Source organism: Ochotona curzoniae, unplaced genomic scaffold, assembly GCF_017591425.1.
Source record: "Ochotona curzoniae isolate NIBS_2020 unplaced genomic scaffold, NIBS_Ocur_1.0 contig_2754, whole genome shotgun sequence".
Lineage (NCBI taxonomy): Eukaryota > Metazoa > Chordata > Mammalia > Lagomorpha > Ochotonidae > Ochotona > Ochotona curzoniae.
In genome coordinates this window covers 15445265-15733622 of record NW_024465582.1, presented here as the reverse complement: position 1 = coordinate 15733622, position 288358 = coordinate 15445265, and the positions used below count along the sequence as shown (strand labels likewise).

The window sequence follows — 288358 nt, the reverse complement described above, 5'->3', positions numbered from 1 at the left end:
AACATCATGACACCTAATCCAGTGTGTTCCTGTTCCAGCTCATGTTTCATTTTTATGAGTGAAAAGAAAAAAATCTTAGACATGGTTAAGGACTTGAATCATCCAGAATACAGGCAACTGTACGTCAGTATTGGATTGTGGATTAGTGTTTCCTAGCACATGTTCATGAAAAGGGCAACCAGGGAACATTAGCTCTGCAGCTACGAATCACTGAAAGCTCTTCTCAGCAGTGTGGAACTGGCACTCTGTCTTTCTTGGTTTCATGAGATCAATATTAAAGGATGTATTCATTTTCAGCGAAGGTCAATATTAGAAAATAATTAAGACTCTACTCTCTTTAGTAATTATTTTTTCAAGGGTTTGGCCTAGTGTTGAAGCTGCCAGAAAAAAAAAAAATGCTTGTATTCCATCTTGGAGTGCTTATTTTCAATTGCTGGCTCTGCTTCCAAATTACAGCTTCCAGAAAATGCAATTCCTGGGTTAGCAGAGGAGATAGTTGATGTGGTTAGATTCTGACACTGAGGTGTAAGATCTGGAGTGTACACACAGCTCCTGGGCCCTGGCTTCAGCTCAACCCACCCCCAGTTGCTGTCAGTGTTTGAGGAGTGAACCAGCAGGTGGGAGCTCACACACTTTTTCTCCTCTCTCTTTTCTCTCTCAACAAATAAGTAAACATTTAAAGAAAAATAAATATTTTCCAAACAATATACATTATTATAATTCCAAAGCTTTTTGTTGAAAAAGAAAAAAAATCCCAAATTAGTGTCCAGTACAAAAACCTTAACAAATCTGTAACTGAAAATCATTTAAAAATCCTCCTTTTCCATTTATTCTTACAGCATACATCTATAATTTCATAGGTATTAATTTCCCCTATGTACTAACTAAATAAAATTAATCAACAGGTAAATAACATAGGTAACTCAGTATCAGGTTGGGATATTTTTGTTCTATTACATAGGATGATACGAAAATTTTGTCTATATATCAGCAATGTTCAATAAAAACATAATGTGAACCACATAGAATTTCACAATTTTTAATAGCTGATTTAAAAACTAAAAAAATACATGAATGGAAGCTGTTATATGCAAAACATAACCATTTCACATATGACATCATCCATATTTCAGTAATCCCATAACCCTGTTAGGTAAGGGACTACCATACTGAACTGCTAGTTCTAGATCCTAACTCTTTAATTTTTAAATCACTAGACTTCCCAGATGATTGTTACTAAAGGAAAATTAACAAAAGTGGTGATCATTTTAAATATCTTATAAACACATAAAGACATCTAGCCAATGAATAAATATAAAACCTTAAACTAGTGAAAACAACAGCAAGAAACACACATGGCACAAAAATGAAAGAGGAGAAGGAAGAAATACCACGTTAGGTGGTTATGCACAAGTGAAAGCTAAACCTACTTAAACACGGGGACATTCAGCCAAGTGGGTTGATGACTAAGCTCCAAAAGAAATTATTTCTGGTTGAGCAGAGACAATTGTAAATATATGTAAATACACGTGACTAAAATGAATGGAAAGAGTGTTTTTGGTATTGCTCAGATGTTGTGACTAACACAGTTAGGCTTTTTGTTGGGCCTCTAGTGAAGCTGGGCTTGCAAAGTACTGCTGCTGATGTAATTAACTGCTGCTATGCTTGTAGGACATGTTATCCTCTTGGGAGTAACGATAAGACACGCATGAGGAGATGTGGAAATGAAAGAGAGTGGGGAAGCAGTCAGAGAATCCTTCAGCTTGAAGAGAGGAGGAGAGAAAGGAGCCGGTGATGTCAGATCTGCCATTTGCATTTAGAGCACTGAGGCTCACAAATGAAGCTTTCTGTCCTCAGTTCCCAGTGCACCAGGAAATGAGACAAGCTGAAGTGAAGCCTAAGGAAGAGGCATCGTGCACACTTAGAGAATTGCAGTGAGAGGCTCTGCTAGCATTTACTCCATCATTCTTGTGGACTGCAAACTTGGTTGACTGCAGACTTGGTGTTATTTCTTCTAAATACTTTGGTGGGGTAACTTACAGAGAATCCTCCATCTTTTGTGGTTACTGCTTATGAATTGTAACAACATGAATTTGGTTACTGCCGCAATTTTCCCAATTTGAATCAGTATAATAATAACAACAATAATAATACCTGTTTCATAATTCTGAAGCATAGATTAAAGGTGATAATCTCTTAGCTAAGACCTTTATACAGAGAAAATATTATTTCCTAAAACATCTTACTGTGTCCATCTTATGTTGTTTCAACATTAGCAAGAATAATGTCTAGTATCTAACAGGTACTCTGAATCAATGAATGAATGACCTTATTTCATATCAGCTGCAAAAGCAGAGATTGTGCTACTAAGATGGAATAACTTGATCGTTAAAAAATGATCGAGATTGAGATCTGAGGTGGGTGTTTGGCTGAGCTATTATATCATGAGGTTGGAACGCTGACATTCCATACCAGAGTGTCTGGCTCTGTTTCTGCTTCCAGCTTGCTGTTACTGCACAGTTTTGGAAGAAGCAAGTGATAATCCAAATTCCTGGGTGCTTCTACCCTTGAGGGAAATCCTTGGGGTGTTTTTGACGTTCTGCTTTGGATTAGCCCAGCTCTGTGGACATTTGGAGACTGAACAAATGGATGGAAGCTTGCTGTGTCTCCTCATCTCAACTAGGTAACCCAACAAATATATTTAAACAAAGGAAGAAATGAGGCCTGAAGATAGCCTACACTCCTGGGATTCATAAGTCCAAATCTTTGGTATCAGTGATTCCATTGGGACCAGTGGGAAAGAACAGACAGTCCATCAACAAAATGTTCACTAGCTACATCCACAGACACGCTAGGCTCTCCAAAGGTCTTTGTGCCCATTTAAGAACTCCTGCTCCGGAATTCAGAAGTGCCAGGGAGAATGAAAGGAGAGAAGCAGAGAGGGCAATGAGAAGACCCTCAAAAAAGGGGATTCTCGCTGCTTTCAGGTCCTTATATTCACACTTTAGGTCAGACTGTCCCTAACCGTGGACCATGGAGTGAAATGCCAGAGATTTGGTTTTAAAGAGAAGAGTGTAACAGAAATGATGAGCTACCAATTACTTTAACAAAGGAGACACAGAAACTCAGGTTTTGCGTGAGAAATCTGCAGAATTGAGCTGTTGCCTCATCTTGAATCAAAGATGATTTCTTGGAAAAATTCTGGGAAGAAACATTAGCCTTGAGGGTACTTGAAGGAGTCCAGCATCCTTTTACAAGAATGGTAGGCGGAGGATCAGTTGTAAATTCAGGACAAACCATAGATCCTAGTGGCAGTGTCTGAACCTGCACCTCCCTGTCTTCTAAGACTGTCAGCTCAGCTAACCATCAGAAGAGCACGCTCTTCTATGGAATGCAAGAACAGACCCTCAAAGTCTGCCTTCACCCTTCCCTGATGGGGGAGGCTCATGCTGCGCCTCAGATAATTCATGACCCCCAAGGGTGTGTTGTCTTTGCCTTCCATTGTGGTTTACTAATGAGAATTTTTTCTCTTAATTAATGTTGGCCATTTACATATTAAAATACATTTGAACCTTGCCCTTCCACTATTTCCATGAAGAATAAGCCAATTGCCAGTAATGATTTTCCTATGTTTAAAGCTAAGATTTTGAATATATGTTTAAGTTACACAACCCTTGGCTTGGGAAATTTAAAAACCAAGACTGAAGACACGTTTCCTGCCATCAGCTTAACAGTAAAATAGAAGCTGGTATGGATGTAATTGCTGTATGCCAGATACTGTGCTTTACGAGGATGCCTGATATGGATGGATTAGACAGATGTCATTGAAGTGTTCATTGCAATTAAAGTGTTCATTGCACCAACAAGTACTTTGAGTTCTACTGTGTGCAAGCAATGGGAACATACACTTTGGGAATCTAAACTAAACTGAAGGTGGGTGAGAGGGTGGGGATAGGCTTTCTTGAGGAAGCAATGCTGAAATTCAAGAAATGGGTTCATTCATGGTAGTACAGTGATAAATTATGAAATAATACAGAGCCCTCTAAGCCAGACAGTCAAAAACCAGAGGAGTGGCAGCAAAAGAGTTGCATTTGATTAAGAGGGACCTGGAGGGCAGGTGGGACTGTGTTTGTCTTTAAAGGAGATGTTAAGTAGAGATGCAAAGGGTTGAGTTTTTTTGGAAACAAGAGGATCTAAGATGAGGCATTGGGAAGAAACATGATACAGGTGTACAAAAAGTGGTGACTGACCTTCCTAATTTATGTGAAGAAAAAATGAATACAACAGAGCTGTGTATATAAGCATAATGGAAATTCCTAAAAGCCATGTAGAGAACTAAGATTACATGTGCTGGGAAATAGGGACCTACTAAAAGTTGGCAGCGAATGACATGAACAAATCAAAGATTTCCAAAAGCATCTGATTAGCAACTGGATTAGCCTGGACTAAGGGAATCTGAAGCCTGCAGACACGACAGGGTGATGATCTAAACGCTGGAAATAGAAGCGCATAGAGAAAGGTCGCTGTTGTGGTACAGCAGGTTAAGTGCAGCTTGGAAGACGCACAGCTCCAATTGCAGTACAGATTGGTGTTCCAGCTGTTCCACTTCCCACCCAGTTCCCTGCTGGTGCACTTGGGAAGCAGCAGGTAACAGCTCAAGCACTTGGATTCCTACCACTCCTGTGAGATGCCTGGATGGAGCTTCTGTCTCCTGGCTTTGGCCTGGCTGAGCTCAAGCTGTCGCAAACGTTTGAGGAGTGAACTTGACACATAAAAGATCTTTCTGTGTATCTAAATTGAAAAAAGAAAAAAAGAAAAGCTAAATCTTCTAAAAACCCCGGAGAGAACTCTAAGAAAAGAGTTTCATCATTAGCTGATCATTTAGATACCAGGATTAATGAGACCTGGAGTTTTCTGGTGAATTACAATGGTGAGCCTACTCAAAAGTCAGAATTAGAAGGCAGGGTAGGGAGGACAGGGCAAATTGGGTCTGCAGTTTAATTTTATTATTTTTTTTTCCAATAACCTTTGCTACTTACTCCTTGGCTTTCTGAGGACAGTCTTACAAAATACACTTGAAGTTGTGTGGAAGAGAAGGAATGTCTTATACAAGGAAACTGAAAAAAGCTCATAGAAAATGGTATTCCAAAGATGAGTTTAATTGGGTCAACAATGTTGAAATCTACTCATAGTTTTCATAACATGCACCATTATAAACGTTTTAAAGAGTCTTTGCAGGCAACTGCAATGAAGCTAGAAATCTGTGCAAAATAAAACAAAATTTCTGGGGCTCTGGAGAGCTCTTTGGGGGTATAATTAAATTGGTCTTCAGCTACATGTGAAATAACAAATCATCTGGAATTTTCTCCAATTCAGTGTACAATTCACATATGTTATGAATTTTGGCAAATTTCATTTAACCAATATTTTTAAGCACACACAGAGTATGTATTGGAATTGCTTTTATTTCTTTGAATAATTCCAACTCTTTGGATACAATTACCAGTTTTTTCATGGGGTGATTTAAATCACCTTCTAATTTTGCTTTTGTGAGGACCATTCATTGAAATGTGTTTGTTCAGGACCCAGCACCATGTCTCAATTGGCTAATTATTGCCCTGCAAATGCCAGGATCGCCTATGGGCACCAGTTTGTATCCCAGCTTCCCCACTTCCCATCCAGCTCCCTACTAATGGCCTGGGAAAACACCTCAGGATGACCCAAAGCATTGAGACCTAGAAGAAACTCCTGGCTTTGGATCAGCTCAGTTCAACTGCTGTGTCCATTTGTGGAGAGAACCAGTAAAGATAGAAGATCTTTCTGTCTCTCCTTCTCTCTGTGGATCTGCGTTTCAAATATAAATAAACAAATCTGTTTAAAAAATGTATATGTTCATAGAAAATAGACTTAAGCTTGGGGGTTATCTGAACTTATGGTGTAAATTAAAGCAGTTCAATTGAACAAATCCATTTCTTGCCTTTTTAACATTTCAAATTGTAATTGTACCTATTTATAGAACAAGTACCGCATGATATTTCAGTACATTTGTGCAAAGTATAATGATTAAATCAGATTAATTAAAATTTCTGTCTCTGTGTCTCATTTCTTTATATTTGGAGGCTTCGAACGTCTCCCTTTTAGTTCTTCTCCAATATATGATGAATTGTTTTAAGTTATAGTCGCTCTAGTGAACTGTAAAAAATTTAGAAAATTATCGTCTTTCTTTAACTGCATTTTGGTGCCTATTATCCAATCCCCCTGTCCCCTCTCCCTTTTTCCCCCCACTCTTAACTAGGTATCATCATTCTATTATCTCCTACTCTCAAATGCAAGACAAAACCCAAGTGCAAACGATAGATATTGTAATCCTAGAGATAATGAATCCAAGTATTATCCTGAGGTGTTCTTCCCTGGGGTAGCAGTGTACAAGGTTAACAGATGGGTCCTTACAGGTGCATTGCTGGGACATGAAGCACTGTTAGTTCATATAATCAGTTTTAGGTCTTCCTACTATAGCCACCCACATAAGTCTGCCTTGGCTTCTTTTGTGGACTTTAATCTTTGTCATTGTTGCTTTATTTAGCAATTTATTTTTTTGAGTTGCTTTCCCAATCACAGTACAGGGTGAGACACCTTCCACTGTGCCAGTCACACTTGCTTCCTCCGAGTGACTTCTTGTGCTCTACTCACCCTGAAGGCCATATGAGGTCACTCGTAAGACAACTGGAGGAAAAAAATCTCGAAGCTCAGCACTCAGCACTCAGAATCTCAGCGTCCCCAGCTTCTATCCCTCTGTCTCAGAACATGTTTATGCTGGAGAGTTTAGTTATGTTACTTTGAATACTTCGATCTTGAGAAAGACTTGAGGAAAGTTTCAGGTGACTAAATTTGTACTGACTGTGCTTTATCACATACTCTGGTGTACATTGTTATTTCTAAAAATTGCATCCCTTAAAGAGTCAATTAAGTGACACAGTATTGATGTACTTAGAATTTTCTCTTACAGTGAAATAGTTTAAGCTTTGTGGGGAAAAATACACATACATATTTTCCTGAGATTGTTGACTAGTATAAAACAAGACTTCCAAAATTAACAACAGTTAGTGAAATGTTTCTCTTTCCAGACAAGATAAATATGACATTTAACGTCATCTTGCACTGTTGAAGCTATTAAAATACAAGCCATAATCAAGCATTGAATCTAAAACATTATGTCAATAGTTGAAAAAGAAATCACATAACCTGTCAAACAAAGAGGAATAAATCCAAATGCAATTTAGCTGGGTGACTTTATTTTACAGCACTTTTACATAAATGCAGACTTCATGATTGCCTAGGTCTAAATCAGCCAGAACATTGTTGATGATGTAATGACGCCTTAACATTTCTCTGTGGTCCATGATTAAAGTTAATGTTTTCAGGTGTTATGGTTTTTTCAACGAGGTCTTTCTCAGTCTTCAGCATAACTGGTTACCATGCATGAACAAAACTGTTTACCCCTGATTCTGTGCATGTATCTACAAGGTAAATGAAACATCTGTGACTCCCCTAGGACTTGCAGGGCAGCCAGCTTTACCACCAATTGGTTGTTTCTGGGTCTCAAATTCTGCATTTGACTCTCTGGATCACTTCATTCTTGATTTTTCAACCAAACTCTGATTGTTTTTACTTGAAAGTCTTGGCACCTGAGGCAGGACCCAGAGCAGACCATCTGAGACCCATGGTAGCACCATCTCTATCCCAGTGTCTCAGTACCAGCAAGGACTCAGAGCCCCAGCTGGCAAGATGTGTTTGTCCTGGTTGCAAGCCTCCTGCTTTTTGGTTAGTTTTTATCCAGTTCATCATCCATACATGAAGTAATCCTCCATGATACATAATCAGGTGTTTGAAGTGTTGGGGGAATACCAGGGTGCCAGCATTGTGGCATGGCTAGTAAAGCCACTTCCTGTGACTCAGTCATCCCAGCCTGGCCCACTCCTAGCCATTGCAGTCATTTTGAGGAGTGACCCAGGAGATGGTTGTTCTTTGTATCTCTCTCTCCACCTCTTCCACTCCATCTATAGCTCTGCCTTTCAAGTAGTAGCAGTAATACGATAATTCGATAATAACAAAATCCAAACCTAATGTATTGGGCACTAAGGAAGTAAATCAACTGGAAAGAGAATGTATGTCTTCCCCTTTGCTCAGGACCAAACATAGTTTAAAGAGACAAAAGGTGAGACTTCTAAAGTTAAGGACATGTTCATCTCTCTTTTGGAAGATACATTTAATTATTTATGCTTCTAGCAATATCAATAGTGATAAATCAGGAACTAATATAAACAATCATTTTATTATGCCTATCAGTTTGTGGATACATTTTGGAAAAAAAAAATCCTGACTTTACAATTCTTGCTGAGAATCTACAATGGAAAGAATATCGTCCCTGAGAATTCATGTCTATTCAGAACTTTGTATGAACTTTACTGGAAATAACACCCTTATGCATACAATCAGTTAAAGGTCTCAAGAATGAAAGCATCCAGGATTTGGGTTAGACTCTAAACCCAATGATCTTATTAGAAAAGGACCTTATGAGAAGAGGGCATTGGGAGATTCATACACATTCTGTAAAATACATGTGACGATGGCAGTTGGCAGAGATCAAGAAATACCTGGAACTGATGGAAGTTGGAAGAAACAAGGAGGGATTGATCCATAGAATTTATGGAGGGACCATGGCCTCTGAATTACCTTGATTTCAATTTTTTTAGACTAAAGAACTTAAAAACCCTAACCTCTGTGATTCAAGCCAACACAGTTTACAGAAGTTTGCCATGATGCCAGGGCCAGGAAATGCACACAGAGTCCATCATGTGACTTGTCAGAGTGACCGAAGAGTCAGCTGGCCTAGGTATGGGCAGTGACTCCACAACGTTACTGGCAAGCCGGTGCCAACTATAACTGGGAGCTCAGAATTGCAACCTTGGGCCTGCAATTCTAATCTCCCCGAGTGCCTCTCCTGTGGGGTTAGTTTAGCTTCCTTGAAAAATTATGGCTAAATTCTAAGATGGAGAATGCTAGAGGGAAGCTCCTCAAAACACTTCTTAGGAGACCCGAGCAGATAATGAGAAGCTTTTCCTTTTGTAAGTTATTGCTATTATTTTCTGTGATAGTTTTGTATGTATAAAGATCTCCCCTCCCCACCCTAACCTCTCTCTCCATTTCCCCTCCCATCATTGCCCCCATATTATTACAGTAAAATAGTCCTTTAGTAACAGTTAAGGTTTTGTATTATGCATGAAAGTTGTCTTATATCAGAACATATATCTGTCCTTTTGAGACTGGCTTCCTAAGCTTTTTCTGACTCAACCTCAAATACTTCAGAATGCAATATCCATTGCAGCCTATTTATCGTAAAGTCATTAAATCCAACTGAAATCTTAGGAAGGGAAATTAAACTCCACCTCTTAAGTGAAGGAGCATAAAATAAAGTCTGCTAATTGTTAAGCCAATTCACAGATCAAGGTGCAATGAATAATTCTAACAATTTCCTAGCTGAAAGAAAATTGCAAAACTCCTTTTAGCCCATTTTTCCACTTTGAAACTTGAGAAGACAATATTAATGTGAAGAAGAGATTACAATGATTTAATTGAATCATATCAATGTTTTGTTGGTTCTTGAAAAAAATCTATATATATGGATAGTATGTTAATCACAGAAATGGTGAATACAAGGAACACATTAATTGAACAGAAACAGAATGTTGCTTTCCAAAGTGACTCTGGGAATCCCCTACTTGTACATCCGTTGCAGTTTCTGTGTCTGTAATTCTAGTGAGAACCGTGCTGAGCTTTCATGTGAGATGGAAACTGGGAAGGAAGTACAACAGGGCATGACATTATAACCTTCATACACCCATGGGGAAGCCCAACATCACTGCCAGTTCAGTAGCCCCTGTCCCCAGGACACACCTCCACGGTGAATTAACAAAACTTTCTATTCTCTTGTGTTTCTCCAAGGTTCAAGTGCGTTAATGGAGCATTTTATCGCTTCTGAACTGAATGTTCTTGGCTGTCATATTGAATTCTCACCATATTTCTGTAGCAAGTGGAACACACAAACAAAGCTGCTGTTTCTAGCTCAGAAAACCGAGGAAGGAGAGGTTTGTTTATTACCATCTGCGTCAGTGAACATTAAGAGCATAACAGGACAACAGAAGCACTGTGTTCATTGATCTTCGCTGTATTGCAGCCTCCCCTTCATTTGGCCCACCTCAAACTTTTTATCATTGGGGACATAGCTTAAAGTTATCATTTTGTATTTATTTTATTGCATGTTTAGAAACTGTACCTCACAAAACCTGTAGTTGCTGATTTTCTTGCTTAGGCTAAACAAAATGAGTATGTTTGCCAAAAAAGAATGCATTATATAAGCTAAACCCAGTGTTGAATTGATAAGGCAGAAATAACAAGGATAGGTTAATAAACAACTGGAATTTGAGAAGCTCTTTTCTAATTAGAAAATAACTAGATACTAAGCCAGTGAAATACTCATCCCCCACCCCCGTGTTCTGCCTACAACTTTAAACAGGTCACTCATAGAGTAGGTTCTTCATTTAGACCGAAGCCATTCTTAATGGGTGTCTGTAACCAGCCCTAGGTTTGTCAATGCAGAAGCATCTCTAATCTATGACAGTGAAGAGCTTTTCCTAAAATCTAAATATATGTGGCCTGCACATAGCTGCTATGTTACTGTTAACCATGTTTCAGTCATCAAGAAGGGAAAGAGTATTTGGATAGAGATTTTCATTCTTGCCTTTTATTTCCAATTGTTTTTTCTCAAGGCAAATGACGTAATCTCTCTAGCTGTTTTCTGCATCTTTGAAACATTCTTCATAGGGATGCTATATCAAATAGCATATGGCACGTGAAAGTTCTTTGCATGTATTAAGAAGTACTACAGACATAGATATAGATATAAACACGTGACATTAGTCTGTGAAAAATAGTTGTTAATGGCATTTAATGGAAAAATAGTACTTAAAATTCTTAGAGCATAACATACAGACATCCATGAAAGACAATCTGTGAACGTCAAATCTAAGCTCTTCCCCTAATTGCTTGTATGTGTAATGTGCCTCAAGTTATTTGTAAAATGGGAACATTTGGGGATGCTTATTTCACAGCCATTTAGTACTTAATGTGTTAATTTGTGTGAAGTGCTTGGGATAACAAGTTATCCTCAGTATGTTCATTATTAGTATCACACTGATATGTTTAGATAATAGTGGTGAAAATTCTGAGACAATATTTATTGAAACATGAAGATTATGCTTTCTTATTGTGTGTTTTCCATTACCATAGCCTCAAAATGAGTTAAAGGAAAAGAGATTTTAGAGGAGGCATTATGTGCTCATTCTCTTGTATACAATTTATTCCAGTGAAACATTTTTGAAGTGTTTAGGCCTGTTTCAACAACAACTGGTGGTTAAAATATTTCCCAAGAAGTGGAATTAGTGATCATTTTATGATATATTGAATCGGGCTACTCGTTTTTAAAACCCAATCTATTACTCTCTAAGTGTTGTGGCTACACTGGACAAATAACTTAAGCTCCCAAAATATCACCAACCTCGGCTATAAATTGAAGATAGTGATTGCTTATATCAAGAGGTTATGGAGAGCTCAATAGAAGGGAAGGTGAGGGTGACAGGTAAATATTCCTGTTATCGTACACTACAATCTATAGAGGTATCTTTCATGTTGTTTACATGGTGGGATTAGATACAAGGTAGAAGATTCGCAGTATATATTTAAGAGATGACTCTGTGACCCAGGCTTCTGGCTCCTGGTCTCACTCTGCCTCTTGGATGGGCTATGCCTACTGGAACAGGTGATGTATGAGCAAGAAGAAACTTGAACGGGCACAGCCCACATTCTTCTTCTCTTGTTACAAGATTCTTGTGGCCTCATGACTGCAGTGAAATGCCAGGGACTGCACTTTCCTTGTCATTACTTGTCAGCAGGTCATCTCACTACTTCGTGTTCCTACAAAGCACTGTGTTTATTCTTACATAGCACCTTATTTATGTTTCCAGCTTCTGAAGTAGCAGATGTTCATCTCAGGAATGTTTCTGGAGATCTATCACAGAGTATGCAAAATGCGTGACGGCTGTAATGACTGAATGTGAGGATGTTGAAACTGTGACTGTGGAGTAATTTGTATAGGTGCTCTAGGCTTAACATGCAAAGGGGCTTCCACTGCAGAAGCCCCTGGAGGTTTGATGCTGGGTCAAGTTTTCCATCAAACTTCCGTTTAGGATTCCATTGAAACCAGATCTTTTGAATTAAAATACAGACATAAGTTCAATCAAAAAGGAAAATTCCCTTTTTCATAACCACACCTTTACAAGTAGTGCAGACATTCCAAAAGTCTTGATCTTACAAGGTCACTTAGAATAAAATGGATTTGGTTTAAGCAAGCCATATATTTACATCTATGTTCTAAAAGCTAGGTAGACTATGCTGCCAGTCTAGGCACATACTGCATTGTGAACTTAAGGAATCCATGGAGCACACCAACCCCGGTAAACTTTGTAAGACTCATTCATGACAAGTGTTTCAAAATCTTTCCCCTTGCTATACAAATGATTTTTGCTTCTTCTTTTTTTAACCTTGTTAATGTAACATGTGATATGCTCAATCAGGGTAAAGGCTGCTAAGAATAGGATACTGAGGGGTGAGAAGAAAGTATCTAATAAAATAATAGACAATAAAGTTAGCCACTAAAACATTCTACAAATTATTTTAATTATCACACAGCTCTATGATGTGTTAAGATTATTAAATACAGGACACTATATGCCTACAAAGGAAGCTATACTTGCTTTTAGTTCCTCTTGACAAAGCACCAATGGTTGCACACAGCAGCTGAGGGGGCACCGGTAGTTCTGGACCAGTTGTCTGCACTTGCCCACTCTGGACACCTGTAGCTTCACTCCTTCAGGGATATCAGCTCCACGGGGCAGAACCATCTCTTTCTCCAGGAGATCATTCTGTCTCTATTAACAGTAGGATATGAGGCATTAGCATGATGTTCAAGAGAGGACATATACTTGAGAGCTTTGTTTTCACTAATGGGGTAACTTGCAATAAGTTTGACGTTATATAAAACTACTGACCAAAGACATGGGGCCTCATTTGCTCAGAATTAAGCATGTCAAAGGACTTCCCAGGACTGAACTCAGATAGCCATAAGTTGACAAAAGTTCAGCACTGATGTCCTTTTGGAGAGACTGCTTGCAAATTAGAAATGGAATGCAGAGTTTTCTCAACTTCAATCTAGTGCCTCAAACATCAGTTCTCTGTTCTCCTTCCTGTGGTATTCCCCATCGCCACATCTGTTGAGCTTCCGTCCTCACTATTTTTTCTTTTTAAAATTAGGTATTGTGCAATTTTTATAAACACAAACCAATGCACGAGTACACTAATAATTTATTAAAGGGAATGCACAAAAATAGAATGTTGATAAAATAATCAAATGATTAACTGCTTAAGATTAAATCCACAGTCTAGACCAGGAGCCACAAATTTGTCAAAGAATATATTTGGAAAGATAAAATCATAGTCTTCATAAAAATAGCAAATGAAAGCATATTGAGATTTTGTTTAAACTATTAAAGGAATTGATAATAAGTCACAACCTATTTAAAAAGGAAGTCTAAAGGGCAGACACGTCTCTCGGCAACTTCAAGCTGAGACTGAATTTGTTAACAAATGCACAACTAGTCAATATCCACAGGATATTAATCAACTGTATTTCCATTGGACAACATGTATTTGTATGTCTGTGGGCAAAAAATATTTGAATTACTTTAATTTTCTACATTAACAGAGTTGTAAAATGACCTGGGAAGGTGTGTTAGACAAAATATTCAGTAATCTTTCTAAATTTTTTTTTTACCATTTTAGATTTTCTTATTGTTCCTGCTGTAGCTTTTATATAGACACATACATCTAATGTCTAGAATATATACCACTTTAAGTGGTAGCTACTATGATAAGCTTTTTGCTTATCTTCTTTAATTATCATAGCTCTATGAAATGGATATTAATCAAATCCTGTAAACATAAAGTAATAAGCCTTCAAAGAATGAGGTATTATGAGCAGGCCTTTAATCCTGTGGTTCAGATGTTCATTAAGATTCTCATATGCTGTAGCCAAGTATTTGCTTCAATCCCAGCTCTAGATCCTAACTCCAGCTTCCTGTTTATGCAGGCCAAGGAATTGGTTTCCTGCCACCCTCACGGGAGACCAGCCCGGACAGTTTCCACCTCTAGCTTTACCCTGGCCCAATCCCAACCATTTGGAGTATTTGGGGAGTGAATCAGCAGATAAGAGCATGTGGTGTCTCTCTACCTATCATCTTTATCTCTTTCTGCCTCTCAACTACAACAAAAAATATATTTTTAAGGATGTTATTTTAGCCTTTATTTCTTCATCATTAAGTCCAAAATAAATAAATGGAACTACATCAAACTAAAAAGCTTCTGTGCAGCAAAGGAAACAATCAAGTGAAGGAGCAACCAACAGAATGAAAAAAATCTTTGCACACTATATAATTGATAAGGGACTCAGGATTTACAAAAAGCCTCAGAACCCAGGGACAGTTAAAAAAAAAAACTGAAAAAAATGGGCAAAGGAAGCAAACAGACATTTTTCAAAAGAACAGATTCAAATGGCTAATACACATATGAAAAGATGCTCAGGTTCTCTTGTCGTCAGGAACGTACAAATGAAAACCACATTGAGGTTCCACCTAACTACAGTGAGATTGGCTTACATTCAGAACTCTACTAATAACACCTGCTGATGTGGATGTGGGATGAAAGGTACCATTCTTCACTGTTGATGGGAGTGTAGGCTAGTACAACCACTATGGAAGTCTGTGCGGAGAGTGCTAAGAGAACTGAAAATTGATCCACCCTATGACCCAGCTATCCTGCTGCTAGGAATATATCCAAAGGAAATGAAAACTGCATATGAGAGGGGGATCTATAATCCTATATTTACAGACAAAATTCTTTGCCCTCCTGGAACTTAAATACAATTCTTAGAAAGACGTGGGATTTTTATTATATTAAATGTCATGAAGTATTACAGGATAAAGAATGCAGAAAATAGACATCTGGTCTTGCAATTGGGCTGCTGTTCAGGATGCTGTATTCATAGTTCAGTTCTAAGTCCCAGCTCCTGACTGTAGCTTCCTACTGATGCAGAACCTGGGAGTCACTGGGTGGTGGTTCGTGTTACCCACAAAGGAGATGTGAGTTCAGTTCCCAGTTCCCAGTTCCAGTTCTTGACAGTCACTGCCCTCCAACCCAGCTGTTGTAGAATTTTGGAGAAGGAGCTAAAGGTTGGAAGCTCTCTTTGCTTTTCAAATTTAAAATAAGTCCAACAACAGCAAATTACACACACAACAAATGAAACTTTTTAAAAAATGAATGCAGAGAAGAGATTGGGGATTTTAAAAAGGTTGTGATATGTTAACAGTTGGGAAAGGGTGGAGATTTCTAAATTGCTTTCTGAAACAATGTCTTGCAAAAACATGAACGTGAGACAGTGAGCTATGTGGATACCAGAAACAGGATGTGCATTTTGGCAACGCAAACACTCTGTAGCAGGAGAATACCAGAAGTCTGCAAGGAGCAACAATGAGGCCATACCAATAAACTCCTATCCTTCTCCTTAAATGTTGAAGACATTATTCATTGTATGGGCTTTGTGCATACCTTATTTTCCATTTTGACTTTGCCACATTATTTGCCCTTATTGTTTGCACAAGGTTTTTATTTTAAGGCACTGTGGGTCTTACAGGATTCTTAAAGCTGTAGTGTGATATTATGTTTACTATCTATATGGTAGCTAATGACTTGCAAAGTACTTTTTAGACCTTTGTACCTTGCTAAGGGTTGTGGTATGTTAATTTTTAAGGAGACAAAGGCACTTCCAAAATTAATACAGATTATCATAAAATCTTTACTAGCCAGAAATGCTTATTTTGATCTTCCACATAATTTATCAACATTCTTTTCCTCTGTCTTCTGTTGTGTGTGCTCCTCCTTTTATTTACTTTATTCTGTTTCAGTGATAGATTTAAAGAACATAAGAAGAATATATGTATATATAGTCATTTTATGCACATATGGCCACTGTATGTACATAAGCATATTTAAGAGTGTCTATGTGTGTGTGTGTGTGTACATATATACACACACATGCATAAATAGACACACTCTATATACAAGAGAAGACAGATGAAAAGTAAGAATAAGCAACTTTTATTTGATGAGACAAATTTTTCTATGTGTGTCTGTTCAGGGTGGGTATGTGTAACACTGAACTTTCTCATCATCGAGTATTCAATTTTCCATTGCACAGCATTGATTAGCTTCTATGGTTGATCATATTTCTAATCATCAGAAAGAAATTTCTTCTTTCGATTGTGCTCCAAATGTTAGCTCAAGAGCTTTACTTCATTGATTTTGCTCCATGGCTTGGTTTTCATTAAGACTGTCAATTAACATGTTGCATACTCACTCTCAAGTTGCATAATAATTGTGTCCTTTGACCTGTATCCCAGCAATAACTCATTCAAATTTGGCAGATTTTGCAAAATTCTGAAATACATATTGAAATCAAAAGCAATTTGCTCCATGAAATAAAGTTTGCCACTTTTCTCTGACCTCATTGTTGTGTTCATCCCTATGTCTTGAATTGCCCTCATTTTGTCCAATTCCCTGAGGATGTTTATTTAGACAAAGCTTAAACAGAATTCAGCATAGAAGAAACAGAATTCAGACTTGAGGTTGTCCATGTTCAGTTTGTCTGAGTAGCTTGTTAACAATCTATAGAGTTTAAGGGTTTTGTTCTTTGGACTCCGTGGTTAAATACTGGCTCAAGCATTTGTCAGCTCTGTGAACAATGGCACTGCCTTTGCAAAATGGAGATGGTATGAGAGAACTTCAAACCATTCATAGAAAATTTAATTAAAAGAAAAAAGCTGATTTTGTTTACAAAGAAAATGAAATGCCTACATTTTTTTTTCCTTTGAAGTATTGAGCACCAAGAACTCACACTGATTAAGATAAACTCTATAAGCTTTGTCTTTGGAATCATTATCTCACTTAATTCAATAGGAAGCCACTTTTTTGAGTAGACACACTGATTGTTAACCATTGTCTTCATTTAGTATTCATTAATATTAATTTCATGTTTGCCATATTTTGACTCCCAGGGAACAGAAAGGCCAGGGCACAACAAGTAAATATACCTGGCTTAGTTTTTTCATTCTTTTTTTTTTTTTTTTGTACCAATTGCAAACAAAGCTCCTTTTCCATTAAGCTTCACTGAAGAGAAAAAGAAATGATTTTGGGAAGACTAAGAATTTCAGGTCTTTGTGTGGCTGCTCAGGCAAGTGTGTGATATGAGCTGTCCTGCTTTTTTGAGCTCAGACTGGTCTTCCAGCGATGCTGAGGCAGCCCATGGCCATGAGAATCTCTGTCTTTGCTACATTCTGCTGCACACTTCTCCTCCTCTTAAGGTTCTTATTTCACCATTACTGGTAATCAAACATCTAAAAATTAATCGCCTGTGGGGGTGGTATTTTGATCAAACTTGTGACCCATGCCCAAGCCAACTTACTAGTAATACTCTCTGGTTAATCTTTCATTTACATGATATGTTCTAACATGTAGGAAATAGATTCAAATGGGAGATGAATTGGGGTTCAGAATGAAGGAGAGCTAGAAGACTCAGAAAGACCTACGTAAAGCAATAATGTACAACCATAGGGATTTAACGTGATAATTGGGCAGTAGGCAGCCTATAGCTAGCTACACAGCATTCAAACAGAATGGACAGTGTACACTCAAATTGAATAGGAGGAGTCTCAGAATTGTTGACATGTAAGAACAGCAAAGCAAGAGTCAGAGATACAAGGTACGCCAATTTCTATTAGCTGTATTTGTTGGCCAGGGCTGCTATAACAAAGTCACCAAAATCAGGGACTTATGAAACAACATGAATGTACTGTCTCATAGTTCTGTTGAACTTTAAGTCAGAAACCAAGGTGACAGCAGGGCCATGACCTCACTAATGGATTCAAGGGAAAAGTCTGCCCTGATTTACAGCTTTTGGTGATTTCCATCCATTTTTGGTGAGAGTTGGATGGTAAAAGCATTTCTCCAATCACATTGTTGCTGCCCTACCATGACACTAGACTTACCAGATTAGGGCCCACTTTAATGATGCCATTTTAGTCTGATCACCTCTGAAAAGACCCGATTTCCAGAAGAAATTGCAATCTGCCATAATGGAATTGCAATTCAACCCATAGGTTATACTACAAATTTACTACAAATTGTCTAACCCTAGTTATCAAGTCAGAGGGAAATGGTGGTGATTACATTAGGATACCCAGTTAAATTTGGATAGCAGGTTATCAATTTTTAATATATGTTCTAAATTTAGCAATAGACATGTTTATCCGAAACTCAACTTCAAACATGTGTGCCATGTGTTAGCTGGTAACCTGAAAACAGGCCCTCGTGATCCTCCCTTTTCCTGGAAGCTTCTAAGTAAGGCTGTGCACCCCTAACACACCAGAACCAGGCCATTCTACAAAGCACCGAGCAGTAAAGCTGGGTTTTGGATTCCAGCACCTAGTGTGCTGCTCCAAGTGTTGGTCTTTCCTGCCTATTGAAGTTAGTGTTGTGATGCTCAAACAAGATAAGAGAAAAATGCTTCCAAAATAGTCAAGCATTATCATAACAAATTTGTTACTTGTGTTGCTTCAAATACAGAAGCTTGATGTTTTGCCTCATTTCCTGTTCTTAAAGCTGGTTTCTCAGAGCAGCAGAGAGCAGGTAGGAGTCCCCAGCTCACACCTTTGGCAAATAATGGTTTCCTTCTCGAACCAATTGCTGTGGATTCAGTGCTTTATAATAAAGCACTACAGAACCAAAGACAGAAAGGTTAGCCCTAAAAGTGACCCCCTGAGTTGATGACCAGGACATTTTGCTTGCTGCTGTCTGCCCTGAAATATAAAAATGTTTTCCAGCAATACTTTAGAACATTTCTTTTTTTGGAGATAGAATTACAGCTTGTATACCAGTGAGAAATCACTTTTCGAATTCAAAGAAAAGTCTTACCACAAAAAAGAAAAAAAAATGAGGAGAAAAGAAACCCTAGGATGTTGAATATTTAGCTGATAGACTTTCATTGACAATTCTGGAGAAATTTTTCCAATAAGAACTGGCATAATTACCCACACTTGCTAAATAAACACTCAAGGTGGTTGCTATCAAAATGAAAATCTGTCATTTCTATTTTGACTCTGAGGACCCATAATTAAGTAGGTTTGACAGCTGTTGTAAATCCACACACCTAAGGAAGAAAATTAGATGCTTTATCTAGAAAGGAGGTTGTGATTTGTATTTTAAATTCCCTCTCTAAGGGATTTCTCACCAGAAGGTGAAAGATTTTTCTTCATTATTGAAAGCAAAGTACTCTTGTCACAATTTACACCAAGTACCAAAAGGTAGCTCTGAATTTTAGTGGATTATATAGCATTTCAAGTCACTTGCACCTTCATTAGCTTCCTCAACTGCACTATTGTAAGTACATAAATGAACTATGTCCATGTGTCATTGTAGTGTCATTCCTTCAATATCATGTTTACATGAGTTCCTGTCAGGTGTTCAATGAAACCACTTATTTTTTTTACAAGACAGACATTTAACAGCCATCATCTGCTTCCTAAAAACCACTATATAGCATTAATGATGTACATCTAAATATTGACCTATAGATCATGCAAAGGAAAAATGCTGATCAATCACAGCGGTAAAATATGTATGTAGTCCAAAAGAGATAAGAGTATAATTGGAAGTTTTAATTCTAATATAGATTTTTTTCCTTTTTTAATCTTGTGGGTGTTTTTTTTTTAACATGGCCTGAAGACATTAGGGATTTCTTCCCTAATGTACACATCACATAAGATAATGTAGTTAAAAAAAATGAGGTGTCAATCTGTTTTTTCTGAAAGCCATTGTAAATGCTGAGAAACAGGCCTGTTAAGATTTGGCTATCCCCCCCCGCTCCATGGCACACACCTCCCAAGCAGAAGGAATGTCTGAAAGGATTAGGTGAAATCTCCCAAGAGAACCCAACATGCTAATACATACAATGTTAGGCCCGTCATGGTTCAATCATCTGTGAACTTTAGTAGCTGAGGCACAGCCACAGATTCTTAAATACTAATCAATGGATAGTACATAAGACCTTGACCTGTCCTTCAGAGCAATCAGAATCTGATTATTCCCCAATTTTGGTTTTATCTATGGAGTTGAGCCCATAAACAGATCCTCAAATGCTAGATACCATCAGAATCCAGTCTCCTGGCCCCCTTATTTAGCTTAACACATTGAATTACAGGAGTGATATAGCCAGCCCTTCAAGACCATTATCAGATAATATCATTATTAATGGCTGATATCTTGAGGGATTTCACTTAGGTGAATTCTTTTACCCTCAAACCATGTCTTTATTTCAATTTGGCATTGAAGGCAAGAAATATGCTTTTGGTAACTCTAGAAAGTTTTTTTCCTCATGTCAAGAAAGCCATTTTTGAGGATTACAGTTCTTGGATAGTTAATTATAAGAGGCCTAAGTGTTATGACTAAAATTACCACTAAGGAATTACATTCCATTTCAACAAATGAATCATTTCTAATTGCTCTTATTTTGTCATAGTGTCCTTTACTTGCTTGTATGTTCGTAAAAACTTATCTGTAAATATTACTACAGATATATATGTGTACACATGTGTTAATAGGTATATCAGTTATCTGAAGTCTCTGGTACTCATTTTAAAACTAACGGGCATGAGTTCTAATGAGATAGGGCCACTTCCCCTGATCTTCTCAATATGTAATTGCCCACGTCAAGTCTCCTACCCACATGATGCAGAAAGCTCTACTTAGAGAATGGAGAGTCTTTGTTAAAATCTACATACCACTTTGCTAATGCATTTATGTTAAAATTCAAATCAAATTTCCTTCCTTTAATTATCATTTACCAATTGACCGTGGACTATTTTTTAAGAATTGGTTATCAGCCAAGCATTAGGATAAGTGAATCGTTGATCATATGGTGTCCCCATCTTCTTCACAGATCCTAGGATATGTGACAGGATATGGTTAGTCAAGCAATTCCAACAGTGCATGCTGAGAGCTTTTCTAAAGGAAGCAGAAGGTGCTTTTCTGAGAGGTTGTGCAAGGGGCCCATACCAGCATCATCTCAGGAGACATTTATGAAGCACTTATGATATGCCAGGCACTGTGCCATTGCTTTACAAGTTGTCATCAGATCTAAAACACTCAAGCAGGTTTATGCACTTGTGGATGAGAGAAATAGTATACCAAGGGATTAACTAACCTACCCAAGTTACTGGGAAATGAGGAAACAATGTGTTTCCAATCCACAAAGGTGGACTTCCACTGGCGTCCACTAGAATTTTCTGAAAGCAAAGATTAAGATGTCATTGTTTCTACAGTAACCCAGAGTTTGGCCCAGTGAGGAAAAAAAGAATCGATTAATGATTGGCTCTAAATTTATGTGATTTCAAAAACCTTCAAATTTTCGAATTGGTCCATCACTTGAATCAGTGCATTTACCTGCTGTGCTCATCTTAGTCACGCTGAGTTTTGGTCTTTTTTTAAATCAATCAAAAGGGTGGAAAACACCGAGGAGTATCACTATGACCACAGTGTATTTAACAGATGCAGCTTTTGTGTCTTGCTATTAAGAAACACAGAAGTTTCAACCATGTTAAAATTTCCCCTTCAGCTTACTGGTCTAGTGCCAACTTCTAATGGGCGTAGAGTAAAATATTTTCTCATTTATTTCAAGCTTCTCTTGAGTTTCATTTTTCATAATCCCTTTTCTTAATTTCCTTCTGGACAGATTCAACAAATGTTTCATTCACATTGGTTATTATATTTTTTTCTACCAATAAAATCATTCTGTGGTTTACTAGACCATGTATTAGTTTCTGGACATAATTAGGATTCTAAATTATTGCTAAGTGATCAAGAGTTAAAAGGAGACTGACTAAATTGTTTAAGCAGTAAGGAGCATCATTTGGTTTTGTTTTGCTTTGTTTTGCAGTTTGGAAAAGGAAATTACATTGCTTTTGAAAATAAACATGAAATTGTAAACCATGTCACTTCTATTCTAGCCTTCAACTGAAACTTGTTTTTGGAGTAGACAGCACGCCCCAAATCTGCCCAAATCACCCTCAGTCACTATGTGGAGAACATTTCTCATGTTTACAACACTTGTAGATTGGCAAACCAGGGTTGGTGAAAACAAACTTTCATAGTAACTGGCTGCGTGTTCTTCTACTACTAAGTATACTCAGTGTGTACTCTAGCTTTCTGTGCTGTATTTTCCCACACACATCCAAAATTATGAAATTGTGCCTTCTATGATGACCTTACCTGTATATTAAAGAAAGAAAGAACCACCATTTTGGGAGTGCTTATCTTACTCTTACACCTCAGACATTCTTCTCAAGGGTTCCCATTTTCTAACTCACTTCATCATCCTCATAGACAAAATGATTTCAAACCTAGAGGCCTGAAGGTGCCAGTGGAGATAGCACTGAATCACAAAGAAGAAGATGAGAACGCTAGGGAAGCAGCAAGTGATACATTCAGGAAAGATGGGCCAATACCAAAGGGGAGCTAGGAGGGTTGGCCACAGACTGATGGTGACAGCAAAGGAGTCAAGAAGCAAGAGGACTCCCTTGAGGAAATGTAGTGAGAGACCTCAAGAAGACTGAGCAGTGGAAGTAGAGCCGAAGGTATGCCTGACCTTGAATCTCATTGGCTGATGGCACTAGGACTTTCCCTGTCCCTGCCACCTACCAGGACATGTCCTGTGTCTGCACCACAAGGCACGTGTGCAGGTGCCTTATACATCTCGCACCTCCATTTCCTGTCTGGAAAGAGTTGCTGTTAGTTGGTACCCTTAATAAAAATTCTCCAAGGAAACAGGGACAAGAAGCATTTAGGTTCACAATTTAAAGGTTGAATTTTAGTTTCATTTCTAAAGTCCCGAGAACTTGAGGTTATGGTTCTGCCTCTCTAGTCGTTTATTGGTTCATATGCATCTGCGGGCATTAAACCAGAATTTTTTTGAGGCCCTTTCCAGCTCTGATGTTTCCCAAGTCTCTCTGTTCCAAGGGATGCAAGCCTGTTTTGATTTATGAAAGCCGATGTTATTGCTTCATTTGATCAAGTTTTCAATCCACATGAGTAGCTTGAACTCTGAAGAAGTGAACTTAGGAAACATGTGGGGTTTACTCTCCCCAAACAGATTTCCAAGCAGGAAGAGACATCTTACCTCTCCAAAACGTGACTGCAGGGGACAGACTCACACGGCAGTCACACTCTTCCAGATCAGCATGCTGACAATTAGCCACAGCAGAGCCATTTGTCTTAAATCAGCTTAAAGTCTGTTAGCTGAGGCCTAATTAAACATTGGCAGTTGCTTAGAAAAAAACAGTTACAAAGTCTTTCAACAGCACCATCTTGTCACTGCAGAAAACTTTAGTCAGAAAGACTTGCAGGCTATTGGAAATCTTCTGCTTCAGCCACAGCTAATATGCACATTCTAAATAACACCTGCAGAGGGACTGGAATGAGACAGTTGTTTCCTCCGTGCAGCGTAGGTATTTGGGATTTTACCTACATCTGGGAGAAAGCCAAAAAATCAAAACAAATTGTGTTCTGTTTGTCACGGCAGCTGGACGTTATGCAGAAAATATCCAAATGAGATAACAACAGATAAATCCTAACACCCTAATCACTTGGCTCTTTTCCCTTTCATGATATATACCATTCTCTTATTTTGGTAGGGTTTTCTTACCTAGCAGATTCCTGACAAATAACTTATGGCATGTTGTGTGCTCTCAAAAAATTTTTAATCTCCATTTACGGCTGGTATTAAGATTCTAGATACATAGCAAAAAGACCGTGTCATCCCTGAGCTTTGTAATAATGACTGAACAGGAGTTCATTCTGTCTTATCTCAACCTCTCACTCTTTGAGAATTTTCCCTTTCTCAATTATCCATTTGTTTCTTTAAAGAGCAAGTTTCATATATTTCATAAATATATAGTTTTAAGAATATGACACCTTATCCACTCCTTTTCCATTCATTCATTGTTTTATGCTGCTATTATAAAAATTTCAACTTTAAGTTGATTTTTCCTAAATAATAAATGAAATCTTTGTCATTGATACCAAGTGGTGATTAGTGGATAATCAATCCTTTCTCTAAAAAGCAGTAATGGTTTAGTTCAATTTCTACCTCTTGGTATTTGCATGGTATTAAAGTAGACTGGCTGTTCAAACTTCTGCGGGTTCAATTTCTAATTGTTCAACCGACAAAGGATCATCTCTTTGTCTGCTAAACTCAGGAGAATGCAACAGCTGCAATTAATTTAAATAGGGTAGTCTCCTTAAAAAGTATATGCAGTCTAAAGAGCAGAGAGAACCCATGTGAATTTTCAGCCATCTAATCTAAACATATGGAAAAGCTGAGTGTTACAAAGGTAGAGGAGGCCTCCAATCTGGTCTGATATCTTGTCCTGGAGGCTGATTGCAACTGGACTCAGCACGTTGTTGAGAGACAGTCTATAAAGATGTGCAGACATGGATCTTTGAGCCTCCTGTTGAGTGCATCCAAGACTGTGTAGATTCCACTGGTTCAGGTTCTGCATTTCCATGTGCTAGTAAGTAAACCGCCCTGGTTTGGTGTTTGATGTCTACCTTTGTATTTTTGTTTGTGTATTTTAGCATATAATTGGTTGCTGGTAAATGATATCCATCTCACTATCTTACATTGGAAATTATAAGAATGCTTCTGGAAACTGACAGAGAAACTGACATCATTCTCCACTTGGAGCCAAACTGCCACTCACAGTGAATGAATTTTAAGGAAAAAAAAAACAGGAGCCACATAAACAGTAAATATAACAAACTCACAAGGCTACTCAAAAACCATGATCAAGTGACAGGAGACCTGCAAATTGTTAGAAGAAAGCAAAAACTCAGCCTTCTAATTAGGCTATTGGTTATAACCAGCACACCACACACCAGTTGGTAGAGTAGCCCGAACTTTCTTTACACCTACCTCTTATAAAAAAAGAAAATAAATTATATTAAATCCATTATACATAATACTGACATACACTAGTAGAGAATTTCTTAAGTCACTCGTAAGAAGTAAGGGAACAGAATGACAAGATTGACAAGATAGAAATCCACTGAATTAAAAGGAGATTTTCAATCCATAAACATGTTCACTGAGAAGAATACAAAGCAAGACAAAAATGCTGACTTCCTATTTCTTAAGTCAGACTCCCTTAGGCGTGTATTCTAGATTAACCACATTAATGAGAGTGTTTAAAAACATTTATGGAAAATGAAATGAAAAGATAAGTTGATTCTCGGGTAAAACTTGTGGAATCTTTGTATAGAATTTTATTTTCATAACACATACTCTCTATGAATCTTTGGAAAAGTTTCCACATCAAAATCAAATGTCTTTAGGTCATTTCTTTTGTGATATCCAGTCTCCAGCATGGTCCTAATGAGTCTCTTCTTGAGGCCCATGATTTTTTTTTCTCTCATATTTGCCAGAGTTTGTGTGATCGATAAGACATGACAGTTACAAAGCCAGGTGAGTAGGCTGCATCTGGCTCCCACTCTCACAGCCCTTGCAGTACCCTGAGTTCTATTGTGACAGCACTGGAGCAAATGAGAGGCTCAACCAGCACTGAGCAACTCTGTGCCTCACAGAGGAAAATTAACTAACCATGGGGGAAGGAGATACTAAGAAACTGAGAGGCAAAATATCATCATATGCATTCTTTGTGCAAACTGCCTGGAGGAGCACAAGGAGCAGCACCCAGATGCTTCTGTCAACTTCTCAAGAGTTTTCTAAGAAGTGCTCAGAGAGGAGAAAGACCCCATTTACTAAGGAGAAGGGAAATTTTGAAGACACGGCAAAGGCAGTCAAGGCTCATAATGAAAGAGAAATGAAAACCTGAATCATTCCTAAAAGGGGAGACAAAGAAGTTCATAGATCCCAATGCACCCTAGAGGCCTCCTTTGACCTTTTTCTTGTTCTGTTCTGAGTATCAACCAAAAAACCAAGGGGAGCATGCTGGCCTCTCTATAGGTGATGTTGCAAAGAAATTGGGAGAGATATGGAAGAACAGTGCTGCCAATGAGAAGTAGCCTTACAAAAAGAGGGCTGATAAGCTGGAGGAAAAAGATGAAAAGGATACTGCCACATACAGAGCTAAAGGAAAGCCTAATGCATCCAAAAAAGAGAGCTGTCAAGGCTGAAAAGAGCAAGAAAAAGAAGAGGAGGAAGATGAAGAGGATGAATCTGAAGTTGGTTCTAGGGCAGTTTTTGTTTTCTTCTCTATAAAACATTTAACACATCCTCCACCCCTGTACACAACTCACTCATTCTGAAGGAATAAAAAAATGAAATGTAAGGCTGTGTAACATTTTTTTTAAGATATGACAAAAATGATAGTGTCTTCTGAAACTAATACATAAGAAGTTGTATGGTTTATTCCTAACTCTATTCATGTGATGGATTGTTAATTGTGGGAAAAGTAGCTGTTATGTTGCCGGGACGTTCAGATGCCCTTATGGAGAGACCCATTAAAGTAGAGCAACTGGAGGCCAAGAGCCCGTAAGACACTGAGAAGTCCTGCCAGCTGCCATGTGAGTGAGCTCTGATGCAAATCCTCCAGCCCCGTTAAATCTTACACGTCTGCAGTCTTACCCACTATCTTAATCACAACCTCATGAGAGACCTTGAACCAGAGTTAACTCAAAGCTCTCTAAACCATGACTCATAAAACTGTAAAAATGAATAGGTATGATTTTCAGCTGGTAAGTTTTGACAAAATGTGTTACAATGCAAGAGATGACTAATGAACTTTCCTGATATAAATGATGAATGATATTACTTATTCCCCTAGATGCGTACTCTCTGAAATTGTTAATCATGTTTTCTAAGTCTACCATTAACAATTTCTTTAACGCAGATAAAATTGAAGATCTTATTCTGGGGGTACTTGATACAAAGATTTTACAGCCTCATTGGGCTCTGAGATCAGCTCATGAGATTTTTTTGGAGAATTGGGCACACAGCCCATATATAGTACAGTATTGCATTTTTTTTGTTAAAGATTTATTTATTTTATTGGAAAGGCAGATCAGATTCTGGAGAGAGAGAGACAAAGGTCTTCTATTCTCCAAATGGCTGCAATGGTTCACTCTCCAAATGGTTTCAGTGGCTGGAGCTGAATTGATTTGAAGCCAGGAGCCATTTTATCAAGATGTTAACTGGGTTGGTACAGAAAAATCAAAGAATGTTAAAATTGATTATCAGTTAAAATGAATCACCTAAGAAAATCCTCTTAATTAGTTGAAGTAGAAAAATAGCTACCTGTTCTCCTCCAAAGATAGTTGTGATAATGTTGTAAGAAAGGAAGTATGTGAACCATTATTCAGAGCCAGTTTTCTCCTTACCTTAGAGACAAACATGAAGCATGACACACTGGTAAGTCCTCAATGCAACTAAATAGACTGACTCAGTAAAGGTTTTGTGGTTAAAAATCTGCTCCTACATTTTGTAATATTTTTCTAACATGTAGGCCATGCCAAGCTCCCACTCACTGAGGTAACCCACATGAGAAGCAAGGCCCTAGGCTTTTATTTCTTAATTGTTTGAGTTGTGTGTTGGCTTGAAACCCTATGCTCTCCATGTCAAATTTACAACTTCTACCATCAAAGTAGGGTAGGGTTCAATGACTTGAGAAGTTTCCCAGTGAAATCCTTTTGTACTTTCAGCCTGTTTACTAAAAGGAAAATTGAGTAAACGTAAATCATCATTACTAAACTTCCTTGTGACTTTCTGATATAATTGGATGATGAAAATAAATGGCTGTATCCCTGATAAAAAGATAAGACAAAATAAAACTTATGCTCATATCTCTTTGTTTTTACAGAGGCTAATTAAAATGCCAAGAAACCAAAAGTATGTGAGACAAGGAATATGTTAATTAGCTTGATTTAGCCATCCCATGATGTCTGCCTGTTTCAAAATATCATCTTGTATACCATAAATAGAAGCAATTTTTATTTGTCAATCTCAGAATTAATGAGTGAAAATGCAACTAACCATAAGTTACACAATTTGTGCTCTATTATTATGCACAATGTTCTTCTTCCAAATGACCCATTGAGAGTGGAAGAAGGCAATAAATCAGGGATTAGTTAGCAACACATAAGATAAAAAAGAGAGGCCTAACCAGTATGCTTTAATGATCCCCATATGCAGTGCCAGAACACACTGCGACCAAATGAAGTCAAAATAGCTCTTGACCCCTTTAGCAACCTCTAAATTTTCTAATTTGTGCAATGGCCATTAATGCTTCAGTTACCTTAGGTTGTTTCTAAAATACAATCTTCTTTAAATAACAAATAATATTTACAGAATTTGTCTTAGAATTTGTATATTGATTTTGCATCTGCCTATTTTTTCAGGTTTTCAATCACTTGATCCTGGAAGAGTTAATCCCCTTGAAGTTTCACTAACCCACATTCTAGAATCAATGGAGAGAATATTGCAAATTATATATACTATTAATCAGTTCCCTATCAAGTGGGCACACATTTTAAATGATGAGATACAAGCTCTAAAATATGTTTAATATATGTGATCATAAAAATCTAGACTCACAGCACTCTCTAATAAAATTGTTTTTACTGATGGAAACATTTTATATCTGCAATGTCCAGTACAATAGGTGATGGTTTTAGAGGACTGGAAATGTGGCTAGCAAGTCAGGGATTGAATTTCCCATTTGATTTTTAGTGCAACTTATTTAAACATGGCTACTTCACTGGAATATATAGATGATATCTCATAAATTAGTGCATTTATCCTCCTGAGTCACACATATTCTAAAGCTGAAAGCATTATCCTAACAGGTCTAAGTGGAATCAGAGTCCATCTATGAGCTGTAATTTTGAGTTCAGACACTTCTAAGAAGGGTAACCCAACCTATGCATAAACTTGGAGTGCTATTTGGTTGGCTCTCAACAGCCTGACTTTCCCATTATGTCTTTTGTCTGATGTGTTTCTGTGTGTGTCTCAGGACACACCATCACAGGTTTGTAGACCAGATCTCATTTATTAGATGTACATCAAACTGCTCTGTTGTGCTAAGATTGCCCTAAGATTGTAGGTGACTGAAAACTCCTCATATTTGCCTAAAAACAATCTAGAGAAAAGCAGTCCCAAATGATACTGTAGTGATGAAGAAAACTACGAATATAGTCACAGAGATTCACACAGATGTAGAGACAAGCATTTTTTAAGTTTTTTTTTTAAGCATTTCATCAAATGATCAACCACAGGGATATATTTTCAACACATTATTTTGTGGGGAAGGACCATTTCCACTCCTGTTGTAGGCGTAAAGTTGGCTTCTAAGGAGAGAATCTAACATATGAAAGCGATTCAGGTTTCCTTGGCTTTCGAGAACTGCCTGTGTCCCATTCCCACCTCACACTTTTTAACTTCTAGCAGATCAGGCACACGTGTGTGCCAAGTTGTCTTCAAGGAAACAAGAAGTCCAGGTCTTACAGCATCTTGGTTTGTGGCCTGATCCAGATGTCTGGCATCTCTTACCTAATATCCAAGCCCTGGCATTGGTCCTGTACTCTTTGGCTAATTTCATTTCTGGCTAAGATTTTGTCAGTCTGAATTCCAACATCACTTTGCTTTAGTTTCCCAAGTTCTGGCACATTGTCTTATCAGATGGAGCCTTTCTCTTGCTCAAATTACTTTTCTGCCAGTTCCTTCCTGCATTAGTTGAAGTTCAGGCATGTGACTCTGACTATGTCATGTTTGTGCACAAACTGTCTTGTTCATCTGTCTTTATTTTTCTGGACTTCACTTAAAATGAGCCTCCAGTGGGGGAAGTGATTCCCCCAAGGCCTCACAGTAAGCAAAGGCCAGAGCGTTGTTGTTTCATCTTTATCCCACCATACTTTCCGGGGAAAGACTGGAGCTGAACTCATTCTTTGCACTGATAGCAGAGACCAGTTGTTCCAACTGGCAATCCAAACCTTTATCTTTCTTCAGTGTCCTACCTTGCATAAACACACAAATTTAGAAATGCAGAATACTAACAACCTAGGGGCTGTCTATAAATTATAAAACATAATAGATTAGCTTACAAATACAGATCCTTGGGCTATACTTTGTACTTGAGTTATGCTTTCATAAATAATAAGACAATTATATAGAAGTGTGATACCAAACATTGCTAGAGATATAATGTGCTTTACAACTGCAGAAATTCGGGGATCCATTTTAATTTCTGTTGACCTAATAATTTGAGAGAAATGTGATGACCTTATTTTGGTGCAAACAGATGTCAAAATCTATATGTATAGACTTTCATGAATTGTTGAATTCCCCTCTATACATAGATTTTGAAAATTTTGGTCGAAAAATGTGGTTTTATAGCACTTCTCATGAAATTGTCAAGTGCCCTCATATTTAGGGAGACTGATATCCAAAATGCCCTTCACTGAAAATATGAGTATGGGTTGAGCCTTTCCAAGTTCCACTGTTTCATCACACACTTGGGACAGACAGATGGTGTCAGCAATTTCCACCTTTTCAAGTGGATTGTGAAGTAAAATTTTCTGCTGGGCTTCATACCATCAACAACCTACTGCTCTCTACAAGCAAACATTAAAGAACCCCTGCTTTATATCTGCTGTTTTGAGCTTATTTCATTATTATCAGAGGGGCTGACTGGCATAAGCTAAGATAACCAGCAAATGACACACCACAGGCACCCACACCACCAAAAGCAATCTACGAAAGAAAAGAGCAAAATAAAGGAAGAAGAAAGCACCAAAGGGAGAGGTCTTTGGGGTCCACTCCTATTCATGAAAACTGGAAAAGAAGAGCTGCTTTTAAGAATCTCTACTTGATCAAGTCAGCCGCAGAAGTCATTGTTGTCTGTGGCGCTGCTGCAGAATCAATCTAACCTCAAGTGGCGACAGGACTGTGATGCCATGGCAACCATGCTGCTGCAGAAGGGACCTGGGAGCCAGAAGACAGGCTGTGGTAGCTGAGGACACTCCGCCAAGGGTCTGCAAGTCTGTCTCTTGGCTCCATCCTTCAGGGGTGACACTTTTTCCTGGGAATAATATTCATCAGGGCAGATGATACAGAAAGTCATAATTAGGGCCATGGCCATGGAGGGTGGTGAATCCAGAGCATGCTAGACTTGAGTGGATTTGTGGCCCCTTCTTTAGGAAGCATAGATCTCACCTGAGCCCTAGCATGTGACAGCTCAGCCTTAGATGTGGGGGCTGTAGCTTTATGGGAATGTGGCTGTGACACAGACACTTAACACCAGACACAATTCAAGATTGTCCTACTGGGTTACTCATTTCCCACCCACCCAAAAAAGAGTTGAGATCCTGATTCAACAGGGGCTGTTGCAGCTTTGTGCCACTGAGATGACAAGTTTTCTTCTATTCCCTCCTCTCTTTTCTGTCACAATTTTACCACCTGCTCTTAGGCTCACCCACTCCAAACCACTGATTTGACAGTACCACTGACTGCAGACTAGAAGATGTGGATGATACTCTAAAACAGATCTGAATACAGGAAGGCCAAAGGGGTAAGGATGAATCCAGTCCGTACAAAGATGTAAGCTTTTCTTTGATGTTTCCTACATCAACCTAAATGTCTCTTTAGATTTAATTTCTAATCCATCATTCAAATTTCAATGGACATAAGGAAACTCATCAGTGTCTATATCTTCTCTGCTTGAATTTCACCATCTTACAAGAAGGTTAACTGATGATGACAATTCAAAGACATCATGCATGTGGCATTAGTTATAAATCCAAAGCAAATCTCAGGCTTAAGCAAAGTAAAAAGCACCAGGTGTCCCTCTATATGCATTCCTTCTCTCTCAGCTTCAGAACGTCTAAAAGGAAACCAAGAAAGATCACATGGCCCTTCTTGCTGGGCAGTGTGATAGAAACTGACAAGTAAATTTTGGCCAAAGGAATTTTGAGTGAAAGTTAGGAGAGCCACTTCTGTACTATGACCTTGAAGGACAAAGGTTGCCATCTTTGTTTCCCTGTCTTCATATTTCCTTTGAAAGTATTCCTGATGCTATGGCATGCTAGACCCAGAGGGCAGAGGAAATAGCTGGGGAATGGCAGAATAGCAGTAATTCTGGCAAAAATCACAGAGCTTTGAATCACCTACCACTTTATGTTACATGATAGAGAAATGAATTTTTCATAAATCATTTTTGTAAATTCATTTATATAAATCACTGGTAATTTTAAATCATTTTTCATAATATGGTTCTACAAGCAGGGGGTTTCCTCCTTCCAGTACCAAACTCCCAACCCCCTAATGTTTCCCCTTGTGTTATTACAATAGCATAGTCCTTCAGCAACAGTTCTAAGTCCAACTTTCTGCTAGTTAAGTGTATCATGGCATAGTCTAGTATTCTGTTGTCAAGACATATTTAACAGTTTCATTGGGAGTCCTCTTTTATTTCAGGGATAAAGATGCACACTGCAATGTATCTTCACTTCTTGGTATGCTATCTCCATTCTACAATTTATCTATGAGAATATATGTATATACATGTTTACATATGTATCTAATTATCTTGTATATTGTATATTGCATAAAGTTGCTATATAGCAGGAAAAAATGTACGGTATTTGTCTATCTGGGATTGGTTTATTCACTGAGCAAAATGGTCTCTAATTTGGGCTATTTACACCCACCTACATTTGATTCCTGTATTACACCAATCTTTACCAGCAAACCTGGTTATTGGATTTGCACTTCAATGAGCTCTGTAAGAACTAATGCTAGGAATGTGAATTACAAAGTCAGGAATCAGTAAGGATTGAGGTTGTAAGATACAGCAGCAGGGATACAGTCCCAGGAAAGTAGGGAATCAAGATGAGATAGGTCTAATCTGACAGTCACTCAAAGGAGAGGGCTTCAAGGTAAGTACACCTGTTTTGAGTATGTAAGTAATCTTGAATGAAGCCTACACAGGTAGAATCAAGGGGCTGGACACAGGCATTTTCAAAGTTGCAAAGATCATCTTGAAATAGTCACTTTGCATCTTGGCTGTGCCCTTGGAAGCATTTAAGAGGGAAGTTGTGCAGGCCTCCTGGGCTAATCGCACCCCACAGTTCTTCAGGCTAAAGAGCAGTTTTGTTTCCACTCACATGGGGATCACGACGTTTGCAGGTTGCATCCTTGCAGTGAATTGGAGGTATCACTGGAAGAGTCAACTCTGGATTACTGGGATTCAAGTGGAACCAGCGCAAGGGAAAACCTTGGACTCAGTGTTTGAACAACACACCTAATATGATAGGCCTCATCTGCACATATGTACTGAGCACTTGAAATGTGCCTAGTGAAGGATAATAAGATGCTGGACTTTATGCTCGGTAAATACTTCCAATGAAAGAACCTCAACTGAATTTGAACTGCAACAAGGTGAAGAAATCCACCATGGGGAGAGGGTTCGGGAAGGGGTGGGGGAAATTCCAGTGCCTATAACACTGTGTCACATAATGCAATACAATTAATTAAAAAAAAAAAAGAAATGTGACTAGTGAGAAGCAAGATGTTCTGTCAGTGGATTTGACAGACTTAAAGCCAACATAATAATATATACAATGTATAAAATATCTCATCAACATCTATTGCTAATTAATGTTGCAATGACATTTTGGATATATTCCATTAAAGAAAATCTTTTACGAAAATTGACATCTGGAAAATCAAGATGGCAGAATAGGGTGAGGACACGTTTAAATAGATAGAGAATCATTAGCCAGGCTGAGCAGAGAGGGCACATTCCAGGAAATATGGGAGGACAGGCTAACAGCAGAAGGGCACCTGGAGACTGACAGACATGGAAAAGCAGCAGAGACAATAGTGTCGTGTTGCAGTGACTAGATACCCCTGTGGCAGTCAGTGAGCCATGAACTGAGTTCCACCAGCAGCTGGAGCTCTACCAGCAGCCAGGAAGGAAGAGGAGGTCACCAGGAGCTCAGCAGGCAAACCCAAGGAAAGAACTGCCCAACCAGCTTATTTGTTTGATTTGAGCAAGAGCAGAGACAGAGAGCAGCAGATCCCAAACAAGTAATATGGGAACAGGGTGGATTTCACTGACCAGACCCCCATCAGAGCTGCATTGTGCTCCATTTTGTGGAGAGAGGCAACGTTATGGGACAGGACCGCACAAGTACTAAGTGGGGATCAAACTCATTTCTGGTTTAGTGCATTGCAACAGTGTGGCATCCTACAGGCTTGACCCAAAAGTTTCAGGTAGTCCCCAGACCTAAGGGCCAGCAGAACAGGAACTCTAGTAGTGGCACATCAGGCACCATTTTGTACATTGCAGCAAAGGCTGCGAGACTACAGGGACAACAGTGAGCAGTACATGCACTGAGCTGCGAGCAAGCTCACTTCCAGCTCAGTGCACTGATCCCACAAGGAAAATAGTATCAACTTTTGATCAGACAGGTCAATATAGGTCCAGGTAGCCCTCAGACCTAACAAATAGCAGGTTCCAGCAAGATCAGCACCATCAACAACCTAGTTATTTAGCACACCTGATATCTCCCTGATCTAGGAACTGCTCAAACTGGAAGTGGGACAAAGGGTTATACAGACAATGATGCAGCCTCAGCATGGGATCACAGGAGGAGGATGGTGAGCCAGGAGCGAAAGCTACAGACTATGGTGGACACCTAACACTAGAGTCTAGACCTGAAACTCACTGGAGGGAGTGGAAAAGCTCAAAGAATACACCTCTTCCAGACCTGCCCTACAAGCAATACTTAAAGATGCCCTCTTGACAGAAAAAAGTAATAGCACCCACCAAAACCAAATGTGAAATGTGAAGGGCATCCCAGTAAAATAGCAACAGAAGTCTAAATCAAGCAATGAACAACGCATTGCTAAAAATGATAGCACCATATTAACCCTGAATGCAAAAGGCTTAAACCCATCAGTCAAACATCAAATTAGTAGACTGAATTAAAAAAAAAATCTATCTGTTGCCTACAGGAGACATGTCTCACCAACAAAGAGCAGCAGAAACTATATCTCATGGATTTTGATGTTTTTGTTTTATTTTCACTTCTTTACAACAGTTTTTTTTTCTCATATTAAATTCTTTACTGACTCATAGGTTATACAGTGGCACCATTTTCTTCAAGAAGTTTCTTGGTTTTCTTTTTCATTTCTTCAATGACACATTCAGTCACATGTTACTTAACTTCACATCATTGTAAATTTCTGTTTTTCTTCCCGTTGTTGATTTTACTTTGTGGCTTTTCAATTAAGGGGATGTGTAGTAACGCTAATGGAAACTACCAGAGTCAGATGAGAGGGTACAATGCAATATGCATCTCTACTTACAGATCAAAAATGGATTCCCAATGAAATTGTGAAATATATCTTGACAATAGAATACTGGACTTTCTGCCATTGTCCATGCCTACAATAGTGGACATATGACTATTTATGCAGAACTATACTGTTGTAATAATATGGGGGAAATCAGTGGAAGGGAGAGTTTAGGGAGGGGGTCGAGGAATCCCAGGGCCCATGGAACTGTAGCACAAAATAATAACAATAAGTGAAAAAAATAAGTTGACATCTGCTATTTCTTTAAACTCTGCTTTATGCGACTTTGAAGAGTATAAAAGCACACACAAAAAGTATAAAAGCACCTATGTAGCTCCCATTGTGTTTCTACTAAGCAGCACCAATGTAGACCTTGAGTTTCTATTTCTGTTTTCTCCAGTGAGAAAAGGTTCAGACTGCTGCAGAGCCCATGCCATCTCAGGCTTACTCTGTTACAAAGTCACATTTGGCCCCTTTCCCTACTCGAGTTCTCTTGTTTCTCTGGCTTGCTGAAGTCCACGTCTTTGGGGAAAATGCAAAATTCTGGCCGTGGCAATGAGATTCTGCATGCTACATCTTGGAAAGATAACTGCCAATCAAGTTATGATCTCTTATAAGTGTTAAGAGGCAGTTCTAGCCTCTAAGATGGAAAAAATTCTAGAGATACAGGGAAAATAGGATGCACTCTTTCTAATGTCTTTTCTCATTAACCTAACCAAGCATTTATTTCAACCTGTTCTAAAACTGTACTTCCCATTGGCACAAAGCAAACTTTGTTCTCACATCTGCTGTACCAGGATAGGAAACTCTGATACATTTTCAGCAGAGAGACTTTCCTAAGTAACAAAATCTTATTTTCCCCATTTATCTTATTCTGGAAGGCAAACTAGACCTTTACAAAATTCATGGGTGCGGGGGAGGCCCAGTGCAGTAGTCTAGTGGCTAAAGCCCTCACCTTGTACATGCAGGGATGTCATATGGTTGCCAGTTTTAATGCTGGCGGCCCCATTTCCCATCGAGCTCTCTGCCTATGGCCTGGAAAAGCAATCCAGGATGATCCAAAGCCTTGAGACCCTGCACGTGTGCAACAGACCCAGAAGAAGTTCCTGGTTCCTGGCTGGCTCCTGGCTCCTGGCTTCAGATCAGCTCAACTCTGGGTGTTGCAACCACTTGGGGAGTGAATCAGGGGATGGAAGATCTTTCTCTCTGTCTCTCTTCATCTCTGTATATCTGACTTCCCAATAAAACCTTAAAAAAAAAATTCCATGGGGGTTGGGAGAAGAGCATATGGTGCCATGGGTTAAGCCACCATTTCAGAGGTCCACATTGCAGCCAACAAAAGGAAAATCCTCTGTGTATATGTGTGTCACTTTGCTTTTGAGATAGATAAATAAACCTTCTGAAAATCTACTGGAGTTAAATAATGAGCCATGGTTCAACTCACATTGGCAAACAATTGAACATTTGATAAAAGGTTTGAAAATAGGTTTTAAAAGACTTTATGTGAATAGTTCTACTAGGCTGTATATATGTGACAAAGTAATGCATATTTAAAAATTATAATAAATCTATTATTTACAGAAAATGGGCATAGTTGCTAATGTACTGTGCTGCTGCGGAAGAAGATTTCATTCATAGGCCTTTCTATTTACTTTGGGTTGCATCTAAACATTCTTTTGATTTATGAAACAAACTCCTGTAAAAATTTTCAATGGTATCATATTTCCATTATGAGTATGTCCTTCCTTTTGGCTTAACAATATTCATTTCATGGCTAAAGTTCTAAGACAATCACATTTCCTTCACTCCTCTCTTTCTCTTCAATGTCTCTTCCAGCCTGCCCTGTCGTATTGCAAAGGCATAATTGTAATACCCTCTATATTAAGTGGCAGGTTTAATTTGACACTAATAAGAAGAAGACCACAGTTCCACTGCAGTTTAAGCATGACTAGCGTGATCTTTAAATGACAATCATATCCCAAAGCTACCATTTCATTCCCATACATTTTTTGTTGTTCTATGTTAGTTGCTACATATCAGAGACAAAATATTTATCATTTTTGAGACTTGGTTGTTTTACTAGGCACAGTGGCTTCCAGTTGCATTCCTTTTGTTCCAAAAAAATATATACGATTCTATTCTTCTTTATGGCTGAGTAGTATTCCATAATGTGTAAATACAACATTTGATTTATCCAGTAATCAGTTGATGGACATTTGAGTAGATTCCATGTCAGCTACTCTGCTGGGCTGCTGAGAGAGAGAGAAAGAGAGAGAAGAGAGAGAAAAAAAGAAGGAAGGAAAGAAGAAAGAAAGAAAGAAAGAAAGAAAGAAAGAAAGAAAGAAAGAAAGAAAGAAAGAAAGAAAGAAAGAAAGAAAGAAAGAGAAAGAAAGAAGAGTACAAATAAATCATGCATGGTGATTTCATTTTGGCTGAGTAAATTTCCAGGAATGGTGTGGCTAGATCAAATGGTAGATCTATTTTCAGATCCCTGAGGAATCCCTATATGTCTTTCATCGTGGTTAAACTAGTTTACATTTTCACCAACAGTAGATCAGGGTACCCTTCTCACATCACTGCCAACCCTTATTTATTTTCGGTTATGAATGGTAGCCTTTGTAAATGGAGTGAAGTGAAACCCCTTTGTGGGTTTTTTTTGGCATTTCCCTGATGGCCACTGATCCTGAATTGTTTTTTTCACGTGTCTGTTTGTCATGTGTATTTCATCCTTTGAAAAGCCTTTGTTTATGTCCTTTGCCAATGTCTTAGCTGCATTGTTTTGCCGTTGTTGAGTTTCTTGATGCTGAATATTAATCCGTGATCAGTTGTATATTGCAAAAATATTTTCTGTCATTCTGTCATATGCCTCTTCAGTTTGTTGAATATTCCTTTGCAGTGCAGAATCTTCTGAGTTTAGTGCAATCCCATTTTTCTAGGCCTGCTTTGATTGCCTGTGCTTTTGAGATATTTTCTAACAAGTGTTTGCCTTTGCCAATGTCTTGTGAAGTTTCCCCAATGTTTTCCTCCAGTAATTGTATGGTGTAATATGTAAATATAAATACTTGATTCATTTTAAGTTTCTTTTTGTATAAATTATAAGTTCAGGGTCATTTTTTTATACTTCTGCACACATAGACCCAATTGTCCCAGCACCACTTTTTAAGAAATTGTTGTTTAAACAGGGATTGGTTTTGACTCCTTTGTCAAACATTAATTGGTTATAGACGTGTGGGTTAATTTCTGCAGTTTCTGTCCTACATGTTCTATCCTGATCTATGTATCCATATCAGGATGTTATGGTTATGTCTGCCGTATGATATGTCCTTAACTTTGATATTGTGATGCCTCCAGCTTTGTTTTGTTGTTGTTGCTGCTGTTTGACATCACTTTAGCTATTTAGGATCCCTGTGTTTCCATACAAATTTTAGCATAGTTTTTTCTAGATCTGAGATCTAGATCATCTGGTATTTTCTAGAGCATTGCTATTCTGAATGGGATCTCATTGAATCTGTAAATGTCTTTGAGTGACATTTTGATGTTGTTAAATCTTCCAATCCAGTAACATGGAAGATTTTTCCACTAGTTTTTTCTCCTCTATGTTCTTTTAATGTTTTGTAATACAAAGGCATTAACTTCTATGTGTCAATTTTATATTCTGCAACTTTACCAAACTTACAAGTTCTAACAGACTATTACTAAATACTTTGATTACCTTGTTTATACAAGCATATGGATAGACAAAGTATTGAGCGTTGCTACACAAAAGCCTGTTTTACCATGATTTTCCTTACTCTAGGCTCCTTTAGATTTTCAGCATTAATCTTTTTCTGTTTACCACTTCAGCACATCCTTAGATTTACTGAAAAAGAAGTCACATTTGGATTAGGGTAAAGTCAGAGGGACCTATTGTAAAAGGTAGAAATAAGGAAGATGGGCATGCCAGCTGTTTAACTAGTCTCTTACCCCAAGTCCTAAATGCACATGGGAAATAAGGTGTTTGAGGAAGTAGAGATAGATGGGAAATTAGTGTTATTCTTGCAGTTCTGACAACCAAGTTACCTCGTTGGCACTGTGAGGGGTGGAGCTTGGAAGACAATTTCATTTCCCCCTTTTGAGATGACTCAGCAATTCTCCCTGCCCTTCTTGGGGCCCCTGCTCTGCTCTGCTCTGAATCTCCTGACACAGCTGGGCACTATTAGGCAGGACACTTTCTGTATGCCTACTTCAGTTCTCAAACCCCTTTCATCGTTTTGCATAATCTTGCAAATCAACTTAAGAATTGTCTTAATCATTTGTCTCTTGGCAATGAAATCATTAGATGTGATTAAGTAAAAATACTCTAGGCTTCAAAACAAAGATGAACAGACTGTTATTCATTTTAATACATAAGGACATTAATAATGATTTCTCACAGATAAGTAGTAATAAATGTAGTTTAATGTGCTTTGAATCATTCAAGAAATGTGATGTATTAAACAATTCATTTTAAAGGTATTTTATTTTTTATATCAAGCACAAAAACATAAATTTAAGCTTAGTTGCTATATTGAGGTTGAAAAAAGTTATCATGAATTCAAATTACATTTTATTTCAAATAGCCTGATGAAAGGCTTAAACTTTTCAATAATTTTTCTATAAATCATTCACTACAAATATGGATAATATTTAGTACTATTGGGTGGAACTACAAATCAAAGATGATCATCATGATATTTTCTGCATATAATGTAAAGATTGGAAATGTTAGAATTATGCACTAGAATTTGGCCTGTGAGTGTAATTTACAGCTCTCTTACACATCATCTTTAAGGGAAGTTGTAGATATACAATCATTTGATATTCTTTATTGTGTTTTATTTCAATTTTAGTACAATATACTCTTCTTGAAAATTATCATTTGAAATGTCTAGCTTAGTTGATACAGAAGTGAGTTATTTGTTAAACTTACACAACAAAAGTAAAGCCAGAATCCCTGTTAATTGGCAGATGAGACAAACTGAAATCTGAGGGTTTTTGCAAAACCAAGGAGAACTTAGGCTTCCACTTAGATTTGGTTATCTGCATAGCATACTTGATATGGGCATGACAGATCACCAAGGAACCTGCAACGAAAGATCCAAATAAACCGGGAACTTAAGGAAAAATAAATGAAAAAGCTTGCCAGGAAATAATAATAGTGTGAAAACATTTTTGTTTTAGTCCAGGTATCCGATGAAGGTAACATCTTCAATAGGAATTCATTTCTCCAAGATGTGTTTCATGCACATATTTTGTTTTGAATTTACATTTTATGATCCAAGAGTTTAAAGTAGACAGTTTAAGTCAAGAATTGGTGGATTTTTTTTGATAGCTAAAGCAATGATACTCATCCATTATCACAGGGTTTGGTTCCAGTATTTCCCAGCTACTTTGCACTTGTTCAGTCCTTTGCAGTTCTGATTAACTGATTACAGGTAAAAGAGATTCACGTTACTTCTGGGTCCAAGGATAATATTGCTGGGGAGACATGCTCTAGTCTGTTTCTCTTTTCCTAGCAAAGGTGATCAAGAATCATATGTATGCCAGATAAAGCAATTACAAGAAACTGAAAATTCAGTTATCCTGGATAAAAATCATGTGCCATGAAAGCTCCCTAAGTGTGCAACAGATCGCATGAACAAGCAAGCACTGTGTAAAGAAACTGATATTTGAACATATTAATCAAATATAACGGGTGATAGACAAAAAGAGGTAACCACAGCTATATTCTCCTCATAGCAGTACTCTACATTAAAATCCAAGACATGAACAGTCCAAATCCCAAACTCACAAAACACAAAAGTCACAAGTGACTGAAATCCAGAGGAAACAATAACAGACACAGGTCTCCAACTTCAGAAATTATAAATATCTTACATAGAACACACGCTATCATTATTAGTCTTACAGAAACCAAGAATAGTTTGAAACTATGAGAACAAGAAACAGTTGAGATTGTGAAGGTAATGAGAATTTAAGCAAAACTCCTGGAAATAGAACAACTTTGGCTTTAAATAGCAGATTATACAACTGAAAACAGAATGAGCAAATCTGAAGACCAATCTAAATGACACAGGATACAGTTCAGGAAAATATGAAAGACAGGTTAACTGAAAGACAAAACAAGACCATGAAGTGCATTCAAATCAAGTTCTAGAAAGAGATTAACAGAATTTTCAAAAAGCAATGTTTAAATAATTATATAATGGTCAAGAGTTGTAGAAATAAACTAATCTTTAAAACCTGGAAATCAATTTATTCTCAAGCAGAACAAACTTGATAAATCCATTCTTAGCTACATCATGGCGAAAATTAAGACTTCCCAGGAGAATGAGATGCTAACACTTAGCCAGAGATCATCAACAGCTCCTTAACGAGGGACTAGCAAAGTATACTCTCAATACAGTTAATATAGATATTGTTGACCAGAACATGGTAGAAAACAAGAAACAGATACTCAGAAAATGAGGGTATAATAAAGGCATTTTCACACAACCATAAATGTAGGGAATTCACTGCAAAAATAGTTATTGCAAGAAATGTACTCCAAAAAGAGGGAGAAATGAACCCTAAACACATGAAAATTTCACTACACAGAAAGTCTGACGCAAAAGAAATAACTATAAAAAGCAAGAATAATAAGCCATACTATGGTTAAACCTGAGGACAATATCAAAGAAATGTCGACATACGAAAAGTCACAAAGTATTCAATATAGGACAAATAAACACGGGTCACAGCAAAAATGCTGGAAAACAGGAGCTTATAAATGACATGGGGTATTGGCCAGAGCTGCCACTTCAATTATTCGAGAGGGGTAAAGACCAACTTTGTTTTGTTAAGCATCCATGACAAAATAGCCATGGCGCCACAGTAAGAATAGATGTAGGGCACAATAAATTCCAGCAGGCAGAAGAAAGAAAATGAAGCAATAATTCTCAACTGGTAGAAGAGGACGACAAGATAAATTGTTACAAATAGAAAACATCTAGTAAGATGGTGGAAACCAACCTAAATGCATAAATATTCAAAAGAGACAGGAAAAATTAACTCCCTGCTTAGACCCTAAAGAAATGCTACTTTGCAGGAAGCAAGTTCTCGGGTACCCTGAGCGACACACACCTAACAACCAACATCTAGGGTAAGTACTTGGTATTGCTGTTAAGACACCTGCAACCCATATCATCAGAGTGCTTCAGTTCAAGTCACAATTCTCTCCAGTGATAGCACAAGTTCTTGAGACCTGTCACTCATCCAGAGTGAGTTCTGTGTCACTAATTTACCTGGATGATGGGTGACATTTGGGAAATGCTCCCAGCAGATGTGTGTGTCACGTTTGTCACCTCCTTCCTGCTTCTCTTTTTCACTCTGCTCCTCTCTCTCTCAAATACATACTTTTTTTTTTAATAACCAAGAAGTAGAAATTTCTTAGCATCCATACCCACTGGATGAAGAAATAGATTTTGATGTATTTTATACCATAGAATCATATTCAACACCAAGAATAAATAACCCACAACTACATGCACCAGTATGGGTGAATTTCTCAAATAGCATGCTAAATGAAAGAAATGGGAACAAAAGAGAACATAGTGTTTAATTCCACTTACACAAAGCACAAAAGCAGGCAAAACTAATCCATGAGGTTAAGATCAGAATGGCAGAAGCAGGAGGGAATCCTAGATGGGAGCAGGGATGAGAAAGATGTGGCTGGAGAGAAGCAGCAACATCTGGATGGTAGAAAGATTCTTCTTTCAAATTGGGCCCGAGTCCAGTTTATAAAAATTCATTTAGTGATTAATTCACGGTTGATGCATATTTCGGTATCAATGTAAAGTTCTAATCAATGGTTTTAGAAATCTAACTATAAGATAATTCATTTAAAATGCCTGTCATTTAAGAAAGTAAAAGCATTTAATGTTAAAGAATGGAAAAAAATTACCAGTTAATTGATTGATTAGAATAGATGGACTTTAAGATAAAACATTAGCCTGAATGAAGATATTCAATAAAAAGGGGTATGAGATCCTAACTCAAAATATGTAAAATGAAACTTTACTAGCCTAGAAGGAGATACTAACAAATTAAAAAACATAATAAACAGGTCTGACCTCACTGCTTTCAGTAATCAAAAAGCCAGACCAAAAAAAAAAAAAAATCAGTTAAATTGTATAAGCACAGTTTGAAATCATGAGCAGTAGGTTTGTTGAATGCAAAACCTGAAGATCCAACAACGTCCTTAAGTACATATTAAAGACTTTCAAAATTAGTTTTATGTTAGACCATAAGATTTCTTTGACAAATTTAAAAATTGACTATGTGACATTATCCTTTTTTTGGTGGCCACAGAGAAGTTAAATTAAAAATAATCAATGAAAAATAATTAAAATAGCAGTATCTGGAAATATAATGCATTATTACATTTGCCTTATGGAAAAATCAAGAAGTCCTATATTAGCATTATAAAAACACAAAAATAAATATCACAATGTGAATATGAGTTTATTAAAAAACTGAACCTGCATGGGGAGATGAAGTTATGTGTCATTAGAAATTATGTCAAAGTTAACAAGATGTAAATATCTCACGCAAAGTTTTTTTTTTTTTTTTTTTTTTGGAAAACAGAGAATATAGCCAAAGAAAGATAAAGAAAACAAAATTGACTAAGACAAAATTAGTCAAATAGCAGAGATATTGGCAAAGCCATAGTTTAAATCTCTGAAATTCCTGATAAAAGTCAACTTAATCCTGGAGTTAACTAGACTACATGAAATTGAGTCTACATGATTAACTAACTTGTTAGATCTTTGCCATTAGTTTCCTCATCTCTCTCTCTCTTTCTCTCACACACACATACACCATTCTCTTTCTAAAACACCATCGATGAACATGCTAGATTGTGTTATGCTGCTCAGCTCACAGATGCTCATTATTTGTCTGTTTTCAGGTTAGATCATTTCTACGTATCTTTAAATTTGCTAGCACTCCCCTTGCAGTGTCTCATCTGCTGTCAATCCTGCCCAGGGATTGGTGTTTGCTTTGTGTGTTTTCTATACCATTGATAGCTTTCCTTCACAATACTCATGCCGCCTTCTACTTTCTTGAAGCAGAATATACATGGAGTATATTTATAATAGTTGTTTTAACATTCTTGCTTACTAAGTTGCTCATGTAGCTCATTTCTGGGTCTGTTAATACAGGGTGATTTCCCTCTTTGTTTTTTCTTTGTGTCCTAGGGTAATTTTTGGATACTAGATACCAGAACTCGTGAATTTGGTCTTGTAGGGTTGTTACATCTTGTAATATTCATTTAATGTGTTTTTGATGGTTTGTTCTTGAATACAGTTAAGTTCCTTGAGAAACAGTTATATTCTTCCTGAAACTGATTTTTAAGTTTGATGAATAAAGTAAAACACTTCCACTAGAAGGCTAATGGTAGCCTACTACAGTAGCAATATCCTTCTCAGGACTTGTTTTGAGGCTTTCTGTTAGGAAATCCCTTTATTCTTGTCCTTGGGCATACAAGCTGCCCCCATCACTGTCAGAAGAAAGGCTTCCGACTCCTTTCCTTATCCTTGATATGCTCCCGGCACACACATATCAATCAACGTTCAGATCTAGACTTGAATGGACCCCTCTGTTTCAAAGCAGCCCTCACCGCTTTCCCACTTCTCTCTCCCTTCACTCACTCTTCTTCTTCCCCCCTTCCCTGCAAATTCTAGTCCCCAGAGTCTCTCTAAATTCACATGTATTTGACTTCCCCATGAAGAGCTGGTTGACTCCAGTTGGGCCCTCCCCTGTGACCCCAATTCCCCTGTGCAAGAAGTTGGATCCATTATAGAGTTTACCTCCTCCAGTTTGTCTTCTCTCAGGAATTACTGCCAACAGGCATTGCCTGCTGTTCAAGGCCTAAAACCATTGTTTCATAGAACATCTATTCCCATTAACCCCTAAAGTCTGTCACAAATAGCATTGCTAAATAGATTGTCTCAAAAGTGCAGCCAAAAAGGAACTAAGTAGCCATAGCTCCTGCTCTTGAGATCTGCAATTCTGTGGCCAGAATTGAAAAAATTATGCAAGCTAAGCTGATTAAATTTCCAGGTTCCCAGATTCCTACAGAGTTTTCAGAAGCAGAAGATACTCCATTTAATATCTGCTGCCAACGAAAAGTGCAACCACGAGTAACCTTATCCTACCCTGTGTAACAAAAATCTGAGGTAAGACAAGAAGCAGCAATTTTCTCAACTGTACACAGTGAATTAATAGAAAACATGGCTCCAAAAACACAGATCTTATGACCTTCATCCATTGTTCTTTTAAATTCATTTAGAATGTGGAACACTTAGAAATCTGAGGAGTCACAAATCATTGCTCCCTAAATTGTGGCATCTTGGGGCTGATGACTTAACTGGATCCTCAGCAAATACTGATATGGAATGACTGCTGATGGTCACTGTAGTCGGAAGCTGAGTCCCACCGAGGCATGCATTCCAAGAGCAGCCTGTTCTGCCGCTACGACGTTGAAAGCCTTCTCAGAAACATACAGGTGACATAACCAGTGGCTATACAGTTATACCTGCACGATTAGTGATTCAGATCATAACACTTAGCCAAGTGCAGAACTCAGGACTACAAGAGCATACCTAGCTACTTACAACATAGTCCTGGCCATAGGCCTAACAAGTGGCTTAGTGCTTAGCTAGTTGCTAATCATATAAACCATTGTTAACATAGGCTTTAAGGCTCTGTTGACCTAACTTTGTCTTAAACTGACCTTTAATCACATTTTCTCATGCAGATTACAAACACAATAAAAAGCATCCCATATTGAATGAGTTGTAGCTTTGAATAATTCATAGCATTGAGGTATCCAGCATTTACTCTGAATCTTAGTGAAAAATCTGTAAATGTTCATTATTTTCACGATTGGGTTCCGTTGTGACCATGTTTACCTAGAATGGCTTTACCTTCATCATCTGAAGCTGAAAGCCATCTCCCCTGCAAGGTTAAAGGCAGCTCATTATTGTAGTTACCCCCACTTGTCCTCCCCCAGGTAAGGCTCTGCAGGGTTTAGCACAAAAATCAAATAATTCTTTGTTCCACAACAATGATTCAAACTCTATATTCAGACACCTATGGGTTTACTTACCCCAGAAATATAATGCTCTTTTAATTAAACATTTCAAGATCTGCAAAAGTCTTAAAGAACTACAGTTAGTTCTGTGAAGTGGTGAATAAACATGCCCATTGTAGGTTGGCTGGATTCTGATTCTGTGGGGACAAATACATTTCTTTCTGCCACTTGCTGTACCTTTAAATTAAGTAAGCTGGCCAACTTTCTCAACTGACCTAAAAGTCACACCAAAGCTGTCAGCTAAGGCATCCTCTGTTGCCTTTGGTAGAAGTTGAGCTGTGCCACCTTCAAACTTTTTCGGTATTTTCACTGAAGCCACATTAAATCCACGTCCTTGAAAAGCAATGTTGTGCTGTCTCTGTTCTTCACAGCTGGTCCATTTTCAGACTCTGCACGGCCAGCAGGTATTTGCACAAGATAGAATCTTCAAATCAGTAACTGAGTAAACCCTTGGAAACCACTGACCAGTGCTGGTTATGAAAAGAAACCAATATGGGAGATGATTTGTTAGGACAAAACAGCCACCTTCTATTCCTACCCCCTTTTAAAAGCCCGTCTAACGGAGATCATATGGACTGTAATTGTTTCTAAATCCCCCATGTAATCTGACTTCATATTTGGCAGGGAGTCAGAGGGAAAAAAAAATAAAGTGTTGCAAAATGTGTATATTTCTCGGTGAAAAACTTGTGAAGGCAGACTGAATCACATTAAATGATTCTAGGGAAAAACCAAATATTTACCCTGCAGGAAACCAGAAAATGCCAAAGGCAGACTGGGAAGCAGAAAGCACCTCTTCTCCTGAATTCTAACTAATCACTAAGCTTTCTTGACATAACATGGGCATAGTGTTTTAAGGGTATGTGTAATACGACCTCCATGTTCTCAGTGAACTTTTCTTGCTGCTAATACGACCAGGATATGAGTCCTACAATTCACTTCTCTTATATAAATGTTAACCGACTTTTTGTGTAGATAATTTGGCATGAGCCATTAAGGGAATGAAACACTTCCATAGATTAATCAGAAGCCACTCAAAGGCAGAAACTTTATTTTCAAAATAGTAGGAAAAAAAATCCAAGTTGTTATTTTCACATATCATCAAAACAAGATAAATTGGCTATATTTTGAAGAAAGTGAAATTACCTTAAGTTTTTTCAAAACTGCTTTCATGCTAACTTACACTCTTTTCTCCAATTTTTTTTTTCCCTTAAAGAACTGGGTTCTATTTTGTATCTATGCAGAAAAAAGCATATAAACAGAATATTTGAAAGTGACAATGAATTATTAACATAGATGGTGTGTTGGTATTTGCTAGGTTTGCTCTGTCTTGTCTCCTCTCATCATCATTGTAGCCACACACAGAAGTGTGCAATAGGTGGACACTAAGGTGTATATATATATCTTTCTGAATACTTACTTTATCAACACATATATATACACACATATATAAAATACATGAGAAATGACAAGAAGGAGTCTTTCTGAGTTATGTTGTTCTTTCAATCATAAACATACCAGGCTAAAACAGAGATTCATAGAATATCCAGTATATTCAGTATAGTCCTCCCTGACCATGTAACCTACTTTTTGAAAATTCCATTTGTGTATCCATTTTATTTGAAAGTCAGAGAGAGACACAGCAATCTTCCTCTCCCACTTTTTTCCTCTCTTAGTATCTGTTAGATCCAGAAATGGGCTGGGTAAGGGTTAGCAGACAGGTACTTCTTGTAGGTCTTCTACTTGGGAGGTGGGGTCTTAAATACTTGTGGCATTGCCTAATGCCTCCCACAGTGTACATTAGCAGGCACCTGGATGGAAATGGAGATGGAACTTGAACCAAAACATTACATTGTGGGAAGCATCAAACACCCATGTGTTCGTGTGTTCTGGTGTTTAAATTGAGCCTCCAGTTTGAAGCCTGAGGTGATATGGGAGAGCTACACTTACCAGCCATAATGCATAAAGGAATGAGGAAGTTTTATGTTGAATCTTTGTCATACTTTGGAATGCCCATATTCTCTCTCTCAAAGAAGAGTCAGCTAGCTCAATCCCCTTTCCAAACTTTGTATCTTCTGGTAGGAAGATACGCTTCTTCCTTCATGGACTTTAAAATCACCCACTATTCTCCAGCTTGATGCATTCAGACTTTCTTCAGAAGGTTTTACTTCCCTCTAATTCTGGACTAACTACCTGCTGTCTGTATTGGTTAACAGAAATGGTTATGTGCTGCTATAACCCTCTTTCTCTCTCCAACTCAGCCTGTCTACCCATTTCTCCCTCGATGGTAATCCTCTTTGGTTGTTCTACTGCTCCACAAAAACTCAACTTACAAAGAACACTCCCTCCTGTTTGGGACCTGAATTGAGAAGATCGCCCCCCAAAAAATGTCTGCCCCTAAGGGAGATGAGCTAGCCTCAATAATAGCGATTTTCTGGCATAATCCATTTTTCTATGCCATTTTTTTCTTTTTTGCATTCAATTATTCTGAAGACATTCCTCATCAATTTTTACTTCCAGTTTAATTGAGGAAATATCTTTCTGAATACTTAGTTTATCAACTTGAATTGTACATTCTTACTAGAGTGCTCACATTATTTTGAAGGCAGTTTCCCCAAAATGAATTTTCAACGATGACATCAGCAAACATCCCAAGAGAATCATTCAACTTCATCTATAATTTTGGAGCATGCAGGTGAGTGGATGTCCATTCTCTGTGCTGGTGTCTAGGGACTTTTTCTTTCTTTCAATGTCCTTTCACTAGCATTTCCCTAAAGACAGATTCACTATTACATCCAGGAATGCATTGGCTTCGTTTTTGAACAAGCTGATGTCAAGTATAAATTAAAAGTCTGCCACTCGTTCCTAAAGCTAGAAAATGGTGAGAGATCAAGGCATTCTACAGGGGGGAAAAAAGGATAAGCAATTCTACTAAGATTCGGAGACAGACTTCTGTCTCCAGTTTGAATCCTGATGTCTGAATGGGACCCATGTGGCTGTACGTAGTGCAAGGGGCAGCTCTTCAGCCTGGAGCCAGTTTGACTCCTGCCATAACTGTCAACATTTCCGTGGGACTCAGCAGCCAGGCACTCCATGAAGGGCTAGATCAACCTTTTGCGTAGCTGAAACCAGTTACTGATGGACCCAAGACTTTGTGTGTGTATGGGCATCAGGATGCTTCTCAAAAGCAGCTTTCCCCCCAGTATGCCCATTCAGGTTCTAGAGCTTAAACGTGTATAAGAAGGTCATAATGTGAAATCTCTATAGGTCAGAAAGGACCCAAGAGGACATGGGCATCACCCATTGATTGATGGGCAGGATGTGGATATCCACCCCCCACTCCTGTCTGGCACGTGTTTCTTAAGTGGCTTCACTAAGTGCATGGCTTCAACACCAATCTGGCATCTCTCACCAATTCTGATCTCTAGCTATGGTTTCTTATTCCATTAGTCCACTAGTCATTTGGGTTATTTCACATGACACTGAACTCAGTGTCCCTTCTACATTCCCCCAGCTATTGTATTCTGTATCTAAGGCATTCTCACACCATCACAACTGTCAAAACTGGAAATTCTTATAGTCATCCGAGATTCTTTCCTCTCCATGATCGCAGTGCATGTACACACACACACACAGACTTCAACATGCTCTATCTCCAAAGTGACCTATCATTGCAATCCTTAATTCTTCTTTGGAAACCAATTTCTCTGCTCCACTGCACTACCACAGCTGCAGGCCACAGTCATATGATCTCTAGCTCCAATAACTTCAACAGCTTTTAAAAATTGGTCTCCTAGTTTCCATTCTTTCCCTTTTTTTCTTTCCTTTGCCAAATTTGCCTTTCCCTTGTATCCAAGAGCTCGATTCCTCAAAGACGGTCTCCAAGTGCTTACATGTGGGTGGGTCTCTAGACGGAAAACTCTTCTGCCCTCAGAGATCAGCTTCCATGTTATGGATGTACTCTCTGAAACCAATCAAATGCTCACTCTCTAGGAGTCCCTGTGCACGTGGCACCTTGTCACAGGACTGGATTGGAATTGCCTGTTTGCCTGTTTACACCACCAGCAAATTCCAGCCCCCGTCGGGCTGGGAACCTCACCTGCCCTTCATCACCATGCCCTTGGTTTGCAGTTTAGGCTTGAAACATAGCTGGTGTTCTATCAATATTTATGAGCTCAGGAGAGGAAGAGGGAAATAAAGTAAGGAGAACGATTAGGCACAAACAAACCTGCTTCGTAAATAAAAATGTAAATAAATGTACTAAGTAAATGCATTCCTAAAATCAATATTCTTTCTTGTGGATTACTTCTTCGCTGTGAAACTAGACTAGAGGGAAACTATTAGGGAAACTAAAGGGGAACAATTAAACAGTTTGGAGTTCTAATGAGCTGGTCGCTGAAAAATCAAGTTTTACACTAGAATTTTTGAAAGTCTGACTATTATTGCATCACACTGAAATTTAGCAAAGTGATCAATTGCAGCCTATACAGTATACAATATGATCCATTTTTTAAATCTGGATCCCATAAACTGCTTTAAATGAAGCAAAACAGAGCAATGATTTCACAGCTACAGTGATCACTTCTTTTAAATTTGGGGCGGGGGAGAAACACATAATGTTAATAATAATAAAAAAAATAATCACAGCAAAAGTAGAACAGGGCCTTTAGTTAATCCTGATTTTCTTTAAAAACCAGTATGATTGGGTTTTGACAAAATATGATCTTTTTTATCTCCCGCTTTGTAACCTTCTCAATGACCATATCCCATTGCATCTCTGAGAGTCAACTGAGATTCTTCCAAACATGAATTTCTAGATACCTTTATGACCAAAATATCCTCATTAGTTGTTGGGATTTCTGACTTCTAAACATCTTTAAGTTCCTTCTGTATTTTAAGCTTACAAGGCCAGGACCAATTTGAATTGGATGTTGCATCTCTTTTGTAACAAGACAATACAAAGAGCCAAAATACTACTTTGTCCATCATAGTTTCCTCAATTACTCCTATTTCTGTGACTTCTCTGTCATCAAAAAAGTAAATAAATAAAATGACAAATAGAACACAGGCTAAACAATAAAGTTCGTGGCATACTTTCAAATGATACATAGAAAGGAAATATACACACATACAAGGACACTTCAAAAATGTCATGGAACTGGAATTAAAACATATTTTGGGGCCCGGTGCGGTGGCCCAGCAGCTAAAGTCCTCATGTTGAACATGCTGGGATTCCATATGGACGCCGGTTCTAATCCCGGCAGCTCCACTTCCCATCCAGCTCCCTGCTTGTGGCCTGGGAAAGCAGTCGAAGATGGCCCAAAGCCTTGGGACCTGCACTGGAGTGGGAGACCTGAAGGAAGTTCCTGGTTCCTGGCTTCAGACTGGCGCAGCACTGGCCATTGCAGTTACTTGGAGAGTAAATGATCAGACGGGATGTCTTCCTCTCTGTCTCTCCTCCTCTCTGTATATCTGCCTTTCCAATAAATATAAATAAATCTTTTTTTAAAAGATGTTTTGGTGAAAAACAGTTGAAATGCATGTGGTTTTCATAATAAACACTGTTCATGAAATTTTGAGGACTCTTCAGGTCTTTCTTAAAATTTGTGTACCAAAATAAATTTATGCTTTAATCCCATCTATGAAATTTTTGAAGTATTCTCCTATATATAAAATACATACACATACATACATTTTATAACTGAGAGAGATAAAGATCCCAGAATTTTGATTTAAGACAAGATGAGCAGTTTAAATGTTATTTCTTCAGAGCATAGCTATTATAAAGTACTTAATAGTGCTATTCCCTATGCATAATTTTCTTCTGGTGTGAGGATTTAATGAAATCTTAATTAACATTCCCCAATGCGGATGCCAACGTATCTGTTGTCCAAAGAGGGAGAGGCCAAGTACCAGAAGGTTTCCTGAACTACTCAGTTTCTTATTTGGATAGAAAAGAGATTTCCAGAGGCACAATGTGTAAGATTTCAGGCAAGATCAAGCATGTTGGGCTGTTGTTGTCAAGCTTTAGGCAATCAGAAATACAAGTATAGGATTTGTACCAGAAAACAGTCATTCTCCTTCATTGGAGATTTTTCCATCTCCACAGTGTGAGAATTGCCGGCTGTTCTGCCAGTTAGTAGGTCCCTTGATAGGCTCCAGTGGAACAGGCTCTTCCCTGCAGCCCGCAGTGTGCCAGAGAACTTGGGAAAGAGTTACAACCACCACTTCCTAAAGGGGCTCTGTAAGAGTGCTGCTTGAGTCTTCAGATCCAAAGCCATAACAAAACCGTATGTAGTCAATACGTACTTGCCTTAGTTACAAGAGATCCCATTTCTTCCACCACCATGCTGCTTTATTAAGATTAGGGAAGTTTATGTTAATTATGCTAATACACGTCTCATTTCACAGATATCTTTGTTCACTTTGTCACCTTCTCTCTTTATACTTGATTTGTGCCCTTTGTTTACTTTCCTTCTTGGTTATCTTTTATACTTCAGATAAAAACAGCTCATAACTACTTCACAATGAACTTTTAAATAATTTTATCTTCCACTGAGAAACAAACAATGCCAGTATTCATTTTGCAAAGAAATTATGACCCTTGCTTTTATTTTTAATATTCATGACTTTGGATATTTTTGTAATTCACCACTTTATCATTTTTTTCATCAGCATGCTATCTGCTTTAAAAAAACAAAACTTTGACTATTTACATTCCTTTTTCTTCCTAAGATCTCAAGGCCTTTTATCGGTACTATTTCTAATGCTTTTGTGACAGAGGTAGAACTACATGTTTAATCTTTATATTGCTAATGCATAGTTCAGAAAATTATGTATACTAGGAAGTCAACAGAATTTTGTAAATGAAGTCTTGGCTGAAGGCATATTGTTACATATCATACTTGATTTTGTTACTTATATCACCTACCCTTTTCATTTCCCTTTTGTGTTCTCTATAGCTCATGGCCAACTATAAGTGTAATAAATGATCAGAGAAAATGAGTACTAAAACGGATAGACAAGGAAGCAAAAGTTTGTCCAAGTTCAAGGGCTTTTTCTCTTCATCTCCTAAACCCTTTTTCCATCACATATCCCTCAAGAAAATAGTGACTCCTCTTTGCCATCTCTTGGAAACCTGTTTCAGGGGTCAGGGTCAGTTAATGGGGCAGAGTTTGGCAGTCAAGCAGCAGCGTTTGGCACAAGGACAGCAACAGCCGTGAGGACAGCTCAGCTGGTGTCAGTAAGATGTGTGCTGTGCGGCTTCAGGAGAAGAACAGATCTCCATGATAACCAAACCACTCTAGGAATCAAACTTTTAATTTTTACTTTTTTCTCTTAAGTAGTGGTAATTTAATTCATTATGCCTGCTCTTTCAGAAAGAAACGTATTTAAAACCACTGAGTCTCTGTTCAAAGATGAAATTGCTGCTTCTTCTTGCTATTAATCAAATCAGGGTAGTCATAGGTGTTACCTGTTTACCTTGCTTAGGCATCATTTACAGCAAAAGGGTGGGGGGCAGAAAATTCTTGCTCCCTCTTTCCAGGTTCTCATTGCTGCATAGTTTATGACAATAAAGAGTGAAAGAGAAATCACAGAGTCAGACTGGAATGTGGAGCCCAGTATCTACAACCAGCAGAAAAATCTTAAACCTACAACTGATTGGTCCTACAAGCTGACTTCTTTTCTCTGCAGACAACTCATATGTATTTGCTGAGGGAAGGTAAGTTGAACAACTAGATTTTTATTATCTGTGAATCAATGTGTTTTAAAGAGCAACAAATTCACTAAGCAACAAATTCACTAAGCAACAAATTCACTAAGGAAGAAATAACAAGTCTACTTTGTTTTCAACCTTCTAAAACCCAAATAGGAAACTGAGCAACACCATAGCACCAGAGTTACAAGGGCTGCCACTGAAAGACTTTTTGATGAAGGTGACAGTTCTTGACGTGCTAAAATTGAAGTTTTTCTGAATGTGAAGATGGTTGCTTTTTGTATAATATATCCAACATGTATAGAATAATGAATCATTATGAATCCTTGAGGTTTCCTGTCAATAGCTGCTACAGTAGATTATTATTTTTAAAAGGTATGAGTAGATGATCTGACAAAATAATCTCATAGCCATAAGGAAGTAGAGTGCCACTGTCCTCTGAAACAGAGAGGGAAAATGAAAAAGTTTGAAGCCAGACTAGAATGGGCTTTAGCTGATCAGCTGGGAAAAACCTGTAGAACTGGCCAAAGGATTCTTGCAAATCAAAATGATTGAGGGTTCTTTCCCGTGATGAAGTCCCCCAGAAAGGGCATATCCCGGGGGAGGAGGGACTTCAGTCACAGTCATTTGCTCATGAGGTTCTAAAACTGTTTGGCTCAGGTGAATACTAATAAAGATAATAAACTGGTTTGTCTCGTTCAGCATTTTATGTACCTCCATTAGCTGATGTTGAAATGATCATGGCATGAACAACAAAAATTCAGTCTACTTATTGAGAATTTAGTAAGACTGTGTTAAGCAGTTTACACGCTTTCTCTCAATTTATCCTAGAGCATCTAAGGGGACAGTGCACTAGGGATTTCAGAGGTCATTCAATCCAATTCCTTAATTTTACAAAGGAGGAAAATGAGGTACATAAGAAATCAGACCCAGTGTCACAAAGTTAACTGGTGACAGAAATTGGAATAGACCCATCAAATGTGCAGATCCGGTGGATTTATTTTGTTATTTTTCCTTTATTCATTCCATCTATATTGTTGAAGTTAATAATTGTCCAACGACTATTTTTTCAGAGTTTACAACTTGATCAGATTTATTTGACACAGTAACAGAGAAAGCAGGAGAAATAAAGTGGCAAGTAATGGTTGACAGGGTCTAAAGTACTTGAGCCATCAAATACTATATCCCCGACACAAGAGTGGAAAGCTGGATTGAAAGTGGAGCAGCCAACACTTGAACTGGCAGTCTGCCATGGGATGTTGTAACTGCAAATGGCAGCTTTACTTGCTATGTCCTTAACATGATCAATGTTGATAGGTACACACAGGAACCTTTATTCATCCCACCTATATTATTGAAGTTAATAATTGTCCAATGATTATTAAAGCTAGGGAGCCACAGAAGTTCTTTTCTCTGCAGTATCTGGGGTCAATCAGGTCAAGGTGGCCTGTCAGAAATGCTGAATGATGGAACAGGAGTCTCAAAAAAGTGAGTGTGATCCAGCTTAGTGAGAAAGAAGGATTGAAATAACAGCTGTGCTACACCAAAGATCTCCTGTAGGCTTCTGTCTGTGTGACTGCCAATTAAATAAATTAATAAAGAAATTACAAGGCCTCAGGCCCTGTGCAGTTAGCCTATCAGCTAAAGTCCTCATCCTGCACACGCTGGGATCCCATATGAGTGCCAGTTTAATCCCAGTGGCCCCACTTCCGATCCAGCCCCCTGCTTGTGGCCTGTAGAGGATGGCCCAAAGCCTTGGGATCCTGCACCCACATAGCATATCTGGAAGCAGCTCCTGGCTTCGTATTGGCTCATCTCCAGTCATTGCAGCCACATTTGGGGAGTGAATCAAAAAATTGGAGATCTTCCCCTCTGTCTCTCCTCCTCTCTGTATATCTGACTTTCCAATAAAAATAAAATAAATCTTAAAAAGAAATTATAAGGCCTCAAGAGAGATTTTTTCTTTTCCCATGGACAATTTTCCTCTTTTATGAGGCAGATCTCCCCAGAGAAAAGTTAGAGAAACTCTGTTTTGTGTCTCTCAGGTGAGCTTCACTCCTCTGGGTAAATCATGCTGCTGGAAGGAGAATGCCACCTCCAAGCCCAAGGCTAGAAGGTAGAGCCACCTAGGCTTGCCATGGCACCCTGAGTTTCCTCCGCCAGGAAGCCAAGCTCTTGCTTCTCCAGCCATGAATGGCAGAGTGTCCCAGGACATCTTGACGCCTAAAAGCCTCAGGGTGTATTACATTGCTTCTCCAACTGTGTTCACTGCATCCCCATAGGTTACTCATGGAAGCCTCAGATAATCCTATCACAACTGGGAAATGGCAATCCATTGTTAGAGAAAGATGAAATCCATACAGATGATGACCTAATTTATAAATGCAGCAAGGCCAGTAACCTTACATAAAAGGTCTTTATTATCCCATATGAAGGAAATTTCCAGTGCCTTTCTCTCCCTTGAGGGGAGATGAAATTGTAACCCGGCTTTCTCGTTATACTTATATTTTCAAACACACACACCACACACACATACACACTGAAAGTCCTGTACAGTTTTTCCAATAGTTAGTCCCCACAAAGTCAAGAAATCTGTTTCATACCCAACTCAAATCCCCAATGATTCAGCTTAATCTTGAACACATTGCATGTAAAAACAAAACAACTCAACTCCACACTGCCAAATGTTCAGAGGACATCAGGATGGTTGATTTTCCCTTGAACGGTTGATTTAAGAAGCACTTGAGTGTGAGCCAGACAGAGTGTCAACACCCCATTCATGAGGGATCCGGCAGCTACAGCTGCTGTCTTTGACTCGAGTGGAAAAGCCTTTTTCTCGGAAGTATCAATGCCTGATCTTCTGGTTTCCCTCTTCTTGCAAGAAGGCGTCACAGGGAGTTAACCAACCTGATCATCTAGTATAAACAAGATTCTCTGTGGAGCAGACTAGAAGATCCAGGCCTGATTTCAGCTTTATTTTTTCCCCTTATATAACGTCAACTCCCTCTGGTTGTTGACACTCATATCTGTTCTGGATTTGCAAAAACAAAATGCAAGCCTATCCAGCAGAAAAATCTTTGTATTGGCGTCAGGAGCTGCTATCAGCACCAAAGTCTTTGTCTTGGGAGGAATGATTCAGGTACTCAGGGTGAAGGATTGCCAGGAGACAGACTCAGGACTTGTTCTGAAGTGTTTAGTGCACATTTATGGAGGCAGAGCCCGGCCAGCTGCAATGCTTCCCCTCACATATTAGCCCCTTCATCTCATTAAGTGTCTCTAGAAAATAAAAAATGAGGCATTTGACAGCCAATTGCGTGAAGGTTCAGGAAGGAAGTCATGAAGGGACTCATAAAACATTCATAGAGGACTTCTTTTAATATTGACCACATGGTATAAAAATTCAGAATTCATAAACATCATAAATATCACAAATGGGTCAAATAGGGACAGCAGTATTATAACTAGAATATTAAAGTAAGCAGTGGAATCTGGTAGAAAATCAATGATCAATTTTAAGTTATTAACATTTTGGCTGCTATAATCAGATTAGTGTTCAAATGTAACCCCAGCCTAAGACAAAAATAGGCTTAATTCAGTCAAATGCTGCAGAATAGTTGTTTTAAATGGGAAAGAGCAAAATGAATACTTGTTAGTGGAGAGAATTAGCCTTACCTAGTAATTTTATAATCTTTCTACTTGCCAAACACGTATTAAGAAGCCAACACAACTGTAGCCACGGGCTAGTCTTGATAAAGATTGCTAAAAGATCTTCGTCCGAAAGGAAATTACCGGACTTTCCATGAATACACCCAACAGTAAAACAAAAAAGCACAGATTTGTATTCTTTCAGCATATTGCTTAGTTCTGGCAGGTGGGTGGCCATTAAAAACTGCTATGGAATGGCTAAACCCTGGAAGAAAAAAGGGGGAACTGCTGTGTGTGACTGCACTGCCTAAGGCTTACTTGGAAGATGTGGAGGCACAGGGCACTCACACTAGGAAAAACATAAGGCATGGCATCTGTCCCTGAGAAAGACTTGGTGTGTTTGGGGTTGGGAGTGAACAGATCAGGGGACAAAGGTATGAAAACCAAAACCAAAAAAAAAAAAAAAAGATGGTTTACCAATGTGCTGAATGATATATGTCTTCACTTCTTCTTTTACACTTTCAAGTCATGTTTCTTTTTTTTAAGAGAGGACTGTATCAAATAAAAGTTTGTTTAGGAAACTTAATTTGGAAGACACTTGTAAGATAACTTATGGCAGGGGCAGTAGAAGATGAGGTAATTATTTTAAATTATGTCTACAATTTTTTACACTCCTTCCTTCCAAAGGTAGAGCTTAATTCTTCTCCCCAGAATGTGGACTAAGTTCCGTTCTCTACTCTTAACAAATAAAACACAGCAGAATCAAGAGTGAGATTAGTTATTGAAAGTACCGCTTCTGCCTGCCTGTCTCTCTGGGATCCCTCACTTGTAAGAAATCCAACTCCTACATAAAGAATATTGAAACAATTCATCGAAATGTATAATATTATAAAAAAAAAGAGTGGATTTCAAAAAAAATTGCACCAGGCACTTATCTTTTAATTCCATGTTGCAGTACCCTCATTCCAAATACCCAATAGAGAAGCCCATGCAGAGAGAATGTGAGAACCCTTACTCAAGTCAACAGTGACCTGCCCACCCCATGGATGAGCCACTTTGGCAACACATTTTCCATCCTGCGCAGTCTCCAGGTCCTCTCTTTAATGTAAGAGAGAGCTATTGAGACAAGATACCCCTGTTAAATTACTGCTGAGGTTCCAATACACTGAAACTGCGAGAATCATACATTTTTGGAATTATCTGTTTTTAGAGCATGAGATAATGAATGCACATGGTACAGCCAAGGAGGTTATTGTGGCACCCCCAAAGCTGGTGAATGCTCTTAGGCATGACATTGTAACAAAAAATAAACCTAAAATATTGGAAATGGTCAGAATTACTTGTTTCCTGAACAAAAAATTTTTAAAAAAACACAAGAGTACCATGATAGAAAACGTCAGTAGAGCGTGTGTCAGAGAAATGGACTCGGGGGAAATCATGTTTTGATCTTGTGAAGAGAAAGTAGCTATATTACGAAGGAAACTACAAAGCAAGAGTGTCAGAATGATGAATTTAGAAGATGGTTTTGTCCATCTATCTCATTTACAAATAAAATCAACACAAGTTTATTAAGTAAGGATCCTTACACTTGCATTCTTGAAAATCTTATTCTTTGCACAAAGGATCCTGAATTTCCACTTTTCACTGGATCTGCCGATTGTCCAGTTGTATGCACATTCTAACTTTACTCTGTTGATTCAGAAACAATGGCTTAGTGAGTGTGGGAATATTTGCAGTGGAGAATGGAATGATTTTGTCCTTATTACACTGCCATGTTTGTCCCTAATCATAGTGTTTCTGTCTGTAGCCATTTCCAACTGATGAATCAGTATAAAGACCATCCATCTGAGACCATTTCTAACAAGCAACATCCCAGATTCTTCACTGTTGATTCTGCTAGAAGGAGATAAGGGATCCCACTATAGAGAGGCCATCATCCTGTCAATTACTGATTTTTGCCAGCTGAGATATTGCAAAAACATTGTGCAGAATGTCTTTGCTTGTCTCACACAAGTTTACACGAACTGACATAACCTGGGGCAAAATATTAAAGAAATGCCACATTCTCTCTTTAGTGATTTCTAGTTCATGATAGCTGAGCTAGACATATTTTGTCCAGAATAAATATTGAACAGGAATAAGTTACTATTCAAAAAATGATGCCCTTTAACTATAAAGCAAAGATTATTAGAACTAGGATATAGTTAGCCTACTCCATTGATCTTGAAGGATAAATAGTTCTAGCTTGAAATAAATCTCTCAATCCCAGAATCCACCTTTTCCATCTTTTTATTAATGCTCAAAGAGCATTTGAGATGTTTGAAATCCCGTAACTTTATGAACTATAGGGTATTTGTAACCATGTTTTATTTCTAGAATATTGAACTTTTGCTATTTAGTTCCTGTAATTTCATTTATTGAAGCATAGAAAGAAAATACATAATACATCTGCTAGGAAAAAAAAACAGCAACAAGCAATCACAAGCGAATACATTTGCTTTAAGTAGAATCATAATCATTGCTTATAAAGATATAAAATTAAACATTCAAAGCAAAAAAAATGGTGAAACAAAATGGGACATCACAGGGATTTTTTATATTTAAGTAATTAGCTCTTGTAATTAAGTGAGGTGGCAGAAGGGTTTTTGTCCTGACTACTTTATGTTGCTTCTTAGTCTGTTAGCAGAGAACGAACTCTATTTTGCTGAGCAACTGTTCAGCCTTGCAATTTACTAAGTACTTAGGACAGGGCATCTTATCCTTTGATTGGTGGGCACTTAGAATGTCGATAGGAGGGCTAAGAAGGGTTGATAATTCCCCTGAGGTTGAGCATAAAACATGGACTGGGCATGATTAAAACACATACCTGCAGTTCTCCAGCTGGAGTGCAGTTTTCCCACATGCACCAGTCCAACCTGATCAGAATGATCCAGCTCAAATCTCATTTCTCCCTAAGAGCCTTCTCCCACTTGGTGACTTTCTGACCACTCCCTGCTCTTGGGAAGCTCTCCTACTGTAGAACTTCCTAAGAATTTCTTATTCATATGAGTCATCCATTCTTTGGCACTTTTGGTCCATTGCCCCAAATCTTGTGCAACTTTGCAGGGAAGATGTGGTTTGGATCTCATTGTCTTTTTACTCCCAGATGATGGGGTAGCAGGGGCCTTTGGGAAGCTCATGGTGATGCTATTACCCTTGTTCAGAATGTCCTGGTCTCAGAGCCGCTCTCCTGGCATGCTCTACAGATCTATAAGCCTGCTGCAAATACTTACCCTGTTCACTTTGCCCCCACCTTCAGGCTGATCTGACTAAATCCCGCTGTGTGTCCACTCACTTTTCTTTGAATATTTCAAGTCACTCTTCCCCTTACATCCTGCGTTAATCACATCTGTGTTGATGAAGAGTGCTGGAATTTGAATTTGGGGAACAGTATGTGTAGGTAATCATAGTATTGTTTGATACGATTTTTCTGGGTTTCTGCATAATGTTTCTCTGGTATTCTTGAATAACATATAAATCTCCTGAATATGCTTGAATCTTCTCCCAAACAGCAAGCAGTCATGAGAATAATGCTTTACTCTCCTTTAGCTAATTTGTGATAAAAAAAAAAAAATACTGGAAAGATATAGTGTGAACCAATTACCTTAAAAATGTATAAACATGTAATGTAGGCAAGAGTGTGCATGCAAGTGTGATGTGTATATTCATGTGTTTTGTGAGATTGACATCCCACTCTTAGTGCCCATCAAAACCACTTCATTGTAGAATTACTTACATGCTTGCTTGTCCTTTTCTTCCAAGGAGTGGGGAGTCAGCATTGTTCTTCTGTGGGCTTCCTAACTAGGTCTAGCACAAACAGTGCCTTGATTGTGGAAGGGTCACAGCTTAATTTGGATACAAGTATTCACAGCTGCATGAAATGCCAAGGGAATGTCCACTGAGCATCAGGCATACCTTACATAAAGTGATCCTTCCAGGTGGGTGGTATCAGGCAGGTTACAATCACCTGTTAGAAGCAACATGTCTTCACACTTGGAAAACATGGCCAGTCTTGCCAACAGAAAGAATTTCTGAGTCAGAGAAGGCCCAAAATCCTAATGAACTGGAGCTCGCTCTGTTGTTGATGGTCGGCATATATATATTTATATGTAAATATATGTAAGTATAGTATACATATATATTATGAAATGGTGTCTGTGCTTCTGAACTACTACTGTAAACAGATCCTTCTTCTAGCTTAAGGTACAGTGCCAGGCTTTTCTGGTCTGTCTCTTCCTTTCAATCAGTTTCAGTGCATTTAGGAAGTCTCTTTACTGCTTGATGCTCCTCAGGTGCTAGCAACATCTGTGAGTCAAAACCTTGGTGGTGGCAGGGCTGGGAAGAATTCATTTCCTGTCCAGTCACAGAAACAGGTGATCCAATGTGAGGGGCACCAGAGATGTGTGTGAAGCAAAATTTTCAGGTGGGCTCTCAGGACCCCAGCCTCCAAGCACCACACCTTGCTTCCGTGTTGCAGAAGGCCTAAATCAAATTGACTTAAACTTTTGGAACGTTTCTGTGCTGTTTATATGAAACTTTCCTCCACTTGAAAAGCAAATTACAAGTTTAAGCAGTACAGCCCTTTGTTTAGATGGTCTCTAGAAAGTATAACAAGGAGAAAGTTCTCAAAAACTGGACGAGTAGTGTGGTTTTTCAGATTCTCAAGAACCACTTCTCTAAAAACACTTTATAAAACAGAAAATTAAAAGCCAGTGACTATAGATAGTAGCCAAATTATGCAGAATAGCTAGTCTTTTCCTGTTTTATTTATAAGGCTCATATATAAAAAGAAATTAAAAGACTTGTCCTTTGGAAAAGGAAGGTTTAAAAATGAGGAAGACTCAAATATCCTTTGAGAAAAGGTTTATTTGTTTGAAAGGCAGAGTTATAAAGGGAGAGAAGAACAGATACAGAGAGATCGTCCATCTGCTGGGACACTCTCCAAAGAACTGCAACCACCAGGGCTGCCCCTGGCAAAGCCAGCACACAGGACTCTGCCTGGTTCTCCCACTCGGGTGGCAGAGGCCTAAGCACATGAGCCAGCTTTTGCTGCTTTCCCCGGTGCGTTAGGAGGGTTAAAAGTAGAGCAGTAGGAACTTGAACTGCCACTCCTAGGAGTTACTGACATGGAAGGAGGCAGTTCCAGTCACTGCACCACGATCTGGTCCCATAAATACCCCCCTTACATTTTGCTCTTCTCTCAGTCCTGACCACTCTCCTATCCTGTCCCCATGATGTATATCAACACTGAACATCTCCAAGAGCACTGGCTGATTAAGTGGCCAACACTAGTGTTGATTTTCTAGGTTCGTATACATAAACTAAATCTCTTCAATATATGTTTCCTTGCCTCCCACAGACATACGTGGGTTACTGCATAATTTTGAAGTACTTGGCAAATTGCTATCCATTTAACATTCAAGTAAATTATATTTCACTCAAGTTTATTGTAGAGATTAAGGAAATAACACATCTGATTAGAATAACTACTTAAGGGAATGAAGTTGTGGGTGTCTTAACATATGCTTAACTTGAAGAAAAACAAAGGTAGATATCCAGGTACTCTTAGAAACTACCAGGAAATAGAAATCGCAAAATACAAGAAAACTTCAAGTACTTGTGGAAAAAAATAAAATGAACAGATTAGGTTTTGGTGCAAACTTATTGAAAACCATATGTAGATTTTTCAGGACCTTTTTGAAGTTCTCTTGTATACATGAATCTAAATTTCTGCATTAAGATTAATTTCTCTTAATTCCAATTTTTGTCAAATCTTGGAGCTTTGTCTTCTTAAGAGTACTAGTACCGTGGCCCTCAACAAAATCACAACTACCACATGTTGGCTTTGACTTTGCCTATTGACCTTAGTGATGGCTGAAGAGAAAGGGGGTAACCTCAGCCCCTTTCTGGTGCATAACCTCTCACCCATTTGTGCATCCTACACCTGTTTTTTGTTGCTGTTGTTGAAAGTCACAGCAATTCATATTGCTTTGGTATTAATCAAAGGGACATTGGCACTATATTCCACTATATTCCTTTTGTCTCACTGAGGAACAAAAGCAGCACTTCTAATAAAATAAAAGTACCAATGTATGTGTGGGAGAGCATTTTTGGAGCTCCAATGCAATTACATATAATGGTAGACATTTCCTCTGCAAAGACGCACAGAAAGTTCTTGCCAACATCAAAGAGATATTTTGGCATGGGTGGAGTATTTCCCAAGCCACTATAAAGAGTAGATGGGCTCCTATTCCAAAAGTATCTTAAATATGTTTTTTTTCCTGGTTCTGATCTCAACTTACTTAGGTAACATTGACTCATATAGTCAAGGAGTGTTATAGTCCATCATTTTAGTCATTTTATGAAATGTTGCCAAAAACAGAGGCCTTGAACAAGCAAGTGAAGCTGCTGTTTGGAAGGCCCACACCCCACGTACAAGGGACACCTGGTTTGAGCACAAGCAACTCTACTTCTGATCCATGTTCCTACTAAAGCACATATTGGAAGCCAGCAGGTGGCAAGTCAAGGACTTGAATTCCTAGCCCTGATGAAGTTCCAGACTGGTGACTTCAGTCCAGCTCAGCCCTGGCTATCCTTCATTCATTTGTGGGTGTAAGTCAGTGGTTGGAAAGTGTGTGTGTGTGTGTGTGTGTGTGTGTGTGTGTGTGTGTGTGTGTGTGTGTGTGTGTGAAAGAGAGAGAGAGAGAGGCATATATAAAAATACACTTTTTCCTTTGTGAATGTGAGTAGCATCTATTCAAAGCATGTTAATGAGTGAATTCCCTTGTTTCTTTCTAGCGAGGATTTAAAAAGATTTTCTGGGTGCCAGGAAGAGGATGTGAAGTTTTATAAACACTTCTCTGAGATCATTATTATTTCCATTAAACAGATGAGGAAATGACAATTCAAAGAAATAAACAATTTGCTTAAATAATTAATAAGTGGCCAAGCTGGGTGGTAAATCAAGATAGTTTTACTCCCAACTGCACATAATTAACCTGTAGATATACTCTTGGCCAGTGATGTGTTTACATCATATTAGCCAACGTTTGTAATTATTCAATCCAATTTTGATATAACTTAAAACTGGATCATTGAACTTCGTGGTTAAAGACTATATAATTTTATCTTAGGAATAAATCAGTATATGCCATAATAATATTAATTATTCTAAATTGAAAATAAATTGTGCTAGTGCCATTTGAAGCTGGAGTATAGGGAATCATATGAAACTCTCCTGCTTGCTCTGAGATTGACTCAGAGTGTATTTTGAAATCCCTAAACCAACAGAACAATAACGACTAACCCTCGTGTGCTTTGTGTCATTCCAAACATTTGTGTAGCTGACACTCCCATTGTTAGACTGAAGCATAAGGGAAGATGCAAGACAACTGTTACAGATTCATCAAAAATAGATGTATAATGAAAGGCAGGATGAGTGCTCCAGACTAAAAAGGATCATCAAATGCAAAACAGAATGCCTAAATGAAACCTATCTTAGAATAATACACAAACGCATTTCTATACAAAGCACTTTGCAGTTTTGGGAATTTGGGTATGGGCAGCATAGTTGATTCTGTCATCTTTGTGTTGCTATCACTGTGTTCTTACGGTTATATAAGAGCATGGCCATGTTCATAGAGACTATATAATAATGTATTAGAATTGTAGCCTTGTACTCCCTGACAATTTATATCAACTGATTCAAAATTATATATATATATATACACACACACACATAGTAAATACAGCAAATGTGAACTTACTACATGTTCGGGTAGAAAGAGAGATTTCTCTCACTCCCTAAAAACTAAAAAAATAACACTCTATGAACTATTCACTTCTCAATCTTTCCCTGTCTTGCATATCCCTCACCCATAAATTTAAATATAAATCCTTGCCAAATATCTCTCACTTTAAATTCTCAGCAGAGTAATTCCTTCCATAAGGTTCTACACTTATTGCACGTCTAACTCTCTACCATTCATTTTCTTGCAGAATTTTTCTCTTCAAAACTGATTTTTATTCCTTTATGTTTCATGGAGGTAAATGAAAGAAAAGTGTGGATGAACCCACGCCTTCTGACACAGGATTCACCACTAGAGTTAGTTACAGTGCTTTAGGGATCTGTACAGTTCTCCTGGAGCTCTAGGAGATGCTGAGAAGAAACTTTGTAAAATATCCACTTTTCTCTGACATTAGTATAAGTGGATTAATCTAGTCTTTTTTCTCCATTGGCTTCATAGTTTTGCACATCTTGGCTTGTTTTACTCTTTAAGAAAACTAATCAGAATGCCTTCTAGGAGAGTTAACCATGTGTTTTGTTTTGTTTTGTTTTTTCAGGAACTACACAGTTGGCTTCTCTATGAGCAAAAATACAAAAATAAAAATACATGTCCTTTTAGCTCTAGTTTCATTTTTACGTTTTGCTGATGATCACAGAAAAACCCACCTGTTACTTTTGATCAGGTGGTCTCATTTTTTTTTTTTGGAATTGTCCAAAATTAGTGCCTTTGCATTAGAAAGACAAAACAAAGCCTGAAGGAGAGAAGTGGTGAGCCGTAGGAAGTGATGAGTGGTGTTGGAGACAACATGTGTTGAGTCCCATTCACTTGGCAGCCAGAAGTCAACATGAATGTGTTGAGTCCAAGCACTGAAAGCCACTCTTCTCTTTAACACTTAGAATCTCTCCAAATTTATCTAAAACATGTAGTGCTATCAGTTTAAGTTTTATTTTCAAAATTTTAATAATGACTTCGCACAAAAAAGCATTTTTTTTAAAATCTAATAATAGCAACAATGCGTATGAAATAATGAATGGCCCTCGATGTGTAGTTTCAAGTTGAGCAATAATAAAAGGAGGGAAGGATGAATGTAAGAGGCCAAAGATTACTTAACAGAAGTTACTTTGTTGATGTTATGTTATGGCATTTAATTGGTCAGAACGATAATCTGCCAGCTATGTCTCCAGACCAGAGTTGGTCTCCTCAAGAAACTGTTGAATTTTAGCTAGGCAATAAGATACTGGACACTGTGCAAGGCACATGCTTGCGTTGAAAGAAACAAGACTAGATTTGAACTGTAATACTTCAATAAGGTGGAGCAATCCACCATGGGGAGAGGGCAAGGGGAGGAGAAGGGGGAACATCACAGCCTATGAAACGTTGTTATAAAATTAAATGCAATAAAAAAAATAAAAATAAAAAAATAAAAAATACTGAATGGAAAAAAAAACAGCAGTTACTGAACAGCACAAGAAGATAATTGACAGTTGAGAAGATGGGCTACATGGAAACTGTTGTGGTCACAATGTTATTGTTTGCCAAAATTTCTATGTTAGAACCTAATACCCTGAAAGAGGTCAATCCTTTAGAAGTTAGGTCATGGAAACTCCATATTCATATTACTTCAGGAAGAGGTAGGGCCCTTACCTCTTCTACCACTTAAAGACAGAGCAACAGTGTGTCAGTCATAAGGAATGGTCCTCATCAGGGGCCACATCATCTAATACCTTGATCATGAACTTCTCAGCCTCCAGTTGGAGAGCAGTAAATATCTCTCATTTTTAATTCACCTGGTGTAATATATTTTATCCTGATACCCTTAATAGACTAAGACAGAAATGGACAGTGTTTTTCAAGAATTGTGGTAGATGCCAATTTAATGTTAAAATTTTTCAGTTAAAAATTTTTGACTAAAAACCTTTTGTGCAAAATGTTTTAAAAAGTCTTCAAGTTGCATTACATTGAAATGCTAGGGCTACAACTTATGACTTCTATTTATACATGAAGTTATATTGAATTTGAATCAGAAATGAAATATGAATTACGGAACCAACTTAAAAAACAGGGTTAGCATTACGAATAGCATTATTTTCTCAAGGATTTGTCTAGTTGAAGATGGCTGTATTCTTGTCTTAAGAAAGGTGCTTACGAAAATGGAAAACACTCGAATTTTGCACCCAACCTCTCTTTACAGAAAGTGTGAAAAATCTCACGCTGATCAAGGTCCTGTGGCCATTCTGAAGAGTAATCAGGAAGAATAAACCAACTGATTAAAGAAATAGTTTGTTGTTGCTTCAAAGCATTAAAATAGCCTAAATCAGCATCCATGGTAGTTGGATAAGAGAAACTTTTTACACTCCATTGAACAGCAAGGTGACAGTAACAATAATGTGATGTATTTATAAAAGACTATCTTGTATGTTTTCAGCAAAGAAGATAATAAATGTTTGGGGAGATTGTTACATAAACCCTAAATTAAACATTGCACAGTATATACATATAATACTACATCACATGGCACCTCATAAATGTATACATTTTTGTGTCAGCTCTAAAAAAATTTTAAAACAGCAGTAACACTTGACAAATATAATCTTAAAAATATCCAATTAGTCTCCTCATGATGTTTCAAAAAGCTATGAAATGAAGAATCAGTCTAAAAACACAGAGTTCTCTCATTTGGAATTTTTTTCTTTTTCTTTTAAATTTATTTCTTTTTATTGGAGAGGTAGAGTTTACAGAGAGAGCAGGAGAGATAGAGAGAAGGTCTTCCATCTGTTGGTTCACTCCCAGATGATCGCAATGGCCAGAGCTGAGTTGGTCTGAAGCTAGGAGCCAGGGGCTTCTTCCTAGTCTCCCACAGGGGTTCAGTGTCCCAAAGACATGGGTCATCCTCTGTTGCTTTCCTATATCTAAAAAGAAAAGTTGAACGAGAAATGGAGCAGCTAAGATATTAATTGGTGCCTGTATGGGATGCCAATGCCAGAGGCCAGGGTATCAGCTGCCTGAGTCACAATGCTAACCCTGGAATTTTATTTTTTCTAATTTTATTAATATATGTGTTTCACAGATAAAATTCTAAGGTAACCATTTTCCTTCCTTTCCTCCATCTCACCCTCAGTTCCTCTGTCCCTGCTCAAGCCTTGTCTTGTTTTTCTCTTTACTACTTAAAATTACTTAATAATCATGGCTTAATGTACCACTGATTATGATGTTAACAGTAAAAAAAAAAGTAGAAAAACCACAGTACCACAAGAAAATAGACCAGGACTACAAATAATCACTTGGCAAAATGACGGCTTTATACTTACACGTGGTTTTTAGTATTCTGTATTAACTACTACCTATTAGAGGAAACACACGATATTTGTCATTTGGAGACCTTCATCCATTTCATTGCAAAAGACGGAATTTCATTCCTTTTTGCCTGAGCAACACTCCATTGTGTATGCATGTTGCATTTTCTTTATCTGGTCCTTAGCTGATGGATTCTGGATTCTCTCCATACCGTAGCTACTGTGATTTCAACTGCTGTAAATATCAAGGTGCAAATAATTCTTTCACATGTGGTTTTTGTTTCTTTTGGTAAATTTGAAGCAATAGGATGGCTGATCTATACAGGAGATCTACTTTCTGGTTTCTAAGTAATTTCCATAGTTTTCAGAATGTTTATACTAGTTTAGATTCCTACCACCATTGTGTTGGGGTGTTTTTTCCTCTGCATCCCTACAACCATTTATTTTTATTTCTGGATGATCACCATTTTAGCTGAAGTTTGGTTACATATTTTTGTAGTTTGTGTTTGCATTTCCCTGCTGGCTAGTAATCCTGAGCATTTTTTTTTTTCATTTTTGCTCTGACCATCTGTATTTCATCCTTTGAATAATGCCTGCTCATATCCCTTGCGCATTTATTAACTGGATTGTTGGTTTTGTTGTGATTGAGTTGTTTGAGGTCCTTATATATTCTGGATATTAATCCTTTATCAGATTCATAGTTTGAAAATATTTTCTCCCATTCTGTTGGTTGTCTCTTCAATGTGTTGATTGTTTCTTGGCATTATGTAAGATTCTTAGCTTGAAGTAATCCCATATGTGTATCTTTTCTTTAATTACCTGTTTCTGGGCTCTTTTCTAAGATGTCTTTGTCTATACAAGTATCTTACAGTTTCCTCCATGGTTTCATTCTCTGTCAAAGAATGCAGATTCATGGATAATTTTCTGATCCATTAGTCTACATGTCTATATTTGTGCCATTACAAAGCTACTCTGAAATATGTCTTGAAATTTGATATTGCGATACCTTCAGATTTTTATTGTTGTTTTTAAGGTTGCTTTATATATTCATGGTGTCTTGTGTTGCCATATGATATTTAGCATTGTTTTTTCTAGACCTGAGAAGAATCCTTGGTTTTTTTTTATTGGAACCACATTTATTCTTTAAAACGGTTTGAGTAGTATGGCCATTTCGATGTTATTAAATTTTCCAGTTCACAAACATGGAGGTTTTTCCATTGTGTATGTGTCTTTAATCTTTTAAAGTTTTGTCATTTTAATTGAAGAAATAAAATTGAAATTAAAAAATATAGAAAATGAGTGAAATGAAGAGGTTTAAAAACAAACTAAACTAAATTGATAAACTGTTCATCCAACCAGCCAACAAAAGGGTGAGGGAGACTCAAACAAATAAAATCTGAGATGAAAAATGAGATGTTATAATAGTACTATGTAATTCAAAATACTAATCCAGAATTATTACAAGGAGCTACATGTCAAAAAATTGGAAAATCTAAAAGAAATGGAAAATTCCTGGACACAAACAACTTAACCAAATTGAAGAATAAAGACATGGAAAGCCTAAATAGACCAATAACCAAGATAGTGAGTGGATTTGTAGTAAAAAATCTGTCATCAAAGAAAAGCCCAGAACCAGATGACTTCACTATAAATTACACTAAATTATATTCTTGTAAATAACTAATCCTATTTCTTCTTAAACTATTTGAAGCAATTCAAAGGGATTCAAACCCCCTTTATGCCTTCCCAAACCTCTTTTATGTTACCAGCTTTAACTTAATTCTAAAATCAGAGATAACAAAGAATGAGAAGCACAGAGTAATACTGCCCTTGATGGACACTGACTCACAAATCATCATCTGGGTGTGTGTTAACAAGAAGTTTGAGCCAGAAACAGAGCCAGGACTTGAACCCAGTACATCAGTAAGAAATGTGCATGTCCCAAGTGGTCTGTTAACTCATACGTCTGAACAGTTCCTTGACAGCAATTCACATAAACTACCCGACTGCTCCAACATGGTAGCCTAGGGTTGGAAATCTCGAGTCCAACTTTCGTTTCCTGGTCTTGTATCCCATCATCTCTTGCTGACTGCAAATTATGATCCTCTGCCTCAACCATGATTAGGTTCCTGCCCCGTGGTCCATGCCATGATAGAGGTGTTAACCAGAAATTCAGTCCTTATCAGCAGTGCTGAATCAGAATTATAAGTGCAAAGTTTGCGGATAAAGGAAAGTTTAATAATCTACCAGCAGAAGAAGAAGATAGCAGATAACTGCCAAAAAAAAAAAAAAAAAAAAAACAACTATCCTTCTGAATGAGGGCAATTTAGAAGTTCAAGGAGTTCAGAGGCTGTGATTAGAAAAAATGAGGTAGGGATTGAGGGCAATCAGCCAAATATTAAAAGGATTGTGGGTCCGATAATATTGTATCTTCTTCATAAATCTCAAACATTCAGGAAGTTTCTTGAAAAACTCACTGGAGGAAAACTGATGACTTAATATTAACAAGGGTGAGAAGGGATACTCTACATGGATGACTGGGTGCAAAACATTATCTAGCTGGAATCTGCAAGAGGCAGAGCGTTGTATTCACAGATTCTAGGATTTCATTTGCTACGATGAGGTCCACCGTGCTGTTGCTCAGCTGTATCACACTACATCCTGTTTAGTTACGTGCTGTTGCACACTGTTACAGAATGCTGGCTGGAAACTTCACATTCCACACCTTGAAGGAGATTTAACTTCACACCACCCGTATCTTCAGCTGTTGTGTTATGAAATTATTTTTATGTGATTTTGCCCCAAGATTTATGTGGGGGTTAACAAGAGACAGACGGAATGATGGAAGAGTTCCAGGAGTCCCCTCTGCCCTTAATGTTATTCCACATCAGTAAACTCCTCCCTTTCTAGGCCATCCACGTCCTCTGTCTCAATTTTCTCACTGTCTCTTTGGAGTCTGAAAGGATAGGCTTTTCCCACTTCCTCTTAAAAGAGGGTGGAGGAGGAGAGACAAGAGAGGGGTATTAACAAATCACTTTGCCCGAGCTACTTTGAGATGGGTCTTATGAATGTCCATGAACAGGTGTCTGACACAAACAACTGGTGGTATTGTTTACCTTTCTGCCCAAAAGCAGCATGATATGTCCCTGGCTGCTCTGTCCTCCCTGGCTGCTGGCTCCCAGGACTTTTGTGAATCGCCCGACCTATCCTTGCTTGCTGTAGTAGTCCACTGGAGGCAGAAGATAAGATAATGGGGCCGAGGCACCCGCCATTTTTCCATTCAACCAAATGACCTCTTTCTTTACAGGCAAACGCTGAGGTGCATGGAGCTCACTTGGTCCTGAGCACATGATGCCAGACTTCGCTAGATGAGTTCAGCTAACAGTGTAGCTGCATGGGGATGAGTGACACTGCAAAGGGACAGGAGAAACCACTGAACTCATTTGCTTTGGCAAGAAGAGGTGAGATACCAGCCTGCCAGTTCCCCCAGCTGTGGCTCAGGATTCTGCGAGAATCTGCTTGCTCCTTAAAAGTCTTCAAGAAGCAACAAACTTCCCAGGTTCTGCCTCTCTTTCAGCCTTTGGTCCACTCTGGGTTTACTGAGTAGCAGCTTTTGAGTGACAGGGTTTAGGTGTCTGTACCAGGGCTCCCCTTCTGTGCTCTCCCCACACACTACTGCACTCCAACCACAGGGACGCACTTCCGAGCATAAGAAACTCCAGGGACAGATGACTTAGATTGAAGTAGGTGGACTGAGAGCTCACACATGTGCCAAAGTGGAGCTATGCACCTATCAACACTACAAAAAAAAAAAAAAGCCAGAACAGAAAGCCAGCAGTTAAGTTACAAAAGGAAATGCCTTCATTCTCTGCTACGCTTCCCTCTCCCTCCCCTCTTGCCTTCCTACTCCTGGCTCTCCCTTCCTTCCTCTCTGCTCCCCTCCCTTCCCCCCACCTTTCCTCTCCCCTCTCCCCTGTGCTCTGCTCCCCTCCCCTTTGCCTTTCCCCCACTCTCCCCCTCCTCTCCTTCCTTTCCTCTCCCTCCCTTTCTCTCCTTACTCATAAACATGGAAGTCTGTATTTTCACTTCCATCATAGCTCACCCTGACTCCTCTGATCCCTGTGAACTGGGCTTCCAGGGTGTCAGATTTTTTGTTCTTTGCCTAAACCAGACCCTACCTACAGGCACACCTCTCAGTGACCAGCCGTGACCTGAGCTTCTAATGTCCACAGTTCCCTGCTAGGTATGTGCCTCACCAAAACTCCAAGGAAAGAGAAAGATAAGCAGTAAATCAGAGCAACTGTACAGGCCTTTAATATCATTACAGCAGCTTTGGCTCGGTTTGAAACAGAAGACTTGAGGTTACAGAGGGAGCCGGCCTGACACCTTCTGGATGGTGATAATCAGAAGCGTTGTTCTCCCAGACGCCTGCCCTGCGCCTCTGAGGCCACGAAAGTGCCTCCGCTGTTCCTCCTTCTTCCCACCAGGAAGTACAAGAGAAGAGAATAAATGACAAGTAGGTAGAGAGGCAGGTTCTGAGCAAGTTCTTCCAATCCGAAAAAAAAGAAATGCAAAACTGGGATGAACTGATAGTACAGATATTTAGGAAATGTATTTTAACAGCAAATCACTCCCCCTTACCCCCCCCCCCCGCCCCACACACAGGGTCAATTTTCAGTTTTTATTTCTTTTATAAATGTTGAGGGTAGCCCAGACCAGGGAGACTTGGGAGACAAAAGGCTTCATGCTGAGCCGCGAGGGCAAAGCAAGCCAAATCATGAAATCCAGAAGGCTGAGGAGCTAAAGTCTACTTTAGTACTTGGTGGCCAGGCCAGGCTGCAGGACCCGGGTCTCTGGGATGTGCCCCTTGGCTCTTAGCTGGACTGCAGGCATTCTGACTGATGATCCTGTTCCTGCTGGACTATCCCGGGGCCTGCTGGGCCTAAGCCCAGGCACAACCTTCACTGCTCTGAGCCCTGTTGTCTTCCTCTCTAGTCTGGACAAATAACCAATGATTCTCAATTATCAGCCTACACAGGAAAATATATTTCACTTCAGGACCTAATTTCAATACAATACAGGTAATTTAATTTACTACTTTTTTATACTAAATACCTAAAGTGAAATATATTATAGAACTATATTTGCATTTAAGCATCTGGAATTTACTTTGATAGTTCTAATTTTTTTTTATTTCTCTGATGATGATCAGAAACCCTTAAGTTCATGATCTGTTGAATGGGTCACAACAGATAGCATGAAATCTCTGATAAAATCATCCATTATTCGTAACATGTATTAAAATGCAGCATATGCTTAGTTGCCAGGTACTGTCCTTAGTTCAGCACTGAGCTAAAAAGGTAAAGATATTTGCCCTCACAAATTTCACATATGAGAAGTATACGCATGCTATGTACAGTATATATATATATATATATATTCCTATAGATAAAAGCAATAAGCTAAGGCATGTATTGATTAGTGTAACAGAAGTCCCAGTGCCCTCATCATAGCTTTGGAACTCATGATGCTGGGTTGCTCCTTTCTATTCTATGTTTCTTTGTTTCTTTTTCCAAAGTCAGAGGTTTATGTGTCCACTTAGATGAGAAGTGACTGGAAATTATCACTGCATCCCCAAGCAGCTCAAGATTGTAAAGACTTAAGTTCCTTCTTCACTTGGGTGGGATAACCATGGGGCATCAACTCCCCCCATAACCCACCTGTAATTGAATTCTTGGCAGGACCTAAACAGGAGGGACCTAAACTGTCCAAGAAGGGAAGAACATCTGTGCAACAAATGCCTAGAGAAAAGAGAGGATCTCAAGGCAGAGGATTCCAAGATAGACCCAAAGGCACCAGCAGAAAAAGACCTGCACACAGGCCAGCGGAGAGTGCTCCAGACAGAGAACAATGAGGACAAAGTTCCAGAGGCAAGAATGAGTGTATCAGGGTTGCCTATTGAGTGCTGCAAAGTCATGCCATCCAAATTCACATTGTAACCCTGATACCAAACGTGATGGTACTTGGAGGTTGGGCCTTTGGGAAGTGATGAGTTTATGAAGTTGCAGCCTTCATCACAAGATGTATCCTGAGGAGAAGATGAAGAGGCCCAGAGCTCTGTCTTCTAGAGAGGCTAGACAAGAAAGTAACCGTGTGTAAGCCAAACCGAGAGTCCTCATTAGCACCTGACCAAGCTGGAACTGTGACATCAAACTCTCAATCTCCAGAATCATGTTTGTTGGCTTGGCTGTCCTATCTATTGGATTTTGTAACAGCAGCTCTCACTAATAAGAATTAGTGATATAAGGAGGGAAAGACAAGACGCTAATGGCGGAGGAGAGCAGAGATACAATGGTCAACTCTAAGCAGGCACTTTCAACTCTAACATTGTATTTTATGACCGTATGTTAATGATTGAGAGTTGCAACACCTGAAAACCTGATTCAAAAGTACACTCTGTCTTTCAAAGCTGGGAAATGAGATAATGGCAGGGAGAAAGGCTGACTGAACCGGCAGTGTGCACTATGAGTAAACATTTGAGTACTTCAACCCACAGTCACTGGGGGTTTTATTAAGCTTAGCTTTCTACATTGACCTGCGTGCTTTCCCATGATTGACAGGCTTCAGTGGTGCCCTGGGAGCTTTCATTTTCTCCTACTCAGCTGATCCTAACCTCTTAGCTTGCTGTCCCTGACCCAAATGCAAGTGTTCTGGCAACACATTACCTCCTAAAATGTGGCGCTTCTTGCTTCTCCCAATGCTACACCACCATGACTATTTGGGAATAAGTTGGTTATTCCTCTCCATGATGTCAGGAGAGCAGGGAGAGTTTTAAGGGGTGGGGGTGGGGGAAGAGTGGGAATAAGTAACCTTATGTTGTCATGGGAAATAACGGAATCTCTTATTTTCATAGGGTCATATTTTGGAAAAGGGTGTTATTCTTTAAAGTTCACTTAAAAGGTTCCATTTCACTGAACTCTTTCATTGACAGACTCACTGCTTCACAAGATGGTCCTTTCAATTCTCAAGCTCTACTATATTAAAACTTTACAGGGTTTGTTTGCTTGTTGTTGTATTGTCTTTAATTTTTTTTCTTCAGGGTTTGATACAGATCTTTTGCTTCCTTGCTTATTTCAAATGGATTTCTTTCTTCATTTCTTACTAGATAGCTCATTCCTACCATAAATATTCCTGATATTTTCCATTATTTTGAATTAAATGCCAAGGAACTTTCTGGACCTGGCACGGTGGCCTAAGGGCTAAAGCCCTCGCCTTGAACACGCCTGGATCCCATATGGGAGCCAGTTCTAATCCCGGCTGCCCTGCTTCCCATCCAGCTCCCTGCCTGTGGCCTGGGAAAGCAGTCGAGGATGGCCCAAAGCTTTGGGATCCTGCGCCAATGTGGGAGACCCAGAAGAACCTCCTGGCTCCTGGCTTCAGATCAGCACAGCTCCGGCCATTGCGCTCACTTGGGGAGTGACTCATTGGACAGAATATCTTCCTCTCTGACTTATATATATATATCTGAATTTGCAATTTAAAAAAAATGCCAAGCAACTTTCTAAGACTGTAAGAAGAAGCATCTCTTTGATGTGACAACCCTTTATATTGTGACCTCCATTCTGACAAACCCTCAGCTACTTAGTGTGAGTCCAGATGAGAACCTGTGGTTCCAGTTCAGTGCATATTCCTATGTGCACTTATGACAAAGTTATAAGAAGGAATGTGACTTTGTCCTAAGTGTACATACAATGTTCTCAAGAGATAAGAGAAAGAACTGGAAGAGGAAGGAGTACAACACAGAATCCTCCAATCCAAATCCCCTGGGAGAACTGTTGATCTTTTCCTTACTACCAAAAGCTATCTTGCCTTTTTGTAAAAATGAGACAGAGGAAAATGACAAAATGAGGCTTTGCTCTAAGAAAGATGCCTAGATTCACCCAAGTTCCCACACCTTGAGCACCAGAGAGAACAAAGCTCCGTGATGTCTTCACCTTGAACCAGGATGGAAATGATGGCCTACGGCCACACGTCTTTGTCACCTGAGGCTGTTGAGATGGCGGAAAAATTCAGTGGTGAAAGCTTCCTTTGTCTAGTGTCTTCCTTCTCCCTTAAGGAAATAAGTGATGGGGGTGGGGGAGAGGAGAAAAGAATAGCTTAGGCTTACAAATTTGACTCTAAAAAATTCCACCAAGAAAGTGAACTTTGAAGATAGGGTTCAAGAGACGAACATCCCAGAGAAGGTAAACTAGGAAAAGATGGAGATTACAATTGTAAACGGCGTTGTTCCATAGCAATAGAATTAGTTGACTTGTATCACTCTAGTCACTGGTCTGTTGAACAAAGGCTTTATTACAGAACACTGCTGCAAGTCCTTGCATCATCACAGAGGTACATCCTGACTGTTATTTAATTTGTACTCCCTTTTATCCCCTTTTCTGTGCTTGTTTTCCTTCACACAGATCACTGATTGGCCTACGGTACTTTTGTTTCCTTGTTTATAGTATGCCCTTCTCCAGTGAAATATAATACCTTGGAAGACATCTCAGACTAAGTGTATTATTTTTTTCCTACAGCTCAGGACCTAGAACTGACCCTAGCCTTTGTTGTTGGATGAAAAGGTTTTTTTTTTTTTTTTTTTATAAAAAGAGTCAAGAATTAGACAAAGAGAGCAGATGGAAAAAGGACATAGCAAATAAATAAATAAATAAATTATATCTATAGTAACTAAACCTAAAAAGTGTAGTCAGATACATGATTTGAGTTAGCTCCAATAATCACAATGAACCTGAAAGCAGTGGATCGATAACTCTGCTTTGCAGGTAGGAGAAGGGAGGTCAAAAGGTCAACATTTCATGACCAAAAGGTGGACACAATCCAAATGTCAATCAATGGGTAAAAGGGTAAACAAAATGTGGTTATGTTCATATAATGGATGCCATTCAGCCATAAAAAGGAATAAAGTTAGAACACATGCTTTGATGTGGATGACCCCTAAAAATAATGGGCTGCAGTTGGTGTTGTGATACCGTAGGTTAAGCCATTATTGCAACACTGAAATTCCTTATCAAAAAACACATTTGGGTCCACACTTCTCTGCCTCCAATACAACTTACTGCTTACATGCATAGAAAAGTAGTGGAAGATGGCCAAATTACTTAGGACCATATAACCCATGTAGGAGATCAAGTTGGAGTTCCTGGTTTCTGACTTTGGTCTACCCCAAATCTGGCTATTTGGGTCATTTTGGGGAATGAATAAACACATGAAATAGAGTTTTCTCAATCTCAATCTCTCTCACTCTCTCTGTCTCTCCTCTTTCCTCATTCTCTGTTGTTCTGCCTTTTAAATACATAAATATTTAATTTTATTGAAAAGTCAGATATACAAAGAGCAGAAGAGACAGAGAGGAAGATCCTCCATCATCTGATTCACTCCGTAAGTGGCCACAATGGCCAGAGCTGAGCTGATCTGAAACCAGGAGCCAGACGATCCCTGAAGGTCTTCCACATGGGTGCACAGTCCCAAGGATATGGGCCATCCTTTACTGCCTTCCCAAGGCACAAGCAAGGAGCTGGACGTAATGTCATCTATTGCATGATTCCCTTTATATAAAATAACCAGAATAAATAAAGTTATAAAAACAAACAGTAAGCAAACTGTTGATTTCTGAGAGCTGATATAAGTGAGCCTGGGGAGTGTCTACTCAATGAGTGCCTGTAGGATATACTTTGGGGGTAAGGAAATGTACTTGAACCAGACAGAGGTAATGTTGGAAGAACACTATATGAGAATGTAATAAAAGCCACTGTATTGTACAATCTTTAATGATTTTTGTATTGCATGAATTTTATCTCAATGAAATTAATATATGTAATTGAAAAACTAACTTGAACAGTCATTACACTAACACGTGTTAGTAAGAACTTCAACTCAATTCTAAGTAGCCCCAGGTTGTTAGCATTCTATCTTGCTTTTTTTTTTTTTTTTAAAGAGGAGCCTCTCTAAACTCAGGCTTTGAGAGCAATTCTCTCTCTTTTTTTTTTTTTAAAGATTTATTTTTATTATTTTTTTATTGGAAAGGCGGATATACACAGAGGAGAGAGAGAGAGAGAGGAAGATCTTCCGTCCGATGATTCACTCCCCAAGTGAGCGCAACGGGCCGATACTATGCCAATCCGAAGCCAGGAGCCTCTTGCGGGTCTCCCACGCGGGTGCAGGTTCCCAAAGCTTTGGGCCGTCCTCGACTGTTTTCCCAGGCCACTGGCAGGGAGCTGGAAGGGAAGCGGGGCTGCCGGGATTAGAACCGGCGCCCATATGGGATCCCGGGTGTGCAAGGCGAGGACCTTTAACCACTTGCGCCACCGCGCCGGGCCCTCTATCTTGCTTTTTTTTAAGACTAAAATAAAGCTGACATCATTAAATCTGAAAAATGACAAGAGATGAAAACCAGTGATAGTTTGTATTGGACTCATTCTTAATGCTTCTAAGTTTCTAGAACTTCAAGCTATCAATAGCCCTTTTCACAGAGAGTACTGTAGTTTAAAAGCTCTGAAAGGACATTTAGTATAGGCATTTTTAATGTCCACCAACAAAGCTTCAGAAGCCTATTAGCACCTTGAATAACATGCAAATTTGGTATTTTAGTGCATATACAAATATTTCTTCAGAAAAACGCCTCTTTTCTCTCTTTTTGCACATGTCAAACACATTGGAAGAGTTAGGACAAATAGAGTTTGGCCCTCTCATGTTATAGATGACAAAACTGAGAGGTACAAGAGAATAAAGAGGTCAGCATAGAGTGTGGTCTTCCAATTTCTAATCTAGCTCTTCGTTCATGGCTGTCCTTTCCCTCATATTGTGATAGTGAGTCAGACCCACAAGACTTGTCCTCTGCATGACCACTTTATGAACTTAGAAAAGAAAATTAATATAGAGATATCATTTCTAATCTTCTTCATGTTTATTAGCATGAGAAATAAAGTGTTAAAATAGAGAAAAAGATCACTTAAATTTTCAAACGTATAAAACAGATTGAAAATACAATGTTTGAGTAGGTAACAATTCTAAAGGAAAGTATTCAAATTAAATTTTAAAATACCACAGTTTAATTCAGAAACATATGAAAATACAAAACTCATTGGTAAAGTTACATATAAGTGTATTTAAAAAAAAACTCACGGAAAATATAATGTAAAAGTAGTCTTATTTCAAGGCCAAAAGTATTTGAAATTCATGTACATACAGATTATAAAAACCATGCATGAATCTTCAATTCTTCACATCAACATAAACATCTTTTCATTTCGTTTTTCCATTAGTTTTTTGAAGTATCCTCTTATTGAGACAAATAGAGAATAGCATAATGCTATGATAGTGATGTGTAAATGAATTTTAATTTTAGTAAAAATGTGAAGAACTTATTCAGAATAATTTTATCTTCCAAAAGTTGTGAGTGAATAACTATTGCAAAAATACGTAAATTTCATTTAACTAACATACAACGTTTTGGAAAGACAGAATATAGTTTTGGAATTTGGAAGTAGCCATTAACCCTAAGAAATACCTATAATTATATCTTTACGAAAGCCTCATGGTAGTCACAAATGAATATCGACAGAAATGCAAAAGAGATGAAGGAATCAAAGAAAGACTAAGTTAAGTTGCAATAAAGAAGTAGTTAGAAATAATGAAATAACTTCAGAAATAAACTAAACAGCAAAATTGAAAATAAAAAAACTAAGTGGTTTTATGAAAAGAAAAATTGACAGATTTTTACCTAGACTAAGAATAAAAGCAAGAAGACTCAAACAACAAGAATTTTAACAGTGAAACAGGAAAGATCACAATCAATGCCACAGAAATCAAAAGAATCATAAAACCCAACTATGAACAAATACATCTCAGAAACTTGAATAACCACGAGGAATTAGATAAATCCTGAGAGAATGCAAGCTAAAAAAGTCTGAATCATGAAGAAAAGAGAAAATTTGAACAGATAGATAATACATAAGACTATCAAATCTGAAATAAAAATTCTCCTTAAAAAGAAAAAACCCAGAGCCAAATATCTTGACTAGTAAATTTTGCCATACATTAAAAAAAATTAACACTCATCTTTCTCAAACTATTCCAACTTAGTGAGCAAGTATTCCAAACTTGTTTTATGCAATCAGGATTATCCTGATACCATAACTGGACAAAGACACTACAAAAAAATAACTTATAGACTAAGACCCTGATGAACAATTGTGCAAAGCTCCTCAACAAAATATTAGCAACTCAAATTCAACAGCATATTAACAAGATCACACACCATGCCCAGGTAGGATTTACCCTAGGAATGCAAGGAGAGGTCAACACATATAAACGAATTAATGGGTAAAATCATCATCTCAATAGATACATAAAAAGGCTCTCAGAAAATTCAATGTTTCAAAATATAAACCCCTCAAGAAACTGCAAATAGAAGATACCTCTACACAGCAAGGTCATTTATAACAAGCCCAAACCTCTAACATATTCCATGATACAAAGCTGAAGGCTTTTTCTCTAATTTCAGAAAATAGGACAGAGAGGCCCATTCTTGCCTCTTTTATTCAGCAGAGTACTAGAAGTCCTAGCCAGAAAATAAGGCAGGAAAGTGAAATAAAATGTATCCAAATCAAAAAGGAAAAAGTTGTTCTTGTTTGCAGACAACATGTTTTTACACATAAAAAAAAAAGCCCACTGGACAGACACACACACACATATACACACACACCTTACTAAAACTAAAACATTCATTGAAGTTACAGGATACAAAACCAACAAGCAAAAATCAGTTGCATTTCTGTTCAACAACAACAATCTGAGAAGAAATTAAGAAAGCAGTCCCATTCACAATAGCATCAAAATCGATAGAACACTATCAAGATGGTGAAAAACTTGAGCACTCAAAACTAAAAAGTGTTAATGGAAGAAATTAAAGAAGATACAAATAACGAATCAGTCAAGCCAACAGTTGGGATTCCTTCGTTTGAATCCTGCCACTGCTTCCCATATACCTTCCTGCCAATGTGCTCCCTGGGAGGCAGTAGGTGATGGTTCAAGAACTTGCATCTTTGCCACCGACATAGAAGACTAGGATGGAATATCAGGCTCATGGCTTTAGCTTGATCCAACCCTGCATGTGAACTAGCAGGTGGAAATTCATTCACATTTCTCTCTCTCTCTGCCTCTGAAATAAGTATAATAACAATTCTTACAATGACGCAGGCTAGACCAGAACAGAAGTTGGGAACCCAATCTATAGGTTTGTCACATGTATAACAGGATCTTATTTGAGCTATCACCACTTCCTTCCAGAGTCCCCATCAATGGGAACCTGGGATGAGGAATTAGACTCAGGTATTAAACTCAAGTACTGCAAAATGGGACAAGAGTGTCAACTATTAGGCCTACCTACCCAGTTGTAACTTTTTAGATAAGTGATTCTATTGGGGAAAACAATGCTTACATTTTGCTGTGTGGTTCACTAGGAATTTTCTACTATAACAAGAGTTAAAACTAAAAATTGAAATTAAACTGAACTGAACATAGAGCCAAATTTTCAAATAATAGCATTCCAACTACTTTAAACTAGCACCTTTTTAAAAATGAAAGATTGTAATCATGATAGTCTCATTAAAATGTTGATAATCCAGTGATAATTTTGAGAAGCTAATGACTTCATGCTATTAAAATTCAGAATTTTTTTGCTCTCCCATTCTTTAAAGATTTCTGCTTTCATTAATTTATAATATAGTAGTAAGCCTATAACTTATAAATAAGAAGAGATCTGTATTTGTGAAAGCGTGCTCAAAATGTAATTTAACTGCCAAAATACTATGAGCCCAAAGCCTTGGTTACCACATCTCTGGAACATACTTCCTCAAATTTTAATGCATTGAAACAGAACTACCTGGGGAGCTTGTTAAATTACAAGCCTGCTTCAGAAAGTGGGGATGGGTCTGATATCTTGCATTTCTAATAACTGCCCTGTGATGCCAAGGACTACACAATGAATAGCAAAACTCACAACACAGTAGCCCAAAGACACTCATGTAGCTATTACACCACAACTCTCCACTATATATCCCCTAAATGCTCAGTTCTTCCTCTTTGGCTTCAGGTAGGATCCCCAGGTGCTAATCTGTTAATAGACCTGCTCCCTTTGCATCTTTCCACCGCATTTCTCCATTGAGAAAATTATTCTCATTCCCAATGCTATGCTATAAAGACAGGTTGTTCTCAGCCTCACTGCTTTTCCACCAGGAGGTTGCAGGTTTCCTTAGAAGGGAAAAAATCAGATTGCCCATTTGATGTAGGCGTGAGTGCTGAGAATGATTCCAACCAAGGAGCTAGAGAACAGGAACATGTACAGAATAATAGAACTGAAGCAGTGGCACTGAACAGAGAGAAAGCATTAAAGACTTGGTGTGACACAAGGAATGCTGTCAGTTGAAGCCATCAAAATAGGGTTTGTTTCTCAAGGCCCATAAAAATGTGCATGGCCCTTGACCCAGTTAAACAGCACCCAGGATATTATACAAAGCACATAAAATCCCAAGAGGCAAAAGCTTCATGTAACTTTATTTATATGAGTAGCTACAAGGGCTAATCTAAATGTTCACAGTATGGAATTGTTAAATGTGTCTTCATATAGTAAGATTACAATAACATTATAATACTAAGCAAAACACTTGAGAAATATTATAAAAAGCATAACTAAGCATATTTCTAGGAGAGGAAGAATTAATACATGATAAAAAATTTCTATCAAATTAATATTTGAAAATAATGAAATGCTAGAGTATTTTCAATTGGACAAGCTGATGCTGTAACTTTAAGGATTAATTTATTTTTTTAATCAGAAAAGCAGATTTACAGAGAAAAAGAAAGACAGAAATAGATCTTCTGTCTACTGGTTCACTCCTCAAATGGCCACAATAGCCAGAGCTGAGCCAAACTGAAGCCAGGAGTTTCTTCGGGGTCTCCCTTGTGGGTGCAGGATCCCAAGGCTTTCAGCCATCCTCTACTGTTTTTCTAGATCATTAGCAGGGAGCTGGATGGGAAGTGGGGAAGTCAGAATATGAACCAGTGTCAAATATGGGAAGCTGGCACTTGCAGGTAGAGGATCAGCTAGTTGAGCTTCATTCTGGCACCTATACTTTTAGAAAAAATCCTATAATTTTAGCAAAACCAATGGGACCAGCATTGTGGTGCAGATAAAGCCACCACCTGTAAAGTCAGCAACCCATATGGTTTCTGATTCGTGTATCTGCTGTTCTGCTTCTGATCCAGCTCCTTGTTATTGGCCAAGGAAAAGCAAAAAAAAAAAAAAAAGGTCCAGGAGTTTGGAACATGGCCACCCACATGGGAGATCTGGGAAAATGTCCTAGCCCCTGGCATCAGCTTTCCCAGCCCTAATTGTTGCTGCCACCTGGGGAGTACATTAACAGATACAAGATTTCTATTTGTGTCTTCCTCTCATTCTTTGGACCTTTGTGTTACAAATAAAGAAGGAAATCTTTAAAAATCAATCAATAAATATGCTACACTTTTCAAGAGAACTTTAAAAGTAGTGCTCAGAAAGAATACAGTAAGTCTATATGGAAATGTAATGCATGACATGTGGCATGAGACATTAATAGAGAAATCATAAATTCATTTTTAGGGATAAGGTAATGGAATAATTGGCCATGCATTCTGAAAAAAATATCTATCTACCTTAAATAGTATTTATAAAAATTTCTAGGTCCTGGCACAATGGCCTAGCTGCTAAAGTTCTTGCCTTGAATGCACCAGAATTCCATATGGGTGCCGGTTCTAGTCCCAGCAGCTCCACTTCCCATCCAGCTCCCTGCTTGTTGCCTGGGAATGCAGTTGAGGACGGCCCAAGCCATCTTGGGAGACCTGGAGGAGGTTCCTGGCTCTTGGCTTCAGATCAGCACTGCACCGGCTGTTGCAGTCACTTAGGGAGTGAATTATCAGAAGGAAGATCTTCCTCTCTGTCTCTTCTTCTCTTTTGTATATCTGATTTGCAATAAAAATAAATAAAGTCTTTTTTAAAAATCTAGTTTCATTCAGGATCCATAGTCTTTTAAAATATTAGATAAAAAGAAGCTTCATAGAATGTAACTGAAGGATTGCGTCAATGAAAATAGAAATATATTAAGTCCATAAAAAACATCAAGGAAAACATAACACAGAAATATAAACATTTTTAACACAGTGTTAGCAAAAATGTACTAGCATAACACAGTATTACAATAATATTTTATGATAAAAAGTAAAATAATAAAATATTATCGTGATAATAAAGTAAAATAATAGAAGACGTTTCCCAATTGGATTTTTTTAGAAGATGAGCTTCCCCAAAGAAACCCTGGCACAGGATTGAACAAACACAACATAGAAGAATTCAAATAATAACACGGATATGACCTCAAGCTCCTAGAAAAAAACCTCACTACTGGCAATTACAACAACCTGACGCCGTAGTTTGTTCATTAGACTGGCAAGTTTGGAAGAACACATCTTTGGTCTGGAGTGTATATTAATAAGCATTGGGGACAAAATTTGGAGGAAGATACAAAAATTCAGAGTCTCATATCCTATGACTTTAAATCTCATTTTGAGAACTTTCTCCTACCACATTTTTGGAGGGCAGTTTGATAGTTATCGATTTTAAAAAGTATTGGTCAGTTATTGACACAAAAATGTTATTTCTAAATATCTGTCCTGGGATGTAATTAGAGATGATCAGGAAGCATGTTTGCAGCATAAAGTTGTGACTACCAAAGATATAACACTGGAAAAATGGTCAAGTGAATTATAAACTGTGGAGTTGACAAACATAGTACAATGAATCTCTGGAGAGTAACCAAGAATATAAAAACACATTAAAGTTAAAAGTGATAAGTCATGGAAATTATTATATTTTTAGCTTAAAAACATTCTGTGCAAATACAGGCATTAATTGTATACAGATCAGAAAAAGAACAGCTATATACCAATATGGTAATGTGGATATATCTGGTGATGTGATCAGATGAAATAAGAGGATGTGTGATTTCAGAAGAACATTTTATGGAAAAAATACAGATTCACTCTTTCAAGATGTATTTATTTATTTGAATGACAGAATGACACATAAAGAGGGAGGGACAAAGAGAGGCAGACAGAGAAAGATATCTTACGTGAAATGTGTCACTTCCCAAATATTCACAATAGCCTGCACTTGGATAATGCTGAAGCCAGGATGCAGGAACTCTGCCTGAGTGTCCCACTTGAGCAACAGGAACCCAAGGACTTGTACCATCATCTCCTGCCTGCCAGGGGCATTAGCAGGCAGCTGGATTGGTGGTAAAGCAGCTTGCACTTGAACCAGGACTCTAGCATGGAGACATTGGCAACCCAAGAAACAGTGTATCCCCACCTGCAGCACAGTGGCTACCCCAGATTTGCTTGTAATAGTGCTGGGAGTGTGGGTGATTCTCTGCTCATTCGGTATTTTTAGTATTTTTCCTCCTTCTTGTAAAGAAAAGAGTAGAGTGAGCAAAGAAAACAAGCGAAAAACCAGGGACAAAACTATCCCCACTCAAAAATAAAAGAAGAGGAGGAAGGCCTGTGGCGCCAAACAGCCTAGGAATGCCAGAGCCCCAGTAGGTACCAGAGGCCAAGGGACTTGACCACCACAGGAAACAGCAGAGTGTGAGGTGGGTGGGAGGCCTGAGGTGACCCAGCTCAGAGAACAGCTGGTGGGCAGCAACTGCATCTTCTTAAAACAGAGAGTCAGGGCTCCCCCCGGAACGTCCCCAGTAAGGCTCTAGAAGCCCCAACACCTCAAAGGATGTGGGTATGCAGCCAAGGTTGAGAATAACTGAGTTAAGGCACAGGAAGGGCAGGAGGTCAGGAACTCAGACAAGTGTAGATCTTTTCTTTCTCCCAGTTGGATACGAAGAAAAGAATGATGGTGCTTTCTAAGCCATCCTAAGAGTTAACAGGGTCAGGGAAGACTCAATGAAGTTGCAGGTTGGGCTGAAGAAGCCTCAAGGAGCCAAAAAAGATTAGATATGCCAGAAAGGTGAGGAGAAGGGGAAGGAGAAAAAGGAACCAAGCCTTTCTACATTTTCTGTTGCACGCATTTCCTCTATGCTCCCAGCATCGTTACTCCTCTTAGTGGACTTTGGAGGCTCCTGCTACTGTGTCTGACCTGAAGGGAGAGCGTGAAGTGCAGAGGAGCCACGGGGTTAGTGGGAAGCGACCACAGGCTGATTCCAGGGCTCTCTCCTCTGCCAGGGCCATAGTGCCCAGAGAGGGGTTCAGCTGGAGCAGTCATCCTGGTTAAAAGGAGGCACACAACTTTTGAGACAGGCTCAGATAGGAGCAGAAAGGGAACAGGTGCAATGAGGAAGGAGCAGGGTGGTATGGAGAAAAGAAGGCAGTGACATGGCACCGGAGGGCATAGGTGACTGCCCCCTAAAGGCTGGTGGCTGGCGACTCATGCTGGTGGGCTGTACAACACAGCAGAGAGCCAGCTGGGGCCCTCTCTCCCACTGAGATATGACAATCTGTCACCTGTTGTAAGTCATGAGTTAGATGAGCTGAGCTGCCTGGATGTGAATGGTATACCACAAAGGGGAAAGGCCAAGGTTTCCATTTTCTAAGAGCAGACAGCATACAGCCACCTTGAGTAATTTTTTTCTCACTGTTAAAATACCCTGACTAGATCAATTCAACAATGGCTTGGTGATGATTGACTTACAATTTTCGGGTGTATGATGATGTAAAAGTATACTATACAGTCATTCTGGATTTGACTATCCATACAGCGTTTAATACATTGCATGGGCTATTCAACAATATATTAAATTGGCTTTGTGTTAAATGATTTTGCCTAAGTGCAGGCTGTTAAAAGTGAACATAGTTAAGAAACACCAAACTAAGGTATGAGTTACCATGTTTTCAACATGCATGGTTTATTTACACAGAGCCCCATATTAATTGAAGAGATATTAGTACTGTGCCATTGAAGATCTCAAGACATCCGGTGGCTTTTGCAAATACCTTTGAGGACAAGCATGCGTGGAAACAAATATACCTAGGTCATCAAAATGTGGGCAGAGTGTGCGTGAAAGCTGTGTCTCTCCTTGGCCAACAGAACTAGACAGTCTATGCTTTAACCGCATGTGGACATGACCCTGGATTGGAAGTGCTGGCCATGATGCCTGCAGAAACCTCTGTGCTTCCCTTCCAAAAGGCCTCTCTGAGCAACGTGGCCTCCTCCTGAGGCTTGGAAAGCGCCAACTAGTGGCTCAGTATGACTTGCCAGGTGTTCCAGAAAGGTAGGCAAATCAAAGGGAAGCCCAGGGCTGAGAGCAACTTATTTTTGAAACTCAAATCGTCTTTGTTTAGCCTATCTCCTTAGGGATACCCAGATTATATCGTAATCTGGTACAATATTAATTAATGACTTCAGACACTAGCTACTGGCTCACTCGGATAACCCTCTGATTCTGTCAACTGCTACGATTTACTTCAGTACTTTTCCTTCTTTGTTTCTTTTTTCTTTTCTTTCTTTCTTTTTATTTTTGTAACAGAAAAACTGGTGGTTGTGTGTGGTTTTGTTCATACCACAAAAGAAAAAAAAAAGAAATGAAACGAAAAAAAAAAATCAGAACAGGAAACCCCACTAGAAAAGATAAATTACATATTGTTAAAAACAACAAAAGTGACACTTGATGTGACAGAGAATAATAAACCCCATACCTTGGAAGTTTGGGTATTTAAAAAAAAAAAGCCAAGCTGCTTGATTCACTGAACCTTTCTTTTCTTTTGCCCCTTTCTCTCTGACTCCTCCTCCTTCTCGGGGAAGGTGCGATTGCATCCTGAAGCCCCCCCCCCCGCCCCCAACCCCAAACATTGTCAAGCTGCTGGCCCACGTTGCTGGGAAATAAGAAATTTGACACCGCTGCTCTCACAGGACTCGGCCACTGGGACAAATATCATCTTTGAGGTCATTCCACTGATCCAGACATTCTTATTCCTGTTTGGTCTGTGTGCTTTCGGCTACGGCCTCAACGCAAAATGCGTGGCCCTCCTGAGCGTTCAAAACCGATCGGGGAGAACTAGGGGTTTCCTTACATCTTGGCTGCATTGTGGCTTCTGTGGCTGCGTCCATCACCTTGTAAAACTGGCAGGCTCTGGACATTTTGCATGCTGAAAAAAAAAAAATCACTGTTTTGCCTCCAGCAAGGAACATAAATGTTGCAACTCTGACTCCTCCTCTAATGAAGAAAGAGTGAACAAGTGCACCGAGTTGAGCTGCTGCTCGCAGAAGCCGCTGCCTGGGCTGCGGACGGAGGCTAAAATCCCCAGACAAACGGCGTCTCGGCGTCTTCGGCGTCTTCGGAGCTGGGCTTCCCCGCGCTGGCCTTTCTGTCATACTGGCTCCTCTCCCTCCTTTCTGGATTTTACTGGCTGTTCGCGAAACAGCTGTCTGCACAATGGATCCCCACGTCCGAGAACAGCAAGTGCTCGGGGCCTGACAAGGCAGACCTTGCTCGCTGCTGTCAAAAGTGAGTACCTGAGGCAGACAGCCGCGCGGCTGGGGCTATGCAAGTGGGATCTCTCCCGGTTCTGTCCTGGTTGTGGGTTCCAGACGGGCGTGCTGGAGGGGAGCGAGCGAGGTGGCAAGCGCGGGCTGCTTAAGTGAACGACCGCGAGCCCGGGAGCAGGCAGCGGCTGGGAAAGCCCGGGCTCCTGGCTGGACAGCTGGGATGTCCCCTCTCAGAGGAGGTAAAAATACCCCCAAGGGGGTTGACCACCCAGACTCCACGCGGACGACCGCACTCTGCATGCGTTAGTCTGTTTTAAAAGCTCCTGCACGCCAGAGGAGTTTCGGTGTGATTGTGGGATTTTCAGAATGAACCTAATAGACAACAGGAACCGGGGAGAAAAGACTAGCAGGAAGGAGAGAGGGATCCAGTCACTGATACGGAGATAGCCAGACTAGAGTTCTCCCTCTGGCAGCGCCAGACTCCCAGGAAAGACGTTGTCCGGTGGGGAAAGTTTAGTGTTACCTGTGCTGACCGCAAAGGTGTGGCTGCCCCCAAAAGGCAGCCAGGGCAGTGCAGGAAAGCAGCCTCAGGGCCCCAGAGCTGGACCCAGGCGGCTGCACGGAAGCGAAGCCGGGGAAGTGTGGTGGCTAAGGTGGCTGGAGGGAGACCCTGCTGGCCGGAGCTCCCGCACAGATGGGGAGGCCAGGGAGTGACACTCCAGGAAGTGGAGGCAGAAGATTACCAGGTGCCTTTCTGGGTCTTTGGGAAGGAAACAAATCCTTTTAGTGGCCTCTACTTTTGTTATGTGGAAGCAATCCCAGGACCCTGGTCACACGGGGCTGAAGGGTTTTCTATACTTGGACTTGGAAATGGTTGCAAAACATTGCTATGTATCTGGACAGATAGGTTTGTTTTCATTCATCACGTTGGCCGAGAAAGACTTGCCACCTGAATCCAGTGCTCTCTGGCCAGTGGAGAGCAGCTAATCCCAGCCTTGCCCATTGGCTGTGCAACCTCGGCTAAATCACTCACCCTCTCTGAACTTCCTTTACACATAAGATTTAAGAAAATAAGAGAGAGAGATGAGTGGATGAATAGATTGATACAATGTTTAATGGAGTGGAAGTGCTGTGAGTGATATAAGAAAGAGCAGATGAAAATTTTGATTTCAGAGATTCCTTGAAACTGGTGGTTATGGTCTCTGTGACGAATAGGCAGCAAGCTCCCTCCCAAAGCAAGGGAAGTGAAATGGACTTATGGAATAGGTGTCAGTTGTATGTATCACCCCTGAGAGTTCATTGGCCACTCTAAAAGCCATGACCTCCTTGAACATCCCTTGTCTCTAAGGACAGCCACGAAGACCACCCTGTAAGCCCCCGCTGGCAGCTGGGCCGAGGGAGGGGTAATCTGTAACCTTCTCAGGGTATAAAGTGAGCCACACTTGGGAGGAGGGGGCCTTCCTCCCTTCATCACAGCTCCTTTAAAACATTTGCTGGTGTGATGGTTTTGACCTGGAGTTTTTATTTAAACAGCACTGGGGAACTTCTTATCAAATGGGGCTGTCTGAATCAAAAAATGCTTTCAAGTCACATAGCTGGATGTCAGACAATGGGCCCAAGGCTTTGTTGGGAAAATTGCACTGGTGTACTCTCCGGTGGAGGCTATGATGAGGTAACTTGGAAGATCTCTGCATTGTCCTGATAGGAATAAGGACCATCAAAATGTGGCAGAAAACACATGCAGTTTTCAATATCAACAGACTGGGCTTCAAATCTTGGCTTTAACACTTTGGCAAGTCACTGAACTCTGAACTTCACTGTCCTGTCTGCTAAATGGGGAGCAGTACTGTTTTTCTTGCATGTCTATTCAGAGAATGAAAATATTATTTGTACCATGTCTGGCCTGGAGTCAATGATAAACTACTACTATTAATATTAATGTGGGGTCATAAGTAAGAGTTCAATAGTCTGATGCTTTTAGAGCAGCATTCTGTCCTGTGGGGCTCACATTAGCAGAAGAATGAGTCAAATGTCTGTTCTGGACTCATTTTTCTCAAGAATGCGTAGGGTAGAAGAAGGTTGGAGTTCTGATTCAGGTTTACTGTGCTGTGTTATGACAAGCAGAGTACGATGTGCTGCCAGCAAGTTAAATATGTCCAAACTGGCACGGAATCTTAACCCTTCTTAGTTCCCTTTTGGCCCATAATCCTTAGTATAGAAGAGCTAAGTCAGTGCCTGTGGCTACAAAGAGCTGGTCTTGGAAACAAAAGAAGTCCCACAGGTGGATACTTCTCTAGATTCAGTACAAACTGTCTCTGTAGAGATATCTCCATCATTATGTGTCACACTTTGGCATAGATTTAACCATCTCAACTTTATTGGGTCCCTCTAGGGTCCTGACCCCTCAGTGGCAAGTGATCAAATGACATAGCTTTGGAAAAAGAAGTACCAGGAAAATAGCACAAAATTGGTTACTCATAAAGTAGCCAAAGCACACTTGCATGCAAAGATGACATTACTTGATGCCTGCTCTTTGCAGAGCCTTCAAGATATGCCAAGTACTCTCACACATCACCTCAACTTATTCTGATGATAGCATTGCATTGTATGAATTTCTACTTAATGTCTTCTAGAGAAGGACATGGAGACTTAGAGAAACTTACATGACTTGCCCAGTCTGCATAGACAGAGCAGGTGCAAAGATCCACGTCTGTCTGACTTTGCACCCATTCTTTAGACATCATCCAGTGCTTCCAAGCTCCCCAATATTACAGTGTGGCATTACCTGACACAACTGGATTCTTCTAAAGGGCATGCATGACAAAATAATGTGTGTAATTCTGTGGTATGTGCACATGCTTTACCTGCAATGCAGGTTAACAGGTGGCAATAGAGAATAATTTCCTTGGCCCATCACAAGTCTGGCTATTAGACTCCAATAGTCCACAGGCACTCTCAGCAGGTGAAACTTTTTCTCTGCATTGAGTTAGAAAAAAATAACTCCATGCCTTTTTATTCTCTGTCATGATTAGGATCAGGGCATCATCTCTGTTTATTTCCCTGTGTTAAACATGTATTCATGTATGCATTCTGTAGGTAGTTGCTATATTCTGTTAGGAGCTAAGCATTTGGTACAATAGGGAATAAAACAAAAGATAATAGCTCTTGTGGTACTTCTAAGCTAAAGTAACAGATAACAGCCAGGTGAACAGATGTATAAAGAAGATCTTCTGAAATATTGATAAATGCTGAAAATCTGGAGGGACTAAGAGCCAGAGGATAGCAGAGCTTAAGGGGCAAGACAGAAAAAACCTCTATAAACACAGTTATCTTGTACTTAAACCTTCATTTGAAAAAGGAGTCAGGCCTAGAAGGATCTGGGGAAAAGGTCTACCCTGAAGCTAAAAAATCTCAAGGAAAACTCCTGAAACAAATAGAGACAGAAAGTCTCTGACATGAGATGGGCTCTTCAGAAATCAAGTTGGGAATGATTGTTTGAATTTTTAAATGGAGAGTTTTCAAAATGCCCATGAAAGAGAAATGAAAGATGTTTATGTTGGAGCAAAACAGTTTAAAATTCATATATATGAGAAGTTCATAGAAAATGTGTATTATGGCATAATCATGTGTGGATTTCAAATGTTTTTGCAACAAGTTATACTTATCTTTCAACTGTATTTATTCCATAAACTTTGAAATCCCTTTGTAATAATCTCAGCTATGCTACATATTTTGTTTAATTTTTCCAACACCCTGATGAGTTAGTTGATTTCACCTTGATTTCATAATTGAGAAAACTGAGGCTTGTAGAAGTTAAATGGTTAGCCCAAGGTTACAAAAGTGATATCAAAATTCTTTAGTTTTCCTTAAAGCTCATAAGCTTTTGCTAGCACAGCATGTGGCCTTTGAGATAATTTTTTGGGGAAGATAGTGAAAGAGTCGGTAGAAGGAAAATTAAGTAGTCCAATGTTGAGGACAGTATCTCTCTGATGTCTCCAATTTCAAACAGGATCTCTAAATCTACGCTCTTCAATCCAGTAGCCTCTGACCTCATGGGACTGTTGAGCACATGAACTGTGGCTAATGCACATTGAGATATGCTGTGAGTGTGCAATACACTGTGGGTTGGAAAGATCCATTATCCTCCTGAAAAAGTAAAATGTTTCTGAATGTTACATTATGAAAAATACTAAAGTGATAATATTTTAGATCTACTTAGATGAAATTTATTAAAATTAATTCCACCCACCTCTCTTAATTTGTTTTAATGTGACTTCATAGAGTGTTTTTAATCACATGTATGACTCACATTATATTTTCATTAAACAGCAGTGATCAACACTGATAGGCAGATAAAGACATGATAGGAATATTATATCCCTTTTTCAGATTATCATTTTCTTCATTCTTGTCCCAGTTTCTTCCCAGGCTGCTCTCCAAATTCAGTTATTTGGGCAGCAAGAGAGAAAAAAGGTCTCCTTCCTGCTGCACCATCACTTCGTGTTGGATTTGATGAAACAGATGCAGTGGTTACATAGTTCCGCACAATCCATCTACTCACTCAGGCAAATGTCAAGAGATTTCCAAACATTCAGTAACCAAAAGACCCTTTAAAATATGAACTTCAGGTTTTGCCTACAAATCACCTCCTAGGACAACATCGTTGTAGTTCCTGGCACTTCTTCAAATCAGGCAATGAGATGGGGCTTCATATTTTTGTGCAAAGCCCATTAAATAAGTCATCTCACACAATGATAAATGCTTCCTGTTCTCTGTCATCTTGATGAAAACAGCTTCAACAAGAAACATTCCCAGTTTCCAGAAGGACTATTTCAGGGGCACCATAAAAGGCCACCCTTGGTTTCTTTTGTCCAGTAGCTAAAATGGCTTTCAAATGTATCAATGAAGCAAAGATACAGCTTGTTCTTGGACTTTTAGTTATTGCAAAGGAAGAACAGTCAGACTCTGGCATTGTTGGAGGAAGTCTCTGACCTGGGGGGTCAGAAGGCTGGGTTCTACTCTGTTTACTGATTTATACGTTGTCCTTTCCTCCTTCCCCAACAATCCTGAAGCAAGGATAGAATTGATGAGATAATGCTGCTTAAAGCACTAACGGAAAAAATATGTTGTGAAAATTGGCTGTAGCTATCAGAGATAACCTGAGCATTAATCCCATTTCCCAGAGAAAGAAATTTCTTTTACATGCCTAAAGCAAAGCGCTTTAGGAGTTCTGTCTTTGGTATATAAATACCATTTGTTTATTTCCACCTTAACTCTAATGCTGGGCATCAGGATCAGTAGCATAGTAAGAAGCAGGCATGACTGAGTTTTGCATGCCTCTACATCTACAGTTACACAGTTTTCAACATCATTCAAACCAAAAAGTCTGGGTTAGACTTTATGCAGTAAGTAGAATAAATGAAGGGCCTCATTCTGAAGAATCATATCCAAAAACTTTCTCAAAGTGTTAACATGAATGATATAAAAATGTACAGTGGTGAACTTCCAGAGAGTAAGACGTGAATAAGTGCAAGGAAAAGACCAAATCAGACATTGACTTACAGGGATAGACGCCAAAAAGATGAATAGGGGGATGAGAGAAGGTGTTCTAAATAAGGACAGGTGCCTCAGTGGTACCATAATGGCAATGAACACTGGGTGTGGGATGATGTGGAAAAGAATAGCTGGTTTGATCCAGTGGCTCCAGATTACGTGTAATTTGACATCAGGATCATATAGGAAGCTTTTATAAGCTGATACCATAACCTCATCTTCATAGGTTCCAGTTAATCTGTTTAGAATTGGGTCTTGGTATCCATTTGTTTTGTGTTGTTTTGTTTTGCCTATTTGCGTTTCATCTTTATTTTCCTCCAGCATATTCTAGTATGAAAAGAGTTAATAATTGCTGAACAAAAAAGTAAGGATCTTCAACATAATCATAGACAATAAAAAATTTAAAGGAGATTAACTGGTTCAAGGAAAGTGATCTTCTGGAAAAATATTGAACTACAAAAACGTTTAGATTCAGTCTTCTTGATTTGCAGGTAGTGGCTCACAGTGAATGTATTCACTTGGCTGTTGTAGCTAAAAGACCCTTGGTAACCAGATACCAGTTCCCACCCTCTATATGCTTCGCGGGTTCTCGGCAGTAAATCCTAGCCAAGTGTGGTAGCCTTGGTATCGGAGAGCTACTTGCATCCACCAAGCTTCATGTAACTACTGCGAAGAGCTTTATTATCATGCTCATTATTGCCCATGGTAGCTGTTTTATAACAATGTGTAATCCTGCTGCACTTCTCCAACTCTACAAGTTGTGAAATGAAGTTTAATTACTTGCCTTGAGCCATGAGGCTAGCTGGTGACAGAGGTGAAATTAGAATTTCAGCTTGTGAATTCTCGCTATCTTTTCAGAGTTCTGAAGCCATGAGTCTGTTTAATCTTCCTATTGGGGTAAAATATGCCTCCCTGGAAATTATTGTTATAGATCAGTAAATGAAACTGCGACACTATGCTTCCGTGAATGGGAGCAACCCATAGGTAACCACCGTAGTCCCTTATTTTTATGTGACAAGCATATTTTACAGAGTAGGAAGGAGACACAGAGAAGTTTTCCATCCACTAGTTCACTCCCCAAGTGGTCATGACAGCTGGAGCTGAGACAGTCTGAAGCCAGGAACACGGAGCTTCTTCCAGATCATCCATACAGGTGCAGGGGCCCAAGCACTTGAGCCATTCTCTGCTGCCTTCCTATATCACAAGCTGGGAGCTGGATCGCAAGTGGAACAGCCAGAACTAGAACCAGCCCCCATACAGGATGCTGACACCACACACAGGTTAGCCAACATGCCACTGCGTCAGTCCCAAACAAAAGCATTTTTAAAGATTTCTTATTTGTTTTAGGTACTTTTGACTTCATTGCCAATGGTGACTCTGGGGGAGACAGATCTTTCTGAAGAATAGCTGGAAACAGCTGGGATGCATGAAAAGACATGAAAGCCGCTTTAGGACAAGATGACAGGTTAATTTATGCCATTAGAAAATGATTGTTTTCTTTTATTCTATGTTTCCAAATTCATTGCTAATTTAAGAAAAATTTCAGAAAGCTTTAACAATGTAAAAAAGCAAGCTTGTAAAACAATAGTTCTCAAAATACTGATTATACTTAATTACCTTAAGGTACTTGAAACTAGAAAGTATACCTAGATCCATTGAATGGAGATTCTGGATTTGTGCCGGGGCCACAGTATTTATTTCTGGTTCTCCTGGTGATTACATCTTCATTATTTAGTTTTATTGCTTATTCTGCATTGATTTAAGTCATATGACCCTGAAAACCATCCAAATTATATTGTTAGCAGCTGAATTGTTTTATGCCTTGGAAAATATGATTTTGAATATGATACTAAGTGTTACTACTTCCATATCCAGATACCTGGATTTTGAATGACAGTGCAAAGTCTTATGACTAAAATTTACCTACATGTAGTTTGGAAATCATTGTTCCAGAAGCTTGATAATTACAAGGTTGGAAGAGAAAGGTGAGGCTTCCCCACCACCCATGTATTACATTTCCCAATTTCTCTGTTGATTGTTAGTTAACCAAGATTTGCTTTCTTGTCTCAGGCAGTTGAAAGCCAATTAATTTCATTCCTGCTCACATCCTTATTAAAATATAATTACAACAGTCACCAGGGACTTCCACTGGTAGACTTTACCAAAGCCAATTGGGTAAGAATTCACTGCATTATGTTCTAATTTCTCAGACTCAGGAAATCTCTTGGGTTACAAAAGCCATAGGAATCATACTGAGCTAGGAAAAGCAGTGAATTTGAAGTCATTTCCAAGTCACCTATAAGTATGGAAGAATCTAGAATACAAAGAAATCATTCTGGAATCAATTACAGAGGGTCCTGTTAAGCGTCATATTCTAATCCTTCTCAGAAGCTTGATGTGTTTATTTAATTTTATTCTGAAAGGGAGAGTAAGAAGGATAGGGGAGAAATAGTCTACTGTTAACTTACGTCTCAAACACCTGCAATAGTCAGGGATGGGTTAAGCTGAAACTGTGGAGGTTGGAGGCCTAGAATTCCATGGAAGTCTCCCACAGGAGTCCTTGAACCACGTCCTGCTGCCTCGCAGGGCATGCATGATCAGGAAGCTGGAACTAGAAGCACAACCATGACTCAAACCCAGAGACTCTGCTGTGCAGTGCAAGAATCCCATGCATAACTACAAGGCCAAATGGCCTCTCTAGAAGGTTCTATTAGCACCAGAATGGAAGCAGATTTGATGGAGTGCAAGTCAACATACTATTTTCACCTTCCTGGGGTTCTAAGATTTCAGGGCTGGGAGACAATGAGAAATTGTCAAGTATGTTACAAGAAGGATGGGAAAAAAGTTCTGCTATTAGCTGAGCATCATGGACATCAGAGACTTTCTATTCACTCAACCAACAGTTACAGATGTCTCACAATGTTTCGGGAAACCATTTCAGAAGCTGAAGATAAAGTGTTGATATCCCTGCTCCTGTATTATTTATATTCTAGTGAGAAGAAATAGGTATCCACACTTTAAAAATGCAACAACAACAATAATAAATGAATTAGTATTGTGATGATCAGTGTCCACCTGGATTGGGTAGAGGGTTAAATCACTACATGTGATGCTAGCTGGAAAGCAGCAGAAAATGGTCCAAGTGTCCTGACCCCTGAGCCAACATGGGAGACCATGATGAATCTCCTGGCTTCAGGCTTCCATGTGGCCTAGCTCTGGCTTTACAACTATTCAGAAAGTGAACCGATGGATGGAAGACCTCTCCTTCTGACTCTCCACACTTTCTCTCTCGGTAACACTGACTTTCAAATAAAAATGTTTTTTATAAAAAAAGAAAGATACAAAAATCTGACAAGTGGGAGTAGAATCTGATGAGGACAGCCAATGAGAGTGGTCCTCCCTGAAGAGATGTCATTGGAACTCAAATGTGAATATTAAGAGAACAAGATGTGGGGAACAGAGGTCAGAACGCAGACAGGTAATGGGGACAGCAAAGGCAAAGGCCCTAAGACTGGAAATACTCTGACAGGTTAAAAAGGTTGAAAAGCAACCATGGTGACTGAAGTCTAGGGAGGACATGGTGACATCAGATTGGGCAGATTTGAAGAGGCCTGAGATCATTGGTTGGAGTTAGCAATTTCAGGACTTAAATCTCTATAAGTTTCTAAGTAGGGAATATCCTGGTTTCCCATATATTGCTATGGAGTCTCCAGGCTTCCGTGTTAAGAATGTCTTGTAGACAGGAAACAGAAGGACCGACAGAAGCTGCCCAGGGATTCTGCAAGTGGCAGGAGAAGATCCTGTGGGGATGACATCAGAGGAACAGACGAAGTTCTGGATTCAAGATCAAATTGGCACCTAAGGCCGTCAGGGCTTTCCAATGAGCAGAGCTGTCAGAAGTCTCAGCTAACCTAGTCTTCTCTGTGCCATCACAACCTGGACCACTGACCTTACATCCAAACAGAATAACATCTAGTGCCATTGAGAAAGGTTGAGCATTTTGACCTTGATTTACTTAAGAAAAAAAATTAATTCTTAGGAAAATTTTTAGCTTGTTTTTTTTTCTAACCTCCTAACCACATAAAGTTCATGCTGCTTCATAAGATTATTTTGATGGAATTTGATGGTTTGAATTATTGTGTTTTTCATAAAAGCAAGAAAGATCATGATTCATATTATTAGTTTTCCTCTTTTCCATGAATTTCGACACTTTAGCCATATTTACCAAGTCTTTCATGGCTATTTAAATACATCACTTTCTTCATTTAAATGTTAGCATTAGATTAAAAACTATTTAATGAGCACTTATTATATACACACAGCCCTGGCTAACCTTCTCTGGGTTTTTTGCCACTAAATAGTACCACCTTACCGAGATCTTTCTTTTCTTTCCTGAAAGACTGAAGCCACTCACATAGATTTTATTTCTCCTGAAAAACGTTCAAGTTACAATCATGGTCACTTGCAACTGTCATCCACCAGTGGGACTCACAGAGAGACCTTGCATCTAAACTCTGCCATCTGCAGAGTGGGGAGGATAACTCCTCACCTGCAGAGCTGGCTCACTGAAGTTATCACAAGCAAAGGATTCCTGATGGACTGCTCTGCTTTGACACTTTTACCCATTACTCATGTTTCCTGTTTGTGCCCACCTATGTGGTCCTCGCATAATAACCCAAGTTATTCAACAAGCCATGAGTCAAATTCCAGTTGCTTTCTGTGACCATATGAGCTTGGCCTTTGAAAAATGCAAAAACTAAAAATGACTAGCTCACGTGTTATAGTATTTGATTAAAAGATATTAAAAGTATCTCTCTGGAGAAATGTACTAGTTTGCTCAGCCTTTTCTACCTTCCACTGCATATCGACTTCTAGAAAATTCTCTCATTACTTGGTTCCCAATAATCAGCATTGAAAGCAAAAGATTTTCCTCCCTTTCTCATTGTAGTAACAATAGCTTTAGAAGAATTAGTGTATATAAATTCATTTAGGGCCCAGCACAGTAATCCAGTGGCCAAAGTCCTCGCCTTGCATGTGCCAGGATCCCATATGGGCACTGGTTCCAATCCCAGTAGCCCTTATTTCCATCCAGCTCCCTGCTTGTGGCATGGGAAAGCAGTTGAGGATGGCCCAAAGCCTTATGACCCTGTATCCATGTGGGAGACACAAAAGGAGCTTCGGGCTCCTAACTTCGAATCGGCTCAGCTCCAGCCATTTTGGCTGCTTGGGAAGTGAATCAATGAACAGATCTTCCTCTCAGTATATCTGACTTTCCAATTAAATAAAATAAATCTTTTTTAAAAAAAATGAAAGAAAGTCATTAAGATTTCTGTGACATAAGTAATGAATTCTTCAGCAGTGACTCGGAAGGCAGTAATTATGATGATTCATCTTCTATAACACAAGTTTTCATTTTTTTATGTATTTTAATTAAATTGAAGGTAATGTTTTACTTCAGTTGTCATAGGGTAATTTTCAATAGAAACTGACACGTATTCATTCGAACTGTTGCATTTATCTAATCAAGTCATCAATCTGTTCATTTGGCTATTTGATTTTCAACAAAAGTGTTATTCATATTACTTTACAATACACATCAGATAGTTCCTACGGTTGTGGTAACTTCCAAATTCAGACGAGATCAGGCGCATTCAGGGTGGTATGGCCATAGATGATAACTTCCATATTCAAAACAGCAAAGAAAACGGAAATATGGATACAGCTGCATTGAATTATACTCTTAATTAAGTTGAAAGGGTGCCATGGCAACAATAATTAATTAAATTTTGAAAGCCATTTCAAGTGTTTGAATAGTCTCCAAATAACTCAGAATCCTACACAGAGAGCTTTAATTTAAAAATGCAACTTCAAACCAATCGGTGTAAGTAAGTTTTAATTGGAGTAGTTATGGTTAAAATCTAGCAGAAAGAATGAATCTAAATCAAACATTGATGTGTCCTAAGCAAAAACGAAGTCATTTCAAAGATTAGAACAATACAATGCTCCCTAAAAACAAAACAAAACAACAACAACAACAACAAAAATTAGAATAGATAGAGAACAACAAAGAAAACTTAGAACGAGACAGGAAACAGTCAGTGCGGACTCACATATTTTCAGAGGAGGATTTATCTCCCAAGTAGATGAAATGATAGGAGCTATCCATGTCTGAGCTTTGATATACAGATGTGTGCTTTCAATGGTGATTTTACACAAATTTTTACAATTGTGATTTGACAAAAATTCTGTAGAAAAGTTACAATCAAGTTGACAAGTATTAGAATGACAGCCTTGTGTCTAAAACTGCTTGAATTCAACCTGACTTGAGAATTTGGGGGTTCAACCCCAAAGTTGATATGCAAATCCACCTTCAAGGGACAAGAGAAAAAGAGTTGTCTGAAATTGGAATCTGAACTTTGTCTTGGGAGTCTCTCAGCAAAATGGACTGCATAATTTGGATATTCAGAAAGATGAATAGAGTTGAATGTCAGTGGGGCTAGATGCTTATTAAGACTTGAGAGGAGGATGAGGAAAGACAAAAGCTGTGACTCGAAGCAGGATGGGAAAGTCTAGAACACACTGTCTTTTAGTTTAGATTTTAGATTTATATTTTAACATGCATCGTTCATGGTGTTGCCCTATCTGTTACAGTCATCATTTCATGACAATCATGTGTTTTTGATTAACACAACTGAGCTGTAAGCTCATGACACAACTATGGCTATCTACTCTGCCCCAGAACCTAGCCATGTAGTTTTGAGTTCCAATATTCAGTAAGTGAACTAAAATGTTTACAAATGAGATTTCACATCATCACAGACTATAGATGCTTAGAGGCCAAGTTGTTGTCAGTTCAAGTACACTAAAACAGAATTCCTGCCACTTGTGGCCAAAGAAAATGGAAGTTTGCTAATTAATTGTACAGATTGAGACTCCAAGACTGTAAGACAGCAAACCCATGTCACAGGTTTTCTGTAGTCATCACACATCGATAACTAGTTATAAGTGTGTCTCCTCTAACAATACACAGGATGATGTGTGAGGCTTGAGGAAATGTCCACTTGTTTATTTCACCTGTCCTTTACTATTATCCTACTGTTCCAGAAAGAATTTCTTTTGTTGCCTTCACTTTCTTGATCAAGGTGCCAATGTAAGTCCCTGCATACTTTTTTAATCTGCCTCTCATTTTGTTTTCTGCGTTCCTTTGTCAAACACCTCCTCTAAATTTAACATCCCTAAGAATGTGCTAAAGAGCCTAGTATACTGTTTAGGCCACTATTATTGGAGCAATGAACATTCCTAGCTGAAGATAAGCCAGTCAACCAACAGTCTATACTGGCAATAAGCTAGGTAGGGGAAACACCTGTTGCCAAGGTGAAAATTTCCAAGCACACCTTGCAGTAACATCATCTGATGCGTCTGTGCAATGCTACAATTGGGAGAAACCTTGCTGGTGTCCAGCTCTGTTTAAAGTTAGTCATCAGTGCCAGAGTCCTTATTTCCATCCCTAGGTATCCATATGCTACTCTCTTTAAAGAATTGGGAATTTGCACACAGGATAATAGCCAATTCAATGAAATCAGCCAGACCACACATATCTCAAATCTAATTTTTCAAGAGAGAAGCTGTGCAGCAAGTTGGGCACCTCTCACCACTCTATATTCACATCAGCACAATGAGAATACTAAAATATACATTCCAAACTTGCTGAGAAAATAGAGACAAGATAAGGCATGTAAAAATACTTGGCACTCAGGAAGAATTCAATTCATGGGAGTCATTGGTATTATCCTCATGGGAGAATTTAGAACTTAATTGGGTAGACCAATAAATGTGCAGTCAACAAGACAAAATTCCAAGGCAATGGAGCAAAGTTTGGGTGTGAACTCATCATGAATTAGTGAATCTCAAAGGCTCTGAAAATTCATTGTCTGATCAATCATATTTCCCTCTCTTCTTGTACTTCACTTGTAAACCAACATAGTACTTCTAATTATCGATCAAACACTGTAAGGGCATCTGCTGCTCTTATAAAAGAATAGACCTTCTCTGAAGATAATAGCAGTGCAGTTCTGTCTGCTGAACTTGCTTTAAAGCTCTGCCATTCAGAAGTTACAGGAACCATAGCAAGCTAAATAGCATTTCTCTGCAGCCTCAAGCTCCTTGTTTGTAAAAAGGGAGATGTGAATGCCTATGGTTGTGATTGTTTTGGAGGTGGAGTAAGATAATGAATGAGACATTCCTTCTTTATAGTTGACCCTCAAGGAAATTTTCCTTTTGAGCCTGCTACCCCTTTTTAATGGTTGAGTAGTGGGATAAAATTAAAGACTTGGGAATGATGATACATAGTTTGTTGATTTGGAGATTTGTCCACAAAGCCACAAATGGCACACGTTCAAGGTCCTGGTTCTTGCCAAATATTGAGCTGGAGAGCTGGGTTATGAGAGTTTGGGATCCAAATCTGATAAGTGTGCAGGAAAACTCCTCAAGAGAGATGAAGCTGGGAAATTAGTTGCATAGAGCTTCTCCATTTGCCCTACATTTGATGCCAGCAGGCGCATCATAGCTGGTTTGGGTAGTGTGCAATTCCCAGAAATGAAGAAATTGTAGAAGCACCTGTTCTTCCTCTAGTAAAGCCATAGCAAATGAAGAAGCTCAGAAATATGTCAACCCCACTGATGGGAGGCACAATAGTAAGGCTAGGAATGTGCTGAGGGGAAAAAAAAATATATCACTGGTATAAGCATAGTTCTTCAGTGGAGCCAAGTACCCTGCCAGACTGACCTCCAAATGGAAAAAGACTAAATGACCAGGGACCATGCTGGATTCCACAGAAACTGGGTCAGGCACCAAGGGTAACCAACCAGCCTAATAAAGCACTTCTGCTTCCAGTTATGAGTTGAAATGGTATGGGTATTGTGACTCATTAAATCACATGGAATTGAGCAAGAAAGATACCTGGTTCCCTTGGGCTACATGAAGGGCCCTCAGACTCGGTATCTCTGTGCCATTAGTCCAGTGTGGTTACACTGAAAGGAACAGCAAATTTTAGAAGCTTGTTGTTGTTCATATTTAGTTTGGGTTCTGTCTGTTTCTGACTTCTTAAAAGATATTGAGACTGGCTATGTGGAAAAAATCTTTCATTTGTGAACAAAGAAATCTATAAGAAATTAAGATAGGCATTGAAAAACAGCAAAATGAGCTTCAAATTTCTCATGCTGTGTTGTGAGGGTGAGAATCAATAACAGGCAGGGAATGCTTTAAAATATAAGGCAGAATCCCAGTGAAATATTTAAACATAGAATCTGTATATGGTTTCAGGAAGTCATCAACCAGAGAAGAAGCTATGCTATAGATTTTCACCAAGCCATCTTAAAACTTTGATGGGAATGCAAGAAGTTGAAAATGATGTTCAAATACATAACCACGTCTCCTCGCGGTAGTATTTCAGAGATTTCCTTTGCAAAGTGGCCACAATTGGGACATTTTCATGGCTATTCCTTTGGAAGCAATGAATTTTCAGTAAGATGTGATTACTGTACAACGTGATAGGTAACTGATTATCCTAGCACTACGGCATTATTCAATAGCAAAACATTAAGCTTCACAGGGAGTCTGTCTTCTGCGTAGGTAGGCGGCTGCTATTGAGACTTCCTTTTAGTGGGTGAATTCACCCAACAAATGGCAAGCATTCAATGGGAGTGGAAGAATGACACTGACTATTGTTGATAACAATTGAAAATGAAAGGCCTTAATGAAGTCTCATACTTGGACTTGGCTACTTAGTCAGTGCTTAATCATACTATCTCATCTATAAATCTCAGCCATTAATTGCTGTGGCTTTATCCAACTTAGTTTTGATGGAAAAATTTAACTCTCTAAAGGATTCAATCATGTCAAAATCATAAGAGATTTTTAATAGTGCCAACCCCAAAATAGTAACCCCGTTCCTTCTAATTGATATCATCCTGTCAAGTATTAACTATATATAATTATGAACTAACTTGTGAGCAATCTATCTTCTGAGCACTACTTAACAGAAAAGGAATCTAGAAATTTGCCCGTGAGTGGAAATTTGTCACAGAAGATGTGATTCATTGTGTGAAGTGGGAATGGAAAAGTCCAAACAATGGAATAGTTTCCAAAGCTGTTCTTTTATATAACCATTTCAGAAATATAACTGTTGTGACTGCCAAAGTCATGTTATAAAATACATATGCATCGATTTTGCACCAGGGATTTCCCTGGGACACGAAAGAAAATCAGTGTTTCTGAGGACTGTGAGTTTGTTACCTTTGCAGATAAAGCACCATTATATGTAATTAGTGCACAGAACAGTGAAATATTTTCATCTACATATCAGAATCCCATAGTCTTAGTTATTGCTCACCATATGATGTCGGTTTGTACTTTTGCATATTGTTTTTCAACCATTTTTATGATTTTTACTAGGTGCACAGCCCTCATTTCAAAGGCGTCAAAAGGAGCTAGCTATTATCACAAACCCAGTTACTCCATAGCTTCCTAAATTTCAGGAAACATCTTTAACTGTTATCACCCTCGAAGACACAATGATCAGATAACTAGTAAATGTGTGGTTTTATTCAGGCTCTTACTGTGGTTATCAGATATGGAAAAGGCTACCATGGATATTATCTGAGAAAACTTATTTCCTCAAACATTAAGGATGTTTCTAATATGTCTTAAACTGGTGGGGTCAGAGAAGTTTTCTCTAAAGATTCAAATAAGAACTATTTTAGGCTCTGTGGGTCATATAATCTCTTATAATCATGCAACTCTGCCATGATCATATAAAAGCCACTATAGACAATACCTAAATTAATGATTGTATTCTAATAAAACTTATTCATAAAATATTCCAGCAGGCCAGATGTGGTACATGGAATATTCTAGATTCTCAATGCCAGTTGTACATTTATTATTATAATGTAGATGATTTTATCCCTAATTTTGCTTAACTTTTATCGTTTTAGTTAGTCAATATTACATAATGCAGTATCTGCTACCATCTAAAAGTTTATGTGAAATTTTGGCTAATCTACCACTCTTATATCATGAATTTATTGTGATGACACAAAAAAAATTTTAATCTTCGTTTTCTGTATCCATTTCTAGTTGATGGAAAACACATTTTGAGGCAGAAAGTGTCTTACATTAATTATTTGTTGGGTAATATAACAGATCCTATGTTATTAACTTTTTAAAAACAAGTGGTTTATAGCATTGAACCAAAAAGTCATTTATTTTATCCCAGTCTTTTTTGACATTGACCATTTTCTGTGATAGCTTTCATCTTTGCCAACAGAATTACAGTCTTCATGATTTCTCCTAAAACAACACCCACTTTCTCCTCTGCTTGATCCTTTTACACCTCCATCTGCAAGTCTCTTTCAAGTTTATGAGCCCTTAAAGTATAACAATTAAACTGGAACACAGTGTTCTAGATGGGTCACGTCATCTTCCTATTGATGCCCAATTGTTCCCTTTGACTTTGGCAGCCAGCAAAGAAAGTCAAAAGGGTGTAAATGGAGAGGAAATTGAGAAAGCTCAGAGAATTTTTGAGGGAGCGTAATAGACTACATTAAAAAGAAAATATTGACTCTTGCAAAATGCTCTGATCTGCTACTAATACTTTCCATATTTTCCTTTAAAGCATTAGTTGTGACCACAATTAAGCTTTTTAGAGTGTTGAAGAGTAAGACAAAAAAAATCCTACTTTGCTTAGAAGTGATACTGTAGTAATTCAAAGTCAATATTTCTGGTAGAAGTTGGTCTTTGATGGATGCTAATCATATGAAGTGTTTATACAAACCAAACTCTTCTCTGGGATGAAAAATTATGGAACAAATGTAATATGGGCTAATTAACTGCTACCCAGGCAATTGGAGAGCTGCACCTTCAAGCTGGAAAGATCTGCACTGGCCTGGGGTTTCACTGTACTTCCGACCCAGTAGGAATAACTACCCTGCATTAATTGAATCAGTTACACAAGGAATTGGGTTGTCATTGAATGTCCTGTGCAGAAGTTTACATTCAAATCTGTGATCATCATTCAAAGTGATCCTTCAAAAACAACCTTCTAGATACCGTGCTGCCTACTAGGGAAATGCAAAATATTGCAATTTGTCTTTGCTCATGAAACTGCAAAATACGTAACAGAGTGGATACAGATCAAGTTCTGGCACATTACATGAGAAGGACAACAAAGAGAGATGTTATTCTCTAAGAAAGCAATGCTGCAAATGATGGTTGCTCCAGATAAAAATGAGGTGGAAGAAATTTCTCAGAAAAGGAAACAGCATATGCAAAGACACTAAGGTAAAAGGGAGCATGCCAACGAAGGACAAGAAGGAGGCTGAACCAAGTGGAGAAAACTAGGAAACAAAGTTGTGGAATGAGAAAAGATCAAGCCACACAGTGTCTCAAGGGAAAAAGCAGCCTCTCAGATACTTGCAGTGAGGGTCAGTGTGATCTAATAGCTATTAAAAATGTATTTTCTTAGAGATGAAAAAAATCATAAGAAACTAGTAAAGTGATCTTTTTTTTGCTGAAAGAATCCTTTGATCATTATGTAGTGTGTGCTTCTTCCTCTCTTTCAATATCTTGCAAATCAGCATCTATTATTATCCAATACGAGGATGACTATTCCAGTTCATTTATCTTTCCCATTAGTAGGGAATTTTTTCCATCCTTTGATTTTCAATTTCTTTGTTGGTTTGCTATAGGCAGCAGATAGATGGGTTTTGTTTTTAAACCAATCTGCTTACCCATGATATTTGACTGAGGAGTTTAAGCGATTTACATTCAGGGTTAATATTGATAGGTAGTAATTTGGTCCTGTCATTTTAGCAATGGTTTATCCATTGTTTGCATTCGTCTTCATCTGTTGTTTTATCGGGGTGTTCTCCACATTTGCCTTTAGTTTTGGTACGTGCTGTTCCTTGTCTCTAGCAAGAGAACATCTTTAAGTATCATTTGTACGGCAAGTCTGGGAGAGGTGAATTCTTTCATCTTTCCTTTACTGTGGAAGAATTTTATTTCATTTTCAAAGACAAAGGAAAGCTTTGCTGGATAAGTTATTTTGGGCTTGCCTTTTTTTTTTCCTTTTAGAATCTGGACTATGTCACTCCATTCTCTTCCGGCCTGCAGAATTTCCTCTGAATGGTCAGCAGTCGATCCGATTGGGGTTCCTCTATATATTAATTGAGTTTTTTCTTTCCACGTGCTTATTTAAGAATCTTTTCCATATGTTCAACTGAAAAGAGTTTGATTATCAAATGTCAAAGAGAAGATTGCTTTTGGTCAACTCTATTGGGAGCTCTGCGTCCCTCCCAATTATTTCCAAGATTAAAGAAGTTTTCCTTTATTATTTCGTTGAATGCTTTTTTAAACCCAGCTTCTCTTTCTGTGCCTTCTGGAACTCCCATAACTCTTATATTTGGCCTTTTAATAGTATCCCTTAACTGCTAAATACTTAGCTTGACTCAGTTCCTCTTCCAGCTTTTTATTTTTTCCCCAATTTTTAAAGGAAATGTTTTCCAAATCTTTCTTGATATGAGAAATTTAAGAAATGTTTATTTTATTTAATACTTTAAGGCGATGGAAGAAAGTAATTTTGTGAAAGAATGTAAATATTAACTTATAGCAGGTAATGGAGTAGGTTCCTGAGGTTGTAAAATGGATTTTTATATAAACATAAAATTTATTTAGTACTTTTTCTGGCAATACATAGTGGGGAAAAGGAAGATTAATATAACCCACAATTGAATCCTGTCATTCAGGGAAAAAATGCTGATCACTATTTACATATGGTTAAATTTCCCTTTTCACTTTTTCAAAAACTCAGAAATGTCTTCAGTGTATATTTTTTTGAAAAAATTTTTTAAAGTTAATGCTATGTGCTAGTCAATTATATAGAGATATGTATATATTTATAGGACTGATAGCCAGTTCTGAAAATTGTTTTTGAAATTTCCATAACATTTCATTTTGTGAAAGTACTAACTTTGCTAATAAGTTTAAAATAATTATTTTAATTTGGGTACTATTAAAATTATACAATTGTACAATTATTTTTCATCAAATTACCACCTTTCATAGTTTCATTTTGTTTTTAAATTAATTGTGAAGATTTCTATTTGGCTCTCAATCTTTTCTTTAAAAAATGAATTTAAGGGCCCAGCACAGTAGCCTAGTGGCTAATGTCCTCTCAATGCATGTGCCAGGATCCTAAACGGGCACCAGTTCTAATCGTGGTGGCCCTGCTTCCCATCCAGCTCCCTGCTTGTGCCTGGGCAAGCAGTCGAGGATGGCTCAAAGCCTTGGGATCCTGCACCCACATGGGAGATCCAGTAGAATCCAGGCTCCTGGTTTCAGATTGGCTCAGTTCCAGCCATTGCAACAGCTTGAGGAATGAAGCATTGGACAGAAGATCTTCCTCTCTGTCTCTCCTCCTCTCTGTATATCTGACTTTATAATTAAAATAAATAAATAAATTTTTTTTTATTATTTTTTTATTGGAAAGGCGGATATACAGAGAGGAGAGACAGAGAGGAAGATCTTCCGTCCGATGATTCACTCCCCAAGTGAGCGCAACGGGCCGATACTATGCCGATCCGAAGCCAGGAGCCTCTTCTGGGTCTCCCACGCGGGTGCAGGTTCCCAAAGCCTTGGGCTGTCCTCGACTGCTTTCCCAGGCCACAGGCAGGGAGCTGGAAGGGAAGCGGGGCTGCCGGGATTAGAACCGGCGCCCACATGGGATCCCGGGCGTGCAAGGCGAGGACCTTCAACCACTTGCGCCACCGCGCCGGGCCCAATAAATAAATTTAAAAATAAATTTTAAAGGATGTATATTTAGTTCCTATAATAGTTACTATAAATATGTCCTTCAATTTAATGTTTTAATTCTGTTTAAGATATTTCTTGAAAAACCAGTTAGTAAGTTTTGTGGCTTGGAGTCCATCTGCTTTTTTTCTTTGTCATTACTTTTTAGCTTTGCATTGAACAAACATTTACTGAGTGTGTACTGCGTCAGGCACTAAGCAAGACAAAACAGAAATTAAGAGGTGGCTTTGCCTCCTCAGAGTCCACAGCCACAAAAAGCGCCCCATTATAAAATTACACAGCACGAGCCAAGTAGGAGGAAGCACAGGGTGGGGCGAGGCACCTGATCGGGACTTACAGGATAAAGGAAGCGTCTAGAAGGAAATAACTGTGTGAGAATGAAGGCCGAGAACAGTATGTACTAAGGTTCTTGTTCAGTGACCTAAATGTGAAATGTCCTCTGCGTGTGTGTGTGTAAGAGAGAGAAGGAAGACAGAACAATGAGCAGGATTCCTATATATGTGTATACATATACATATACACATATATATGAAAATATATGCATACATACACATATACATATACATACATATGTATGTAACATATTACATACATGTGTGTGATTGTCCATTGGTAATTTCGCAATGAATTAAACCTATAATTTCATGTGGGAGAACTGACACTGCAATACTGAGTCAGGCCCTTAAGAAGCATCAGCTGTTTCTCCATTCACTTCAGTGCTCTTTCATATCTCTTTATGAAACCTCATGGTTTTAGTCATTCAGGTCCGACATATTGCTGGTGAGTCTTAAATCGAACACTTTTTTAAAATATTTTTTTAATTGAAAAGTCAAATATACAGAGAGGAAGATCTTGCTGATTCACTCCCCAAGTGGCCACAATGACTGGAGCTGAGCTGAGCTAAAGCCAGGAGCTTCTTCTGAGTCTCCCATGCAGGTGCGTGGTCTCAAGGGCCTGGGTGGTCCTCTACTGCTTTTCCTGGCCACAAGCAGAGGGCTGGATGGGAAACGGGGCCGCCAGGACATGAGCCAGCATCCATATAGGGTCATGGTACTTGCAAGGCAAGGACTTTAGCTACTAGGCTGTCATGTCGGACCCTAAGTCAGACATTTTTATGTTTTATAACATTCTTTTCTATCTTGTGCTTTTAATTTTTAATATAAATGCATTTTCCATATCTGGACTATTAGATAAATAATATTGTAGATGCATTTATTTTCTAGCTGTCTAGATAACTTACTAATGTTAATTTTAAGAATTTTTAGCTATAAGAATCTGTGATAAATATCTATAAATGATACCTTTTTACTTAATAATTGTATCAATTTTAAAAGGTTTATTTATTTTATTAGGAAGGCGGATATACAGAGAGAAGGGGATACACAGAGAAAGATCTCTTCCCTGGTTCACTCCCCAAGTGCCCAAAACGGCCGGAGCTGAGCCAGTCTGAAGCCAGGAGCCAGTTACTTACAGGTCTCCCATGCACATGCAGGGTCCCAAGGCTTTGGGCCATCCCACAGCTTTCCCAGGACACAAGCCAGGAGCCAGATGGATAGTGGAGCAGCTGGGATGCAAACCAGCGCCAACATGGGAATTTGGAGGATGCAAGACAAGTTTTTGACCACTACGTTATCACACACTGCCTAATAACTGTATCAATTTTTAGTGCTGTTTTTAGCCATTGCTTTGAAAAGAATATGAAACAGTTTTGCACAATTATGTTTATAGAAATACTGATATACCCAGGCATTTTTTATTTGATGTGTCACAGCACTGATCATAACCCCTAATGTTAAATACTAATGTTAGCAATCATCCTGTCTTCATAATAGTCCTAGATAAATTCCTCTCGTGTAACATTTCTCAAAGTATGTGCTGTGGAAGTTAATAAAATGAATTTGGGAGATGGTACAAATGAAATATTCTCGCCCAGGGATTCGTAATTCATATTAATTCATTAATATCTGCAATAGAGAGTCTAGTTTCATGAAGTTTAAGCACTTCTAAAATGTACTAGAACATAGAAATATTCTCTCAATTAAAAATTTTCATCATTTCTGACAGTCAAAATTGTATTAATTTGACTTTTGCTTCTTCATGTTTTTTGAAAATTGTTTTTTATGCTTCCTTCTTTTTATCAATATTTAATCTATGGATTGTGGTTTTGCTTTGCTCTTATTTCTTCAAATAATATAGAAGATAGTCACTTTTTAAAAATTTCTGCAAGTGAGAGGCCTGGTGCAGTAGCTTAGCTGCTACAATGAATTTCTACAGACTTTAGATATAATGCATTCTGGTATTGATTCATGAAATTAAAAAATCCTGAGTTCTCCATAGTCATGTTTTTCAAAACCTATTTGTCTTCCAGAACACTTCTGTTTGTCTTCATAATTCAAATATGTCTTCAAGATAAATCTAAGCCTGAGCTCTCTTTCCTCATTTCGCACAGTGCTATCAGAAATGTTCGCAGACTCAGATTTTGCGTGACTATGAACACTATGTTTTTTGTGTTGATATATTTTAAATTTTGCTAACACTTTGCACAACGTTACTTTGATCTCTTTGTGGAACCTTGTTATTTTAATTGGAGTATCTCTTATGAGATATAATTAAAATCCAACAAACATGCAGACCAAGCACGTATGGTCTAATCAATTTTGTCAAACACATGTGTCTGTATGACTCACATCCCTTTCAAGATATAGAAAATTTCCATCAACCCAGAAAAGGTTTTCACTTTCCTTCTTGGGCACCCCACCACTAAAAGCAGCCACCAGCTGGATTTGCCAATTTCTGTAAATACTATACAAAAGGAATTGTGCACAATATCACAACTTCTTTTCCATCATTTCACTTCTTCTTCATGTATATTGAGAATTTTCCATGCAAATGCAAATGCCAGGTGTTCATTTCATTGCTATGGGATTCTGCTAAATTCATTTCCTCATTGCAATACCTGGAATATTTTCACTTTAGGGTTATTACGCGTAAAACTGCTACTAACATTTTTGTAAAGTGATGTATATATTTTTATTTGAATTAGATAATCACCTAGCAGTAGAATTTTTGGAGTCAATGGATATATGTAATACAATTTTGTAAAAACTGCCAAAGGTTGGAAAGTTGTTTCATTTCATACTCTTACCCACAATTTTTGAGTTTCAGTTACTCTGTATCCTTGCTGACATTCGGTGTTGCCACTGTTTCATTTTAGCTGTCCTGATAGAAATCCAGTGCCATCTCATTGAGATCACAGGCCTCCTTTTCTTGAACATAAATTAGCCATAATTCAGTTCTCTCCTCTGCCTTTTATATATGTGTTGTCCTATTGATTCAGAGAATATTATGTAGGGCATCTGTAATTTTAGGAGTGACTGATTCAGTTTCCTATAGTATCAGTTTTATCCCTTCCTGCCTTCAATAGAAATATTAAAACTATCATTTCATGGTGTTGTTACCCTGCAATCCCTGTTTATCTCACTGCCACATTTTTCCTCTCGTCCATTTATCTCATAATGGCTTCCTGTCCTTTTCCACCACATTTGCTGCATCAGTTGGGGATGACAGTTTTCAAAAGTTATGTTGAGATGATGTTTCATTTGCCTTGCTAGGCACTCTTTCCATTGTCTATTTATTTTTCATGCTTACTCATCTAGGAATGAAAATGAATCTACTTAGAACCAATATTTGTGAACATTTAGCATGCGTACTGTGTTCTTGAACATGCTCAATATGTACTAAGGCATAAGTTTTGCAGTCTACAGCTGGAGGGCAGAATGTATTAGTCGTTCAAAGTATTGCCAGTGATGTAGCTTTTTACACTGAAATGCAATCTTCTTTTCCTATTCTTTTGCACAAAAAGCAAAGAGCACAGAAAGGCATCACCTTTGGATTGCCTTTCTTTCAGGACGTTTGCTTTCTATCCATCACCAGTCCAAAGATCTTTACTTGCTTGGGATGTTTGAAAGGATACAATATGCCACTGCCTAAATTTCTAGCATTCAACTCCATTGTTCTGACATTTGAAATTTTTTTATGGATATAGAAGGACTTCTCCAGTGGTTTGAAGATTATTCCATCCAATTGATGAATTGCTGCAGCCTTCAGAAAAGCGATGAACTAGCCCCCCTTTTCTTTTTTACAGTTTTTATTTATGTATTTATGTAAAATGAACAAATTTCACCTATTTCACAATACAGATTAAGTGGCACAGTGGTGCTTCCCAACCTACCCTGCCTCCTGCCCATGTTCATCACCCATCTTCTCCCATCCTCCCCTGTTTCTTTTTTCTCTAATTTTTACGTTGGCATGTTTTCACTTAACTTTGCAATCACAAGCTAAATACCCCCATTAGATTGCTAAAGATATCAAAATATCTGAAATTTGATTAAAATATTCCATGGCGGATAGTAGGGTTGGTAGGGGGAGAGTCTTTGAAGAATAGCACTAAATAGAGTAGGCACAAAGGTTGTATTGAGATCATCCTGTAAGTATCTCTGTATGTCTATGAGAAATCCCAAATCTATTTCCTCAAAGAAAGAGGCCACCCTCAAGATAAAGGTCAAATAGCAGCTTATCTCATCTTCTTAAGTGAGTATGTATCACACACTGTCCAGGAGACTTTCCAACTGATGCGTAAGATGAAAAAGTTAATTTCTGATCCTTTGAAAGTATAGTACCATGTAACTAATCTTTAAATACGCATTTCTATGCTGGGTATTTAACCTAATGTTTCACATACCTGTGTCCCACGTTCAGTACCAACCTCTGGCACTTGAGCCCAGCTTCCTGCTAATAGAACTGCAGTGAGACAGCAGTGATGGTCAAGTGGCTGGGTTCCTGTCAATCACATGGGAGACTTGGATTATGTTCCTGGTTCCTGGTGTTGGCCTTGGAATAGCGACAGCCATCACAGTATTTGGCAAGTAAATCAATAGATGACAACTTACGTGTCTTCCCTGTACTGCCATGAAAACATAACATCCTGCATCATTTCTAAGAAATGTATACATCTGGTCCCAGTGTGATAGGCTAGTGGTTAAATTCCTTGCCTTGCATGTGCCAGCATCACATGAGTGCTGGTTCATTTCCCGTCTGCTCCACTTCCTGTCCAGCTCCCTGCTTGTGGCCTCCTGGGAAAGCAGTCGAGAATGGCCCAAAGCCTTAAGACCCTGCACCCTCACGTGAGACCCAGAAGAGGCTCCAGGCTTCTGGTTTCGGATCAACTCAGCTCCAGCCATTGTGGCCACATGAGGAATGAACCAGTGCACAGATCTTTTTGTATCTCCTTCTTTCTGTAAATCTGACTTTCCAATATAAATACAACTTTCTTAAAAAGAAAGAAATACATACATCCCTGCCACCACCACCACCACCCCCGCCTGATGATATCCCTTGTTACCAGCAAGAAAATTTAGAGCTGTGTTTTTCTCTTTGGTAACTACCATGACCCTCAAAAAAGAAATAAATCCAACTTTCTCAATCTTGCCTTGAAACATCAAGGATACTAAACCAAGATAATGGTACAAGGAGGGTAAGCTCAACTACCTGCCCAAAATATTTAGTAAAGCAATATTAAGCCTTTTGGTAAAGGCTTGAAATTTTTTTCCACTAAATATCTACAAAAAGAAGCTTTGCCATTTAAATAATATGTTCAATAAGTAATTTAGTCATACATCTTGGTTTCTACATAGATGTTTGACAAGACACTAGTAAAGTTGTGTAAAATGACACAAATCGCCATCAGATATATTTTATCAGCTCAAGTCATGAGCTTTCGTTTAGTAGATTTCTACTCCTTTCCTGCAGACCACAGAATGACAAGATGACCTTGTGGGCCAAAGTTCTGAAAAACAAGATGATATCTGCTTTTCTAAGAATATTTCAGATACAGCATTGTGTTCCCAAAACCTGTGTTTATGGCCACGTTAGGGAACCCAAGAAACCTTGGTTCTTTTTCTCTCTTTCCCCCACAGGTTGCTCTTAGTAATTAGAAAATCAAAGTATGGCTTCTTGAGCAAGACGTGTTCTGTGGCCACTAACACCACTGATATAACCAGAAACTGGATGCTACCTACAGTATATTTCCACAACATATTTTACCAAGTTCTGTAACTTAGAGTCCAGTAAGGCCTTTACTCTCTATAGAAAAGGGTATCTCAGCCCTTCAGGCAGGATTGTTCTCAAGCAAAAGAGCATCAAGGCAATGTGTCAACAAGATGGCCCGGTGAACTGGTATTCCTTCTAGAGCCAGATGACAGAAATTACTGACTCAACCCCACTCCTCTCCACAATGCTCTTTGGGAACAGGGTCTACCCAGAATCTGGCTGACCATGAGAAGCCCCGAAGGATTTATAGGTCTGTTTAAGAACAGACCTAGTGCTTGTATGCAACATGTTCCATTTTGCTGTCAAAAGGCAGATGCTCCATTAACATAAGAATTTGTCTGAAATTTTTAGGGACACAAAAATAACTGCCCCCTTTCATGTTTCCAGGCTTTCAAAAGACCATAGAAATGTTCTAAGACTATAATGCATCTGTGTCTCTAGAGAGGGCCTCATTGAGGCTAGAGGTTTAATTATTACTCTGCTTTCAAGCTGATGTCTTCTCATTTTTTTTCACTAGTCTTTCTTAACTTATAGTGACTTATTTGAAATAGTAACAGAGCAGGAGTGAGAGAGGGAGACAGAGATCTTCTATCTGCTGGTTGATTCCCTGAATGCCCACAACAGCCAGGGATCCACTGAAGCCATCCTTGTCTCCGTGTGTGTGTCAGCAACACGAGCCCTTGTACTCTTCCTCAGGCACCTTACCAAAAAGCCAAATTGGAAACACAGAGTAGGTAAGAAATTGAATCAGCACTCCAACATGGGAGGCAGTGATTTAACCAGCTAGGCCACAATACCCACCCCTTACGATAACCATGCTTTACCAAAATATGTTCATTTAATTTTTCAATCATTTGCAAATAGCCATTATTCATCAAAGATGGTCTGGGAACTATACAAGGAACCAATATGAAGAGGTGACCATTCTCTGTAATTACACAGTATTATGTATTAAATACACCTCCATAAGTACACACTCTGGTGAAGGCAGTCACCATTAGATGGAACATCAATTATCCAACAGGAAGGAAGAGAATAAGGAAGGGATTATGAGAGAGAAGACAGCAAACACAGATATGTCAGGCAATTGTAACTAGTCTGATAGAAAGGGTGCACAGAGGAGAAATGACAGCAACTGTGGCAGAAATGGCAAGTGGGGAAAGGATGTAAAGAATCTTGACTACCCCATTGCTTTCATCTGTGCTTTATGGAAGTTGGTAGAGGACTGGAATGCCCCCTCCAAAATGCTAGTGACCGCCATGCTGAATTGCACCAAAGATCTGTCAGAGAAGTGATGTCTCTCTGAGCAGGAGTCTGTGCATCCTCTTCTTATTGTCTGCACCTCGCAGATGTGGAAACTGAAACAGAGGAATCGAGCAGCTTGTCTGAGGACATACACTGAATTAGATAACCCCAGACACCCCAGCTTCAGAGCCTTTGGTCCTATGTCCAACCTCTGCCCTCTCTTTACACATTTGTCTGTGTTCCAGTGATACTAGTACTAGTGGGGAAAGGCTACCTTCCAGAATTGATTTGATAAACATTGAGGTTTGAAACTTAAAAGATGGATAAGATGGTAACCCAGGTCTTGAGTCAAGGAATGAAGGATATACTCCACAGTCATGTTTCTGGATGCTTTTTCTTTGCCCATTCGTAGTTATTTTATACCAGATATTCTGAAGTGAGCAGCCTTACCTTTGAAGAGCAAAATCAAAGCCATAGGAGGATCAGCAAAGAATGTCACTGAATTTGAAAGAGACATTGGAAATAGGACAGTTGTATCATCTATCCAAAATGATAAAAATTGAATATGTAAAACAGAAAGATATTATACGCCTGGCAATTATTGCCTGGTTGTTTTTGTTTAAATATTCATGGAAAATATGGGAAGGACATTAGAATGCAGGCTGAAATCCAATCAAGAAAGACAGGTCCTGTAAGCATTTGTTTCGATCCATTCATGTTAGCGACACCCAAACAAATCTTGGTTGGTTTCACAAAACCTCCTACTGTGTTTTGAACATCCAGCAGCCAAATACCTTGCTTGAAATCATTATTTGTTGTAAGTTTAACATTAAAGATTTTTCATATGAGAAAGAGGTGCTACTTGGAAGGCCAGAACCAGCACAACGGAAATTATTGCACCAAGAGCCATCTAATATTACAATGAAAAACTTTGAATCAATGAGTGCTATGAAACTGTAACTTCTCCAGAAGGTGCTACAGTTTTCCCTTTCCACTAAATATTTGAGATCAAATAACTGGTAGGGAGTGATTCCAAAGATGACATAAAAACATGGGGTTTGAGCTGAGCCAGCATAACGTTTAAAAGTTCTGCCGGCTTGGGCCCAGCGCAGTGGCGCAGTGGTTAAGGTCCTCGCCTTGCATGCCCGGGATCCCATATGGGCGCCGGTTCTATCCCAGCAGCCCCAGCTTCCCTTCCAGCTCCCTACCTGTGGCCCGGGAAAGCAGTCGAGGACAGCCCAAAGCTTTGGGACCCTGCGCCCGCGTGGGAGACCGGGAAGAGGCTCCTGGCTTCGGATCAGCATAGCATCGGCCGTTGCGCTCACTTGGGGAGTGAATCATCGGACGGAAGATCTTCCTCTCTGTCTCTCCTCTCTGTATATCCGCCTTTCCAATAAAAAAAAAAAAAGTTCTGCCGGCTCTAAAGTGTCATGAAGGGATTAAAAATCATCAGCATGCACAAATACCTTGCTATCCAATTTTAGCTTATTTATCCATACCATGTAAGAGGATTGTTAAGTCTACATCTAGGAAGTATTTATGCTCTTCATGTTTGTTTTGTGATTTGTTGGATATGTGAAAGAGAAGCTAGGACCAATATCTTTAACAACACTTCATTAAGCCTTCTGCCATGTTTACACAGTAGGACCTGGAGGCATATTTTTATAACTATATTGTAGAGAAAAATATGGGAGCCTGGTGTCTTTTTACATAATTCCAGTTTTGTTTTTGTTTTTGTTTTTGGCATGAGTGCCTCACTGTATATGTGAACATTTTATTTATTTTTAATTACAATAAAAACACTGTAAGAGGAAAGGTCATGGTATACACCAATAACTTCCTATAGACAGATTTTGCCCTTTTTTTAATTCCAGAATCCACTGTAGTGGCATGCAGCAAGAAAGAGGTGGGGTGGGGGAGGGAGAGAGAGAGATTAAAGCATTTATTTATTTTTATCAGAAAGGCAAATCAGATTTATGGAGAGAAGTAGAGACAGAAAGATCTTCCATCTGCTGGTTCACTCACCACATGGCCACAACAGCCAGAGTTGAGCCAATTCAAAGCCAAGAACTAGGAGAATCCTCTGGGTTTTCCATGCAGGTTTAGGGTCCCTAGGCTTTGGGCCATCCTCCACTGCTTTCCCAGGCCACAAACAGGGAGCTGGAAGGGAAGTGGAACAGTCAGGACGCAAACTAGCACCCATTTGGGATTCTGTTGCTTGCAAGGTGAAGATTTAGCTATTCAGCCATCACACTGGACCCACAAGAAGACTTAAAGTTCAGAGATGAAGTATTCCATGAATCATGAATTCTAACTCCATCTCTATTCATCTGTGTAATTGTGGGGAAATTTGTTAGCCCTTTGGACTTTTGGCTGGGTTTGGGACTACTTGGCCTGATAGCACAAAGAAGTGTCCAGTCAGCCCAGGCAGAATCTCTTTAACCTGGAGAGTGCTGGACAAAGCCATGTGCCCTGCCGGTGCTAGGATTGCGCTACATTCCTAGTATCGTGACACAGCACACCAAGGCCCACCAACTCCAGAGTATTCCTTCGGTCCTATGCCCTTCAGCTTCTTGGCCAGCTTTGTTAGGAAAGATTTACACTTGAAAAATTATCTCCAGAAGCATCTATTCATTTCTTCACAATATGACAACAGGCATTAAATGAAATCAGGCTTAAGTCTATTTACCATGAGTATATTTTTGAGCGCTTTCTCACTGGCTGTTGTGCAGAGTATTTGTCCATCAACAAACCAGGTAGGGTTTGTGCCCTAGAGGTCTCACGTTGTGGGAATGACAAATCTTTCCTCTCCTAAAAGGTCAAGTGCCTTTCAGAAGCCAGGTTCTAGGACAGCAGGTGGCCAGGATGAAATTGATTTGCTTGAAAATCGAAAATCATAGCCATTCCAGCCACTACCATTTACACAGCTTTCTTGGTACTTGATCTAGGGGACGAATGTATTCATTTTCATTATTTGCATACTTTGCAAGTATTTTTATTCCCATTTTGCAAAGAAAAAAAGTGAGGCTATGGGAGAAATGCCCAGAATCTCAAAGCTAGCAAGTTTCCCACTGGTTTTCCTGCCACTTCCTCCTCCATCCCAAGTCACTTGCACAATAGGCAAGTGTGCAGCATGTGCCTTGCTATCACTCCTTGTTTGAGAGTTGGAGGAGAATGCTGGCAGGAAGCAAATACCGCATTTCTAAAACACACACCATGCTTGGGCAGGATGGACTGTGGTTCCTATTTGTATTTTTTTCCCCACTGTTCCTGAGGGTCTTTGTTTCTGTTATTCACATTAAATCCTGAATATTTATTTACTTCTAATGATACATTGAACATTTTTGCAATTTTTGAAGCCTAGGGTGAATCCATGAGGAATAAAGCAGCGATAAAATATGAGGGAAATTGAAATATCTAAAGCATGAACTTTCATTTTCCTTGCCAGATGGAGAATCATTTTCTTTGAAGATATCAAGATAGATGATAGAGGTTATTATATTGCTCATAGGATAGCCATATTTTACTTAGAGAAATCAGGGGTATAATATAAAAGGCAAGAATATATTTTCAGATAGTTTATGTTTTTGTTTCAATTTCTAAATGAAGTTTTTCTTAACACTTAAAAAAAAAAAACTTTCCTCAAATCTCATCCCTTTAAGGGAAATCTACAGCTATAAAAATGGCACTTTACAACCTCGTGTGCCACACGCACAGGAGACAGAGAATTATTATTGCTATTCTAGCACTCCAGCACCAAAAAGCAAATTCTAGCTGTTTCTTTAAGAAAGTAGCTTTTATCTTCCACGTACCCCCCCCAGATGTGCCATCTGTCTCTCCATCATCACCATTTTCACATCTCATGTATCTTAACTGAGAATTCCACAACTGCACAGTCTGGCTTGGGGGAGAACAGACACAGGGACTTCCTCCCATTTGGAAAAGCTGTTGCTGCTTCTCTCCTGGAGTCTTTGTTTATGTGGGAAAAGAACCCATGACTCTAAACTCATCCAGGCCTGTGGATGACTGCAGAGCCTGACTCCCTAGCCTGGAGAGATCCTGAATCCAGGAAGATGGCACCTAGGCATCTCCCTTGGCCTTAGCCATGGTTGTGGTGCTGGTGGCTAACGTCAGAAGCAAAGGCTTCTTGATTCACTGGCCAGGATGAAGGTTGCAGGCTCCTTGCTGTAAGCGGATCCTGGGACTTCACAGAGAGCTTCCCTAGAGCATGCCTAAAGAGTAGACCCGAGACATTCTGAGAGCTGCTGTGACCACAGCCCCAGGGTGGACTTTATGACCCAAACCAGAGACATTCCACTCTTTTTAATGGCAAAGAGGGAGGAAAAGGAAGTAGAGATCAAAGAACCAATGGCAAAATTTGGTAATAATCCGAATAATAAAACTCATGAAACCAACAAGACATTTCTTGCATCAGCTAAAATGTTTTTGCTGTTTACAGCACTAATGTCTTCTCTTAATGAAAACAACAAAAGAATAAGAAGGCAAGGAAACTAGGGTCAAGAATTCACACTCTGGTTTTATGTCTGAAGAAAGAGAGGAGCAAAGAAAGACGCTAGGGCAAAGAATCCCCAGTGCCTCCTCTAGAATGACACCTGAGTCCTGTGACAACCAGACTCCTTGAAATTTATCAGCTCTGTAGCTTCCCTTGAAGCTGGGGGAGTGCTCATTAGAGTCAAGGGCATGTTACAATGTAGAGTTCTGCTTGTTGTCTTTGGCAAGCACGACTTTGGGAGTAATCCTCTGATAGGACCAGCGGCACCAAAATTGAAAGGGGAGCCTTCCCAGCCCAAGACTTCTGGATCTTCCTGCTCTGGGCACTACACTAAGGGAGGCCTGAGAGGCCCACAGGAGAAGAAAGGAGCTCTGCGAGTAGCTGGCACATTGCTGAAATACAACTGGGCTACCCAGAATGCTGCTCTGTCACCAGGCATGCTAAGGGGGAGATGAAGCATGTTGTAAACTGGAGGGAAGTACTGGCTGGAGGAATAGCCCTATCTCTACTGTGCAACCCTCTGAGACTGCTCCTGTTTGGATGGGGGTGGCATTATCACGTTCTTCCTTTAAGCAGCATGGATACTGCTTCTTTGGCAAGCCTCGTGCCTCTGCTTATCCAGGGATTGTCCTTAGGGCCGATGCAGCTCCTTGGCAGCAGAGCCCAGTGGGAAGGGAACCCTGAGCCTTGTCTGCAGCACTGTTCAGTCATCCATTTTGCTGAAACATGTGCTTTAAGCAGGTTCTCCTTGGGGAGTGAGCCTCATCCACAGGACTGAGAATGACCTCTTGGCACAGTACCAGGTCAGCTGGCTGATTTAACTTTGGCCTTTAGTCAGACTTAGGCCCTGTAGACTCTTCCTTCCAGCCTCATGGAAATTGGCAGGGTGGACCAGTGAGAGTGAGATGAGTTGATGAGTGGTGGTATTCAGGCAAACCTAGCAAGAGGGACATTCAGCCAAATCCTCATCACCTGAGTTCTGAGCAAGGGTCACTCTTGGATCTAAGAAATAAGGGGACACTGCCAAGAGGAAGGTCAGACTCCAGAAGGGATGACTTGACCTTGTGGCTGATGAGTGCTCGAAGAAAGAAGAAAATAGTAATTGCAACTTCTTCAAGCACTCAAAGTGAGGCTATGCATTCTTCCCTCTTACCTATATTCAAACACATGGCTAAGTTCAGCCTCACTTTCCCCTCTTCCCATATACAACTTTTGATTCCTCATCATCACTGATATTCTTAGAAAATGGATATCCCTAAGAATTTACAATATTTTGGAGTTAGAAGCAAGTGGTAACCAAGGACACATGCCTCCCTATTTTTGATACAGATTGAATACTGTTTTCTCCCAAAATCCAGCTATTGAAATCCCAACTCTCAAAGATGAAGGAATCCTTGGTAGACGATTAGATCCTGAGAAATAAGGGGACATGTACTTGAGATTAATGTCCTTTAAAGGATGCCAGCGAATTCTCTCATCTCTTTCTACAACATGAGGAAGCAAGGGGAAATTGGCAGTCTGCAACCTAAAGGCTGCCTTCGTCAGAATCCAACTATGCAGGCATCCTGATTAAGGTGCTCCATCCTCATTACTGTGAGAATTAAGAGTAGGTTGCTTGGGCCCGGCGCGGTGGAGCAGTGGTTAAGGTCCTCGCCTTGCATGCCCAGGATCCCATGTGGGCGCCGGTTCTAATCCCGGCGGCCCCTCTTCCCATCCAGCTCCCCGCTTGTGGCCTGGGAAAGCAGTCAAGGACAGCCCAAAGCTTTGGGAGACCCGGAGGAGGCTCCTGGCTTCGGATTGGCATGGCATCAGCTGTTGCACTCACTTGGGGAGTGAGTCATCGGACGGAAGATCTTCCTCTCTGTCTCTCCTCTCTGTATATCCGCCTTTCCAATAAAAATAAAATAAATCTTAAAAAAAAAAAAAAAAGAGTAGGTTGCTTATAAATCACCCAGACTAGGGTACTTTATTCTAACAGCTTGAACATGTTACATAACCCTAAGACTGATCCACTCAGGGAAGGCCTTGATTACCTTCACCAAGCTTGTTTGAAAAGACATTGTAGAATCTTGCTCATGATGTTGGGCTGCTGTTCAGTCCCCAGGGAGGTGCTGGATGCTCACTCACACAGCACACCTTGCCTGGTAGACTGGGAGACAAAGTAGGAAGATGTCACCAGGACATATTCATAAAGAATTTCCCGAATAACTAGGTCTCCTGACCTGTTTTTACTTGCTAAATCTCCACCTGCCTCATGCCCTATATTCTCTTTCCTTCTAATTCCCAGGTTGATCATATCACTTTCTCCCTAGTGATACTCCTTTATCAACAGGCAAAATAGGCCTATGTTAAACTCCCTTCAAATTTCAGAGCATGATTTTTCAAGGGCCTCCAACTAGGGTAGTAATGAACAACTTCTTTAAAGGAATTAAAGTATTTTTCCCTAATCCTTGCAATAGTTTCCTGTGGTGGCCAAAGGATAGACAGTGAGAACATGGGAAATTTCTTACACCATAGTGAGCAAAATTCAACTAACTTATTTTCTTTTCTGTTTTTCCTTGAAGAAACTAAGGAATGAGTAAATACATCACACAAACCTACCATGCCTCCTTGGGAAAGGTTACAGCTGTTCTTCCAAGAGGATGACAGTTTACCATGACCTGGCCTCCCCTCATGCTGCAGGAGGAGATAGCAGAGGAAACTCCACCCATCACACTACCAGCTGCACACCCTGCCTTGCCCAGGGACAAAGGATCTCAAGGCCACCTGGGGAGGAGGGCATGGTGACCTCAGAGAAGAGAGCAGGTGGCATAAACAGCTTGAACGAGATTGTTCAAAAGCTGTAGCTTGAATGTTGTAAAGTCATTGCTTCACCCAGCAGTTGCTGAGCAGCTACCATGTTCCAGGTCTTAAGTAACATTCTAGACACAGGTAAATGACAAGATTTCTACAAAGACGGGGGATTTGAGAGTCTAGTTCGAGACCCATAGTCAGTGAGAGTTCATATATGTATAAATATTTGCATTATATATATACAATAGAAACAATTTTTAAAACATTTTAAAAGGAATATAACACTATTGTCTCTTTCCTAATGTTTCCCTTTTTCATGCTCCTTCCTTTTATTGAGCCACACCTATCATCTCCTTGCCCTGAAAAACCCAGTGGCTCCTCACTGTCTGCTGGACAGGGTTGATCTCCTCCATTTGGCTTTACCCAGAGTCTGGGTTCAGAGAACCATTGTCTTAGCCTTCATTTATTAAGCTAGTATTTTCTAAAAGTCCATGGGGCTACTTGGCTTGGGAGCTTGAGCATTCATATTTTCCCTCCAAGCCAGATTGCTTGGTTTTGCTCACAGCCCACTGAAGATGACAATTCTCTTCTTGTTGTCTCCATTCTCTGCCAATCCCCATAGACATGAACTGAGCAGATTCTCCCATGGCCCCAAGCTCCTAGAACACCCGGAACAAAACACATCCTGTGTTTTTCAATGAGACATTGCCTTGCTTTCCCAAACCCAAGTGAATGCTGATTAAAAAAAAAAAAGAAAAGAAAACCTTCCATACTTTAATATACAGATCAATTATTAACAGTGGGCTGTACCTTTCACCAGGTTGTAAAGTGATGACTAGTTAGAGCTACAATGTTCTCATTGTCAGTGTGGCAATGCAGAGGAGAAGTCACCTCAGGTCACTTCTCTCTTCAAGTCCCGACCACAATGCACAGGGATCTAACCAGGAACATGAGTGAGGTCACAGACCACAGGGAGACCACAGGTGAGAGACATGGGCTACCTTGCCCTCCGCCTCTCTGTCCTTTCTGGTTCTCTTTCAGCTTTCTTGTTTGGAATTGGCAATGAGCAGGGGTAGGAGAGGGTGGGATTAGAGTACCAATCATGACCGGAGAGTCTTACGGGAAGATTTGTGTTTTATCAAGATGAGGGCAAGAGGAGAGCACGTTCACTTAAAAGCTAATGTGGAGGTTTATTGGAGACACTAGGAGTTCCAGGGAGAAAATGTGGGCCAGGCATAAGAGCAATGTTCAAAGGTTCAGTGCTCTCAAATCCCGGTCATGTGGCCAACCAATCCTGGGTGCAGAGGGAGAAAAGATTCCAAAATAAGAAGATGGCTTTGAGGTGGAGTTTAGAACAAATCCTAAACTGAACTTACGGGAGGCAGTGGGGCCAGAGAACAAAATTATCTATAGCCAGAGTCTATGCCAGGGTGAGGTTTGAGTGATTTGGTCTGATTTTTTTTTCAAATGACTTTATTTTGTGCACTAGTATTAATGTACAGAAGATTTTGAAGAAAATACAGCAAGTTCCCATCTACCCACTTTCTCCTATACAAGACTGCCTCTGTTATTAACATCTTGCTTTTGTATTGTTCATTTATGATGGTATACCAATATTGAGATATTATTAACTAGAGCCCATAATTTCACCTTTGTGTTGTATGTTGAATGGCTACCGACAAATGCATAGCAACACATGTTCACCATTATAGCAGCATATAAGCAGTTTCAGTTTTCTTAAACTCTCCTGTGTTCTGCCTAGTCAATCCTGCTTCCCCTCTTCCAATCTCTGCCAACTCTGATCTTATTATGTCTGTAGCTTTGCATTTTCTGGAATGTTACATAATTGGAGTCAAGCAATTGCAGCACTTCAGACTAATACCTTTCCACAGTACACCTTTCATGCTTTTCCATGACTTGACTGCTGATCTCTAAAAACTGAGTAATATTTCACTGGGTGAATAGGCCACATTGTGTTTATCTGTTTGGAAAGATTTCATCAAGATAGGAGACAGACACACTGGAAAGAATAGGTGACGTGAAGGCAGCAAGGGACACAAAATGTGATAGAAGCATGAAGAATAATGGTTTTAGAAAAGTGGATAAAAACAAGCTAGATGGAAACATACATCAACTAAACTTGTAAGGTGGGATTCTTGTGTCCAGTGCTCAAGGAGAGAGGTCAGATTTTCATCAACCTCTGGAGTCAGGAGCTATGTTAAATTCATCCTGAGCATCCAACTCATGAACGATATCTAATAAATATATTTTTGACACAACTAAATCTCCACATATTTTGTACAAAAAAAAAACCAAACCAAGTTTTCCCAAATACCAGAAAGTTTATGGCCCAACAGCCCTGGACTAACCATCTCCAGAAGTTCTGGGCTGCTTGCTCAGAGGAATCCCTCCATGCCACTGGGCAGAGTACAGGTTTCCTGGGACACTAACTTGCTCAACTAAAAGTGTATCTCTTGTGCCATCCTCTACACCTGGCTTTTGGGATGCTCTGAGGCCAGAACCAGAGTCAAGCAGTTGGGAGAAAAGAAAACCAAGGAAGATTCATTCCAGCTTACATACTGGGTAAAAAGCCATTCTAATCTGTAGGTTGGTATCCCATTCACTCTTCAACTCCATCATAAAGCAGCAGAATTATCCAAGACAACCTCTGTGAAATGGGAAGAACAAGTGTGGTGATGTGGAAGCTATGAAACACCTCTGTGGGAAAGATGAACCAGCTGTGGCCGCTGGACGTTCCTGTGTGAGAGGAGAAAAACGTTGTGACAATGGAGCCTACACACATTCATGTGGAGCTCAGCCTGAGGGATGTAGCTAACAGTCTGAGTAGAAGGGGGCAGTTCTCCACAGGAGCAGATAAGCCAGCTAAAACTTGCAAGATTAATTAGAATGTATGAGTTTACTTATGCACACTATGCAGACAACCTTGTCACTGCTTAAAATCAGGTTGTGTCCAGGGGCATGGTACTGGTAATGCTTGGCAACCATATCCTTTTGTCTCTGTAGGATGGAGAGGGTGGAGAAGCCCAGCAAGATGATAGGACTTTTTTTTTGGATTTGTTCATCTCCTACTGACACTTGCATGAGGTACATAGCACAAGGAGCTGAAAATGCTTAAGAATTTCTTACCTCAGAGAAGGAGTTTGAGAACTGCTTTTCCCTAAAGCTATCTTGCCACAGAGGCTCATCCAGAAACACTTCATCATGCAATCTATGCCTGGTCCTTACTACTGTTACATAACTAACAAAGATAAGAGTCACTAGATGTAGTTAGTCAGACGTGAACAGCAGAGGAGAGCATGTTGAGTTGGGCATGGAGCAGCTGCCTTTCCACCTCTGGGACTTAGCAATATCAATCTCTGGACTAGCAGAACAATTCCATGGGGAGAAGTTCCAAGTGGTAATTCTAGGTGCTCCCAATGTATACAGTAGAAGTAAGCCAAGTGACTTCCAGGCAATCAAACACAGGCAGCAGGCAATCAGATGCCAGACTTGGGAACAGCTGGCACTCATTCACATCTGCCCACTTTTGCTGCACCTGCCCAGTTCTGATGTTTAAATTTCCCATGGCCTAAAATTTTTATGAAAAGGAACAACACGTATCAACAAGATTTGGTCTGTTTTCATAAGCATCTGTTACTTGAGTGCTAACCAGAAAAGAATTTTCATCTAATTTTATTGCTCATTTGCACTTCATGCCTGGGAGGGGACAGTCATGAAAATTCAGAGTAAAGTCCAGCATTTGGCAGCAGTGACAGAAAGACAGGAGAAAGCTCTGGATGCTCTCAGTCCTTGCCAGGAATGGAGCTGCATGAAAATTTGCCCTCTCTCCTTCCACTCACATTTTTTCTTCCTGAATCTCCAGACCCCTTTCTAGACTTCTGTACCTTTTCCCTCATTTGAGTCATTTTTATCCCTCCTATGCTATAATTCGCAGCCACAGACACTGGAGTATTGTTAAATATCTACCCACAATGAAACGAAAATCACATCATGGGGGCCTTGGTGGTTTGGAAGGGAAGAGAGAAAGAGGTCTCAGAGCTGACAATGGCACACAAAGATGGACACAGCTCTTTCACAGAAACCTAAACTCCCAGCGATTCTAAAGTGCAAACAATCCTTTTGTATCTAGACATCTGTTAACCAACTCATAATAATCATCACAGTTTAAGCATTGGACATCACAGCTTAAATAAATTCCAAGGGATGGGATAGCTGGGTGGTGTGTATGCTTGTGTGTGTGTGTGTGTGTGTGTGTGTGTGTGTGTGTGTGTGTGTGCGTGTGTGTGTGTGTGTATAGAGGAATACTACTCAGCCATAAAAGGTAAATAATATATTTTGCAACAAAATGGATGCAGTTGGAAACCATCAATGCTTAGTGAAATAAACAAGCCCCAAAATACAAATACCATGTTTTCCTTGCTCTGTGGTAGCAAATATATAGAAGACAAAAAAAATGTAACCTATATGAGCCTAATTGGCATTTTGAGATTTAATTTTGTTTGCCATCTTTGTCTTTACTCTTGAGGAACTGTGTTTGCTTTTTTTCTACGTGCTGAATTCCTTATGTAATGGAATGTCAGGCCTGTGATTGTAAAGTGAACTGAAAATATGTCATTGTAAACTTTTTTCAAAGGATGAGGGTGGAGGAGGAACAAGGGAAAGAGGATAGGTATGGTGAACAGTATCACTATATTCCTAAATCTGTATTGTGAAATACATGAGATGTATTCATGTTATATAAATAACAGATTTTTTAATGTGAAGACACATAGGACAGAATCCAGATCTGTGCCCCTATTGTTAGTAGTACTCAACCTGGGACATTTGTACTCTCTGATGTGTTCACTCAACAAGGGTACACCTTGGTAATAAAAGATGAATGACACATAGTCATAGTCCAGGCTCCCAGGAAGCTTGTGGGTGAGGCGGGCATGTGGACCAATAATAGGGACAACAATTGTGAAACAGTCTGTAATCCTGAAGGCCAGTGGGATCATGAGCCTATCTGAGAGGGATTGAGACTCAGATGGGCTGCCCTGGGAAGAATTCCTCAGGACTTGATGCCTGAGATTTGCAGGAGCAGCAGTCCAGGCAGAAGGAGCTCATTGCACAGGTACTGGGAAGCATGCTAGCAGGACAAAAACTGGCTGGTCAAGAAACTGGAATTCCAAGTATGTGGCCTGGAAAGAAGTAGATCCGGACAGGATGTCAGAGCCCACTGGGGATGATGGACTTTAAAGACCAAGAGAAAACGGAGGCTAAGGAAAGTTACACAAAAACTGTGGACAGGTGAGGTAGATTTACCTTGGCAGAGGAAAGTTCTGGCAGGAATGTGGAGAAGAATTTAGAGCACATCTAGGAGACTGCTATAGCCAAGTGGGCTAGAGGCTGTGTATCTTTGGCCTTCCACGACTGGCTGCCTCAGGGTTCCTGTGAAAGGAAGGGCAACTGTGTTAAAAGGACTTTCTTAAAAAACAGCTCCCTTGCTCTTTTACACACTGTCAAATTTCTTCACTGTTGATGACATATAATGGCTTTCTTTTACAGTTACCATCATGTAGAGTTACCATTATGTGAATATGTCACTGTTCAGGAACATACCTGCCTCAGCCCAGGATTTTGCCCATCACCACTTTCAGGGTCCCAGCTGCCCGGCATCTCCTCACATTCTGTTGTTAGGAAGTTTTCTCTGTGCTTAGCGGTAGACACATAAGACACCTGCCCTAGTTCAGGGTGGCAGAACAAGATTGGTTCACAGGAGAAAGACCATTGACCACTAAGGAACTCATTTTTTTTTTCACTTTACTTCACCATAGGATTAGGTTCAAATGAAGATTCATTTCAAAGCAAAACCACTGTCTTACAGTTATTTTAAAACACTGTAGTGAAGATGGCAGATTCTATAACAGACTGCTTGCCATGAGTTAGCCATGTGGTGTTAGGACATAATCTCTGTGGGACACAGTTTCCACCTGCAAAGTGAGATCATGTTATTGTCCATCAGTTCAGGTTTGCTGGTGATGCCTTAGAAAAGTGTCACAAACGGAACGGTTAAAATAACAGGAATGTGCTACCTTATAATTCTAGAGATCAAAAGTCTAAAACTCCTTGGGGCAGCAGGACGGCTCCCCTCTGAGATCTTGGAGGGAGATTCTCCTTCAGATATCTCTTTTGATTTCCAGTAGTTTCCTGTGGATATTTGGGATTCTTTGGGCTTGTAGAAGCATCACTTGGTTTCTGATTTCATCTTTACAGGCCCTATGCAGAAAGACACTAGTTCAATTGCATCAAGCCCCTCCGTAATGGCTGCATCTTAAGCAGTTACATCCATGGTTATCCGACTTCTAAATATGATCACATTCTGAGGAGTGAGCATTTCAAAGGATAAATCTATTGGAGAAGAAGGGTGCCCCCGCAACCTACACACTACCCAACAGAATGTTCAATACAAATTTGAAGATTAACTTCTCTAAAGTACTTTAAATGGTGCCTAATACTTAGCAAGCTGTTGTTCAATACTAAGTTTTGCAATATTTGTTACATAAGAATTCTTCAGGCTATCAGGATACATTGACATTAAGCTGGTGTGCATTAGGGGTGGCCAATCCCAGTGACTTGTGGCTGGTGAATTTTTTGGGTGGTCAGGGCTTATACCACACCAGGTGAGCATTTTGAGTAACTCTCCTGGCTAATGATTCAAGATGAGAAGCAGTAAACCCAGAAGGTCAAATTCTAATTGCCCTTTTTCCCAAGCTGTATATACTCTGTAATGCAGGTAGCCATTCTCATTTTGTTTAGAGGGAAATTGTGGCGGCCCTGTTTCCCTAACAGCATACTTCTCACTGTGGCTCACCACGCGGGATACAGAGAACCCCACCCCATGGAGCGTTGAGGATGAAGCTCACCCGAATGGACCTGCAGAGGATGCCCCAGAAGGCCCAAGGGAGCCTCTGACAGGAGCAAGAGTGTTTGCTCACCTCAGTTCCCCTTAGAATCAGCCCTTTAAAAAATAAATAAAGTATGATTATCTTTTACGTGGATGGTTAAACAAATCATGTGGGCCAAAATGAAGTCCAAATAAAGAAGAAAAAATTAAGAGGAAATACTAGAAAGCAAGCTTCTGAAATTAGCAGGAGGTAAACCTGGAAAACATGGTAACCTCTTGCTAGAAGCTTCTGGGCATCCCAAGCTTCTCCTTAGCAAACCTCTGAGAGCGACCAGAAGGGATAGTGGGAGCAGAAAACAAAGGATACAGCCCCTCAGTGGTAACAGAAGGAGCTGAAATAATACTCTGTATCACCTTCTCTCTGTAGATCTGCCTTTCCAATAGAAACAAACAAATAAAACAGAACTTAAAAATAAACCAAGATCAAATTGAGGGAAAAAAGAAGCAAAGGTCGAGGTAAGGGTGTGGGGAATGATAAGAAATGCAAAGTTGGTCCTCAGTATCAAAAAAAAATTTTTTTAATTGTGTATCTACTGAATATGCAGAAAATTTTTATCTTTCCGAAACAATACAGTGTCACAACTATTTGTAAAGCATTTACATCATATCATATCGTGCATTACAAGTAATGCAGCAATGGTTTAAAATATGTGGGAGAATCTTCATAAGTTAGATACAAAAAGCATACTATTTTACGTAAAAGACTTGAGAAGCTTTGGTATTCTTGGGGGGAAGGGAGGGTGATAAAACCTATCACCAAGAAACTATCTTTTCAGCTGAGCAAGATATGAGAATGGTTGAGTCCAGAGGGATTTTGATGGACTGACTTTGCTGCTGATTGATTCATCAGACACATGGACTCTTTGACTGCCAAGACCAAGCAATGAAACTTTCTCCCTCTTGCCCTCATCAAATTCCTGTGTTTCCTTTTATTCAGGAAATAGGAAGGCTTTGTGTTTTCCTGGGAAAACCTGGGCCTGGGACGCAGAATTCTCTCTCATTCTGTTACTGCAAAGCTCAACAACTGACTTAAACTTTCTGGGCTCAGATTTAGTTGGGGAGGTTTGGTATCATGGAAATCGTGGTCTCTATATGCTGAAAGGACTCATAGGGATCTAGTCCCATTCATTTGGAGGATATAGAAGCTAAGGCTGAGGAGCTGAGACTTGCTTACAGTCATAGAGTTAATGAGGAACAAGGAACCTAGAACTCAGATGTCTTCACTCCCACCTCCAACCCTTTGCATTATTAATAGTGTTCTCTCTGTTGATAGTGTCAGAGTGCTGGCATGTACCCATCATCCTGACTTTCTGAAGTGGATATTCTTATATCCATTTTACAGATGAGAAAATTGCCTTGCCCAAGATCATCCTCTATGTACTGGATGAACGAGTTAGGACTGTGGTGGTTTGATGTGCTTCTGTTGCACTCTGGTTGCTCTCAGGAAGTCCTAGCCCAAAATCAGCATGGGTAATCTGATTTAGGTTAGCAGCAACCCTGACCAGAGCAAAGACCAGTTCTTGAGAACAGGAAGGTTCATCCTAGGGGTGGGAACAGCCAAGCGAGAGTACCAATTCTAACCATCTACACAAAAGTGGGATGTGTCTTGCTAGTGTGAACTGTACTTCAATGGATGAAAGTGATTTTAAACAAGAATAATTTGTATCTCCGTTACTAGAAATTAACCGAGTGGAGCAAAATGAGAGAGTCAGGGGTGGCTTCATGCAGTGGAGTGGAAAGCTCCACAATGAGAAGTCACATTGGCTCTCTCTCTCCTTTTCTATTACCCCAGCAACTTTGACATTAAGGCACAGAGTCCCTGGCATACAAGTGCCCTAAACAGCACCAGCATCTCTCAGAGCTTTAGGGAAGAGCTGCTTCTCTTGGGGCAACAAAGCCTCAATGAGGCATCAGTGGCTCCTCTGGGTGAAGAATAATCTCTACAGGTTGAGTCATTAAATTCTAGTCTAGATGGCTTAACAGCACTGGCCTATGTACACTGGACAGCATGCTTTCACTTTCTATAGTTTCATTTCCCCAACATCAAAGATGGAATTGAAAGTTCAAAAAATAATGTCTATATTTTCAATGTCTTATTTGTGATACATTGTTATAATTGTTGTATTTCATGATCACTTCTAGTTCTATGTACACATAGGAAAGCACAGAGTATGTGCGGGATTTGGTGTTGCCCACAGTTTCAGGTTTCCTTGAAGGTCTGAATACGTAAGCCCCATGGGTAAGTGGGGACACCTTGTAAGAGCAAGCCTTGATAATCAGCCAGTGTCACCTCCAATAGCTCATCATCCAATAGTGATGTAAATAACAGTGGGTGTCTTTAATTTTAATCATGTATTTTACTTAATTCAATATGACTGACATATCACTTCAACTTACAATAATGTAGTGACAAATGAAATGCCTTACATTTCCTTTTCTGTCCTGTCTATGAAATTCAGGACGCAGCTCAAATTGACTGCAAACTTCAGTTTGGACTAACTGCATCTCAACTGCCGTAGAGCTGATTTGACAATTGGCTGCTGTCTGGGACAGCTTGGCACTGCTAGCTTGATTAGGCAGCAGAGGCACAAAGCGTGCTGTGAGCTCTGAAATCTCCCTCGACCATGATATTTGGACAGCCTGGGAGCACTAAGGTGATGGAGAACATATTCTTTCTGCTACCAGAATTTTGTACAGAAATTGATGCAGCAAAATACAAGCATGACTCCCTTCCTCCCACCTGCCCTTCACTACAAGCCATCAACAGACTGCTCTCAAAAAAATTAAAAAAAAAAAAAAAAAAAAAAAAACCCTACCACTGCTGGTCTCAGCAGTGGACCTGTAGGAATAGAGTCCATGCCTTCTACTCTGTTAGGACCCATAATAAGAGTTCCACAGTTAATCATTGACAACTGAGCAAATTCACAGTGACCCAGGGCTAGGTCTTTCTATCAGCCTGCTGTATTTTCCAAAAGTGTATTTCCAGAAGGACTTTGCCCCTTTTGAGCTCCTCCCAAAGGATTCGGGACACACACACACACACTGTACCTGTAATTTTAGCAAGCAGAGACCCAAGCCTAAAATTTCAGAGGACCTACTTGAAAGCTTTTGGCAAGTCAGTCCTGAATGATGGCGGATGTAAAGAGAACTTTGCAATGTAAAAATAACTATAAATATTAGTGTTTGATATTTGATATAATGGATGTATAAACCTACCATGAAGTCAGCACATGCTGATTTTCAACTCTGAATGGACATGGATGTCTGTTCCATGATGTGGATGAGGTCCTGAGGGAATGGAAATGTCCAGGAGGCAAGTTTCAGGGCTTGCAGGTCGTTAGGCTTGTGGTTGAGAAGAGCTGGAAGCTGTGTCCTTCAAGAGTTGTTTCTTTAAATTCCTCCCAGCAGTTCCCTGAACGATTGTTTATGCAAAACAAAGCTTTCACTCCTGATACAACTCAGAAGTGGACTTTGACCCACATTGCACTAAATGACCCTTGAAGTTGCTGAGCTTTTACTGTATGTGTGGCACTGTGCTCAACTGCTCCATTGCTTCATGTGCAGCAATCGAATGAGTTGCCCCATGGAAGTCTCATGGATGCTTGTATTATTAGGGAGTGAAAAAATACATGGTAGATGCTTAGAGTTCTACCTCCCTCACTCACCTACTACCTGGATGGGTCCTTTTGGAATCTTTCGTGTGAAGAAGGGAGGAGGACAGTGTACAGGCAGGTTTTCTTTTTTCCTGTAGGAAGACATCATAGGTGAAAGGCTATGTGAAACAATGATTAATTTGTTCATCCTAGTTCGCCTGGATGTCATTTGGTTCTTCATTTAAAGCAAATGCTTTTCTGGGGGAGAGCTTTTGGATTGGCCCACTATTATCAGGAATTCATGTATGTGTTTCCTGGAACATAAAGGAGCAAATTCTTACAGGTAAAAACACAAGGAAAAAGCCAAAGTTCTGATGCCTTAGAATTCAGACCGTACCCAAGTAGAGACCATCCCGGGGCATCTGTTCTGATCTGCTTTAGGGTGACTTGTCTGTGAAGGCAAACTCAAGTCATGCTTGTGATTGCCCTCTTTTATCTGGAAAAGACACATTTTGAAAGCGATTAGGCTCTGAATGAGTGTCTTGGCAGAAGGAGACGGTTAGGTCCTTCAAATGCCCTGTTTGTTTTCCTTTCCTCTCGGAGATTTATCAGCCTATAACCCTGAGCCTTCAGCGCTCAGGTTTGGCCTCCTATCAAAGCTGAAGCTATCGCATGCGTCTGTACAGCCGACCTTGGGTGAACCAATAAGACTGGTTATTTCATTGGGATCCTTGACCCTTCTCCCAGTGTAAACTGAAGGGGGAGATACCTGGAGCTGAAGAGACATCATTTTCTACGTCCTAGAGAATCCAGGCCTTGATTCAAATAAATGAAGCAAACATTAATAGATTTGTGAATTGAAACCTTAGTCCCCCGCCCTCCCTTGGCCAAGGAAAGGCTACTGTGGACCTGCCAGCTTTATTGAAGACTCAAAGATTAAGGCTATGCGTTATCAAGAGCCCCATACCCAGTTCTATAAAATGCCTTCGACAAAAATGGTGGCAGCTCACAGTGTCTTCAGTGGAGGGCAACAGGCTGACAGGCTCATAGGTCAGAGAATATCATGAGAATGAAGTGGGATGATCCTTGCCCAAGAAAATTTGAGAGGAATGTCAAGGTCATCCACATTAACAGATTGTCTTAGGGAGGAGGAAAAAGAAACGCTTGTGTTTGCTGCCAATGATAAAAGTAAGAAAGGTGAAGAGAAATCGTGGGAGGCTGGATTTTTCTAGCAATGAGAGCTGTTTGCAGTGAAGCCACTCTTTGCAATGGTGCCTTTGTTGACTCTTGATGTGGTCAGACAGAAATTGAAAGATAAAGGAGTAGCCGTGGAGGAGGTTAGGGGAATGTCCTTCCTTAGCTGTTTGGAATAGAGAATCTTCCAGGCTGTTACTAACCACAAGGGTATAATTTTATGCTTGTTTATTTAAGTAAGTAAACAACAAAGGTAAGTTTATGATCTCTGTGTTCAGCTTCTCATATTAACTATTTCATATTTGGAAGCCCGAGAAACAGGAAAACTAAGGATTCAGTGGACTTTAAAAATATTTGCAAGAGGCCATTAGATTATGAAGGGAATTACCTGGCATAGGTACAAGTGGGCTACAGCCCTAGAGCCCCCAGGTGTTCAAGTATCACTTCTACCCACAACAGGGTCTGTGATCATGGACAGGCTACCTAATTGCCTTCTGCCTTACATTTTAATGGCTGCGGTTGGCAAAAATAGGCATTGCTACATGTTACTGTTGCCAGCCTGCAGTGTGTTAGCTCACATGACAGAGAACTCTCAAGTGTTGGTGTTGCTTGCCCTGGAAAGGAAAAATTAATATGATCATTCAAGTCCATGGGAGAATTTAAACACTACAATGCTTGCAACAATATCATTTCTATTTTTTTAGAATTTTTTTTCAATTATAAAAGAGAACAAGCTTCATGTATCTTATACATTCAATTTTAAGAGCACAATATACTTTCTATCCTACACTCCCTCCCTCTTCCCCTCCTTCTGCCAGTCCCTCCCTCCTTCCTTTGTCTTATTTGTCTTTTAATTTTGACAATGACATACTTTCGTTATTCTTTATAATCATAACCCCTAAACTTCAATACAGAATTCAACAAACACTAACTAGGAAAACCACGATTCCTTTGCCTTTATTTATGCTATAATGGAAAGAGAAGTGTAGTTTCTCGTCTTGGTAATCACAGACACATATTTTTAAGATTTATTGGGGATTTTTTGGGGGGGCGCAGAGTCAGATTTGCAGAGAGGAGGAGAGAAAGGTCTTCTCTGTGCTGATTCGCTCCCCAAGCAGCCGCAACAACCAGAGCTGGGCTGATTTGAAGTCAGGAGCCAGGAGCTTCCTCCAGGTCTCCCACACAGGTGCAGGGTCCCAAGGCTTCAGGCCGTCCTCAACTGCTTTCCCAGGCCACAAGCAGGGAGCTGATGGAAGCAGGGCTGCCGGGTATGAACTGGCACCCATATGGGATCCTGGCAAGTGTAAGTTGAGAACCTTAGCCACTAAGCTACCACACCAGGCCCCACAGACATTTCTTTTGGGGGGAGAAAGTAATTCAGAAGTAAGCAACTCTGTAAATGGAGTGCAGCACAGCTAATTCCATAACATAAAGGAAAAAATAAATCAAATCCAGAGATTCATTGTCGTTGTTATCCCTGGTAGAGCTCAAAAGGCATGAAGATAGTCTTGGTTCACTTCCTATTGCTAGAATGGAACATGCAAGACTGATTGATGAAGAAAAGGTATTGATTTTGGCTGACAGTTCTGAAAGTGACAAGTCCAGGAGCAGGCGGCAGTATCTGGGGAGGACCTCTTGCTGCTTCCCTTGCTGGAAGGAAGCAGAAGGGAAGCAGTCACACAGGTGGAAAACTCAGAACCCATGGCGGCAGCATTTACCTTATAACCATTGCTCGAGCACTAATACTACAGTCCCTCAACATTAAAAAGTAAACTCCTAGAAGAAATCATTAATCCTTATTTACAATGTAAACTTTACTATTTACTTTTTTTGTTTTTGACAAAATGGTCAAAATTGTACATCTTCATAAAGTGCCGTGTAACATACATTGTCTAATGTTTAAGTCAGACATATCTTTTCTTCTCAAATGTTTATTCTTTCTTTAGGGTAGAAATTTTCCAAATCTTTCTACTTTTCCTTAGCAATCATGTTATTTTTTGAATTTTTCATAATATAGTTTCAAATAGGCATAGGGATTTCCCCTTACACCAGAAAGCATGCTATTATATGGTATGTTATTATTTTCTGCTGTTACCCAACCATAAAATCAATGAGAAGTTCTAATCACTTCCGAAAGATCCCATCTCTCATATTGTCTCCTAGGGACCAAACCTCCACCTGAGTTTTGCCGAAGACAAATCATAGTTAAATGACAACAGAAGTCTAGCAAAATCCCTGAGATTTCCAGTGTCTCCTGTGGCTGTGTTAGTGTCTTCATTGCCCCAAGAAACAAGGTCTCATCTAGAAAGCCCATCTCTCCTGTATTTGACAGTGCAGTAGCATCTGTTTAACCAAATAATCCCTATTCTATTTTTTTTCCTCATTGTAAGAGGCCCTAGCATGAGAGAAGAAAGGAGAGAAATGTGCAAGGGAAAAAAAAACTATATTTCTCATCATAGGAACTGTTCATTTGCACTAGGTTTAGTAGGGGCCTAGGGCCCATTATATCCCCATTCGATTCATTGAATTTCCAAGGCTCTGCATTTCACACACTTCACTAAGACAGCAGCTAATAAAAGCAGAGAGAGAGAGATGCTGAATACCTCTCTCAGGACTTCTTATACAGCTCTTGAGATCCTGCCTGCTCATTTGTCCAAATGGAATAAGTCTCTGGGGAAACAACCAAGGTCTCCCACAGCTGAGCAGAATGTTTCTCAGTGCTGGGAGCACCACCACTTTGTTTCTGTATAAAATCAGGTAGTTCAAGCCAAACACTAAGTGATCAATTGCATGTGACAGAAAGAGCTTATTCTTCATGCTCCCAATCCAGGCAGTGCAACCACAGACAACTCCTCCTGGTCTCTGGAAACTAGATGGTGCCAGGATGAGGAGTTAAATTGGTTCCTTTTGCTTTGGATTATCTATAAAACCAATATTGCTTAAAAATGCTAAGCACTGTTATCTTCATTAGTGTGATGCAGGGCATGATTCAGTACTTGTGTAAAATGTGCTAATCATGCACATATGTCTATCCCCTAGGGTTCTTCTCACTGGTGTATTGATTCCTAACCTCAATTTTTTTTAAAGATTTATTTGTTTTTTATTGGAAAGTCAGATATACAGAGAGGAAGAGAGACAGAGAGGAAGATGTTCTTCCATTGATTCACTCCCCAAGTGGCTGCAATGGCTGGAGCTATGCTGATCCAAAACCTTTCCGGGTCTCCCATGCAGGTGCAGGGTCCCAAGGTTTTGGGCAGTCCTTGACTGCTTTCCCAGGCCACAAGCAATGAGCTGGATGAGAAGTGGGGCCACTGAGATTAGAACCAGTGCCCATATGGGATCCCAGCATATGCAAGGTGAGGACTTTAGCTACTAGGCTACTCTGCCTGGCCCCTAGGCTCAAATTTTGAATGGGGATGAGATACAAATGAGAACCTTGAAGATTGCCTTGGTTTTCATTGCTTCTTTCTCTGATACTCCTTTGCTTTCTCCTTTTATTGTTGATGAGACTAGCAGTAAGTTCTATCTGGATGGAAATATAAATCTAACTGCTGGATAGAAAAATATAGAATTTAAAGAGGGAAAATAATTCTTTCAACAGTAACACAAGTGATCAGGCTATTTAGCCAGCTAACCATGGAACTTAGATGCAGGTACAATGAGCTGCTTTGGTTTTTTTTTTTTTTTTAACCTAGCGCACATACTGGTATCAAATTAAGCAAAACCCTTTTCGCAAAGCTCTCATTCATCTGGAAGCTCTCAATACTGATCTAAGCAGAATGTCCACGAAGTGCCTTGTTGTGATGGTGCTATCCTGTTAGCCATTCTTGGGTAGAAAGTGTATTATTAAAACTTCAGTGGGAGATAGTGGGATATCTTCAAAGTGCACACTCACCCACGCGTGATCATTTGACAGCTCTCAGAACCAGGGGAGAAGATCTGCAGAGAAAATAGAGAAAAATTCAGGTTTTTTGTGGATGAAGGAAGGGAGCAAACACAGACATCTTTCATCGCCACGTGCAGAGTCTGTGTTATTGGCATTGGTCTCTTCCCCCTAAGGAACTTTCCCACTCAAGAAAGGTTTTAGGATCTCTCTCTCTCTCACACACACACACACACACAGATTTGCTGGGTTGAATTATTATTGCTTCATCTTAATTCCTTACATCACAAAGAGTTGCAGTTAATCTGTGAATGAGCTCCCTTGTTATGAAAATTAAATGCTTCAAATTGCTGTTATTAGGATGTGTGGAGGAAGGGGGAGTGTTTTACAACAGTATATTCTGAATGGCAGCTCTTATCTAAGGAGCGTCAACCTAGAAATGTTTTGCAAACTTATTGGTTTAATTAAATCATTTGAAATTAATATAAGCACATTGCACCTCTCTTCACAAACTAATTGAAATTAAGGAGTACCAAGTCTTTCCTTTCTCTCTGTTACTTTGCCTGCTGGAAGCTGTGACTCATCCTTCTGTTAGACTAAATCACAATTAATCTTTAATGCCTAATTAGTACAAAACAATACTGGTGTTATTAAGCATGACTTTGATAGGCTTATCCCCTAATGAGGTTATCCATGATTAAATAGAATGATCATTAGCATTGCAATGTAAAATTTGTTAGCCAGGGTTAACCGATTGCTGGATATTCAACTACATATCCCAATTATCTTTAAAGATGAATCTGCATTCCTGCCCAACCTCAGAAATCGACCATTCTAGAGCTTAGCTGAATGTACTGCTCATTATTTCTACTGAAGAACACACTAATTAACAGTATTCTTTAAGTGTCTATCATATACAACTGATCTTAAAAACACATTGGATCTCTGAGAAGACAGGAGATACACACATTCATAAAAGTACTTTAGTAAATTTACAAAATTATATGCAGTAAATATCAAATCTCACATTTATGAGAAGCAAAGGGCAATGTGTTCAGTCCATGTGATGGCTCATCCTGGTCCTAAGCTAGAACAGGCATTCCCTAAGCAATGTAAGGTCATATGTTCTCTTACCATATATGTTTTAATCACTTGGCCCCTAACTGTTATTTAGAGACTATGACAGGGATAATACTACATATAGTTAGAAAATTACTGAAGAACAGGAGAAATTTTAGGGAGCATGGATGTTTAATATCAGAACAAACAGGGAAGTTAAGAAAGAGAACACCAGGAGAGACACAGTGAATATATCTTTCCATTTGTTCAGCAAACATCCTAATCCACTCCAGGGTCTAGTGGAAGAAATCGCAAGACTAGGTCATTCACAAAGTAAAGAATTTTGTTTAGCTCACAGTTTTAGAGGCTGAAAGGTCAAGATTGGGTGATCCTATTGGTTTGCCCTCTAAGGAGGGCTTTCTGACTGCCTTGCAACATGACAGATGGCGTTGTGCTGTTTGAAAGAAGAGAGCTGTCCTGGGTAAGACAGAAAGCAGGAGAGAGTCAGACGCCAAGATAGCATGCCCTTTTTTTTTTTTTTTAATAACCTGCTCACTCTGGGACTAAACAGAGCTCTACAAGAACAGACAGGAATTCTTCCCAAGGGGAGAGCTCCCAGGTCCCTAATTACCTCCCTCTAGGCCACAGCTCAAAGATCCCAACACCTACCCACACCACCCTGCCTCTAGGCCCCAACTCTTAAAGATCCCAATATCTCTCCACACCACCACACCAGGAACTGAATTTCCAGCAAGTAAACCATTGAGGAACACACTTAAACCACATCCAAGTCATAGCAGCACACATCCATGGGCTACATACGTAGTCCTCATGGACATAGATGTGAAGAAACATCAATATGGAGCTAAGAATTGGTCCTGAACATCTCAAAATTGGGGAGATCTTGAGACTAGCCTGGATGGAGTGAGGTGAAGGTGGAATGGCTAGAAGCAGCTGAGCTGAGGACTGATAGGCTCTGAGGACCAGGATCTGCTGGGTGTGCAGAGCCTTGAAAACTTTGTCCTAAGGACCCAGAGAATCAGCAGAAGAATATAAGTCATTGGAAAGGTCACCAGCGTTCCTGTGTCATTAAGATTTAACCAACTTTCTGATTAAAATTTTAGTCAGCGTACTCACGCCAAGAAATGATACTTAAGACATATATATGTGTGTATGAGTAGAATATACTTATACGTCTAATTACTAGCAAAGCAATATATTAATATATTAGCTTTAATATTATTAGCTGCCTTATAACTTTTCATATAAAATACCATATTTAAATATGGTATTTTTAAAGGTTTGGCATGTGGTTAAAATGTGGTTTTGATATAATCCTAGATGAAAATAATTTTAGAAGATTACACATCTATTTCATAACTCAATGGAATAATAGGACTTAATCATACTGAATTCATCACAGAAAACACTTGGCTAGCATTCATCTGTTCCATTACATTTAATGTAAGTCAGACATGGAATAATTAGCACCATTATCTAAACTATCTCTTACATATTCCATCTATTTAGTGTCTCCTGAGAATCACACAGTGGACACTGCATTTCTGAATCTTTAGCCAGATTTTACCAAGGTGCTATCTGTTACATCTGCATTCCTTCACTGACCATAAGAGCATCTTCTGTCCTCATGAATTGTGTACAATGCAGATGCCCACCCACCATAGGAGGTGTTCATGGACACACAAGAAGCAAGCATATTCAGTTCCTCAAGAAGTGGGGAATTGGGATCTCTGGAGTTTAAACATTCTCACTATCTACTATCTCCCAAACCTCTCATTTGTAACTGAGTATCACAAATATGATGGTAAAAAGTTAAACTTGGAACAATAAAAACACAAATGACCCAATTTAAAGGTAAGAATAAGAGCTGAATAGACACTGCTTCAAAATAAACTATATGCAAATGGCCAACAAGGACAAAAGAAAATGCTCCGTATCATTATTTGTTAGGGAAATACAAATGAAAACTATGATTAATCACTTCCTCACACCCCCTAAGATGCTCACAAATAGAACAGTAAATGAATGACAGACAATAACAAAATTGGAGGATGCAGAGAAACTACTGCCCTCATACTCCAATTGTGGATTAGTAAAATAAGTCAACTACTTAAGAAAAAGCTTGAAAGATCTTCCAAAGCTAAACATAAACCTTTTGTATGACCTAATAATTCTGCTACTAGTTATGTGTTTTCCATAAATTAAAAATGAATACAGAGACAAAAGTTTATGCAAGCATGTTTATAGCAATTCACAATTTACACTACCCAATGATTAAAATAAGTCAGTTGTCCATCGATTGACAAGAAGATCAACAAAGTATTGCAATCTATCTTGTGAAATATTTTTCAGCCATAGATAAGACCTCTTCCAGATTGTGGATGAACTTCAAAGACATTGCATGAAATAAAAGGATCCAACCACAAAGCACCACATATTTCATAATTCCATTTGCATGGTGTGTGATGAATGGGCAAACACATAGAGATAAAGTAAGATTAGAATTTGCCAGGGTCTGGAGGACGCAAAACCTGAGGCTTTCCGTTGAAAGTTCCAGGGTTTCCTTCAGGTGATACTACAGATGTCTGAAAATCGATTGTGGTAGCAGATATAACATCTACTAAATACACTCACCAAAAACATCGCATTTTATACTTTACAGGAATTAATTTTGTGGTATAGGAATTAAATATTAATTTAAAAATTGAAAATGGGAAATCTTTCATGTAAAACAGAATTATGATTTTTAAAGTTCATTGGTCTTTAATTTGTAGAAAAGCCATGGAACTTTTTAAATGGGGAAAAATATAATCAAAAAGGAATATGCATTACAGATAATGAGGAGCGAATTCAATGACAAGAGAGTGCAGAAAGGGATAAGATTTAGGTTTATGAAAACCTCAGGTATATATATATATATATATGCACACATATATGTATATATACATATATATTAAACAGATTTAAGACTATAGCTAGGAGTTGTGTGTACATACATATGCATGTGTTCTTAACATATGCAACTTTACACATGAACATTTGTGTTCATATTGGAGAAATCTTAAATAATATTAACTAAATGTCAACAACAGTGTCATGTTTCATCATATTTCCTTCTTCTCTGTTTCTTGTGTTTTCTGATTTCTTGTGCAATGATCACGTAACAGTTGAACACTGAGAAAACGAAAGAGTGTGGAGGGCTGTACTGCAGAAACTGTAGTCGTTGATCAGATGAAGGAAGTTTGAGAAGTTGAAAGCCTTCTGATGAATAATGCCCTTCTGTGAAAACCAGTCTTCATGTTGACGGGACATCGCATGGAGTTATGTGGACATCAGTTTCAGAGGAGTTTGGCATGGCCTGCTTATGAAATGTTTGGGCATGATGAAAGACTTGTTCTTAGAAACTCTAAAGGCAAAAGGTGTAAAAGTCCTTTTCCCCCAGTTTACCAGATTCTCCCTAAAACTGACATGTTCACACCTAGACTCTACCTAAGTTACTAACATTAATCTATCTACAACCATTCTCTCTCTCTCTCCCTCCCTCCCTCCCTTCCTCCCTACCTCCCTCCTTCCCTCCTTCCCTCCTTGCCCCGAGTTCATTTTTCAACTTGGATTTTTCTAAAAGTACCCAATGCACCTTTAGATTCCATTGCCAAGCATATGACGCTACCTAGACCAAACCCATCCTTGAATTCACAATTTAACCTAGCAGGAGGCAAAAAGGAGCCATTCCAGGGAAAACAAATCTCACAGACACCCAAGTACTCTCTGTGACATTTAGGATGAGGAGTTCGTATCTGTAATTTCCGTCTGCAGCCGGAGGTCAAAGACAGGAGAGCCATCCCAGTGGAGTCCACAAGGGTGAAAACAAGATGATAAATCCTAAAACAGGTCATAGAAGCAGGGACCTGGTAACACAGCAGGCATCCGAAATCCCAGAGAAAGAGTGGAGAGTGTGGAAATGTTGGAGAAATCATTGAAAAACTAGGTGGAAGACAGGTAGTAATCATGAATAGGAAAAACTGACAGCATCTTATCTAGCATCGAGAGCACCATTACTTTAAGAGAAAAATACAGAAGACATTTGGTTGTCCATTAACAGATATGAAGAGTTAAGATAGTGGCATTTTCAAATCATACATTTTTTTGGCAGAGACAATTAATAAGCCAGAGGTGTTTGTGTCAACATAGAGAAAAAGCCAAAAACTCCTACTCTTCAAAGGAATGCATATTAAAAATAATTACTCTCTTTCCCATTTATTTCACAATTTATTTACTGGAGAATCAGTCTGCATGCTTTTCAATTAGAGGTTGCTTGTCCTTTTGAAGAGGTAAGAGGCAGGAAATTTTATTTGCCAAAAACAAGAGAAAAACCAAGAAGAATTTAACATTGGGCTAGATCGCTCTTGCCAGAGACCTTGGAGTAAGGTCTCTGAATTCTGTTTCCCAATTTTTTTTTCCTTTAATAAAGTGCCACAGACTTCAGGCCAGACCTGCCACTTGAGCTGCTGGAGAAATATGCCAAATCCCTTAGAAACGGGCTGTTTGTGGACTGACTCCTTCCCTGGAGAAAAAGAACAGGGCCGAGGAAAGGAAAAAACAGATGATCAATGGACCCTGTGCCCAAAATAATAATTCAGTTTTCTCTGCTGCCAGTCTGCCATCACAGTGAGGGTTTTCTGGGTTGTACCAAGTTCTCATAAATTGAACATAGCCATGAGAGGTATTGTATTCTGTCCAGCAACATCTGTGTGAATGACACTGGAAAACGAATCTTGATCAATTAAGGCCCAGATGGGCAATTGCATTCACAGGGGTAGGAGGTTATGGACAAGAGTAACAGGCATATGGAGACAAAGGGCGGCAACAACATGCCATTTGCCAACTAGACCAGTTTTCTCAAAGCTTCCTTTTCTAGAGACCATCCAAAGAACAGATGGAAGAACAAGCAAACCATTCTAAAACCAATAGCATCTGTATCAGAACTCATCTGCTTAGCCATGTGGTAAACACATCAACATGAATAAGGATTTTTCATAAAATCATTTCCAGAACTCATTTCTTTTTCAATAAAAAGATTAGCCCATCCCTCAGAAACAAGCATGCCATGTGCATTACTTTAGAAAAGAAAGACATCCCACGGTAAAAGCAGACATTAGGTCTCCACCCCTGGTCAGAGTAGCAGGATCCAGTGGCAGGTCAGGAGCTCATGTTGCCACCTCCCTGGGGAACACAGGCTTGACACCACAGGGAATAGGACAGTTTGGGAAGGGCTTGATAACGGACTGCTTTGCGAAGGTGTAAGTACAGTACTCGGGTCAAAATAAACTAATAAAAGAGAGTATTGGGACTAGAACCTGTCAGTTTCCAGGAAGTGGTCACTGCTGAAGGAGCCAAGGGTGGGAACAATCACCAGAACTCTACAAGGGAGAAGGTCTACTGCAAGGGAAGTAGTGACCTTCATTCAGCCCAAGATAATATTCATCCATAGTTCAGCAAGGCAGCAGAGGGTGAATTCTTTCTCCTCCCATCCTCCTCCCTCTGATCTGCAAAGGTTCCCTGTGATCGGATTCATCCTGAAAATCACAAGGTAGGACAGCCCATGAATGTCATGCACACAGCTCCGAGCAGGAAGCAGGGTGGGCAAGGAGGAGGAGAGAAAGAAGGGAAGAGGCTGACACAGTAAAGTTCCAGCTCCCGACTCTGTCATGATCACAGTCATTGCTGTGTAGGTGGAAGTCCTCCATGTCCTGCTTGCAGGGACATTTCAGTATCTCTCAGACAAGGAGGCTGCGTTCAGCTTAAAGGCCTTGTTCGTGCTTTCTGAAATCATGTAGTTGGTTTGCTACTTCCTTATCAATTTAGAACTGCTAGGAGTTCACTCTTCCAAAAGGCCCCCTCATCTTAAGAAACCTAATTTCTGTGGATAGGGTTGGCAGGGGGACCCATTTGCTTTTAATATTGAAAACTTACAGAATATATAGCTTTAGAAACCCTATTATTTCAAAATGCACACATAGTGTGCATCACATTTTATTTGCATCACAAAAAAAATCATTTTTTACTTTTTACCAAAGCAATTTTTTGAAACACATTTTCTTGAGTAATTAAGGACCATTTAGTAAAACAATGTGATCCCTTGGAAAATATTTGAAGTGGCTTAAGGTATGGTTTCTGCACCCTACAACCCAATTGAGCATGGTAATTCATAACATACCTTCAATCTGCTGAAACCTTTCTTGTTCTAGTTGGCAAATAGCCACAGCCCCAAACTCCTGAATACCAAACCTGCTCCCCACTCCCAACACACACTCACACACTGCTAGCTTCACATGTTTTTCCTAACTGCTTCCCAGTAATCCAGCAATGAAAAAGTCCCCAATGCCCTACTTAGCAAGGTGCATCTGCACATCAGTTGTCAATGTATTTGAATAGCACCTGTGCTCATACTGGAGTTATTTAGAAGGCGTTCCTCTCCCGTACTGAGAAAAGGTAGACTTTCTGGGATCCATTAGCTCATACATTTCACTGACAGCATATCATTGGATTTTAGAATTCAACAGGGTGGAAAACACCTCTCTACCCAAAGGAAATTTTTTTGTTAATTTCTCGGGAATAAATTGGAATGCCTCTCTGAGGTCAGATACTGAGACTTTGACTTTGCTGTGGAAGCAAGGGTTGTTCTCATTATTTCATGTTTATCATTGATGCTCTGAGTTCTTGTTTATTGGTTTGTGATCTGGGCTGTCTGCTGTGATAATTAAACTAGGATTTTTCCAGAGTTTTCCCACTAGTTAGAGAATCGGTACTTGTCACCTACTAGTTTCATCACTCAACATTTTCTGGGGATGAAAATGAGATATTATCTAGATACAAAAACAAAGACAAGCAAATCCAAAAGGGAATAAAAAGAAATTAAATCTACTCTCAAGAACTGAGAAGCACTAAGTTAAATTTCTTCTCAAGAATTCAAATGCTGTCCGCTTGTTCAATATGTTTATCTTTACAGCTTTAACAGTGCCTGGAATATGGTGGACACTGTATATTTTTTTAATTGAATTGATTAAATAATTTAAGTTAATGTTCTGACCCTCATGTTAAATGTATATTCACAATAGTTATTTTGGGGCACATTACATTTTGAGATCAGTTGATCCGTTTCTAGCATCTAATGCCAAAAGGGTTCTTTTTCTCTATTTTGAAGCAAACAAACTGATGCTACCAAATTTAAAAAATAATTCTGAGAATTGTCTTCTGCCTGCCCCCTTGCCCAAGTCTGGTTCTCGTGCAGCCTCCTTCACTGTAGGCATATGCTGAACTTAGCAGGATACTTTTATGAGATTCTCAGCAGCTTCATAAGGGATTTTCCTCCGATTAAAATGTGGTATTCAAAATGCACAGCATACTTACTGTTGCTGATATTATAGTTCATGGTTTCTATCCTATCATTTCAACATGGGAAAGCTTTGAAATGACAGACTGTGGAATCACAATTACATGTCCTCATTGGAACCTCTCAGTTGGGCCAAAATTTACATTTTTGTAAACCTACATAACACAGCTTTATTCAGGATCAGCAATCTTATGTCATGTGAAATAAAGTCACAGCTTCTAAAAGAGATAATCTGCATTGTAGGAATTGAACCTCAAATAGACCACGGGAAATTCAAATTTGAGATGAACTCAAAAAGATGCCACAGCCATTTGATTCTCAAATTTTAAAAATCTTAATTTTTAAAATCTGAATTTTAGAATAATTTAAATAAATAAACACTTATTGACTTACTTGAAAGGCACAATAACAGAAATACAGAGAGAAGAGACAGAGAAAAGAAGAGACAGAGAGGTCTTCCCCCTAAGTGGCCCCAAAACTTGGGCCTGGACCAAGCCAAAGCCAAGAGTCTGGAACTCTATCTGGGTTTGCCATCTGGGTGGCAGAGTCCCAGTTACTTTGGCTATCTGAAGTTTCCATGGCTTGGATTAGTACCCAGCTATGGGAGGATGTTGGCATTATTAGCAGCAGCTTAATTCACGGTAGCCCAATGCCATCCCCACAGTTTGTATTCAAGAATGCTTAATGCTGACTGGGTAGGCAAACCAGCCACCACCAAGAGTTCATGGTGTGTGAAAATGGAGAACTTTTCATAGCACCCAGTAAACTGGTTACTTAATGAATATTAAGCAATACCCAAGAATTATATAATACAAAAATCTAGAGTAAGAAACTAAGCCAAAGCCAATTCTAGTTAGTAGTGGCAAATCAATAACTGGTTGGAGATCTCTCACAATATTGTAATAGTAATGACAGCAAGCACTCCCAATATTGCAATGTTCAAAAAAGCAATAATATTGAAATTATGGGCATACGTGCAACATGGCTCCGTGGTGGTTAAACTTTTGGCATGAATCCGGTTTACACTTTCACAAATTTTATGTCACCACTTAGCATTAATCAGCTTACTATGACACAGATCAGCTACAATACTACTGCAGGAAGGTAGCCAGCATTTAATGAAGCTCTTCAAAGAATGATTTTGCACCTGTCTTATAATCATCAAGAATTTTACAAAAACTCTGCTTTTCAGGATTTCAGGTTTGGGAGCTTGATTGAACCTAGTTAGGAGTGAACAGAGGAGAAATGTTGGCATGCTATATCAATTTTATATAGAGACAGCAAATACAAAGGAAGGTAAAATTAGAATTTACACTATCATTTTACAAACTCTAGAGAGTGTGATCCATTGATTTAACCATGCTATACATAAGATTATAGATAGTGATACTTGATTCTACCATATTTTTCTGTTGTATAGAATGAATCATAAGTTCACCTTTTCATTTCTTGTTGGTCCTTTCAAAATAGTTTCATTATTTCATTCAAAATGTTTCCTAATTTTCAATGTTGTTTCTCCTTGGGATTAAGGGCTTATAAACACATTACATAAGAGACATTGGCAGGGCAACAGAATACAAAATCAATGAACTTCAATTGATGGCCCTACCCTACAAAAACAACTCCATGACTGAGGAAGAACTTGTAAGTACAGTCTCCTTAAAAATAGCAGAGAAAAACTTAAATACCTGGAAGTAAACCTATCCAAAGATGTGGAAGCTTTCTATAATGAAAATTACAAAACATTATCAAAAGGAATAGAAGAGGACATTAAAAGGTGGAGAAAATATCATGTTCCTGGATCAGTAGAATCAACATCATCAAAATGTCTTTATTACCAAAAGTAGTATAGAAATTCCATGCAACACCAATCAAAATCCCAACAACATTCATCTGGAAACATTAAGAGGCCACAAATAGCCCATGCTCCAGGGAGAAAGCTCGGTTTCTTCAACAAAGGCTGTTGGGACAATTGCATAACAGCTTGCAGGGGTAAGAAGCAAAATCTTCACCTTGTACCTTATACAAAAATCAGCTCTAAATGGATCAAGAACCTAAATATCCAGAGCCATCACGCTATTGGAGGAAACGATAGGAAGAACTCTGCACTATATAGGCATGGAAAAAGACTTCTTTGAGAGGTCACCAAAAACACACAGTCAGCCAAAGACAAAATCAACAGATGGGATTATATCAAAACAAGAAGTTCCTGTACACCAAAGGAAACAATCAGCAAAGTGAAGGAGCAAAAAATATTTAAAAAAGCAACCAACAGAATGGGAGAAAATCTTTGCACACGATGCAACACACAAGGGGCTAATACAAAGAGCTTCAGAAACTTAACAGCAAATCACACAACCCTGTGAAGAAATGGGAGAAGGAAATGAATAGACATTTTCAAAAGAACAAATTCAAATGGCAAATACACAAATTTTAAAAATGATCAGGTTCTTTAGCTTTCAAGGAAAGAAAAATAAAAACTACCTTGAAGTTCCACCTAACTCTGCTGAGATAGGCCTACATTCAGAAAACTACACCTGCTCTTGTGGACAAGGAAAAAGGAACCTTCCTACACTATGGGTGGGAGTGTAGCTAGTGCAGTCGTTAGGGAATTCAGTATGGAGAGGGCCAAGACAACTGGAAATTGATCTACGGTATGACCCAGATATCCCACTCCTGGGAATATATCCAAGGAACTGAAACCTGCGTATGAGAAAGTGACCTGCAACTCCATACACAGAGCAGCACAATCTGCAATGGCAAAGACACGGAAACAATTCAGTTGCCTGTTGGACGGATAAACGAATATTCCATCTACTCCATGGAATCCTACTGAGCCATTAAAATGAGTTAAATTCTACCATTTGTATCTAAATGGTCCCAACTGGAGATCATTTTTTTTTCAATGAAATAAGCCAATCCCAAAAGGAAAACTCTGATATAAGGCAGCATTCATGCAAAATGCAAAACAGATATATACATCCTCATAGATCAACTATAGAATGGAGAGTAGCATACCATGAAGTGAAGATACGTTGCAGTATGCATCTCTACTCCCAAATCAAAGGAGGACTCCCAATGAAATCACTAAATATATCTTGACAGTGGTGTACTGGATTTTACATAATTGCTATGTCAGAAATGCCATGATACATTTACATAACAGGCTGTTGAACTTGTGACTGCTGCTGAAGAACTATACTATAGTAATAATGTGAAGCAGGGGAATTCCTTTACCTACAAAGCTGCATCATGGAAAATTAAACATAAATTGAAATTTACTGAAAAATAAAATAATTTTTTAACAAATTGTAACTAAATGAGTGTATTATTTAATTTACAAATGTTATGATTTTCTAGTTCACTCTCTGATGTTGGTTCCTAAATTAATTCTAATGTAACCATAAGGCATACACCATTTCCACCCTCTGAAATTTGCCATCATGTTTTTACAGTCCCAACATATGATCTGTTTTTTGTGAATATTCCATGAGCACTTGAAAAGAATGTGCAAGCTATAGTTGTTGACTATAACATTCTATAAATATTGCTTAATGTTCTTTTTTAGTTATACGAGGAATTTATGCTGTTTCTAGTATTTCATTTGAATGTTTAATCAGATATGAAAATAGTATGCTAGCGTCCTTTTTCACTGCCTCTTTCTCTAGCTTTCCTTTTACCTGTTGCAGTTTCTCTGTCATATATTTTGGGACTACAAAATTAGAATACAGTCTTTAATTTCACTGATGAATTGATTCATCATTATGAAATACCATTCTTTATATGTTGTAATACTTCTTGCATTAAATATTTCTTTATCTGACCTCAAATATAGCCACACCAGTTTTCTTTTCATTGGTGTCTTGATCCTGTATCTTTTTTGCATATCTATACTCTGAGTCTTCTGGGGAATTTATAATCCTGCTTTTAGAATCTTTACACATTTATATTAAATATATAATTGCTGTTATTTGATCTTAAATTTATCTTGATATATCTTTTCCTTTTCTCTCGTCTATTGTTAATTTCTAAATACTTTTTTACTTTTTAAAAATTTAATCAATAACCATTTACCAAATTATGCTTCTTTATTGCCTTGCTAATGAGGCCTCGAGGATTTTTACTGTTTATCCAAGGATTGTGGTATGCATTTTTTACTTACTGAGGTGTTATAAGTTGAGCGTGTTAAGTAATCAGAGTCCATATGAAAAAGCTGTATGAGACATAGTTGTGTATTATTGGTATTTTTGCCACCTTTGAATACTTTGTTCCCCTAGATGGATGCAGCAACAACTTCTGGAGGTGTAAGCTGGTAACTGAAAGAAGGGAATAACACCTAGAAAAGCCTCAGAAGTAGATTTCTGTCTCAATGCCAGATGAGTGGAAAGAGAATTTATCTCAGTAGTTCAGACACTCATGTCCCACAGCAAAGTGCCTGGGGTTAGTCTTGGCTTTGAATCCTAATCCCAGCTTTTGGCTGATGCAGACTTGGTGAGCCAAGAGGGGTAGCTCAGGTAACTGGGGTTTTGCCATGTTTATGGGAGACTGCAATTTAATTTCTGGCTTCCATCTTTGGCTCTGGCTCAGCCCTGACCATTAAGGCCATTTGTGAAATGAACCAGTGGAACTGAGTCCACACTCAGCCCCTACCTGCCTCCTCACCCCTATACCACACCCTTTCTTCCAAGAGACGCTAAGCCTGTTGGGTTCTGGAGAAGGTCAAGCAATGCAAGCACATTCTTACTGTAGGTCTTTTTGTACTTGCTGTTTCTTCTGCCAAGAATGCTTTTTCCAGGATCTTACGCAATTAACTCTTCTCCATTCTATCTGTCCATTTATGTGATTTATATTAAGGGATCTCTTCCCAGACTACCCATTTGATATGTTTTGCTAGGTTTTTTAAATTTTATTTTAATATTGTTTACATAGTTGAAAGGAATACATGCTCACGAGCGCCTAAGATTAGACAGGGTCAGGTATGGAGGAGGAAGGCAAGTGACATAAATGTTTCAGTCTTTTATTTTCCTCTTGTCAGAGTATCCATTTATAGATTCTTTGACTTCACTAGGTGCCATACACCCCCACTGACTTCCTCCATGCAATTTAACATTGTCTATAGCTATGTTTGTTGGCAGGTTTACTTGTTTCTTGTGTGTGTTCCCGACTGGAAGGTATCAGTTAACAGATTGTAAAAGCTTCCTTTCTATAATCTAGTTAGTCTTTGTAGACTCACAAAATGAGATGTCCCAAGCCTTAAATACTTGTAGATGTCCAGTTTAAAAAAAAAAATTACTCCAAGACAAAAAAAAACTTCCCGATTTGCTGCTTAAAATAGATCAAAATATATCTAGCTTGATCCTAAACCACAAATTCAGTAAGTAAGCAGGTTTTCGGTCAGACGCTTGCAGTGTGCGGCTTTGTAAAACCTCCTGCCAAGTTGTCACACCAAGTCTCTCTATTGCCCTGGTTTGCAAGTGAGAAAGTCCATGTCTGTCTGCAAATTACAGTTTTTTTAGTACAACACTTCTACTTCTAACCTATCAGTGACTGATGCATAAGTGAACTTCTCAGGCGTACTAGTTCAAGACAAAAGGTTTGGAAACCTTACCACTTGGAGAAATTAGGAAATTCACATATGCACTCTTTGACATTAGCTTATAAATTTGTGATTTTTTTCATGTAATACTTTAGTGCTACACATGCTTGATATAGTCAAAACACCACCAGGTGCCACTACTGTGCCTCTGTCCTTTTGTCTTGCCAACGCCACTGTGATCTTGCCAACAGTGAACAGAAAGGCAGACATAACCTTCTGCCCTTTCATTCATCTCCTGATGTAAGCCTTTCTTTTTCATTTTTAAATTTCTAGTGTCTATTATTATTTTAGTATTATTATTATTATTTTACAGTGTGGTTCCATAAGATCTGGTGTTTCCCCTTCCACCTCCCCAGATCCCCTCTCCTCACTGATTTCCCCCATATTTTTGCAGTACTATAATCCTTCACAAACAGTCACATGTCCATCATTCTGCTATTTAAGTGTAACCTTACACTGTAGATATATGGACAATGGCAGATGTAGGTATACTTTGTGCATAATTTGCTTTATCAGCATCTCACATCTTAGCTGTTCCTCAAAAAGTAACATTCATCTGAATATGCTGGGTCCTAGTGCTGAAACAAGGCATGTTCCACCTGTCATTCTGGCAGGCTTTCCAGAACTTAAGGGACTTGATATCTGGGTAGTGTAAATCATTTCAAGAGTCTTCCAGTCACAGCGGGGAGTCTGACCCAACAAGCCCATTGGCAAAAAAACACAGGTATGCATGTTCACTACAGGTGCTCACTTGATTATGTCCATGAACTCTCCTACCACTCCCACAGCAGTGATTCCTCAAAGAGTTCATTATTTCAATTACAAAGTATCGCAGTGGAGCTGGGGTAAACTGTTTCATAGACACCTGAGTCTGGTGTGTGGGGAGGTAGCATCCGAATCCTCAGGGAAGCTGTCCTCAACCCTCACCTCTTTCTGTCCACTTTGGATATGAAACAACTAGATGAGCTCCACCCCAAGATGCTCCTCAGTTCACACTCTCTGAGTAAAGAAGCCTTTCGTAAGATATAAATCCAGTGCAATTTATTCTTTTGTTTACTTTTGAGCATCCCTGCTTATTTGCAATGGAAAAATTGTTATATTTGCTTCCTCAAGACGTGGATAAAAAGTATGAAAAATGTACTCTGGTGTCAATAAGTGCCTTTAATTAAAGACAAGGTTAAATCCCATAAATCTGGGCTACTCAAACTTTGCAGCTTGTTTTTTATAACTCATGTTGAATTTGGAGTGTTTTGTGAATTAACAGAAAGGTAAAAACAAAAAGGAAGCTTGCAAAAACAGTCATGTTGAGATCAATGTATTTTCTTTAATGCCATGCTTATATTGTAACCAAACCAACATTGACGAACCTTTCATCTATTGGAAAGGATAAAAATTTAAAAGGTCTTATGAAAAAATAAGGTGCCCATGATTTTATGTGCAAGACTCAGTGAAAAATAGTAGACATTTATTGTGACCATATATCATACCCACAGAAGGGTGTGATTAGGTGCTAAATCCATAGCAGTTCATTTTTTTTTTTTAAGCCTTGGAAAATTGGCTCCAAAAAATAGCACCTGGCAAGCTTCAAGTTTTCCCATTTGCACAAGACTTTCAGAACATAAACTGGGGTCAACAGTGTTTAAGGCTCACCAGGAAAAAAATATATATTGTTTGCAAATCTTTTTCTGTACAAGTGTGATTTTTCAACATGGTCTGGACTGTTAAGGGTGCTATTTGTAACCAGAGCTTTATTAGCCAAATCATGAGGACAGTTAGGACATTTATACAGACAATCCAACACAGAACTTCCCTCTCAGAAAACAAAAGGTAATTTTACTCGATTAAATGATGAACATCATCTATTAAACCTGATCAATACATCTATTGCACCTGGCACCACACTCAGGTATTTTCAGGACAGCATATTTAGCACACTGGATTTGACTCAGTCGGCTGCTTCGGTTTTCTACTTTGCTTCTGTGATTGTGGCTATGGTTTTGTGAAGAAAGTCATGTGGACAGAGTTGTGAAGTTAGGAGTTGGAGGCATTTTCTACAACAATGGTTCTGCAAAAGTCCCTTTTCTAGCACTTAGTCTTAGTAAAATCCAGAACTTCAGAGTTGGAATCAAGTGGGTAGCTTTACAATAAGGGTCAAAAGCAAAAAATAAGACCTTATAAGGTCTTTGTAGAACAGCAAAGATGACTAACTGGACATGAAGCCAGGATGAGTACTCTGCTAACTCCCTTATATATACATTTTGCTCTGATATCTAGCAAGGGATTTTGATGCAATTCACAGCCTGGGAATGAAGATCTTTGGGGACCATGGGTCAGCAGGATTTTTATAATGCACTAGAAAGGAAATTTTTTTTTTGTTTGGGAGGTTATATAATCTCTATTACAACCACCCAACTCTATCATTGTATTGTGAGAGTAACCATAAGCAATATGTGAAGGAGCAGAGTGTGGGTGTGTTTCCATAAGGTCTTATTGATGGATACTAAAAGAGACATCTCACACAATTTACATATGTCATGAAATATTGTACTGTTGTGGATGTTTTTCACCTATGAGTATGCATGCATCTCAAAAATGTTGTGATGAAATAAACTCATCGTTTGATTTCAATGAACATTTGAAAATAATACTGGTATTTAAAAACCAAAGAAATCATTCTTAGTGATCAGTGGACTAGATTTGGCCCAGGGAAGTTGTTTGCCTGCCCCTGTTACAATGACATATATCAGCCCATGAAAATTGACTCTGCCTCCGGCAATGTTCAGACTCCACTCTATACCCTACAACCCCACCCGTTTCTTACTCTTCCTCTGCAGGAGCGTTAATGCATTCTTGCATTTCATCTCAGAAGTTCTTTATTGAAAACCATTCCAGGCATAACTAAAATCTCAGGGCTCACTCAGAAAAGGATTGAAGGGAGGGATTCCTTCTGCCAAGCACAGACACAGCCACAAATGTCAGTGATGGTATTGATATTAGTGGTTAGGAAGTATAAATGTGGCCTGTTAACATGGTGTTAGTGGAAAAAACAGAAAACTCCCTGAAACTGCTAGCTAAGATCATTAACTACATAGTTACCATGAAAGGAAATACTTGAGTTTGTATATAAACAGTTGCCTGAAAGAATTTGCTGGATTCCTGAGATCAGTAGGAGTTCTGGACCCTTTCCTTTAACAGGATTGATTTCTGACTTCACGTAACAGGCAAGTATTTCCCTGAAATTTAAGGCTTTAGCTCCTGCTGGCATTACTTCATTTGTGTCAGTAGGATGGGGTACTAGATACTAGGTTTTTTCTGGGTTGAGAATAAGCAGAGGCAGTTTCAGTTTTTATGAAAGCCATCAGTCTAAGCTTAGGGGAAATTTTTGCACTGCTGTAATTTGAATATCCCTTCCAAAACTCACATTAAAGTTGAATTTCCATCACGACAGAACTGGAAAGTGGAAATTCAGAGGTGATTAACTCATGAGGGTTCCGTGGCCGTGTCGGTTACTGCCATTTTGGCAGGAATCAGCCAGTTATCTTGCGACTTCCATCCCGGAGAACTCTTGTCTCTTCCCCCTGCCTCAGTTGTCTTTCATATGTTCACCTGGGGATCCACATGTTGACTTGGCACCAGAAGGCAGCACCATGCTCTTAGACCGGCCACAGGAACTTTGAGCTCAGGTTTTTTTTTTTTTTTTTCTTATAAATGACCCACTCTGTGTTCTGTTACAGCAACAGAAAGCAGACTAAAACATGCTGGTTTTTTTGTTTGTTTGTTTGTATGTTTTTGTTAATGAAAGCCCATACCCTCAGAGGAAAACAGAAATCCGTGGATTTCCTCTAAAAGCCAAAAGAAATCAAAAAGATACCAAAGCAGTCAGTGGCACAGGGGGGCATTACAGCTAAGGTCACTGAAGAATGAGGAAGTAGAAATGGGTCACAAGAGCGGCCTTCTGGAACCCTTCCAAGGGGTAAGAATCCCCAGGGCATGACATGATACTGTCTAAAATCACTTTGCTAATGAAGTGTTGCCTACTATGTTGTAGTTTCCAAGATGTTCCAAGTGCAAGTGACAAACACCCAACTCAAACTAACTTAAGGAAAACAAACACCTAAATACTCCATATTACTCCTTCCCTGTCTCTCTACCACATCTCATCTCTGATTTGATCTGTATCTGCTCTGTGATCGCCCAGGTCTGCTTTGGGAAGGAGACAGGCTATAGCTTAGGTGGACCCACAGTCCTTATATCCCACATGTTCCAAAGAGATGAGATTCTCCCTGACCATCTGTTTCTGTAAGTAGAACTCAGGGACCTTGCAGGAGTCATGTGCTCACGCCTGGACTTATCAATTATCCGCAGGGACGGAACACTGTGGCCAGCATGGATTCCAAACTCAGTCCTTTGCTGGGTGAGCTAAGTCCTTGGCCAGGTACACACAACAGTCATCTGGAATTAACAACAGGATGTTCTGAGACTGAAAATGTGCAACAGACATGAAATTAGCTGCCATGGGCTATGTTAGTCAATCACTCATTTATGTCTAGTGAAGCTGTGGGTTTTTTTAATCAGCAGTAAGCAAATCAGAATCACCCTGTGAAACGTCAGCAACCTCTAGATGTTTCTTTTAGTCCCTTTTCATTTAATGATGGACTTACTTTCTTCCTTTCACTGAATTACAAGTTGAATCAACACAAATGAAAATGATTCTACCCAACTTTTGGTCGAGCTATGGTCTAGTTCAGGAGTGCAATGTGTAATGGAAAACCAGCATATTCCTCAAAGTAACAGAAATGTTAGAACACACACACACACAAACTTTCTTTCAAGGTCTCCTAAAAATTGCCAAAAATCATTTCAGGCAGAATAAAAATAGGAAGACAATTTTTATCTCAAGAAGGAAATTGGTTTCTAGCAAAACAGATAATAAAGTCATAAGAATTCTGTTCTTTTGGCTCTTCTCTTATCCTTTTTAAGATGGCTTCATTATGGTCTTAAAATAACAAAACAGTGTGTGTCAGGAGTAGATGCCCAAGAGTCTTGGAACCTCAGGTCCCAATGAGTAAGAGGAAATATTGTGTAAATTGGAGCCTACGAGTCTGTTCTCTGGGTGTATACTGTGATCCTGTGCCCACCATCCTCATCTTTAGTTTGAGTTTACCATGATGTGGCCTTTCCAACCCGTAGGAGCTACCTACCTCTGCTCTATTATAGAAAGAATCAGATCCTCTCTCAAAGGAGGTCTCCTCAACAGGAAATGGTGGAGCATGTTGAAGTATCTGTCGCTCAACTCCTTTAAACTATACCTTTTAGATTGTTCTCAGCACATAGAAGCCTCTCGATATATATTTGTAGAATGGATTGATGGGTGGACGAATAGATGGATCACATGGCTGCTATTCCTGGAACTCAAGCAAGGAGGTGAAATTAAAAATAGCCAATATGGAATATTAGTGTTGCTATAAAGTATACAAAATAAATCTGGGTAGAAAGAATAGGATGGCTTATGAAATAAAATAATCCAGAGATTTTCATTTTTAATCCAGAGATTTATGATTTAAGTCAAAGTTCAATGTAGAGAGTGGTGATTCAAAAGGAAAACTCCATAAGGGGGCCTGCAGGACAAAGGCAGCCTGGTGTCGGTGTGTTCAGTGGCAAAAGCCTCAGGCAGGGCCCTGCTTGGGCCAGTTATTAGAACGTGAGGCTGACTTTGACTCAGGGGCCAAACCAGGGAAGCAATGGGACATTCTGGGAGTCTGGATGTAGTCACTGGACTTCAGAAAGCTTGGTGAGAAGCAGTCGCATCTAGGCATCTGTAATTCTTCCAGGAGAGCTCACTCTCACAGGCCACATTCGAGGAAATGGGTTCAGGGTCACTGGGGCAGCAAGCAGTCAGTACTCAGAACATTCTCTAGAAGTAGGGAGACGGGGAGATCCAGGTCAGTTTTCCTTCCTGTCTGGGTCAAAGGGAACACTGACAAAGGATTCCCTGTCAGGGTAACTTTGGCCAGAGGAGTTCAGAGAGCAATCTAAGGATGGTATTGGAAGAGAAAATGTTGTGGTCAGCAGGGAAAGCCAAATGTAAAAGTCCTGAGGTAGGAACATGCCTAACGTATTGCAGGAGCATTGAGGAAACCAAATTGTCTGGACTGGCACAGAGCTGAGGTGAAAGGATGACAGGAGAGGATTTCAGAAAGATACCTGGAAGTTGGTTCCTGAGGAGTCTTACTGGCAATTTCTTTTTTCAAGTCGTTTTATTTTTGTTTATTTCAAAGACAGAGTGACAAATAGAGAAAAAGAGAGAAAAAGAAGAAGTAGGGAAAGAAAGAAATAGAAAGACAAAGATCTTTCAACACTGGTTCACTCCCCAAATGCCCCCAACTCAATAGCTCAGTTTTTCACGTGAGTGGCAAAGACTGAAGTACTTTGCCATCATCCATTACTAGAAGCAGATGTGAGATTCGATCCCAAACATTCCCATAATGGGAATTGGGCATCCCAAGCAGGAATTTAACCTACAGTGGTGCCACAAAGCCCACCGCCATTCTAATCTTGGCTTTTACTTTCAATGACATGAGAAGACATTGACAGAGAACTGGCATGGTCTAGCCTATGTTCTAAAAAGAAATATTGGCTGCTGTACTATGGCAAGGAAAGAGGCAGAGAGAACCACCAGCAAATGACAATCACTTAGACCAGATAGTGGCAGAGAAAAAGAAATGTGAGGGAGATCTGTTTTTCTTATCTTGTTTAAACAGTCAACAGGATTTTCCAATGTGAAAGGAAAAAAAAGAGCAATCAATATGATGTCAATGCTTTGCATCTTGAGCAATGGAGAGAAAAGGCCAACATTTTTATCTATTTTGCTCTTTACTTAAATCAGAGTGAGCATAGCCATAGATCGTATTAGGCGGCAGTCAAACCTGGATGATTTTCAGCATGAGGAGAAACCAAACTAAAGGAGATGAATTTACATGGATTTGTCTATGCATGACATGTTTAAAAATATATCCATGTATATGTTTTTCATGACACTAATATTTACAGCTGAGATCATCAAGTCTATTATTTGAATTTTGTTTTACTAATGAGTTAGAAGCAAGTTTTGAACCATTGTACCTTTGTATAAAAGGTCAGAACTCAAAATCCAGCTTGCGCAATAGGATGAACCCTGGTCCTGGATTCAGACCTCATGCTTGGGCATTCTTGGCTTTGGACTTGGAGCAACTCCCTTAATCCCTTTAAACTTCAATTCCCACACCTTAAAAATAAGGTTGATGGGTGCCCATTTTGCCAGTTCTGGAACAAAATCAAAATCCCAGATGCCAATAAGCACTAATGACCTTCATTGGAAGCAGAATTTAAATAAATATTTTACTTTAGCTGTATTGTAATCCTTACCCTTGTTCATTGTTCTTCCTTGCTACAATTAGTTGATGATGTTTTCTTAACCAGTTGTTTGTGTGAGCAAAGAGGTAAAACCCATTAGTTCAATTATACTCTATAATTAATGAGGTATCCTGGTTGTTAAGTATAAGCAAATTAACTTTTCCACTTGCCTCAGATTACTAAATGAGTGGGATTAATTACAGTATGAATCAGGCAAAACAATGCACAGCCATCATTGCTTCAGAGATGACAATTCAAAACTCAAGAACTCATACTGGTAGTCAATTGTATTTTCTTCATTTATGAAGATAACTTTGGATCCTTTGTGATGATGTCAAGGATAAATCCATTGACCAACCAGCAAAGAAATGGAAAGGCAATGTAAGACAAAATAATTATACACTTACAAATTTGTCATAAATAGTTTGGACACTGTAATAGTGGCAAGGCTGTTCTCATAACTTATAGGAGTTTGCACTATTGAGTTTCCACTGCAAGCTCTCAAAATCTTTACTTCCAGGGTTGGAAAACGAGAAGTTGGAAGTCTTTATTTCTAAGAGGACTCTTCAGGTTTCTATAATTTTTAATTTCTACCCAGGAATAGTTCCTTCCATTTAATATAAGACGTATATTTACAAATATTTCATTTAATCACAAGTTTTGAAATGCAACTTTAGTGAACATATGCTCTGAGATTTAAGGAATGTATGATCAACATTACTAAAAGAAATTATCTACTCAGTGGGGATGATTTGAAATCTATCTAATGGACACTGTCTGATGACGTGGTTGCAGAGTACAAAAAGTGACAAGGCAGCTACTTCCTTTAGAAATAATTGTGTGTGTGTGTGTGTGTGTGTGTGTGAGAGAGAGAGAGAGAGAGAGAAGGGGGTGGGGGAGGTTAGAACTTGTGCACATGTACAATGGCACCGAGCAGCTGGCAGAAAGGTGGCCAAGCACTGGGTATAAGAAACAATCACAGAAACAGCAACTCACCCTGAGCATATAATTTCCAGAATGTGACACTGGTTCTGTGTCTGAAAAATTGGCTTGCAAATCACTTCCTTCACTTGCCTATTACATAACAGTCATTTCAGTGTCACTGACCCAAGCCCAGAAGGGAATTACTGTTTATTGGCCACTTTCACATATGGTTGGTTGTTGTGTGGAATAAGGCATTCAGGGCAAAGGTCTAAATCTCTGGTGTACAGACTAGGTAGGCATTTGAGATGAGTCAGCGTGTATCTTTAGGGAGAGGCAATCTTAAATGAAATGGACTCGGAAGCAAAATGCGAGAGTGAGATCAATGAATACTCTAAACCCCTTACCAAAAAGCCAAATCATGCTTCTCTCAGTAAGTTATCAAGAAGCAGATTAAATGCTAGGCTTTGTAACCTAAGGCTTGTTTATACTGTATAGCTCAGGGTTAAAAGGATTATCACCACCCTTTTCATTGAGTGCTCACTATATGTAAGACTGTTGTAAATAGCCCGACTGGATGGATGTTATCAGCCCTACACTAATGAAAAGAAAATGGAGACACAAAAATATTTGCTCATAGTCAAACAACAAGTTTACAGAGGAGCTATGACTGAATTCCAGGTATCACCAATCCCTGGTCCCAGGATGTTTCCAAAAGCCTAACTTGCCTCTCAAGTTGTGTGATCATCATCAAATATATACATCAACCTAGGGGATGGGCCCTGAGCCCCTTCTCACTTTAGCCTGTCATGGTGCACTGAATAAGATATGGACAGTGGGAAATCCTCATTTATGAATTACTTTATAACGCCTGTCAGGGGAAATGCAATTAAAAGAGAAGCTTATTAGGATCTGCCATATTAGCCTAGTGACTAAAGCCAGCATCCCGTATGGACCCTGGTTCATGTCTAGCTGCTCCATTTCCCATTCAGCTCCCTGCTTGTGACCTGGGAAAGCAGTAAAGGATAACCTTGGAGCCCTGCACCCATGTGGGAGACACAGAAGAAATTCCTGGCTCCTGTGTTCAGATTGACTTAATTCCAGCCATTGCAGCCACTTGGGGAATGAACTAGCAGATGGAAGATTTTTCTCTCATATCTCCTCCTCTCTGTATTTCTGTCTTTCTGATTTAAAAAATTAATTAAATCTTATAAAAAAAAGACAGAGAAAAGCCTATTTTGACATGATACATTTTGAAATTCATGAAGTTGTTCATAACACATAGATGTTACTACTGCACCTTTGAAATTATTCTTCATATGTCAATGTTTTCAGAATAGTGTTGTTTCCTGTTCTTCACTGGTTTTCTATTGTGCTAGGATAGTCATTTGGACTTCTCTACAGATAATATGCATGTAATAGTTCCTCCAGAACACTTACGTAACACTTTTTTCTAGGGCACATATCTTTCAACCCATTATGAGAATGAAAACTGGCCTACAAAGTTTAATAAAGAAGTTATAAACCAGATCCTCCTTAGACTATATTGGCAACATTGTATTTGTGGTTTCCATTTGTCCCTCTAGTATCTTTGGTTTCCATTTGTCCTTAAAGATGAATAATCCTTCATAAAGTGAAACTAATTAATTTCTGCTACTGTTGCATGAAATGTTGACAATTCTATGCTTTCCTATTTACAGTGTCCTTTGCTTCTAAATACATTGCAATATGAACTACTAATTTGTTGTAATGGTTTTGTTTAAAAAATGTGCTAAGATTTGAAGAAGCAACTTTACCATAACTTTATCTGAAACAAACATCTAACATAGATGGTTTAGATGCCAATTATTTCTGAAAGTCCTTCCATTAACCAATAGCGTGTACCTTCTAGCTTTCTTCATTGCATTTTATCATGTATAAATAATTTTTAATTTGCTATTGGTTTCTGCAAGGCACTTGACTTTACTTACACTTGCAGAATAATATTGTCTGCATGAAAATTATGTGGCTAAGTGAATTCATTTTATAAATTTCTATAATGAATGAGATAGTGGAAATATGGTTTATAGCAAAGGAAAATGAGTCATATTGATTAAGCCTACAGCTTTGCTAGAATGATATATACTATGTAAGACACTAACACCCCAAGAACTGGAAATGGTGCTTTCAATTTATTTTTCTATTTATGCTCTGTGAATTTCTGAAAAATGTCTTCCTATTAGAACAAGCTAAATTATGGTGTGGTACCAAGCCAATTCTCCCACTGGATTAAGTTACCCCAAACTGGGGTAAAATAACAACCATTTTATTATGCTCACCAGTTCTGTGGGTTATGAAATCAGATCCAACAGAGAAGTGGGGTCTTGTGCTTATGACGTAACATCTGTGGTCTAAGTTCTGAGTGTCCAGTGGCTCAGGGATTGGAATCATCTGGAGGCTTCCTCACTCACTGAGATAACATATTATCTAGGACTTTTGCTCTGAGTCTGCATATGTGAACACCCTGGAGATCTGGGGTGTTTGGTGGCTGGATGCTGAGAGGGAGCATACTGGGAGAAAGAATTTCAAGACAGTATATTCCCCAGGTGATGGCCCCCACCATGTTATAACCAAGCTTTGACGCTCATGCTGCCTCATTTGTGTCACCTAGATCAAGGGAATGAGGGTAGATGGATTTCACCAGTTTATGGCAAATTCACATTGAAGAAGAGCATGTTGGATCAGAGATTGTATTAGTGCCTTTGATCATCTCCGGGAATTGGCTATATATCATGTGTTATACAACAACAAGCACTTATATCTTGTTCAAACAAGTCTGTTGTGACTCCAGGTGATCCTCAGAGTGGCTGTCCTGGTGGTTTAGGAAATCAAGATGCTGCTTTAATCTTACGGCTTCTCCATAGCAACTCAAGATTTCACAACCGCTGCTGCAGGGCAAGAGAAACCGTAGATACTCCTGGCAGGCATTAAGTCATTCCTACCTACATCTCATGGCTCACCTGGTCATTGCTCACACTTGGTAGAGTGAGGAGGGCTAGAAATGTGTTCGATGACAGTAATTTTTACCATATGCTCCAAAACATTGCCAGGTGGTAAAATCTGGTAATTGCCTTCAGTAGTTACTATTGTACTTTAACAAACCAATCCTTCCTGGGTTAATCCAACAAACGTGTTTTAGAAGCCTATTAGGTAGAGCATATCAGTAACTGATTCCTGATGAAAATGCAACCATCCCCCAAACTCACATAACTTACTCAGGAAAACATACTGGATTTCAGTAGGAACCACTTTCTTTCTCAGCTTCTATGTTGTCTTAGTTCCTCTAACGCATGTGAGATAAAATTTTTTTCTGTCCTACTTCCCATGAGCATTGATTTTGTGGTTTTCATACACTCTTTCTAGCCAGTCATCTTTAAATGTTCACTGTGTATTTTCCCCCTTAGGCTGCCTTAATTTCATGACATACTTTGAGGGTGCAACTGTATTGCACGGAATATCGCATGTAGTGACTGTTAATTTAACATTGCTTGATAATTAGTTATCTTAAAAATTAAGTCATTTTAATCATTTAGAGTTATTGTGTGTCATTAGTCTGACAGCAGGATTTCATTTCTTATTGTGTTAAAGGAAATTTTTATATTAAGACTGAAGACAGTAGAGAAGTCTGGCCAGAAGTCTTTTACTTTTCCAAAGGCAAAGCCCATAGCTACTTGTCAACAATGAGAAGAAGAAAAATCAGCCAATTCCTGTTTCAGTCTTCAATTAGGAGCTGTTGTTTCTAATAGAAAAACAGAACAATCCTTACTCTCTGGTGAGAACAAAAGAGGAGAAAGAAGAGGAAGCTACGGGAGTCTGTGGCCAGGGAGCTGTCCTGGATGGCTTTATCTGTGTAGAGAATCAGATGTCCTTGGTTCGTCCATGAAACAAATCATACTATGGAACATGGCACTGGAAATTCCTACTTTTGTTAATTTGGAGCAAGTTCTTTCTAAAGGCAAATAATAGAAAATAAAACAATGGATACACACAGTAGAAAGATAATACCTTCAAAATCTGTTTACAGAAATCTGCAAAAAGAGTACAACTATGGAGAGTTACCAAGGCTTTTCAGCTGAATCCCCTTCCTTTTATGGTACACCCCAAATGGTAAAAGTGCTTGTTGGAAATTGTAGTGTCTGCTGGTCTATATTTGATCATATGCATCAGCAGGGTTAAAACTGGAGATTTACACAATTTGATTTCATGTTTCAATTTGCTGAAAGCAAACACTTGCTTAGATCTTTCAAACCAGCAGAACCAATTAGCATTCAGCTCAGGAGTATAATATTTGGCCAAGTCAGAAGAAATAAGCAGAGCTATTACCCAGATTGAGTTTCAGATACTTAGCTTTGCGACCTGGCCCAGCCCTGGCTTTTAGAGGCATTTGAAAGGTGAACCTGAAGATAGAAAAACCGTTTTTTGTGTCTTTTCATTTCAAATGAAATGAAAATAAATCACTTTAATTAGAAAAACAGAGATATTATCAAACCTACAAGCAAAACTAATGATTTGGTGATAACTTTATTTCCCGCAAAAATGAACTCTTGTGTTTGTTCAGGTAGATTAGATGGAAAGTAATTTGGGCATAATCAAAGAAAAAGGAAAGGTTATTAAGACACTCAACATATTAAATTCCTAGAATTTTATTAGTAGGTAAAGATTATTAGTTTTACTTATTCTTGCAGTTTAATGCAATACCTTTTCTAAGCCATCATTTTGTATCTTTCAAAAATTTTGAGGAATAATCTATGCTCAATAGTCAAAATTGTGTGTGGGTGTATATTTTATGTGCAAATATCTTACATATTTACATATCTTTAACTTGGTAATGTATACAGACTCCTAAGACCCTAAGTCCCATAACCCTAAGGCCCTACCTATAATATGTTTCTTCTTATGTTTAAATAAAAACACCAGCATTTTCAAATCTTTAAGCTCCTAACACTACATATATGAAATACATGAAATTTTCTCAATTACATAAAGTTTAAAACATAAAAAACTAGGAATCCCCTTGTTAACAATATCAAGTTACTGCAAATTGAGTATTTAAAAGTATCTCTCTCAAATTCAATATTTTAAACAAATGACTTCTAATATCTCTTTTCTGAGAGAAGAAAAGGAATTGGTGTTTATTGGGTGTGTTTTATGTACAAGGTGCTCATCTACAGTATCATGCTTAACCAAACAACAATCCTGTCAGGTTGTTATTTTCTCTTCTACGTAACAAGTCCAAACCTCCTAAAGATGAAGCTTCTACTCATTTACATGAACAATCAGTTGAGAACCTTGGGTTCACTCCAGATCTCTGCAGCATCAGATACTGTTCCTTCCACCTCGTTCCTCCAGAGCTCTCACAGTGCTTTCCTGTACCCAATGGCCACCTATCCTAGATAGCATTATATTTTTATTTTTCTCAAGACTTGAAAAACTGGGAGCTAAATCTTAAACTCTCTCTCGCACACTCACACACACACACACACACACACATACACAACTCATATTCTGAAAGTTAAACCTGAATCAGATGGTTGGAATATTGTTATATATGACATAATTAAGGCACATCTAAAGATTGTTTACAGAAAGTAATGATGGAGGCATTTTTCTGGATAAGTAAAAGTAATTGATATTCAGGGAAAGACAACTTGAAATATTTAAGAAGATGGGTTGCAAAATTATTAAAGCTATTCAATTAATACTATAGATTCAAGGAACTTAGTTAAGACAACTTTACAATTATTTGTGTAAAAATTACTGGAAAAAATTAAGCTGTGAATAATTCTTTGATATTGCATATGTGTATTATAAATATATTTTATACATGTTCCAATCAATTTCCTTCCAATTTTATCATAGTGAACTTTCTGGCATAAACCACTCTGTGAAAGTCTCATAACCTGGTTGGTTTCAAGAGAAATACTCTATGTGTTAGCTGTGTCTTTGCTTCTTATTTTACTTTTCAACCACATATTATTATCCCTTTTTGAGTTCTGGAATATAGTTGAGTATACAACAAGATTTTTTTTTTCTCACAAAGTCAGGTTTATTTTGAATCTCTTAGGTGTTCTGATTCTTTTAAATTGTAACTATCTCTTAGTTTGCATGCCTTGATTTGAGATTTATCTTTTATTTGGAGGCTATTAATTTTGTTTTTGGAGGGAGCCATGATTTTAACTAAACATTTTAACTAAACGTTTCTCTTGACTAATCCTGAGTCTTTTAGACAATTGTAACTTTCAGCTATCATGAGGACCATGCCTTGAAGTCTACTGCTCTGTCTCCCAAGGCATAAATACTCTGTCAACATCTACTTTAGATGAAAAACGACGGAAGCTTCTTGCATTTCATTGCAACACAGACCAAAGGTCTGTTTTTTTAAACTATTGTTTCAGAACTCTTGAAGTGGGAATTGATAGCAGACCTCAGTTAATAGAGAAGATGTGTTGTGCTTCCAGAAATGAGGGGAAAATGGAGACACTGTTAATCACACGCGGGCTCAGATGGAAGCAGTGCCACAAGGGCAAGCAGTGCATCTGACTCAGCTTGGAGGACACAGTGCCTGACCTCGGCAAAGTGGGCCTCCTGGGAACAATCCCAAGCATGACCATTTTGTCTTGTATCTTTGCTGGATTGATTTAAGAAATTAGGAAGCAGAAAAGTTAAGAGGAATCAGTTGCCTGTTACTGACTTTTAATGGTGTGTCAATCAGACAATATAGGAAAAAAAGATGCAGCTTACTTGAGTATCCTATTCTCCAAACATCCATTCCATTGTGGGGCCCCAGAGTTTAAGAGTGGGAGTAGAATGAGTAGGGGGAAGGTGAACAGAGGATGAGGGATTATGGTTAACAGGGCCCACTCTTTCCTGTGTGCAGGGTCTTTGTATATCTCCAATGCCTTCTTCTTTTCCTCTTCCTCAACTCCTCTCTAAAAGAATGAGAAGATGGTCTTGCTTCAGAAAAAATGTAGGGAATCAAATAAGATGATAAACTGGAATTTTTGGGAAAAGCAGCTTGCTGACCTTGGTGAATTACACAGTCACTGCTGCAGAAGTAGTTGCCTCTGACAAGCCCCGGGATTGTCTTTTATTGCTCTAAGCCTAGACAATCTCAGCCCCTCCTTCTTCCTTTCAGAGAGGGGGATTGAGTTCCCACACTTCTAAATCACTGACAGTCTACATGGGACCTCATTGTGTTCTTGATTTCCTGCGTTTAGGAAGACTTACAACAATGGCATGTGGGGGAGATGCTGAGGTGTTTCCCAGCCCTCAGTCATGACAAGTGTGCCATCCACATGCTGAACACAGCAGTGTTTCAGAAAGAGCTCTGTTAATGCTTGCCTTCACTTAGGCGTGCAAAGGCCTTTAAGGGAGGAAATTATTTTCCAGCGTAACAAAACAGTGTGAATGTTGCAAGGAGATGCAGCAATAAATAACTATACTCAAAAATATTGATATTGATTTGTCTACGTGTGTTTCTTACTACACCATGGACTCCTTTAGGGCACATACCACACAGATTCCATCTATATATGTTACCTATTAAAATCCCCATATCTGGTTCCACACAGTTGCTTTTTAATCAAATACCAAAACTAATTTGCAGATAGAATTATTTGGGGGGCAGTAACTTAACATGTCTAGCTTTGTTTTTAAAAAAAAAAATCAATCAGCCTGGCTTAAAAGGTCATACTCAAGTTGTTTTAGGATTTGTCAGAACTCCAGATCATCAGCAACTTGAAGAGATTTTGTGCAGCCTATTTTAGCAGTCGCACTTAGGGAAATTAGCAGGGTCCTGATTAATTTGGAATTTTTAAAATTTCTCCTTTTCTAGTATTCATATATTATCTGTAGTATCTATATTCTGAAAAATACATATGTATGCAATCCAGGCCTTCTGTTTCCCATTGAGTATGCTGGTTTGTATAAGACTGCTCTGCCTTTAGCTTCATCCTTCTCATTATTATTATTCTCATGGAGTATTTATTCGGCATGCACAGTACTTAGGACTTCACCTTGAAGAAGTGAGTGATGAAGTAACCAGTTCAGGGAAACTACTATTTCCCTTTTGATTTTAATTATTTTACTTCATTGAGGAACATTTCAATCAAACTGCCAGAATCAACCCAATTTCAAAAGCATGCAGAGCTCACCGGTGGTGTCTACAAAACTTTATGGAGAAGTATCCAGGTACCTGTGCCCTCCAGCTCCCCTCTGGAAGACAGCATTGAGTATATTCACATTCTCTTTCAAACAAAAGACTTTGGAGTTGGGAGACAATGTTCATCAATGCTTTCTCCCCTAAGTTGATGAATCCAAATGAACACTTAAATAGATAAGACAGAAATGAAAGTTCAAGTTTATATGCCACTGTGTCCCAAAGTTATTTCATAGAATTTAGCTAAAGGAGTTTCTAACAAAAGGATAACAGTTGTTGCTTTTAAGTGCCAAGCTTTGTTTTACCCTTTCATTAGATTGACAAACATTAGTTGAGGGCGGGCTATGAGTTAGGCTTTTGGCAAAATTTTAGAAACACAAAGACAAATTGGGACCCAGTTCTCAAGGTGATCATGATGGATAAAGCAAACACATCTTGTTGCTTATGTTGCTACAGCACAGCAGCTGTGATGTGTGCAAGTAGAACAACGGAAGCATAAAAATGCTCAGGCAGAATTCTGAAGCCACTCAGATATACGGGCACCACAGAAAGGAGCAAAGAGTAGGCGTGGGAACAGTGGGCAATCTCCACCAACTCACCCAATCTGAAAGTTTCAAAGACTTTGTAGACAAGTACCTGTTCCCTGAACCAGGCAGAGTAATGATTTGGTGTGCAGTTAACATAAGGTAGGACCTGTTCATAAATGTATCAAATGAAGGAACAAATGCTAAAGAGAAATATTTCTCATTATACTTCTTTCATTAAGTAACCCTCAGGAAAATCACATGCTCCAGCAACAGGTGCCAAACATCAGGTAGGTATTTCTGTGCAGTCGGAAAGGACCTATGCTCCATTACCAACACAAAGTGTTTGTGAAATGGATTTTGAGTGCCTGGTGAATCAGGTGGATGTGAGAACTGGCTTTGCATATCCCATCAAATTCATTCCTAAGAGATTTGATAGGACTGATATTTTATCATGAATGTAAAGGGGATGAGCGCTGTTCTAATATATTCATGACTTGCTTCACCACGCTGGTAAATAATATACATATGGTAATTTGAGAGACACCATGTTCCCATTGCTCTTTTTTCATTCCCAGAACTCTAGCTGGCTTTTGTAAGTGCTGCAGAAAATCAAAGGCAAAATTACCTAAAATTTTGATTATATATTCTTCCTATGCTCACTCTCTGGTGCCTGCACAACGTATATATTACATTCTTGTCTAGTTCAACCTACACAGCACAGCCCCTTATAGAACACTCTGGAATGGCTCAAAGATAATCATTATTTATTCATTTCCAAATATATATTAAGTATCTACTGCATGATAAGTTTTAAAATTGGAACAATGAGAAGGAAGGAAGCACCTGATTAAAGAACTGTTCTCTTTTTTAATTTTTTGTAAAATTTATGGTCTTGTATTTAAAAAGGGAAGTGGAGAGGAGAGAATATGAAACAGGGATCTTGAATATAAACAGAATAACAATGAAATGAGGCAGTTGAGATGATACAAAACCTCTCCAGAAAACACGATTTCAATTAATAAATTGATAAGCTGAGAAAACAGCATGACTGGGCTGATGGATTGGGAGAGAAATCCCCCCTTATAGACTTAGCATGATAAAAATGAATGAGTAGATTATTTTATTAGTGGACACTGTTGCTTATTTCACCCAGGGTAGGCCTTAATTAATGTGTTTTAAACTGCCACAATACATCAATCCTTTATTAGCAATTACTTTATTTGCCTTTCTAATTAACAAGTATTTAACATCCTGCTACCATAGGTCAGTCAGCCATGGTAGGCACTGTCTTTGTAGTGTTGACATTCAAATGAAAGAATAAGGAAAATAAAACATAAACCAACAAACCAACAAACCAAATAAAAGGGCACTGGAATATGTGTCCTGCAGAAAAAGAAAGGGTGCATGTCAGCCAGGAAGTGTTTCACAGAAGTTGATCTGGAGACACGAATCTTGCAAATAGAGGAGGACTATTCAGGCAGAAACCAGATTATCTATCCTTAATACCTCTTTTCCTATAAAACAGCTCTTTCCACAGAAGAACAACATAACGATCTAAATTTAGAATCAGCCAAAGCCCAACTGCCACTTGTTCTTATAAAGTTTCATATCTGTTTTACAAATGTTTTTGGCTTTTGGAACACAGCCAGGCCAGTTCTTTTATGTTGCCTGTGGTTGTTTTCACACTATAGCAGCAGACTCATGGACTGCAATGCCAAGAATACTTACTACGTTGTTTTTTTTTATAGGAAAGGTTGGCCAACTCTTTATCCAGGCTTCCCGCTGACACAATCATCACCTGTTTTCTCTAATTCTGTTGTTTTCAGCGCTCCAAGTTGTTACAGTGTACAAGAATCTCTCTCATATGATGGCTAACATTGATAGAGTGAAATTATATCTCAAGAGCATTTTTAGGTACATTGCATTACTTTAGATGCTCAGAACAGTTTACATAGTAGATGCTGTCATTACTCTGGCTAGGGATAAGGAAACTGAGAATACAGAAAGATTAAGCAATCCATCAGTAGTCACACTGAGGGTTTGTAGTAGAGTCAAGATTTAAAACAAAGCAAGTTGATAATGAACACTCTTCTAAACTGTGTTTCTGAGTAACAAACATTCTACAGCCTTGCTACCATTAATGGATATAATTGCCTTTCTACTGCTAATTGACACAAGCCAACAAATACCTTGTACCAAGCAGTTTGGAGTTTGTTGTGAACATAAGCAATTCTCAAGATTCATGGAGGAGTATTAAGTAGATAACTGGTGCTTTCAAGAGTAGTCTTGCCTGCCCCAGGCACATCAGCTGTTTCTTTGATTATTTAAAAGTGGTCAGTATTAAATTTCCGAGATAATTTGGCAACTCTCCCCCTTGTGGTGACTGGCAGATGCGCCATGAGTAAATGCTGCCTACCCCTCTCTTAGTTTCAGTTCCTAAGAGCTCAACATGACTTCAACATTTTCACATTTAGTTGAATACACTGGTCATTAAACAAAATAAGGGTTATATTGGTAAGCGAGTGGACAGAAGAAGAATGGATATTACATAGGTAGCTAATATAATTTGCTGGAAGTTTCTTTAGATATAATATTCAAAATATTATGAAACATGTCTACTTAGTAACTGATCAATCAGAAAATATGATGACAGGCATACCATAACAGTAGAGACCAGTTAAATGGATAAGTTAACATTTTCCTGTTTAGCATTATTTTTTTTCAATGAAAATATTTTACGAACAATAAATATACAGATTTATGGGATACAGTGAGACTTCTTTTTGGGGGGTGAGGATCCTAGCAGCATTTTGATATTGATTTCTTTAAAGATTTATTTATTTTTATTACAAAGTCAGATATACAAAGAGGAGGAGAAACAGAGAGGAAGATCTTCCGTCCAATGATTCACTCCCCAAGTGAGAGCAACGGCCGGTGCTGTGCCGATCCGGAGCCAGGAGCCAGGAATCTCCTCCAGGTCTCCCACACGGGTGCAGGATCCCAAAGCACTGCGTCGTCCTTGACTGCTTTCCCAGGCCACAAGCAGGGAGCTGGATGGGAAGTGGAGCATCCGGGATTAGAACCGGCGCCCATATGGGATCCCGGCACGTTCAAGGCGAGGACTGTAGCTGCTAGGCCAAGGCACCAGGCCCTGATGTCGATTTTAAGGTTTAACAATTTTAAGCATTTTTCCATATTCACTACATATATATATAATACCCCATACACATATATACGAACTTTTTCTAGAAAAAGTAGATAATGTCACATGTGGGATTCATGTCCGTGACTGCAAGTGCAGGTGCCTATATTGTCATGTAGATTATATCATTTCAGCAAAGACAATATTCAAGAGAATATATACATTCACAGTCACACACAAATGTCAAATAATATGACATCCACTCAATTATTATGCTTTCCATATGTTAACTTCCACAAATAATAGAAACTATGTTTGTCTTTCTGGGTTTGCTTTATCACTGACTACTGTGATCTCCAGTTCTATCTTTTTTTGCATATATCATGATTTTATTCTTTTTATGATTGAATAACTCTATAAAACATTTCCTTCACCCAGTCATCAGCTGATGGATGTGTTGATTCTTTATGTTTATTGTTGTGCATTGGGCTGTTATAAATATAGGAGTGCAGAAATCTTTTTCATAGGCTGGCCTCATTTCCTTTGAATATATTTCCAGAAGTGGGATAGCTTGGTCATATAATAGATACCTTTTTAGTTTTTTCAGGAATCTCTATATTGTTTTCAGAATGATTGCACAAATTAACATGCCCACCAACAGAATATTAGAATAACTTTTTCTTCACAAACTTGCCTATCTCATTCTGGTTTTTATTTTTATTTTCCGGATGACTGTTGACGCTATTGGACAATTATATGTCTTCCTTTGAAAAATGCCTATCATATTCTTTGCCCATTTCTGAACTAAATTGTTTGTTTTATTATTAAGTTTCTTAAGCCCTTTACATGTCCTGTCCTGGATATTAACCCCTCACCTGAAGCATAGTCTGAAAATACTTTCTTCTGTTCTCTTCATCTTATCAATGTCTCTCTTTGATGTGCAGATGCTTCTTATCTTGATAAAATCCCATTTGTCTATTTTTCCTTTAATTGCCTATACCTTCAATGTCTTACTCAAAAGGCAACTGCCCTAGTCTGAGGTCTTTCAGTGCTTGCCTGTGGTTTATCTGGTAGTTTGATACTTTTACATCTTAAGTTAAAACCCCTACTCCATTGTGAGTTGATTTTTTTTTTACTTGTTTCAGCCTTTCTCTCCCTACCCTGTAAGGCTCAAATCCATTTACAGGATATATTTTTCATTTATTCTTTCCAGTCTCACAAAGGTAATATTGATAGAGAATTAAGTATTCATAAATGGAATGAACTGCTGAATCATTCATATTATAATCTAGGGACAAGGCAGTCTAGCAAAGATGTGCTCAAGTTACTACATAAACTATTTGCTCAAGAAGGAATGACTCCTGTGAATGGTGTCTGATCATCCGAAATTCCACAGCATAATCGATTATAAAACTGACAGAAGGATGCAAAATTTGAAAGTTGCTCTCCTACTCAAAAGGGTGATGATGGCTTTAACAAAAGGGAGAATAGGAAGAATTGCTTGAAGTGAGAATCTTCAGGCATAATAGATTCAGATGCCTTTTCTCTTCATATAAAAAATTAGGACTAAAAAGGGACCACCTTCTCTCTGTAAAGAATTAAAGGCAGTCTCTTAATGAGTCGCATCCCAATCTTCCAGTCTATAACAACCCTCTTTTTTTATTATTTCTTTCTATGCACATGTTTAAATAAGCATAATATCAAAAGTTGAAATAGAGCATTTTAGTTAATTTAATTTTCTTATAAAAATTGAAATTCATATTGCAATTATTATTTTTTAAAGTTATATACTTAATGTTTATGATCTAAATTTCATCGGTTAATTGTTTCCCACTTATTTCTTTAAATGCTATATGCAAGCATGTTTTTAATTATTTGGAAAATTGAAATAGATCACTACAAAAAAATGTATTTAGTGCATAGATCAATTTTGGTGAATCCTATGCCTTATTCCTTATTTCCATTAAGGCTTCTTTTAAATGCAAAATATTATACAGAGTAATAAAGATTAGAAGATAATAGGTACTAAAAAAAAGAAGATAATAGGTACTTTGCTCCAATACGTTACCACCTGCTGCTTTCTGTTCATATTTGAGACAAATATCTGTGGTTCCCAAGGAAAATCCATTTTTTCATGTTTCTGTCTGAGTAACTTTCTTTGCCAATGTAGCAAGTTAGGTAATTTTTGTACCATCTATCTTTAGTTCCAAGATGAACACTTTCCTCTTTTTCATGATTGTCAACCCAGACTCATTTCATTACTAGTACTTCTCAAAAATTATAGCGCTAATATGCTCACTCAAGCCTCCTATAATTCAAGTCCTTACCGAGTTCATCTTTTGAGAGCACTTAAAAACATTCTTCACATTAATTTCAGGAAAGACATCTTTTTTCATACTTTCTTATCTTTTCCTTTTGTGGCCTTTTGACCACTGTCTCATCTTTTCCTTACCCACTGGTCCTAATAACTCTTTCTTTTATATTTTTAATCTTTGAATTTAAACTATTCATAAATTTTTATGTATCAATGTATTTTCTGTTTGTAGTGAGTAAAATCATGATAGCAAATAGAACAACTGTGGTTTCTTAGATTTATTGAAACAAAGTAAGCTCTAACAGCATCAGTGTCCTTCCCATTAGTTCCCAGTTACATCCTAACCAGAACGAAGTGGAAGTGTTTGAGAAGTGTTTAATGAAGGAAGCAAGAGAGGACACGTTGTATAGATCTCTTGATTTTCAACAGAGAATGCTTTTCAAAGTCACGATTTTTTAAATCTCATTGATTTGCACTTCCCACATAAGTAATGAAACCAAACATACACCCTTTTAATATTACTCTGCTTTCTGGAAATTCCCGCTCCTCCTTCGACTCCCGCAGCCTCACAAAGCAGTGGACACATCAATGCATGAGGATTCCTTGGCTGCCCAAGTAATGTAGGATAATGTTATAGTATTAGCCTAAATCTTTTCCACAAATTGTGGTAACATTCTTAACCATATTAAGAGTACACCTAAGCAGTGTTATGTATATTCATCTTGCCACTCAAGCTACCTCCAAAACCCTCATCATCTTGCAAAACTGGAGGTAACATTATCTCTTTTAAAAGGCAGTTCTTACCAGAACGTAGAATTGAACCAGTTGATCTGAAACCCATTCACACAGCCTTACATTTCATTAAAACAAATCATTTCAAGTAATGTTCAACCTCAAGCCTGAAATGTAGCCATAGCTAGACCACCCTACTTCATTTGACATTTAAAGATTTTCCCAAATTACAACCTCTTTAAATCTACATATGTATGAGTGGTTATTTAAACTTACAAATTGAAATTATGCATTTAAAATTCTAATATTTTGAAAATGTTCTTACTGGTTGGTTCCCATTAAAACATGCATGTCTTTCCTTTAAAGAAGATATATTATGGTCATGGTTTCTGTGTCACTTTTCTTTCCTACTTGAGTTATTTTATGATTGGAGACTTCTTTGCAGTTGGATCCTTTCAATGTACGCACTCAAATGTGTAGTTCAATCAGCTCACATGTCTTTGTTGAAAAAGATTGTTCTGAAATACAAATGCATTAACCAATATGAACAAGGATTATATGAGACAATAGTCTTCCCACTGTGTCTCAAGGAGCTCTAGTTCTCTGTGGTCCTGCCTCTGGGGTGGCCACAAGCGACACATAGTAGGCAAAATGGATGAGGCTGGCTGCTGTTTCTTTCTTATCCTCTGTTAACTACTTCTGTGTTTTTCATATGAGAGCTCACAAAAGATTTTCTGCTGAACAAGTGAAAATCATACTGTTAAAAATAATGTCTTATCCAAGGCCAGCAGCTTCTAGTACCATAGAGTTTTTTCAATGTCCAATTATAGGCTATATGTCCAAGATGTGTTCTAAGCATGTTTAAGGTAGGCTGGGTTGAATTATGCTTATGGGTAAGTTGTATTAAATGCATTTTCAAATGAAAGCTATATACTATGAATCCCACCCAGAAAAATAAAGCACCTTCTTGATTATTGTTATTATTGCATTATTATTTTTAAATGTTAATATATTATTGTTCTGTTCTGTATGTATGACATATTTCAAACCTAAGATAGAAAAATTGTAAAAGCAATGCAAAAAAGTAATAGAATAAATGGTAACATGTACAAATTTAAAAATAATAATAATGTCTTAAATGAATGTTGTGATGCATAATATAAAAGGTGCCCCTTGGGAACCCAAAACCCATATCAGAGTGTTAGTGGGAGTTGCAGCTTTTTCATTGCTAATCTAGATTCCTACTAATGCCTTAAAGGAGGCATTAGCAGTGGCTTCAGTGTTGGGGCCCTTGCCATCTACTAAAAAACCTGAATAGAACTCTTGGCTCCCAGCCCAGTCCTCACTGTTGTACGCATTTGGGCAATGAGCTAGCAGATGGAAGGGATATTTGGGGGGGGGGGGGGGTAGGTGGGTGTGGCTGTGGGTATCTTTCAACTACATTAAAAAAATGCTTAAATGTCTAAGAACACAAAATTTGCAAGCTATGTAGTTTTTTAATTTTTTTTTTACACTTTAAAATATTTTATTTTGCTTTATGATACAGTTCCATAGGCTCTGGAGTTGCCCGTGCCCTTCCCCAGGGCCCTCCCCACTACCCATTGATTTACCCTCTTGTTTTATAATGAATGTCCTTCATGAACAGTCACAAGTCCATCATGCTGTTATTGAAGTGTTTCCCAACATTATAGGTATGGACATTGTCAGACAGTCCATCATCTTACTGTTAGGATATTCAGTTCTTTCACTTAAAGTCCGTCTTTTGTCTGTAGGCATAGAGACACACAGCACTTTGTCTCCATATCCGAACATATCAAACCTACTACACTTCCATTATATATCCCCTAAAATACAGAATCAGTGAGCACAGTCCACAACAGAGTGAAAATAATAAATTTTTATCAACATGAGGTTAACAAACATGCTACAAAAATAAAAATGCATCACAAGAGTAGCGAAAATGGAATCAAAAGCTTTCTTGTAGGAATAGATGCTGGTGCGTGACCCTTGTGGCATTGAAGGAATTACAACTAAAATTTAGACCTTCATAATTAAACATCCATAAGAGATGGATTGCTTGTAAAGTTATGTAGTTGATAAAGTGTTGGTATCCGGGAGCAATAAAGATTCAAAAAATTCAACAAAACAAACAATACAGTTAAGAAATAGGCAAGGCATATGAACAGGTATTATTTAAAGAATGTGATATTAATGATCAGCACAGAAGTGAGGAGAGGGGAAGCTAACATTAAGGAAATACAAACAAAATCTACAATGCAGTTTTACCTGACCCCAGTTAGAATAATTATCATCCAAAAATCAAAGGATAATAAATCCTGGCATGAATATGGGGAAAAGATACCTTAATGTACTCTTGTAACAATATAAACCCAAACAAACATTTTGGAAGATAGTATGGAGATTCCTCAAAAAAAAAAAAAAACCTTGAAAATAGATCTACCAAATGACCCAGTTATCTGATTCCCGTAATTTACTCAAAGAAAATAAAATCAGCATATGAAATAATTATTTGAACCCTCGTGTTTAAGGCAGCTCATTTCAAAACATGTACTCAGTCATAAAAAGAATGAAATTCTGAATTTTCAGCAAAATAGACTCAACTGGAAAGCACTATGCTTAGTGAAATGAGTCAGTCCCCAGAAGACAAACATCATATGTTTTCTCTGATATGGGGTAGTTAATATAGAAAACAGTGCAGGAAAAAAAAAAAAACAGGCATCATCTAATCTGATTATTTTAACTCTTATTTATACTCCTATAGAACCATGGTCTTTCTATTTTTTTAATTTGTTGAACATTATGGTGATGTATTAAGCCTGTGATTATAGAAGGAGTAATGAAAATATGTTTTTACAAGTAGGTTGCCTAACAGGTGCACTGGTTAGGGCAGGTAACATGACTGCTACATCCAACAGTAATCATCAGAAAATCCAGAGATTGACTGTTGAATAGGGAAACCACATGTTAGCACAGAAAAATGAGAAGAGAATGCAGTCTATCTTGGACAGAATAAAGAATCTGTTGAGGGTAAGCAGATATATTCAGAAGCCTAAGGTGAGGTTTTAAAGGCTATTACAAAAGGTAACACAGGGATAAGAAAGAAGAATCAGGATTTATGACAGAATAGACAAAAATTCAGAGACAGGCAAAGACCAGTCAAGTCTAAACCAAGAGTAAAGGAAGGAAGGGTTTGTGTTTTCCTCTTGCTTCCTTTTCTTCCTTCTTTTCTCACCAGAAGCCATTGCATACAAGAGCTAGGTCAAGAGGCTTGAAGGAGAGTGCAACAGAAAGGCTGTGTGTTCTGAGCCAATGAGGGGCAGAGGTAAAAGCAACCCTGCGAGATGGAATCTGTTCTGGAGCTGCTAATCCCTGCACACTCCTTCTCTCACCATCCATCTCCCCTTCTTGATGCTTCTTCCTTAGCTGGCCTCACTGCGACAAAATTCTTTGTTTCTTGACTGAAAGGTTAAGAAGTTTTGTTGCCTGTTTCTTAATTTTTAAATATGCACAACAGAACTCTCTAACAAAAAATGACATAAAACCCTTAAGGCACATTTGATTACATTTTTACTTATGTAGCCTTACGTGGATTGTTTTTCTTCAGGCCAGAGCTTTAAAGGCAGTAACACAATGTCCTTCCACCTAATGTCACAGATGGTTCAGGTGAGTTGCCTACATCATACCAATTTCAAGAAATATTCCAGAACATGATTCCCATCCTTTCTTGCACATTAGAATTCTAACACTCAAACAACACCCCACAATGTTAGATCAGAGCAACCACAGATGAGAGCCAGCATTACCTTTAAGGTGTATCAGGTGATTCAAAGTGCAACAGATTTGGGGAACCACTGTCTTTGATGATGATTTAATGCATCTCCAATACTGATTTGCGATCTTGTCACTTTGGTTTTTTCTTTTTTTAACCAACATGTAGAATGAAACAGAAAACATTTTGAGTTCATTGAATGTAACTCCAATTCATTGGAGTTGTGGATGAATTTTATGGCAGGAGGGAAGTTGCTTATTTCAGTCAAGAGAGTAATCAGTGTAGCATCTTAGTGTTCCACTTCGTAGCTTGGTGTTTTCACTCATCCAGACACAACTTTGGGCCCTGAATTTTTGTGACTTAGTCATCACCTTGTTCATCAGAACAGAGTAGCTTGATCATCCCACCACCAGATCTTGGTGTGACAATCTAAGGACAAAGCAGCTATCAAACACCTCAAGCTGTATCTCAGCAGCTCAGTAACTATCTCAGGAGGTCAACCACCCAGTTACTTTTTATCTTGGAATGCGGAGGGATTTTCTGCTTCATTGTTAATAAAGATGAAAGGATCAGTGAGTGCAATTCAGTAGGGCCTCTTTCTGAGTACAATAGATTCTTCAGCATATTCATATCTTCATTGGCAAAAGTGTTGGCCTGTTTTGCTCCTGGCAACTGTGTCTTCTGTAACCCATAGACTGTGTGCCCCCAAGTCTTACAGAGAAAAAAAAAACAAATCTTGTTTGGAGGGAATCTGATGTAAGGCTTCCCAACCTACAGGAATAGTCTAAAATACAGAGAAAGGGTGGTCTCCAAAAGCATGGCAGTTTAATAGAAAGGAAATCCTAGCTATTTATTTGGTCATATTTCCTTGAAAGAAATAAGCCCAAAGTGCAATGTGTTTGGAGTCTAGTGATTCAGAGACAATTAAATTGTACCTTAAGTAACAGATTTGGCTACTAAGAAAGCCTGAGGCATTCCAATCCTAAAGCAATAGTGTGCTACGGAATGGGATTCAGAGAAATTGATTGAGCCCAATTTTACTTTGGCTTCAAGCTTCCCACATGTGACAGTGCACATTACATGCCCCTCCAGGAACTGCTTTTTTTTTCTTTTAAGAAGATTCTCCAATAAGATCCATTGTATACACAAGGGTCTTCAAAAAGTTGTGCAAATGTGTATTATAAAAAACATAGTAGTTGAATTTCAAAAAAAATCCCTGAATAAATTTGTATTTTAACTCTATTTTTCCACAAACATTTTAACATAACTTCAAAGACAGCCAAAGGGGTGATGAAGAGATGTATTAACAAAATTGGCTTACATGATCAGAGAGGCAGCTAGTCCCATAAACTGTCATTTGCCAGTTCGAGACCCAGGAAAGCCAGCGGTTGGGTTCAGTCCTGACACGGAGGACTGACAACAGAACATGTGATCACACAGCTCCCACTTTCAGGCCAGAAGAGTGAGGACTAGGGAGCTTACAGTGAAAGTCTAAGAATCTGAAGGCCTGACAATGGGAACTCAGTGTTCCCTCAAATGGGGGGAGAGAGAATTCACCTTTCTCTAGTGTTCCTTCTATGTAACTCCTCTAAGGACTGGAGGACATCCCCCACATCAGTGGAGACAGACTTTCTTTGCTTCATCTCCTGGTCTGAATGCTCATTTTTAGCATAATCCCACCCACAGACACAGCAGAAGTGTCTCACCAGCTGCCATAGCCAAGCCACCTTGACACACATGGTCAACCACCACCCAGACTCAGTGTCCTCTTCAAGCAAGGGAAAGTTGATCTGGATGATTTAATTTTGAACATCCTTCATTGTGTAATATTACTCCATCCAAAAATAAGCACTATAGCCCTCAATTGGGGAAATACAGGTGCTGAAAGAAGGAAGTAACTGAGATCCCTCCACATTCAACAACAAACAGAATTAACAGTTCTTCACCAATTTCTTTCATTTTTAATTGCAAAAAATACATCCAGATATATACTAGATGATAACAGGAACTTGTTAACTCTGCTGGATGACAAAATAATCTTTATGTAAGAATCTATTCATAATTGCCAGACATCCCCACTGAAATAAGTGAGGGGGAAAAAAAACATGTAATACCTAGGATTTGCTCTTGATAGGAAGACATTGGTAGGCCCGAATCAATTTAGTGAGGAAGGAAGGGCTTACATCGAGGATTCCTTATATCTCCAAAATCACATCATGATAAATAATAATAAAAATAGTAGTACCCCTGGAGCGGGATCAGATGCAATACCAGACTAGATCTGGTGTTACAATCACATTGGTCAAGCCAGGCAGATCCTGCTAGTTCCAGTTAGGCTCACAGATTTAAAGTACTTATAACTTTTGAATCAGTAAATGTTATGCGTCCATTAATTACAGGAGAGGTGTTTATAAGTTTGCCCATCCCATTCAAATGCAAATTATATGCCTTTGTTTCTGAGGACTGCCTACAACAAGTATCATGAGGTGGCTTTAATCAATTGAAATTTATTTTACTATAGTGGTGGAGGCTGAAAGCCCAGAATCAAGGTTTCCATGGAATATGTCACCTTTAGCATGCCAAGTAAAATATTTCCTTGCATTTTTCTGGCTGCTGGTGTTCAGAATCATTAATATTCCTTGGTTCACCATTGTGCCACTCCAGTCTCACCTCCATCATCCCATGGGGTTCTCCCTGTGTCTTCTCTCTGTTTCCTGTAAGAACATGAGATTAAAGCCCACTCAACTTCTATCTGACTTCATCTGGAACAACCACATGAGCAATGACCCTACCTCCTAATAGGCTTGTGTTCTGAGGTACTAGAGGATGTCAAAGGTCAACATTTAACTGGTATGGGGGATTCCAATTAACTCATAAATCCATGTCTTATGAAAAGTTTTCTATTTTTATCCTTGGTTGTGGTTAGGCTCCTGAAATTTTGAAAATTTAGATCCAAAAAATGTACTTCCTTTCTGAAAATATTCAACAAGCTCCATGATGAGTGCCAGTTCCTTCAAACATATTTTCTATCCTGTGTGCCATGCCCAGTACAGTGTGGCAGAATGGGTTCAAGCTTCCTGTGAAAAATGACTCATGGCACACCCACTCCTTTGCAATATGCACCCTCTGGCTCATTCCCTCTGCTTTGCTGAAACCATAACCAAGCTGCTTTGAATCTGCTGGTTCAATTCTGCTGCAGGTGAACTATAAACCAAGTCGAGCCAAACCAAAGAAATCTAATCAGAGTCACAAGCAAATTATCCAATTATTGTTTTCTGCAGTGAAGGGTGGAGTGGTGAGGGCCTTGTATACCCTGAGGCAGCTGGGAATCAGCTTGAGGACTCAGCTTGCAAACAAGTTGGTGCTCATTCAAGCCGTGCAGACTGGTCACAGAGAGTATAGAGCCAGGAGCAAATCATAGCAGGCACACAGGTAAACTTGGCAAACTTTGTGCTTTTACCTTTTGCATTCTAAAGCAAGCTTCCAAACTTTGTCTGGTTTTGCAACACACTCAGAATAACTCCTTGGGATGTCTGGATTCTGGCCATATTTCCTTGTGCAACAAGTGTTTCCCTCACTCTCTACCCCCCTTTCTCTCAACTGCTCCTCAAGAGATAGCAAAGAAAGCACATTTAGAGACCACACTCCACAGCCTGTGTCTACTCCCAGCCCACTGCTTGCCATCATAACTGCATTCTAGGATTGGTAATGGGAAATTGGGACAGTGAGAAGTTAATATTCTGACAATGGCAGATGATGGATGATGAAGGGAAGGAGATGAAATGAAAGAAGGAGAAAATGGGTGTCAAAGGATAAAAAAAAATATGAACATGATTAAAAAGATTTAAACATCATTGTAGGAAGTGCTGATGGCTCACAGAAGATATTGGCTTGGCTGATGTGCTAAAATCCTCCAGCTGTCAGACTGTCCTCCTGCTTTAAAGCTACTTGGGCCCCAACTGCACATTTGCCATGGTTAATCACTTGACCTTTGTTTAAATCCCCCCTGCCTTGGCTTGGCCAGAGACACAGAACATTGAGTAAGGTTCTGTCAATGTTACACAAACCCACAGTGGGCCGTTAATTTATAGATGTAGGAAAACAGAAAAAAAAAACTCTCTAGATATTTACAAGTTGGGTTGGAATTTTAGTCTATTTTCTATTGCTCTAACTGAATATTACAGACTAGGGAATTTCTTCTTACAGTTCTGGAAGCTGAGAGGTCCATAGTGAAGGAGTGGCATCAAGTGAAAGTCTACTTTTGTTGGGGATGCGGCAGGGGCCTGAGGCAATGCAGGCTACCATGTAGTGAAACCAAACAAGCTGCACAGGGCTTCTCCTGTACTTTTCTTATAAAACCACTTGTGGCATCACACAAGCTTCAACCTCATGAACTCACCAAGTCCTAATGACCCCCAATATAACCAACATATGACTTAGGGGAAAGTAACAGACTAATCTTTATAAGTTAATAATTTATGTCCCACAAAGTTCATCTGTTTTAAATATATCATTCAGTGGATTTTAAGTTATTCTACCATCATTATTGTCTGCATTTAGAACATTCCATTATCTCAAAAACTACACATTAGAAGTCATTGTCTGTTCTCCTTTTTCCCCTACCCAAGCCCTTGCTAACCATTAATTTACTTCCTGTCTCTGGATAATTCACATAAATATCATCATTCTCTGTGTAGACATTTGCACATGGTTTTTTTCTCTTAGGATAAGGTTTAAAAGATTCATTTTGTTGTAGCATGTACCAGGACTTTATTCTTTTTATTACTGAATAATATTTTGTAGAGATAGACCACATTTTGTTTATTCTTGAGTTATAAGACAGCACCCTAGTGTTTTAATTAAAAAAAGAAAATTTTCATGATCGTTTCCATTTAAATTATACATGCTTTAGCTAGACTCATGAATCAAATTCCTGATCTTAGTATCTTAAGTTTCTGAGCATTGAGTATTAATAGGAACAATGTTATCGCTTAACTGTGGAGAGTGAGTCTTTGCAGAATGCCCTGATGATAGTAACAGTTTATTTATTTATTTGAAAGTCAGAATTACAGAGAGAAAGAGAGACAGAGAGAAAAATCTTCAATCCACTGGTTCACTCCCCACGTAGCTACAATAGCCAGAGCTGAGCTGATTGGAAGCCAGGAGCTTTTTTAGGCTCTCCCACACAGATCCAGGTTTCCAAGGTCATTCTCAACTGCTTTCCCAAGTCACAAACAGGGAGCTGGATGGGACATGAACTGGCACCCACATGGCATCCCGGCGAGTGCAAGGCGAGGACTTGAGCTACTACTAAGCTATTGTAGGCTATCATGCCGGGCCGTATTTTTCAACTCTTAATAGAATGGATCTATAAATGAGACTTTCCTCCTTCTTCCAAATAACATCACTTTAGAATGTATGAATTTTTAATGATATGCACATGGACTACAGCACTTGCTTTCATGTGTTCAACTAACAAATTCATAGCTGAATTTGTGGTCAGACTCCATCATTGGTTCGCCGCAAGTTTACTGGACACACAGTCCTCTTTCCTACATCAGCCTTGCTTTTCACTGTTTCTGGATCGAATATGAAGGAATGAGCATGGAATGAAAATGAACACGGAGCAAAGAGGGCTTAGTTGGTTGTCTAATTTGTCTGGAACCCATATTTAGACAGATGTTACTTGAGGTGGCAAAATCCTTCATGCCCATTCCTGTCCCCTGGGGGATACTGCCCAGCTGGAGCCTGGATTCCTGGCCTGGACACCACTTGTTGCCTTTAGAGCATGGAGTGAGTGTTCATTATTTTCTCATTCTCATCAGAAAATGAAGATAATAATGGTCCTTACTTCCTGTGGATTCTTGGAGGACTCCCCTTAAATATACAGTTAATACAATTAGCATAGATTAATAGTTTGCCACTTCCTGGATATTGTGTTGAACCTCAGAAGAGTTCAGTGAGGTAGCTGTTTCTGCTTTACATACAAATAAACTGAGACTCAAGTGTCTTGCATGTCGTTTTCAAAATCAGATGCCTGGAATCAGCTCAAGTCACACTTTCATCTCTTTCTGTCTGATTCAACATCTCATACAACACACCCATTGGACTATGCTGTATTAAATCAGTCTGGCCAATATTCTATACACTGGGATAAAGCCACAATAGCATACAAAAGAGAAAGGGAAAAAAATCCTGCTTTTAAAATAAAAATGAATGATTGCGGCCACTTTGGGAAACTCAATAACCAAACCCTCTGGATAGAAAGAAGCAAGACCCTGAGATTTTGCTGTTGGAATGAATGTGGGGTATAAAGAATCTGAAAGCAGAGCAATCTTATCATTGCTACATCTCCTCAGTTCTGAGGCATGAGACCCCCCAGATGAAGGGGACTGAAAGAAACTGCACAGGACAATTTCACACTAAAAAGAGTGCATTGACTTATATCCATCAACTAAGGAGTTAGTGTATTATGCCCATGTGGCTGTTTCAGTTCTCAACTTGATGATTTAAGATGTTCCCATTACCATTCCTACTCACCCATTAACAGCACGTTTGAATTAGCCTTGGGAACAAAGAGTAAACAGAAGCACAGTTTATCATCCTGCCAAGTTCAACTACCCCTAAACAAGGCAGCTTTGGAAAGTGGAACAAACAGCTGGGCTGAAAAGCAGAGTCAGCATTGACACATGCTACTGATTTGCTATTCCATGAGAGCTGTTAGTCATGTTGCCCCAAGAAGAAAAAGGTAGCTAAAGGGCCACAGACAAATGGCATTTAAAGGGGCTGAAATAACAGGAAAATGAGACAATATTTCTTCTAAAAATTTTTTTTATTTTTTTTAATTTTACTAATAGAAAGAGAATAGATTTTATGTTTCATAGGTACAATTCTAATAAGATAGCCATACTCCCTCTTATTCTCCCTACCTCAATCTGCTTCCTTCCTTTTTCTTTGATACTTGCAAAAAAAAAAAAATTCAATCCACTCTATGTTCATAGGTTTAATCTGCAACTAACCATAACATTCAGCAAGTTTAAAAAAAATAGAAATCACAGTTTTACAGGAATATAAACAAAAGCTTAAAAAATTAATCAAATCACAAGATGTCTGTTTCATCCCTATACATTCTTGTGTATTCTGTATTAACCACCATATGTCAGAGAAAACATAATATTTGTCTTTTGATGGCTGGCTTATTGCTATTAATATTTCCTCATTTTTAAACCACCTCTCTGATTACAAGTGTAAAATAAGGACAATTCTGGTTACTAATCTTAAATAATCCCAACTTTTAGATGCTAACGAAAGGGAATATTAATTTTTCTTATACTTCTGTATAAAAAAGCACTCTCAATTCAGATTATCATTAATATCAAAGTCTATTTTAATTAAATAAGTTCTTTCCCCTCTTAGTAGGTTCAACAGCTTAAATAACTTTTTGCATATACCCCCCACTATGGAGATTTAGAAATCAGGAAAAAGTAGCATTTTAAGAATGTTCTTAATACTTCAATCAATTGAGGATTGTATTTTTAAACCATTGCTTGAGCATTCCAGACAAGATCATTTCACTACTTAGAGGTTATTTTCTATTGCTCATTCCCCTCTCACTTTAACTTCGTGGTATAACACTAGTTGATAAATCCTGCTCACTGCCTCCACAAAGGCAGATCCATTCAAAATCTCTAGAAATAACTAGAAAATAATTTTGTTCAGCTCCACTGCTGGTGACCACTTCATCCCCATGTTCAATTCATGGTTGCCTGGGTCAAGGTGACCGCGGTTAATTTCTGCAGATGCACATTCATGCCACGGTTACTCACTGAACTGGAATGAACATCCTGCTTTGAGTGGTCCTGACACAGTACGCCTGTGTTTGCAAAATCCAACTCACAATCTGCTGGTCAACCAAGCACACCTGTACTTTAGCTCTTTAAAAATTATCAGGAGTACTCTTTATTTACTTTATACTCATTCCCAAAAGGATTTGAAATATCCTGCTTCAGATATGACTGTGCTGATAATCAATGCCAAGACCTTGGGCGGATTCTAAAACTGATTAAACTCTTAACACTTCACAGTGTTAAATTGTTACAAAGCATTTCCATATGCCCTCTCTAGCAAAGGTTATTACCTTCTATGAACACCAGTTGGTCTACATGCTACTAATAAAAGTTAACAGATGGAAAACATTTTGAAAAATAATGGCACTGGACAAATCAAAGGCAATCCTATTAGTCTATGACTAGCAGGACTAGAGTTTCATTGTGTTAATCCAGCTTTGGTTTCAACTGGCTTCCAGAGTTCTTATTCAAGCTGTGCAAGAATGGGAAATCAGCAATGGCAAGATCAGGTGAGGATGGATATTCTGCCACAAACTTCTTCCAAAGAAGTATGTTGAAGAATTTAGCCTGGCTATCAGTAGCTGGACAGTGGCCTTGAATTTTCCATAACAGATTATCACAACATATTCTAGTAGGGAATTTTCTGGGCTACAGAGTTACAGACTGTAGATTGAATGATAAGCGTCTAGCTTCCTAAAGTCACAATATTTCAGTTAAAAGTTCTTTATCTAATCTTATAGCCTTGATCCAAGTTACTAATGCCTGTAGGATCTCGTGTGATCTCAGTGAAACTATCCACAGTGATGAAGACAGCCCATGTGTCAGGTTGGCCCATTTTATCTTTGGCCAAAATAAGCATTTAAAAATTATTCTGCATCTTGTTTTGCACCATTTTGTACCATTTGTAGTATGGATACATTTTCTTGGTCTGTCATAAGATACACAAAGCTTGTGAGAGCCTGTACAGCTCAGCTCAGCAGTGAGCAATTGCTGTCTTCATATTGTATCTACCAGATAGCAGTACCTGTGGTTGAAAAGTGTTAGCAACAGTTCAAGTATTAGAAATTTCATCTCAGTGCAACTGGGCCTTACAATGTTGGGAGGCAGGGCCTAACAATGCAACAGTCTTGGGAGGCAGGGTCTAACAGGAGACCCTGAAGTCTCTGTCCTCCTGGTGCATTCATGGCACCCCAGGAATGGTGAATCTGTTACAAAAGCAGGTTCAGGTCCCTCCTGATCCCACTATTGCACTCATGCTTACCCTCTGCTGCCCTCTCTCATCCTCTCTCACACATGCCTTCCTGCACTTCCACCTCTTGTCAGGGGATAATGCACCAAGAAAGCACCATGGATGGTCTCACAGTGAAACAATAGATAAGCCCCTACATTGTTGGGCGATACCTCAATGGCAGTATGATGGACTTCCGATGGTACCCAAAAGACACCTATTGACAGACTGCAGAGGAGAACTATGGTGGAGGAGGGGGAGGGGAAACCCAATGCCAATAAACTGTGTCATAAAATAAAGAATTTTTTAAAAAAAATGAAAGGCCTTGAAAGATAGGAGTCCTTTGACCTTGGGCTTTGCAGCCCTCAGAACTGTTTGGTACAGATAAATTACTTTCCTTTATAATTTGAGGACTTTTCTTCTTGGATATATTTTTGTGATGGTCGTTGTAGTCCTGAACAGTCTGTCAGATGATATGCAAAGTCTTTGAAAACCAACACATCGCTCTTCCCACACCCCTGTACTCCCCATCTTGCACATCTCTTCCTTCACCTCTGACAAGCACGCTCAGCTTTCTTATGAAACTTTAAATGCAAACTTATACAGCGAAAGCTGAGGAATTCAGAGAAAAGAGCCAAGGAATTTGCTTTGCTTCAAGCCTTGACAGGCTTCTCCCTCTAAGCTTTGTAAATACAATTAACCTGACTTGGGTAGAAGAGTATAATCATAGACTGCAAGTGAATATTCTAAAAATCCTCAAGCCCAATTTGGTCCTAGATCCTTGTTTTACAAAAGACATTAACAGAAAAGAAAAGTGACTTGCTCAAGGGCCACTTGATCAATTAGAGCTAGCCACTGACACCAGAGCTTCTACTCATGGTAGCTTGCTCCCTCCATGGCCTCTGTTTGAATACTCAAGTCAATAAAATCATCCACTAAAAGAACCTGGACTAGTAACCAACACATCTTAGACACTCAAAAAGTTGGTTTGGGCCAGGCACGATAGCATAGCAGTTACAGTCCTCGCCTTGAACATACCGGGATCCCATATGGCTGTCAATTCATGTCCCAGAGCACCCAGGTCCCATCCAGCTCCCTGCTTGTGACCTGAGAAAGCAGTTGAGGACAGCTCAAAGCCGTGGGACTCTGCACCTGCATGGGAGACCTGGAAGAGCTCCTGGTTCCTGGCTTCGGATTGGCTCAGCTCCAGTCATTCTGGCCGGTTGGGGAGTGAACCATCAGACGGAAGACCTTCCTATCTGTCTCTCCTCCTCTCTGTATATCTGCCTTTCCAATAAAAATAAATAACTCTTTTTAAAAACTGTTGGCTTAATAAAAATAAAAGTGAACAAGTCAATGGATGAATTAATGGAAATCATCTTCGATGATGACATTATACACCTTCCCTCCAAATGTCATGCTTAATTACTTTTTGATTAGCACTCTATTAAGGAACTTTGTTTTCAACATGTACTTATGCAGATTAGATTAAATAATGCATCAAATTGCTTGGAAACAGTGGCCATGATTAAACGTTAACTAATTATTTGGGGTTTTTTTAATCCACATTTTTATTGTTACTATTTTCCCTGATATGGTTTTATAAGTATAGGGATTGCCCCCCAAGCCCTGCTTCCTCACCAAAATTCCACTCACACCATTTTCTCCTATATTGCTACAATAGTATAGTCCTTCAGCAACAGTCACAAATCCAACATTCTGCTATTTAAATGAACATGACATTGTAGGTATTGGCAATGGTAGAATCTAGTACTAGGTACTAGTCCAGGTATATTGAACAGTTTCATTGGGAGTCCTCCTTTGATTTGGGAGTAGAGATGCATACTGCAATGTAGATTCATTCCTAGTATGCTAGTCTCCATTCTATAGTTCATCTATGAGAAGAGATTTATATGCATGTTTACCTATGTATCTATTTGTTTTGTACTTTGCATGAAAGTTACCTTATGTCAGAGAGAACATATGATACTTGTCCTTTGGGAATTATTTCACTCAGCATAATGGTCTCCAGCTGAAATCATTTTGTTGCAAATGGGAGAACTTCATCCATTTTAATGGCTCAGTAGGATTCCATGGAGTAGATGGAATATTCGTTTATCCATTCCTCTTTCAACAGGCAACTTAATTGTTTCCATGTCTTTGCCATTGCAGATTGTGCTGCTCTGTGTATGGAGTTACAGGTCACTTTCTCATATGTAGGCTTCAGTTCCTTGGATATATTCCCAGGAGTGGGATATCTGGGTCATACCGTAGATCAATTTCCAGTTGTCTTGGCATTCTCCATACTGAATTCCCTAATGACTGCATTAGCCTACACTCCCACCCACAGTGTAGGAGGGTTCCTTTCTCCCCATGCTCACAACAGCAGGTGTTGTTCATAGATTCTGAATATAGGGCAATCTCAGTGGAATTAGGTGAAACCACAAGGTGGTTTTTATTTGTCATTCCTGGACTGCTAGGAAGTCTGAGCATGTTTTCATATGTCTATTAGCCACTTGAAAAATGTCTATTCATTTCCTTCTCCCATTTCTTCACAGGTTTGTTTGTTTTGCTATCATTGAGTTTCTGAAGCTCTTTATAAATCCTGGATATTAGTCTCCTGTGTGTTGTGTCATATGCAGAGATTTTTCCCATTCTGTTGGTTGCTATTTTGCTTCTTCACTTTGTTGATTGTTTCCTTTGGTGTACAGGAACTTCTTATTTTGATATAATCCCATCTGTTGATTTTGGTTTTAGCTGAGTACGTGCTTTTGGTGACTTCTCAAAGTCTTTTCCAATGCCTGTATCTTGTAGAATGCTTCCTATGTTTTCTCTAATAGTGTGATGGCTCTGAGTGCACATTTAGGTTCTTGATCCATTTAGAGCTGATTTTTGTATAATATGAAAGGAGGGGGATCTTGCCTCTTACGTCTGCAGGCTGTTATGCAATTATCCTGACAGCGTTTGTTGAAAAAAACCAACCCTTTTCCTGGGTTAGTTTCTAGGTGTTTGTTATTGTTGTTGTTGTTGTTGTTGTTGTTGTTAAATATTACTTGGCTGTACATGTGTAGGCTCACTTGTGGGGTTTCTATTTTTCCATTGATCTTATTCTGTATTTCTGTAGCAGTACCAGATTGTGTTGATGACCACTGCCCTGTAGTATGTCTTGAGGTCTGGAATTTTGATTCCTCCAGTTTTATTTCATCCTTTAGGATAGCCTTGGCTATTCGTGAGCTCTCCACTTTTAAAACTTAGGGTCTATTTGAGTCTGAAAATTACATTCTAATTCATAAATGAAAGAAACCCTGCCATTACCAATATAGTCACACTGTGTGTCAGTTCCTATCCTGTGTAAATTAGTATTCTTGCCTCCACATATCCCTGTGGATGACACCCAGTGAGACACAAAAAGAATTCTAGATTTTTTGGATGCTGATTTTCCCTCTGGGTAGTTGTATTTACTAAGTCCCTGACCTTTGTGCTCTGTCTCCAGTCAGCATGTGCCTGTCGGGCTCACAGATTAATACACAAGGATGTCGCTCTATTTAACCCTTCCTGATCTTGCTCCCTCCCTCAGTCTCAGTCTCAATCTTAATCAAGGTCTTGGAATTCCACTTTGCTTCCCTCCATTCCCAGCTGCTCCAATAGTTCTAGTGCTAACCAAGGGCTCTTCCTTTGATGCTGGTTGGTGCATTTGTCTCTAGCCTGCAAGGATCAGAGGCTCTTCACACCACAGGAGTTGTAATACATCTTGCCTTCTGGTGGCTGTGGCAAAGAGATAGAATGCCAGCTCTCCGCATGGTTAAACTTCAGCAAAGGGGATAATGGAATCTTACCAAGAGTTGTCTGGGGTTCTTTTATCTTTTTTGGTTGAATTGGCCCCTCAGCCCTGTGCCCACCCCATTCATTTCTGTGGTCTCTAGCCTACCAGCTTGAAGGTGCACAGAATCAGCCTTCCCAGAAAAGTGGTTCCCACATACTTTATCATCTGCATTTGTTCTTTTTCCTTTAAGGGGCTTCATGTACATGTCTTCAAACTGAGTTTGTGATTGATAACTGCTGCTATATGTTTGAAACTTATTTCTGAGCCTATTTGACAGTCTTTCAAGACTAAAAATTACCCAAAAGCTAGTAGCAATAAGCAAGAAAGAACTTTGAAGATACATTTGTTAGGAAAACATCTGAAATTCTGGTGTAGATGAGCAATATTTAGTATCCCTTTTTATCTCCTCCTCTTGTGACGGATCTCTAATTGGTTGCCTTCTCATTAGTTGGTTGTGTATCAACCATGCTCTGTCTCACACATAATGTGAATTGATTTATATCACGGTCTACATCTCTTTATATTGTATCCTTAGCACTCACAACAGTGCTTGAAAATTGTCAGGAAACCAGCCAGTATTTCCTGACTATTAAATGAATGAATGATGCAAGTGTGTTTGAACCACAGAGTTTGGCTTCAAAGAGATCTTGTTCCAAATTTTGGATATGGCCCTTTCCATCTATAAGACATTTTTGAATTAGTTCCTTCACCAATAAAATGAAAATAGTAATGGCACCTATTCAAAAATTTTATGGGAGAATTAAATATTGCAAGCACAGTTATTTCACATTAAATGGCATATTTCAGAACTTGGTAAATGTTGACTAGTATTTTCGGTGAAAATCTTCAACTGCTGAAGCTTAATAGAGATAACTGAACCAATTTAATATTACTAGGTGCGATGACTGTACTAAAGTCAAACTAATTGTATTAATCTGTCACTAGGATTTTTTTTTAAGATTTATTTTTATTATTTTTTTTTATTGGAAAGGCGGATATACAGAGAGGAGAGACAGAGAGGAAGATCTTCCATCCGATGATTCACTCCCCAAGTGAGCTCAACGGGCCGATGCTACGCCGATCCAAAGCCAGGAGCCTCTTCCAGGTCTCCCACGTGGGTGCAAGGTCCCAAAGCTTTGGGCTGTCCTCGACTGCTTTCCCGGACCACAGGCAGGGAGCTGGAAGGGAAGCGGGGCTGCCGGGATTAGAACCGGCGCCCATATGGGATCCTGGGCGTGCAAGGCGAGGACCTTAACCACTGCGCCACCGCGCCGGGCCCTGTCAGTAGGATTTTTAAAGAGTCAAGTGGAAGGAGGAGACTGCATTGATTTCACCCACTTTTTGTAAAGCATTGTATAAGACTTGGAAGAGTGAGTGAGGAAGGATAGACATGATGCAGCCTAGGAACATAAAATGTAGGTGATTTTGTCTGTGTGCAGCACAATGATAGCAAGACAAAACTAGGAGGCATTATACCTCCCATTTCATCTGACTTACTCTCCATGCTCTTCAAAAGAAAAAAAAAATCCATAAAACTCAGCCTCTGCTTTGTTATTACAATGACAAGAAACCTACTGAATCATGAAACGGGCTATTTTATTTGGGACATAACCACAATAAGCAAAATTCTTTCTTAAAATTAGTGCAAATATATCTGCCCATGATTTTTGTACATGGATCCAGCTTAAAAACCAATATTTTCCTTTATATCAGAAATCAGCAAAATAAGGCCTGCAGACCAAGTCTAGCTGACTTGTTCTTTTTGGTTTTCTTGGAACACAGGTTTATTTATTTGCTTGCTGTTGATAGCTGTTTTTATACTACAATAATATTCATATGAGAAGTGTTTTCAACAGAGAGCCTATGGCCCACAAAAGCCAAAAATATTGACTGCTCAGCTCTTGAAGACAGCCTCTTTTGACTTATGCTGTATATGACAGAACATGAAAACTAACATTTCTGCAGAACAAAGGAATTGAGAGCACAGGCTCCAAATGAGAGTGGACAGAGACAGGATGAAATATCATCATCACCTCCCTTATTCTGGGTGACACTTCCAATAATGTGGGGCAGAGATCAACCTGATTGATCAGATATCAGATATTGGTCAGATATCTGAGATGTTGTAACTCTTCTATTCTGTATTATGGTAAAGATGACTATTGGAAAATATGCTCAAAAAATATCCATTTTTACATCCGTTTCAAATTATATTCAAATATGCTAATCTAACTTATCCAGAACAACACAAAATAATTTAGCATATCTCAGTCAAGTTCAAACTGACAAAAAAAGATGGCACTTTTAAGATGGTTTCTGAGAGAGTGAAATAATGAGACTATTATATGTTGAAAGGACATGAGAATTTGTCTCTACATATTCTTCACAAGGGCCATTTTTTTCTGGGACCCTGGGATAGCTGAATCAAGAAAGGGGCAGGGGGCAAGGGGCAGCTCTCCAGTTGGAGTTGTGGTAAAAGAGATATAACCACTGCTTACACTGGCCATGAAGAAGCCAGGTGTGAAGGGACAGAAATACCATGCCAGAAACCCTTGTCTCTTATCCTCTGTGCACCAGGCAGGGAAGTGGTGGGGAGGGAAAGAAACCTGTTTAAAGTTGGAAGACAAAGAAACTATAGGAATCAGGCACACAGGGCACGCAGTAGGGGAAGAGTGTGCATAGAAGCTGGTACTGAGAATATCAAGAACTAAATGGGGTGTCGGGCCTTCATCAAAGGCTGAATGAATAAAGGTGCTTGAACTCAGTCCTTCCAATGTATGCCACTCAACGAATGTTGAATGGCACGAACCATGATCCAATTTATGCCTACCTGCCCCAAAGCTCTCCCTGCAGGTTCCACACCCAATGTGTCCTCCATCCACTCCCTCTGCACCCTCCTCTGCTAACTTTTCTGTTAACTCAGTGTTTCCATCAAGTGTTTAAAAGCAAAATAAGGTTTTATTTGGGAGGTGGCAGACTAAAGCAGTTGTTCTGAACAGAGCTAGTACGTTAACAAAGACAGAGTTTTCCATTCAGAAGTAATTTCCAGAATCTAAAGTGTGTTCTAGAATATTCTTTTTTAAATGAAAATTTCAGTGTCACTGTAACCAATAGAAGAAGATTGGCGGCTTCTGAGAAGCCTGTCCCAGACATATGTGTCACAGCTCTGAATTCAGCAGACATCTCATTACCAAATGCCTTGGGGCTGCTGCTTAATGCTCGAATAACCATCATCACATCCTAGGCTATGATTGCAAGAAACGTCTGGGCTCTCAATTCATTATACCAATAGCAGCAACATTGAGAAAGCAGTACGTGTCTGTGTGAGAGAAGAATTCTCAGTGGTACAAAGCCACAGGTGGCCATACACAGCTGCCTGCCAGTCATCTACTCGCCCTTCCTTGAATCAGCCTGGAGAATCAGCATCCTCAAGGAATCATTCTTAGGATTCGGATTTTACAGACTCGGAAATGATTTGAGAACCTTGTTTTGATCAGATTTTTTTTTTTACTTGTGTGGAATGCACAAAACAATTGGGCATTAAGGTAGGAATTGCAAAGTCACTTTTTTATAGTGGCTGCTGAGGAATGAGTGGACTATTTTATATTCGGGTCCTGAAATCATTTTTTTTTTCTAACTCAGACCAATATTTCCTGCCATTATCCCCTCATGCCTCATAGATCTAAGCCATTTAGTTCCCAGAACTTAAAAGGTAGTTACATAAAATTTTGAGCCATATACCCTGCTGGGAACATAGTGAGAACCATGAGTTCTAAATGGGTACAAACCAACCAGTGTAAACCTGGATCCAATATTCCAATGAATAACTCCTTCCTTTCTCACTAAGTTGCATATTACAAAAATTTCTCCTGCCAGTATATATATGCACCAATGAGACAAGATTAAACTGGAGCCACAATGTGGAGTTGCCAAATCCCCAACTCGGTTGTTATTCATTGTCAAGATTTGTCGATAAATTCTATTCAAGGCCTCCAGAACCAAATTTTACAAATTCCAATCCTAACTAGGTTGACTGGCAAAATTTGAATAATATATAGATAGATAGATAGATAGATTGATTGATCTTATGATAACACTATGGGACTACTTTGAATTTTCTGATTCTAACTTCCACTCCGTGGTTTGGTAAGAGAATGTCTTTCTGCTTAAGAAAACACATGGAGATGTTTTGGTTTAAGCAGATATCATGACTTACTTGAATTTCTGTACACAAAGATGATGGAGAATGGTTAATCAGATATAGTAAAGCATTAACATTTCTAGGGTGTCTGAAGGAGAAACACACAGCAACCTCCCACTCCTTTTTCTTTTAATTTTCACCATCTTTTGTGTAATACTGAAATTACTTCACAATAAGTTGTTTAAAAAAAAAATCCCAACACACCATAACTCTCTTATGCCTATTGCTGAAGTCAGATTGATTTTAACCATGCCCAAGACTCCAAAAATGTCATCCCCTGCTTTGTTGTTGCATTGGAGCTAAAATGAGTCATTTCCTCTTTCAGCTACGGAACTCTACTCCTATTCATGGAGGAAAACACTAAGGATGCTTTGCACATGAACCCCAAAGGTAAGGGGGAGCGGGTCAGTGCCGTTACACTCACCCCCAGGCCACAATAGACACATAACTGTCATAGTACCCAGAGAAGATCATCTCAAACCATTCAACCTCTGCATTGCTACTTTCTGCTGTCCTCAAAACCCTTGGGGCTCTCAAAGCACCTGACCCTCATCCTCTTTGGCTTTGGTCTGAGAAAATAGCAAAGCTATGAAGAGTTGATACCTCCTACTTGTACAATTATGAGAGTTTTTTTTCTCCTTACAATTTTCTGTACTTGAGAAATTGCCAACAGTGACTGACTGACTTTTATAATCAGAAAGAAAAATGTTGTGGTTTGCATGATTTTCCCAAGCAGCTGTATACAAATTCTGCAGTGACTTTTTGAGCCCCTGTCTAGTCCATTGATATCAGGACTGCTACATGCCTCCTCCCTCCCAGCCCAGGTGGCCAAACTCATCTACTACAGGCTCTGCATCTTCTCCATCTACCAGCTGCCAGAAAATCCTAGGATACCAGGGCTGGCTGGCAAGCAGGTTATGAAGTGCTGTCCCTTCATTTTACAAATGGGGAACCCAAACCCTATGGCTTGCCATGATATTCATGAGTACTATAGGTAGATGCTCTCTGGACTCCATGATTGGGCATGACATGTGTAACCCTGGGGTTGCGCTCTCAGAGAAAAGTGAAGAATCCATGAAGATAGAAACTGACTAGGTTGAAGAAAATTCTACACAAATTTTTCCTGAGGTTTCCTGGAAGCACCTGTTTATTAGCCTTCCGGCACTAACAATGTAACAGCTCTTGGAGAGCCACTTCTCTGCCAAGAACAGAACCTTGAACTTTCCCTCTGGACCAGATTCTTTTTCAATCCTGTTGTCATTTTGAGGCAGATAATTCTTTGTCCTGGGGACAGTTCAGTGCTTTAAATTGTCCCCATTCTTTTTTTTTTTTAAGATTTATTTTATTTTTATTACAAAGTCAGAGAGGAAGAGAGATTGAGAGGAAGTGGAGCTGCTGGGATTAGAACCAGAGACCATATGCGATCCCAGTGCATTCAAGGCAAGGCCCTTAGCCACTAGGCCACACCACCAGGCCCCAAATTGTCCCCATTCTTAAGATTTATTTGAAAAACAAAGAAGCACAGGCTGAAGTAAGGCAAAAAAAAAAAAAAAAAGTAATCTCCCATCTGCTGGTTCACTCCCAAAAGGCAGCAGCATCCAGGACTAAGCCAGGCCAAAACCAGGAACTCCAGCCAGATCATTCACATGAGCAGAAGGGAGCCAAGCACATTTTCCGCTGCTTTCCCAGGCACATTGGCAGGAAGCTAGATGGAAAGTGAAATGGCTAGGGCTTGAACCCAAATCCCAGAACTCTGATATGAGATGACAGTTTCACAAGTAGCAGCTTAAGCTGTAGTGCTACAAAGCCAGCCCCTCTGCAGGATCCTTGGCAGTACCCCTGGTCTCTCCCCACCAGTAGAACACCAGCTCACCAAGCTTAACAAGCAAACAGTGTCTTTAGATATTGCCTAAAGCTCCAAGAAGAACAGAACTCTCTCCAAATCCCAGCTGTGGTGGCAATAAAATAATTCCCTTAGACATTACCACATAGACCCCAGGTTGGGGCTACTCTAAGTTCAGCAGCAAGATTTTATTTTTCATTCAAACAGACTGGCCCACTACTTAGCTAAGAACTCCTTTTTCCATTCCACAATAGAACAGAACAGGTGAGGAGGCAATGGCAGCAGATTTACCTGTAGGAGCAATTGGTAAACCCAGGCTGTGGGCGTGATGCTCAAAGTACTGAGGTTGGTAAATGTTGTTCCTGCACCTCACGGGCCTTGCTTTCCCCTGCTCCATATTGTTCCCTGACACCCGCCTCCATTCCCCTTGTGCTGTCTGTTTGGGAAAGACGCACCTGATACCAGTGTGTATCTGGGAAGACACAGGCAAGAACTTGAACACAGCTGCATGTTCATCCAAGAGAAACAGAACCTAGCTCAGTTTCAGGGGGGAAAGAAGTTGCAGAAAGCAACATGCATGAAAGAATTCAGGGTGGGGAACTCCCTCCATGGAGGAAGAGGGGACTACACTTAAGAGCCGAACTGCAATTCTTCTTCAAGTCTAAATCGAAAGTGCCACAGAGGACTGTGAACCTCTATTCCAATCTAGGATCCCTTTGATTGAACTATTTACTTTCCAATCCTGTGGTAATAGTAATAATCACTGTAACAGTCACCCCCACGGCACCTCCAACCCAGAGTGGAACAAAACACCACAGGGCCTACCTTTGCCAGGTTCTTTTGCAAGAGCTCTGGCATCCTTTCAGTTCTGCCCATTCCCCCACCCCCTCCTCTCCCTGCCAGTTTCAACCCTTCCCTGGTCTTCCATCCACATGCTTCTGCCCTTAACTCTCTCCATACTGCAAGAGGCCGAGAGAAGTTTAGAAGCAGCTCCTGGCATTTGTTTTGCTTTGAGGTACGTCAGAAAGTCTATGTACCTAATCTTTTTACCCACAATAAATTTGCCTGAAAGAGCACCCCAAATTCCTATCATATGTGCACCTGCTTTGACTAAAATACAGTATTGCTCAAAACCTGCACAATTGCCCAAAAAGGGTAAGATCTTAATTTATGATCAACAATTTGTTACTAAGATTGCTGGGAAGAAAGTTGCACGGTGAAAGTTCACTGTCAACTGTGACACAGCACAGGTTATTGGGGTTGCTCTGGAGACACTGAAGTGACCAGGATTTTTAACCCTAGAACTGCCCTATCATACAGCAGCCACTAGCCACACATGATAATTTAATGTAAATGAACTGAACTTAATTTATACTACAGATTCATTTCTTTAGTCACATCAACTCCATTTTAACTGCTCAGTAGCTTCCTGTGGCTAGTAGCTGCTCTGTTAGAGAGCAAACATTTCCTACACCAGTTTTACCAGACTAAGGCTGTCCTACCAATGGGGAATTCTGGAAAGGAACATTGGTCCCATATCACCAGCTCCATGAGAACAGGTAGAAAAGAATAAGGGAGGTTTCCAAAAAAACAAGTGAAAGAAGCCAGAGAAATTTCACATGCCTTGCCACAGTCCCAGCCTGGGTGATCATGAATCAGCTCTTCACGTTGACACCAGCAAATCAAGGTCCAGTTGGCTACTGACTTCTGGGGGCCCTTTAGTGAAGCAACAGACTCTGCTGAACCCTGAGGCAAGAAGCACTCAAACAGTGTGTTCACACATCGGAGCCAGTGGACTCCTAGTCAAAGGGAAATGATTGTGGTGGCGCAGTGTGGACTGGAAAGGATCCAAAAGTCCATTTAGAACTGGGAGTTTCCAAATCCTAATGACTTTTAGGGGAAAGGGAGCGACTTTGTCTGGAGGGAGACCTCCATTCAGACAGCCTTCAGAATATGAGAGCTCCAAGGAGTAATTGTCACTTGGAGGACATGACCACTTGGGAGTGTTTGTTGCTCCCTACTGTTGACAGTGGCACTTTGTAGCCATGCAGAAAAATTTCGCAATACTCATTCACCCCATGCACATGGTAATTGGTTGAAGAAATCAGGGCTGACAGGCTTTCTCATGCTTTTTATTAAATTTCATGTTTGGAAAAAGGAAGAGAGGTGCCAAGGTCAGGACTACTGGAAAATGGCAGACCAAGCCCTAGAAATCATCCACCTGTCTTTTTTTTTTAAGATTTATTTATTTTTATTGGAAAGGCAGGTATACAGAGAGGAGGAGAGACAGAGAGGAAGATCTTCCATCTGATGGTTCACTCCCAAACTAACCACAATGGTTGGAGCTGAGCAAATCCAAAGCCAGGAGGCTCTTCCAGGTCTTCCATGTGGGTGCAGGGTCCCAAAGCTTTGGGCCATCCTCAACTGCTTTCCCAGACCACAGACAGGGAGCTGGATGGGAAGCGGGGCTGCCAGGATTAGAACTGGTTCCCATATGGGATCCCAGAGCATTCTTGGTGAGAACTTTAGCTGCTACGCTATCGTGCTGGGCCCAATCCACCTGTCTCGTCTGAAGTTTGTCACCTCTTTCAGATGATGGGGAATAACCAGCAGTGGCCTCACTTCGTAAGTGTGACAATCGCAAAGTGCAACCTTGCCACAAACCATACTGCAACTTCAGTTCACACCCAACCCCAAGCCATCACCCAAGTCCCTGATGGTTTCATGAACTCTTCTTACAAAATGACTCATGCGAGCTGCCAAGAAGAGGACAAAGTAGACTTGGGGCTGGGAAATTAGATTGTTTTTCCAGTAAACTTGCTCCTTAACCCATGCTGATGTCCCAGTCACGTGATGAGTACTCGTGGCGCTGTCAGTAACAGCTCTACTGAATTTGCTTCCCCTGTGCAGAAGGCATGAGGAATGATCTCCGGGCTCCCCAAATATGCAATCAGCTGTGGGAGACCCTTTACCATTCAGAAAAGGATTCGAAAGACTGGCACACAATAATTCATTCATAGCATTTTCAGTAGCTTGGGCCAAATATATCTGATTGATTCTCAAATTTGGAAGAATCTCTCACAATAAAATACACAAGAGCCATTATGTGCCTTCCATTGACATATCAAACTCATATGCAGAGTAATTGTAGAACTTTACCTTTTAATGAGTTCTAACTGTGAGTGAATCACAGACTTAACACTGAAAAGCAAAGAAACTTAAAAGGATGATCAAATAAATGGGGCAATATTGAAGATGGGGCAAAATTGAAATTGATTACTTAACAAAGGAATATTCCTATCAGTTCTAGGAAGGTTCTGTTTGCATCATGCTTTATTCCCAGAGCCCTGCTCATACCTGGTGCATCACAGATGCCCAGTTAATATTTGTCAAAGGTTGGTTGGATGCATGCATGTATGCATGGGCAGATAGACAGCCTAGCTACTAGGAAATTGAGCCTGCCATTTTCCGAAAAGATTTTAAAAGCCCTGAATCCGAGTTTTCCTTCCCCCTTTTCTCACATTTTCTCACACAATGAATCTGTATTGAAAGTATTTCTTGCCTCACTTTTAGATCCAGCCTGAGTAAGAACCCTGGCTGGCAATTTCCTCCCTGAGTGGACAGGTGGCTTTTCCTGCTAAGAGAGAGATTCTAAGGAAAGCTGAGTAAAATGGAGGCAAAAGGGAAAAATTGAACACAAGAAAAGCAAGCAATTGTCTCGCTATTTTTTTATAAGTAACTCAGACATTTTGAGTGAGGGAGCAAGTTGGAAAGAACATAATGTACGTGAACAAGGAAGGGTGACTAAGTCAGGTACAGACAGGATGCGCTTGTACAGCATATAGCACAGAGGAAAGTCTCTGCTCAGATTCAAACATCCTGGCAGTGGGCAAGGAGGTGGGGGGTTACCCCTCAAGCCTACCCACCCTTTTCACCTTCTGCTCTGTGCCCTCCACTTTAAAGCTTCTAGAACCTTCCTTTTTGTCTAACAAGGATCGACAGAAGCCTAGAGGCCAGGGTAGAATAAGCACACAGCTTCCCAGAGAGAATGCTCCAGAACATATTAGACTCTCCTTTTGTAAGATAACCCAGCCCTTCTCTGAGGCCCTGGAAAAAAAATGATTTTTTTCTATGAAATTGCCTTTTACCCAATTGTCAGAAGCTTAATGGCAAATAATGGCTATTTGCCCTGGGTGTCTTATATCACTGTAAGGCTGACAGAGTGACAGAATTCAGAGAAATGGAGCTATTCTTAAAACCAAATGTGCAGGCTGTGGGGCATTCAGAACTGTTGAGACACACGCATGTGCTCAAGCGACCCACGGCAGTTCACACAGGGAGCTTGGCTGTTAGCCACTACTGCAGATGGCACCACAAACAACTAAGCAGTTTCTACATTCCCCCTGGAGGTACTTGTGCCAATGAATGGCAGGTTTTCATGAGGGAGCTGTTTTGGTGGTATCAATATTTTTAGTGGGATTTTCCCCCGTTACAAAATAAAGCCTCATTTTGTCTGGGATTTAGTGATGACTTGTTTTATGATAAAAAGGCAAAAAAAACCTCATCCTTTTCATTTCTGAATCACCTTGCAGTGAGAATCTATCAGTGAATATTTCCAGTCTTCTGTACACACGTGCTGTGGCAGGTTTTAGAACTGGAATCAAACCCACCTCCATTCCTGAATCCAGTTTTGTTTTACTTTGCTTATTATTTACATATTTCCATGCTTCCATATTTTATTGCATTTTGAAAGCTAGATAGTATTCCAAGATATGCCTATGGCATGATTTAGATTGATTTTTATTATTTGATATTTAGATTTGATAGCCAATGTCTTCTTTTTATGAATAATACTGGGGTTAGGGGTAGGAATCTATTTTTTTTTTTTTTTTTAGAATTCCCTTTTCAATTCCCTATTCCTTTAGAATAAGTTTTCACAAGTTTATTTTCTTTTTTTTTATTATTATTTTTTCATTGGAAAGGCGGATATACAGAGAGGAGAGACAGAGAGGAAGATCTTCCGTCCGATGATTCACTCCCCAAGTGAGCGCAACGGGCCGATACTATGCCGGTCCGAAGCCAGGAGCCTCTTCCGGGTCTCCCACGCGGGTGCAGGGTCCCAAAGCTTTGGGCCGTCCTCGACTGCTTTCCCAGGCCACAGGCAGGGAGCTGGAAGGGAAGTGGGGCTGCCGGGATTAGAACCAGCGACCATATGGGATCCTGGGCGTGCAAGGCGAGGACCTTTAACCACTTGCGCCACCGTGCTGGGCCCACAAGTTTATTTTCTTACAGTGCATGTATGTTCTTAAGGCTTTGGATATTTGTTATCTGAAAGTTTATGCCACTTCACATTCAAAAGAAAGAAGTGTTTACATCCTACGATGCCATCCTGAAATTCAACAAGGCAAAAAAGAGAATGAAATAAAATGTTTTACAGGAAAATGTTTCGAACACTAAAATTTTACTAGAACACTCATTGCCGTTATCACCCATTTTTACACCAGAGAGAAAAGGCATTATCTCTCTCAACCATATGTTCCGTTGATGGACATCCTTATAAGAGCACAGAATCCTGACCAACTCCATTCTAAATGTAACAGACACCCATGATGGTTCACTTACTCAGAGCCATTTATTAAGCACCTGCTATGAATTAAACTGTGTAGATAGGAAATACATTTTTTTAAAAGGCAGCTTCATGAATTACATGAGCTTCCACCCTGTGGGGGCAGAAATAGTCAGAGGGAATGAAAGAGACCTTCAGATTTATTATCAGTGCCATGGTAGCTTCCGGTTCTGGGTGCTCTGTAGACAGAGCATTCTCCAACTTACCTGAGAGCGGGAAGAGGAGCATCAAGCATGCCCCTTCCTGGAGGAGACAGAAGCTGCACCTGGGAAGCAATTGCCTTTCCCTAGAGTAACCAGGTATCAGTCCTGGTGGCTTCTGAAACAACAGAAAGAAATTACATTTTTCCTGGCAGCCATCCTTCTGCAAAGACCATTTTTACGGGGCAAAGATGACTGAGCCACATGGTGGGAAGGCTAAGACCCCTGTGGGAGGTACTTGGAAGCACACTGGATGGCTAGCACTTCTCTTTAAATTGTACTGATGTTTTATCGAGAGTGTTGCCAGGACATGGCACAAAAATGGATACTGCTCAGAAGTTCCCTTGGTTGTAAAGTGAATCTGTTATGGAAAAGTGCTGACATCCATGGAAAAGCTTTGCAAACACAAAATAGAAGGTACAACTTATGAATGATTTCAATCATCATTAATTGATCAATGCTAACATGAAGGACTAGCGCCTCTGGAAATCAGCCCAATGTGAATTTTCCACCATCTGTCCAAGGTGTGTCCTGGCCAGAAAGACTGAAAGTCACCCAGTTCCTATTCATGCCTTAAAGCCAAAGAGATTAAGTGAAAACAAGACTCTCTGAGATAAAACATGTTCCTGCTGTGCTATGGTGAGTGAACTGTGATTGGATTTAGAAGTGATGCCTGCCGCCTTGGGGGAGCATTCAGCGTACTGCTTTATTAAAGTGACTCCAGTGCAAAGGCTCATCCATCACAGCATGCTGACTTACCCTGATGAGGTCACACCCAGGAAACCTTGCTGTAAAAGTCCTCCCCGTACAGCACAAATCCTGAGGCAGCTTGCATTTGGACCAGTGCTAGCTCTGCTAATCATCTTAGGCAGACAACATAGTTTACGTCTATGCATCTTTACAGAGCAGAGTCTTCAAGTTCTGCCCTTGAGTGGGATTTTTACGGGAGAGAGTTTTATAGGAGAGGAGAAGGAGGGTATGTTGAATCAGAGATAGACGTTTGACAGCATACTACTTGTGATAGCTCAGATACCATGTTCTGACCACTGCCAGATTCTAGAGTAATGAACATTTCGTATAAAAGTAATTTCCTGTGGAAAGTTCCAGATGCGCCCTACTAAAGTGCATCTCAAAACAGAAAATATGAGGAAATGTGCTCAGGAGGCAATAAAATATAAGCTAAATAATCATGGTGCCTTGGATTTGACAACAGCCTGCTTGTCCACCAAAGGTCCATGAGTTAGGGCTCAGATCTCCAAGCCTCCCGTTATGGGTTAAAGATGGAATTTAACCTAGTTATGGTGTCTGAAAGTAAGAATTTAGAATGTAATTATATTGGATTAGGCTATTGGATACATATAGCTGTGTCATTGTTGCTTTATTTTTTTATTTTTGTTTTTTTTTTAATTTTACTTCTTTTCATTATTATCATTTTATGATACAGTTTCATAGGTCCTGGGATTTCCCTTTTGCCCTCCCAAATTCTCTCCCCCTTCACTGAGTTCCCCTGTATAATTATGATAGCATATTTCATCACACACAATCATATGTCTAACATATGTCCGTATTTTCTAAAGGTTTACTTATTTTTATTTGAAAGGCAGAATTACAGAGAGAAGGAGAGACAGATAGATCTTTCATTGGTTGGTTCACTCCCCAAACAGCTTCAACAGGCAGAGCTGGGCTGCTCTGAAGCCACAGGCTTCTCCCAGATCTCCCACATGGGTGCGGGGGCCAAAAACTTGAGCTATCTTCTGCTGCTGTGCCAGGCATGTTAGCAGGGAGCTGGATAGGAAGTGGAGCAGCCAGGACTCAAAGCAGCACTCGAATGGGATGCAAGCATTGCAGGTGAAGCCACCAGCCTCAGGATTATGGTTGCTTTCTTAGGAGAATCCACACAGAGTCCTGGTGATTAGCACATTGTCTATTTCCTGGCTCATCATGAGATTGTTCCTCCACTCACTCCACAACTGTCAGCATCCCCCTTCATCAGTTTCCACACCAATAGGGTGACATGATCATAGACTATGAACCTCTAGAACTATGAGCTGAAATTAAAACTTCTTCCTTCATAATTCCTCTCAGTAAATTTGGCCCATAATGTGGTGATTAAAAATAATCATAATAGATGATCGCATGAACCAAGGTCCTCCTGGGAACGTCCACAGACAGATGTGTAAACGTGCTACCAGTTCTATAGGCAGATAGGACAGTCCAGCTCTTTCAGTGCTGTGACTACATTTGCCCAAAACCAGAGTCTTCATCTGCCACCTTCGGGCCAGGGTTCTCTTGGTAATACATCCCCAACATTCAATGTCAACATGAAGGAAGGAAAAGAATTTCTCCTTAAAACTTCTTCAGATTTTGCTGTCAAAAACTGAAAAGCATTCTATTTCCAAGTTTAGTGTTTGTGATACTGTCATGGGACCAATTCTGTATACATGGTTTTGTCCTATACTTTAGAATCTTTTCCTATTTTTCCCATTTTTATTCATTCACTTATTCGTCCTGTATTCAGTGAGTCTAGACTGTTGGCAGAGCCTATGCAACAATCTTAACCTAATCTGAAGTGGAAAAAAATCCCTCCTATTCCTGTCCCACAATGAGCAGGTTACATTCTTTATTTTCCAAACAAAATGCTGCCTCTCTGTATTGAAAAAAAGAGTTAGACTCCAAGAAGTCACAGAGTACATGAGGGCTTCAATCCCTTTTATTTTAGCCTTAACCCATTAATTCCAAGTAGAATACAGCAGGTAAAGATACCAGGAGCCAGAGATTCCCAAAGGAAATGCCTGGTGTGGAACTCAACAGTTAATGTGGAGCTCTGTATTCAAAATGTATTTTTTAGAACAAGACATTTTTCATTTCTTGCATAAGGAAGATTCTTGAGGTGTAATTTTTGTTAATAGGCAATGTGGCTGACAGTGTACTAATCATTGGCTGTAGAGAACCAAAGTTAGCAAGGATCATAAAGTGGTTAGAAGATACGTAATGCTTCTCAATGTTCAAGTCTTTATCAGTCAAAAAAAAAGTTTGTCAAATGTCCACCAACAGTACAATAAATGAATAAATCATTGCATTGCATTCAGTGTAATATGAGTGAAAAATCAATGAAATGCAATAAAAATAAATTATGCACAATTGCATGGACCAACAAGCATAATTCATTCAATAATGTGGAATGAGAGAAGCTATGTACACATACTCCAAAAATTCATGTTGTAAAATTCTAGTTACATAAAACTTTGAAGCAGACCAAGATTATCTGCAATGCTAGAAGTAGAATGAGTGACTCCTATTGGAAAGGGCAGACAGAAATTGGGAGGAAGTATAAGTTGGATTTATGGGGATATATTAGTTTTCTGTGTTTTACCCTGGTCTGGAAAATCTATTACATACACTTGTTGACAACTATTAAATTATGAATTACACACACTATTCATTTGGCAGTCTTTAAGAAAGCCTTGGACTGGGCTCTACTTGTCCACTGGGAAGTTGGGTTAGCAAGAGCTAAAGAGCTCTCAGAACCCCTGCATGTCCATGTCATATCTATTTCTAGTCAAATGTTGGGACCACAGTGGCAGATAACATAGGAGAGAGCAGAGACTACTCTCATTCAGGGATTGCTGAATGGCAAATCTCTGGACCAAGTTCCACAAATGAGAAAGTTGAGCTCATTGGCATTCAGAATTGGCCTCCAGCAGGATGGACCAGAATGAACACTGAGATAAAGGTTAACAAAAGTACCTATAGGAGGAAGGTGGTGGCAAGAGGTTTATTGGGAGCTCAGATCTATCATTGTTAACTCTCAGGAGGCCACAGTACCAGCTCTCCTTCTATGTACCTTCCCTAATGTGAAGAATGAAATTAACCCAAGACCATAGGACAATTGACTGTCATTTACCAACTGGGGAGAATAGCTCCAGTTTCTCAATCAGTGTCCTCTAAGAGACTTGACTTAATGAAGGAGAAGGTTTTGGGGGAAAGGGGGTCAAAATAGGATTGGCTTTGAGGCAGAAAAACAAAGAGATGTTCCAGGAGTCATATCACAGTTGGGCATAGCATAATGGGATAATTTTTTGGTAAGGAGGTAATATTCATTGAAAAGAGTAAAAGGGAAAAGCATCAATCTAGGAGAGTCTTTGAGTTTCAGAGATAAGCAATCAAAGGCAGAGAGTCAGGATGAAGGTGTGGGTCTTGTGGGCTTCCTACAAACCTGCTCTACATGTCCAAGTATAATGGCTTTAACCCATAGTCACCCCATGGAGTGAGAGAGGTGAGAAGCCCAAGATAATTTTTTGTTCTGGGGTTGAGTATGTAGGGACTGATGTTTTATTAACTGGACTACAAATTCTTTTACCATTTGCTACTCTAACATCTTGAAAACTAAGTTGCAGAACCTTGCTGGGCATTCAGCCCCAGTTGGGGTGAATAAAGAGTGCCATGTCTGCCTTTGATCAAGAGCTCGCTTGAAATTGAGGGTGGATTCACAAAGTCATACACCAAATCATCGCTTGTCTAGTGTCTGCCAGCCATTGAGCATGGTCAGCACACAAGCAGAGGTGTGCTTAACTCTGGGAACCCCACAATATGCAATCAGATTGACATTGAGCATAGCTTCCTTTGAGGTGGACTGTCACCATTGTCTTTCCCAGTGGAGGTTTACTTACCTGCCCTGTGTGTACCTGCTAGAGGTAAGCTGCAAGATGAGCTGGAAAATCATTACTGAGAAACACAACAGAATTACTATGAGTATGTCTAATTTCCAGGAGATTTAGGTATTGGAATATACATGATAATGACCAGATTCCAGGATATATCTCAGGAAATCCCGGAGAAAACTAGCTTTCTTTTAATCTACAAAGTGCTTTCTGGAGTCATTTTTACAGGAAAAGCTTAAGTTACCAGAGTTACTTTGATCCACGACCAATGCTCAAGAGAGAAGCAGCAAATGATAAGATCTACTGTTGCCTATCACAACTCTGTTACCCATGTCAATATTTCTGCTCAAAACATATATAGTACTAATTTGGCAAGCTGTCTGGAGAACATCTGACCTGACCCAAAATACGTGATTTATAGAATGTTGCTCTCTAACATTTTAATGCAATGCCTAAGACAGCAGGGAAGCCTCCAAAGTGGGAAGGAACTAGAGCAACTACAGTCTTTGGCCAGCACCCCATCACCAAACCAAGAACTCCTGCAGGTTACAGGTACATAAGGTAGCTAGATCATTACAATCCAGGGGCATCGCAAGGCAAGCAGCTGAGATTATGTCTCAGCTCTGGCCCTCCTGTTCTTGCTCAGGACTATGGGTTCCCAAGATTTGGCCTAGGACTCATCTTGAGTCTGTGCCTCTGTCTCCACTGTCTTCCCTCCTGGAAGGGAAATAATTGCACCAGCCATCAAAGACTTCTCACAAGTCAGGATGACTTTATCGGCTTTTCTCAGCTTTGCTCGGTTTCTCTCTTTTGTGGTCTTGCAACTGATATTTATGAAACCTCCTTGTTCTTCAGTTGGAAAGAGAGGAGAATAATCTACTCATGGGACTGTTGTGAGAGCAAATGTGGAATTTCAATGGTGAAGGTCCAGTGCCTAATCCATACCATAACAGGTGCTCAAGAAGTGGTAGACATGATAACAAATTCATTAGGAGCCTTTTATGAACTGGTTTAGATTAGAAAATTCTGAAGGGTTAGCTGAAGAAGGAGGCTTTGTATATTCAACCATGGAAGGGTGTTTTGGAGGAATCCTGAAAGCATGAGTAGCAGATCCTCAAAGCGCATCCTACTGATAGAATCTGTAAGAGACTGATACTCCATTACTCCATTACTGAATGCAAGGAAGATATTTGATGGAACCTACATGCCCCAAGCTTCAATGATCACTATGACTTCCACGTATGACTACGCCTCTGTGGGAGTAATGGCAAATGGGAAAAAGCTTCAAAATGTTGTCAAAAGAGTGATGTGCAACTGTCCAGTGGGGAGCAACCCATGTTCAGAAGAGCCCATCATAGGCTGGACTTTTAAGGGGCTTGCCCACCAGCAGTCCTTTCAAATGTCCCAAGATGGGCAGACTTACCCCCTGGTTATTTCTTTTCTTGCTTTAAAAAGCAATAAAGCCTAAAGGAAAATTTTCAAGCTGTGCATTTCTGAGAATTTACACTTAATTCATCAAATCTATTGTTTTCTAAGAGTTGTTTGAAGTCCAGTAAGACTAATGAGGCTCCCCCCGCCAAGGTCTTTAAAAATCCTTTTTTCTAAGAAGGGCATTTCAGGGCTTTGAACGTTGTTCCAAAGGCAATAATAGTAATATTAATAATAAATTGCTCAAAACTCATAATCCCTGCAGGTTCAAAATCTACTTAATCCTCTGTACCCAAGGGATTTGAATTATTGCTGCAGTTTATTTTCTCTTATTTATGGCACTTTTCAAAGAAAAAAAGAAACCACATGGAAATACACTGCAACTCATTGCATATAGTTCACTTCATGGCCCTACCCATAGCCCAAAGAACTTCAGAACCTTCTCAATCTGCATCTTCAGGGGAAGCTCCCCTGGCTTGAGTGTATCAACGGGTTCTGTTAGGGACCTGTGGTGTTGACTTGCCAATCTGAAGACTTTTGGCAAGTATATCAGAAACAGATCCCCTTCCTAGAATGGACCTCTTGGAGAGCAAACAATTTGTGCCACAAAAAAAAAAAAAATAGGGGCTACAGTGCTGGACAACAAATGAGTGGAAAGACAGCAGTTTTTCTTTGTCTATGTGCAGAGACGCCAGGGGCCGCGGCTCCCCTTGAACTCTCTGTGCTGTCTTGGGATGACCTCTGGTGGTGGAATTTCTCCCAGCGTGTGCGAACCACAGCTTCTGAGCCAAGCCATCCCGTGTTACATTTTCCTACATTCCTTTCCCCCTGTTTTGTCATTCATATTAAGCAAGGAGCAGGCGTCCATTGCAAAAACCCAGCATAGAGTGGTGCATGTGTCTGACCAGACTGGCATCTCAAAAAACTCGCCTGCTGTCTTCTCTTTCAGTGAGTATCTAATACAAGAAAGGGGAGCCAACATGAAGGAGAATGTGGCATCCACGATTGTTTTGCTCCTGCTACTTTTTCTCAACATTCGTCTTTTGCATGGTAAGTAACAGACTGTCTGGATGTTTTTCATGCCCTGGGGGGTTTGGCAAAGAAGTCTTCGCGTCCATCAGAGTCTTCTTGCAATGCAGTTATGGAAAAAAAAAAAAAAAGAATGTGTTCATGTCATGTGCTACTCTTCAATTCTTCACAATATTTTTCAGCAAAAGTAATGAAATTAAGGAGATGGTCTTGTCTGGCTGCCTTCTTCCACATTTGGGGAGGATAATGAAATGGCCCTTGGGATTATAGGAGCTGGACTGATTTCCAGTCCAGGGTCAGGCAGTTATTAATTGTAAGGTCTTGAGCCAGTTACCTAATCATTCTGGGCATCTAAATTTCAAAGTCAGGGTTGTTATGTCTCCTCCCCCCTGAGATGAAATAATGTACAGAGGAAATCTTTGAGTCAACAATAAAGGGCTACAAAAAAAAAAAGATGAATCTTACTGGTGGGAAACAGATACAACCTACCTTATTATCTGTACTAATGAAATGCAAAGTCTGCAACTGAATGAAAGAATGCTCACCTGTGTATGCATATGCCTGGCAGTCTATCCTTGTGCATTCAGGGTAAGCATTCTTCCATGCGCCTGTGTGTGTATTAACCTTTCTATATGTGTCTGATTGTAAATACTTCTCCGTATGGACCCGATCATGTACATATCTGTAGGCATACCCCATGTATTCCATAAGCATGTACCTTTTGCTGTACAGGCATGTTTTGCCAAACACATGATCCTATGTATATGTATTTCTGTAAGTTTTGAGTGGTGTGTGTGTGAGTGTGTGTGTGTGTGTGTGTGTGTGTGTGTGTGTGTGTGTGTTTCTGATGTGAGCTCTCTGTTTGGCATGTGTGAACATGCCTGTGTGTGCCATAGCTGATATACCTATATGTGTGGTAGCTGTGTGACAATCCCTGTGTTTTGTGCATTGAGGAAGTTTATTAGTTTTAACCCTTTCTTCTAAAGTAGGTAAAGGGAATATTTGTACTTAATTTTACAACTTTCCTCCACTTCTTGAGTCTCCTAAAGTCACTATCCATAACTAGTAAGATAAGAGATACTTTTTCACAGAGACACAAGGAGGAAAGCAAAATCAGATTAATCCATAAAAGAAATTCTCTGTGTTCCAATAATCAATAAGCCCAAATTACCTTCAAATATGCTCATTACTAAACCATAGCATTTGGAGTTTAAGAAAAAAAAAACTTTAATTTCACACATTTCCCCCTGTCCATGACAAAAACAAAACAAGACTTGCAATTTTGCCATGATTCCTAGGAGCATTAGAGCCTGTAGAGGCCTTTCCTGGAGTTTGGGCAATATTCAAAATGTTGGCTGAGCTGCCCCAGCTGACATTGGGGCCTGTGAGCCAGACCAGTAGAACTCCTGCATCCTGGATCCATCCTACACACCACGACCTGCCAGTACCTGATGTTCTGTCCAGCCACTTTGGCCGTACCTCCCTCTTCTCAGCCATGTGCTCTTGGTTGAGGTCAATCAGAAACTCTGACCTAGGAGTCTTTATGAGGAATCCAATGTGAGCAAAAGCAGGGCGTTCTGACTTGCCAATAAATAAACAAAAACTCTCCTCTCTGATCACAACTTCCTAAACCAAATGTCACGCCACCCAGCTAGGCAAGCAGAAGGAGCAGCTGGAGTTACAGAGGAGTGTGGTGGGCCACTTCAGCCCAGGTTAGATCAATGCAAACTTGGAGGTTTATTCTGTCTTTGGGCCAGACAACCACATCAGAAAAATGGAAACAAGTTTGCCAGGAGTTTTGGAGATGAGGCAACTAGAAATTATATCCCCTTGACATTGTATTGTCCTTATCATCTCGTTCTGACCTTCCAGCTTCCATCCTGGGACTGGATCCAGCTGTTAGCTATCAATGATATGCTCACAAATAGGAGAGCTACCCTTTCTCTTACCTCTTACTCTGCCTCCTACCCCTACAAGAAAGCCCCTATCCACTCACTACAAAAAAGCAGGGGGAGGAAAATAATAAGAGAAGAAAAGGAACTGAAACCCAACATTCAAAGACAGGAATGGGAGGAGTTGGTTCATGGTTACATAAATAGTATTAGAAAGATTATGTTCAAATATTCTTCAGCATGGAAGGGTAAGTGCAGTTTAGAATGATTTGTTGTATATTTCAAAGCGCCAGAAGAGAGGTTTTAAACATTCCTAATACAAAGAGTAAATGTTTGCTAATTAACCAGATCTGTCCTTAAATACCACAAACATATACTGAAATGTCACACTATGCTACACAATTCTTGTATGTCATTTAAAATAGGGACAAAGAGAATGAAGAGCTAGACCATAAAACTGGTTATAAAGTTAAGACTGAATGGAATCACAGACAGGTGAAGGGAAATGGGAGGAGAGAAGAGGATAAAGGAAGAGGAGGATGCCCAAAGGAGACATCAGTGAGAAGGTGTTGGGAAACAGAAGCCACAGGAGTCAAATGGGGATGGCAGAAAGGTGGAAATGAGTGAAATGAGGGCTGAGGAACCCAAGATCAAGTTATGGGATGATAGAGTGCCAGGAGCTGCCTGCTCCCTGGGACAATGCTTTATAATGCCACCCTTGTGCTATGGGAGTGGATCCACTATTGATGTTCTTATAGAGAAGTTGTTGGTATCTTCAGCTCAAAGTACATACACTCTGCAAAAAGGTTCTCTCTCTGTCTCTGTCTCTCTCTCTCTCTCTCTCTCAGAGCCCTGCCCACACCCAGACACTGACACCTTGATATTTTTTGAGTACCACACCTCTCCGCTGACTCACCCATTATTTCTTTGTTGACCTGAGTCATAAATTTGCTTCAGTCACCAATAAAATGGTTAAATGGCTGAATGGACCCCAGAACTGATTTCAACGTGTGGGGTTTTTGTTTTTGTTTTTTGCTTTTTGTTGTTTTGTTTTGTTTTTTGTAGGACTGTCACCTCCTGGGAAACCTATCATCTTTAAATGTCGTTCTCCCGAGAAGGAAACATTCACGTGCTGGTGGAAGCCGGGGATCGATGGAGGACTTCCTACCAATTACACACTGACTTACCATAAGGAAGGGTAACGACTGTGTTCCTATCCATACCACTCCAGCCAACGTCATGCTGGTTCTGAGTTCAAGTTAGCATATATACCCCCCTGGAATTACATCAATAAGCGTCATATCACAAGGAGACAGGAACATCGAGTGTCTGTGCCCATGTTCTCATGTCAAAGCCCTTCAAAGCTTGTTCAGCCTACATAAGTATATGAGCGCAGCAGCAATATATTAGCTATCTTTCCTGATCAGTCTGTGTCCTGAATGGAGGCTCATCTCAGATGTTCATCTTGAAACTTTGTATTATTTACACACTTCTTAGTGAACATGTTACTTTTATACCATCATAAAATTATGCAAAGCATCACTATATAATTTTGTACAAATAGAGTACCTTAGTTTTCATTTTTTTCATATCAATAAAAGAACCTTGTAAGCAAAGAAAAGCGGAGTAAGGAATTTTTCCTTGGCCAATTGCTGCTCTTGGGCCATCAACTTTCTAGAGGGCACTTGTAGACCTTGGGTGGTGGGGAAGATTAAAGATTGCCTATGCATGAGTTCTTTGTGGGACTCACAGTGACACCATCATGAAAATCCTGAAAGAGCCATATCCTGCCCTGCCGCTGCTCCACAAAGAAAACATTTAGCTTCTGGTAATACAATTGGTCCACTTCCTAATAACTACAGATTTTTGTGTACAGAACTGTCCTACCCATCTGTATTCCAAAGGGACATCATTCAAACAAATTTCAGGAACCCAAACTAGCAAGTGAAATGGAACAGTTCCCAAAGCTGAGGCTCCTACATCAGCCTAGGAGCACTTGAGTGAGCCACTTACCACCTGAAATACCCCCCTCCAGAGTCACTCCACTCTGTGACTAACTTGGCACATTCAACATACATTATCATCATTTTTTTTCTCCTTTGGGGTCTTTTTTTTTTAATGTGGTGGTGAACCTCAACGTTTTTAAACATGCTTTTAAGATGCATGTTCAAATGCAGAGCTCTAGCATGTGTGTTCAGGGGCAAAGTTCCCATTTCCCCAATGCAACCCAGTAGTCATGCCCTGAGAATGGAGGTGCCATAGCCATTGAAAGCACAACTGTCTGTTAGCACTAATGAGACACCTACAGAAGAAAAGAGTTAATGAGACGTGAAGTGGCTGCATCCCAGAAATCACCTTTCCACTTACTTCTCTGCCTCTCCCCTCTTTTCCTCCATCCCTGCTGACATGGATGGAGCACAGAAGCCAGAGATCCATATTCCAGATTAAGTTTTGTACTTGGACTGTCTGAGCCCCAAATGTCAGTGGTGTTGATCTACTAAGAAAACTCAAGACTGTTTTTGATGACGTTCTTATTCACTGCTAATACATTTTACTCCTTGCAGAGAATCAATCACCCATGAGTGTCCAGACTACAAGACTGGTGGTCCCAACTCCTGTTACTTTAGTAAGAAGCACACCTCGATATGGACAATCTATATCATCACAGTCAATGCCACCAATCAGATGGGAAGCAGTATTTCAGAACCACGTTACGTGGATGTGACTTACATAGGTAAGGGGAGAGGGGTGTAGGGTGGGTGAGGAATTTGTTACTTCAATATTTACCAATGGTCATATTCAGTTTGATTCTTCTTGGCTTTTAAATGGATCCCCATAAAGAAAGATGAGATAATTCACAATTTCATTGTCAAACAAGCAATTTGAAACAGTTTTTATTGGATCACCCATGACAGTTAAGCATTTGAAATCCATGGCCTTCCCTGGCCTTGTTCATCTCCTCTTGCACATAACATGTCATGTTATAGCCTTCCCTTACCAACCTTTCTCTCCTCTTCTCCCCCTGCAATCCATGTCTCCCTAGTGGAAATAGAGCCGCTCTGTGGAGAAGCAGCATGTTGAGGGATTATATATAGTTTGATATACAAAGGAATCGTCCATTTAATTTATCCTAATCATAATTATCAAACGCATATACTTCATAGCAATATAAAATATTATTTTGCAAATCAAGAATTGGAGAGTAAATGCTATTACTTGAGCAGCACACGGAAGGTCAAGATCTCAAGGACAACATTTGAAGAAGTCATTAGGAAGGTAGAACAAAGTGAACCTTAGAGATGCCTCTCGCTTTACATGGTTAACATCAAGCTGCAGGGCAGCTGGGCATACCTGCAACAGCCTTATGATTAGTGAGCAGAACAAACAAATTTCAAAGTTGAGTGATTGCTTGCCCAAGATTTGGTTTAGCCCTCATCTTGGAAAATAACCTATGCAGTCAGTAACTAGGTTCAACGTCACCCAAGTCTCCCTATTTTTTCTAACATAATCCAATAAGGAAAAAATCACATTGGGGTCTTAGAATAGTCTCTTGTAAATCCTCCCGTTGGTGTGTTCTCAGTGATTGACCCTAGAAAACTAGAGAAGTTTCCAAAACCAACTCACATACACATGAATATCTTTTCACCAACAAATTGTTGGAATAAGCACGATGATAGAAACTTAACTAAGTTTAAGAAAACCAAAAAGGTAACCCTTCTGACAGCAAAGAATAAAATAAACTATAATTCTATAAATTTATTAGAAATGTGGAATATTTAAGACCTCAAATTTTTACCTCCCAAATTGCCTTGACCCCAAGTGTTATAAATTTGAGGAAAAATAAGGAAAGCAAGACAAATTCTGAAATAAACAATTGTTCTATAGAATGAGATACATACACACATACAAATAGGCTCACTAAAGTAGTATATTTTAAAAAGCAAAATTAATAAGCATTTCAAATTTGTATTAATTCTGGAAAAGAAATCTCTCCTGAGGAATGCGTTGGGTCACATCTTTCAGAAAAATAAAGGAAGTGTTTTGGGAGCTCTGAGATAACCCTTCAGCCTACAATGTTGCTTACAGACTAGGGAAGTTCATTAGCAAACCATATATCCCACAGTGCATTATCTGTCTGCTCAACTCTCATCCAGTGACAATCTTCAATGCAGAATGACAAAACTGGCAGATAATGGCATAGAAATAAATTTCTTTGTTGTCACTGTCATTAGGTAATATTTCATTGTGTTAAAGACATCCAAAAGCAATGGTTTCCAACTGGTGAGTATTTTACCACCCAGAGGATATTTGGCAAAATCTGGAGATAATTTCACATTCCTCTGATTGAAGATGGGGACAGGGTGGTACTTACTCTGGTATATGGAGGTATAGAAGATACTGCACATCCTACCATACCTATAACAGCCCTACCTTTCCAAAACAAGGAAACATCTAGTACAAAATGCTGATAGTGTGAGGTTAGAAACTTTTCTTGGAAAGACTCATTCTACACATGTTACATGCATTTTTGCACAAATATTTTTTAAAGATTTATTTCTTTATTGAAAAGACATATTTATAGAGAGAAGGAGAGACAGAGAGAAAGATCTTCCTTCCACTGGTTTATTCCTTAAGTGGCTGCAACAACCAGAGCTGAACCAATCCGAAGCCAGAAACAAGAAGCTTCTTCCGAGTCTCCCACATAGGTGCAGGGTCTCAAGGCTTTGGGCCATCCTTTATTGCTTTCCCAGACCACAAATAGGAAGCTGGATGGGAAATGAAGTAGCCGGGACATAAACCAGCACCAATATAGGGAACCAGCACCCATATGGAATTTGGGTACATGCAAAGCAAGGATTTAGCCACTAGGCCATGATACCAGACCTTGCACAGATATTTTTAAAATCACAAACATTAATTGATAGATGTTTGACATAAAATTTATGTTAACTGATGTTTGTTTTAATAAACACACATAAAATAATCTTTCTTAGGCCTTTACTCAGGAATACACAAGCATTAGGATTAGTGCAAACTTGTTATCGTGCACTTTTCAGGCAGACATTGAGCACAGTGCCACATACATACATGATAGTGACAGCCACTATTTCCCTAGCTAGCACAGAGACTGTTTTGAGGAGGTCATGAGCAAATGGAGACATCATTACTGGCGACAGGAGTGATATGAGAGTGAGATAAGCTGACAGCCCCTCTGAGGGAGAAACCCACAGGGGCAATACTTACCGCACTCTGAGAGAAAGCATCTCTTTGATTTGGTTATCATTGTAAAATACACATGAAAATTTACCATGCTAATTATTTTTAATGTGTGATTCATGATGTTTGTTCTGATTCTCTGATATGTAAACATTATCTAGTTCCAGTTCCCAAATGAGGGAAATAACCTCTATCAGGTCCCTTCCTCATAATCTTCCACCCCCATTCCCATTTGCAAATCCCAGCTCTGCTTGTATCACCTTGTCCCTGTCATCATGAAAATGATTTGGATAGATACCCAACCCTGATTGGTAGAAAGTAGAGAATGTGTCAAGAGTAAAATTTTAGCTGCTTGTTATTCTGACCATCCAAAGTCTTGTTTTCAAGAAGCAATGTGACAGTTCACATCCTAAGGTACAGATGGCATGGCCCTTGTGGAAATGCAGTGGACAAAGGAGGCTGATAAATAGAACATGCATTCAGAATAGGGAACAGCAAAGTCACATCAAAGATACCAGCTATGAATATTAATGAAGTTTCTTTTCTATCTACAGTTGAACCAGACCCTCCTGTGAATCTGACTTTGGAAGTAAAACGTCCAGAGGACAGAAAGCCCTATCTGTGGATCAAATGGCTTCCGCCTACCCTGGTGGATGTAAGATCTGGTTGGCTTACACTCCAATACGAAGTTCGCTTAAAACCAGAGAAAGCAGCTGAATGGGAGGTGAGTCCAATAGAAACCTTATGAAGGAACCATGTTCTTTGGCAAGAACAAATCACTCGTAACTGAAATCAGGCTCTTTTTCCTAATTATTGGGCGACAATGTTATTAGCTTCTTGAAGCAAATGTGACCCACTCCAGTATAGAAAGACCTACCCATCCTCCATGGGATTAGAGAGGGTTTCTGGTACTGCAATCTGCTTTCCTATTATTCCAAACTCCTCCCTAAGTATATCTTAGCTCTGAGAAACTGTGGGAGTGCTTCGATAATACTTGAGGGTCAGGAGAGATCATCATCCTAATCTATCTATGGGCAAAAGCCACATCCATTTTAAAATACGTCAAGGTCTGAGCAACAGGTGAAGCCATCACTTGGATCACAGGAATCTTGGAGTGTTGGGTTGAGTCCTGGTGACTCCATACATTGGATCTAACAGCCTACTAGTATACCTGGGGAAGTATTATATAATGCCTCAAATACTTGGGTTCCTGTCACCCACACTGGGTGATTCACATGGAGTTCTGGGCTCCTGGCTTTGGCCTTGCTCAGCCATGATCAATAAATAAAAATAGAAAATTGAACATTTATATAAATACTTCATTGTAAAGAAGTAATGTAGTAACAAACATCATGACATTCTTTTACCCTTAAACTGTATAAAAAGAGTATTTCTGAACATATTCAAAATAATGGAATCATTATTGAAAACTTAGTTGAAATTCATTAATATCATCAAACAGCCAGTCCATACTTTAATTCCACCCCCCCCCCTTGCTGCTTTAAGAAGATGACTAATGTCTTGTTTGTCCCAGGACCACACACTGTGGCCGGTTGTTACAGTCCTTTGATTTCAGTACATGTGTGCCATAGGATACCAGGCCATTTTCCTATAGGATGTGTCACCATCTTGATCATTCTGATTTATTCTTTGAGGGGTCATTTGGCTAATTTATTTTGGCTCAGTATTTCCTGTGACAAAACATTAGCTCTAAAGATTTGGTTAGATTCCATTTGTACAGTTTTTAACTAGCATACTACATAGGAAATATGTACTTCACATTGAATTGTATCAGGAGAGACATAAGCCATCCTTCAGCTCCCCATAAGTTATGTTAAAACTGACCCCTGGAGTGGAGACATGACAAATTGATTCCTTGGTTATAAAGTTATATTTAATTCATGTGTTATCATTTCAATATGCATTAATATCCAGTTCTTACCCTTTGAGTAGTTTTAATGTCCATGAACAATCCTTGAGTTAATTACTTGATTAGAACTTAAAAAGAAGCAATTCTCCAATTTCATTATTCCTTCTACATTCATTGATTGGCTGTCTCTCATAAGGTAATGGAGGGGAGGGGGGATACATGTTTGTCTTACTGAAATAAATAAGTAAAACCTATTAAATTTTTGTCTGAGCAATCTTTAATAAGGAAAAGACTCAGGTCTGAGAGGGTGAGAAGGTGATAACAATATGTTCTCTTAATTATGCAACCTGTTATTTAGGGAAGGAACTACATTATAAATTATTTATGTTTCCTTAGATACACTTTGCTGGACAACAGACACAGTTTAAGATTCTCAGCTTGTATCCGGGACAGAAATACCTTGTCCAGGTTCGCTGTAAGCCAGACCATGGATTCTGGAGCGGGTGGAGCCCAGAGAGCTCCATTCAGATCCCTAGTGGTGAGTGTCTTCACTATCATTGGCTCATATCCTAAAGATTTTTTAAATGGCAAACCTGCATTAATAACTTCTAGTACAAATTGCTCTGAAGATGTACTAATGGGCCTGTAGTCTCTCTACCCACTGAAAAGACATTTGGAAGGGTTACATTTCTCCCTAGGTCATGGACAGTGGTGACTAGTTTCCAGATTATGGCTGTCAAAACTGTCTCAGTGGACCTAACTGGCAGTCATTCAGTCTTCCACATCTGCCACGAAACCCTATCATTTAAAGGGTCCAATCAAGGTCATTAACCAGTACTCCCAAAATCTATCTGATGGTCTCCCAATTCAACAACATGAACAGACATTTAGTTTGTGATGTGTATTTTGTATTGATCTAGCAGTTAAGGCACAATATGTAAGAGGCACTTAGTTCTAATAAAGTGCCATTAAATTTGGCAACTTTTATTCATAGCAGACTAATTCTTCTTGTATTTCTGAAATATTTTACAAATTCTTTGTCCTGTTTGGTCTTCCTAACCCTCTCAGATGTTCAGAAAAAATTTCATGCTTCGGGCCCGGCGCGGTGGCGCAAGTGGTTAAAGGTCCTCGCCTTGCACGCCCGGGATCCCATATGGGCGCCGGTTCTAATCCCGGCAGCCCCGCTTCCCTTCCAGCTCCCTGCTTGTGGCCCGGGAGAGCAGTCGAGGACAGCCCAAGGCTTTGGGAACCTGCACCCGCGTGGGAGACCCGGAAGAGGCTCCTGGCTTCGGATCGGCATAGTATCGGCCCGTTGCGCTCACTTGGGGAGTGAATCATCGGACGGAAGATCTTCCTCTCTGTCTCTCCTCTCTGTACATCCGCCTTTCCAATGAAAAAATAATAAAAATAAATCTTTAAAAAAAAAAAAAAAATTTCATGCTTCTTGGGGAATTGAAACAGGAAACTGAAACTCCATGGTGAAATTAGCAGAATTCCCTAGAACCACTCGGCATAGTCTAGCTCTTCTGATAACTTGCCAGGCAAAGGATGCTGGAAAAAAACGCTCAAGTGTCAGTCAGGACTTGCTTGAATCTAATCCTCCCCAAGATCATATCAAATAAAAGCACAGGATATAGAGGCTGTTGACCTGGGTTGAAGTCTCCGCCGGTACTTCCATATGATCATGAGTCAATTACTCTTTCATTCTCACCTGTAAAACAAGGTAATGTTTGTAAAGAGCCTAACACCATCGATGGTTTTGAGATCAAAGTTAACTTTTGAGATTAAAACTGCGGCTGATTATACGCCCTTGGAGGTTCCAATAAAAGAATATATGAAAGGATTTTGAAATTCACGGAGCACTATAAGACATAGTAAAATACATGTAGTGTGGAAAGAAGTTAAACCTTCCATTGTGCCTGTTTGGTTTGGCTTGTTCTTCAAATGGAGGGGGTGGTGTGGGAGGTTGGGGAAAGATTCTTTCATTTGAGAATTTTATTCATAGGCTTGTTTTGCTTTGTTTTTAATAACATGGTGTGTGATCAAAGCTTTGTGGCTGTTTGTTTTTTAGACTTCACCATGAAAGATATAACCGTGTGGATCTTTGTGGCCGTTCTTTCTGCTGTCATCTGTTTGATCATGGTCTGGGCAGTGGCTTTGAAGGGCTATAGGTACTGCATTATTTCTCAACCCTTCTCCCAATCATGGTTGTCAGGGATAATGGCCAAAAAATAAATAAACAAATGGTATAAAGATGATGGGAACCTGAATATAATCCACTCATTTTAGCCATTAGCTGCAGTGTTCAACCATAAGAAACCTTTTATCAGCACCAGAAAAAGTGGAAAAATGGACTCTTTGAGGCCAGTACTCCTTCCATCACAGGTTCACAGTTGTAAAATAGTAAAAACCTGGCAAAAACAGATGAAATCACAAGAAGCAGAAAGTCCAAATCAACTTCAAAACCACCCTCCTCTGCCTTTATCAAATGTTAATGAAAAACTCTAATTATTAATCACCTTCTTCATTGATTGAGTCTCCCATAGCTGGGATCTCTAATTCCCATTTCCCAACAACCTTGTAGCATTTGTTTTGGAGATAATACTGATCTCTCAAAAATTACACAGTGAAAACATGAGTCACTTAACCATTATCACAAATTATTTTATAGCATGGTGACCTGCATCTTTCCACCGGTTCCTGGGCCAAAAATCAAAGGATTTGATTCTCATCTGCTTGAGGTAAGTGCCAAAGCTGGAGAACATGACTCACTGCTTGGTAACAATGACCTTGGTAATCACATACACACACAGTCCCTTACAACACAGCCTGGCCAGTTTGATTCTCTTCCCACAGCTGTCTCTGTTCATCAGCATGTGTGTTAATAAAAAGATGCATGTGATGGGTTAGGGGTGGGTGGAGGGAGGAGAGGTCTTACAGCCAGTTCCAGAATGTCAGAGGGTAAAGAAAGCAAGCCCTGAAAACATGAAAGCACCTAGTAATGCTTGCTAGATGTATCAGGTCTTTGCATAGCATAAAGGCGAACATTTTGTGTAAATAATGAACTGAGGAAGGGGCAAGTATTTTGATGACCACAAACCAGGGGCCTACCATTGATCCTTCCATCCTACATTGATATAAGCTGCCACCAGAAGATTCTTTCCATGAGGCCATTGTAACAGAATATTCTGTTGAAATTGCTGAAGTTGTGGCACTCAGTAGAGTGGGGCTAGTATTTGTCAGAACCTATTTAAACTGATTCAAGATGTTTTGAATGCAAAGTGGGGTTGAGACATTTTAAATCTCCCTCCATGTTGAAATATAACATTTCATTTGAACTTTAAATTTAACAGTGATATACATACATTCATATGCATATGCAAATAGCTGCACATAAAATCACATGCCACTTGATAATCGTGGGGCCACTGGAACAAGAACAGGAAAAGTGAATGTCAGAGAATTTGGCTTATCTGCATTCATTTTGGTTGTAAATGTCAGACCACGGACTTGAGCCCAGGAGTCTGAGCCACTGGTCTAGGGCTCTTCAATCACTCTCCAGCCAGCATTGAGCTTTTATGAACATCTTAGCTACCTATACTGTCTACCTCACAATTCAACCTGCTGACCACAGAGAGTTAATGATAACATTTCTGTGTTAAAAATAAAAAGGCAATCTTAATTGCATCATCTTTAGTACTCAAAAGTAACCCACCCAAGAAGGTAGGATTATTCCCACTTCAAAAATGGAGAAGCTGAGATTCAGAAAGTAGTTTGCCCAAAGCAATATACTTTGCACATAAGTGAACAGAGCAGATGCCAGCACCTGACCTGTGTTAGAAGCTGGCAAAGAAGGCAAAGTAGGAGAAAGAGAAGGGAGGAACAAAGAGGGAAACTAACATCCAGCTCTCCTTGTATCTGTTCAACAGAAGGGCAAGTCTGAGGAACTCCTGAGTGCCTTGGGGTGTCAAGACTTCCCACCCACTTCTGACTGTGAGGACTTGCTGGTGGAGTTTCTAGAAGTGGATGACAGTGAGGACCAGCAGCTGATGCCAGCCAACTCAAAAGAACATTCAGGGCCAGGGATGAAACCCACATACTTGGATCCTGACAATGACTCTGGCCGGGGAAGCTGTGACAGCCCTTCTCTTTTGTCTGAAAAGTGTGAGGAGCCCCGGGCCAATCCCCCCACTTTCCATACACCTGAGGTTATTGAAAACCCAGAGAAACCCAAACCGAATGATCCCCGCATTTGGGAGCCACCGAGTATAAGCCTGGTAGACAAAATCCCTTATCTGAGCATCAATGAATCCAAATCTTCAACTTGGCCCTTACCACAGCCCAGTCACCACCACCCAAGGTCTCCTTACCACAACATTGCTGATGTGTGTAAGCTGGCCTTGGGCTCAGGAGGTACACTGGCTACTTCACTGAACAAAACAGAGAAAGATACTTTAAAATCCTCTAAAACCATTGAGGCTGGAGAGGAGGAAAGGGGGGCTAAACAGACAAAGGAAGAAAGCTCCCATCCCAAGACTGAGCGAGACACTGGATGGCTGCTGACCAAGGAGAAGCTCCCCTTTCTTGCTGCAAGACCTCTGGATTATGTGGAGATTCACAAGATCAACCAAGATGGAGCACTATCGTTACTACCAAAACAAAAAGAGAACGGTGACCAGACAGGGAAGCCTGCGGCCCCTGAAACCAGCAAGGAGTATGCGAAAGTGTCCAGGGTCATGGATAACAACATCCTGGTGTTAGTGCAAGACCCAAAAGCTCCAAACATGGCTTTGTTTGAGGAGTCAACCAAGGAGGCTGTGCCATCCCTTCCACAGAACCAAGCTGAGAAGGACCTGTCCAACTTCTCCATAACACCCAGCGATTGCAGACTCCAGCAGGGAGGGTTGGATTACCTGGATCCTGCATGTTTTCTGCACTCCCTTCATTGATCACTTGACTCATGGGATGATTGGTTCAAATGTGATTTCCCTTCAGGTAACACTACAGAGTCCATGAAATGCAGTCTACTAGTGAATGCTCAAGAATGTGGATAGAGTAACACTTAACTCAAGCTCACGGTTTGCTCCTTTTCATGCTCCATTTTCAACCACTTACCTTCTTCTCCAACAGCTAATTCCAGAACAAATCATTTGGTTTCCTAACTGTGATTTGTAAATTTCCCTTTTTGCTACTCGTTATGCAATTATGTGTCCGATGAAATAAAAGCACATGCTTCGTATTCCTGAGGGACAGTGCCGATAGGTATCTCCTCTGTGAAAGGCTTTCATGTCTTGGTTTGTGCCAGAAAGAAATAATATGGTCAAATGGCTTACCACAGGAAGAGGACAGCTATGTGGGAAATGCCATGAAAAGCACTTTTGAAAGCTAATTGCTTAATCTTTATACTACACTGTTATTTGCATTAGGATTATCCAATATAATTCATTTCAGGAAAGAATGCATTCCAAAATACCTGATGAACCATTTATGTACGACCTCGCACCTTACTGACGTATTGCTGTGTTAAGTATAATTTTTCTCCCCCTGAATCTTATTTTGTTCCAAAGCTTCTGGAGAATATAGTTTTGGAAAGTGAAATTTTCTTACACAAGAGGCAAATGAATTTCATGTGATGAATTCTTTTAAAATGTTTCCCTGCTTCATTTCAGCGGGATAGATAATTTATTATGCCCCTTCATCTTTTCTTGGAGAAAAAAAAATCCCAAAATGATTAATTTTAACTTAAAAGATAAGCAGAGCAGGATGCTACAGAAATACTGCCTTACTGTACATACAAATTCTACTTTCCTACAGTCCCGTAAGTGTAACAATGTATTTTTGAAGACTATTTTTCTATCACTTAGGTAAAATAAAAGACTATTTTCTATCTTCCCAGTACAGCTGTTTACGTATTCGGTGGGCACAATCTTTTCTGCTACAAGGTTATAATGACTATTTACAGCACATAGTAGTATATGCAGTTCCTATTTGTGAAGTAAAACACCATACCAACCCCAAACTCACTGGGAAAAACAAAGTGGGTAACAGAATTCAGTTTGCAACACCTTGTAGGATGGTGAATCTGATTCTATTTGTCTCTGAGACACTGTTTTTAAAAAGCGAAGAAAATGAAGAAGTAACCAGGGTTAAGCGTCCAGAAGGTTTTCCACCTTCCCTGCTCCAACCCCTCCCCCCAGGGGAGAAGGGGATCGCTCCAGGGGAGTATCTGACCTCTGTGGGGTGAATCTCCACAATACCTCCATGGAAAATAAGAGGGAAAACTTCTTACATCTTGCTTCAGAGAGATGTTTGCTTTTGTTTTATTTCTCTGAGCAGTTTTGGAAGACAAAAAGTATTTAAACAAAGCCAGGAGTCAGTGTCTCTCTGGGGCAGATCAGTTTGCAAGATCTCGACTGAGGTAGGACTATGCTCACATCAGAAGAGCCAAGGAAGAGTTCTAGGGAACAACGCTCCATGGAGAGATGAGACCCACTCCAAAGGTCAGGCATGGTGGCAGGCTTTCCAGGCCATTTCCAAGGGCAGCCCCTGCAGTCAGGTCCAATGCTTGGATCTTGATTCAACAGAAGCACTATAATTTATGTACTGTGCAAATTGCCTCCTTCTGTTTCTCATTTTGCCTATTGGCAAGTCCGCTATCTATATCCATTTACTAGCTGGACATGGAGAACGTGTCTTACCTCTGTGAGTAAAATATTCCAACTCCAGAAGCCTGTAGCAACAGGAAATTGTCCAAGTACTTTCAGTCCCCCAGATCCTCCATTACCATGTACATGAGGACAAGCGGCATGAGCATTGCCGGGGCACTGTTTGGAAACTGTGTTTGCAGAATCTTAGGTCCCAGTCAAGACCTATATGATCAGAATCTGCATTTTACTGAAATCTTCAGGCAATTCAAGTGCACATTGAAGTTTGAGAAGCTCTACTCTAATGACCATTTCCACTAAAGGTTATGTTGGCCCATGGAAACAATCCTGGCTTGGAACATGTATTCAAGTCAGGATGGTTCAAGATTTACAATTCTGCCCATGAGAAGAGAACCATAACAGCAAAACCTGCTAGTGATTTAAGACTCACATCTTAGAGAGCCTTATATGAGTCCTACCTAAGAGAATAACCTGTGAAAGTACACACCACATTCTAAAGGGCCAGGGCATGGAGTCCACCTTAAAGGAAAACTGACCAGACAGTAGCCCTGATAGCCAATATATACCAAATCTTTGTTGACATAGACCAAATGATTGATTGATTGATTGATTGATTGATTTAACCCTCCATACAACTTCACAGACATGGGGAAAAAAAGTTATGCCTAAGAACTTGAACTAAATTCCTTTTTTAAAAAAACATCCATTATATGCTTATTAAGAAAAAACAAAACTATAATTCCAAAGTCAGTTAACACTCTTTATTTGAACTTGGGCTCTTTTTTAATGGTCCAACATGTTTTCCACTAAGGAGACAGGTGTTTGAATGCATACTAGAGATCAAGAGACGTAGGCTCCACTGTTAACAGTTTTGCTTTGAAGACATTCATTCTTTGCGCTGTCTCAGCTTCCTCTGAAAAAAAATGCTGGGCAAAATAGTCTCGAATTCCTTTTAGTTTCTGATTCCTTGTGCCATACGTCACTGAAAACTTTCTTGCAGAGATAATTAAAACCAAGAATTTATTATCAAGAAATGTTTGCTTAATTGTGGAAATAAGTTATCATTCATGACATGCTTTCCATACTGCACTATTTAAATCCTAAATTCTGATTATTTATTGTTTATGACTTTATAAATTGTCTAGCTGCTGTGTGATTTTTGAATGCATGTGAACCTCACAGTGTTCTCTGACCAGTTCTATCATAGGTGGACAAGTTAGTATCAGCTATGTTATTGATATGTAATAAATCACATTCTCCAAAGTGCCTAAGACCAATCCTGATTGCTAGTTATCTACTGAAGATTAATTTTAACCACTGTTGTCTAGAAGGGGTGAACCTTACTACCTAGACAAGTCCAAAGGAGTTTGAGTCTTGGTCCTGTGGTGACCAACTGAAATGGAGACTCCTAAAGTTAATGAGCAACCAGAGGGACCTGAATTCCAGGGAGCATTTTGGTTCTGGGGGAAAAGATCTAATTATTTCTTTATTGAAGTTCTCATAGCCCCTCCAAGCCACTTGCTGTTCATCACTTGCAGAAAAACTCAGTCCTACTTTGCAGGTTCCTGTCCCCTGAGAGCAGATAAGAAACAAACCTGTACACATTTGACAAAGTGCCTTTCTTTGCTTTATATTTTAAAAGTTTGCATTTTTTCCAAAAAAAGAAAGTGAACTGAGTAGAAAGTCAGAGTTGCTTTGTGTGGATTTCCTTTTTATATAACTGAAAGGAAAATCAAGGAGAGGAGAACCAGAAAGAATGGCAGAATAGTCCAAGGACAAGCTAGCTATGGCTGTTCAGGGTGTTTATACACGTTATTTAATTGTATTACCACCAACTTGGTGAGACTAATTTAATTTATTCTAGTCTGGCTATGATTTGGGGATAAACCTGCCATCTTATAGCCCTATATTCTTCACTTTAAAATGTAATGTTGCACATTCAAATGCAAATGAATTTCCAGGGTTTGAAAACCATGGTACACACAAATTGGAATTTTGTGTAGAGATGGAAATCTATGAATGACTTTGAACTCCCTTTGCCACTGTGGTTCACACAGAGTTGTCACTGATGAACGTTTTGGTGAACAAATTTACTTTTCTGATTAAGCACAATTGCTTCACCAAGTAGATAGCGAATGAGTCCTCCATGTCCAGATCCAGGTCAAATCTCTGCCACTGAACATGATCGATTCCTTTAAACTCTAGCCCCAAATTTCCTCACCTGTTCGAAATATGAGCTTAGCAAAAATGTTTCTAAGACCTCTTCCAACTTTATCTTTAATTCTCATGATCATAAATAAAGTGTGGGATCTCAGGTCAAAGCTCTAAATGCATGTGAGCAAGTGTTAGCTGACCAGCTCTTGACCCAAGCAGTATACTCTGAAATCACATGTCTGTAACAATAATTAAGAGGAAAAAAGGAAAGATGGCCATTCAAGTCAAACTGATTACATGTCATTGCTTCTCCCCTTCCTTCCTAGCCTTAAATATTTAGAACCTTTTACTCCTTCTCTACAAAGCCTATGCTTTTGCCTAAGGTCTACTTATGTCCACTAGCAAATAAAGCATCTGCAAGAAATGGAATTATTCAAAAACATGTTTGACTCTGCAATAAATGGAATCAAATGTTAAACAGCTGCACAAACATCCAAGCCCAGGTTGAGTTCCAAATGCACCCCATTTAGAGATGTGTACCAGTGACACTAAAGCCTTTGTTCATGAAATAGTCCATTGATTCAAAGATTATTGATCAATACAAGCTATACTGACGAGTTGGTACTAGAGATCTTAAGAGAAACTTCAAAAATACAGAACGATTCCATCCGAGCTTATGATAAAGTCAGAAGTTGTCTTTATAATTAGAACCTGGACTTACTCCATGATTGGCAGGGTTGGACTTATTCCATTGTTTGTGATATATAGATCATCTGCAAGTCAAATATTTCTCTCCCCAAATGTCTACTTCTCAGGGAGAATGATTGTTGTTCTGGGACCTTCAGGATATTGATACTTATGAAAGAATAATAATAGAAAACAAAATGGAAGAATATAAACTAGAAATTTGGGTCATCTTAGAATTACACAAATTGCCAAGCACAGTCTATTCAGCGTTCTGAGTTTATGGCTAAAAGCTATACATCACTCAAAACACTATGTGAGAGTCACTGGTTTGTGCACAGCAATGCCTGTGATGTATGCTTTGACTAAAATTTGGAAAGCACTGCAACACCTAATGTAGAAAAATATTCTGTTTAAATAGTGGTGGTCAGTGGCCAGGACTCTCAGCTAGCCCTAATCCGTTAATTAAAATGTTGCCTGCTGTTCATTAAAATCATAAAACAGCTCTACTGACTGACAACTGATGTAGTCATTTCTAAAGTAACCTTTATTAGTTATGGTCACATTATGCTTCAAATGGATAAACTTCAAAATATAGTCTTAATATTTCTGTGCAGATTCTCTGAGTCCTGGGAAGAAAAAAAGATTTCAATTTATCATGTTACCTGAAATTGGAAAACTGCGTGGAAAGGATACCTTTAAATTTTTTTTAATTCTCGAAAACAATGAATTTTTTTTTTATTTTTAAAAGTAACTACCTCCCCCTTTGTGTCCTAACATCTTTCCTTCAAGCTGCTCATAATTTAGAAATGAAAAAGTGTCATATCTCACACTTGGAATATTTCTTGATGGTAAAGCTGATGTATTTGTCAGGTGAAAATCCTTTCTTTAAAACAACTGTCTTACTGTTTTATACTATGATTGCTTCATGTGGTGCATGCCACACTGAAAAATATAATCCTCGTGTTGGGAAACTCATCATGAAATACCAAGGAAAACCATTATTTAATGATTTATAATCTATCCGCATTTCTAGATGATTTGTGTCTATGTAAAACAAAATTTGTGATTTGTGTCTATGTAAAATGAAAGTTTAAAAGTATGTAATGATATGTTTCTGTTGAAACTGTGAATGTACAAGTTTTTTTTTTCTTAATCTTTGTCTAGAAATAGTGTCATTTGCCAGTGTACAGCTGATCTGGGTTGTTATGTGTTTAAAGTACAATCTCCAATAGCTGTCTAAGCCAACCCCTAGGCCTTGCTTCAGGTGACCATAAATGCTACAGAGTATTCTTTGCCTTGTTGGGCCTGCTTTTTGTGCTTCTCTCTTCACTATAAACAATGTAAAGTCTCATGTGGAAACCAAAGTAATCTAGAACCAGCCTACTGAGTGATTGTGTCTTCTGTAAAGCCATATTGAAGAGAAGAAGATATAGCAGTGTAACTGTCCTTATTTTCATAGCTACCACTGCCTCTGCTTCTCCTCTGTCCCTAGCAAACGCCAAGCAAAACTCTTCGCCATTAAGTGGGAAAATAGAAGTGACTGTCAGAAGTCATTGGGGTTATTGTTTGTTACAACTTCAAACTCACCACTTTGCAGGTTTGCACTAGGTTTTCTGAGTAGCCATTTTTATACTTTTACATTTTAGAACACTTAGCTAGACATATACACTTAGAAAGAAGTAAAAGTAAGTCATCAAAACACAAAACCAACACCGCCATTGAGTATAGATGCACTCCTAATGATGTCACCTCAAGGTAGCTGTTTAAAGCCATGATAATCAGTATCATTATTAAAAGTACCCAGCTCAGTGCCTAGTTCAACAAACACTGATTTGCCTTGCCCATACTTTTTCTCTTTTTTTTAATGAAGAGGATCAGAGCAACATGAGTGTGGCTGAAGTGATTTCCTTGAAGACATTTTGCTACTACATGATTTACAATTTGATTTCTCTAACCATCTAAAAAGGAACATCTTCCTTGTGTGATTTTAGCTGTCAAATATATTAGGATATGGAAAAAGTCAGCTATTTATTAGAAATAATTTGGTTTTAAGAACTCATTTCCATACATAGTTATCACAATGCCCATTTTTTCTCTTGCCAGTGTTAGGGAGTTATTTACAGTGCATTTTTATTTCTGAATCTTTGGTAATTGAACTGCAGGCTTTCAGTTTTCCAAGGACTTAGTCATTTGTCTTCTCCCATTTTGAGGGAACAACATGGACAGGAAAAGTTGTTGTTAATATTTTGGGAGACAAGGTTCACTGCTAATATGATAACATCTTCATTCTTAGTGCATGCCAAAGACAATACTTGCCAAAAAATGTCCTTGGCATCCCAATATAATATGGTTATTATGGTTCTATTTGTGTCATTATTAAAAATACCCAGCTCAGCACCTAACTCAATAAACATCTATTTCCTTTTGTCTATCCTTTGTTTATATTTTAATTTTGTTTCCTATGTAAGTGACTAGGATAATGTGTATGGATGAAGCAATTTTCTTGGAGGTTTTCTGGATTCACTGCTAAAAATCTATAACCAACCAACTGTTTATGTAAGCTGGGCCCAAATGATTTTCTTCTTTATCCTCACCTTTCAGTATAATCACTAGACAAAAATCTCCTTCGTTACCTCATCCCTTACATGTAAAAGGCTACTAAATGTATGAGATGAAACTAGAGTATGGGAAGCATTTCAATATTGTGAAATGCAAGAAGGATCAACCCTGTTTTTAAAACAAAGTGGAGTCTCTTGGAACAGTGTGATTCATCCATATTATTAGCAACATCTTTCCTGACAAAATCCACCAGAGGACGTGTGAGTGAATCATCATTTCCTCTTAGCATACAGATAGCTAGAAACTGTTCCTGTGTAGAGAAACGAGGAGTGTGCTCCATGAATTCCCTTCTGTGATAATTATCTAATGCCATGTCCAACAGAAGAATCAGAAATGTCTTTCTCAAATGAGTTTCATGCTTTAAATTTGGCTACAAAGAAACTCTGACCCTCCCATGCTTCTATTGGAGCCATCTGCCTCTTAATTCTTTGGCCTCCTTGTATTTTATAAGCTCCAAAATCTGGAGTTTCAGTTACCACAGGATGTATGCAGTTAATGACAAGCTGGAAAAATCATACATAGCTCATTTTTCAAAAGTATTGCATGTGATTTTCTGAAAGACAACACAAATTAGGTCTTGCCACCTGTTGCCAAGATTATATCTGAAATTTTAACTCTGTCAGACTCCTAATCAACTTTCATACATTCTAAACCTTCTCTATTTTTTAGGTGTTGGAAGGCACAATTTCCATTGAATGGAAACCTTGAGATCTTGAGGTGGGAGAGCAGAGAGAGAGGAGAGCTTAGAAACAAAATTGTTGTTGAAAAGCCCCTAACAGGACAGTCCTGGCCGGGATATTGAAGGAACAGTTTCTGCTGGCTTGAGCTGGGAAACCATACAGATAATATTGAGCCTGCTTTCCATATCATAAAATATATTCCACTTTGGGGGACTCAGCCTCCTCCATGCATCCCACAGTATCCCCTCAACTCAGCTGCCCATGCACATGCTAAGTATTTTTCTCTAGTTATACGCAGGTTCACGATAAAACACAAGCTCACAAACTGACTCAAAGTGCAGATATTTTTATGAAGGCGATAAAATATTTTTTTAGGAAAATTCTAGAGAAAGAGCATCATGTGGATGTTGATTTGCAAACACTGGTATAGGAAATGGGAGCTCAGGAATTTTATTACTGTATTTATAAATGTATTTGAAAGACTTTGTCAATGCCACAGGTTTGTTTTTAAGGTGACAAATTTGCTCCTTATAAAGCATTAAGAATCGCAAGAAGAGCTTAAATGACATTTGCCAGTAGTTGTACTCGGCGCAATCAATATGGATATTATTGCTGAACTCTGTAACTTTATGATGCATTTTCAATCCTTTTTCAGAGCAAATGCTTTTGCAATAGTCGCAATGCTGAGTTTAAATTGACTTAATAAATTATTTCCTGAGCAATGGATTTGGGAGGATCTTTTCTATTTATACATATGAAATTTGTGTTATATTTTAGAAAAGGAGACTAAAGATAAGTTATTCTCTTGCTTCAGTGAAACTTGTTACAACACATCTTTAAAAGGATGAAAAATAGAGCACTGACAACGCTCCTGGAAGCAAATAAACACATACTAAAACATTTATCTTATGACACACCTCCATGACATTTTCTGCAGGCACAAATGTTTGTGCTCATCTTTCAACACTTCCCCTGATTTTGTTTTCCTACTAAGTCTAAATCAAAACTGAATCTTGCTTCCAATGTAGCAAAACACAGCATCTCCTCTCTCTGCAGCCTTCATGTTCCCTCAGACTTATTCACTTGCCAGACTGGAGTCTTGAACACGTAAACATGTTTGCAAGCACCCAGAAGTGTGCTGAATCTTCTCCTGGGCACAACCAAGAACAAGCAGAAGAGTTTCCAAATCTCAAATCTAAATCAAACTTTCTCAAAGTCAGCTAAAGCTATGAATCTCAAGACCAAAACATCCCATTTTCTTTTGTTTGTTTGTCCAACCTAGAATTATCCTATATTTTCGCTTGAATTACAGCTGTGGCTAACTTTACTGCTTTGCAATCTTCAGTTTTTTGGCATAAAACCTTTGATAAACACTTAAAAGTTACATAGGAAAACAGAAGGAGACGTTTTTGTCAACTTCCAAGTTTTATAAACGTTAACATTTCGCTTTATCTATTCCATTCTTTTTTGATTGGCAATGAAACATTACAAATGCAATAATTTACATATCTCAAAAGCCAAATTCTCTGTCATCCTCTTAAGTGAAAATCACAGTCTCGCCATTGAGTATATCTTCTCCTGCTTTTAAAATGCAGTTACTTCATTTCTATGACTCAATAAACTATTTGGGCAAGTACATATGCGTATTTGTGAACTTCACATAAGCAAAAGCATATGTCATTATGTCCCTTGATTTTCTTTTCATTTAGCACTGAATTTTTGATACAAGTACCTCCAGATTATTATCTCTCTCTGCTATATGCAGCTGAATATGTGTATACAACTTATTTATTAATATCATTACTATTGTAAGTGACACTGCAATGGGCATTTCCTATCACAGTCTCAGTTTCAATATGTGCAAAAGTTAGAGCATACACCTAGAGGTGGAATTTTTGAGTCATATAAATGCAAAAATATACATTATTTTGGATATTGACAAATTGCTCTTTCTCCAAAGTAGTTGTGCCAATGTGTCACCTTGCATCAGTTGTAATTCTCTCTAATGTTACTATTACTTATTAAACTTCACAAAGATGTTTGATGTGTATGTAGGTTAAGTATTCAATTCTTCTAATGAATTATTCCTTCATTGCTACATCTGATATACCTGTGTTTAATGAGTCTCTTTGTCTTAACACCTGGCTTATCTGCTATTAACATTACTAATAGCTTCCTTTTGAGGAGATATTTTCCCATAAATCACTTCCTATTCATTCTCTTTTGATTGATACACATTGTATGGTTTAAATGTGTCTTTCATAAATAGCAAGCAGCTGGATTTTGTTTTCTCTGCTTAGTTCAGAATTTTTTCATCAGGTGATTATGTCTCTTTTTCTCATCTGATGCACCTCTCTTAATTTTTATTTTGCATCTGTACTTATTTAAAATCACCAGTTTCATAAGAATCTTAAAGACGGGCCCAGCATAATAATCTAGTGGCTAAATTCTCACCTTACACGTGCCAGTACCCCAAATGGGTGCCAGTTCATGCCCCAGCTGCTCTACCTTACATCCAGCCACCTACTTGTGGCCTGGGAAAACAGTAGAGGATGGCCCAAGGCTTTGGGACCCTTTGAAAGACCAGGAAGAAGCTCCTGGCTCCTGATCAGCTCAGCTCTGGCCATTGGAGCCACTTGGGGAGTGAACCAGCAGATGGAAGATCTTTCTGTCTCTCCTCTCTGTAAATCTGCCTTTCTAATAAAAAATAAATAGGTAACTGGAAAGAATCTTAAAAGAGCAGACATAATTAAAGATCCTTGCCAAATAATTCTCTGTCCCTGAGAGACTTAAATTTGCATGGCACCTCTTTGCCCATATATAAAGCAACTACAGCTTTAGCCAAATGCAGTTAATTCCCATGCTATTATGATCTGGAAGAAATTACCGTGTTTTGGTTCTAACACAAAAGGAAACGAAAAACTGGAGCATTTTAACAGCTAAGAAGAGGGACCTAGGTCAAAAAAAAATTTGCCACCCATTCTACCAAAAACGTTTTAGTATTTATTACTCTCCTTGGAAATACAAATCTTTCCTAATAAAATTAGTCTTTCTTTTTTGTACCACATCTGTTACTGAACAATACTTATTGAGCATTGCGAGCCAAATCATGTTCCAGGAGACAGGGAGCACTAAAGATATGTTCTCTGACCTCAAGGAGGTTACAGACCGAGGTTATTGGTACATCTCAGGACTGTCTTGATTGTTGCTTCGATAATAGTAAAGGGCAGGCATTGGGCACAGCAGTGACACCATGTGGGTCAGAGTCCCAGCTACACTGTTTCTGATCCAGCTTTCTGCACATGCTCAGAGGCAAAACTGAGGATTCCAACACTTGGAGTAATGCTACCTACATGAGATAAAAATTTATTTTAAATAGTTAAAACTAAAATTCCAGTGAGACTTGACCAGAGTCTTTCCTTATTTGAAAAAAAATGTGACTTTGCACCATTTTTTCTGAACCACACAAATCCATTTAACTATTCTCTTACACAACTGCCAGTCTCAGTTTCACACCTTACATATTCTTTTCTTGATCACTCTTGATTGTGAAATAAAACATCTGAAATATACTCAAATAACTTTTATCTGAAATCTTTTCAAAAAAAAATCCCTTTCCTTCAGTATCACAACTCCTACGTGAGTTAACAAAGAGAAAAGATCAAGGCTATTATTCAGCGCCAGTAGCTCTTACTGGACCCTGCTCTGTTAGCAAAGACCTGGGGACAAAGAGCAAAGCTCAGATGCACTCACAACCTTTCCAGCCAATCACTGCTGAACCTGTGTGCCTAAATCCTCCCCAGTAATCATTAACATGACGACATGTTGTCAAATATTTGCTTCGAGGAGAAATCCAGTATGTCCCTTCCACATGAAACATTGTGCCTTCAAGATTGGCCATTCACTGAAAACAGAGAACTCGGGTAATAGCAAAAGACTAATGCTATGGCCCTTCTATTTGTGATGTGTGTATCCCGGAGTCCTTGGCATCATCTCTTGTCCTGGATTAAATGGAAAATAATTATATCCAGATACCCAAAAGTGAGAAAAGATAGAAACCAACAGAAAATGTCTCTAAAAGTCACTTATAATTCCAGAGATAAAGTTCCTTATAATCAGAGATAACAACTGTTTAATTGGGAATTTATCTGTGAACATATCTATTTTATTTGTGAACAAGAAGATGGGAGATTACTCATAAAATTTGATTGAGCTTAAAAACAGAGACATCTATTACACATATTTATCTAGACTAAAAACACATAGGGTAGGATCTTCCCTTGATATCTCAAGTGACAACTAGGCTAAGAATGGAGATTTGGAGGAAATTCAGATTTCCTCTTCATCCCAGTCTTCATATTTCTTGAATGTCATGGAATTCTACAGAGATCAAAAGTACGAACAGCTTGGAGAAAAGTTCTGTGCAATACTAGTTGGAACACAATTTTAAAATAAAACTGCATCTTAACTTAGAAATCTTTCAAGGAGATAGTGAAGCACACAAAATGCTGTGCCCCAGGATACTGCAGAAAATCCAGCTGTTCCTCAAAAGGGAGAGGTCAAAGAAAATACATAGAATCTCCCAGTTCCAGCTCCAACACAAGAGACCATCTCTGCAGTACAAGGCAGGTGGGAACAGGTGTTGTGGACCACTGGGTTATAGAAAAGCCATTAATCTTCAGCTTGGTCGACTTCCTCATAATGTTTTATATTTGTGTATTCATTTGAAAGGCATTGCAACAGAAAGAGGGAGAGACAAAGAGAAATCTTTAAGCCTGCAGCATCCCATTTTGGAGTGCTTCTCTGAGTCCCAGCTGCTCTGCCACTAATCCAGCTTTCTGCTAAGGTGCCTGGGAACACAACGGAAGATGGCCCAAAGACTTGGTTCCCTGCCATGCATGTGGAAGACCAGAACAGAGTCTTGGTCCTGGCTTTGCTCCAGCCCAGCTTTGACGGTTGCAAGCATTTGGTGAACAAGAGGATGGCAGATACTCTCTTCCTTTCTTCCCCCCTCCTTCTCCCTCTCTGTCACTCTGCCTTCCAAATAAATAGATAAATATTTTTAAAAAAACAAACAAGAAGAAGCGAAAGCGATTGGAAATCAACAACTCTTCAAATCCACCAGAAAAGTGAAGTTTCAAAGTAAATTGTTATGCTGACATATGAATTCTGACAGTCACAGTCAAGATCTGCTAAGAAACAGACATCACTGGAGCTGTGACTGGCAGGGATATTCAAACACAAGTTTTGGCAAATTGCTAGCAGCCAAGTGTAGACTGGAGAGAGCATGAGAGACTGGTTGCCACAATCTTAGGAGGACCCCTAAACTTTGACAAGCTATCTCTGAGAAAATCTGAAAATCCCTTCTTTGCTTGAGCAGAGGTAGGGGTATAATTACTCAGTGTCCTTAAGAAAGATCCATTCTCCTGAAGAAGTGACTTTACCAGAGTTCAATGTAGCTGGGAAAGAGTATTCTCTCTCCAGCTCCCTCTAGTCCTCTATCTCACCTAAGATAGGAAAGAAAAAAAATTTTTTTAATTTAAAAAATGCATTCAACAGAGAAAAGAACTTCAAGAAAACAGTCAGGGAAGAGAGTTCGGGACAGGGATTTTTTTTTCCTTTTCCTTTTGCTTTTAAGTTATAGTAATGAAGAAATACTTGTGAAGGTCATAGTCTGGAGTTACAAACTCTTTAAAAACTGAGACCTACTGAGTTCAGGTCCATAGCATCACAGTAGGATACAGATGAAAAAGCTCTCAGATCTTGGCCCTATCTAAGCAGAGTTCTTAGAGAAACTCAAGGGAAAAAACACAAAAATACTAGGGGAATTTGAATCATGTGGCACCTGCAGCTAGAGCAAATACAGTCTATCTCCTAACCAGCTTAATGTCAAACATCACATTCAAGGCCTGTTTGATTCATATCCTATTCCCCAATATGTCATTTTCACTTTTCATCCAAAACAGAAGATGCAAAAATTATAGGAAAAAAAACACATAACCTGAAGAGACAAAACAAGCATTAAAACAATATGACACGAATGTTGCAATCATCAGGTTAAGATAACTATGGTTAATAAGTTAAGAGTTCTAACAGAAGAAGTAGACAATGTTTAATAATGGCTGGAAAGTGAAGAAGACACATAGAGATTCTATGAAAGTACCATAAGCAAATGCTACACATAGAAAACACTGTATGAGAAATGAAAAGAGGTATCAATGCTCTCAGAAGACTGACTTCAACTAAGGAAAGAAACAGTGGGACCGAAGACATAACAATAGGAATCTCTCAAAGTGAAATCTCTCAAAGTAAAAAAAAGGGGGGAGGGTCCCCTTAAACTGTGAGAAAACTTCAAAAGGCATGATATACATTGGTCATTGAAATATCAGAAGGAGAGGTGCGCATTTGGCATAACAACTAACTCTCCATTTGTGACACCCTAATCTCACATCGGATTGCTTGGATTCAAGCCCTTGCTTCATTTCTAATTCCAGCTTCCTAAGGCACACCCCAGAATGTAACAGTGATGGCACTAAGTGATGGCTAACTAAGGCGTTAGCTTCTTGTCACCCGTGTGGGAGACCTACACTGAATTTCCATCTCCCAGCTTCAACATGACCCAGTCGACATGAGCATTTGGAGACAAACCAGCACATGGAAGCTTTCTCTGTCATGGTGTTTTTCTGCCTCTCAAAAAAAAAAAAAAAAAACTAAAAGAAATATGAGAAGCCAAAGAAAGATCCAAAGAATTATTTGGAATAACAATAGCTGATTTATTCTGAATGTTTCTGCTGACTTGCAAGTCATATGTTGAAACTCTAATCCCCAAGGTGATGGTTTCAAGAGATGGGGATCTGTGAGAGATGAATGGATAATGGGAGTGGAATCCTAATGAAGAGAGCAATGTCTTCTAAGAATCCCAAGGGATCTTGTTTGCATCTCTTGCCGTACTACCACCAGACACCCAATCTACTGGTGCCTTGACATTGGACTTGCCTACTTCCAGCAATGTGAACAATACAGATCTCTGTTATTTATAAATTCTCAGACTAAGAGATATGGCAGCCCAAATGGACTAAGACAGTAAGCAATGCCTTCCCACAAGTAAATAAAATAGACAATAAAATATTATGAAAAATGAAAGAAGACGACACAGATCTGTTTTTGGTTTTTGGCTTTTTGGTTTTGGGGATTTTTTTTGTTTGGGTATTGTTTTGGATTTGTTTCTCATGAGTAGTCACACTTTGGACCAGGACAGTGGACAAAATGACATTCATACATATGGAGAAAGATTTCTCAAAGAATGTTTTCTAAAATATAATGGTCATATTTGCTGTGATTTTCACGTGCTTTACATGTTTTACTATGGTCTAGTTTGCTTAAGAAAAGCATGTAACATAGCTGTGTTACAGTAGTCAGCATTTTTATCCTGTTGAATACAGAAGATCTAATCTCTCACTTCCTTTCTGGGAACTAAAAACATCTTTCTGCCCCTGAAGTTGGGACCTGTCACCATGACAATCTCAAGTCTTATATCCCAATAAATATCCCCAGGCAAGAGAGGCCAAAGCCTGCATGTTCAAAAAGGCAGAGCTACCGTAGCACAGTAACCCTGGGGAGCACATGTCAGACTTTCTTCCAGGACTCGAAATGTTCTCCTCTCAGTCCAGCAGCACATCAGTTTGCACACACCCCAGAAAAGGCCCTATGTCCCTGGCCTCCCCAAAATGGCTCACTCCTACAGCAGGTGACAAGCCACTCCATCCAGCCTCACCAGAACAGATTGAGAGCCAGGAGCTCTTAGGAAAAGGGACAGTTCACATTGAACTTAAAATACTTAGTGCCCTCTCCTCCTTGTGGGCATTTGGGCTGAAAGGTGGCTTCCTGGGTGTTGGTGAAGAAAGTGATCAAGACAATTTCCCCTTTGCATGGTAGTATAGGATACACACCATCCACTCACCCACCTCTGCTCTACTGTCCCCTTAGTTTCAGTTGCTGTGGTCACCACCCGCTCTTGGCACTCCTATGCAAAAACACATTGACTCCTCAGAAGCAATTGAAAAGCTGGAAGAGATAACTCATAGCAACCTGAGAGGATCATAAAAACATGGCTCTGAGTAGAAGACACAAAGACCTCTATTGCATGTGCTTAAATAAATAAAAAACGCAAACACCCCAAGCAATACACATTGCAAAAGAACACATGATGACAAAAGGTGTATACTAAAAACATGAAACAGGTGTTCGTGAGCATTGGAGTTAGAGCGAGTCACAAATGAAAACAGAATTTAAGGTGCTAAAAACTCAAATTTGATAAAACATACTTACTTCTGTGTTCTCAAGCCCCTTGCCTCATTTTAGCACCTAGGGGGATCCAAAGCTGTCCAAAGCCTTCCCTTGCTATACAATACCCTCTCCTTTTTCCACTTGGAATACTCACCCCTTCCCCATTATTTCCTCTTCTCTCCCAAGGTCTTCTCTCCTCTCCTCTCCTGTTCTTCCCCTTCCCCTCCTTCCCTCTTCTCTCCTCTCCTCTCCACTCCCCCCTTTCCCCTCCTGTCCTTACCTATTTTCTCCTCTCCTTTCATTTCCTCCCCTCTCTCTTCCCCTTCCCTCTCCTTTCCTCTCCCCCTTTCTCTTCTATCCCCTCCCCTTCCTTCCTCTCGTCTTTAAAGCTCGGCTGCAATCAGAGGCTCCGGGCTAAGTTCAAGGCTGTTAGCAGTCACAGGGACAGACTTTCCTTTTTAGAGCCTACTCTGCTTACACATCTCAGCAGGTCAGGGAGCGGTGGAAGCTCATCCTCCAACCTGTTTGTAAGAAGACTCACTGCCTTCAAGGAGACATGACTCTGTACTGGAGACATCTGCCAAGGGCCTGGTGCTTGAACACCTGCTCTCCCAGGATCACCAAGACCTGCCCTGCCTTGAACCGTAAGTGACAACTGGGGGGGGACATAAGTCAGCAGGGGGTTGGCCAGGGAGGAAGGGCCTGAGTTCTGGAGCCTCAGGCCAGGATAGGGTCTTCAAGACAGAGAATACAACACAGCAGTCAGTTCTCAGCCCATCCGCTCCAGTCCTTCCTTATAGTAACCAGGAGTTTTGTAATATTCCCTTTTGAAACTCAGGGATAATGAAACCTGACTACACACAATTTTGAAAGAAAATTAATATGACATTTCAGTGGAAATTATAGAGAAGTCAAAGGAAAGCAACTCCAAAAAAAGTATGAAATTCAGGAGAATCAAGATGATAGAATACAGTACGGACACATATAAACAGACAGAGAAATATTAGCCAGTGTGAAGCATAAAAGGCACATTCTAGGAAATAGAGGAAGACAGAACAACAGCAGAGGGGCACCTGAAGACTGGCAGACACAAAGCTGTGATGTTGCAATGACTGATATCCCAGCAGCATTCAGTGAGCAGTAATCTGAACTGCACTTGCAACCGGAACTCTACCAGCAACGGGGTGGGAAGGGGTATTCACCAGGAGCTCAAGGCAAAGAAATGCCTGCCCTGCTTGTCTCTTTGATTTGACCAGGAGCACAGACAGAGCGGCAGGTCCCAGAGGGGTAGTGTGGGAACAGGATGGATTTCACAACCCAGTTTGCCCCCAGCACCCAATCGGGGGCCATTTTGTATAGAGAGGCAAAAAGTATGGGCCAGGACTATGCCTGCACTGAGCTGGGAGGGAACTCATCTCTGGCTCAGTGGACTGCAAACAATGTGGCATTCTATAGATTCCACTCAAGATAGGTCCAAGTAGCCCTCAGACTTGATGGCCAGCAGATCAAAAACTCTAGTAGTGGCATGTCAGGTGCTATTTTGTACAATGTGGAAAAAGTTTAAGACTGGAGGGACAACAGAGAGCTGCACATGTGCTTAGCTGGAAGTGAAATTACAGAGCTCAATACATTGCACTGGTCCCATAGGGAAAATAATACCAACTTTGGCATTGCACTGGTCAAAATAGGTCTCTGTGGCCCTCAGACCTAATGGCCAGCAGGTTCTGGCAAGCATCACCAACAACCTGGTTATTTAGGACACCTGGTGTCTCCCTAATCCTGAGGACTGCTCAAACCGGAAGTGGGAGAAAAGTTGTATAGAACATATATATAAATATATGTGTGTGTGTGTGTGTGTGTGTGTGTGTGTGTGTGTGTGTGTGTGTAAAATAAAAGGCAAATGCCCATGTGACAGCTTGGGACTCCACGCCAGGTCAGGTTCCACATTTAAAGGACCCTCCCCACACTGCCCCCTTCAGCCAGGGCCTGTTCTATGAAAACTGTTTGGACTCCTCTTTTCCCTCAGCTGGGGATTTGGGGCCAGAACATCTCTCTCAGAACAAGTCAAAATTATACCCAGTTTAATGCAGAAAAAAAAAATGATGCTAAAAGTAGCAGTTGTTGATAAAACTGATGGTGGTGGCAAGTGACTCAGAAAGAACAAGAGAAACTTGATGTCTGCAAATCTTTTATTTATTTATTTATTTACTTATTTATTTTTATTGGAAAGGCAGATACACAGAGAGAGGAAGAGAGACAGAGAGGAAGATCCTGTGTCTGATGGTTCACTCCCAAAGCAGCTGCAATGGCCAAAGCTGAGCCAATCTGAAACCAGGAGCCAGGAGCCAGGAGCTTCTTCCAGGTCTCCCACGTGGGTACAGGGTCCCAAAGCTTTGGACCATCCTTGATTGGTTTCTCAGGCCACAAACAGGGTGCTGGATGGGAAGTTGAGCTGCCGGGATTAGAACCGGCGCCTATATAGGATCCCAGCACATTCAAGGTGAGGACTTAGCCTCTAGGCTATCGCACCAGGCCCAATGTCTACAAATCTTGATGAAGCAAGAAAGAATTCTTTAATGTAGTTCTGAATAGGGGCACTACAGAGGAGAAGTGATATCATATAGACACAGATGCCACACCCCTCACCTTGACTTTCAGAAACGCTGGAGCCCTTCATGTCTTCCTGACTTCCTATCCGTACATATAAGTTTACATGTGTTAGTACATCCTAATATCCGTTCACTGGACACACACTTCTAGAACTCAAGATATCTGTAAAATATACATTTAAAATACTTGAATACCGCTTAGCTGGAGACAGAATAGTGAGCCGGACTAAGCCCCTAGCCTTGTGTTTTCCAGGTGTGTTGAGGAGAGACGAGTATAAAACAAACAGAGAAAAAGCTCTGTAACGATAGTTGCTAATACTGTAACCAGGGTAAGGGGATAGAAAACAAAAATGGGAGAGACACGAGCTGTGGTCGATGAGGAGGTCACCATGCTCCAATTGTTGTCAGATACACAAAAACAAGCAAGTCACAATCCCAGGCAACACCTACACAGTTACTCTATCACATCGGTACGCATTAAATATAAAATGCTCTTGCTTGCTATGCATAATCACTTGGGGTTAAAAGTGGATACAAAGCCATGCATGCAATTTGTTCTTAGTATAAATGGTGGAGAAAATATCTCGGTGGTGCTTTCTACTTAGTGTTTATCTAATGATGAGCTTTGCACGATTCCTGGGGATGTGGGGTACGTGTCCCATTGTAGCATGTTCCTTCTCTTCCAAAAGACAAGGGGGCACAGGAAGGTAAGTGGATGACAAGTAATGCTCGTTTCCAATTGAGAAATTTCCCAAGGTTTCTGCAAAACCTCTTCTAAGAAAAAGTTTAAAATTAGCCGCAAAGGGAAGCCACCCACCTGCACACCATAGGCAGTCCTTGCTGCTGCAGAACTGACTACGTGTGCTGAGGACCTGGAGGGGTGATTTCAGAGAAGGCCCATTCCCAAATGTTTCAAAAGGGAGACCCTCAGGGGAGATGTTGCTCAGGGCAATAACCAAGGGCCTCTGAGCAAAGGAGCACAGCTAGTGAAAGGATGGGCAGGCTTGATGGGGGTGGAAATGACCAGCTGGAGGGTGAGGACCTGAGACATGAGGAGACAGTCACTTTCGGTAGAACAGCCTGAAAATGGCTTGATGGTTGGGGGCAGGCACCTGGCATGAGTGATCCTTGGCTTGGATCCTTGGCTTGGGCGGAGGTCATGGTAGGACAAGTACCTTCTGCACCTTCCTGCCAACATGGGGCACCTTATGCAGGAAGCATTATGGCAGGGGATCCCAAGAGAGCAGTGTGTCCCCAATCCACCACAGGCAAAGACAGACACATGAGTATTAAGCTGCAGTTTGATAGAAGGAAATTCTGCTGCTTTCACAGAAGACAGATCACAGATAGCAATGACATCCCATACAGAATTTTCTTAAGCAAGAAGAGAATTTTAAATGATTTCACCATATAGAGTTGGTAAATATTGGAGGTGATAGATATGCTCACCCTAATTTTTTTTAATTTTTATTTTTGAAATTCATCATAAAATTCTGTATAGTCTGAGAATCGCCTCTCCCCAGTTTCCACATTCCCTCCCTGATTGATTTTTTCCCATAATGCCACAACTCTTCATAAGGAGGTCCAATCCCATCAGTCTGCTTTTTAACTTTGACACTGTCTGTACCAGCAGTGTCAGGGCACACTAAAAAAGTTCACCCTGATTTGAACATTATACAATGCATACACACATCAAGACATCACATGGTACTCTACAAATACATACAATTTTTATGTGTCATATTAAAAAATTAAAAAAAATTTTCTCCCCAACCAACTGCTGCCCCACACACCTCCAGACACCAACAAAATTTAAGTTGACCTGACCCCTACAGGAAAGGGTAACGCAAAACTCTCAAGGCTCAAACCTCCACGGCTCCTTGTTTAGCTAGCCACTGCCTGAGCTCCAAAGCAACTAGGCCACAAAACCTTCCTTCACCAACTCGGTAGTTCTCACATGTATCCAATGAGATATCAAATGGGACTATTTATTTTTCCTGTTGTCTTACTTGCCGTTTGTCTCCCTTCCATCCTGTTCTGCTTCCCCCCTCCTTCCTTCTTGGCTTCCTTCTTTTGCCCAAGACTACATGTACTTCCTTTGGAATCCTCCCTCCACCGTCATATGCTTATAATTTTGGTGAATAAAAGAATGAGCTTGCCTGGACTATTGACAGCTCCGGCTTTTTCTCATAGTCCTTCGTCCCAGTTCTCTCCAGCCTGCTTGCGTAATCCCGTAACCTTGGAGGAAGAGTGCTTAAAGCCCATTCAGTGGACAACTCTAATTTTGCAGATAACAAAATGAGGCTGATGGAGTAAAGTATTTTTAATTCTTAGAAACACCCAGAATTTTTTTTTTCCATCTTGGGAAAGTAACTATTGCATAGAGACAGAATGAAAAGCTTTTTAAGAGGTGAGATTCTCAGAAAAGCAAGCTGTAATTTTTTGTCTTTTCTATGCCTTGCATAGCCAAAAGACGCTTGCTTTTAAGGTAAGAGCGAATTAATAGCATTAGTGACTATTTAGAGGAAAAAATGAATGGGATCTCTTTGAAAGATATATATATATATATATATATATATATATATATATATTCAGAGCTGTTACTTCTCAGTTTCATGTTAAAATACACTTGTTCACTGTGTTTCTCAGGACTGTGACATAAAATCCATAAAAACACCAACATTTCATCCATGCATTCAAATTCTTCAGGCTGCACACAGGCACCATTTCCTCAGCTCTCTCCACCTGTAGAATTATCTGAATTTTGGCCTTTTCTCTCCAAAACTAGGGACATTCTTCTCCAATAGTATTTGTCAGGTCTCTAGATGCCTCTTCCTGTTGGGTTTTTCTCTGGTTCCATTATCACATCTCCAAGCCACACATTGACAAGATCCTAGCTATTAGGGAAGGGAACATGGGCAACAAATGAGCAAAATAGATTACTATGTGAGGCGTTAGAAACTCGGAGTTCCAGTCTTTATTCTTTAGCTAACTAGCTTGGTGATGTTAAAACTGACCATTTTCATTTCATCCATGCGATGGGTATTTTGGCACCTAACCCTCACCAAAACCAATTAAATACTTAGTGATTCCTTGACTCAGTTTCTCTCTCTTGTTATGGTCATGTGTTACCAGTCTTTATTTTGGAAATTTTGCCTTCCAGATATATTCATACGTTATTTGTTAGCACAGCACTCTGCCCAGCACCTAACCCTCTTCATACCCTACCAGAATGCTCAACAGCCATTAACCCGCATTTATTATGAACCAACTGGGATGCAGACTGGGATTCAGGCATAAACTGGACAAAGACTCACAATCCCTGTGAGTGAAGGCTAGCCTAGAATGATCTTTTCACATTTGTGAAGAACTGCAACGTGAAGTATCTTGGCTCCCCAACACCTGCCATATCTTTCCAGACTAAACTCAAGAACAATTTTTTTACCCTCCAGCAAATTTGTTATTGAGTTAGCTGTACCTCAGTTTTCAAATCCAAACTGAATCTTGATTGAAAATGATTCTTCTAAATCAGAAATAAAAGTACCTAAGGGATCGTAATTCACTTCACTTCCAATAGGTGCTTCCTGGACATCCATAGCCAAGCTAGATCTTCACACAAAGCCTGCAATGCCTCCATGTGACTTCTCACCTGAAAGATACCAGGTAAGATTTAGGCTTTTACGAAACCCAAGGAGGTCATTCTCCATGCAGCATCTCAGTTGTTCCACCAAGAAAGACCCACACATGTCCTTGCTATTAACTAAACTATCCCATCTCAGCCATTCTAGCGTCCAAACACCCGGGAGCATCAGAAACACTGCTACTCCATTTAAGTCTGATATATGAATTGGTGTGCATGGGTGTGAGACAAAGACAAACAGTACCTGATAGAGAATATATAGGACAACACAGGTATGCAGGTAGACATATGCATGTCACAAATGTGAAGGAACATGCTGCTTTAAAAAAGCATTGCTCCCATGTTGGCTAAATGATGCAACAATGCATAATCTGAAGGGTCAGAGTCTGCCACCAGAAGCTATAAAATTATCTTTTGTTTTCACACTTATATAGATTGGGCAGGCTCTCTCTCCCTCCCTCCCTCCCTCTTCTTTTCCCTCTCCCCCTCTCCCTCCTTCACTCCCTCTCACTCCTCTTCTCCCTTCCTCCTTCTCCCTCCCTCTATGTCCTTATCAAATAAATTGAAATACAAATGCTATGGCAATGAAAATGATACTGATTGGAACATTCACTTTCAAAGTCCATTTTTCCCATAATCGAGATCAACTCAAAGCCAATACTTTCTATTGAGAAGTAAAAATCCAGTTTCTTTATATTCAACCCAGGAACAGGTTAAAAGGCTGCAATACCTCCTTCCTTAGCAAAAAGGGTCGTCGTTTCCTGCCAGGTGGCCATTGTGTACCTTCTGTTGTGTCATAGCCCGCTTTCCAGCTCACCTGAGAGATCCAGCAGTAGGATATGGACTGCTGTTGATCCTGTAAGGAAAATGGGGAGAAGGAAATGAGATTCTCATCTCGTCTCTCTGCAGTCCCTTCCCTACAACCGTGTTCTGGAGATCCACAAGCAACACCTCTCTCCTGTGGGGACGGCGTATTTCCAGAAGCCCTTGCTGCTCCATCAAGGGCACATGGAGTGGCTATTTGATGTTGAGGGAAACAGATACCTTGACTTCTTTTCTGGAATTGTCACTGTCAGTGTTGGTCACTGCCATCCGTGAGTATCCTTAAAATCCAAGGATCTTCATCCTGCACATATGGGAATCCATCATGTTAGTGAATTACAACCCTTTCTTTGCCTCCTGTCATTAAAAATTTCAAACAAGGAAAGCTTTGGACCTAGTACATAAGAAACTGATTGGGATGCCTTCATCCCACAGTGGAGTAGCTCAGTTTGATATCCCGTTTCAGCTCCTGACTCCAACTTCCTCCTGACACCAATGGCTTGAGAAATTGGGTTTCTGTGGCTTGTATAGGATACCTAGATTGAATTGCTGGCTGCTAGTTTGGGCGAGGCCCAGCCCTGGCCAGCCTAGGCATTTGAGAAGTGACTGGGGATATAAAGCAGCTAATGGGAGGTCTCTTCCTCATTGTCTCTCTATCTGCCACTTCTTTTAGTGAATCCATTAATTTAAAAAATACATCTATTAAAGATTGTGACTGGCAGATTTCCACATACTTTCCACACCCTTTCTTGGATAAAAAATTTTACAGTGCTTTTTCCATTTCTAAGTTTTGACAAGATCGTATCATTCTTGAGGTACATGCAAATATGAAACTAGCATGAGATTAGGGTGTTTCTGTGTGTGTTTATGACTAAGATAAATGTTCCAAACAAAGAATGTACTGAAGGAAAGACTCTCAAAGAAGTGTCTGTACAGATGTGTATGGAAAGGAATGACAAGAGATGGGAAATAACATCTGGCTTGAAAATGTTCTTCATAGACATCAAAATGGATGAGGGAAGCCATGATGATAAAAGACAAATATAACCCTCACTAGAAATTTACTTGTCAGTGCATTGACCAATGAATCTCCTTTTTTCTCCCTTAGTATTTCTCATCATGTACTCACCTCATCTTCCCACCTGTGCTCATTGAGTTACTACACTTTCAGCAAGCTTACCCAATTCTTGGTCCCTCACCAAGATGCAGTAATTTTAACAATGCCTATCTAGATGCCCCATCTTTTCCACTGCCAATAGGACACCTCCCATCCTGTGATAGTCCAGCCCCCACTCAAACTCAACATTTCCAAGACTGAATCCATCATCTCCACAAAGCTGTTTCTATGAAGATACTGAATCATGGAGCACATGGAAACCACCTACCCTGGAAGAGGCCTCTGTAGAAGAGCAGAACTAGATAGCTAGCTGCTTTTTCTAGAGTAATCCTGGGATTTCCAGCATTCTAGGCAAGAATTTTAGAGTCCTCAGTGGCTCCTCTCTGCCTTTCATTCCCCATAGCCAATCTAACAGCAAGGTGCAGTTGTCCCTGCACTGAAACATCTATTCCACTAGCCCCTCTCTAATTCCCACCACCACTAACATTCCAGGACTCTTACTCCCACACCTGCATGTCCACTTTGCCCACATACATCACCATAATACTAGTCTTCCCCTTCCATCCCAGGAATTTAGTTGCTTTCAGCTTTTTTTTTTTTTTTTTTTTTTTGCTAAAACAAAGTTTTGCCAAGTATCTCTTTTATTCAAGAATTTACTGAGTCTCCACAATTTTCCAAAGTAAAATTCATGGAGCACCCATTATAGGAGAGGTTCCATGAAAGAACAAATTTGTGAACACTTCCTATCTCCTCTCTAGAAAGAGTTCACTATAGCCTATTTAAAATACTAACAGTCCTGCAGTCAAAAAAAATCTGTTAGATCTGTTATTTTTCAAAACTGTGCAACCTCTGAATTTATTTGTACGCATGTATGAGGCAGATATTAATAACAAACAAAGCTAGTATGAAACAAACTTTGACAATTTGTGTCATTTCAGTCAAGTTCATTTAGCCTGCCTTTGCAACATCTCCCTAGTCAGATCAGACATGTCCATCCACCCTTGGTTCCTACTATCCTTCACTGTGAACATTCTGATCCCGTAAAGTTGACTTGGTCTTTCAAATAATGCAGTTTCACAGATATGAGATGTTCTGCTCTGACAAGTGCTCAGAACCAAATATTTGCCATCTCTTGGGATGGAAAAACAGTTCATCCTGTGTGCATATGCTTAATGAATTCGCAGTTCTTCAGAAAAATAGCATGGGAAGCACACATAGGCTTATATCAGCCATCTGGCTTTTTCCAAACTGCTCTGAGGCTGTTCAATAAGAAAGCAGAGCTAGAAAGCCTAGGCCCAAGCTCCTCCTCCACTAGACCTGCTCTAGAATTGCTGGTTCTCATTGAGTGTGCCTTTGAACCTTTGCTGTGTGAGGAACTCACTGTCATTTAAAGCCACAAATCCCCTTGTCAGACACATCTAGTCCAGGACTTCTGTCTCAGCTGTGGATGAGATCTGCTTCCTGATACTGTGAGAAAAAGCCGTATGTCTGGGTTCTGTGGCCAGCATATGTGTTAAAGGGGCACACCCACTGGCAGTTCGTGTAATTGTTCTCTTGTTTACCCAGGAAGGTAACGGCAGTGGCACAAGCCCAGCTGAGCCGCCTGTGGCACACAAGTATTGTCTTCTTCCACACCCCAATGCATGAGTATGCAGAGAAGCTTTCAGCACGTCTTCCTGAGCCTCTGAAGGTAAGATGCTCCCAGCTCCAAGCGACAGGGGTCTCATGATCCCAGGGAAGCCACCCTGGGAAGCAAGAGAATGAGCAGGGAATTTTAGCCATGCCACAAACACCTGTAACAGTGATTCGATCGCCTTATCTGGAAGCAATCCAGCAGCAGAAAGGAATTCGTAAACAAATCAATTTCTGAGCCTCATCTTTTCTTGATTTTTCTCCTTAACATATCCTGGCAGAAATCACCATCCAGCAACCCCCATCCTCCTGACAGCCTCAAGAGATTGTGGCTTTATCCCAACAGCCCTTCTTCCAACATTATTTGTATTTCTGCTTTTACAAAGAGTGGAACCAACTCTTATAAATGCCATTCATTCAGTTTATTTGATTGAAAAATGTACTTCAATATTTTTGATAAGGGAGATATTCTACATCTAAAAGACTGAACTTTTCAACAGAACTGAGATGTTAACATATTGGCCGAGATTTGCACAGAAGCATTAAATGAATTCATATTTGTGAAGCAATTTGAACAGTAATCAGTGTTTGATTTTTGTTTTAGTTTATACATAAATGCATCTTTTAATTCCATCTATCTACACACCTTTTAAAGTACCATTGTATCATCTGTACCATCTAGATGCTCTGCTTAGCAGAATTATCTAGAACAGATGAAGAAAATTGGAATGGCTGAAGCCTAAATTCAGCCTTTGGTGTTCATGGGTCATCAATCCAGAGGACCCAGTTCTCTTCAGTTTTCTCTGTTCCTCTGCCCAAGCCTAGTCTTTATATTTTTCCTTGATTGATTGATTTTTCAGGACGACACTATTGGCAGGGCCAGGAAGCCTGCCTCATCACAAGTCTGCAGGATTAGGTAGGGTGAGGTAGGTGCAGAAGCAAAGAGCCTCGGTCTTCAGGTCAAGCTGATCACTTACCCACTTTATGATGTTCAACTAATTTCACCATCTGAACATTTTGCAAATTAGCAAATAAAGCCAGTGCTTGGCAACTGAGACAGCATCTTCATCACTTTTTTTTCATACTTGAACTTGGCCGCTACTCAGTGAAGGACTGTGGAATTAACAGTTAAATGACAGCACTGCTAAATAACCCAAACTTCTCCAAAGAGCTTTCTCCTCAATCTTGACAGACAGGAGAATAGTCATTGTTAATTTTAAATGACCTGAATAATAAGGAACTCCACTGAAGCGCAGGGCCATGTGTCTTTTTCCTCCAGGTCATCTTCTTGGTGAACAGTGGTTCTGAAGCCAACGAGCTGGCCATGTTGATGGCCAGAGCACACACGCAAAACACAGATATCATTACTTTCAGGTAATATTACACTGGAATATCCACCTTCGGTAACTTTGACTAATCCCATACCAAATGTGTCTTTAAATGACAGCACAAAGGAAGAGAATTATTTCCCCTGGACATTTTTCTAAGCTTTATTTTGAAAGCAGTTAAATGAACGTGATGGCTGGATAACACCATCAACATTGGTGTGGGTCACAGGAAGCCTGGAGCTCTTATAAGGCCATAGATTCATCCAAGGAATGAAAGATGAGGGCTATAGGGCAGTCTTTTAATTATGTGTGGACTGCAACATAGACCAACTGATAAATGAATGCCTTATTCCCATAGAGGCTCAAAGCTCTATACTGCACCCATGCTAATTTCTGTAATAGAAAGTCATATACTTGTTTCATTGTGCCAGTTGCCTATGTTTTTCACCTTTTATTTTAGGTTCCTAGGTTGCATTATCTAACCCTGTATGTGTCTTCTCTGACATGTGAGAAGCAGTGATTTCATGTTACAATTGACCCTCACCATCCATGGATTCCATACCCTTTAGTTCATATTCAACCAGTCAATTGTCAATCAGATACATTCGGGGGGGGGGGGGGGGAAGTGCATCTGCCCTAAATATGTTCTTTTTAATCAAATCAATAAGGAATAAAGAATTGATAGATGCTTTACCTAGTTAGCATTCCACAATAGATATACCTGGGTAAGCACTGACCTATTTAAATCAGCAATGATGCTTGCTGTGGTTTGATCTTGTGGGGCTCCTGAACTCATGCAGTACTTTAACTCTCAGAATCATAAGTTAAAAATACTAGCTTAATCCAGTTGTGGTATTAAGAAGGTGAGTCTGGTAGAAAGTCCTTGAATCACTGAGTGCATGCCCTCAGCAAGCATTCCCAGAAAGGCTGGCTTCACAGCTGTGTTGGGTCCAGTCACTCTCTCTGCTCTTGGCCACTCTCTCCTTGCTTGCCATTCCCATTTGCTGCCCTCATCAGAGGACAAACCAATGGAATTATCAAAGTTGGACTTGAACCTCCAGAGCTATGAGTCAAAAGAAGCCTTTCAACTTACTAAGTATATAATGACAAAAGAACTAATAGTGTACTACCGAGATTCCACATGTGTGGATTTTTATATTATCACTCTTTTCCACAGTCTTAATAATCCTATATCCTAACTTATAAGTGATTTTTATCTGAGAAATTTCCAAAATTCATTGACCAGAAACAGATAAATTTATACTAAATATTACTACACATGTTCCAAAGAAACAAAACCTATATTTGTTAAGGGATAAGTAAGGTGACTTTTAGATACTTAAAAGAAATTCCCAAAGATGTTAGAATCATATCACATTCCCAAAGATGTTGAAGTATCACAGGAGCAGATGTTCGGTTTCCCAAGGTAATTACTTGCACCTCTGAAGACCGGCTGTCCTTAAACAATATAACTTCTGGAAGGTTGCTAAAAAACATTTCTCAGGATTTTAGAGTAAGAAGCTGCTAATGTCAGAATTCTTCAGGAGAGGACCTCCAAAATTCCTCTCATAATTTTAAAATGATGATAGAAAAAATGAAGGAGTACATTCCCCTGACATGGAAGAGTTCTTAGAAATCATCAGAGTTGGAGTTTAGCGGTATTCAGTTTCTTCTCCTTAGACTTTGTAGATTTTTTTTTCCTATGTCCTATTCAGTGTTCCATAGGCCAGTGATCAAAGCAAATAGAATTCACCTCAACCTTCTGTCGTTCTCTCTGCAGAGGCGCCTACCACGGATGCAGTCCTTACACACTTGGCTTGACAAATGTAGGCAAATTCAAGACAAAACTGTCCGGCACACTGGGCTGCCAATCAGTGAGTTTTGAGATTTGTCTTGTTTCCATGAAGATTGGTGATGTCAACTAACACAAAGCCTTCATTAGTTAGGGGCTTCCTATGGCTTCATTGACTTGAAGATCATGGGAGGGGGAAAGCTTTGTCAAAAAGACTTTCAGAATGAGTAATAATTAATGACAGAGCTTTTAAGTTAATTTTGTTCTTAAAATCAAGTAATCCAGAAGGCTCTGAGACCCTTGAACATACAAAATTTCTGTGCCAATTATTACAATTCACCTGTTTTCACCTGCTGGACCCACATTTCCAGTATCAGAATCAGTTACTTAATTATTCTGATTTTTTCAATCGCCGTTCTTCATCAAACCTTTAAGCAAGTTGTCTCCAGACTAACACTGAAATCAGTTTCCTTTGTGAAGAGCCCACATAACTTATTTCTAAAAAAAAAAAAAATCTGTTCAAAGGGAAGGGAGTGAAAAATCACATGAAGAAGTCCTCTTGCCTTGATGATGATAACGTGATTTCTCCAGTTGGATGGCTTCTCGCTTGTGTTGTGCTAAGCTCTCTCTTTTGCCAATTGCAGACAATGTGCCCAGATGTTTTCCAAGGCCCTTGGGGAGGAAGCCACTGTCGAGATTCTCCAGTGCAGACAATTAGGAAATGCAGCTGTGCACCAGGTCCAAATGGGTATGGGGTAAGAGGGAGAACCGATAGAGTGAAAGGTCAAAAGGGTTAAGGAACTGGAGAATGGCAGGACCACCCCTGAGTGGACAATCACATTTGGATAATTGGGAAAGAAGCAAAGCTAGAAAGTAACAAACAACCCCTCACTGAATGAGCACTTTGGGTGCCTACCTTTATTTTGCCCTCAAAGCATCTACCTAAAGCCATCTCATGCTCTCAGAGCTAAGCTCAAACATAACCAACTTTCATTTGAGAATGCTCTGCTGACTCTATTAGCAATATCCCTGGTATCAATTTTAAAGAAAATTGATATCCCTGGTATCAATTTTAAAGAAAGCCAATGCAGATGCAATCATGTACCAATTCCCAGTGGGAGATGGGAGGAGAAGAGTTCTTTGAAGAATCTCAGAAGTCCAATCAAGAAACTCTCCAGGGACTTCGAATGCTAGCCAAAATGAGAGCATCTATCAAAACACATGGCTATTCCTGAAGGCTGCTGACATCTCTTGCAACACTTCTAATAGGCATTCTCACAAAGAGGACTTTTCTTCATCGAGCAAAGATTTATTTGCATTCTTTACCTATGCCTAACACAAGGGAGAGGTTGCATGGAAACATTGTGTGTTCTTGGCTGGTCCGGAAGTCCTACTTCTGATTTGTCATTACAGTACAAGACCTTTTGAAGAGCTGTTCCTAAGTAGTTCTGGAGAAAAGGCCGAGATGCTCTGGCGGAAACATCTCCAGTGAAAGAGTGTGAGTCACAGGATCGAGAGGGAGAATGCAAAATGAAAGTCTGAAAAATTCAGCCTTGAAAGGAAGAAGTTTATCTTAGCATTCTGATGGGATAATGGAGGCAGGAAGATGAAAGGATAAGTGTTCACATAAGACAAGATGTCCAAGTCACAGAGTTTTAAACCGGAAGGAAGTGAAAGCTCCTTTTAGAATCTACTATGCTAAGATCAAGGAAACCCAGGTTCACACAGAGGCGACAGTGAAGCTGGGATATGAACACAGTTTTCAAATCTTAAAGCCAGGGCAACCGCTACCTCATCCACACTGGTGTGAACCCCAGGAAGAGCCGAAACTGACAAAGCATTCCTGTTCTTCTGCCCAAGATGGCAGGATGCATGAAGTCAAGTGGACCTGGGGTGGCTCCACTGCCTGCCTTCAGTTTTCTCAGTCTGGAAATAGACAGCAAGGCTCATCCCCAGCCAAGCACAGCATTTCATGAGATCCAGACCTGGACAGTCTCGTAAGGAAGAAATCAGGAGCAAGCGAAGCTATACATACATGTCTATAACATGTGGACGGCGTCGAGAACTAAACTCAGTTCAAGGCACCTCACAGCACTCAGTCTGCAAAATCACCAACCCGGAATATAGCTGTTCATCTGTTTCCCTTCCTACTTCCATCTCCTGCACTCTCCCCTCACTTTCTGCTTCCTCTGACCTTGAGACCTCCTCCTTTTCCTTTGGCCAAACTGAAAATGCAAGAATCCTGTGGCCCTCTCTCTCTCTAGTGGCAGACCATTCTACATGTCTGAGCTGTTAGTGGTGGTGTATTTGAAGGCAGCTGTTTTCTTAACTCAGATCTAGAGTTAAGACAGGCTAGCATCAGTCTCTTAGCAGGATTGGAATACAAAAGGGAACCGCAGCCTCCTGGGAGACATTAGGCCTGGAGAAGTGTTTGGTCTTTGTTATAAAGCTAGGGAGTTCATAGTTGTTTACAGAGGCACTGAAACATGTCGAACACTTTGAGTGCAGCTGGTTCCAGTTTTCAGTTCCTCTTTGTGCTGGGTACACACAGTTACCAAGCCTAGCAGGGATCCTGGTCATTTCAAAATTCTGCCAGCACTCTCAGTGCAGTCGGGAGCCTGTTTTATGAGCTTAATAGAAATGGTTTATAGAGTACCCTTCATTTAGACTCCTCACGACTGTTTAACTCCAGTGTCTGACTTTTAGATGCAACCTGTGATGCCATTCATGTCCTACCACTCACTGCCCCTGCCATGTCCCAAACCGTACTGATGTGACTTTTCATTTAAAATTTTACAAAAAAAAAAAAAAAAAGCTGTTTTTTCTTGGATCTTTGCTCTGTTTAACCTTTTCTGTACCAAAGCAAAGATAAACTCTCCTCTGGCCACTCAACTACGCAGCAGAAGAGCAGCTCCACCCCCTTGATGTTGTCATGGAGACATCAGCGCACCAAGTCTCTTTGTCCCTGAGGTAGCATGACCTGCAGTTACAGCCGTGAGCCACTGAAGCAAGTGTAAAATTGAGTGGAAAGAGGAACACAGTGGATGACCTTTCTCCTTACTGAGTGTGTGGGAAGATGAGGGAAAACATTAGGAAACGTCTAGCACAGCTCCAAGCAAAACCTCTTCTTGGTTTGATTGCGTCCAAATGTAAGCCATTAGGGCTGATTTTGATGTTGTCTTCTGTTCCTCTAGTTGCAAATGGGCTTGCTCTATTTCCAAAATGTGTATTTTGAATGTATGTCTGGTCCATCATTTAGGGCTTTCTGAGATGATTTTCTCTTCATTTCTTCCTGCAAATAGGGCATCCCAATCTCTACAGGCATAGATTTATTTACTTAGCATCTTCTTCTGGTCAAAAAAGCGTAGTCTCCAAAAACAGTACTCTCAGGGTTAGATATCCTTGTCAGTACTTGTTTTCTTACACGCTGATCTCCAACCTCCAACTAATCAATGACATCAGTCATAACTGCTGATGGGCTTTCCCAAATCTGACATGTAGTTTTAAAAGATTTGTCCTAACGCATGTGTTGGGATGGGAAGTGTGGGCTCCCTTCTCAGATGTTTCCATCCCATCCCATGGTCCCCTGCAGGCCTTCTTCTCTCTGTGGAGACAGTTTGGAGTTCAGAGACTAAGTGACTATTCCAGGCTTGGATAAAGTTCCTGAGGGCATGTCATCTGTGGCTGCAGGCGGTTTGGGATCTCTGGTCACAAAAACAGGAGGCTTCCTCTCTCTTGTCTTTGCTGGCTTCTTCAATGACAACTGCAGAAGGCGGCCTGAAGCCCTTAAGTCAGCTTTCTGGGTCATCTCCCTCACTGCCTCCAGATCCTGTCCCACCCACAGGATATTACGCCTGCCTGGCTGGTGAGCCGCCCTCACCACCAGCAGAGTATTTCTAGCAACTTTCAACAGAGTGGAAAAATAAACAAGGTGACTACCGAAGCCCTTGGGCTGGATGGATGTCCTTCCTAAGAATACGACAGCCTGAGTTATCTGCAGCTGAGAGCAACTGGGAATCCTGGGTAAAATCCAAACTATGTCCTTTGTGAAAACCTAATACAAGAAAATAAGAATTCTCAGAAGCCCAAAGAAGTCGTTAGAGCACCAAAGTTAGCTCTTGCCCTAAGGACAATAACCAAAACTGATCTTGAACTTCAGTTTGTGTGACCCCTGTGGAGTGCAAGGAGATGACAAAGTCCATGATCCAACAAAAGTAAAGGACATAGTGGGAAAGTCTTTCCCAATACAAAGCTGGAGCTGCCATCTATGCGTTAATTACAAAGAACCATAAGCAACTCATCCCACACGAGGATTCTGGTGTTGCGTGGAGGAAGGAGGGAACTGACTCAGCAAAACTGCTGGAAATCTGAACTTCAGGCTGGCTGTCAGGAGGCTTTGTGATCTTAACAATCACTACCTCTAGTTGTGATTTAGAGCAATCTGCCTGCAAGATCCCTGTGCGCCCAGATGTTGCAAAAGCTGACATGTTGCGGTGGAACTGCTGCCTTCTCGCCCTCAAAGAATTCTCACGAATGTAATCCAAGGAAAATATACTGTCTGTGCTCAAAATCTCTAACATGCAAGGAAATGAAATGAAACTTTGCAGCCAAAAAGAAACCCATAAAGATGTCACTTGCCAGGTTGTGAAATGAACACTGCTTAACTCTTTCAGAATCATCAGACTATAGAATAAAATAATTAGGACTGTGAAATGATACAATAAGCATGTCTCTCCTGTTTACAGAAAATCAAATGTGAACTTGAAAGCGTGTACGGGAGACAAAGAACCGTAAGAAATTCTTCACTGGAATTTGAAATTCAGCAGAATGGTTCCTCAGCAACTAATCCAGTTTAAAAGAGAATGTACGGATTTCTACAAATCATTCGAACAGTGACACTTCACTCTTTCTGTAGATAAGGGATTGTCAAGTGGAATTGCTCAATGTCTCATACTAGCCACAACTTCTGCCACTTATTTCCCTCTTGATTCATTAGACACCACAAATGTACCAGCCAACATGCTTGGCTGTGGGCTAGATTCCAAAGACAAGACACAGTCCCATCCAACAAAACCCCTCACATAACACAAGAAATGTCTGTGAACGGGAAGTAGCAGAGCGAGTGCCAAGGGCTTCACGGATGAACTTCACCACCTCCAGCATGTTAGATTGGGCCCTCAGTGTTCTCCAGACACACAGGAGTCTACACAAAGTTCATGGAAAACGCATAGGATGAAAAAAAAAAAAAAAAAAACTAGGCAGGTATTTCCAAAGGCTTTGGGCTGTATCTCTTGTTTTGTTTGCACCACTATGAACTTATCTTTTAAGTTCAGTTTCCATGAACCTTTTAAAGTACCTTCATGTTTACTGACTGTTACGATAGAGATACTCTGTTCTTGGAAAGGGCTCATCAGCATGAGTGGCATGCCAAAGTAAGTAGAGTTATTTTCAAATATATTCAACTGTCCCAATTGCACTTGAGTTAGATCCACCTGTTTGAAAGGATGGCCCTCCCCAGGTGAACCAGCTATGTCTGCCAGACTCAGTGACGCTTTAGGGCATTTCTTTCCCAAATGGAAATTATTGAAGTGCTTTGTTCATAGCTCAATGTCTATCCTCATCTTTCTCCTTGAACCAAGTATAAGTCGTTCCAACAGCATATCCCCTCTTCATCCACCACCTCCTTCTTCACTAGGTTCTACCCACGTGACTGTCCTTGACTTTTTTCTCTATATTTTTCTCTTTTATTCTGGATGCCATTCTCATATCCTCAAATGCTGTGAGATATGTTTATGTGTTTGTTTCTTTTCAGACTGCTGTGAAGCTAAAGACCAGTATATTGAACAGTTCAAAGATACCCTGAACACTTCTGTAGCCAAGTCCATTGCTGGATTTTTTGCTGAACCAATTCAAGTGGGCATATGAACCTTGGATTTTTTCATTGAGCTGAATTTTCAGTTGTTAAGAATTTTCGTTCATGTATTTTAGAGAATTCCAAATTAATTAAGTACCCATTGCTGTGTCCTGCTGCAGATTCCAGTCTTTCTGTCAAACCCTTTGAAAATACAAAATGCTGCTTTTCGATTGACTTTCACAAAACCATCTCCTCCAATTCCACAATGACTGGACAGATGAAACTAGTTAATTCCTAAGATTCTCAAGAAAAAAGGAGCTCCTGGCAGGGTTATTGCTTTTAACAGCCACATTGTGGTGAACGCCTGTCTTCAACCTCACCAAGTGCCCTCATTCTACTTTTTTGTTATCTCAGAAAAAATTTCTTATTTGAATGATTTTTCCAGAAGGGTTGGTTTAAGAGCAACAGCTCCTGTTTTCACTTGTGGTTGAAATAAATAGTTCTACAGGTTGTGTTAAAAATTAATGTGATAATGATCTGTCTTCTTTTAAATACTCTGAAGGAGCTTGGGCTATTGTAACAGGTGTTTTCTGGCTGTGGTCTTTTGCAGGGTGTCAATGGAGTTGTCCAGTATCCAAAGGGGTTTCTAAAGGAAGCCTTCCAGCTGGTGCGAGAGAAGGGAGGAGTGTGCATTGCAGATGAAGTGAGTACCAAGGAAAGGTGCAAGTTAGAGCAGTGGAAATTGAAAAAAAAAAAAAGCAAACACTTTGGGCACAGAGCATGGATAACATGGATCACCAAGGATGGTTACAGACAAATGAACTTTCATTAGTGGGGCTGGTTGGTTTGTTAGAAGATTAACTAGTGAGTTTAACAATCACAGCAGATCTTAAACATCCAAACTGAGCTCTGCCGTTTATTTATTTTTACTGGTTTTAAGAGGAGAATGAGATCTGTCTTTAGAGTCACTCACTAAAAAAAGCCTACCATAGCTGGAACTAGGTCAGGCCAAACCCAGGCGCCAGGAATTCAATTTGAATCTCACAAATGGATGGCAGGGACCCAATTACTTGATCTGTCACCCACTGTCTCCCAGTGTGAACATTAGCAGGAAGTTGGATAGGAATCAGAACCCAGACACTGTGGTATGATGGGGTGCAGGCATCCTAACCAGTATCTTAACCAGCTTGTTAACAGCCATAGGTATTACTGCCATTACTCCACAAACTTTTAAAGATTTATTCACTTTTATTGGAAAAGTAGATCTACAGAGAGAAGGATACAAAGATCTTCCATCTGCTGGTTCACTCCCCTAGTGGCCCCAGTGGCTGGAGCTGAGCCAATCCAAAGCCAGGAGGCAAGAGTCTCCCCAAGGTCTTCCACATGGGTACAGGGTCCCAAAATTTTGATCCATCCTCTGCTGCCCTCCCAGGTCACAAGCAGGGAGTTGGATGGGAAGTGGAGCAGCCAGTACATGAACTGGCACTCACATGGGATCCCAGTGCCTAAAGGAAGGGAATTAGCTAATTGAGTCAATGCACTAGGCCCATACTCCATGAACTTTTAAATTTTCTTATGGGGAACTGCTTCAGGAGCAGCTGACAGAAAAGTCATGCTTAATTGCTTGTCTGAGCTTTCATCTTAATTTTTAAAGGTTAACATTGACCAATTTTGCAACATGTATGTTTGTTGTGGCAAAGTTAGCGTGAAAATGACGTTTTTCAATATAAGTCAACAGCAACCCAGCCTCTACATCAGAGTAATGTAGACAGTGTAGACATTTGAAAAAGTGTTCCCCCAAATCTGTAAATTAGCTTGAGTGAAAACTAAGTATGGTTGGAATAGGCACGCAATACCTCCAATATGACTCATATGGCAGGAATAAACCTCACTGGCTGTGCGAGCTGTACCCTATGGGCATCCAAACAGGAATAAGTTACTTATAATTACACTTCATGTTACGGTGTGTCAAAGAAAGCACTGTTTTGTCTGCTACTAAGACTAGCCATGGAGACCAGGAGACTAAAGGATGACAACAGAGCCACTTTCCTCAACTTAAAATCCAGTGCAGCTGCTGTTGGTGCAGCACACCAAAATAATTTTCTTTTTAATACTGAGAATTAAGGAATTGAAGAGGTTAGGGTGTAGAGAACTTTGTTTAACCTCTACCTGCCTACTATGCTTTCCTGGCCACACTCTCCAGCTCACTTATGTTCACCTTCCAGTTTTCTGCCTCTAGTTACTGTCCACTGCTTTGCGCATTGCCATTAACTGAAAAGGGGGACAAAAGAACTTTGTTCCACGTGTTTCTTTGGACGTCACTATCATGGGGAGACCCCCATGTACAAAGAATTGAATAGCACTTGTATGCCTTTCTCTTGGTCATCAGCTTTGTATTAATTTGCTTCCTAGCTCCACCTAAGATGAAGGGACAGGGCAGACGGGACTGCTCCCTCCTCTTGGACAGATATTTTGGAGTGCTTTTTGTGAACAGATATTTTGCGGTGTTTTTCATGATCAGCTTCAGGTGCACTGAGCTTCGCTGGAATACTGGGCATTGCTGTCACAGCCTCTTCCAGCCATGATCCCCCTCCCATTGCCCTAACCTGCCATAAACAGTGAAGTTCTAGCTGAAGCAAGTTAATCTTCCATTTAAGAGTGTATCCAATCAGTTTCAAATTAACTATATTAAGAAAGAGGATGAACTTTAATCTCAGAATCAGCACATAATAGAGCTTCCAGAGTTGGGCTAATTAGAGAGAAGAGAAGCCGAACTCAAAGAAAACATAAATTTCAGAATTTTCTGAGGTCTTATATTTTACGAATTTCATGAAGTTTTTGGAAACTGTCCAGCACAAGGTAACCTTCAGAAGGACTGTCCTAACAACAAAAACAAGGGAAGCTAGAGCTTTCTGAGTGCTTCCTATGTGTCAGCCACTATTCAGAAAGTTTGCAAGTACTAACTTGTTTAATGCGTAGAACAATCTGTACAGTGTGCCCCACTGTTTCTATTCACACTTTACACGTAAGTGCACTTGGGTCTAAGAAGGTTAAATCCATCTATTGAGGTCCATACAGTTAATAGGGACAGACACAAGGCTCAAACTCAGCTTTCCCAGACTAGGCAGACAGACAGAGACACCGAGGCCCAGAGAGAGATCAGGAGTATTCCCTGGGAAGGCTCTGGAAGAAACTAGCCTGGGAGAGTTGGTGAGTCCCGATCTGTTAGATGTTTCACTTTCACTCACTCTGCCAACACAGTGTCTTCATCAGGCACTCTGCTGGGAGAACTGAGCAGACAAAGGAGCAAGACATGGTCCTTGCCATCACACACAAGGATGGAGGCTCGGTGGTCCTTGCCTCGTGACACCTGTGAGGGTGCATCAAAAAGCTTGTGGAAAATGACAGATATGCTTACCGTGGTTCAAAGATTTGGAATTCTTGCCGAGTTTCCTTTAATATGTGATTTCCATGAGGTTTTGGAGGATGCCCCCATACACTTCTCATAAGGACCCCCATGAGAGATGCTGAAGGCCGCGAGTCCCAGGTGCTTGGAGTGGGAGCCCACTGGCCTTCCGGAAAAGCTACCTAGAACAAGTGAGGAGGCCACAAATGGGAGGAGAGAAGTTAGTGAGAGGAAGCAGGGAGAAGACAGGCAACAGCGTGCACAACAGACTGAGGTTCCCTCTGCCCAGATCACTGACTTTCTGGAGTGGATCATTCATTCCTGAGTTAACTGGCTCAGGCAGGTCTTCCTCACGAGAGGGTTCTGGGAAGAAAGAGGGATCCCTGGGGAGGGCTGGGCCAGCCCCCAGGGAGGCAGGTGTCACAGCCTCCACCCTAAGCCCCTCACCCCACCTGCAGACTGACAGTGATTCCTGCTCCCCTGCCAGGGCCACACCCAGCTTCTCACTTTTCTCCTCCACTGTTGCAGGCTCAGCAGAAGCTTCAGAAAGCTGCTAATTACTGTGGTCACTTTCACCTGCACCTTGAGGCATTAACCGAGGTTCAGAGGAGGGAAAAGGGACACTTTCAGAATCATGCAAAGCTAGTAAATGGCCTTTGAAGCCTGAACAATCAGACATAGATTAAAATAGATAAAATGTTCTGGCTAGGTTAGTACAAGCATGGGAGTGGTGTTGAGGTGGTGATGAGCAAAGAGGAAGAGATGGGAGAAAAAAGGAGAAAGAGTAAATAAGAGCGGGGAGCAATCTCATTTAGTGAAAGGTTCCCGGTGGGTTTGAATGTGTTCCCATCAGGTGCAGACAGGATTTGGAAGACTAGGCTCTCACTTCTGGGGTTTCCAAGCCCAGGATGTGCTGCCTGACATCGTCACCATGGCTAAAGGGATTGGGAACGGCTTTCCCATGGCAGCAGTTGTGACGACTCCAGGTAAGAGCAGCCTGTGCTGCCTTTGGGGCCTCCTCTTTTGGTGGTGGTCTAAAGCATGTGGGTTGGAAATTGGACAGGTTGCAGGCAGTGGCAAGAACTGCACCATGCATTTCCCAAGTGCATCCAAGAATGAAACAGTCGACCTGGCAGGTTATAAAACGCACAAAAGAAATTCAGCCCTTTCTGTGCTTGCTGCGGGAGAGACTGACCCTGTAATGAATTGCAAGCTCTGGCCAGCTGCCCAGGAAGATGGAAATACGCTATCAAACCAACATGAAACCAAGCTGAAAGCTCCAGGCATCGTATTTTTGAAGGAGACTCTCACCTGATCTAGCCACACTAATGAACTGTGGATTTAAAGCCCACAGGATTGGATTTCTCTGTTGATATTAACAAAACACTCCAGTCTCATCTATCCGTAAAATTAACAGTAGAATTATTTTCCATTTTAGTCTAACAGAAAGCAGTTCTTTTACGAACCATTGCCTATTGAAAATCTTAAAACCACTTCATTTGTTTTTTTCCCGTCAACAGTAAGCACACTTCTGAGGTTCCTATACTGACACTGAATCATCTGGCAAATGATGTTGCTAAATCCTTAACGTAAGATTTTTCCTTGATGTTGGTCTCAAGAAGAGAATTCATGAAAGAACACTTAGCTAATTGAAAGTCCCACTTATACTTCCTTAGCTCCAGTTTTCAAGAACTTTCTAACTCATACAATACCTCAAATGTTTTATTATCAAATTTCTCATGGAGCACATGAACCACTCATCCTTATCCACTGTATTAGTCCACACAGGTTGACAAGACAAATATCACAGATGAGGTGGCTTGACCAACAGACATTTAGGTTCACAGAGGACTATAAGCCAAAAGTTCAAGATCAAGTTGCCCTCAAAGTTGGCTCCTAGTGAGACCACTTTTCTTGGCTTGTTCGTGGCATCTTTCTCACTTCTGACTTGAGTGCGTGGGAACTTGCAGGGAGGGTGGGAGAAAGGGATTATGTTCTAGTATTTTCCTTTTCTGGTAAAACTACTAGTCCTGTTGACCAGGGCCCCATCTTTATGCGCTCACGTATCTTTAATTATCTTCTTAAAGGTCCTGTGTCCAGATCCAACCACTTTCAGGATTAGGGCTTCAGTAGATCAAGTTGGAATGAATGCAGTTAAGTCCATAACATCCCCAGCAGGCGGGTGAGGAATGAATTGTCTAGGGTACCATTTACTACATGAATGGAAATGCGACTGCGGTGATATGATGAGACGAGATGGATCCAAGTATGTCATGCTCGAGCCTCCTTCCTTTTGTTTTTGTTTTTGTTTTTTAGAGATTGCCAGGTCTTTGGCTGACAGCCTATTTTACTTCAACACCTTTGGAGGGAGCCCTCTGGCCTGCGCTATTGGATCTGCCGTGCTTGAGGTTTGTATCACAAGTCAAAAGGGCTTCACTCATTTCACAGAACAATTGCAAAACCACAAATCCATTATCAGAGTTCTGATGTATTGCATTATTAAAGATTTAGTAACTAAATTGTCATTTTAAGGTTGATTTCCAGTTATTATTCTGTCTTTTCTCTGTTTTGGAAATCAAATCTACCTTGAATGCTCAAAATATTGGATAAGAAGTAATGTCAGGGTTGGCATTTTGGCTTAATGGTTTAAGATACCAGTTGGAGCAGCCACATCCTGTATAACAGCATATGGGTTTAAGTCACAGCTCTGCTCCCAATTCCAGTTTCTTGGTAATGAGCTCCTGTTCCTGGGGGACAGGAGGTGGTGGGTCAAATGCTTGGATGCTTGTCACCCATGTGAGAGACCTGGCTTAAGTTCCTGGCTTCCTGCTTTAGCCAAGCCCAGCCTACCTGGACCCTTGCAGGCATCTGGGCAGTAAGCCAGTGTATGCAGCATTCTCGTTTATATATTCTGTGGTATCTCTTTACCTCTCAAAATAAGTTGAACATTGAATTTAACATATATAAGTTTAGAATTTGTTAAGTAAAAAGGAAACAATACATAAAAACCACTACATGGAAAATGTAAGAATTCCATTAGCCAACTAGTAGCACTAAAACTTCTTTATTATCTGGGTAATGTTTTATACATAGTTGTTCATTAATATACTTTTTGTTTGTTTGTTTACTTTTGGTCCTGTCTTCTTGGTGTTTGTCTTTATTCCTTTTGTTTTGTTCTCCTTAAGGGAATCTGAGTTCTATGGGATGAGCACCAAGCAGTACTGCTAGGAGGAGCTGTGATAGTTCAGCTCTACTGGACAACAGTCTAAGCCCTCACCTGTTGAAAGAGATTTTTTTAATGTCTGTTAATATGCTCAATATCACTTGCTTAAATAGGGATAAGATGTTGCTGGAAGAATGCCCAAGGAATCTATCCTAAGTTATTTGTGGGGAGGGAAGTTTGATGTCAAACTCCAAGAGTCACCAAGAGCCATTCTCCATCCATACTTTCACACTTTCTGATCTTTAAATCAAGAACATGATTTTTTTTATTCAGAAACTACAGAAGTGCTTTGAAATAAACAAGGAAAAAAAATCTGTTCTCACTAATTAGCTACCTTTAAAATGATTCGAACGTGAAAAAAGAAGGTGTTAGCCAAAAGCTGCCATTTATTTCATTTTTCAGGCCTTGACAACTTTAGGTGCTGTAGCATCTAAACAATTCAGATAGTAGAAAATATTTCAGTGAGCAAATAGGTCTTGAAAACAAGAAAATTCACCTGGAGCCATGTAATTGCTATCAGTTAACAATTGGGGCTTGATAAACATTAGCGTCTGCTGAAAATAGAGCTCAGGTGAAAATTCTTCTCTATCTTTCAGAGCCACCACCCCTGGTGCAGCTAAAGGAGCCGGGGCCCAGTCAAGGTGTGTGAGCTCCAAGGATCTGTGTGTGACTGAGGGCTTCCACATAGTGGCGGGTATTTCTAATGCCCCTTTCCTTGGCACAACTGTCTTGTTTACCATAACATCGCTGCCCTTGGCAAAGCCTGGCATTGTGGTTTTCGGTATAATGGGGCTTATGTAACCAATTGCCTTGAAACATAGCTTTTATTAATTTTTTTCTAAATTCTGGTCCATCCCCAAGGCTGAAAAAGTTATGGAAGAGCTTCCCTTCTACCCAGACATCTCTCCTTACCAAAAGTATGTTTGCAGTGTGTGATGTGGCCACCCTGGACTTTGTTCTGAGTTCTGTTTCTTGAAATTCTTATAAAATAGGTCATGTACGTGTCCTTCTCTGGCCTACTCAGTCAATCCTAGAATATTTGCCTTGAAAGGTCACTTGGAGGGCTTTCTTCCCACAGGTGATTCAGGAAGAAAAACTGCAGGAAAACAGTAATGAAGTTGGCACCTATACCTTACAGAAGTTTGCTCAGCTGCGAGATGAGTTTGACATCGTGGGTGATATTCGAGGCAAAGGTCTCATGATCGGGATGGAAATGGTGCGGGACAAGGTAGGTGCTGACCTGTCACTTTCTCTGTGCTTCCTGGGGTCGGCAAGAGTTCAAGAGACAACCATCAGTGGAAAGCTCACTGCTTTCATGCTCACGGAGAGAGCCCACCCAGACAGCAGGACTCAGCAAAGGCCTTGAGGGATGAGCGGGGAGTATTGAATAGGAATGAAAAGCTAGCCTATCTTTGAGAACTCTAGTGGAGGAAGGAGGAAGGACATTTGGGAAAAGGACCCACTAGGACTCTTGTCAAATTAGGCAAAGAGCATAGGCAATAACTGGGCACAGGTGATCCCCTACCTGCCTTGGTTCGACTTAGCATTTTTTGACTTTACAGGGATATGAAAGCCACACATTTACCTTGAATTTGGGGTTTGGATCTTTGCCCAGTTAGTCATAGGCAGCACAGCCCTCTCCCAACATGCAGCCGTGTGGCAAAGCCCAGCCAGCCCCACCCTGAGGAACAGAAACACGGACTAGAAACGGCTACATCCAAGGGAGGTGATTGTATTCACAGAATAGGAAGGCAGGTGACACACACACACAGAGCACAGGTTCCAGGCAACATTGCCAAGGGCCAAGGCTGTTGGCAGGTCTGCAACACCCCACCCTACTCACCCCAGCAAACCACACCTTAGATGCTCACTCAGGGTCTCATGCTGCTTCTTGGCTGCTAACCCCTGGGAGCAGTCTTAGGAGAGAAACAGAAGAAAATTCCAGGAGCAGAGAAGGCAGGGACACACTGACCGCAGCCCTGTGACAACTTCCCAGGCGTGCGGAGGCCCTGGGGAATCCTGGGCCACACAGGCCCTTGTGCAACCTCCAAGCCACTTCCTGTGCTTCGAGATGATCTTTGTACACAAGCAGAACAGAATGAAGAGCTCAGGGGAGTTGGCACATAAATAAAATGGACTCAGAAAAGTCAGCTATTGAGGAAGCAAAGTCCCAAGATATCCACAGCCAAGATTCACTGTCTCTGTAGCACTTCAGTCGGCCTTTGGGTCTTGGGATAAATTGGGCTAGAAACACACATTTTAAAAGAATACCCTCCAAAAATCTGGTCCTACAATTAACAGCTTTATTCAATTACGGGGCAGGGAAGAGGGTAGCCAGAGAAGGGCACCGGTGACTGGACGGTTCTTGTTGCCTCTGTCTTGGCGATAATGCCTGCAACCATGCTAATGCCGAACAGAAATCATTTTTTAAAATGTGTTCACAGATGAGCCGCCAGCCTCTTCCCATTGAAGAAATAAACCAAATCCATGAAGACTGCAAAAACCTGGGGCTCCTCGTTGGCAGAGGCGGCCTTTTTTCACAGGTAAGAAACCACCTGAGCTCCTTAACCCTAACCCCAGCAGGTACGCTGGGGGACCCGGCTGCACCTCCTAAGGCACAGGCGTCTTCTAAAGAAAGGGCAGTGATGTATTCTGGCCACAAGGCGGCACTGTAGGCACTGGTTTGGTGTCTGCACATCTAGCTGGCTGCCTTACCAGCCATGCAAAAAATAACTCTCCTGCTGTATGCGAGGGCAATACTAGACATTCTTAACAGCTCCTGGCTCCAACCTCGTGATCGTGGTGTGCCACCTAGTAGTTCTGGCTGACCCGGCTCCTTTAGCAGAGCCCCGAGGCAGGGCTCCAGGTCAGCCATTCCCAGCTGTCCTTCCCTCAGTGAGCAGGGCAGAGGCAGAGCTTCTTCCCGCCCCTTCCAGGGTGAGCCTCCCCCTGCCTACTGCAGGGCCTCGGCCTCACCCTGCACTCTGCCCTGTGCGCTGTGCACAGTGGCATGCTGCGGGAAAGTGCCTTGGTCGGTTCCTAAAGGCCTTGCACTTGCAGGCCGCTTAACAGGGATGGCCCAATGGGCAGAGGTGCAAGAGTAAGAACTTCTCACATCACCCCCAATTGATTCATATCCGTTATTCTTGCCGTTTGTGAAACATGCTTAGCCATATAGGAAAGGCGTGTGCGTATGGGGTGCTGCGTAATGATTTGACAGCGTGCACATGGCCTGTGACGTCAGGGTAAGCATTTGATGCTCCTCCAATATCCGTCATCCTTCCAAACATTTTTTTTTCTTTAGCTTTTATAAAATTATAGCCGCCACCCGGTCTGCAGTTAGACACAGGGCAGCAGCAGCAGCAGCACGGAAGGGAATCTGGTCTGTACCTGTTACACAGCATTTCTGGTTATAAATATTTCCCTGTTGCCAGTTTCCTTGCACGCTCTCGCCTCTCACCGTTAGCTGAGTCCTGAGATCCCCCTGAACCCCATTTTCAGAGAAACCAGAGGCTGTGAGGCCGCACTGCTACAGAAACTCCGCACGTATTTTTCTGTGAGAATCAGCACAAAATCATGAGACCTACAAGACGGTTGGCTGCCGGCTTAGCTACCCTTTCGCTACTTGGCAAGCATTTTTTTCTGGTGTTACACGGCAGGTGATACACTGGGGAATGACGTGTCCTGGTTAATCAGAGCTGCTCCCCCCAGCCCCCCGCCCCCCGTTCAGGGAGCAGCTGGGGGAGAAAGACTCATCTACAGACACAATGATACCAAGTAGGGAAACTTCTCCGGGAATGTCCAAATGCGGTGCTGGGGGAGGAGCCGGATCAGCCTTCCTGCTCAGCAGGACCCTAACCAAGCCTACAAGCAGAGCATTCCCCCGCTCACACAATCACGGCAGACGGCAGGCGCCCGTGGGTGCTGTGGTGGGACTGGAGCTTAGGGAAGAGGAAGAGAAGGAAGGCAGCCTTGACCATGGTACCTGGCACTTGTTCCACCTGTAGTCTATGTTGGCCTGTATACTGCGCACAACAAGCTCTAAAAGGAGTACTACCATGAAAGCACCTGTAGCGGGGACAGTAAGATGGGGCAATGCAAAGGCATGTTGGAATGGGTAATTGGGTTGTTTTTTTTCCAGATGGTGGTGTTTTTCAGCTTTTGTGTATATTGTATTTGTGGATGGGCTTATGGTATAGATCAGTTAATAGGGGTGTAAAAGAATCAGAGGAAAGATAGAATGACAGAGGAGGGAGGGGAATAGGAGGCATCGAATAAGGGAGAGAATTGTTTTGCACATATACATTCAATGTGGGAAAAGTTGAATGGCCTTTGCTTTGAGTCTAAGTTTTATTTTAGTTGGAAGTCATCTTGATGCTCACTTGACCTGCTGCATGGGTGGTTTCAGAAGCTTCTTGCTGTCTCCTTCCTGGCCAGACAAGTCACCTGCCATCATATGAAGCTCTTTATTCAAAAAAAGATTTATTTTACTAGAAAGGCAGATTTTTAGGGAAAATGGGAGAGACAGAGAGAGTTCTTCTGTCCATTGGTTCACTCTGCAAATGACCACAATGACCAGAGCTGAGCTGATCCAAATATGAAAGCCAGAACTTTTTCTAGGTCTCCCTTATGGATGCAAGGTTCCAAGACCTCGAGCGATCCTCCACTGCTTTCCAAGACCCTATGCAGAAAGCTGGTTGGGAAGTAGAGTAGCCAGTACTAGCTGGTAGAACATTAGCCAGTTATGACATCATATGGGCCCCCATATATAGCTTTTCCATAGTATATATTGTCCACAAATTTTTGGAAAGCCATTTGCATTATGCCTTATTTTGTATGTGAAGAATAAGAGGCAAAGGTTATATAAATGTGCCACATCACAGTGAGTGCAGAACCCAAATCCTAACACAAGCAGTCTGACTTACAAACCTGAGGAGGATGAACGCAAAGGGGACAGACTGAATTTGGATTATGAAGCCTTACATTTGTCGAAAAGAAGTTGGACCTGCGAGGAAACACCGGGATGTTTTCTGGAGTAGAAGTGATGGAAATATCCGGGGTCAGGTGCATCATTTGGACTTGAACAGCAGTAGGCACCCCTTGTTCTCTGAGTCTGCAGGGAAGGACACAAAAACAGTTCCAGGAGCAAGTGGGTTTATAGAAAGACTTTGCCCAATGGTTCTAATTTTCCCTAAGCAATACAAGGCATAATTGTGTAGGAAAGAGAATAAGAGACGTAGCTGTTGAGTAAGGAAATCAAGAAGAATCACTTCTCAGCATTTGGGCTAAGATCAAGTGTGAAATTAAAAAGAATCAAGATTTATAAGGACAAAGGGGAGAATGGTTTTATTGATTCAGAGATTAGCTGGAATGGAAGGAAGAGGGCTAAGTGGGGTGGAGAACATGAGGGGAGGGGAGGAATAAGACCTGCTGAAGTAAAGGATGGGGGGTCATGGGAATTAGATTTGGGTTAACCCTGCTGAGGAAGAGGTTCATGGAGCTGACCTGGAATGGGAGCAGGTGCTGAGGAATGGGGAAGAGGTTTCTGGCAGGTGCAATCATCGAGAAAGTGAAACGTGTTGATGAGTTGTACACATGGACATGAAGGTTACCAATGGTGATGGCAGAAATGGAACAGAGATAAAGACTTGACAGCTCAGGGAAGGAGGTCAGAGGACCAGAAAGGGAACAGATGGTGGAAAGGTAAAGGAGCGGAGGTAGAGGAGAGTGGGACTTAGGATGAGACGAGGGTACCTGGACTGCACCCCGCGCAGGCCAGATGGGGTACCTGGACTGCACCCCGCGCAGGCCAGAGGAGGCCAATGCAGTGAGGGCCATTAGGCAATGGGAGAGATCAGACTCTGGGCTCTTCCTGTGCGTCTCCTCAGCATCGTTCCTGCATCTCTGACGGCGTGTTGCTCTATTTTCCCTCCTCCCAGACCTTCCGCATTGCGCCCCCCATGTGCATCACTAAAGCAGAAGCTGACTTTGCGGTGGAAGTGTTCCGTTGTGCCTTAAACCAGCACATGGAGAGAAGAGTGAAGTCGCATTGTTAGAAGTCAGAAAACCTCAAGCCTTGAGAACGTCGCACTTACAGTCAAGGGTGAATGTGAGGAATTTAAGATCTATGAATATTTGTACAAAACCTGCAGTGTGAAAGGCAAGGTGGTCTGCTCCCAGCCCTTCTGGTCAGAGGGAGAAGCCTTGGGTCAGAGCCAAAATCCCAGCCCATCTGGGTTGGTTGGTGCCCCACTGCACAAACATGTGACTCATTTCTGGTTGACAAATCCAGAAAAGCTTTCTTCACACTTGAGTCCTCAGCTTAGGACGAGGTGTCCTGTTTGTGCACTGAAAACACTGCACATCACGTAAGGATCATGGGAGCTACATCAGCTGGCGTGGGACCACAAAGATAAATCCCATTTGCTAAGATTGGAAAGTAGACAGAAGCTAAATGTTAAGTGGCAGAGCCGCCTTACCTGAGCACCTCCAATTCCGTGAGATAGTAAGCTCACTGTATTGTATAAGCCTTCTTGATATGCATTTGCTGTTACCTAATTGCTCAGAGAAATAGCTGCCCCTCCCTTGTTTTCCTTAAAACATGTGTCAAAGCCGTTTTTCTCCACTTTCACTGCCATCATCCCACCCTGATCGAAACATCATCGTTGTTATAAGAATCCCTGAGACTAGAATTTTCCAGGCTTTCATCATTAGAGTGAACATTCATATTGTTTCCACGTATCCATCCATGTGGCACTTGTCTTAAAATGATCAATTTTTTTCATTTAATCTCATCTTTCATTAAGGTATATTTAATATTAAACTTTTTATGAGAAATCATTTCTACTTTCCAGAGGGAAAAAGACACCATCAAAAGAGCATGAACACAAAGCAATATAATGCTGCCCTAGCAAGACGTGGGTGTTTGCAAATATTGTCAGCCTTAAGCCTGATTGTTCTTTGTGCAAAGAGATTTCACGGTATTTGAAGGATATTAGAATATACTGGAAAGCTGAGACCCTCTCCTACACACAGAGCAACATCTGGAGACGCGTCCTGGTTTATAGCCGAGTCATCACTGTCCACTCTCCACTCCCCAAATGTGTTTTATCACTACACCCTACTTCATGGCCAGATTTATCTCCATTGGCCTGTGATTTAAAATGCAGCATTCCCTAGCACAGCACCTTCCAGTCATTCCTCCTCACCTAGCTAAAGTCAAAACTCCTTAGCACCTGTTCTGGTACAATGGGAATATAGTTGGGTTAAAAATCAAATTACCTGGAACTCGGAACCTCTATTTCTTTGTAATAAATAGCCTTGGACAAGCCTTTGAGCCTCGGTTTGTTTCTAAGCACAGCAATCTTCTCCCTTCTTAGCACCTAGAGTTGTTTTGGAAATCAAGTAAACCAACAAATATGTAAATTCATGAATACATGAATAAAGATGTCCTCCCTCCTGGCCACACTTCTCTCCCTCACTACAAAATGTTTTGCTGGGAAGTGTTTTATGCTTGATTTTTTTTCCTGCTTTGTCTCCCATCCAAGCCCCAAGCACTAGAATCTCATTTCTGTCTCCCAGTCATTGTTTGGAACCTGCCTTCTCAAAAAAAACATTGGTGATTTCCTTATGGCCAAAACAATGTTTCCTCTGCCTGGGTTTGCAGAACAATATATCGCCCTTCTGGTTTCTGTGGCGCAGTCCTCCTGTTTCAGACCACGCCTTCCCAGCCTCTTTCCCGGAAACCCGTCAACCCTGACAGCCTCTCCTGAGCCATCTTTTCTTCCATGCTGTGCTCTCCCCCTGTGACATTACCCACTCCTTGACCATGCTGATTCTTTCAAACATTTATCTTACATTTCCAACCTTCTTACAGAGTTCCAGCCTCAAAAATTATAGCACTCTGTAAACACTGTTTGAATACCATAGGAACATTTCAAATTCCGCAGGTTTGACACCAAGCCTATTTCTCCCTCCCTCCCTCCCTCTCTCTCTCCTACCCTTCCTCCCTCCCTCCCTCTCTTTTTCTCTCCCCTCCTCTCTCTCTGTTCCACACCACCTCTAATTCTCTTCTTTATTAATGGTACCCTTATTAACTCTGGCTTCCAATTAAAGTTGTTGTTGTTTTCCTTATCCTCCTGACCTATGTATAACTAAGTCTCATGAATACTTTCTCCAACATAACTTTTCCAACATGGCCCACTGATACCATCATTATCTTTATTTAGACCATCATCTCCCTAAATGATTTAAACTGCCTTCTAACTGGCATCCTACACTGCTATATGCTCCATCCACACTGGTGCCAAAATAATGTACTCAGAAATATGACCACATCTTTCATCTGCTGGAAACCTCAAAGGATCCCTATCATCCAAAGAACCAAGTCCAAACCCCCAACTGTTACAACCTTCCAGAACCTTCACAGTTTGTCTCCTGGTCACATTTTGAGCTTTCTTGCTGCCATTCTTCCCATGCCTTGCACTTTGCATTTTTGCTTCTATAGTTAGTTTACTCTTCCTAATATGTTCTCTTTACCAGTGAAAATTACGTAATCAGGGCAATTGGAAAAGACACACATAGTTGTTTGCCACAGTCTTCCCAAGTCCAGTAACACATATCCTCTAAAATAAAAGAAAAAGAACACTGAAAAATAAAGGTTTTGATAACCTCATAGGAGTTTAGGGAACTATGAAGAGGTAACAATAAAAATTAAGTGTAATATCAACAACGAATGATTTTCCCATGCTCAGCCCAACAACCCTGCCAATACATCTTCTCTCAGAAATAGACAGTTAGAAGATTTATTCAGATCAATTCATACAGCAGAGTGCTTGTGAATTCCCAAAGGTTTCTTATATATACCTAACACCACACCCTGTTAGTTCCCACCTTCTGAGGACAGCCCAGTGTCAAAGTGTCCTAGCTCACCTCTTGTTGCTGTAATAGTTTAATTGATAAAGAATGTGGTGCTGGCTGCCGCTCAGCTTCTGGTGATGGCTTCATGCTGCTTTGATCAGGAAACAGAAGGTAAGTGGATCTGCAAGAAGAGAGCGTGAACTGTGGGTCTGCTTTGTAGCAATTACATCTTACAGCAACTAGTCCAGCCCACCAGAGGCAGAACTTGTGAAAGCTCTGCCCCCATCCTCAAAACCACTCCTTTGGGACCCAGTTCCCAACACTACCACACTGGAGACAAATCCCTAGCAAGAGGGCTGGTGGGGACAAACCAGAGCCCAAAGCAGCAATGAAATTCTCACAGGTCACCAGGCCTTGGGTCTCATCCTTTGCTTTCCAAGGCTGCATGGCTCCATCCAAGTTGCTATGGATCAGGATAACTCGCAAGTCTTTCTTGAAGAGCAGCTGATGATTGAAGACAAGTACACATCACAAGCTTTACAGCAGAGAGGGTCAAATGTGACCTTAGAACATGCAGGGCCATTCCTTTCCTTCACTTTGTTATAAACATGATGAATTCCTCTTGCCTTCCATTTGGAGTTGTGGGCACATTAGCACCACCTTTTCTGACTTCCATTTTCTGCTCTACCCACGGGAGGTGGGATGTGAGCCAGCTTACATAAGGCTGGGAGCCCACATTTGTGCCAAGCTCTTCTATATTTCCTTTCTTGTTGAAACTGTCTAAAGTAAATGGTCATGATCATCCAGCTCAAAGAAACTCTTCCCCATGAGAAACATATTGACATAGAGCATTAAAAATTTGACAATTGTTTAAAAACATTTGAAGTGCCAATCTACTTAGGATAGGGTAATTGTTCAAGATTCTATCACAGCAAGTTTGGGTTATAATAAACTAACAGTAATTATTATAGCTCCTGTGAATAGATGCTACAGTAATAAACTATACTTTTCTATGTATCGTAAAATGTCTTGTGTATCAGCATAGCTTTCAACTTTCTAGAACAGTTGTCCATCATTATCCATGGAGCATTGTTTCCAGCCCCGTGCCCCTAGATATCAGAACTTACAAATGCTCAAGCTCCTTCTAGAACATGACATGGAATTTGCATGTAACTCAAGATGTCTTCTCATACACTTTAAATTGCATATTCTGGAGCACATATTATACTTAATATAATATGAATGTTACATAAGTGATTGTGATACAAATTAATTCAGGAATGATGAGAAGGAAAAAAGCCTATTAATATTCATCACACACACAATGTTTTATAAAATATGTTTCATCTACCTCTGGTTGAACACGTAGATTCAGATGCATGGATACAAAGGCTCAACCACAGGGAGCTTAATTCTTTTTATTTAAATCATTTAGAAATCTTCCATTTCCTGAATGACAAGAGAGCAATGGCAAACATCACACGGGCCTCTTCATCATGAAGATTAGTGTCAGAGGATCAGTCATTAGTAGCTCTGTCCTACATCAGCAGTTTATTCTTTGTTAACTAAAGCTAAAGGCTCACTTCCAGTTGAGGCATAATCAGTAAAAACGACAGATTCACCATTATTTGAGGGAGTGTTTGGCCTGTTTGGTTAAAATATGACTTAGGACACTTTCACCCCATATGAGGGTGCCAGCCCCTAGTCCCAGCTTCCTAGAAATGCATGCTCCAATAGGTTATGGCTCATGTAGCTGAGCTCCTGTCACTCATCTGGGAAATCTAGATTCGGTTCTTTATTGTCTGTGTTTCTAGAGCCTTTTTCAAGAAGTCTCTACCTGTGCCAATGAAGAAACTACAGAGTTTCTTCAATATTTTCCATCAGTCATTTGAAGGTTGTGGATTTAGATCCTCAATCCATTTTGAGCTGATTTTTGCATAAGATGTAAAGTAGGGGTCTTGTTTTGCATTTCTGTAAGTAGAGATCCAATTTCACCCACATCATGTTGAGGGTTTTTATTCGGACCCTTTCATCTGTTTGTCAATTATTATGACAATACTAGGCTATTTTGATTATAAATATTCTGAAACCTGGTATTATGGCTCTTCTGGCTTTGTTTTTGTTATTCAAAATCACTTTAGCTATTTGGAGTCGTGTGTTTTCATATTAATTTTAGCATTGATTTTTCCACATTAAGATGTTGTTAGTGTGTTGATTTGGATTAGATTTGTAAATTGCTTTGGACAGTATGGACATTTTGATGATACTAATTCTTCCAATCCATGAATGTAACAGATTCTTTCACTTACTTGTGTTGTTGTTCATTTCTTTAATGTTTTGTAATTTTCAATGTAGAGATCTGTCACATCCTTGATTAGGTTTAGGTTTCATAGCTTCTGCTGTAACTTCCTTAGTAGGCAGTTGGCTGTCACCATCTCAGGCCAGCACTCGTAATTATGGATGTATCTGGATCTGCTTAACTAGACTCCAAGCTACTAGCTGGTGATCTTATCTTAATTCTCCTAAATTTAGTGCCTAACACAGCGCTCCTCACAGTACCATTCACATTTCATAAATAGAAAATGTGACACTTTAGACAGCATTTGAGATAAATGATTAGCTATCTAATAAGGCCATCGGTATGTGTGCTTTATTTAGGAATAGGTATAATAAATATGCATGAACACATATATCATTAGACTTATGTATTTCAAATCCAAAGTATGCATGTTTTTGGATACATACCATACATAAATAGGTACTAAATATTGTCTCAGAAAGGAACGAAACCACTGTAAGTTGACTTATGACAAGGCTTTTATAAGCCTGGGAAGAATTTAGAAGCTTCCCAGAAATCTTTCATGCTTCCTGTCAGGCCAAATTGTACATCTTTGCGCTCTCCTCAGACCTGCAGCTCACCTCTTTGCCCTTCTTGTTCTTGGCACATGTCATAGCATTTAATAGAAAAAAATTGGGAAAATATCCAACAAGAATTCTGATTAACTCTCCTGCACAAAGCCCTCTACTGCCTTGTGAGAGCTGCCTCTTGCCCACGCCCAGCAGGTGCCCCTGTACCATTACCTAGCTTCCTGCCCTCTGACTTGCTGACCTCTCAGTTGTCTCAGAGCCAGACCTGTATCTGAACAGCACCTACCCCAAAGCCCATGCTCTACCAGCTGCCTGCCCCCATCCCACAGCCTGTGTTCACATTCATGGTCAGGCCATTATCACCTCCACCTTCGCCCTCCCCTGTGTTCTCCAGGGTCTTGCTGTGTGAGTTGCTCATTGTCCATTGGATATTTCACTCTGCATTTTCGTTTCATTTCACTGTGTAAGCAAGTCTGCTCATCTTTCCATTAAATAAAAAGCTTTGTCCAAACCAACAGTTATCCTCTTGCTAAGCGTGATGCAGCGAGGAAGCAGCAGGGAAATGCTGCATTTCCCCCCCGCCCCAAACGTCCACTTCCCTCGCCTCTGCAGTGCGGCTCTTGTGAATGCTTCCTGGCTAGGATGACTAATAATGCCCCAGTGACCATGATCCACAGCAAAGCTTCAGCCTTCATTTCAACTGGCATCTCGGTGGCAGTTATCAGTTTCACCCTCTTAGAAATCCTCTGTGTTTCTTGTGTCTCATAGCTGTCACAGCTCTACAGACTGCCCTGGTCATACCACCTCTCTGACCCCTTTCCATTTTCACATGTTGATTTGTGTCTCGTTTGTTCCCTGCTAACAGTGTACTGCAGAGACTTCAGCCTGACCTTTCTTTCTCTCAGCACACTGTCTCCGAGTGATTTCTGTGCTGTCTTTCCATCCAGATAGGATTCCAAGCCAATCTCCAAGTCGACCTTCTCCTGAGCTTAGAGACTCTCAGTCACAACCAACTGCTCCAACACTGACCTCGGGTACCTCCTGCCCTTGCTCCCTGCACTCCTGGCTGCAGAAAAATGGACTAATCCAATGCTTTCTCACTATAAGTACCTGATATTGGATAATCTTCCCACTCAAGCCATTTCAGCCAGTCTTAACCAAACTGCTATGTCTAGCTCACCTCATTGCCATGCTTTTTGCTGCCCTGGTTACCAGCCAATCATAGCTTTCTTGTCTCCTCTAAGTGACCCAGACTTGGCTGCCATGGCAGATCAAGGACTTCGCTGCTGGGCCTTAGGACACTCTAGACCCTCCTGGACCACTTATTGCTCTGTTCCCCTCTGTCACGTTGCCCAAACAATTAACAGCTCATCCTCACCCATGGCAATGCTACCACATGGCTCTTCCTGTTATGTCCTCTGCTCAGGACAAAAAAAAAAAAAAAACAAAAAAAACACACACCAATTTGCAGGCATCATTCATTGGTACTTGAAGCAAATTTTAAAAAGCAAGAAGGTAGGAGGAGAGTGGAAATTATGCCAGCACTGAAGTATTTTTAGTCCTCTTCTTCCTAAGCTGGCACTGGATATGAAGACTAGCATGATCACTGAACTCCTGTAAGGGTGTTATTGATTGTCACTGTCCTGCAGAGGAGGTCTCCCACAGTTCAGTACCAGCACGCACCAGGACCTGGCAGAGGACTGACCCATGCCCCTCTGGTGGTCCCATGCCTGTTCAGCCAATCTGAGCACAAAAGGTCTCTCTGCTCTTCACAGTGCTCCTGGAGTCAGCTCCTAGACCCCAAGGAGCATCCCTGCAAATGCCTCCCTCGATCTTTGTAGCAGGTGCTTCTTCCCCACTGCCCTCTTCATCTCCTTGCTTCCTATTTCACCTGTGTTCCTTACATCCAGAAGTGATGTCTTCTGACTCCTCTAACCCCTTCCAGAGAGTTATGGTGAGAGGCAGTGGATTTTGTTCAAAGGAAGTAGGATGCACTGCCATTCTATCCTGGCAGTTCAGCTAAAAGGGGGAGGAAAAACAATCTACAAGTGTATCAAACAAGTGTATCAAACTTTCCAAGGTTCAGATTTTTCTGTTTTTGAATGTATCTTCCAAAGGCACATGCTGTATCATTACACAATTGTTTAAAAATTAACTTTAAAAGAGAAGACTAAAGTTGGAGGACTCACATTCTTGATTTCAAAACTCAGCAGAGAAGTAGGAATTTCAAGTATGGATTAAAGATGCTGCATCCTCCCCCAGAGTACCTGCTTTTAATTCCTGACTCCAGCTAACGCAGAGCCTGCGAGGCAGTGATGACAGCTCCGTCAATCACTGTTACCAATGTGGGAGACCTTGATTGTGTCCCAAGTCCTCAGCTTCAGCCCCGGCCAGCCTCCTCTGTTTCAGGCTTTAGAAAAGTGAGCCAGATGTAAGACCAACCAAGATGTCTGGCTTGTGGTCACCTTTCAGTAATCACTTTCCCCAGCTGGGTGGTGCCTCTGGTCTAGCAGACAGCCAGCCGGCTCATCTGTGACATGAGTAGATGCAGCAGACACCACTACGAAACTCCATGTCCACTCAAGCATTTTTTGTTCTCAATTCTTCAACAGCCATAGGGCACAGCGGGAGGGCTACCAGCGAACGCATGTTGAAGCATCTGACATCAGGGTGTTGCAGGCCTGCTTGGCACCTAGGTGTGAGGTCTCCAGAGAACAGGTGTATTAGTAATTGGCTGTGCACTGCTAATGAGATGGGATGTGCAGAAGTGAGTCCTGCAGATCTAGCCATAGGGAAGCCTCCTAGGCCTCTGCTGATTTCTCGTTTGCCCTTGCGATGTCACTGTGCTAATGAGGGGGTGACAAAGAGTTCAGACAGAGCATTAAATGTGAAACTAATTGAAAATGCTTTAGTTAGACCCGGATCTAAGCAGCAGATGCTTCTATCTGAACGCAGATAGTGGGAATCAAAACGGACAATGGCCTTCACTGCATTTCTTACCTGCTTCTTGCCCTCCAGTGCTGAGGGACCTTCTCTGTGGACTTTGGGACACTTGTCTCTGAGGATACTGTCTGGCAGAGCATGGCATGGTTGGAGGAATAACACTGTGATCAGGGCTGTGCCCACCTGAACCACTCAGTTGAAAGACATCCAAGCCCCAAAGCAAAGGCTCGCCACCTGTGTGTGCCCTTAAAGCTTCTTGGTTGAGAGAAGTTCACCTTTTTCCGTGAACAGCTCTGGAGTGTCAGCAATAGCATAGAGGCCTGTAACCACCCCCACATGAAGACAGAGAATCATTCCAGAACAGCCCCAGGCTCACAGACTTTCCTGCACCTAAGCCCTGCATCTCCCTGATCTATTTTCTGTAACTGTAGCTTTGCCTTGGCCAGGGTTTCTCAGCAGTCCCACTCATGGTCCCTTTCTGTAATGACTTGCTAACCTGATACCTTCACTCCCTCACCTGCTGTAACTCCATTCCTTCCTGCACATGCCACTTTCATTTGTTCACAGAAATATCTAGAAGCTTTGATATTGCCAAACTAAACAGGTCATTCCTTCTTGTGACATTTTATATAATCCTTGCCATAACTGACTGTCTTCCTTTTTTTTAATTGTCTCCTGCTTTGTTTTCTATTTCCTTATTCTCCCCAACTCTCTGTCTGTTTGGTCCGTGTGCCCTATTCTGTTCCCAGCACTGAATGAGGCAGGGAGACATGAGGCAGGGAGGCAGATCCTGGTGGTGGCTGACCCAACAGCTTCATCCTCTCTTACCTGTCCCACCTTTGTCCAGGTGCCCACCTTGAGGAGGTGGCCTCATCGCTTGCCTCCATATTAATCTCAAACATCCCTGACCAATGAGATTTATGGAGGAGGCTGCTGGGGGTGGGGTAGGAAGCTCCTGAAAAAATCCTTCACCTCCCGTCATGCTCAATTCGCTGTTTAAAAAAAGAAAAGAGAAATGACTAAAGTTATTGTGATATAATAAGAAACAGACATGTGGTTCTCATCCCCAGTTCCTGGCACAGAGTTCCTAAACCCTTGGGAGTTTCCAGGATGGTGGGAGCATCTTTTGTTCTCATGAGGCCACTTTTGCTTGGTTCCTGGACAGCTTCACCATGGGCCGCTCACCAGAAAGAGACTGAACCCTACTGAGAAACTTGGAACTTTGCACTCCACCCTGCATCCTCTGGGAAGAAGGCTGGAAGTGATTAATAATTGACCGTATCTCCATGATGAGGCCTCTGTAGAAATCCCTAAATGAGGAGGCTTAGCGAGCCTCTGGGTGGGTGAGCACATTCATCCTAACTCCACCATGACAGAAGCTTGCTGAGCCAGGAGCCCTTCTAGACCTCACCCTGTGAAGCCCATCAGGCGGCTACTCACCTGCATCCTTTGTCAAATCCTTTATGTTTCCTTGAGTTCTGCAAGCTGTCATATCACCCCCAATCTGCAGACAATTCAAATAGAAATTTGGATGAGATGGGGTTCCACAGCTTGCTATGGGTGTGAGGTGGGAGCTCTCAGGATCTGAGTCCTTAACCCATGGGGTCTGCATGAACTCCAGATGGTTAATGCCATGATTCAGTTGTAGGATACCAGTCAGTATCTGGGGAGTTGGAGAACTGGTCAGTGTGGGGAAAGGAGGAAGGAGGGAGGGATAAAGCAGGGAGAGGGGTGGAGAAAGACAGAGAGAGAATGAGAATCTTGCATTTGCTGGTTCACTCTGCAAATGTCTACAGTGGCCAGGACTGGACCAGAACCACACCATGAGCTTTTTACAGGTCTCCCCGTGCATGCAGGGCCCCAAGCACTCGGGCAATCTTCTGCAGTTTTCCTAGGCTATTAGCAGGGAAGTGGAGCAGCCAGAACTGAAACCAGTGCCCATATGGGTTGCTGACCTTGCAGGTGGTGGCTTTATGTGCTATGCCACAATACTGTCGCCATGCACACTTGGGGTAAATTATGTGTGTGTGGGTTATAACTCAATAAAACTGCTCTGGGTCAAAGAGACAATATAACCCTTACTGTCTTGAGACAAAACTCTCAGTTTGGATGTTACATCTTCTTAATAATAGGCTTCATTCCCTGCCTAACATTGGTCCCTCCTCTCCTGGTGTAGACAAGAGCAAGATGCCAGCTCTGCAATCCCAGGGAGCATGGCATCTCCTTTCTCATCACAAGGGTCTATTTTCATTTAGGAGCTCCTTATATCCTGCAATTAATCTCTTATTTTTGTCCTTGCAAAACCCAGCAAAGTGATGCCTGGTGCGTAGTAGACACTCAGCAGGTGCTGCGTACGGTGAACACTTGGTAGTTAAGAATCAATGAATCCATTAACAAATACCATATCCACTGACTCATTAAGTGTAATTTTAAAATGTGTGCATGGATGTGGGCACTTAGTATAATGGTCAGATGCCATTTAAGATCCTCATACCCTATATTACAGTAAATGGTCTCAATGCTCAGATCTGGCTTCTCACTCCAACTTCCTGCCAGTGCAGACCCCAGGAAGCAACAGTGATGGCTCAAGTAATTGATCCCCAATACCCATGTGACGAAGATTATGTTTCCTAGTCTAACCTTGGCCAGGGACAGCATAATGATGTTGTAACCTTTGGGAAATCGAACAGTGGATGTGAGATATCTTTGTTTCAACCTCAAGTAATTAAGTAAATTTTTAAATGTTTGCAGGAACAAATAGCTGCTAAGTATAAGAAGTGTGTTCAAACTCAAGCTGTAAGGTGGAATCTTACAGGTGCACCTGTTCTTTGTGTTGTGTCTGCAGATCCTTTATAAACTCTACTCTGATCCTTCACATCCTCTTGCTCCATGGAGAATTTGGATGTGATGCTTTGGAGATGAGACTCTAGGTACAAAGCAGAGTGCGGGGTAAGATTGCATGCTGGGAATCAATTTCACATCCTATAAGCATTGACATACATCCTATAAGAGCTGTAAATTCATCCAGAACCCTGGTAGATGAGAATTAAAATTTGTAGCCAACAGTTTCACTGTATACTAGTTGAAGTGGGTTTTTATTTTGTTTCTTTTTCTTTTGTTTTGTTTTTTTGAGCTGTGAGAAAAGAATTCATCACCTCTCATAGGAGCAGGATGTTGGCACAACATTGATGACACTGTTTGGGATACCGTCATCCTAAAACAGAGTGCCTGGTTTGAATTCTGGCTCTCCTTCTGATTCTAGCTTCCTGTTAATGTGCACCAAGATGATGGAGCAAGAATCTGGGTCCCTGACACCCACATGGGAGATCCGGATTAAGTTTTGCCTTCTTGGCTTCAGGTCGGCACAGAAATGGCTGTGCACGCATGTGGGGAGTAAGCTGGAGAGAGATCTCACTCTGTGTGGCTCTGTGTCTTTGTCTCTGTCTTCTCTCCTTGTCTACCTTTCAAATAAATACAAATGCTCAAATGAAAATTATTATTTAAAAATCTTATGAGGGAGAGATTGAGGGACTAGCCCCTCAAAGTATAACCAACTATGTAACTTACCAGGGCCAGAACAATGTGCAGCTATGGGGGCTCATGTTCAAAGTCAAGAATCTCCAATGACTTCAAAAGAGCATGAACAGGGTGTTTCTGAGAGCAGGTTCCACACGAGCCACTGTGCAGCTCTTGTGCCCAGGAAGTCCTGTCCATAGGGCTAACACAGGAACACCATGGGGTGGCATTGCAGGTGGAACATCAGGGCCCAGGTCTTCCCATGCCACCACTTTTGTGCTAGAGAAAGCTTTTCTGAGTCTCCCACTTGAATAATTATTGAAGTCAGGGGACAGGACATACTTAATTCATACCTTCAAGCACTGAGACATATGGTATGTGGGTTTCCATGTGTTCTCGCTCCGTTGGTCCCATAAATTCTAGAGCTTTGCACTGAAAGTCTGACTTGTAGGCGGCTTAGGCTCTGAGTGAGCAGAGAAAAGGAGATGTTTCTGATGGATGGGAGACAATGAGCCAAACGGTAACACTCAGTGAGTCCCTCCTGGCCTGGCCTTTGTCCAGCCAAATGTTTCTAAGTATCTTGGATCCATTTCCAGTTACCCAAACTTTGATGTTCCTAAATTTTCCAACCATTCTTGTCAATCCACTTTCCAGATCCCATGAACTCCTGCAGCAAGATCCAAGCACTGAACGCAGCGTGGAGGGAGGAGGGACCCTGCCCACTAATAACACACCCTAAAGACAGTAGTGACCTTGGCCATTTATTTTGCTCAGACTCATCAGGATGTTGTTATTAACTCGAATCCCTACTTCATCTCCACATCTTGTGCTTAAACCTTGTTTCTTCACCATCTGTTTTCTTCCAGTTACATTTTCAGTTTGAGTATCTTTCAGTTACCTGAACTTTTTTTTTCCCTAGAAGTCATCTGTAACACTCTTTGTGGTTTGAGTCTCTTACCTTTATTACCATCTGTGGTGGAAGGCTTACTATGGCATTTGCCTAGCAAGACAGTGTGGTAGTAAAGTAGCTGGGGATAAGGCTCCAAGTTCAAGGCTTCATTCTGGCACACCTTGCAGTCCTACAGCAATCAAGTTAGCCAGCCTCTGAGCCTCTGCTTCCTCTTCTGTGGGAACACAAAA

General features: G+C 39.9%; 2 protein-coding genes and 1 pseudogene across 5 annotated transcripts; all 3 read left to right on the top strand.

The window, feature by feature from the left end:
- Window positions 1–25931: 25931 nt before the first annotated feature.
- LOC121154379 lies at window positions 25932–26598 on the top strand (annotated as a pseudogene).
- A 62664-nt stretch (window positions 26599–89262) lies between these two features.
- On the top strand, window positions 89263–228033 carry PRLR (prolactin receptor). The gene is made up of 10 exons (XM_040977458.1): window positions 89263–89874; window positions 199078–199142; window positions 213460–213560; window positions 216497–216629; window positions 217996–218165; window positions 221203–221372; window positions 222915–223056; window positions 224590–224689; window positions 225190–225259; window positions 226448–228033. The coding sequence occupies exons 3-10, from the start codon at window positions 213491–213493 to the stop codon at window positions 227465–227467; spliced, it is 1875 nt and encodes a 624-aa protein (XP_040833392.1). The 5' UTR covers window positions 89263–89874; window positions 199078–199142; window positions 213460–213490; the 3' UTR covers window positions 227468–228033.
- Window positions 228034–244165: 16132 nt separating this feature from the next.
- AGXT2 (alanine--glyoxylate aminotransferase 2) lies at window positions 244166–276361 on the top strand. Of its 4 annotated transcripts, none has more exons than XM_040977661.1 (15): window positions 244166–244253; window positions 247635–247637; window positions 249796–249881; window positions 250768–250952; window positions 253364–253487; window positions 254709–254803; window positions 256538–256631; window positions 257194–257287; window positions 262362–262462; window positions 263014–263106; window positions 266663–266795; window positions 268126–268217; window positions 270111–270260; window positions 271477–271575; window positions 274972–276361. In XM_040977661.1, the coding sequence occupies exons 1-15, from the start codon at window positions 244166–244168 to the stop codon at window positions 275086–275088; spliced, it is 1554 nt and encodes a 517-aa protein (XP_040833595.1). In that variant the 3' UTR covers window positions 275089–276361. The 4 variants fall into 4 exon arrangements, with proteins under 4 accessions (XP_040833595.1, XP_040833593.1, XP_040833594.1 ...); XM_040977659.1 differs by having other exon boundaries at window positions 257194–257321; window positions 262303–262462; XM_040977660.1 differs by lacking the exon at window positions 247635–247637.
- Window positions 276362–288358: the final 11997 nt, after the last annotated feature.

Coding starts and splice junctions, on each gene's coding strand:
- PRLR (XM_040977458.1), top strand. CDS start 213,491: ATGAAGGAGAATGTGGCATCCACGATTGTTTTGCTCCTGCTACTTTTT. Junction 213,561..216,496: donor CAACATTCGTCTTTTGCATG/GTAAGTAACAGA, acceptor TGTTTTTTGTAG/GACTGTCACCTCCTGGGAAA. Junction 224,690..225,189: donor GTGGCTTTGAAGGGCTATAG/GTACTGCATTAT, acceptor ATTATTTTATAG/CATGGTGACCTGCATCTTTC.
- AGXT2 (XM_040977659.1), top strand. CDS start 244,166: ATGACTCTGTACTGGAGACATCTGCCAAGGGCCTGGTGCTTGAACACC. Junction 263,107..266,662: donor GAGTGTGCATTGCAGATGAA/GTGAGTACCAAG, acceptor TGTTCCCATCAG/GTGCAGACAGGATTTGGAAG. Junction 271,576..274,971: donor GAGGCGGCCTTTTTTCACAG/GTAAGAAACCAC, acceptor CCCTCCTCCCAG/ACCTTCCGCATTGCGCCCCC.